Here is a 244,421-nt window from a genome sequence, read left to right as displayed (position 1 = left end):
CAGATATTTCATTCTCCTATGATCTCTCTCTCTCTCTCTCTCTCTCTCTCTCTCTCTCTCTCTCTCTCTCGGAACCAGCTCTATTACCTTCCCATTCCAAATGGCATTGCCTTCCTATCAATTATCTTGCCCCTCTCTGCCATCCTCCAAAACTGCAGGCAGCAAGGAAAAGGGGGAATTCTTATCAGCAGTTTAGTTGGGGGGGACGATGACGACATTTAACCCTTTCTCCACACACAATAGTTCCAAAGATAGTTGATTTGCTTTCAAAAAATGCAATGATTAGGTGCTGCTATGAACATACTATACCTTTGAAGCACCTTCTTTCCCTCAGAGAACTCTGGACACTGTAGTTTATCCATCACAGAGTTAAAATACCCAGCAACAACCCTCAACAAACTACAGCAACCAGAATTCTTTGAAGGAAATAATGTGCTTTGAATGTACTTTAAAGGCACTCAGCCTGAATCATCCATATTTGGAAGCACCCAGAGTAAGAACAATGGAGAAAATATTATGTCAGTTCCAAAACTGCTAAGAGATAATTTTACAAGGCCCACTCTTGCTTTTCTTATTGCTATTGTATTATGATGGCTGTGGGCCATCCCCTAGGAAGTTTTGTAAACTGACGGGCAGCATCTAGATGTAAGAAAGAGAGGGACTGGTTCCTATGATATGATTTTAAGTCATTTATAATGGGGATCTAACCATCAGCACCTAAGCACTGTATGACATGTTATGTTTACTGTGGGCCTCCTGCTTTCAAAATCATGCCATCGTTCACCACACAGATCAGACCAAGGGTCAGCGACCTTTTTCAGCCATGGGCCCGTCCACCGTCCCTCAGACCATGTGGGGGCCCGGACTATATTTTGAAAATATAGGTTGCCTACCCCTGGATCAGACCATTTTATTTATGCTATTGCAGGTCTGAGAGCAGTGAATTTTGGCAAAGACAGAAAAACACAGTCAGTCTCCACAGCAAACAGCAGCTGCACACCAACATGATTATTATGGCCGCCCCGTGGAACCATTTAAAAGCAGGAGATTTGTGGTTGTGTCTCCTGACACTTCTTTTTCTTTGTCGAAAGCAGCTCTGGAACTGGTTCAGGAGGGGAGGGCCTATCTTACCCTTTCCCTCTGTGCTGTTTTCCTGAACACAATGAGGCCATTTACCCCTTTGGGGGAAAGCCTATTTTCTCCAGAGGGACAACCACGGCTTTGGGGAAAGAGGTTCAGATCAGGAAAATGGCTGGACAATTCAGGTCTATCTACAAGCTGCATCTGATTTGTTCTGTTGAACTCCCCACCCTCTTTATTTACCTTGAAGAAGCCAACATTGGAGTGGGTCAAGGATAGATGGAAACTGTGAAAGGAAAGGAAATATGGGGTGGTATTATTTATTTGTACATATATATCCCACCTACAAGCAACTCAAGATGGCGTACTTGGATCTGCCCCTCCTCTTTCCCCCCCTCTCAGAAACCCTGTGAGGTAGGTTAGGCTGAAAGGCTGACTGGCCCAATTCCCAAAGTTCCCTTGGAAGACGGAATAATTGTTAAACCACTCTGGGAATTGTAGTTCTGTGAGGGGAATAGGGGTCACCTACCAAATCTCAGCACCCTTAACAAACAACAGGTCCCAGGATTACTCAGCACAGATGCAAATATTAAAAACCATCACAATTTTAGACCCCCAACCCCACTAATTTACAATAATTCAGATGCTGTTGGAATCCAGCTCCCATCAGCCACAACCAGCATAGCCAAATGGTCTGGGGTGGTGGAAGCGATAGCCCAGCAACTCCTGTTTCTTATTACCTGTAATAGAGCAATGGCAGCATTATAGCTAGAAGATTTTTTATTTTTACGTATAGTAATTGCTTTTTTTTTATAAAAAAAATTACTTATTGTTTTAAATGGAGTGGCAACTTTAATTAGTGATTTCAGCAACTCAAGAGGCCTTTGGGGGATACAGTGGGGTTAAAAAAACACACAATCATTCAAATTTTGTTACCTGTCCAGACATAGAGAAGGTATTAGCTTCTGTTCAAATATATTCAGGGCGACATGAGTTCTGGCAGCCTGTGTGAAAGAAATGTCTCTGTTTACTACCTAGAGTATTCCTGTTGTATAGTTGGGTAAAAATGCAAGGCCTTTTTGAAAGGTTAAAAGGGGAAGGTCAGTTACTCTACCTGCTTCATTCAACTCTCCACCCCAATGTTGATCTCTCTTGCTTTTGCAAGCAGAGCTCAGGTGTCTAAAAGTTTTGCAAAGCCTATCCTGCAGATTGCATTTGTCCTTAGAAAGTCTGAGCACCAATTTGTACTCAGATTTTTTTGGTTTCTGCTATGATTTACGATAAGGAGCCATTAAAAGGGGAGAGCAGGAGCTTTGACGTTGCCCAACCAGGTCAGCAGAGGGAGGAGCCACACAAGTCACCTACTTTCTTTCCCACTGTGGTGAGATGTATTGCATTTCTATTTAAATTATAGCTAGTAGCCAAAATTGTAGAAATCTTTTGGGAAAAGTGTGTTTCCGAGGTTTGATGGCTCATAACACCTGATTGGCTCTCTAAACGCTCATGCTCATTGGCTACATTCCAATGAAGGACAGCTACTGCATATCAACTTAAGCAAGTTGTGCTTCCTTTTTCTGGTTATTTGGCTAAAACTTTTGATAGAATTCAGATAATTGAATAAACTTTGTTGCATTGCATTCTTCGTTAAATTATCTTTCCATTGATGTATAATTTTATGGTATTACACCAAAAAAGTGATGTTATGAGCGATCAAACCTCAGAAATACACTTTTTCCAAAAGGTATCCACAATTTTGGTCACTAGTGTAGAAATATTTCTAAACTTGCATTTATACATGTAAATTACCATGTGTATTTTTATGCAAATCAACCCCCCCCCCTTTTGTCCACTTCTTTGGTGATCCAAACCTTTTTTGGCAATGCATAGCTGATAGTGTTGCCAGACTCAATAGAGGGCAGGACTTCTGTGCCTTTAATTGCCCTGCTCTCTTTTGAGTCTGGAAACCTTAAAGAGAAACCAGCAGACCCTTTGTTTAATTTCCAAGCAAAGGGTCTGCTGGTTTCTCTTTAAGGTTTCCAGACTCAAAAGAGAGCAGGGCAATTAAAGGCACAGAAGTCCTGTCCTCTATTGAGTCTGGCAACCCTAATAGCTGATGGAATAAATAAAGGTTTGGGGTTGTTTTGGTTTTGCTAATTTTAATCAAGTTAGACGACCCACGTCCTTGCCAGTTTACTGCAGATCACTCAGATCCTGATCAACATTCTGCACACCCCTTGCTTGTGGTGCCAATTTCTGACGTTGACCCAAAACAGCAACAGGTCATGGCAGATGGGGGCGGGAAGCCTATGGCTTGAACATTATTCTGCCTGCTGTGTGGCACTTACTATGTTCAAGGTGAACATGGATCGAGTGGTTGAATTCTTCAGGACTACCAACACCTCCATGGAACCAGCAATTTCCAGAACAGCACTGCCATTATGCAGTCTGATCACAGGGGCTGCCGTTGGTTTTAGATCCAGGATGACTGGGCATGGTGTTTTGAAAGAACGGGCAATCTGTAGAAGTTTAAAAGCAACCAAGAGTTTGAGAGCAGTCTTAGATTGGATTAACAGAATTACATAGCAAATTAATTCTTTGGTAGAACAGTTGCTTTGAGGCAGGCATTCTCTGTTGCAGAAGAACTCCCACAAAACATTTCCCTTAAAACAAAGATTATAGATATAAAGGTGCTTACTTTAGGGATAATGGTGCCAAAAGAATTTGTAGTTAATCTGAAGTAAGAGGAAAGCTGTGGAGAAGAGAATAAAATTAGGCTACCTAATTAGAACTTTGTGACAAGCAATTATTATTATTATTATTATTATAATTATTATTATTAGCAACTATGGTACTAAATCAATTTTCTTACTAGCCTGAAGATAATATTCATGTTTGCAAAAGGAGCTCCATTGCTGCTTTGTCCCTCCCGGCATAATTGGCTTCAATATGTGAATCAAGCACATTGTATGGCCATAACCTAATCAAGGTCCAGGGTATTACTATTGCACAGCATTTTCTGCCCCCATCCTGACAGTTTCAGACTTTCCAAGGATCAAAATACCCTCATTCAAAGGGGAAAGGTCTGGGGCAAGCCTGGGATAAGGATGACATCACTTCCCTGCAGTCCGGTGTGAATCCACATTTCCTTCCAGTGTAGATAAGGAGCTAGTTCCATGTGGAGTGAATTTCTTTTAAAATGATGAACATTCAATTATGCGAGCCCCTTACCTGCTACTGGGATAAAAAAGGTAAAAGGGGAGCGGGTGGCACTGTGGTCAACCACTGAGCCTCTTGGGCTTGCTGATCAGGAGGTCAGCAGTTTGAATCTGCTCAACGGGGTGAGCTCCCATTGCTCTGTCCCAGCTTCTGCGAACCTAGCAGTTCAAAAGCACACCAGTGCAAGTAGATAATAGGTATCGCTGCGGCAGGAAGGTAAACGGCATTTCCGTGTGCTCTGGTTTCCATCACGGTGTTCCGTTGCGCTGGAAGCAGTTTAGTCATGCTGGCCACATGACCAGGAAAGCTGTCTGTGGACAAATGCCAGCATAGTCGCCTTTGACTGGACTTAACTCTCCAGGGGTCCTTTACCTTTTTTACCTTTTACCATGCCTGGATAGAGATTCTCATCACCTTAGTTAGATCTAGTTAGTCACAGACTATAAACAGTCTTTCAAAAGACAACAGTTGGTGCCTTTGAAATACCACCTTCTACAACTTGCTCTCACCTCCTTTGCAATAGAGACATCAAAGGCCCCAGAAGCGTAATAAACGAGTGAAGCAGACTGCAAGAAATATTCTGAGATTCCTATATGGAGCATGGAGTTGATCTCCTCTGGGATACTGAATGGTGCAGGCTTGAAGGGAGTCTCTAGGTCATTTCCCACTGGGGAGACTGTTCCCTGCAAAGAATTGCATGAATGACAAAATAACAACAACAACTCTCAAACTATGGATTTTAAAACCAGGGATAAAAGATATCAGGGCGTGGATCATCAGTGACCCTTGCACACAGGGACACACTGGCTGAATCATTACTAGCTGAAGGATTAATATAGGTCAGGCACAGGAGACCCGTAGCCCTCCAGATGTTTCTGTCCCATCATCCCTCATCACTTTCTGGAGCTGGTACCTGGGAAAGGTAATGCCATCATTGTCATTATGGGTTATTTGTGCATGTAGGTGTTTGAAATGATAGCAATCACAAGAGGGGACTCAATGCAAAAGCATTGCTTATTGTGAATAGTCCAGAGGGTAGTTCTTCCTGTTAGCCCTCTATACTTTATTTCTGCTGCTGGCAGATTTCTCTCTACTGCACTCAAATAAGTGCTTTTTAAAAATAATTATTTAACTAAAGCCCATTCATTCAAGAACAGAGATGTCTAAATGCAGTTTCAAAAAAATAGCTAGTTGTGTTACCTTTATATCAAAGTTAATAGATGTGCTGGAGATCACCGGAGAGTTCACCAGCGAGTAGTCTACTTGTGCAAAAGAATCAATCTGGGCTTGGACTGTTAGAACAGGGGGCAAAACAGCTGTGATTAGATAGTGAAACAAATACCTCTATTAAGTAGATAAGCAGGATCCAAAAAGGTTTTGACAATGCTTTTAAAAGTAATTTTATAAGGACTGTTATATTTCCTTCCAGTGGGAAGACACACAGTTTTATGCACATTTTCATGTATGTACAGTACACAGTCTCACTAAGCTTATCCAAGCTTACTCCCGAGTGTGTGAAGGACTGCAGCCACAGCTGCTCAAAGATTAGCACCTGAATAAATTTTGCTGTTATCTGTAGAATTATTATTATTATTATTATTATTATTATTATTATTATTATTATTATTAGACAAAAGTAATACAATCATGGGTAAGGAAGCTCAGACCCAGGGGCCAAATCTGGCCCTCCAGGCTTGTATATCTGGGCCTTGAGACTTTTTCTAAGTCTAAGTCACACCCCTTATGGCTTTGCACCCTCCTTAGGAGTTTTTGCCTGGATGGAATGTGCCCTTGAATTGTGACAAAGCCTGGATGAAGGCGAGAGAGACAGGCAGCACACATAGAAACTGACGTAGCTTACTGTACAAAGGTAAAATTGGCATGTGTTGCCCATTCTGCTTTTGGCCTTGCCCACTGCTAGCATGTACCCCCTGGAAGGTCACCCCAAGGGGAATGTGGCCTTAGTCTGAAAAAAAGTTTCCCAACCCTGAGTTGGCTGTACAAAACACCTTGCTGTAGCTTTTAGAGGAAGGAAAAACAAAGCAGAGCATGAAGCTCTGAAGTCTGTCTTTGCATACCGTATGTAGGTTCTAGATATCCCATATTCAGGGACATACCTTACACTGCTGTTGAAACTGAGAGCTGGGAACATGCTGTATCTTTTAAGAGAACATGCTGAGACCTTGTGCAACAATTCCATAAGCATGTGACCAGGGTCTTTCCTGTGCAATCTGCACTGGTCATCCATTTGTTGTGCAGACCTTAAGTCGCTACTTGAAGTAGTATTGCTTTTCCCCAGCACTGAAACTGTGTAATATTGTTCCCGGGGAAATGTGGTTATCACTTAAAAGCTCTGATGTCATTGGGATACCCTTTAGCTTCAGCTGTGCAAGAAGTAGCAAGGATGAAGCATTTGCAACTTACCTTTGTGTTCTCTCAGTTCTGCATTAATTTTTTCGATTTCAGAACCAATGAATGGGCACATCTGTATAAATACACGTAGCAGTTATTGTTCTGGCCAACAGTTACTGGAGGAGTGATGGTGATGGAAGGATACTATAGTAATACTTGAAGACTTACATTGTTACTCAGACTGTCACAGGCAGGCTTTTCCAGATGATTAGCAAAGTATTTATACAGCCAGCTTGGGGGTGGGGGGAGGGAAATAAAAGAAATAATATTGTTACAAAAGCCCGGTGCCCACCCCTCTCTTCACCAAGCCGTGGCCAGAGTGCATGGGGTCACAGGCACACATACAGGGTCTGTGTCCCTTTGGAGAATAGAAGATACGGTGGGAGGAGACTTTGAGAAATAGGGCTTATTTGCCTATTTATACCTTGTCTGCATGGCGGGGGTCCAGATCTTACAGCATGGCCCAAAGCATTGCAAGTAGTCCTCCCTCCCTCCCTCCTTGCCAAGATGGCTATCAGCCTTTCTTCCTCTCTCTTCTTCCCAGAAGCACCTTGCCCTCCCCCCAGAGCAGTTACCCTGGCAACCTTCCAAATCTCCAGTCTCTGGTCCAGGGGTCAGCAACCTTTTTCAGCCGTGGGCTGGTCCACCGTCCCTCAGACCATGTGGTGGGCCAGACAATATTTTGAAAAATATATATGAACAAATTCCTATGCTCCACAAATAACCCAGAGATGCATTTTGAATAAAAGCACACATTCTACTCATGTAAAAACACCAGGCAGGCCCCACAAATAACCCAAAGATGCATTTTAAATAAAAGGACACATTCTACTCATGTAAAAACACGCTGATTCCCGGACCGCCCGCCGGCCAGATTTAGGAGGCGATTGGGCTGCATCAGGCCCTCGGGCCTTAGGTTGCCTACCCCTGCTCTGGTCACACCTGGACAAGAAGTTCTGTTGTCTTGTTGATGACCCTCAATGGCTCTCTAGTGTAATGCTAACAGCCAGCCAGCCAGACTGGTTTGCATAAGTCAGCCCAGGAATTCCCTGTCTGCCACAGCCCTGCAGTTTATGTTTTAGTCCATTCCCCAATTAATCAAAACTCTGGCATTTATTAATTTCTAGGGCTTACCCCCAAATCTCTAACAATATTACTGTCTATCAGTTATTATCTATCAGTGCTCTGGTCCATGGGGTCACGAAGAGTCGGACATGACTAAAGGACTAAACAACAACAATCAGTTATCAAATCACTCTAGCCATTTCTTTCTTTATGGTCCATCTCTCCTCTCAAGGAATCAGTATCACTTCAATGCTTCTCTTTCCAAACAGCATTGCCTTGTTTCTTTTCTCTCTCCCCCCTCCCTGCACCTGCCAAAAAGAAATACAAGTGGGGTAGGGGAGGTCAACTGGGAGGGAAAGACCTGAGTCACTAGGAAGGAATAGTGGGTTATGAATTTAACTAATTAATAAATACATATTTACACATTTCTCCCCACACCAAGGTCCCAATGAAAATAGATGCTTCACCACTTGAGGATGGAAAATAGGGGGGGGGGGTTGGTTTTTTTGTGATGAATCCACTGCCAAATGTCCTCTGGATTCCAGAAGCCTGGGAGCAGAAATGCTCTTTCACTTCCAGCTTAAGGCAGAACAGCCAAGAATGGGCTGTTGCCTTTACCATCCGCAGCTGGAAGAACCCTTAAAACAGGCACATATCTGTTTTGTTCACACATTACACTGAACACAGGTACAAGTTGAACACCCTGGAAATCCTTTTTCTACCTTACCTAGTATCTTGATCCAGCTCGATGTGCATACGGTCAACTTTTCCCTTGCAGCTTTCAAGCAACAGCACTGCGTGACCTGCATTGTCCTGAGACACTGACACAACAGCTGCGAGTGATATATGCGAAATGAGGACACTCATTTTTCCAGAATTTCTGCTGACAAGAATGGAACATAATGCATCTGCTTGAACTGTTTCCTTTCAGGTACATGCCAGCACTCCTAAAGTTTCATGCTCAAACATACACTGATTCTTCGACCAAGGATGAAGTGACACACTTCCCCTGCTTTCAGTAAATCCCTGTACATCCATATCTCACCCTATCTCCAAGGGGCTCAGGGTGCCATACACTGGGGGCTGTCTCCCTTTAATCTTATTATCAGCCTATGAGAAAGGATAGGAAGCAGCTTGGCCAAAGTTTCCCAAGAAAATTCATGGCTGCAGGAATTTTAACTCACAATATTCACTCTGCCTCTGAGGGCCAAACAAAATACAAGTTAACTCAGGCATCCCCAAACTTCGGCCCTCCAGATGTTTTGGACTACAATTCCCATCTTCCCCAACCACTGGTCCTGTTAGCTAGGGATCATGGGAGTTGTAGGCCAAAACATCTGGAGGGCTGCAGTTTGGGGATGCCTGAGTTAACTGCATGACAGCATATGCACGCATGTTCTTATGTCCACTCATTTGTAAAATTGCAAATTTCATCAGCACTATACTGGCAAGGAAAGGGTTAAACACTCCCTCACTGGCTTAGAGAGCCAGTGTGGTGTAGTGGTTAAGAGCGGTAGACTCTTAATATGGGGAACCTGGTTCCTGTCTCCGCTCCTCCACATGCAGCTGCTGGGTGACCTTGGGCTAGTCACACTTCTCTGAAGTCTCTCAGCCCCACCCACCTCACAGAGTGTTTGTTGTGGGGGAGGAAGGGAAAGGAGAATGTTAGCCACTATGAGACTCCTTCGGGTAGTGATAAAGCGGGATATCAAATCCAAACTCCTCCTCCTCCTCTTCTTCTTCCTCTTCTTCTCCTCCTCCTCCTCCTCTTCCTCCACCTCAGTGGTTGGGGTTTCCTGAAGCCTGCTGCCTACTTTTCTTTTGTTTATTAAAGCCCATTTTTATTTGGATTACTGCAGTTAACATCACCACCTCCAGTGCCCTGCACAACTGTACTTACAACAGCCAGGACCTTACTCTCCAGTGTGCAGTGACTGCTGCTGCAGCATCCTTGATCTCTAGTTTAATCCCAGTCCCAGGTATCAGAGACACTGATGCATTTGGGAATTCAACAGCATTAACTTTTATCCTGCAAAACACCGAGACATGTTAGCTAAGGTTACATTCTGGGAAAATCTAGGAACATTAATCTTACATGTTTGAGCTGAAGGTACATCAAGGGCGGGTTTCAGCCTGAGGGACACATTCCCTTGCGGGCAACCTTCTGGGAGCCACATATCAATAGTTGGTGTGGCCACATTTTCCATACAGAACTACTGTTTTAATTTTCTGAATGCAGAAAAGCAATAGGGGCTTAATGTGGAAGCAACCTTTCTTACTCTGAAATCGTGTAGTCAGCGCCAGTAAATCCAAATGTCTCTTGGCCGCTCACATTCGCAAAGGTTTGCTCCTTTAATCTTTGCTCCAGGAAATCTATTCCAAGCTGTTTTCCTACAAAGTACAGAATATATTTCACTTACTTTCTATTTGGCTGGAAAGATGCATAGAATACAGATAAAAGAAAGCTAAGTTTCTGATATCTGTTTTGCCTTCCTTCTGCTCTGCAGATCAGTTTGGAGTGGTTGCTAGCAATTACTTCTTTCATCCAAGGTTAATACGGAGGCTCCCCCTCCCCCGCGGGATATATCTGCCACCTTATCTCTTCCCCTCTAGGTGAATGGCAGTGCTACAAGGAGATAATTGCTCCCACACTGCAAGGTGGGAGTGGGCTAGTTGCTCACAAAAAAAGTGAGTAACTGTACATTTTGCTTTGTATCTCGGGTTCTACAAATGCCTAGGAACTTTCATTTAAAAGCTAGGAATCTGGGGATTATGGTTCATGCATGCATCCATGGAATATGCCCATGCCCCTGGGAAAGACAGAAGTTCTGTAGTACATCATCTACAAGAGGTTCTCTAACCCTGTTTTAAAGCCTTTCATGGCCTAAGACCTTCACAACATGTATTCGGATCCTTCTAACTTTTTATTTTAATAATGAATAGGGGCATGGAAGAATAATAAGTCTGAACCTGTATATTTCAAACTCACCATAGTCCAAACCTTTCTGTGTGATCTTCACTTTGATTCCAGGCTTAGCATCAAGCCAGGGAGTGAACAAGCTCAACAGGAACAACAAGCCACAAACTTTCATTGTCTCCTTCTCTTTTCTTACTTTACTGTATAGAAACCTGTTAAGACACATGGGACCAAATACGGGTTGTAGATCCTGTGTCAAGTGAGTGCAAGATGAGCTTGAGCAATAGATGTTCCTGCCCCCCCCCCCGCGCTGTACTCCTCCCCCAAGGTCTCTCCATAGGGAGGGTGGGATGACCAGGCATGCATTGAGAACATGCAAGCCTGCAATGGGAGGGGGAGAATCCTCCAGACTCAGATTTCCATGTTCATGTATGGCATTCTGTGTGTGCTGAATATGATAAGGGAGCAAAGCAGCATGGAGGCAAAGCAGCCAAGAGGCTACGATCTACTTATAAAGTTAAAAACTGGCAGTGATCTGCCCTCTTTTTTGGGGTTCAGGTCAAAGTTGTTGAGCTTTTTTCTTAGAGAGCCAAAGTTCTTGAGCTTCTTTGGGGGCCCCCACTGATCTACCAGTGATCTACCACAGACGTCCAGCGATCTACCTGTTGGACATGCCTGGACTAGGACATTCATCCAGTGAACAGGAAATGGACCTAGGGTGAGTTAACCTTCACAATAATTATAATTAATTATATTTATATTATTCTTGGAACAATCTACCTAAAAACTAAAAATCCTTCCTGCACTATCATCTGTGCAGAAACGAATGCTCTTAATGTCAGTGGAGCAGCTAGAATTGGACTTGGGGCCACAGCATGTTTACTGTCTAGACAGAGGAAGCAAGCCTCCTTTTATTCCTGTGGTCATGGTGGTGCTATGATTTAAGTGAATACACATGCCCATAATTCCCCCCCCCCAACACGTTTGGCAAACTTGTTTGCTAACATATCAATAAATGCAGAAGCATGGAATGGTGTGGGGGGGGGAGGAGAGGAGAAGGGAAATGTTGTGCCTCATAGCCACCTAACGTGGGACCCCATAGAACCATGTTGTACATTGTTAAGGACCTAAATTTAGCTAGAAGCACCACTGGATATTGCAGGTACCTATAGCCACAACCATACACACACATCATGCACAACAGTCCATAGCTACATTGGCTTCCTGTCCAACTAAGTGGACAGTCTACCTTGCTAATGTGTTGCTCAGCTTCAACTCACATATGATTGCACTGTAATTGAACTCAATGGGACTAACTCTGGATAAACATGCTTAGGATCACATTGTATTTCCACTCAGTTCTAGTATGAAAGAGTTATAATACACTAAATATTCATCCACATCCTATTACTGTATAAGAAATCTAAGGGACTTTGATAGGCATGTAATTTTTTTAAAAAAAATCTCTCTCACACAACTCCACATATACACACAAAGCATCTTTTCAGAAGACGGCGACTGTCCAGAAGTCAAGACACAACCACAGTTGGCACATCAAATTAACCCACATCTTCAAAGTGCTCCACAAATGTTACTTAACACTAGAAGAGTAAATTGTCGACCTGTGGCTGTTTCATTGCCTACTGTTTTCAGAACTCAACAATGTTTGCTTTTTGCCTGCCAGGTTAGCATCTTGCCAGACAATATTAATGATCCATTCAGTAGCTCATGATGAATTGGCCTAATATTTAGAAACAAATGAGTACACATTGTGATCTGTTTGTCTCAAGAGGCATTTTCTGAACAGAAATAGCAGTGGTCAACTAGTGGGCAAAAAGAAAGCTGTGATTTTCACAGGACTTTCCCGAGAAGAAACCAACCACAAATTCACAACACACGCATACCCATTTGCACACTGATTTCCTAGAAGCTGCTGAAAGTTCTTGTTCCCTTTTTGTTCTTCTAAGCTCTTGTTCCCTTTTGTTCCCCAATTAAGCAAGAACAAGTATTTCCCTTGACATGAATAGTTATTGTCCCACAATTTCAGATATTTTCAGGAATCATTGGACCCACCCAGCTATCCACCAGCTTGTGGTGGATATAATCACCAAACCAGTTGGTTGCCATTACCTCAGTTCTGTCAGGCTGAATCTTGGTGGGCTGCAGACAACTCTCACTTGAACCCCAGCCGAGCTAGACACTTACAGAGCTGGACATCATTAGGGGGTCTGCAAGGAACCTTTAATTATGTTCAAGCTAAACATTAACCATCCCTTGAGACACACAGAATTGATCAGATCATCAAATGACGTATATGCCAAGGATAGAAGATGACTCCTTTATTTCCATGCAAGTGGTAGATATCTTGTGGTGGCTAACTTGGGCAGACTCTTCCCTATCTCACTGATACTTGATTGTTCCTTGGAGGAAGTGTTAGATAAAATTTCTAGTAAATCAGTTTCATCAAAACCAGTGCTCTACCACTCACCTGTGACGCTCATGACTCTGCTGTAAGGAGCGACCTAAATAAATCAGAATGCAGTATCAGAATGAAAGGTCCTTCCAGACAAAGGCTTCTGGAAGACCAATAAGCATGTCTGAGTCCCCCAGTGCCCAGATGGACTCTAAAGGTAAAGGTAAACGGACCCCTGACCATTAGGTCCAGTCGTGACCGACTCTGGGGTTGCGGCGTTCATCTCGTGTTATTGGCCGTGGGAGCCGGCGTACAGCTTCCAGGTCATGTGGCCAGGGACCGAGCAACGGGAGCTCACCCCGTCACAGGGATTCGAACCGCCGACCTTCTGATCAGCAAGCCCTAGGCTCTGTGGTTTAACCCACAGTGCCACCTGCCCCTAAAATGTTTGCTGTTGGTCCAAAGCAGGCATCCCCAAACTTCGGCCCTCCAGATGTTTTGGACTACAATTCCCATCTTCCCCGACCACTGGTCCTGTTAGATAGGGATCATGGGAGTTGTAGGCCAAAACATCAGGAGGGCCGCAGTTTGGGGGTGCCTGGTCCAAAGGGACTAGGAGTTGCAGTATATAAACCAGAGTGCCAAAACAGCAATGGCAGAAGCAAACATTTGCACTACCTATGTTCCCCTTTCCACAATATGACACTGCCATTGCTGACAGAAGTGGTTGTCTCAGAAGATTGTAAAGAAGAGTTGAGCTCCAGATAGTAAACCAGACTATTAATAATGACCAGATATAGCAGCATCTATAAATGGCATGTGTTATAAAAGAAACAAAACAAAATGAACTAATTGGAAGGAACTGTCACAATGTGCCAGTTATGCAGTCACTTCATTCTGTTGCACTTGGGCTGCAAATACTGTAGACTATATTGTTAAAGCACATTCCCCACCACCACCAAAGTATTATGGGCATGGTAGTTTGCTAAGGGCTGCTAGGAATTGGAACCTTATGAAGGGTAAACTACAGTACAGTACCCAGAATTATTGTGGGGGGAACACACTTTGAATGTGCTTTAAAGGTAAATTGTGTACACACCCATAGTCCTTAGTTTTATACAGTAGTTTCTTCACCCACAATAAATGTAAATCATGAGATGGACACAGAGCATTCTTGCGTGTTTGCAACACTTCCACGCACAATGGGTCCCTGATTCTGACTTTTAAGCATTACTACAATGACAAATGATAAGACAATCAGTGAGCATGTGTGTTTCCTGAACGGGGACTTCCCGTCTTCCTGAATGTCACAATCTAATCCTTTGCCGAAACTTTGAAGATGGCATCTTTGGCATAATCACATAAGGGTTGTGTCAGGTTGCTCTTGGTTAATGGGTGACAAGATAAGGGTGTGGTCCAAAGACTGAGGCTGGATCAAACAGACCAGGGTTCATGGGGCCAGAGACAGGGTTGTGATCCAAATAAGGCAAGGCCAAGGATCCATTTTCAGAGACAGCATGGTGCGGTGGGGCAAAGCAAGAAGCTACAGTACTTGTTACAGCAATGAGTTGCTCCGAGTGATGGGCCATCTCTGAAGTAAAGGCTTTGTATATGATCTTTCTACATCTCCTTACTTTTCTGTCCCCATACTATGTGTTTGTGTGTGCACATACATTTTAATGTATGCATCCCTGACAACTGAGGGCAATACTTCATGTATCAGATGAAGTGCATAGGTAAAGGGTAAAGGGACCCCTGACCATTAGGTCCAGTTGTGACCGACTCTGGGGTTGCGGCACTCATCTCGCATTATTGGCCGAGGGAGCCGGCATACAGCTTCCAGGTCATGTGGCCAGCATGCCAAAGCTGCTTCTGGTGAACCAGAGCAGCACACGGAAACGCCATTTACCTTCCCGCTGGAGCGGTACCTATTTATCTACTTGCACTTTTTGACGTGCTTTCGAACTGCTAGATTGGCAGGAGCTGGGACCGAACAACGGGGCTCACCCCGTCACAGGGATTCAAACCGCCGACCTTCTGATTGGCAAGCCCTAGGCTCTGTGGTTTAACTCACAGCGGCACCTGCATTCCTTAGTGCATACTAGGACACAATTATACCACAATAAATATATTGTTTTTAAGATGCTCCAGGAGTCTTTAGTTGCTTTTGTGGTAATATCTAGCATAGAATTTTTATCTAGCATAGAACTTTTCCCACCACATAGAAAGGAGTTGGTACCAGTGAAAGAAGTGTGTGAATAAAGTGTTGAACCTTCCCCTGCCTGCACCTGATTTCCCCACAGTCTTCTCCCTCTGGCCCCATAGTTCTGCCCTGACCACCACTGAATATGCCATTTCAGCTGGAAGAAAAGCTCACGGCAAAGGACTATGGAGATGTAAGCAACAGATTAGGGGAGGTTTCAGTGTCCCTCAAAACTATACCCAATTTGCTCTTATGAGTACAAATTGTTAGGGCTCCGCCAGATTTGTTTACTGAGCATGCATCTTGAAAAGGTTACAATAAGGCAGATCCACACCATACATTTAAAGCACATCCAATGCACATTTAAAGCAGTCTTCCCCAAGACTCCTGGGAACCGTAGTTTAAGTGTGCTGGGAACTGTAGCACTGCGAGGGGGAAAGTCAAAGTTCCCAAGATACTTTGGAGAAAGCCATGTGCTTTAAATGTATACTATAGAATTATTGAGCATTCAGTCATATTTGTCTGTGAGTTATATGACAATGAGCATTCATTCTGATTTGCTTGTAGCTTCTCATTTTTCAGGGCCTATCCTGTCACTTTCCTAACCATATAAAGGCTGTGGCTTTTAAAAAAAACTGGGATTTGTTGTGATAGGACTACAGAATGTTCTAATCCACTTTAACTGCACAAATCTAAATTTCCAGTATTTGCTTGAATTTCTCCTGCAAAAGAGTGACACCCTGAGGCACTCCCATGTCCCTCTTTCTGCACATTTGGAGTTGACCCCCACTCTTTTCATTATTATTATTATTATTATTATTATTATTATTATTATTAAAGATTTTCTTGGTTTACAAAAGTAAAGTGGACGCTTGGGTTGCGAACGTGATCCATGCGGGAGGCACATTTGCAACCCGCAGCATTTGCAACCCGCAGTGCTGTGTCTGCGCATGCACGGGTCACGATTCGGCGCTTCTGCACATGCGCAAAGCACGATTTAGCATGTCTGTGCATGTGCGAGCGCCGAAACCCGGAAGTAATCTGTTCCGGTACTTCTGGGTTTTGCATGGTGCGCAACCCAAAAACGCGCAACCTGAAGCGTCTGTAACCCAAGGTATGACTGTACATGCCTTGTCTCTTTTTTCAGGTTGTACAGTCTTTCTTACAGTTCAGTTACATTTGTTATGAGACATTAGTATTGAGTACAGTATAAGGTTGGGGAAGAAGTCCCACAAAAGATATGCAAAATAATTAAACAGGTATTAGAACTCACCCCATTACTGAACATTTGCCAAGATCATAATGAACACTCACATTATACAAAGCTTATAACCCACCTACTCTCAGCAGCCAGAAGCCTCATAGCCAGACACAGGAGTAAACATGGACTAGTGTTACCAGATCCCCCCACCTTTTAAGCTGCAAATCTACTGCAGACACTTTTCCTTTGACCCAGAGGTGACTCAGATGTCTTAACAAAAGATCTCTGGACAGATTGTTAAAGGAGTTTACACAGTGATAGTGTTTTGAGTCCTTTGGGGATTGGGGGGGGGGGAATCAGAGACATTTTGATTTCCATTGTGTTAGTAAGCCCCCTCGCCCCACCTGGAAGTAAACATTACAATTTTTCTGTTCCAAGATGAGAGGATGCTCATCAATAAATAGCTAAATCCCTTTGTATTGAGAAAATGTTACATGTAAACGCTAACAAACTGATGGTCTACAAACCACATTTATCAATTAAAAGAGCTGCTTGTTCATTAAAGGTAAAGGTAAAAGTACCCCTGGTCGTTAGGTCCAGTCACGGACGACTCTGGATTGCGGCGCTCATCTCACTCTATAGGCCGAGGGAGCCAGCGTTTGTCCGCAGACAGCTTCCAGGTCATGTGGCCAGCATGACTAAGCCGCTTCTGGCGAACCAGAGCATCGCACGGAAACGCCGTTTACCTTCCCACCTATTTATCTACTTGCACTTTGATGTGCTTTCGAACTGCTAGGTGGGCAGGAACTGGGACTGAACATTGGAAGCTCACCCCGTCAAGGTCGGCAAGCCCTAGGTTCAGTGGTTTAGACCACAGCGCCACCCGCGTCCCGCTTGTTCATTAAAGAGGAGTTACAGTACTTCTGTTCTCTGGTTTTGATTGCTCTTAGTTGCAGTGTGGGTTCAAGTCCAGGAGTTCTCTCTCTTTTGCCCCTGATGTGACTCTTGTTCTCCTGCTGGGGTTTGAGCATTGTGGCCTAAGCCAAGATAAGTGGTTTCATACGAATTGTAAGTACTGCCTTTGATATTTGTTTGTTTAGATGTATATTAGTAATTTATTATTGACACTTCGACCTGCTGCCACTTTGCTGACCGCTACATAGCCTCAAAGACCATAAAGACTGGTTTGCCTTTCGGTATTTATTTGTATATGCTATCTGCTTGACGTTTGGTTTTGGCTTCTGTGTCAGCGTTTGTATATGGTTCTCTTCTTTTTGTACTAATAATACTTGATTGAAACTTGATTGAATCTTGTGCCCTTGCGTGCTGCTTGTATTGTATTGGACTTTTGAAGAAATTGGCAGCATTAACCCATTATTTCAGTTTTTGGGGTTATATTCACATCTTGCCCCTTGTGCGGCTCCAACTCCTGCCTCCTGCTTCCCAATCCCCTGCAGTGAGCCAGTAGAGGTTGCTACTGTCATATTCATATCTGTGGCTCTCCTGGTTACAGTAGCCACTGGACCTGACCCTAGGCTATATAACATCTACCAGGGTTTCCCAAACTTGGGTCTCCAGCTGTTTTTGGACTACAACTCCCATCATCTCTAGTAGGATTAGTGGTCAGGGATGATGGGAACTGTAGTCCACAAGGGCGACCCAAGTCTGGGAAACAGTGGCCCACTGAGATGAATGTGAACTAGAGGCCCTGTCTGCACTATCCATTTAAAGCAATATCATGCCACTTTTAACAGGGATGTCTTCCTGCAAGGAATCCTGGGAAATGTAGTTCCTCACAGAGCTAGAATTCTGGGAGTTCCATGGGAAGCGGTGCATAGTGCAGATGGGGCTTTGAAAAGTTCCAGACCAGATGCTCAGCGCTTAAAGCAGATTTGATTGCATTTGAAGGAGATTACTGGAGAGTTGGTTGGGTTTTTTTTTTTACTATTTGAGTTTATATACAAATACAAAAGTTGCGTATAAATGGAGGCACAGCTTAAAACCCTCTTCAATGTACATTTCACATGTACAGCCGCCAGAGAACTGCACACAAGTGCTTGAAAGTAAGAGCACAGATGTTATCGATCGACGGGAAGGGGCGGGGGAGGGGGGAAGGCAGACTTTCCCCTTTCCCTGTTACTGAGGCAGGGCGAACTGGTGTTCCGAAGAAAACCGAGTAGTCGATGGAGCATCGTTGGCTTCTGGGGTCGTTCGACTGCCGCGGCTGGCAAGACCGGGAAGGGGCGGGCCCTCGCGGCGTCTCGGAGGCGGGGCGGCGGGTGAAGGAGGCGGCGCTTCAACCAACCAAAACCCCGAACAACAACAACAACGGCACCCAGAAGCCCCCGCGCCCGCAGTGGCTTCTTCCTCCTCCTCCGTCGTCGCTGCCGCTGAGGGCCCTGCTTCGTCTCCTGCAGGGAAAGGCTCGCCGCTATGAAGCTCCGCGTGCGGTTGCTGAAGCGAACGGTTCTGCTGGAGTTGCCAGGGGAGGAGCCAACTCTGGGGGACCTGCGCGCGCACATCTGCCAGACGTTCTTGCCCTCTTGCGGTTACAGGTATCGTGTGAACCGTGGCCGGGAGGTGTGTGTGAGGGAGTAGACGCGCGAGCTGCGTCACGAGCAAGGAGCCTTGCGGGCAGGAGCAGCTCCGTTTGGCTTTCACGGCCGCCGTTGCTGGGCTAGATCGAAGTCACCTTTGGGCCCAGAGGAGGAGGACGGCGGCTAGAAACGGGGAAGAGCAGTTTCTTTGCCGCCGGGAAGGTACTGGGTTCCCCCATTTTTTGGCAGGGCTGGGAAACACGCCTGGGGGCCCGGTATTGTACCAAATGGACCAGTGAAGGCGTCTGACCTGGGGTACATAAGGCAGTTTTCTGTATAGCCCACCTTTTATTTATCTTACTTTAAACCTCTGGCGCGCTGCGCTGCTTACAGAAGAACGAGAAAATTGTCCGATGTGATACAATGGCGATGGCAAAGAGTGGAGGCTGTATATGCATTTGTCAAAAGGAAATAATGGAGGCTAACAATGCCTGTTTGTCATAGCTGCCAAGTATCCCGTATCCGCCGGGAAAACCCCTTTTTTCTTACCGTTTCCCGGCGGTCTCCCGTTTGGCGAAAAATCCCGGCATTGTCCCTTTAGTTTGCTTCTTCCCGGCGGCCATTTTTCTGGTGCCGCTTTGCCCTTCTATGGGCACCAGAAAATGCCGGCGTCGGCGTCGGAAGTCGCTTCCGCGCATGACTGGAAGTTGCGTGACGCGACTTCCGGTTGCGGTTTGCCCTTCTATGGGCATCAGAAAATGGCGGCGCCGGCGTCGGAAGTCGCTTTTACGTGTTTCCGGTCATGCGCGGAAGCGACTTCCGGCGCTGGCGCCGCCATTTTCTGGTGCCCATAGAAGGGCGAAGCGCCACCAGAAGTTGCGTCACGCAACTTCCGGTCATGCGCGCGCTGCCGATCCCGGATCTTTACGATCCGGACTTGGCAGCTATGCTGTTTGTGTGTCTATGTACCGGTACAGTATATATATACCCGTATGTATCTGTATCTGTAGTACACCCCGTCAGACTTGTCATGACGGAATAAAATAATGTCATGCAGGAATAAAATAATGGGTGAGTATCCATTCACTTATTTCTTCAATTGGCTTTCTCTTACTTTATCACAAATCAGACCTAAACTGAAGGCCCATAATGCAAGGCCCCTGTGCTGCTTCACTTTCCCTCCCTTCTAGAACTTTTAACCGCTTGTCTTTCGTTTCTTATCTGCTTATGTGAGTTGTAATCACTTTTAACTATTTGTTTTTATCCATCTCCTCTTCTGAGTCTTATGTGCTTTCTTTTATTCACATGTTTGTATCTTATGCTGGTCTGCGATTGTAGTAGTAGTACTAGTACTAGTGTTGTTGTTGTATCTTACTGCATTTATACAATGTTACCGGTAATTTGCGGGTACTGTACTAGGATAAGGGAAGAGTTACCTAAACTGAACTGTGGAAAATTGAGGCCTTGCAGAGTTGATTGGCACATGTGAAACTGAAAGTCAAGAGCACAGTTTCGTTTATTGACTACAGCAGAAATAACAACGCTATCGCTGCTTATTACTGTGTGTGTGCAAGTGAATGATAAGTGAAAGAGCTGTGGCTCCTGGAGGTGGAATACTGCAGGCATCTGGCTTTGAGAGAACTTGGTTGCTATACATTTAAAGTTTAAATTGAATTAGAAGATGGAACCATTACATTTGCTACAGCAGTGTTATTAAAACATGCATTGCTGATTCCTTCCTCCGTTATTATGGAACTAATAATTTACCTGCTGCAATTACTAATGAACTGTGGTTGATTCTAAAAGGAAAGTGGAAGTTCTCTGTCACCTGTTTTTGCATGTAGAGGGGGAATGTGTGACCCTGAGACTCACTATGACTTGTTCACAATTGCCCAAACCATGGCTCTGGTTCACTTCCCACCCATCATGTGTTCAGTGGAGAGCAGTTCAATTGAAGCACATTCCTTTGCAGGAAGAAAACAGAGGGGTATATGTCTCAGCAGAGAGGTAGATCTGTGTCCCTTGCAAACATGCAAAAAGCAACCCACACATTGCACAGTGGCATACATGCCATTTTCAGGATACACTTGCATTATGTTAGAGACTTTGAATAGCCTTAAAGCAAGACTTGCAGTTTCAGCACACAGTGACGTTCATATCTGGAATTAGGGAGTGATTTTTGTCTTCTGCACAGTCTGGATAATTCAAAGGTGTTGGAGAACTTTTTCCTAAAAAATTAACTTCATAAAAAAGTGAAGAAAATGGAAGGTGACAGCTTTAATTCTTAGTAATTACACTCAATATTTGTCCCTGTTTCCATGGGGAATAATTAGCATATGTGAATCTGTGTAAGAAGGGTGTGTGATTCTGTGTGGGTCTGGAATGTACTCCCCCATGACCTTGGGCTACTCTCAGCTTAACCTGCCTCACAAGGTACCAGTACTTGTGATGAAAAAAATGGGGAGGAAGAGAACTGTATGTCATCATGAGCTCCTTGGAGCAAAGGTGGGATGTAAACATAAAAATTAAATAGCTTTCTACTGGGCTAATATGACCCTCTATCTGGAAAAGCTTCCAAATTCCTGGCTTAGATTATTGTCTGATGTAGTTAACATAAAAAAGCTATTCACTGCAGCGTGTCTGGTCCCATCCATATGGGATGCTTATGACCATATGCATGTTGGCAATGGGCTACAGTAACCATTACAGTAACCACAGTTAATTTTTTGTTTGTTTGTTTGTTTGTTTCTTTCTTTTTTGCAGTTCTGATTCCAAGGTTGTAATAACCTTGAACAAGAAAGACTCCCTCACAGGAGAGCAGGAAACCCTAACATCGTTGGGGGTTGTTTCCGGAGACTTGATATGTTTGGTGTTAGAAGAGGCTGATGCTGCACCCAGATTACCTGCATCTATTTCCTCATCTGTGCTTCCATCACAGAATCATGAATCATCACCATCTACTTCAGATCCATGCCAAAGCTGGCCCAGGAGCCCAGATAGTGAAAAAAGCAACAGGCACGTAGCAGACCATAAAGTCCAAGATGATGTCCAAATGAGTGACAGTACGGTAAGTCCATAGGAACTAAAGATGCTCTCACTTTTTAATTTTTTTAAAAATAAGTGCTGTGTCTTGTGTGAAAAGAATAGAGGAGAAATGTGTAGCAGCTTAAACCACATTAGAGATACTACCTGTTTTATGGAAAGCCACCCATTTTTAAATTTTCTCTTGGTCAGTTCCCACAACTGGGTATACATACATCATTTTATTTGTATGTTGCCTTTCCAGAGTTAAAACCATGCTCAAGGCGGCTTATAACATGAAGAATGTGACATAACTGCAAACATAACAAGAGAAGTCATAAACTTCTCAATAAATAAATATCGATAAATAAAACATCAAAAAGTGTACAACAAAGTTGAACCATTTCCTCATAAATCATAAAATGTAAAAATAAAGATACAAAAAAATTATTCTTAATAACAGCAACAACTCTCCTCCCAGCAATGCCCCCCCAACAATACTGCAACCCAATAGTATGTTCAGCATCCTTTGCTTTTGTAGCCACAGTCAGTCAGGGCCCCACTCTCCCGAGCCAGGCAGAAAAAGGCCAGACTTTTTCTAAATACCCAACTGTATCGGCAGCATTACTATCTCAAACAGCAGATAGTCTGAAACCTAGATCATGTTGTTTCACTTTCTCCCATGCTTATTATGGCTACTTTTTGAATCCCCTGTTTCTGCTGCTCTCCTTTCAAGGCAGAATCCAGCCAGGAGTTTGCTTCAGAGACTGTCTCAGGTGACCTTGACATTCCAGAAGCTGTTGGTTCCTACCCTTCAGAGCCAATGCTTTGCTCTGAAGCTACAGACGGGCAAGTGCCGCACTCACTTCAGACCCTCTACGACACTGCAGAGTGTACCAGTGCCAACGATGCCTTGATTGTTTTGATACACCTTATCATGATGGAGACGGGTTACATACCTCAAGTAAGCAAAAGAAGTGAAAGACCAGCTTCCTCTGAAACTCAATGGGGAGGAGAGGATAGTAATGTTGCAGTGTGCTAGTTGATCCTGGTGGCTTCATCTCCTCTCCCATCTCCTGATTAACAGAGGCCACATTCTCTTTTCCCCACATTACACCGACTCAGGTTCAAGCCATAGTTTGTGTCTGATGTGTGAGGAACCATGACTTGCATTAGATGTGTCTGTAATGTGAGGAAGTACACATTCATGAGGATGACTCCAAATTTACAAACTTGTGTTTCCAGGAAGCTAGCTCGAAGTCTACCCTGGGGGCCCTGTGTGCTTGCATATTAAGAGATTTTTGTGGATTTTCTTTTGGATACTAGTGAAGATAACTTGCAGGTTAGAATTCAGGTTTTAAGGCAGGGGGCATGTGAATATAAGTTTGTGGGTGGAGAGAACGTGTCTAAAGGGGTTTTTGGTTAAGAGCTCTGCCTTCATTAAGCAAAGATTTTTGGAACTGGAAAAGTGTTTTTTTTATTCCCCACCCCCATATTTTGCTCCTTTCCATCTAGAAAGCTTGGAGTGGGCAGCACTTCTTTAAAGTAAAATATTACCCCCTGGAAAATGTAAAATTATCAACATCATGTTAAAAATATCCTTCCTACATGCAGAATCTTTGAATTTTATTTTAAATGTCTTATTTTTTGTATTTGATGCTAGTTGTCTTGGACATAGTTCATGGATGTATAAATCTTTATAGTAAACTATAAAATCAAGCCCATGTACCATCATAACAAGTATTATAAACTGTGTACAGTCCCCACATAAGAAACCAAATTGTGAAGTGTCACAATTGTAAAGCAGGTTAAACACAAAATATACTGGGTTTGATTTGATGGAGCCTACTGAAGTTTTTGGTATGGTGGTTTTAATTTGCATTCAGTTCAATGTCTTGGATTTTAAAAAATGTTCTTTGAAAGTCCCCACCCCCAAATATTTGCTTGACAGTCACATGAGAAATCCTAAAAAAAGGTTTTTTTCAGACTAAATCAACATGTGACGCGGTTAGACTTATGTAAGACCATTGGAATTGGTGGAAATTCAGGCCATGAGAATGTCTGTCCCCTACCTGAGTCCTGTCTGTTCCAGCCCAGCTTGGATTGTACAGTACAAGACAGGGCAGTATAAATTGTACTGCTGTGATATCCTGACCCCTGCAGTGTCAGCTACAAACATTGCAGAATTCAAACGTTCAGAATAAAAGTCCCTAGTCATTCTCTAGTTTTATGGAAATATCACTTTTCAGGAGGAGAGGAGGCTGGAGACTGCCACAGTAACTGTTTTCCCCCTGCCCATTTCCAGGGGACGGAAGCAAAGGCAACATCAATGCCTGAGAACTGGAGAAGCAAAGGTGTTTATAAGCTGCAGTATACCCACCCCCTCTGTGAAAATGGATTTGCTGCACTTACTTGTGTGACTTTGGGGAACCTTATTGTTGTCAACGGTAAGAGTGTTCTTGAAAATACTCTGGTTGAAAGCTACCTTGTGACTATCGCTCTTTGCCTCTCAAGTTTCTTCCAATGCAGAAGCCTGAAATGAGCTTCCATTGAGTCTGAATATTTTCTGCTATGGCATCAGCACCTGTGGGCTATCAAGCACAACCAAGGTGCTTTCCTGTATTGAAATACAGGACATCGTAAATAAATCTCAGTGTAACTTTACCTCTGGGATGGAAATTGGATATTTTTATTAAGATATGGACTCACTTCTGAGCTAGCAAATTCTCATTGGTATAGTAATGCAACTATTCAGTATAATTCTATAATAGAAAAGCTGACTTTTGTACAGATGCTGCTGACTGTGTCCATTTCTGCTAGCACTAAGTGCTTCTAGCAAGTGCCTCTTTTACAGTAATTTGTTTGGTGTAAACTAAAATAATCAGTTAAGCATAAATAAGTTATCAAATCATCCACCCAACAGAAAATGAAGCTGGGCTACATCTTCAACACTTGTTCCAGTACATAACAGAGCCTCTGCTTCCCAATCAATCAAATCGTTTTGCTGTTTCCTTTCCTTTTACCATTTTAGTAATCTTGATTATACATGCCATATTCTAAAATCTCAAACTATTCACCAACAGATTAATATTTTCCCATCTCATGGACCTGACTTGCAGTCAATAATTGTAAAATTTTAATGTCATTGAATTCCAGTGGACCTTTAACACAAGCAGATAGAGCAAAGATTGGATTCAGAATGAGGCTTTCTTTGGCAACTAAATGTTGCATTCTTATTTTGAGGATGATCCCCCCCCCCAATTATGTTTTCTCGTTGTCTTCTTTGTCTCTTGCAGTAATGTTAAAGATTGCTGATGACATCAAAAGTGTGAAGAGGCTGCAGCTTCTGCCAACATCATTCATTTGTTTTGAGAACTCGGGTACTTTTTTATATATAACTTTTCAGTACATAATTTAATGTGCTCCTGACTTTCAGGTGGTCAGTCTTGGTCTTCAGTGAAGGGCTACTGTGAAATGTAGCATTAATGGGCTTGGGCAAATTTGACAGATGAGTGGGGAATGCCTGCCGAAGCAGGGCAGCAGGTGTCTTCCAAGTTGTGTAACTGTGTTGTCTTTTCACAGTTTGCTGAAACTGTGTTTGAGATTCCAGAAGACCTTGTGGGCTCCAGGCAGATTTTGAGGTCCCTGAAAGATGATACCACAAAGGAAAGGACAATTGGCTGCCAGTTGTGCAGAAAAGATTCCTTGTGTGTTGCAAGCAGGGAGGGGGAACTGGCAACTGCTTGCCACAAAACCTTTCTGAGCATGCAGTGGAATATAATCCTTTATTAATGATGCCATCCACTATAATTATCAAGTTAGTCGAGAAATGGCAAGATGTCTTTCATATTCCTCAAATATTTTAGTGTAGGGCAATGGGACCCCCCCCCCAAAAAACCGGTAACATTATAAATATGAGGAATTTAAAGATGAAACACAGTAGTGCTGTTTAAGTGTTCATTGATGCTGAAATGGTGGGTAGGTGTATGTGTAAACACCACTTTACAGGCCTTGCTCCTGACATCCGTGAGTCTGCAGATAGATCATGCAAATACACATAGGCGTCTGTATATACACTCTGTATCTTTCCATCTATCCAGGACACAAATGGGAAATCTTGTACTTGTCGCTATGTAGAGACGTAGTCTGTGAAAAGGTGGAGGTTAGGGCTGGAGTGGGTGCCGCAGTGCTGATCTTCCTCTCCCGTCCCACCCTCTGCTACCATTTCTGGATGGCTGAACTCTGAACATACCGTATTTTTCATTCCATAAGACACACTTTTTTCCTCCTAAAAATTAAGAGGAAATGTCTGTGTGTCTTACAAAGCGAATGTGTGGTCCCTGGAGCCGAATTGCCCAGGGGCTAAAGGCAGATCGTGCTTTTTTTTGTTTTTAAGAAAGAGCTAAAGGCTAACAAGAGGGAATGAGCATTGAAAGTAGCCCACTCAGCAGCTGATTGCAAGAGATCAGGGAGGGAGATAAGACAGTTAGCTCCCTTCCTGGCCCCTCTCGGCCCCTTGCCTAGGCCTCAATTGTTGTCTGCAGAGGGAGACATGTGACTGGCTGATTAGAGTATCTGTCTGGAAACTGTAGAAATGGGTCCCTTTCCTAGAGAAGCTGCAAAATTGTGAGTCGAACCCCATAAAAACAGGATTTTTCCCCTTTGCAAGGAAACTCAGCAACTTTGAGCTGATCCTAAAAATGGAGCTTTACCCCTTTGCAAAAAAGATGCACAACTCTGAGATGACCCCCCCCCCCGGGCTTTCCCCATTTGCAAAAAAAGCTGCACAACTTTGAGCTGATCCTCAAAAAAGTGGAGCTTTCCCCCTTTGCAAAAGAAGCTTCCTCAAATATTTAATGGGGGCGGGGGGCAAAGGCACCTAGGCCTCTAGGAGTTGGCGGCTATGCCTAGAACAATTCAAGAAAGCAAAATATTTTTCTTCTTGTTTTCCTCCTCTAAAAACTAGGTGCGTTCTATGGAGCGAAAAATACGGTAACTGGTGTCAATCTAGAAGTCTTCAAGTCAGCCTGCTAGCTTGGTTTAGTCTTGTGTAATGACATGCATTTGGCCAGCAGAGGGTGTTGCAGCATTGAAACTGTATGGCAGAACGTAGCAGCGTTTTCACATAGGTAATAGGGCTTCATATAACTAGCTCTTGTCTTAAAATACTTAAAAGACTCCCTCAGTGTTTATTATTTTAAGAACTGCTGTAATGGGCTATAGCCAGTGACGTCATCCTATTAGCACAAGGGCTTCTGTCTGTGGATCAGAGCTGCTTCTTCCTGCATGCCTCTGCACTCCTGGATTTGTTCTGGGAGTTCCCCCAACCCTCTGGAACAGATTTGGGAGGAACAGAGGCCACATAAAGATAGAGAGAGGAATCCTGTTGTGCAAGCAGAAGTAATTGCACTGATGGGACACCTTCATTGCATACAGCTCCATATAATCTACCCTCCCCTCCCCTCCAATGGCAGGGTCCTGAATTTGTAGTCAAAGCAGACTCTCTTCACCTAGATGCGCTACTGCAGGGGTAGCTCACGTTAGCCAACAATATATGTGGAATGCTAACCCCCACCACCCCCAGCCAGCATGGCCAGTGGTCAGGAGTGATGGGAACTGTAGTCCAGAAACATATGAAGTGTACGATGTTAGCTACCCTTGCTCTATAATCATAGAATCATAGAATCATAGAGTTGGAAGAGACCACAAGGGCCATCCAGTCCAACCCCCTGCCAAGCAGGAAACACCATCAAAGCATTTTTGACATATGCCTGTCAAGCCTCTGCTTAAAGAACTCCAAAGAAGGAGACTCCACCACACTCCTTGGTAGCAAATTCCACTGCCGAACAGCTCTTACTGTCAGGAAGTTCTTCCTAATGTTTAGGTGGAATCTTCTTTCTTGAAGTTTGAATCCATTGCTCCGTGTCCGCTTCTCTGGAGCAGCAGAAAACAATCTTTCTCCCTCCTCCATATGACATCCTTTTATATATTTGAACATGGCTATCATATCACCCCTTAACCTTTTCTTCTCCAGGCTAAACATACCCAGCTCCCTAAGCCGTTCCTCATAAGGCATCGTTTCCAGGCCTTTGACCATTTTGGTTGCCCTCTTCTGGACACGTTCCAGCTTGTCAGTTTCCTTCTTGAACTGTGGTGCCCAGAACTGGACACAGTACTCCAGGTGAGGTCTGACCAGAGCAGAATACAGTGGTACTATTACTTCCCTAGATCTAGATGTTATACTCCTATTGATGCAGCCCAGAATTGCATTGGCTTTTTTAGCTGCTGCATCACACTGCAGACTCATGTTAAGTTTGTGGTCTACCAAGACTCCTAGATCCTTTTCACATCATTCAACCTTGCGAATAATTCCATAAAGACTGGCCTACACAATTCCATAAAGTACTGGCCTACACAAAACTTTACTATTTCAGAGAAACATACCATATTTTTCCATGTATAAGACACCCCCCTGTTTTTGTGGACCCCAAATTAAGAAAATGGGGGGAGATTTTATCTGTGTATAAGACAACCCCCAATTCTAAACATATTTTTAAAGAAATAAACCTAGTCTTAAACGCAGAAAAAGACGGTAATTGTTGTGGTACATCACATTTGGAATAAGATCAGCTCTTTTTCTGCTTAATTGTTTAAAGGTGACATTTGCTGTAGAAAATAGGGTGAGTAGGAATTTGCAAACTTATGATGTCCAATCTTTTTTTTAAAAAAAGCGAATGTTGCAGGAATATATAAGGATCTTCAGAAGCTATCACGTCTCTTTAAAGATCGGCTGGTGTACCCTCTTCTGGCTTTTACCCGGCAAGGTAAGAAAAGCACTGAAGGAAGCATATAGTGGATCCTTTGTGAAAATAGTGCTTTGTCACACAGTGGCTAAAAAAATATATTAAGAGTGCAGTGCCAATTCTCTTTCTCCAACTTCTCCATTAGTTTCCATGTTGCTTTTGGTTATTAAGTGCATAGGCCCACTAGCTTTGAACTCACCACTGAGATGCATTGCATACTTCTGGTATGCGAAACTGTCTTTGCCTACAGACTCTGTAGGCTTGTATCTGTGTTCATGGGCATGTGAGTGTGTGAATCCTTGGCTTCTAAGGTCTGATGCTCCTCCTTAGGATTTACCCCACCCTCTAATCAGTGCTGGATTGCTTTCCAGTATTCATAAATCAATATACTGTATTTCTTCCCCTCAAGTATAGTCATGGTTGCAGCGAATGACCTACAAAACTGAATAAGTGCCAATTGCTAATTTGGGAAATGTTACTAAAATAGATAAAAATCTGAAATTGCCTTTTGAAGTCTAAAAGAGATTCATGTTTCATTTAAGGGGCAAAGACCTCTTCTGTTGAGCCAGCTGGAGAGTCTGTTTCCTCTGTGGCTTGAGAATATAGAAAGCAATAAAAGGCTGGCTTTGATCTGTATGGGTTCTCTCCCCCCACCATCCCTGGACTGATGAAAAACTATAGAATGCAGCATATTGAGCAGAGCTAATGTCATATTGTAGTTGCCTCAGATTTAGGTTCCCAGACCTTGGATGTGGCACTTGTCCAGTGTGTACATTTCTGAGGCCATAGAGGAGTTTGGTTGTTAGGACCAAAATAGATGTGATGTTTGGTGTTGCATAGGCGATTTAATTACAAAAAAATCCCCCAAATGGTGGCCAGTGAGTATGTGTGTATGTAGGAGCATGAAGAGAAGAGATGGACTCTAGCCTTTTGCTTCTGCCATAGTCCTGGTAGAACCCCTGCCCCAGCCACACCTGCTATTCCCACAATTTAATTTCCAATTGCGGCAGAGTGTAAAGCTTCCCTCCCATTCACTTGCCCCAGTCTGGCTCAGCACCCCTTACTGTCAGGTTGGCAACCTGGTTTCACATGCAGTGCCAAACTTCAGGCCAAATGTCTCACCTGGTTTGTCCCATTTGCGGACAACCATTCATGCTGCCAATTTTTCCCAGAGAAGCTTAGTCTCTTTAATGATTACAATGGGAATAGCTGAGAGGTAGAGTTATTTTTCTTAAGTGCCCCCCCGACACACCTATTTTCTGAGTGTATGTGTGTGAGATGCCTTAGTGAAGTTGCTTGGCCAGGCTGATAGCTGGACCTGATACTGAAACAACACATAGCTTGCCCTGTGATCCTTCACTCCCTTTGGAACATCAGTCTTTGCCTTAGAAATTTAGGTGTCACTTGTAGTGGTAGGTCCTGTAAGTCACTTGGACAAATTCCTGACCTCTGTGTTTTGAATTCTAGCCACTAGTAGCATTGAACATGTACAGTTGACCACTGGAAACCCCCCATAGAGGACCAACTGAACGCTACTAATAATAAATCAGACTGTTGGTCTGCCTTTTCCAGTTGTAACCATCCTGACAGGGTCTTGGAGAGATGGGTTTCCTAGTATTTCCTAGTATTTCTGTTAAGGATCTTTTACTGATGATATTGAACCTGAGATCCTCCCCATGCAAAATCATGTATTTTACTGGCGCTTCACCAGACACATTAGTGACAGAGCCTAAAGGATGGGCATTAGATGTAGGCTGAATATATTACACTGCTTATATTTAATTTTGAACTGGTGGTGCTTTACTGTGCTGGCTTGTACTCAGTGGTGGCTTTATTGTCTCTCAAGCACTGCTGTCATTTAAAAAAATGAGGCCTGTCAACCATTTTGTAGGCCATTACTAAGTCATAAAAGAGGGCATAGTACTGTATTCTTGTTCATTACCTTGATAAAAAATTATTTTCATTTTGAGGTTTTTGCTCTGAAAGCCATTATCTATCAAGCTGCATTTTAACAGCAAGCCTTGTATCTGACAGCAGTTTGCGATTGTATAAACCATATTATAATAAACTATATTTTATTACAGCAGCACTGTGGATGATGCCATTTTCTCCACCTCAATTCTTTCTTAATTAGCTCTGAACCTCCCAGATGTGTTTGGCTTGGTGGTCCTTCCACTGGAACTGAAACTAAGGATTCTCCGACTCCTGGATTTCCGCTCACTTTTATCTTTGTCTGCTGTTTGCCATGACCTCTATGCTGCTTCAAATGATCAACTACTGTGGAGATTTGTGTACCTGCGGGATTTTAGAGGTGAATTCTTACTCACTTCCTCTTACAATACTTAGAGGTGAAATGGCAGGCTTGATCCCAAGCCTAGTTGTATTAAGTGAAGAGCAGCTCGCAAATAATCAAGGAATAGTTACTGGATAAAAGGGTGCAGCCACCAGAGAGACTTGTGGTATTGTATCTGCTGGAAGGTTTTTTTAAAAAATAAAACAATAAAATAAAAATAAAACACAATACCAACTTCCTGAATTAACTGGAGTATGTTTTCTCCGGTACAGAAATGTCTTATGGGATTGTTGTATTAGAAACTGATTTCTAGTTTGTGATTTCTGCTTAGATCCTGTTACCAGCCCCCGAGATACAGACTGGAAGGAAGTGAGTGACTGTCTTGCTTTAAAAAAAAATCTAATGCAGTACATGTTTTTAAGAATAGGCATAAGCTTTAGCTTCTAAGCTAAATAAAAGTGCAATCAGTACAGCATACAAACTTGTGTTTGAATACTCAGTTGATGCCAACCTGTATAATAATCTGTGGAATCTGAGGCCTACAATCTCTGGTCTCCTTTTTTTGGGTGGGGGTGGGGGAATTTTATTTAAAGAAAAGAAAGGGAGGCCACCCTAGTTGGACATCTTCCTCTAAACTTGGAAGTTGTTCAGAACATCCTTTGATTTGGGGGCAGTTGTGTTGGGGAGTGTGATACTTTGAATAATGTTTGGACTTAAATGCATATTGTATTTATCACTACAGTTAGGTTAAGGCTTTTCATTTGTGTTTTTTCCCACAGCTCTACAAGAAAAAATGGAAGCAGAGGAAGGAAGCCCTGAGGTGGCGACACATGATGTATCTACCCCCTCTCCTTCCTGTGCCACTTCATCCTAACTCGATATATCCCAATCCTTTCCTTCCCAATCCTCTTTATCCCCCAATGATCATTGGTGGTGAATATGATGAAAGGCCATCAGCTCCATATATTGTAGACCCGATCCACTCCCTCTTTTCTGGCCCTATGGAGCTTCCTCAGCTTTCTCCCTTAGATCCATTCCTTACTTTCAGGCAACACCTTGATTCACTTCCAGATCCTTACCCCACACTCCCAGGAAGAGGCAGTCGGGCCCGTCCGATTGATAACCGCCGTGGATTCATGTGACTGCAGCTTGGCTTTTAGGGCTTTAAACATACCTGCTCATGGGTTTGCTTTCGCACTGTAGGATATTTCAGCTACAGGGTTCAGATGTCTGGTTGTCGTTGTTTTTAATTATGGCAGTGCATATGTACTATGAGATCTTGATTCTGGGGGTTTGGGCTCAACGCCATGCAAATGACCAGTGCTGCCTCCCTTGGAACTGGAGGGACTTTTCTGAAAGAACTTTGTGGAAAACTAATTCTTTTTGTTACCATCTGCAAACTGCTTCTTAGAAAGCAAAAGGTGGTTGGCCTTAGCTACATCAGATAAAGAGCACTTTAAACACAAAGCATTATGTTGGTCTGGACTGTCTTTTTCTTTAAATAGGTCTGTTAAATCGATGTGGTGGAGATTTCCCCCAAATAGCTGGCCTGATTAGATTTCTCTTCCATGAGAGAACTTCCTGTTTTATGCAACATCTGACATATGGAAAGCCCATGGCCCCCAAAATGTATCTGATTTTATTCGCCTTCAGACACCACCTGTTGCTAAGTCTTTTTCTCTTTTTTATTACTTGAAAAGCAAACTTGGTGTTCAGAACTTCAATGCACAAACAATACAAGGTAAAAATGTTTTTTGTATACACTTGAAAGAATAAAACATTGAACAGTTTCAACTACAGACAGTTGAATATAACATGCTACAATGCAACCTAGAAACTAACCATGAGTAAGAAAGAATGCCAAAAACTGACAAAAAGACACTGCCTTCGTGTGTTGAATGATTCTTCTACCAAGAAAGAACTTTTAAGGGCATTATAAAATGACAGAACTGACTCTGTACAATCAAATATGGTGAGCACTGTGTGGCTTGTACTAGAGGTGAATGAGCCCAAGACTTATTTTCACTAATTGTAAGCAAAGGGATATTTGCAAAAATACTTAGTTGTGGCTTGTTTTATATGTTTGCATACACAACTGACAGGACGTAAAAGATGTAACTATCCATAGAGCCAGTCAACCTGATTTGTGTTCAAAGAATCCCAAGAGTAAAGGCGGCGTATGGCTAGAAAAAAGGATTGGCTGGTAAGGGGAAATTAATTACAGGTGATTAGATTAAGAAAAACCAATGTTTTCAGCTGATTCAGATGCACTGATTAATATGCCAATTTACTTTAAAGTCCCAAGTTTTTGTTTGATTGGGTTAAAATAAGGCTTCACATAATGCTGTGAGAGAGAAAGAAAGCATAGGTTTTTGACTGATTGCAGCTTTAGATACACATCCCCGAATGGTATGGTTTCTGGGTGTGTATAGAATGTGTACTCTGTTAAGAATGAGGTTTCTAGTTTAGTTGTACAGTATTGCTTTTCACTTCACTAAGCTTGCTCTAGCAATTGACCAAATAAGCTTTAGGGATGTCACAGTATTTCTAAGCATGCTGTGTTAAAGGTTAGATACTTAGTTCTTGTGAAGCTTTGTTAGAATCATAGAGTTGGAAGAGACCACAAGGGCCATCCAGTCCAACCCCCTGCCAAGCAGGAAACACCATCAAAGTGTTGAGTCAGTGCGCTACTGGATTGTAACTTGTGAGCACAGATTTATACTTAATGTTAGCATATAATGGGGTAAAGTGCCATAAGCAACTTACAATGTTTTCAGTTGAGAACATGCCCAAACTAGTGCTTTAATATAGCAGTAGAGTTCTGATGTGCTACCAAACAACAAGTGCCTTCTAGATACACTTCTAAGAGTCTTCTGGTATAGTGGCAGGCTTCCACCAGGCCTATCTGTTGCTCCATACACTGGGCGTAGATAAAATTGAAGGGCTTTCTCTTTAGCAATACCATTCCATTGGTGTAGTTTGCCTCCCCCCCCCCCCTTTTGATAAGGTGGCCTGTTGGTGGGAGGGGTAATTTATAATTTCTATAGCAGCCCTTTCTGCACTGAATAATATGTGAATTATTGTATCGTTTTGAGGTAGGTTAAAATACAGTAACTTGCTTGAAATGGATCTCAACACTCCCGTGCAGGGAACACCCCGCACTAGCAATCTCCAGAGGACACGACTGTTCTGATTTCGGCTTCTGTATTCATAAAATTTTTGAGGTCAAAAGGTCTAAGAAGCTCAGTCAAGGGATAGAATAGTCAGAGTTATATTGCTGCCCTCTGTGACATTGCAAAGTTGGAGTTAGACATGGCTTTGTTGGAAAGATGTTTTGAAGAAAATAAAGCCTTTGAGATCAGGCCATTATGAGCATTGAGCCCAGCATAACATAGGCTAGTGCTGTGCCTGACCAGACAACACAAAACCTTCCTTTATAAACAGCAAGTTTCTGGATCCTAGCCATTCATATTTCCAAGTGCTGAATTATTCTTCAAAGCCTCAATGCAATCCAGATTGCTGCTAAAATTAAAATGCTTGTGATGGCTGTTGCTTTGTTTAGTGTTTCCCCAATGTAATGTGATGTACCATATGGCAGACTTTGCAGAGTGCATGAAAAGTAGCACCAGAACTGAGACCTGTGGGCTTGGCTATTAGTAATGGTTTGCAGGAGAATTGCATATTCAGCTTGTTTTAAAAGTGAGTGAGCCACACGTTAGGATTAGTGAGCTGCATGTGTGGTGTGACTTCATGCAACTTCAATCTAATTTAGAGTGCTGAAATGGGAAGTGATGTACTTTGTGATAGCCTCATCAAAGATTTCCAATTGTATCCAATTCCAAAGTATCTTAAAATAAATTAAGACTGTTTTATATTGTAGTGAACTGGAAATGCACTTTAAATTACAGTTGTAAGCAAGCAAAGACTTGCATATTTTTTCCACCTGTGGTTGGTGCACTAACATGAAATTGCATTTAGGTATTTTAACTCATTCCCTGGGATCCGTCCAAAGAAGCTGTCTGTTCTAGCTCCAATCTGAGAAGCTTGCAATGCTAATATGCTATGTCCCCGGATGTGTTGGATCTCCCATCCAAAGGTTTGACAGCTGTCAAACACTTTAGCAGGTCCCTGAAAATTGCTCTGCTTCTTTTTATTAATGTGTTTGGGACATGGTTAACAATTCTGTAAGGTTTTTATTTTTTTTAAATCTGCCAACCAAGAAGATGTCACTTCTGTGTCAAAAGAAGTTTGCTTCGCAATAATATATAAAAATGATACACTGAAAAGTTATCTCTTTTGGGTGTGGACCAGTGGTTCTTGTTCCATTGGGGTTTATGTAGGAAAGCCTGTTGCATAGCAGAGGTTCTTTTTTTAAAAAAAAATATGTATCAGTGCTGTGATCCTTCAAACTGATTAAACTAAAATACTGATGCTTAAGGTGCTGTGAAAAGGACACCCAGAAAGACAGCTTCAAGGGATTCTGTTTGCAGAATCTGAACTTGTTTGCACACAGTGCCATTCGTAAGGTGAATGAACAGTAGCAGTTCACCCCATCTGCCACAGGCTCTTGTCCATCCATATGTCTGCTGGGAAACCTGTGGCTGAAGGTTCATGTTCAGACCTTGGCCTAAATGTGGATGCTAAGGGGTGGGAGTAGGGGGAGGAATCAGCAAAAAGTGTGGCAGAGAAAAGGACAACAGTGCCATTATTAAAACTGCCTCCAATGGAATGTGGCTCTTGATGGGGAAAAAAATGTTCCTCATCCCTGGCCTAAATAGCAGTTTTAGAAGTTTGAAGAACTTCACATGTACTGCAAGATATGTACCCTTTACTCCTCAAACCTGAGGTAGGGAGTAAAGAATGTGCATAGCAGGCCTTTGTTCTGATGTTCTAGGGCAGGGGACCCCAAACTAAGGCCCGGGGGCCGGATGCGGCCCAATCACCTTCTAAATCCGGCCCGTGGACGGTCCAGAAATAAGCATGTTTTTACATGAGTAGAATGTGTCCTTTTATTTAAAATGCATATCTGGTTTATTTGTGGGGCCTGCCTGGTGTTTATACATGAGTAGAATGTGGTCCTTTTATTTAAAATGCATCTCTGGGTTATTTGTGGGGCATAGGAATTTGTTCATATTTTTTTCCAAAATATAGTCCGGCCCCCCACAAGGTCTGAGGGACAGTGGACCGGCCCCCTGCTGAAAAAGTTTGCTGACCCCTGTTCTAGGGGATGGATGCAAGTAGGGGGGGCCTGGAGCATGGGTGGGTGCACAAGACCCCGCCCTCTTTTTGCTGTGCATGAGAATAGGTTTTACAAGAAACTACTCTAGACGCTCCTGGGGAAGTTCAAGGTAAACACAGAAAAAAACGAATCTGCAAAAGTAACCCCCCCCCCCCCCCAGCAATTGCTCTCATTTTATGCACAGGGATTAATCGGAAAACAGGCTAGCAAACGACTTCCTCAGGTTGCGGATGGTTTCAGCTTTTGCCTCATCTTCATTGGCTACTCCCCGCTGTGAGGATTCTGAGAGGCTGAAAGTGTTTGTCAGGGACTGTGACTTGCTGAAAGAGAGAGGGGGGTGGGGTTGAAGAGAAGAATGAAGATATGGCCAGTTTTCTCACAAGGGCAAGCTAGACATTTTGGCAGCTATGGAGGCTCCAGCAGGCTTCAGTTTCAACCCTTGCCTTTCTGCCACTGAAAATAACAGCAGAAGCTACCATTGCCTGCTACTCCTGTGTGCTACACTAAATCATCCAATCTTGTAATAGACATGGGCAGTGTGTGCAAAGGGCAGGAACTTCACCTGTCAATATTTGCTCTCAGTTTCTCATTTTCCCAATCTTTACATACAGTTCTACACATTTCTGCAGCAAGGTGAGATTATTATTAAAATCCTCAAGAAAACAAGCACATTTGTATGCAGTTTGCATTTTTGCAAGCAATGTTCCCTAATAGGCATGATTGTAGGCTATTTTCACAAATGCGTGCATTTTTATGCCCACTTTGCCCTAGAACAGCGTTTTTCAACCAGGGAGCAGTGGCTCCCTGGGGAGCCATGGGCAGCACCAGCCTACACCCTTCCCTCCTGCTTGTCCAGAGAGCAGCTCAGAAGTGCAAGTGAGCAAACAGGCAGACAGGCAGTGTGAGTGGTGCCATTTCCCTGGGCAAAATCCTGCATGTTCCTCAATGGCGAGTGGGTTGACTTCCTCTCCTTTCCTTTCCCCCTCTGCCCTCCCCTCCCCCCTCCCCCCAGCAGGCAGTAGGAGCTGCAGCAGCAGCCTGGATCCCCTGAGCCATGGCACTGTGAGAAGCAGCTGCAGCAGCCACGAGCCCCTCCCAGTATCCCCCTCGACCAAGCAACCTGCTCCGGGTTAGTTGGGTAACAATGGCTACACTTCCCACCCTGCAACTCTGCTCCTGCCTTGCCCAGGCTGCTTGCTCTGCAATTTGGAGAAGTGCAAATTTTGAGGTGTGTCTGTGTTTTGGAAAGTTTCAGTTTGCCTTTAAATTTGAACTATCCCTACAGAGTGGTGGTGAAGATTGGGTTCCTCTTCCTTAGCGCTGTGCCATTAGGTACACCACTGAGCTTCTCGTATCCCTTGCAACAATCCTTGTGCGTCTTGGTCTGCCTGTGCCCAAAAATGAGTCCACTCCTGCCACAGGTGGTCAGATGTACAGTGACTAAGAAGCTGCCACCTGCTATCTCCCTCTTTCTGCAGTGTACACACACTGTACATGGAAGTGGAGGAAGGGCTCCTGAAAGCAGCTGTGTGATTTATGCAAAGTACAGAATCACATTTCTGTCATATGGAGCAGCCACAGCCTTGTGAATAATTGTTGTTGTTTAGTCGTGTTCGACTCTTCATGACCCCATGGTCCAGAGCATGCCAGGCACTCCTGTCTTCCACTGCCTCCCACAGTTTGGTTAGACTCATGTTGGTAGCTTCGAGAACACTGTCCAACCACCTCGTCCTCTGTAGTCCCCTTCTCCTTGTGCCCTCCATCTTTCCCAACATCAGGGTCTTTTCCAGGGAGTCTTCTCATGAGGTGGCCGAAGTATTGGAGCCTCAGCTTCATGATCTGTCCTTCCAGTGAGCACTCAGGGCTGATTTCCTTCAGAATGGATAGGTTTGATCTTCTTGCAGTCCATGGGACTCTCAAGAGTCTCCTCCAGCACCATAATTCAAAAGCATCAATTCTTCGGCAATCAGCCTTCTTTATGGTCCAGCTCTCACTTCCATACATCACTACTGGGAAAACCATAGCTTTAACTATACGGACCTTTGTCAGCAAGGTGATGTCTCTGCTTTTTAAGATGCTATCTAGGTTTGTCATTGCTTTTCTTCCAAGAAGCAGGCGTTTCTTAATTTTGTGGCTGCTGTCACCATCTGCATTGATCATGGAACCCAAGAAAGTAAAATCTCTCATTGCCTCCATTTCTTCCCCTTCTATTTGCCAGGAGGTGATGGGACCAGTGGCCATGATCTTAGTTTTTTTTATGTTAAGCTTCAGACCATATTTTGCGCTCTCCTCTTTCACCCTCATTGAAGGGTTCTTTAGTTCCTCCTCACTTTCTGCCATCAAGGTTGTGTCATCAGCATATCTGAGGTTGTTGATATTTCTTCCAGCAATCTTAATTCCAGTTTGGGATTCATCCAGTCCAGCCTTTCACATGATGGATTCTGCATATAAGTTAAATAAGCAGGGAGACAATATACAGCCTTTTCGTACTCCTTTCCCAATTTTGAACCAATCAGTTATTCCATGTCCAGTTCTAACTGTAGCTTCTTGTCCCACATAGAGATTTCTCAGGAGACAGATGAGATGATCAGGCACTCCCATTTCTTTAAGAACTTGCCATAGTTTACTGTGGTCGACACAGTCAAAGGCTTTTGTGTAGTCAATGAAGAAGTAGATGTTTTTCTGGAACTCTCTAGCTTTCTCCATAATCCAGCGCATGTTTGCAATTTGGTCTCTGGTTCCTCTGCCTCTTCAAAATCCGGCTTGCACTTCTGGGAGTTCTCGGTCCACATACTGCTTAAGCCTGCCTTGTAGAATTTTAAGTATAACCTTGCTAGCGTGTGAAATGAGCGCAATTGTGCGGTAGTTGGGGCATTCTTTGGCACTGCCCTTTGGGATTGGGATGTAGACTGATCTTCACCAATCCTCTGGCCACTGCTGGGTTTTCCAAACTTGCTGGCATATTGGGTGTAGCACCTTAACAGCATCATCTTTTAAAATTTTAAATAGTTCAGCTGGAATATCATCACTTCCACTGGCCTTGTTATTAGCAGTGCTTTCTAAGGCCCATGTGACTTCACTCTCCAGGATGTCTGGCTCAAGGTCAGCAACCACACTACATGGGGTGTCCGAGACCTCCATATCTTTCTGGTATAATTCCTCTGTGTATCCTTGCCACCTCTTCTTGGTGTCTACTGCTTCTGTTAGGTCTTTACCACTTTTGTCCTTGATTATGGTAATCTTTGTACGAAATGTTCCTTTCATATCTCCAATTTTCTTGAACAGATCTCTGGTTTTTCCCATTCTGTTGTTTTCCTCTATTTCTTTGCATTGCTCATTTAAGAAGGCCCTCTTGTCTCTCCTTGCTATTTTTGGGAAATCTGCATTCAGTTTCCTGTATCTTTCACTATCTCCCTCGCATTTTGCCTGCCTTCTCTCCCTCGCTATTTGTAAGGCCTCATTGGATAGCCACTTTGCTTTCTTGCATTTCCTTTTCATTGGGATGCTTTTCATTGCTGCCTCCTGTATAATGTTACGAGCCTCCATCCATAGTTCTTTGGGCACTCTGTCCACCAAATCTAAATCCTTAAACCTGTTCCTCACTTCCACTGTGTATTCATAAGGGATTTGATTTAGATTGTATCTTACTGGCCCAGTGGTTTTTCCTACTTTCTTCAGTTTAAGCTGGAATTTTGCTATAAGAAGCTTTTGATCTGAGCCAGAAGTCAGCTCCAGGTCTTGTTTTTGCTGACTGTATAGAGCTTCTCCATCTTTGGCTGCAGAGAATATAATCAATCTGATTTTGATGCTGCCCATCTGGTGCTGTCTGATGTTGTCTCTTGTGTTGTTGGAAAAGAGTGTGATAACCAGCTTGTTCTCTTGACAGAACACTATTAGCCTTGCCAGTTGCTCCTTTTATCTATTGACTCCCTACTTTAGCAGTCTAATCCCCTCTAATGAGAAGAACATCCTTCTTTGGCATCATTTCTAGAAGGTGTTGTAAGTCTTCATAGAATTGGTCAATTTCACTTTCTTCAGCACCGGTAGTTGGTGCATAAACTTGGATTACTGTGATGTTAAAAGGTCTGCCTTGGATTCGTATTGATATCATTCTATCATTTTTGAGATTGCATCTCAGTTGACTATGAGGGCCACTCCATTTATTTTACGGGATTCTTGCCCATAGTAGTAGATATGATAGTCATCCGAACTGAATTCACCCATTCCTGTCCATTTTAGTTCACTGATGCCCAGGATGTCAATATTTATTCTTGCCATCTCCTTTTTGACCACCTCCAGCTTACCAAGGTTCATGGTTCTTACATTCCAGGCAATATTTTTCTATACAGCATTGGATTTTCCTTTTGCTTTCCTTTTGCTTCCAGGCATATCCGCAACTGAGCGACCTTTCGGCTTTGGCCCAGCCAGTTCATCAGCTCTGAATCTACTTGTACTTGTCCTCCGCTCTTCCTCAGTATGCCTGTTGTCTTTGTCCATGGAGTTTCCTTGGCAGGGGTACTGGAGTGGGTTGCCAATTCCTGCTCCAGGTGGATCACATTTAGTCAAAACTCCACTTGTGAATAGGTTTGGTAAATTTGGAAAGGGGAAGATAACAGTTCTCTGCTGGTTAAGCTTCCTCTTAATGGACCTATTGCAATTTGTGTTAGGGGCTTTTTAGCATTACAGTGCCAGAATCTTGTTAGCAAGCTGGGTGAAGGAACCGGCACAGCAATGGTGGAGGCAGTAGTGGGCTTCAACTCCACACAAATGTCCCCTTTATGGAATTGATAGTTGGGTTTGAGGATTAAACTATTGCCACTAGAGAGTGTGTGTTGTTGCCTTCACTACCAGTTGCACGAGTCCCTCAGGCCTCTCTGACCCCTTCTGTATACCTTGTTTGGACTCACACTCATAAGTATATCCACTGTAAAAGGCACCTACTTTAGATGAGGATGAGGAGGAGCCTGCTGCCTGGCTGGTTCGCCGGAGCCTTGCTGGCTGGGAGCCCGTCCTTGGGCTGGAGGTCTAGGCTGCTGTGGGGGGAAGGTGCCTGGTTTGGAAGGCTGGCTTGGTGAGCTTCCGGCGGATGATCTAGTTTGCTGGGGAGATCCAGGAGACCTCTGTTGCTGTGGTGAAGTGGACAGGGGGCTCACAGGTTGCTGACCCTGGGGAGAGAGCCTTTGCTGGGGTGGAGTTGCCGTCCGGGCTGGCTGTGATCCCTGAGGCTGGCGTGGACCCCCTAAAGTAAAGAGGGACACTTAAATAAAACATCAAGTGCTATATGTAGGAAGCCAGAACAATCCCCCTTAAAGTAATCAGACTCCTTGCTGTTAGCTTTACAGTCCTTCCTTTGGTACAGTTTCCCATTCGTCTGCATAGCTGAATGCTAAGGGCTCCCTGCTTTGCATCAAATTTCCTTTTCAAAATCTGAATATAGAATTCGCATTCCTTGCAGACAGTGCAAAAGACCAGACCCGGACTATAAGATCATGTGGAAACCAATCTCCAGATGCTGTTCGATATCCAAGCTCCCCGTCTCCTGCTTGCCTCTCCTTCAGGAATGTCATGCAAAATTATATTGGCCCATTATCTTCTCAAGGTCATCCATTCCTGTAACTTAACAATACAGAGCTCGCCTTAAAAACTATTTATCATCCTCTTTTCTAATTATTTCCCACTAAAAATATTTGTACCCTACGTTTTAGGTGTCTGATCCTCAGCTCTTAAAATCCATCACTTTGGTTTGTTTGTTTTTAACCATCAGTGTCTTTCCCCCCCCTTAAACAAAATACCATTCATGACATCAAAAGTTATTTTTGGTATTTGTTACTGTTCTGTGAGTCTCTGATATTGAATCCAACTGATTCCAGAATATGCTGTCTAGGGATAAAGATGTTTTAAAAATCCTCTCCCCTCCCCTCCCCCACCAAATCAAATTTGGTGCTTGGTTTGTGCTTTCCAGCTGTGATTCTTGCATTTCAGGGGGGTTGGCTAGATGACCCCAGGGTCCCTTCTAACTCTACAGTTCTAGGATTCTATACTTATAGCCCTGTAATTCCTTACTTCTATTCTGCATACCCGGAGAATTCCATTATATCCCCTTGCAGAACTTACAAACAAGTAAAGTGTAGTATGACTAGTACCTTGAGGAGGTGGTCGGGGTTGGGAAAGTGGTCCAAGCTGAGGTCCTGCCTGAGTCTGCATCTGTGATTTCGCTGACTGAGGCTGGAGGTAAAAATTGTTTAAAAAAAATCAGTTTGTATAGGTGTGCAAATAAAAACATATACCCCAAAGACACTACATTCCTCATTGACCATCATTCCAAGGAAGATGAACTCTGGATTGGTGCAGAAATCCCTAAAATACTTTCACTGTTTGGAAATTGGGGTGCATGCCACAATAAGTTTCTCTAGACTTAATTCAGAAACTTGGGCTTGGTCACATCAGGTGATGTCAGCTTTGACAGTGCCAAAAAATGCCTGTTTAGGTGGGATGGGACAGGTGATCAGGGCATTCAAAAGTGATGGTGCTGTGTATCTGAACTGCTTGAAGGAACATCCCCTGCAACCAGGTACCGTATTGGCTTGAATATAAGCTGCACTTTTTTTTCTTCCAAATTCCGTATGTGAAAAGTTAAAAGTGTGGCTTATATTTGTGACCTTACGCCGCCGTCAAAGCGGTGCTGCTCTCCCCCCTGAGAGCAACCCAGGAGCACAGGGCAGCGGTGCCCGTCCCGTCCGCGGCTCCCAAGCAGCCAAATTTGAAAGGTGTGGCTTATTTGTGGGTGTGGCTTATATTCGGGCCAATGCGGTAATTAGATGCAGGCACCATCCATCACCACAGATGTTTGTAATGCAGAGGTTGTGCAGGTAGTCTGCTTTCTTTGTTTAATTGGGGTATGTGCCCAGAACCTGTCAAGTAGGGTGTATTCATGTGCATCTGTAACGCCCCCCACCCCACTCTATGTGCTTCAGCAACTGTGCATAGAGATATGAATAGGAAAGGATCATTTCCAGCTGTTTCCACCGCTTTTCTTGGCATATTTCCCTTTTATATTATCCAAGTTAGGGGTAGGAGGCACTGCTTTGCAGTGGTTCCAGTCCTACTTGGATTAACATTTCCAGAGAGTGATGATTGGGGTGTGCTGTTTGGCCCCGTGGAGCCGTCAATGTGGAGTTCCTCAGCATTTGATTTTATCCCCCATGCTGTTTAACATCTCCGTGAAACCGCTGAGTGGGGTTATCCAGAGGTTTGGAGTACGTTGTCAGCAATATGCTAATGATATACAGTGGAGCCTCGGTTTATGAACACCTCGGTTTATGTTTACGAACACCGCGGACCCATCTGGAACGATTAATTAACTTTCCATTACTTTCAATGGGAAAGTTCGCTTCAGTTTATGAATGCTTCCGTTTATGAACAGACTTCTGGAACCAATTACACCCATGCTTCGGGTTAAGTACGCTTCAGGTTGAGTACTCCGCGGACCCGTCTGGAACGGATTAATCCACTTTCCATTACTTTCAATGGGAAAGTTCGCTTCAGTTTATGAACGCTTCAGTTTAAGTACTCCGCGGACCGTCTGGAACAGATTAATCCACTTTCCATTACTTTCAATGGGAAAGTTCGCTTCAGTTTATGAACGCTTCATTTTATGAACAGACTTCCGGAACCAAATGTGTTCATAAACCGAGGTACCACTGTACAGCTCAACTTCTCCTTAACATCTGCAGGTGGGGCAGTGGATGTGCTGAACCATTGCCTTGCCTCTGTAGTGGACTGGATGAGAACCAAGAAAATGGAGCTCAATCCTGACAAGACTAAGGCACTGTTAGTGGGTGGTTCCCTAGATCGGATGGATGGGAGGTTGTCTGCTCTTGATGGGGTTACACTCCCTCTGAAGAAGGAGGTACAGAGCTTGGGGGTCCTCCTGCTGTCATTTGAGGCTTCCCTGGTGGCCCAGTTGCACCCCTATTACAGGCCTAATCACTGTTGTCTATGCTATAGTCACCTCTAAATTAGATTGCTGCAATGTGTAGGGCTGCCTCTGAAGACTGTTCAGAAGCTTCAGCTGGTGCAGAATCCAGCATCCAGGTTGCTCGCATGGGCAAGATGGTTTGAACATATTACACCAATCCTGACCCAAGTGCACTTTCTGCCAATTAGTTTCCAGGCCCAATTCAAACTGTTGGTTTTAACATATAAAGCCTTAAATGGCTCAGGACCACAATAGCTCAAGGATCACTTCTCTCCATATGAACCTACCCAGACCCTGCAATCATCCTCTGAGGCCCTTCTTTGCAAAATGTAGTAATGGAAAAACAGCATACGTCCAACATTCTTTGAATACATTGTAGGCAGAACTATATGTAGCTGTACCTTTTTCTTAGCAGGTAGAAGTGGGGTTCAAAGCTGTTCAGAAGGGAATTTTAGGGGACAAAGAGTTCATACAGGAGTAGGGAGCTTTCTTCAGTGCTTGGGCTCATGTGCCCTCATGTAACTTTCTAGGGTGGCAGGGCCAAAGACAAAAGTGGGTTGAGCATTGGTTGTGACCTTTACCTCTGAACAGTTGGCGACATTCTAAGCACATCCAAGTCAGAGGTTTCTAGCCCTCCCTCCTTCATGCATCTCTCAATCTTTCATCCAGAGAATCTGTGAGGGACAGGGGATATCGCGAAGTCCCTCCCCTCCTGAGTTCAAGCCAATCCCCGAGCACAGGGGGAAGCAGAGAGAGTTCCGATTCCAGTGGGGAAGCAGGAAGTCGTGTCCGAGGCTCAGGCAAGGTAGAGGAGCCAGGGTCCCAGGTGGGACAGGAAGGGGCGAATAAGGGCGGGAGACCCATCCCCCCAACTCCGGAATTACGCAGAAAGAGGAGGGGAAAGAGGATGGGTCTGCCAAAGCTTTTGTGTTGGAGAAAGACGCGCCAAAAGCCATTAGGAGGTTCTGAAACCGACTGACCACATCACTCCGTGTAAATAGCAATGACTTAAGCACTGTAGATACGCAGCACCAATAAAAGAATAAAATGCAGAGCTGCGTAGCGTCGTTACTCTGAAGTAGTCCACTCCGGCCACTGTGACAGCAACCTCCTAATCCTTTTTGGGCTACTTTGGAGTTGCCGGGATGAGCGTGTCAGAGGCGGAGAGATGGCGGCAGATCGCGGAGCAAGCCCAGCAAGAACTGCAGCAGCTGTCGCTGCAGGCGCAGGGGGAATTGAAGGCAGCTAAAGAAGAGACTAAGAAGGTCCAGGACGACCGGCTACAACTTGCGGAACAGGTGAGAGCGCTACAGGAAAGAGAGCAGGAATTAAGGGCGGTGGCGGTAGACCTCCAAAACAAGCTGGATGCAGAGAAAAACAAGGCGGGAGGGGCACCCCAAGTCCAAGTGCTGCCAGGAAGGAGAGCCGGGATGCTAGTAAGCAAGTTCAATGGAGACCCGAAGGAATATCAGGGCTTTGAGACTGAGATTGTGTATGCTCTTGAGCTGCACCACGATGAGTTCCCTGATGATGAGCACAGGGTAGCGTTTATTGTGGAGCACCTTACCGGGGCAGCCAGGGAGTGGCTAAGACCGTTAATTGCAACAAAGAATCCCTGCATGAAGAATGTCAAACTATTTCTAGAAGGTTTGAAAACGATGTATTCGTCCGATAGTCATATGGACCAGACTAAGGAGGAACTTCATAATTTACGCCAAGGAAATATGACAGTTCGCGCGTATTGGGCGAAATTCACCATGCTGGTGCACAGATTGGGGTGGGAACTCGAGTCACCCCCAATGCAAGCGGCGTTCTACTTGGGGTTGCATGAGGAGGTGAAGGATGAGCTCTCGAGAGGTCCAAAGCCCAGTAATATGGATCAGCTGAGCAAAGCGGCTCTGGCGGTGGGGGTGAGACAGGAATCCCGGTGGAGCGACAAGCAAGCAACGCGCGCAAAGCGGGCTTGGTTCCCACGGTCGCAGGAGAAGCCACTCCCCCAACAACCCTTTCAAGCCACGCCTGGGGCCAGTCAGGACCAGGAACCCATGCAGATTGATAGCGCGCGCGCGCGCGGGCTTTTCAAACCCCAGCGGCGCCAAGACGCAAGGAGGGAAGGGGTGGGAATTGCTTTCTCTGCAACTCCCCCCAGCATCTCGTCAGAGACTGCCCACATCGCAGGGAGTGGCAAGGAAAGGCGGGAACGGTTGTGCCCTCCCCCACTGACGCAGCACCACAGCAGGGAAACGGGAAAGCCTGGCTGCAGGAGACAAGGGGCAGCAGCCAGGCACAGTCAGCAGACAACAGCCCCAGCCCACCCACCCGCACAGAGAGGAGCAGAGCCAGCCCACCCCTCCCAGAGCAGGAGTGGTTCTAGAAGTGACGCTCACGCTCCCAAATGGCTATCCCCTGACGGTCCTCGCCCTAATTGACAGTGGTGCTTCAGCGAACTTCTTCTCGAGAAACTTTGCAGAAGAGCACCAGATCCAGCTTCTGCAGCTGGATTTTCCCCTGCACGTGGCAACCATTGACGGCAGAGAGCTGCTGGGAGGGGCCATCACCCATCAACCCCCCCCATGAGAATGACGGTGGGAAGGCACTCAGAGACACTGGCATTCAACGTCACCACCATCTCAGACCCCCCCATCGTCTTGGGCATGAGCTGGCTGGCGCGCCACGACCCCTCCATCAGTTGGCACCAGAGATGCATCACTTTTGGATCGGACTTTTGCCTGGAACATTGCATGCAGCACCAACCAGGGGAGGGGCCTCCGATAGCCACGGTGGCCACCATGCACATCAAAGGGGGTGAGGCGATACCCAAGCCGTACTGGGACCTGCAGGAGGTCTTCAGCGAAGCGGAGTCCGACCACCTACCCCCACACAGGCCTTTTGACTGCCAGATCAACCTGGTGCCAGGGGCAACTATACCCCCAGCCAAGCTGTACGCCATGTCAGACCAGGAACTGGAGGATCTGCGCGCTTTCATCGACAAGAACCTCAAGCGGGGGTTCATCAGAGAAAGCAAGGCAGCAGGGGGCAGCCCGGTCTTCTGGGTGGACAAGAAAGACACGCAACAGCGCCGTCTGGTGGTGGATTTTAGACGGCTGAATTCAGTGACAGAGCCAGTGGCTTTCCCCATGCCCAGAGTGGATGATCTCCTGACAGCGGCACGCAGGGGCAAGATTTTCACCAAGCTAGACCTGAGGGGGGCGTACAACTTGATCAGGATCCGGGAAGGCGATGAATGGAAAACCACGATGTTCACGCCTCTGGGCTCTTTTGAATATCTGGTGATGCCCTTCGGGTTGCAAGGGGGCTCAGCATGCTTCCAGGCCTTCATGCACCACGTCCTGGGGTCCCTCCTCTTCAGGAAATGCTTGGTCTTCCTGGATGACATCCTTATTTACTCCAATGACCCAGTGCAGCATGTGAAAGATGTCAGGGAGGTGTTGCAGCGCCTGAAGGAGAACCACCTGTATGTGAAGCTGGAGAAGTGCAAGTTTCACACCAAGGAGGTGGACTTCCTGGGCTACAAGCTGTCAGACAAGGGGCTGGCGATGGACAAGGACAAGGTGCAGGCCATCCTGGACTGGCACAGCCCCAGGACGCGCAAAGATGCCCAACGCCTACTAGGCTTCGCCAACTTCTACAGGAAGTTCATCAAGAACTTCTCTCGCGTTACGGCTCCCATCACTGACTGCCTGAGAGGCAAGCAGAAGTTCAGGTGGACACCAGAGGCGCAAGCAGCGTTCGAAAGCCTCAAGAGGGTGTTCGCCTCAGACCAGAACCTGTTCCACGTGGTTCAGGACGCGCCCCTACGCGTGGAGACAGATGCTTCTGATAAAGCTGTGGGCGCCATTTTGTTGCAACTGGACGCCAACAGAGAGTGGAGACCCTGTGCCTTCTTCTCCAGGAAGTTGACCCAGCCAGAGCGAAACTACACAGTGTTTGATCGGGAACTTCTTGCGATCCACGCTGCGTTCCAGCACTGGAGACACTTCCTGGTGGGCGCCAAGCACCCCATCCAGGTGTGCACAGACCACAAGAACCTGGAGTTCTGGAGAACTGCCAGGGTGCTCAACCAGCGGCAGATACGGTGGGCAGAGTTCTTCTCGAACTTCAACTTCTCCATACACTACATCCCGGGAGAGCAGAATGTCAGGGCGGATGCCCTCTCCCGCAAGCCAGAGTACATGGAGGAGGAGGCGCCACCGGCACCCAGGCACATTTCCCCCCCGTCAGCATGGTCCTGCGGAGCAGCAGTGGTGAGCGAGGCAGAACTCACAGCACTGACGGCAGCGGATGAATTTGCCAACCGCATCTTCAGAGAACTGAGAGGGGGGGGGAGCAGGCAAAAGACTTTGCAGAACGCAGGGGGCTGCTTTTCTACAAGGGTGCACTGTACCTGCCCACCACCCAGCTTAGACGTACGGTCCTCAAGCAGATGCACGACAACCCAACGGCGGGTCACTTTGGGAGGGACAAAACCACTCACCTAGTCATGAGACACTTCTGGTGGCCAGGGGTGCGGGAAGATGTTCGAGACTATGTAAGGGGCTGTGACACCTGCCAGCGGGCAAAGGTGGTCAGAGCAGCGCCACCGGGATTGCTGGAGCCCTTAGCCACGCCACACAGGCCGTGGGAAGTGGTGTCCATGGACTTCATCACAGATCTGCCTTCTTCCAGGGGCAAGACCGCAGTGTTGGTGGTGGTGGACCTCATGTCCAAAATGTGCCATTTTATACCGTGTGCCAGGGCGGTCTCTGCAGAAGAGACAGCCAAACTGTTTGTGGATCACGTATTCAGACTGCATGGATTACCCTTAAGGGTTATTTCGGATCGTGGCCGCCAATTTGTTTCCAGGTTCTGGCGGCGGCTCATGAACCTCCTGCAGGTGGAGGTCAGCTTGTCGACGGCTAAACACCCGCAGACCAATGGACAGGCGGAGAGGGTCAACGCCATTCTGCAGCAGTACCTGAGATGTTACGTCAGCCAGAGGCAAACGGACTGGGTGGATCGCCTGCCACTGGCAGAATTTGCCTACAACAATGCGGTGCACGTCTCCACAGGGGTGTCGCCCTTTAAGGCCAATTACGGGCGTGACCTCAGATCTTTCCCTGAGAGGGAGGGGGAGGAGGAGGAGGAGGGCCCACAGGCTGAGGATTGGGCAGAGGAACTGGAGACGGTGCACCAGCAGCTCAGAGAACACTTGGAGAGAGCCAAGGAAGCGTACAAGAGGGGGGCAGATCGCCACAGGCGACCGGGGGAGGTCATTAGGGTGGGGGACAAAGTTTGGTTGTCCTCGGAGGGCCTTCCCATCAGAGGGCGATGCAAAAAGCTGGCGCCCAGAAGGTTGGGCCCCTTCACGGTCACGCAACAGGTCAACCCGGTGGCATACAGGCTGGCACTGCCAGAGGACATGAGGGTGCACCCAGTGTTTCATAGATCGCTGCTGTCGCCGTACAGGGAAAGCAGCAGGCTCCGAGACAGCGAACAAACCCCTGAGGGAGGGGGGGAGAGGGAAGGCAGGGAGCAACTCAATGAGGCCACAGCCATCCTGGATTCAAGGTGGGGGGTGGGGGGACTGGAGTACCTCATGGCATGGGAGGATGCTCCACCGTCCCAGAATGAATGGGTTCCAGCCACTCAGATACAGGAGGAATTCCTGGTAGAAGAATTTCACGCCCTCTTTCCCCATAGACCCAAGCCCTGGCACATGGAAAGGGAGGGGGAGGGGGAGGAAGCACGGGAGAGCAGTTCACCATGGCGCTGGGAAGCGGAGTTTGAGGAACCAGAGGATGAGGTATGGGTGTCACCGAGATCCACCCAGTCAGAGGAAGGAGCAGATTGGCAGAACATTTTTACCCCCACCAGCTCTGACGCCACAGACTTTTTGGGATTCCCGTCCTCCCAGGCGGAAGGGGGGGGCTTGCAGGACTGGGGGGAGGTGTTCACACCAACGGGCTCGGAAAGCACTGAGTTCTTAGGCTTCCAGTCGTCACCGACACCTGGGGGGGACCTGGGGAGGGGTGAAGGAGAGCTTGGGAGGGGGGTGGATGTGAGGGACAGGGGATATCGCGAAGTCCCTCCCCTCCTGAGTTCAAGCCAATCCCCGAGCACAGGGGGAAGCAGAGAGAGTTCCGATTCCAGTGGGGAAGCAGGAAGTCGTGTCCGAGGCTCAGGCAAGGTAGAGGAGCCAGGGTCCCAGGTGGGACAGGAAGGGGCGAATAAGGGCGGGAGACCCATCCCCCCAACTCCGGAATTACGCAGAAAGAGGAGGGGAAAGAGGATGGGTCTGCCAAAGCTTTTGTGTTGGAGAAAGACGCGCCAAAAGCCATTAGGAGGTTCTGAAACCGACTGACCACATCACTCCGTGTAAATAGCAATGACTTAAGCACTGTAAATACGCAGCACCAATAAAAGAATAAAATGCAGAGCTGCGTAGCGTCGTTACTCTGAAGTAGTCCACTCCGGCCACTGTGACAGAATCAAAAAACATGGTTGCTATTCAAGGCTACATTTCAGCCAGGCAAAAAGGCACCAGGAAAAGATCAGAGCAGGACTGATGAGAGGACTGTGTTGGACAGCTGAGGTGCTCAGCCCTAGGCTTAAGAGAAGCCACTCCTCTCTAGTCTTCTCCTTCAAACTGCAGCCTACATGCAGAACTACATGCAGGATTTATATATCAGTATCACTAACCACTAAGTTATAGAGCATCATTTTGTTTTCTGATGTCATTGGGGGGAAAAAAATCTGCATTTAGAAATGTTTTTTGGTCACTTGAGCTCTTGTTAGGACTGTGAGAAAATGCAGGCTTTGGGGGCAGACTGTGATCTTACCCAAGGCCGAAGAGGTGAAGGGGACGACCCCACACTCAGGCAGGCCTGCGCCATTCTGGAGATAACCAGGTCCACAATTAGTTGTCTGTCTTCCTCCACATGCTCCCCAATCAGAGGCATTGAGCTGTCCATCACCTACAGGAAGAGATGATGTGAGTCCTTTTATATCAGTGGCAGCCAGATCCTCACCTTCAAACCCCTATAGACACCTTTAGCTAATGGGGCAAATGCAGATCCCAAGAGTTGGGAAAATGTGGACAGATAAGATGCATGACCAATGATTGCAAATTGGTAATGCTTAAGGTAAGCATTCACTCAGCATAGTGTTAGGCTTTTCAGCCTGTCTGAAAAAGGGAGGGGGGCCATTGGAGCCCTGTGAATCAACCTGAATTAGCTTACCTGAGCCACAGGCAATTCTCTTGGGCAACCCCTCTGCCCACCTGTTATCTAACCTGGCAGCTTCTGATTCCATGTGAAGATAGAAGCCCTATTTACATCTAATGACACATTTGTGATCACTAGATGGGGCTATTGTACCCTGCAAACTATGTACTCAAAGTAACATAATAATTGTTGTTTAACTTATTTAGGGCGGCCATACTGGGATTTCAAAGGCGGAATCAATGCCCGGTGGTGGTGGTGATTTCTGAAATGTGCCGCTTTGTCAATCAAAAAATTGCATTTTTACTTTTTGAAATATGGCAACCCTAATTGTACTAATAGCAAATTTATTCTCTGAGTGTAGATCCTTGCACAGTCAAAATGGCAACATCCACACGCAAAAGGGAAGTTATCAGTAGTGGGGGGTGGGGGGTGGGGGACTCCAAGGTTTGCAGAAGTATAAAAATTAGAATAAAATAAAGGAAGGGGTGCTTCAAAAACAGCCCAATAGTTTGCTCAGTGGCCATGAAATACGGAGTGTTCATTGAGAAGTGGGTGGGTGGGGGGAGGAAAATGGGGTGTTGGTGGAATGGAATGGAGTATCCTAGAAAAGGACTTGCCTGGCACCCCAAGCAGGAGCCCTCTAGTCCACAGAACTGAGTAGGCAGCATCAGCGCTCTCCCCACTTGTGATTCCCAGCACATTTAGAAACACGTATACTTTAAATAGAAATTCAATGCATGTCACTATAGCAGGGTACCAGATTATGACCAGGTGGTGTTTATGCCTGCCTGCCTGCCTGCCTGCTTGGTCTAGGTGTCAGCTGCCAATGGGCAACTTCAAGGTCTTTTGTCTAAAGTTTCTTTCTCTTTAAACCAAACGTGGACTGGACAGCCCTTCAGACAGAGGACTGTCCTCTGTAAAGTAGGGCACACTGATTTACTGTGCCATTGCTGCGTATTTGAAACACCCACCAAAGGTGGGGCTATTTTGCTACTGAACTCTAAGAGCGGTACTAATGTAAAGCAGGAATGGGCAACCTGCAGCTGTTGCACTCCAGCTCCCATCAGCCTCCCTAGCCAGCATGACTAATGGTAAGGGATGATGGGATTTGTAGTCCAGCAATGTCTGGAGGGCTACAGGCTCCCCACCCCTGAAGCAAAGGAAGCTACAGGTCCCTAATGAGAATGGAGGCTACTTTGGTTATTTCTGCCGCATCAGCACAAGAGTTTTCTTTGTTGCCAGATATTAAATAAAATCTGACCTTACAGTGCTGAGATAAACACGTGAAGCTAGACACAAAGCTGGTGTATACAAAGCAGAAACATTTTTCCTCTTTCCCTGAAAATAAGACTTCCATTTAACGGCTGAGAGAAAACAGAGGCAGGCGTCCCATGTGGCTCCGGCCTTCACCACTGTGCAAGGTCAGCAGCTGTCTCCTGCTGCTACAGCTGCTCTCTCCTGATAAGGTATCTCGGAGGGAGAGGGAGGGAGATGGGCAAAGGACTAGTCTGGATGGGGGGGGGGGAACCCATACCCCTTTCCCATGCCATCTCCTCGACATCTGTGTGCTGTGGTGAGACACGAAGGCTAAACTTGTTCTTTTCTGACCGGAAGGAAGAAAAGAAAGCGTCAATTCCATCACATCAGAGGGATGGTGGGTTCATGCAATGGCAAAATGGTAAGTGGGTTTCCACATACAAAGCTCTTGGGAGGCCAGCGAAGTGAAGTCCAAACAGTGGCAAGATGGGCAATTCTGCTGGCTATTGGGTTGCCAACTGATCAGAAAAAAGTGCCCCAGCTTTTTCCTGTGCTTTGAATCTCAGTTAGGAGCAGCCTTAGACTAACTCCAAGCTCAGCATGGTTGACTCTGACTGGTAGTGGTTCCCTAAGGCTTTAGACCAGGCATCCCCAAACTTCGGCCCTCCAGATGTTTTGGCCTACAACTCCCATGATCCCTAGCTAACAGGACCAGTGGTCGGGGAAGATGAGAATTGTAGTCCAAAACATCTGGAGGGCCGAAGTTTGGGGATGCCTGCTTTAGACCCAGTCCTACCTGGAGGCAGAATCCCTCTGCCTCCTCTTTTACTTTCTTCTCCCTTCGATTGTTTTAAGACAATGATTATGATATTATTATACCATGTATCAATTGGGGAAAACATCACCATTACAAAAATATGAAAAGAAGAATTCTGGAACTACGTTGTCCCCTATCCCAATTCATACTGAATTTTGTACCAGGGCAGTAGTGGGACAGCTTTTTGAGGCCACCCTTGAAATTGTCCCAGCAGCAACCGTGCCAGTAGCTGATCTCGGATGATTTGCAAGAAAATGAGGGACATCAGAGAAACCTAAAGCAAACATATTTTCTTCTCCTGGCAGCACACTTGTCTCACACAGCCTTTGACCTGCCACCAATTCCTACAGGATACTTGCGCAGCGCAAGAATGTGCCATCGCCACGGGGCTCATGTGGTTCTCATCAGCTTCCCCAAACTCAGTGGGTGGGAGAGTGCTCTCCCACGTACAGCTCTCTGGATGTGTCAGTGGCCCTGGATGTAGCATTCAGCCGGCTTTGCTCATCTTCCTGCGTTGGTGGAGTTTACAGCAGGGCAGACACAGTGTCTCCGTTCCAGCATCCTCACATGGTAACCAAGGACACTTGCTCATTCTTCCGCACAGTCGCCTTGATGATCTCTCCCCCCCCCCCCACTGAGCAGGTCTCCAATTTCAGCTTTGAGAAATTTCAACAATATATACAAAAAACAATCTCTCTTTTTCGAATGCCCACCCCTTTCTCCAGTGGCCTGACCGACCCAACTCCCACAAGCAAGGACCCCCTTGGCACGGCAGACCTCACTTCAAAAAGCTAGCTTTTCCAGCCATAGTTTGTCCCAGCTGGTGTGTGTTCCTGGGACACAGCAGTTCATTATTCATGCCACCCACAGACTCCTTGGGGAGTTCCTCTTTCATTTTAGTTACCATCTCAAATAAGTTGCACCTCCAGTTCAAGAGTTCAGAGGTTTCATTTCAGCAGGACAACAGGGGAGCAAAATTAACACATAGGGGCAAAGGCACCTGTTAATGCCCCCCCCCAACAAACCCCTCTGAAGAGCCTTTAATAATCATTTCATTTTTAGCCAATGCAGGTAGCAAAGACATACCATAAATGTTTTGACACCTACATTTTGCTCCTTTTGTGAATCATGTGCTGCTATCTTTTACAGCAAGTTTGGGGAGCCTGTGGTCCTCCAAATGTGGCTGCACTACAATTCCCATCAGTCCCTGCCAATGTCCAGGGCTAATGGGAGCTATAGTCTGACATCTGGAGGGCCACAGGCTGGCCATCTCTGTTTTACAGGCACCTGGTACTGCACAATGAAGTGGAAAGATGGGCCTGCTGATTTCTACCTATCTGTTGATGTTAAACACACAGGGGCAGGCCAGAGTAATTTATTTGGCCAGGTGGCAATCAGTAATGCCGCCTGTCTTGCTGCTCTTTGGACTCAGCCAGCCTCCTGTGAGAGTTGTGCTACTGCTCTGTGTTTATCCTTTCTGCCATTCTACCCACCACTCCTTTGATGTGATTAATCAGCTCTTTCCTTCCTTCCTGCCAGCATCCTTGTTCAGTTGAAAATGGCAACAAGTTTGGCCTTGTCTTAATGCAGAAGTGGAGGAGACGGTGGGAGAAAAGGGATGGGGTTCTCTGTTCTCCCCCCCCCCCCACTCTCAGCTTTCTGATCACTCCAGGGCAGGCGAGGGACAATGATGATGTGGACAGATGAATTTGACATATCTGGAAACATTATTTTAGAGGTGCTTGGTGAAAATATTATGCTTTCTTCAGGCCAACACAGAGCTTTTTCATTTAGTATTTCCATTCATAGCATTCCCCACTCCTAACTGATCGACATCTCAACTTGATTCACGTTCCTAAGAGGCTTGCATGGTCTTGAGAACATAAAAATCTAAGCACTACCTGAATGGGCCATGGCAAGGTCCCTCTAAGGTTCAAATATGTGTCCTGCAGAAGACCCAACATATTATTGCTCCAGAGGGCAGGGCTAGAACAATTGGATGGAAATTTCAAGGAAGCAGATTTTGCATAAACCTTAGAAGAAATTTCCTACAGCTTGTTTTACAGTGCTACAGACAGCCATGGTGAGCTTTCCTTTGCTGGAGGTATTTAACAGGATTGATGGCTATTGGGATACTGTAGTTGTATCCTGCATTGGAGAACCTGCACTGAGCAGAGGGGTTGGACCTCAAAGATTCCTTCCTGATATATGATTCCTTGATAATTGAGTGTTGTGCTTCTCAAACACCTGGAGAGGAATCTCAAGTGGGGAGGGACATTCCCTGTTGTTTCTCCCCAGCATGTGGCTTTCCCCAAGGCAGAATGCCTTTGAACATGGAAGTTTCATTTTGCTATCACTGCTAATAGCATCTCAGGCCAGCTAATTTCTGAGAGATCTGCAAGTTACACACCCAAAGATACATGGCCTGAGAACAGCCCAAAGTCATCTGAGATACCTATGAGTCTATGATCAAGCCATTTGTTCTGATTCAGCATTAAAGAGTGGGCTTTCTTGGGGAAAGCGGGGTGTGTGTGTGTGTGTGGGGGGGGGGAGGCACTCAGATACAGACCAGGAAAGTGCTGACCTGTGACTAGAAAGAGCAGGGGAAAAAGTTAAGTATGGATAAGTCCATTGTCAGATATACTCTGTGCTTCTATTAAATGAATGTGCATTGAATACATGGAGCATGGTTGAATAAATGAAGGAGGGGCACATGCCATGCACAGGAGTTTCTTCATACATGCATGCCTCTCTGTGTGTCACATAATGTAATATATACTTCATTACACATCCTTTTTGAATGATGCTTACATGCCACTCATCCAACCTCTCACCTCAATTATATAATCTTTTCCATCCTTGCTGTGAACAGCTTTGACTGCACAGATGTCAAGGCCTCCAAACATCTCTGCAACGGAATCTGCCCAGAGTCGATATCTGCAAAAACCACATAAGGTTGCTTGTAGAAACTGCAATAAAAAAACACAAATAGCCCCCTCTTCAGGGATATCAGTTTTCTTAACTTCCAGCCAAATATATAAACATCTTATGAGGCTTGGAATGCATGGTTGACCCCATAGATTAATTCTGCAGTTTATTTCCTAGGCATTAAAGTCATCACTTTTATGGCCATAGCCAACGGCTCTGCAACCTAGTGAGAGAGCAGGAAGCAATCCTGGGCAAACACAAAGAGAAATTGGCCTGTTTTATTTGTCTAGACTTGTTTCTTATCTATTGTGATAATCAAAATGTCTTCTCTCAATATAGTGCTTCTGTTTGAAGGGCATGGTCAGTTAGCACCATAGTTGTTAAAACAAATGTGTTGTGTGCACAGGACTGTGAAAGTCTGTGGTCACATAGTGAGCCAGTGAGATTATTGCTAGGAACACAAGAGCAGCCCTGCAGGATCAGACCAAAGGCTTATCTAGTCCAATATCCAGTTTCCCACGGTAGCCAAACAGATTCCTATTGGAAGCTCACAAGCAGGATGTGAGGTCAAATGTCTCTTGCTCTTGGTCTCCAGTGCCTTGCATTCTGAGGCATGATGCCTCTAGTTCTGGATGCAGAACATAGCACCACGGGTATTAGCCGTGGACAACCTTTTCTTCCATGAAGTTGCCTAATTCTATTTTTTAAAGCCACATTATCTGGCAGTGAATTCAATTGTTTAACAATGCTAATGTGTGAGTACATTCTTACTTTTGCTTGTCCTGAATCTCCAACATTCAGCTCTTTATTGGCTAGCCCTAGGTTCTCATATTATAAGAGATGGAGAAAAATATCCCTCTTTTTCACTTTTCCCACACCTTCTGCAACTTTAATAGTGCATCCTCACCAATTTGCCTGATCATTTTAGGTTGCCCTTTTCTGCACCTTTCCTAGCTCTACAATATCCTTTTGGAGAGGCGGCTTCAGATACAGAAGTCCTCTTTTGCATCTGGGTGCCTTAGCTGAGGCAGGAGGCATACCTCCAACAATTGCGGCTCATGTGTGATAGAGAGGGAAAGAAGGAGATCTCAGTACCATTTCTGAATGGTACCACCCTACCCACAATGCTGCTGCCATTGCATAATGAGGCAACAAAGCCCTCTGAGAAGGCAGAAAGAAAGGGGCCAGAGGTGATCATCTGAATACCTTTCTTGGCAGGGAAGTGGCGAAGTATAAATATATTCATACCGGTGAGCTAATTCTTTCCCACACTGGGTATGTATGAGGAGAGGGATGCCAGGAATGGGCTGTTGACATTGAGGATTAACCCCATGAATCAGGCAGGTTCTCCATGCTAATACACAAGGCACTGCAAGGCTGGTGCAGCAGAGAGGACAGCATGAAACTGATGAGCAAAGGGCTTTGCACTGTTCATGCAAGGACTGAGGAAGAGGGATTGGAGAGACAGGGTGGTGAATATTTCTTGGTTCAAAATCTGTGTAAGTACAGATATGAAATTTGTTAGCTGGTCTCATTCAAGGCCTTAATGCAGGAGTGAGTGCGGATAACAAGGAAGCACTTCATTGCAAACTGCAGCTTCTTCCTCTGGATGTGTACTGTACATAGGAATCGGTCCTGAATCCAAATCAAATCAAATCAAATCAAATCATTCCATTGACAGTAGCTCAATGCTCTTTGCACTAGTGGTACCCAATGTGGGCTACAGCTCCCATCATTCCTGTCCATTGGCCATGCTGGCTGGGCCCAATGGGAGTTGGAGGCCAACAACATTGGGAGGTCACTATTCATGACCTACGCTGACTGGCAGCCATCCTGTGGGGTTTTGCATGGCTCTCCAGCCCTGCTTGGAAATGATAGGGACTGAACCTGGTCTTCCGCATGCAAAGCCCATCCTGTACGTCACTGAGCTGCAGCCCTTCCCCTGAGACGTATTGAAATATACAGTGTCAATTTACAAAGATCACATATGACTATCGTCATGTGGGTTGAACTCTGGAAGCTTTGTGTGTAGGAGTCTCATCAATATGTGACCTGAGTCTGAGAAAGAGCAGCTTAAGCTTATTGTAGCTGCCTCTTTTGGCTTTAAGGTTAGGGATGGGGAACAGCCCCCCCCTCTTGTGCCCACCCCATCTGGGCGAAATAGTGTTTAGCTTGGGGAAGTAGACAGGTAGGTGTCTGAGGTGGAAAGGCATGCACAGGTGTGATGTTCTATTTTTTCTGAGAGCCAATTGTTGCTCACCCCAGTCAAGAATGCAAAATGCAAACAGAACCTCTGTGCTACACTGTATTTGGGATAATGGTTAATGAAGCCCAAGGCTCAAGCCTATCAGATTGACCCAAATATTGCATTTTGGCTGCAGCCCCTTCTGCTCATTACCTCTCAGTCATGGCGATCTGTTCCAACATGGCAGAACCTGTGTTTGCTTTCCAGTTTCCAGAGATCGATGTCCTCCTGGGAAAAACAAACAAACCACATGCGGACAATAAATTCCCCCAAACACTGTGATTTCCTCTCCATATTAAAGAAAGGAGGGTGGGAATGAGGGAGGATGTTGGCAGGGAACCCTTCCTCAGCCCTGTGCTCCTCTTTGCTCTTAAGCCATTGCCGACGCCCTAGTCAATGTGTAACTCCATCTGGAGGCTGGGAAGTTCTCTCTGTGTACTGGCATCCTTCTGCTTAGTTACATCTTCATCCAAATGCTGGCTGGGTAGTCTTATATTGGCCTTATGAACTCTCTTCTGGGTATGTCAGGCTTTGTACAGTAGAAAAGTCTGTGAAAAGCCTGCGGAATAATTAACCTCGTGCTCTGTAGTGTAGAATTTAAACGGCACAGGAGGCTCCATGCCAGAAGAGCCGAGAGAAAGCTTCCCACAGACATCAGTGGGCTTTAAAGCTGGTTGTGAAAAGGGGGCGATGTGAAACTCTAAAGAAAAGGGAAACACTGGCTTTCATTGAGCCTGCTTTCCATTGTAATGCCAGCCTGCTGGAAATGCAGCTATCTCTGCCACCATAAAGTCAATGGTTCTAAAAAGCCCACCCACCAGCTTCTCCCGGTGACTTCTCAAGAGTTATTAAAGGGCACGAGTCTCCTTTCTCCTAACTAGCTGTCGATGTCTGCTCATGCTGCTTGTGCCGCTGGCAAACATGGTCTTCTGGGCTTTGAGTTCAGGAGGAGTGCAGCAGTCACAAAGCCTGCCCAGACATACAATCAGACATTGCACTTGTCAGATCTCACAGCTGAGCAGCATCAGAACTGATTTGTGTCATTAGAATGGGGATCAGAAGAATATTTTTGTTCAGGACACATTGTTCTCCACAATTAGCATTTAGGAGAAGAAAAAAGCGCATTCAATTTTGGACAGTAATACCTTTAAAAATAAACAAACCAATAAAGCAGCTTTGCTCCCCACCCCAACCAGTTCCAAACTCGACAGCAAACTTACATGTAAGCTTTGTAATTGTTGCCAATTTTCTGGATTCGAATATCATATTTGGAATCAATGAAAGTCTCCGTCGTGACGTACGTTTTGGCCATGGCTACCACGCTTGCGATGTCTTGGAAGTCAAGCTGGTTCTCAACTTTCACCTTTGGTTGATGAAAAGTATGTGTGAGAGTGTGTAAGAAGGTACAGCATTAGTGTGTGTACTACAAACTAGCAAAATATTGATCATAATAATATTCTTGCTTATTAAGATTATAAGACAATGATGCATATGGGTAAATGAAAGTGGTGGTTGTTGATTAGCAAATTCTGGAAATGGAGAAAAAAAGCAACTAAACTATGCTTTTAAGTATTTTCTGGGAGGTTAGAAGAAAGGTGCCTTCAATCGAGTCAGACTATTGGTCCATCTAGCTCAGTAGTATCGGCTGAGCTTCCCAAGCTTCCAGGCTGAGCTCTGCCCAGCCCCGTACCTGGAGATGTTGGTGACTGAACCCTGGGACCTTCTGCTTGCAAAGCAGATGTTCGTTCCATTTATACAACCAAAATCAGCACCCATGCACAGGAAGATATATATGGAAATCCATAATGTGTGTGAAGGTGGGTGAGTGTATGGGGCAACCCTCCCAAACAGTCTACTGGCGGTTGAGCACTCTCAGTGGCCATGGAAGACTGCTGGGATGAGGAAAATGGGGAATTTTAATGTATTTTAATCTTTGTTGGAAGCCGCCCAGAGTGGTGGGGGAAACCCAGCCAGATGGGCAGGGTATAAATAATAAAATAATAATAAATAATAATAATAATAACTGAGAGCGAGGTAGACTTGAACAGAGTGCCTGGAATCCTGAACAAAAGCACTCTATACTGCGATATCGTTGTTTTAGTTATTACTTTGCATGTCCTAAGGATGGGGCAGGAATATGTTTGGTCCATTTTTTTCCCACAGTTGATGTGAACCAATGATCCTGGATTTGTTTATGGGTTGTAATGCATCTCCCAGTCTCAATAAATGCTTCCCAGGATTTTGCAGTGGATTTTTGATGCAGAAAAAGGGTGCACGAAAGCACAGGTTGGTATCCAAAGAAGTGCTTCCACTAGCACATGGTCTTTTGGCTACACAATGGAACTTCCCATCCCTCTCCTCCAACTGCGTGCCTTCTACACCCTCCCCATATAGAGATCCAAGATGGTGGTGGAAAACCCAGAACATATTTAGGGAATGGAGCAGGTGAGGAGAAGAGAAGAGAAGAGGAGAGGGAGAGTTTCGTTGCTGAGAAATAAATAAATAAATAAATAAATAAATAAATAAATAAATAAATAACAATTTATACCCCACCCATCTGGCTGGGTTTCCCCACTCCAACAGAAAAGTAAAATACAATAATCTATTAAACATTAAAAACTCCATAAACAGGGCTGCCTTCAGATGTCTTCTAAAAATCTGGTAGTTGTTTTTCTCTTTGACATCTGATGGGAGGGTGTTCCACAGGGCGGGCGTCACTAAATCCTTGCATTAGTGGAAGCAGTTAGATAGATATCACTCTTACAGTTTACATTTTTAAAAAATCATTCAAGTTTCACATTCTACTGGTGACTGTATTAAATTTTTTGCAAAAATGTATACAATGGGACCGAGAAGACCTGTGACTCAGTATCAGTGTGAACAAAACAGAATGAAATGAGCAGCTCAGCCCATCCCTATCGTTTCCCCATAAATGCTTACAATCCAGCTGCCTCCACTAGCATCTATTACACAGATAGGGACATAGGAGATCAGGAGCTTGTGTCTTTAGAAGGGAATGATGTGAGCCTAAGAATAGTGTCTCTCACATACAAGTGAACCTCATGTCCAGGCCGCTGTCAGATCTAAATTGGGTTCTGCTTTATCTGTCAGGCCAGTTATTTTATGGGATAGACAGATGGTTGTCACGGAAACCAAGAAGTCCTAAGCTAGTCATCATGAGTCAGCCTTGATCTGTAGCTCTGCAAAACTCTGAGAACAATGAGTCTCTTGTGAACATAATTATTATCCGGCCTGGTACCACACCTATAATTTAAGCTCTAGCACTCCTTAGTATTCCATACTTCTTAAGGGGGTGCATCAGATCCCAGATACTAGCATAGACACACAACTTTATCTTCAGCTCCACTTAGTGGACTCCCCTATTCTCCAGTGTGTAGCTTATTTGGAAATTTTGATCTGGTGGGTGTTACTACCAGCTGATAGAAGTGTAGCTTCTCTGTGGAAACAAAATGATAAGCAACAGATGTATTGATGTCAATTAGAGTTTATTTAGAGTCAGTCTGATGCAGAGCATGCGAGTGTGTGTTTTTTTAAAAAAAGCTACCACTGATTTGCCTATTTAAGTTGAAGCACCTTATAGAACTAATAAATCTCATGTCATTTTGGCAAAATGCCTCTATAGAATCTTGCAGCTGAAGTCCTGTCTCCATTAAATGAGGCACAGGCATGAAATGAAAGGGGCAAAATGCAGTCAGAATGGATGAGAAAGAGAGTGTGCAAAAGCATAAATTAGAAGCTGCATTTTAAAAATCATCACCATCATCATTAATAATAATCATGTTTGAGTCCAACCCTTAGCTATCTGGAGATGTCAGGGATTGAACCTGGGACCTTAGGCTGATGCTCTATCACAGAATGACTGCTCTTTCCCAGGTCTGAAGAGGGACACCTTCTCATAGAAAGAAGCAGTGTGTGTGTGTGTGTGTGTGTGTGTGTGTGTACACGTGTGTACATACTTCCATGTTTAAATACTTTAAAAAGAGCACATTTATTTTGACTCCTATTAAGAATGAATTCAGTCTCCCTCAAATGGAACAGACATCTTGCAAAATCGCAAATGTACAATTTACCATCTATTTGTTGAACTGTGATGTCCGTTTGCTCAGCAATGTACTCTTTCTAAAACTATCAGCTTCCTACAGAGATTGCATGGCAAGTTGTGAAAGCTTCAGACACTTGTATTGACAAATGCCTTCCAATCAGCACAAAAAGTTTCACCAGAAAGGTGCAAAGAATACTAGGCTGGCACCAAGGGAGGCTTCCCTTGGAATGCAAACAACAGCTTTGGAGAGGCTATTTTTGATGAGACTGTAGCAGGGAGAGAAAGAGTTAAGATCCTCCCTCTCATCCGAAGGCTGCACTCAGGCTTCCCCACCCCCCTGCTATTTACGTAACAAAAATGTGCATGTGGTTAAATACATTCAAGCAATTAACCTCATGTTTAGTTTGGGCCCGAGTTTCATCTTTGATCTTTATTTAGCTTAAGCACCAGTGCAACTCCCGCTAACTTAGTACTTGTACAGGGTTGCAGTCAATGTTATGGTACCGGTAAGTTAAAAATCATTTACTTGTTCCACTGGCAAAACGTTTTTGCACCAGTGGAATGTTATTGTGCAAGTCAAAGCATAAGGAGGTTGCTGGTAACTGTCGTACAATAGATTGTGCTGTCTGTTCTGCGACAAGTTTCCACTAGCGCAACTGTTGCACGGGATTTCTCTGTTGCACGGCATGAAAACTCATCCGCCTGGTAGCACAAGACTCATTGTGCTAGTGGATAGAGAATGTGGGATTCAGTCCTAAGTAACTAAGGGTAGAAACACATGACCCCTGGGAGGACATGCATTTCCAGGTGCCATGGGATAGAACGGATCTACCCCTTCAGACAGAGGCCTAATAATGGAGAGGAAGATATGTTGTTGGATGCTCTCTCTTGACCTTCACTGGATCCTCCGACTTCCACTGATGCCTAAAACGGTTGTGCTTACAGGGAGCACTAGGAAGCAGTTTAGCACACCTCTAAGCCAGTGAGAAAGGTAGCAAGCTATCTCATGGTTTTTCAGCCAGGTGCCCTCCTTGGACAACTTTAGGTACCTGCTAAAACCATTTTATCTTTTGGCAAACCTACCCAGACACATTTATTATAAAATTCTGTTGATTTTATCTGTATTTTTAATCATTTTATTATGTATACTTGTTTTTACATTTTGTTAATTGTATTTGTATTTTTTGAGAAATATTTTACACCATTTTTTTTGTAAACCACCTAAGGAATTACCTTTCTTGAATAAGAAGCTTATATATTATGGTGTGTGTGTTGAATTGTTTGCAATGGGAGAGAAGCTGTTTGCTTGCTTATTTTTTTTAAGTTGCAAAAATCAGAGAGGAACACTAGCAGGCATGGGCAGACTTGGCCCTCCAGCTGTTTTGGTACTACATATCCAACCACCTATATTGGTATTTTGCGCAAATTGGCTCAACCCATTTTATTTGGTTTTGGTGGCTCTTGTACTATCTCAGATTCTCTATGGGGAGGGAGAAGCAAAAGGGTTTTGCGCCAGGGGGAGAAAATTCAGCGAGGCCAAAAGTCCACTCTTGAATATACTGAAGAGTAAATGGTGAAAAAGCAGTGTGTCGTATTATTATTATTATTATTATTATTATTATTATTATTATTATTATTATTATTATTATTGCTGAGCTTCTTTTCATCAAGACAGAAGAGAGGGGAAGATCAGACATATCTCAGGACTCAGGAAATTTGGTTCATGTGTCCCTTATGGCTTTAATTCCTGTGTCACTGCCCTCCTTGCACATCATTCCATCACCCTTCAATTCCATTAACCTCTCCTTTTTGGGGAGTGAAGTTGTACTATAAATGAAAAGTGAAAGTATCTGGAGAACAGATGTATATTTTGGCTCCTTTACAAACAGAAGGTAATGGAAATTTCAAGAGACTGTTCCCATGGAACACATTTTGTTGAGTTTGTGTGTGTGTGTTTCTGTCTCAAGGGGTTTGAATTAAGGAGACAATATGGGTGCTGCTAATTCAGTGTTTAATAAACTTTTCTGAAGTTCATGTCGCGTATTTGGCCCTTGGTGGGTGGGAGTTGCTACAGCTGTAATTGTGAAACTAGTTTCAGACTAGACATGATTCCTTCCTCCTTTAAAATATAACCAGAGCTATATTGGGCCAGACCTTTGATTTCACTTAGCTTAGTAACCCAATTCAGATAAGAGCCAGGAAGTCTGTAAGGAATTTAGGAAAATTTCCTGTTTTGGGCAATAAAGTCTATAAACTTCCACCTCCTTAGTATCAACAACGCCCCTTATAGAACTCAGCAGATATGAGAATGGGGATAAAATAGAATTAGTTGGCTCTGCCTGTCATTGGTTCTGCATCAACCTACTGTTGATCTCTCTGCTTTCCACCCTACCAATCTTACTGGGCACCAGCCACCACGGGAAAAGGGTCATGTTGTCCGTTGACACTTGCTCACAGAATTCAGGCTCTAGGTATAGATGCTGGGAACACAACTGCTTTAGGGTTTTATGTAGCCCCCTAGCTGTTGGCATCCATCTGTCTTGGGAGAAGTGGAAGAGTGTGCCTTCGGGGGGGTGAAGTCAAACCACTGGAGAGTTACAGTGCCTGCTGTGGCTGTAGAGATAGTGGGAGAGCAAACACTCAAGATGTTAACTGGAGGTGAGCAAGTGTTCTGAACCCTCAGTTGGTGGTTCTACCTGCAAAACCTATGCGTTTTTTTTCTGGATGCCTTTCTTGCCAGAAAAAGGTGTAGTTCTCAGAAGCTGTCATTTGAAGCGAGTCTGCTCTCCCGTAGAGCAGCAATGTCAATGTTGAGCTTTTTCAGCTCATGGTCAATGATGGCTATCTTCCATGAGTCGTTGACCTGAAGCAGATTGGTGGACAAGCCAGGACAGGTAGTCCTGGCATTCCAGCTGTCTAGGCACAAGAGGGTTTGTTTCTTTCCTTTTTTTGCCTGATGCAGTAGTTTGGTCCACTTGTTGAGTGGTATTCTGAACTCTAAGCACTCATTGAAGCAGGTGAACAGTGGTAGGTCAGCACTTTATTGACTGGGGGGGGGGCTGCCCGGATTAAAGTGGGTGATATCATTGTGTCTCACTGGTCAGCTATCTCCCATCAACAAAGGCCAGTGATAGCATTCATACCATATGCCAATCAAATTGAGCTTATAACTAATAACTTCTGCCTTCCACATTGTTTTTGCTGCATTAGCAGCACCAAAGCGACCTCTCCAGGGTGCAAGCCAGGCCAATGTGTATGGAGTTTGCTAGCAGGCATCCTAATGCAAGCCAGCAGCAGGTTTCTTCTATGACAATGTGCTTAAGGGGACATTACACTCTTAGTTCACTGATTTGAGCACAAGGATGACATGAATACTGAAAAGAAACTACAATACACTAGTGCTCAGACCAAAGACTCACGGTTGAATTGTCAGTTCTTGTGGGTCTGTGCTTGTTACATGACCCACTTCAGTCTATATGCTACTAAAATACTTTAAACCAATTTGTAGCACAGCTATGCCCATGGTCAATTACTGATTTATCAAAGGGGAAATGGTACGTTTCTATTCACTAATTTTTTTATTAAAAAACTCTGCTCATAAGGAGTAATATTTTGATTTACTTAATCACTTTTATATATACTCTCATTCTATATTTAGATTGTTGCTCAATAGTACACATTAAAACAAAATACTTGTGTTGTAATGCTTGATGTGTAGATTCCAATAACCATATATCACAAATGTTTGAAATGAGCTTTAGGGGTTTCAAGTAAAACATAGCATAGTAAATCACTGAAACATTTTCAAAGTATACTTGGAGATGGGCCAAAGTGTCTCCAAGTCATGTTGAATCCTGCATTCTAACCTTTCTCTGTCTTCACTCAACTCCTTGAATCTGCAGCTAAGGGTACAGAATTTCCTTGGCCATCATCCTGATGTTTTCTGGATATATTTAGTGCCCATATGTGTTCAAACCACCCCCTCCCTCCCATTTCTTATTATGATCTCTCTGATGATGACACAGATATGAGTCTGTCTACCCAGATCATCTTGATTTCAATGGGTCTACTCTGAGCACAACTAAGTCGGAATCCATCCAATTAGAACTTCATGTTTGACAGTATCCTTCTAAGAATGTGCTTGCAGTGTGCAGTTAATTTCAAGATTGCATATTTTATACATACAAACGCAAGGCGGATTCCCATGTTTCTTTACATTCAAGGCATTTTACAAATTAAGTCTAAGCAGTTAACAGTAAGACCACTGAGCTTACTCCCCGGTAACCATGCATACTTAGGCTGTAGTCAAGCCACATTGTTCACAGGGATGTAAACTCAGATTTTCCTAGCCAAATCCAGACATGCTAACCACTACACCACCTTTTGCCAGTTTCTTATTCTGTGACTGTCAGAGCTACCCCACTGCTTATTATGCTTCTCAGCTACCTCCATCTGAAACATGGGTGTGAGGGACAGGGGATATCGCGAAGTCCCTCCCCTCCTGAGTTCCAGCCCATCCCCGAGCGCAGGGGAAAGCAGGGAGAGTTCCGACGCAAGTGGGGAAGCAGGAAGTGGTGTCCGAGGCTCAGGCAGGGTAGAGGAGCCATCGTCCCAGGTGGGACAGGAAGGGGAAAGCAAGGGGGGCAGACCTATCCCCCCAACTCCGGAATTGCGCAGAAAACGTAGGGGGAAGAGGCTGGGTCTCCCCAAGTTATGTTGGAGAAAAACGCGCCAAACGCCATTCGGAGGTTCTGACTCAAGCGGATAAGATGTGTCTCTGTAAATAGTATTGCCTTTAGCACTGTAAATACGCAGCACCAATAAAAAGATAAAATGCAGAGCAGTGTGGAGTCGTTACTCTGAAGTAGCCCACCCAGGCCACTGTGACAATGGGTGTTCTCAACAACCCACATTACTAGTACTTGTCAGATATTGACATTGTGACACAGTGTTTTTGTATCCAGAAAAAGGCAGCATAAAGACGTTCATTACTTGGGATGCCTCTGCTATTTCCAGCAATGGGTGGCTGCTGCTGATATGAGTCAGAATCTGAATGAATGGGTCACTTCACAGTGTGTTAAATCCGAAGTTATTTGTTGTCCTCTCTCTTTAAGAAAATATTTGTCCCTTGTCAAGTGAAGAACTTTCGCTCTTTTGCCTTCATTTCGAAAAGAAACCACCAGTTTTCCCCCCATGCTCTTGGTTTCAGAACATTCTTCTTTTCATTTTCATTTCCAGTCTTGGAAAAGTCATGTTGATGTGTCGGGCCAACCCCTCTAAAAGGCTGTTGATGTTTTAACAAGACATAGTGACTTTGTTTATTTTTGGCTTTATATGGTTGTTGTTGTTTTTTTTAATGCCCACATCCTGCACAAGAAAAAACAATGTTGACTGTGACATTTTGGACAACAAAGTTTTAGTTTCCATGGCTGTAAAACCATTTGATCCATGAATTAAATTGGGAACGTTAAAAAATAATAATCTGGGCCTGGTATGGACCTGAAGGGAAATCTTTTAACAGGTCAAATTAGAGAGGCCTAAAAATAAAGTACGAGTAATAAAAAAATATACATAACCCATAAATAGGAGCTGTTCTTTTCCTTCACTGTAGTTCAAACACTTGATCTGGTCAAGGAGAGGTGAAAGTTCTATTTTTCACTTGAGTTTTGTCCCTGTGTCACCTGGGCAGTCAAGTTACCACATAAGTGGCACACAGTGAGTACTTTATGCTTTGTAGAAAGCCCAGAGGAAGCTGGGGGGAGGGGGAGACGGTGCCCTCTTGGTCTTCCCTGCTTTTCTCCATAACAAGGCTGATAAACAACTCACTATGAGGCCTCCATTTTACTGGGTAACCACCAGAAGTTCTATTCTGGGTTTTGGAAGGAAGCAGTTGCCAATAATCATTTGGCCATGATTTTCAGTGCCTTTGATCCCTCAACTTCCATCCACATTCTGACTGACTCACTGTTCCACACAGATCAGTGCTAAAGAAATAGCCCAGCAAAGTCCTAAGATGTAAGGTCTCCTGGCTATTGCCTTTCTTACTAAGCCCAAGACCCAAAGTATACCCTTCAACCAGTTTTGGTTCCACACCTCTGCTCTACAGGAACCATGGGGATATCATTTTATTGGGTCTAGTCTTCAGTTGTAGAGGTCAGGCTTGTCAGAATTTTTCCTCAAGTGATAGAGTGGCTTAAAAGAAGCCATGTATAGATTGTTTGATCCAGTGCCTAAACCAAGATCTCTCACATGCCGTGACCAATAAAGTTGTGAACTTATTTAGCCCATTAACCTAAAACACACGAGTCCTTATGTCTTATTTATCTCTAATGTGGGTGGCGGGTCCTCGACTCACAACTGTGAATGAAGGGAGTTTCATTGATGTCTTTGGAATTGTTAGCTTTGCATGTTGCTGAGTGGCTTTGTGCAAGTGGCTTTCCACAGACACATGTCTCCATGTGTATGTTTCACACGGTGACCCATTCAACATGTTCAGTGTATGAACTGGGTCAAAGAGGGTGGCATTTCAACATTTCAACATTATCAGTGCATATGTTTGGGTGGAGTGCAGATTCTAACATGGTAACGAGGATGATTTATTTTATCAAGGGCAAAACAGGCTTCTAAGCAGTTTACAAAATATAAACGAATAACAGAAACATTTTTAAAAATGTGAAATTAAAATGCACAATAAAACATAAAAAGATAGTGAGGGTAGAGCTAGGAATTGTTAATTCCTCTATCTTAATTCTTCTATTTAACTTATATGCAGAATTCATCATGCGAAAGGCTGGACTAGATGAATCCCAAGCCGGAATTAAGATTGCCGGAAGAAATATCAACAACCTCAGATATGCAGATGACACAACCTTGATGGCAGAAAGTGAGGAGGAATTAAAGAACCTTTTAATGAGGGTGAAAGAGGAGAGCTCAAAATATGGTCTGAAGCTCAACATCAAAAAACCCAAGATCATGGCCACTGGTCCCATCACCTCCTGGCAAATAGAAGGGGAAGAAATGGAGGCAGTGAGAGATTTTACTTTCTTGGGCTCCTTGATCACTGCAGATGGTGACAGCAGTCACGAAATTAAAAGACGCCTGCTTCTTGGGAGAAAAGCAATGACAATCCTAGACAGCATCTTAAAAAGCAGAGACATCACCTTGCCTACAAAGGTCCGTATAGTTAAAGCTATGGTTTTCCCAGTAGTGATGTATGGAAGTGAGAGCTGGACCATTAAGAAGGCTGATCGCCGAAGAATTGATGCTTTTGAATTATGGTGCTGGAGGAGACTCTTGAGAGTCCCATGGACTGCAAGAAGATCAAACCTATCCATTCTTAAGGAAATCAGCCCTGAGTGTGGAAGGACAGATCGTGAAGCTGAGGCTCCAATACTTTGGCCACCTCATGAGAAGAGAAGAATCCTTGGAAAAGACCCTGATGTTGGGAAAGATGGAGGGCACTAGGAGAAGAGGACGACAGAGGACGAGATGGTTGGACAGTGTTCTCGAAGCTACGAACATGAGTTTGACCAAACTGCGGGAGGCAGTGGAAGACAGGAGTGCCTGGCGTGCTATGGTCCATGGGGTCACGAAGAGTCGGACACGACTAAACGACTAAACAACAACAACAATTCTTCTATAGTTAAAGGATCTTGGTTATGTGATGTAAACAAAGAAACAAATAGGGATGAAAGGAGTCTGGGATAAAGATGTGTCAAGGATACAGCTGCCCTCCAAGAAATGTCATACAACCACAAGGTAGCCTACAAATAGAATTTCATCTTGTTTGCAAGACTAGCTTCCTTTTAACATAAACAGGACACAGTTAAGGTCCACACATCACAGAAAGCAACAGAGCAACATGAAAGGAAATATAGGGTGTGATTTGATCCCCAAATTCCTTCCTACCCAAAGGTTAGCACAGCTGGAAAGCTTGGCTTTCAGATCAGAGTATAATGAACTCACCTGATTTCTGCTTTGCAGTAATGTGGTTGGCAGCGGCCAAACAGATTCAAATTCCTATCTGCTGGCTCTGCTCAAAGTTGGCATTAGATAAACAAAATTGTACAACATCTCTCTCTCTCTCTCTCTCTCTCTCTCTCTCTCTCTCTCTCTCTCTCTCACACACACACACACACACACACACACACACTTCCTTGTACAGAGTAAAATGAAATTTTGTATACAACATTTCAGCATTTAAATGTTTTAAGGATTTCAGAAATTTGGAAGTTTGTGAGTTAATTTTACAGAGTGTGTCTGATAATAACTTGTCAAAGATAATACCTTATCAACAACTTTCCCCCTTAAGAAAATCTTGGGGCATCTATAACTGAGGATGTTGAAACTAATTTAAGTTTAGAATTTGCACACATTTGAATTTCTAGGAGCATTTCTGAGATAGGAAAATGTGATTGATAATTTTTTTTCCATTCCTAATTTCATTTCAGCACTATTTTCTTTTATTTAGCAAGTGGTTTCTTTTAAAAATATATATTCATTGAAATTTTCAAAACGAGGAAAGGAGATGTAGATCACAACAGGCCATCAAAAATGATTATAATAATACTGGATTGGGCTCAGCTCTCTCTGAGAGCTGCAAGGAGCTTCTCAACGCAAGGCAGGCATCCAGAAATGAATGGAGAAAAAGACAGTTCCTGTTACGACTTTATATGCTCTTGTAATCCTGAATTTTGCATATGAAGAAAGAATTGGTTTATTTCAGTCCACACTATGGTATTTGAGGGAAAGGAGAGAGAGAAGAAGGTGGCAATGATGGTGGTATTGAATGGATATTGCTATGGAGATAAAAATTAATTTAAGTGTGGGAGGGGGAACCATATCAGATACTAAATTCCTGGGTAACTGGCAGATAATATCCAGACAAACATTACTTGTCCTAGTGCTAGGGACAACAGTATACATGATCAGAAGCCAAGGTGCTTATATTAGCTTTGCTCAAAATGCAGATAGTGTTCCATTGGCAGAGGGGGACGCTGCTTCCTCTTCCAGTAAAAGAAGCTGCTAATCCATTGAATGCAGAAGGATCCCAGAGAGTCTGGGAAAAACAAACAGGTTTGGAAGAAAACGTTTTTTTAGGATTTCTCCCTTGGCAGGCTCCCAAACAAAAAGGCAGGAAACTTCTTTCCTTCTCTGTGAAATCCCAGTAAATGAATGCCTATATTTCCTTGGGGGGGGGGGAGGAGAGCAAATAACAGGAGGCTGTCATTCAGTAGGATCAAACAGTTGGGTCAATTACTGATGATTACCACTTTTTGTAGGCAAGAATATCCACACAGAGAGGGCCCATAAGCCCCTTGGGGTACAAGGTAACAACACTTTGAAAGATGACTACCCAATTTTCATTCAGTGAAAAGCATGACAAAAGCCTAATAGTTGCCAAAGAAACTCTCAAGCAGGCACCCACTCTGCACTCAGTACACTCCAGTTCAGCATAAGCCTTCCATATACACAATCCTATTTATGTTTCGCTGTCAAATGGTAAGCCCCGATCTTAAATGGAACAGTCAATGTTTTTAATGTCCTCCCCCCCCCAATATCATAACTGTATGATATCACATGGTGAAAATTTCCAAATTATTTTGTTGCAATACCATTATTTTCAATTATTCATTTTATACATCCTATAAAGATCCTGGGACATGATATACTATTGTATTAACATTTTATAACAATTCTCACTAATATCCAGGTCCTGTATTTTCAGTGGTAGACATTCTACCGTGCTACTGGTGAATTTCCATGAGCTTGACCTGGGGCACTGCAGCAAAACACCTGTTCATATTGAAAATACAGAACCTTTTTTTTGGCAGTAATGCAATCACACTTCGGCTCACTTTCCAGGTTTTGTAAATTGGCCCTGAGGTGAAATCTGATTCCCCACCCTGTGCATTCTCTCCCCCAACTGACTTCTGCCCTAGCACTCTATAGCCTTTCTCTCCCATTTTTGTGTAGTCTGGCCTCAGGTTTATGTCCAACATATGGACTTGCCCAATTGCACCACCATCATTTAGCCCTGCAACCTCCTGCTCAGTGCAAAATCCACAACAAAAATGGTTGTCCAGCCTCTGCTTAAATACCTGAATTTAGACAAAATCTACTTCCCCAAAATGTCCATCCATTGGTTCTAGTCATATCTTCTGGAGCAAAAGATAACAGGCCTGCTCCATCTTCTGTGTGGCAGCCCTTCAGATATTTGAACACTACTATAATTTCTCTCCCCCTTCCCCACTTCTCTTTTTGAGACTTTGTCATGGTGGCGCTGGGAAGATGTGGGAAATTCACTTTGTTCCAGTGAAAGGATTGTATGTTGTTTTGCCGACCAAAGGGTACAGAACATATATGTCATTTTCAAAGTGAGGATATTGTCTTTTCCTTACCTTCCCCATTCCAGCATGAGCATGTCCCAGCTTGACGACAACAGGGAAAGCTGGAGTTGTGAGCTGAAAGGCAAAGGAAGAAATCAGTCCAGGGTTGGTACATGACAAACGCCTTTTTCATTCTTAGGGCTCTCAATTGTGTTTCACACGCAGATGTTGTCACCCCATCCCACCACAATATGACTAGTGGCTGTGTGTGTGTGTGTGACCACAGATTTCTATGGATAGTTAAAGAGAGCTCATTGGAAACAAGATTTTTATTGGACTTTTCAGTAGAAGCAGCTTCTGAAAACAATTTGGAAATAAAGCCTTTTGCCACATATTTTTCTTGGCTCACACTTTCATTATATTCTTCTTCTTTAAGCCTCTGCAATTTTACCCCATACAGTACATGAAATTTTCCTTCCCTTCCCCCCCACAAACTGTTAGAGCACATTTTAAAATGAGAGCTATATGTCATCAGCATCAGTTAAATTTATATATTGCCCTTCATCTGAGGATTTTTACATACTAGAAACCATCCTCTAAACCTAATGAACTGGAAACAAGTCATTCCCATTTTTCCTGGTAATAGCTGAATAGTAGGGAGGAAGAATAGCTGGGGCTGGGGTTCGGGCTGATGGGAGTTGTGGTCCACAAGGCCTGGAAGGCACCAACAGGATGGCAAAGGATGCACTAGTCTACATGTAGGTCAAATGAACAGTTCACAAAGCCATAGTGCGTTTTCTCTTTCTCTAATAAGGATGATGTAACGTTAACTTAATTCATCCATGCTTGCATAAAGACTAATGCTAAAAATAATTACAAGAGCAAGAATGACTGATTCAGTGACTCATAAATGATCCTTCTACATATTTATCACTATTCCACAAAAACCCTACCACTTGCCACATGCAATACTCAACATGCATGCTTACTCAGAAGTTACTCCCACCAAGGCACAACACCTCACAGAGCCTCCTTAAACTCCATCTCAAGACTGTGAGCCCAAATGCAGACTCTGACTTCACCACCGGCCAACCTTCCCCCTCCTCTAATCAGCTTTGGTTTGTTTAGCCTGGTAAAGAGTCCTAGAGAACTTGCTTGTACACTATTTTGGGATGTATCAGCTGCCCCAATAAAGCTGTTACCCAAACAATGTATGCTAAATGTAGTTATCCAATCTCTCTCATATTCCAATACATTAATATGCAAAAACATTTTGCTAGACAGTTGCACAGGTAGACATGCCTCTGCCCCTAAATATTGCTGCTCACCCAGGAAGGAAAATAACAGCACTATCATATGTGAACCCAGGTGATTCAGATGGGCAGGGCACAAATAAAATAAAATAAAATCATCATGGCAACATGAGACTGGACTACACTGGAAATGTTTTTGAATGGCTCTTAAGAAGGAATTTTGGCAGATGCAGCTTGTCTTGCAGGTGTGAGAAAGACTGAACCTGAAAAAATTCCCTTTTCTACCCAACTGAGCTTCAGCTTTCTTTGAAGTGAGCCACGAAGATAAATACCAAAGCTTAGTGCAATGGACTCATTAAACAGTTAACATGTGATGATGCATTACCATTTATAGCTGATAAACCAGAACTTTCCAGGTGGAGAAATTGCTGTTGTTCCAATTATCAATTATCGCTAAGGAAAAGAACCTGGCATGACCTAAATATAGATGAGGGTTGTTATCTCCATCTGTGGCAGTTTTATATATAAGCACATTTTAGTACATTGTTTTGGGGGGGGACATGTGTGCATGTGTTGGCATGTTTCCTTTGCATCAAGAGATGTTGGGTAGTAGTAGGATGCTTATACAACTAACATGTCATATTTCCCTTGAGACCAGGAATACCTCCTGGATAAAAGCATACATAGTAAGTACAGTTTGTGGACTCTGGTGGCACAATTTCAGCCCTGATAGTCTGAAGCCTAGGAAAGTGTGGCTACATGCAAGGCTGGATTAAGCAAAATAAGCACGTGCTTAAGAGGTCTCAGGGCGGTTCACAAAATAAAATCAAACTATAAAACCACAAAACATAACCAAAATAAGAACAACAATTCAATAACACCCCCCCCCCCCAATGCATTTTAAAAGGGCATAGGAATACATATGCATTTTGATGCATTTTGGTAACTTCTTTGAGCTGAAGATGCTATTACAAAATTTGGAGAGGTATAGAATTTGAAATGAGAATTGGGTTCCAATTAGGTTCCATTAGACTAGGCAGTGCAGATTAGGTCAGTTCATATCATAATTCACATAAATGGAATTCCTTAACCTCTTCCTCATACCTTGGGGTGCTGCTCACAGAACAGGCAATTCTGGCTAGCTCAGGGGTGGAAAACCAATGAAATGAGAAACAGCTGCCTATTATTGCCCTGTATCTGGGGTGGAAAACCTGTAGCCCTTCAGATGTTGTTGGACTACAACTCCCATCTTTCCCGATTGTTGGCTACACTGGCTGGGACTGATGGGAGTTGAAGTCTAACAACATCAAACATACAATCTCAGGACTATTTAATTGCTCATCTTCTAACATTGTGTATGCCATCAAATGCCAACAGTGCCCTTCAGCTCTCTATATTGGACAAACAGGCCAAACCCTACGCCAAAGGATAAATGGACATAAATCTGACATCAGGAATCACAAGACAGAGAAACCAGTAGGAGAAAAATTCAATCTCCCAGGACATTCTATACAAGATCTCAAAGTAGCGGTCTTATTACAAAAGAATTTCAGAAATAGTCTGGAAAGAGAAGTTGCTGAACTGCAACTTATCACCAAACTTAAAACCATGGACCTGGTCTGAATAAAGACATTGGATTCTTATCTCATTATACATGATAAAGCTAACTTTAGCCATCTCACCCCTTGCTTTTTCCTGTAAGACCAATTACAGTCGTTAACAGTCATCTACGGGTTTTCACACCTATCAGTCAATCACCCATTCCCACCACCCTTCTGAATAATACCCCTCCCCACCCTCTCACTATATATAAGGGTCTGGTGACTTCTGTTTCAGTGTATCTGAAGAAGTGTGCATGCACATGAAAGCTCATACCTATGACAAACTTAGTTGGTTTCTAAGGTGCTACTTAGATGTGGGTGGCGCTGTGGGTTAAACCACCAAGCCTAGGGCTTGCCAATTGGAAGGTCAGCAGTTCGAATCCCCGCGACGGAGTGAGCTCCCGTTGCTCGGTCCCAGCTCCTGCCAACCTAGCAGTTCGAAAGCACGTCAAAGTGCAAGTAGATAAATAGGTACCGCTACAGCAGGAAGGCAAACGGCGTTTCTGTGTGCTGCTCTGGTTCGCCAGAAGTGGCTTTGTCATGCTGGCCACATGACCTAGAAGCTGTACGCCGGCCCCCTCGGCCAATAACGCGAGATGAGCGCCGCAACCCCAGAGTCGGCCACGACTGGACCTAATGGTCAGGGGTCCCTTTACCTTTAAGGTGCTACTGGAAGGATTTTTAAAATTTTGTTTCGAACATCCTTTACACTCAGCATTAGGAACACTAAACACAGCCATATACCCAATCAGACCATCTGGCCAGTGGAAGTTGGTTCATAAGGCAGTGCGGATGGGGGCAACCCACAGCTATATCTGTGGTGGGAAATCTGTGACGCTGTATTACAGTGCCCCCCCCGACTATTGGTCATGGTCTGATCCAGCAGGGCTCTGCTTATACTCTTATGTTCTCAGAATGCTCAGGCAACATCTGATATACCCATTCAGCCTGTCAGCTTCAGACAGAGTGAGATGAGGCAGCAAGACCTTCTTCACTGGTTTGGCTGGGACCAGAGGCTATTTGGCTCCAGTCTTCCCATAACTGCCTCCACAAGAAGTCATTCTACTTCGTCATTATGTATGAAACAAATGTGCATAGAATTTCAGTCTCAGTGATTGTTTGGCTGTATAAACGCAGCAAGGGGATATGACAGCCACAAGAGTAAAGCTAGAATTGCTGGAACCAAGTGTGGTATATTTATATAACCTCAGTCACAATTCTCATGGGAGGGTGTTGAATATAATTAAGAGAGGGCATTGCAAGAGTTTAACCAGAACAAACATGTTTGTACTGAAATCATGGACAAAATAAACCAGTGAACTCCAGAGTATTTGTTTTGTTAAGATTTGCTTTCTTAAGAGAAACAGGAAAACAAACAGGATGAAATCATTTTAATTTTTCAAATTGCCTGCGTTGATCACGCAGACAGAGAGCAGTGGGCTTGTGGATTAAGGAGTGAGGCTGTCACATCAGAGATGAATGAGCCGCTGTCTGTACAACTAAAGCAATGCAGCCATGTCCCCAAACTTCAGTTTGACAAAATGACTTGTCACTTGAATGTACAATGTTTCTTTCTATGACCAGTGTATGTATATAGTGCCAGCTCAAGACATTTACTGCCAGAAGCAGAGTCCCAATGCCCACATCCATAGGGTGTATTAGCACTACAACTGGGGAGCCAGTGTGGTCCAACAGTTAAAAGTGTTCGACTAGGACCTGGAAGACCAGGCTTTGAATTCCTACTCAGCCAATGAAGCTCACGGGGAGATCAGTCACTGTCATTGATGAACAACTCCAATGTCCCTGCTGCTCTCCTTTCTTCTTCTGGTTCTTTATCTTTAAACCAGACTTGAACGGAACAGCCCTTTAAATAGAAGACACCTTCAAATACTGTCCTCTCTAAAGTAGGTTACATGCCCACCCCAAGCCTCACTCTGCTTCATGGCAGCGGGTTGCCCCTTTCTCCACAACACATATAGAGTTTCCTGGATGGTTGACAACTTGCTACCTGACATACTAGGGACCCAGGTGGCGCTGTGGTTAAACCACTGAGCCTAGGGCTTGCTGATCAGAAGGTCGGCGGTTCGAATCCCTGTGACGGGGTGAGCTCCCGTTGCTCGGTCCCAGCTCCTGCCAACCTAGCAGTTCGAAAGCACGTCAAAATGCAAGTAGATAAATAGGAACCGCTACAGCGGGAAGGTAAACGGTGTTTCCATGTGCTGCTCTGGTTTGCCAGAAGCGGCTTTGTCATGCTGGCCACATGACCTGGAAGCTGTACGCCGGCTCCCTCGGCCAATAATGCGAGATGAGCGCGCAACCCCAGAGTCGGTCACGACTGGAACTAATGGTCAGGGGTCCCTTTACCTTTACCTGACATACTAGCTTCTCTTTCTAACCATTGACAGGACATGAGGGTGTCCTTTGTTGCTGAGTGGTATATCTCCTTAGAAATCAAATGTTACTAATGTTCCTACTAGATGGTGGGCCATTTAGTCAACACGGTAAACCACGAGTGTGGTTGATCCCTTAAAACACCCACCTAGCACTTTGCTGAGTGTTGCCATAACTGCTGTTGAAAAACAATGTGGAGTCACTTGCATTCTGGAAGAAACAGACCACAGACCACAGGCCCCTGCTCACAATACGTGCTGTGGTTAGACCATGCCATTGTAGTGGTTGGTGGAGTCCAGGCTAGACACAGAGCTTTTAAACTTTTCCCTCCGACTTTCCAAGTTCTCGTCATTTTAACCAGCTTTTATATATGACTCAAGCGCCTTTCCCCAATGGTCAAATGAGAGCGAGACACAGTTCAGGTTCACTATAAAAGCTTCCCCCCCTTCTTTTTAAAAGTTTTTTTCTTTTCATTTTGTCAGCATTTCAGCCCTGAGAATTGTAAAAACAAATCCAGACGGGTAGAAGAACAGCAAAGAAATCATATATTCAAAGAGCTGCTCAGGCAATGGTGAACTTGGGCCAATAAATCCCCAGCTGCCACCTGTCTAAACACAGGAATCTTTTTTAAAGGCAGTACTGAGGGCAGAGAAAAACCTATCATTTCTTCATGAGTAGAATTTGTGTGTAGAATAGACCATGATGAAAGCATGTTGACTACTAGAAAACAAGCAGGGAATGTAAACCTAAGGGCAGCTGTGCCAGCCCATAAGGAGAAAAAAAAACCATATTAGGGCAATATCATTCTTACGGTAGGCTAATCAAAATGTGGCAAAGTAGTGTGAGAGCTTTTGAGTTCTGCAGAGCTTCTCATCAGGCTAGATCAGGCACCTCCAAACTGCGGCCCTCCAGATGTTTTGGCCTACAACTCCCGTGGTCCCTAGCTAACAGGACCAGTGGTTGGGGAAGATGGGAATTGTAGTCCAAAACATCTGGAGGGCTGAAGTTTGGGGATGCCTGGGCTAGATGATAAGCAAACAAAGGGGATAGGGAAAAACAGAAGAAAGGCTGGCGGTGAAGACTCATGTCTTTACAGCCAGCTAATCTCTCTCTCCCCCCCCCTGCAAACCTTGTATTATTTATTAATTTATTAAAGGTTTTGGTTTGCAAAGATATGTGCAATGTCTCTCATAACATTTTTACAAATCAGTTCTATTTGTTGAGACATCGTCAGGTGACGATGTTTCTATTTTGCTTAATATGTGTGGGGTTTTTTGTCAGCATCGCTTGTATGGGTTCTCTGCTGTTCGCTTGTGTTCCTTTGGTGGCGAGAGATGTTGGGGTTGGCCTAGGATATGGTTGTTCATTTGTGGTTGCACCCCTGCCAGCCTTGTTAGCTGTCAAGCATGATGAAGAGTTATGGAGAACTCAAAAGATTGCACACTGTTCTGTGACATTTTAGTTGACCCAATAAAGGAATAGCTTTATTTAAGCAGGTGAAGCAATAGTGTACTTGTGAATTTGAAGTGTAGGCATGCCCCTAAGGAGAATAAAAAATGTAGAACAGCTAGATATATCCTCAAACAGCAAAGAATAACAGTACAGAACCGAATACACAATTTATTAGGATCACCATATAATAGTCATATAATAGTGAGCTGCCGAAAGGGTAGTCTTGTGGTTAGCATCCTGGACTCTGCCTGGGGAGATCTGGGTTCACATCCATGGTCACCACGCTGGCAACCCCACTAGACTACAGAGCCTGTTGATGCAGGCAGGTATTCCCTTGCTGGCAGATAACAACTAGCAGGCATTAATAGCTCCCACTGATGTCCTCTGAGGCAAGGAAGTGGGGATGAACAGCTGGAACTCACCCAGCCCACAGGCGAGGCAAGTCATCCCTTACTGCAGTTGCCATTACAGTATACAAAAAAAGTAAAATAAAGGCTTGTCAAGGCACTCACCAAATACTATCCCCCCACCCCACCCATGCCCCTTACTGCGACAACTACCGTAACTAGAGTCATTATTTTCTTTCTTAAATAATTATGTTTGCACTCTAAAGAGGACAGAGGCCGGGAATTGCGAGCAGCAGGAACTTGAGAAATTCTTTTGGGAATAACACACAGGTCTCCTTCTTTCCTAGGGCATGTCTGGGGTTGTACAGAGGAGGCTGTGGTCTGTTTAAACCCACTCCATCAGTCATTCCTGTCTATGGAGGGGGAGGGCAAATCCCCTCCTTTTACTGGAAAGTAAAAGGCGGGGGTCGGAGCTGATTTCATCTCTGAGGCAATGCTTCATCACACAAGACTAAATGAGACAAATGTGAACTAGCTGCTCTGCATACAAGACAGCAAGACATCTGTTTCTTTCTCCATGTCGGTGCTTTGCTTTTTCGAAGACAACCTGTACTAGGGTTGCCATATCTTGAAGGGCAAAAAAAGAGGACAGCCCGAGCCACTGCTAACCTGAGCCAGGGAAAGAGGCACGTGGATGTGCAGAGCATCCTGCGTCAAACAAACAAACAAACAAACAAACAAACAGACAGACAGACAGACAAACAAACAAACCCCACACATTTCCTTAAAAAAAAATTAAAAACCCAGATGGGCATGTTGCACCCCCCAAGAGTACACACCTGGGATTTCCCAAATGTATGGCAACCCTTACCTCCACCTCTCAAAGGAAAATATCTAATGGGTTTAGGCTGCAATCCTATACTGTACACAGAATGACCTGGGAGTAACTTACATTGAACTCAATGGGTCTTACCTCTGATATGTATAGGGTTGCACTGCTTGATACCATTATTTCCTGTGGAACTTGGGCCTTGTTATGGTAATTTATATTCCCTAATTAATTGTGTGTTTTGCATCTCAAGCAAAGCTTTTATAAGATTCAATACTGATAACCTCACCCTACGGAGATTGTGTAAAGTTTGGAGCTGGGAGCTAGTCATGATTTTTGAACTGCCCCAAGTGTGTCTCATACCATAAATCAGATTCAAGTTGCATCAGATAAATGAGTGTTTGTGACACCCCAATTGGATCCTTTTCTGGTTCTCTCTGAATATTGAAAATTGCTTCTGATGCATTGAATGGCTATTTAGAATAGGAGATGTGGGAAATCCCAATCAGGGTGCTCATGTATCTGTAACAGAAACTGAGACAATTCAAGGATCTCTGCACACTTGGGTTTGAAGCCCCTTTTACCACTTAAGACACATTACCAAGAAGCAGTTTTAGTTGGCCAACCAAGGGAAGGAAGGACAGACAGACAGCAAGGTACAGTACATCTTATTCTGGAAGGGGTCATAATATCGTTTACTTGCAAGATGGCACTGGACTTTGTTGCATTTGGGTAGAGTCAGGAGTTCTCCAAGTCTGTGCTTGTTGAAGACAGACAACATAGTTCTTGCTTAGCTTCCTACGGGTGGGTCCTCTAAAGCCCAATTCAGGCCTTCAAAGGAATTTCTGAGTAGGCTGTGAGCCCCAACTCCTGCAGTGTCCTGGTGCATGCCAGCCTTACCTCCTTGACCTCCAACCTTTGCAAACTGAGTGGGAAGATCTGAAGGGTGATTCTGAATGTCTCAGCTGAGCATGCTTAGAATCCTCCCTGTAACTTGGAACTCTGCATTTAGAATTACCCTTCAGCTCTGGGTGGGCTTGGAGTGTTAGTACAGTCATGTAATCTAATGGGTTTGCTTTTGTTCTTGTTTTATGTATTTTGCATTTTTTATCTTGAATTTTTATGTTATGAACTGCCCTGAGATTTACAGATGAAGGGTGGTATACAAAATTAACTAATAAGAATAATAAAAATAATAAAGAATCCTACAGTCTGACATATTGAGCTTTCTTGCAGCTTAGCTTATCTGCATCTTCATATTGGGTCTTTCCACCCAAACCCCTTTTCTGTATTGGTGACAGGAGCTCCCACAGCTTCATAATATAGATGCTAAGCATTAATATGCAGAACTATTTTTCGTAGGACCTCTTCTTTGGCTTGGTTCTCACAGGATAAATGGGTTTTTTTCTTTTAATTTTCATTTTTTTCTCATACAGGAAGATTACAAGATGAACAATAAATTTCCTGGTCCAATTTGTTTTCCTGAATGTTCCAAAATTGGATAAATAAAGTATGTTCCTTGGGAAATGATCAGAGCTTTTGTCCTTCCAATGCCCTTACTATATTTGTCACTTAGACTAATTCAGCAACCTGCCAAATTCTAAATATCCGACCATACATTCTTGGCGTTTCCAAACATTTCCATTTCATTGATATTTCCATCCTTGCAATAGTCAATAAATTCATCATCTGTTCTATATTAGATTCCTGCACCGCCACTCCTGCCCAGTATCTTTTAGGGATCAAGTAGAAATATTACATAAAACTGCTTTACTGCATCAGACCAAGGTCAAAATAGTCCAGCATTTCACTCTAGACAGCAGCCAGCTATATCTCTCTGAAAAGATGACTTGAAGATGGTATATTTACTTTGTTTAACTCCAGCATATAGTATTCAGGAGAAATTGACTTTCCATTTCTGCTGCTACATAAGACTGATGTATGAAAACAAACTAAAAACTAAGAGAAAATAACCAGGGTCTTCCCTACCTAAGGCCTCAGACTCCTCCTCCTCAGGGTCTGACCAGCCTCTCATTGAGACTCAAAATATAAATGGACCAACTGTATGCTTCAGAATAAGACAGCTTCCTATGTAATTTCACCACAAGTGGATCAAATTTGTCCCCACTCTGCCATGTTTCCATGATGAATCAATATTATACTGTGGTGTTAAATCACTCATTATAATAGCAAACACAGGTGGTGAATGCTACTGGGTGAATCCCAAGGTTTGCAGAAGTACAACAAATTATTATTTTCAAAGAACCCAAAACTCAACGGAGCAAAAACTCAAAACATTGCTCTGTGGTGACTGAGCACAGTGGCCATGGAATTTAGAGTACTAATTAGAAAAGAAAACCGAAAATTGGGGTGGGATGGAGAAAATGGAATGTATTGCTTGGAAGAATGCATGGCCAGAACCCTGAGTGCTCCCTATAGGAGAGAGAACAGAATCATAGAACTGTAAAGTTGGAAGTGACCACAAGGATCATCTAGTCCAACCCACTGCAATGAAAGAATCTTTTGCCCAACATGGAGCTTGAATCCATGACCCTGAGGTTAAGAGTCACAAGCTCTAACAACCAAGCCTAAACTGCAGCATGTTGTTTCAGCCTTCACTTGTATTGCCTACTTTCAATCATGTAATAACTCTCCATAATCAGAGATATTTAATACAATAAACAACTGATTAAAAGAAAATGTACGATATACCCTCTCTGACAGCTGGGCATTATGGTTTGCAATTTTCAGAGGAGAAATCCCAAACTGTGCTGTGACTTTATCATATTTTGATACCATTTCAAATTGTACGTCCCAAGGAGACTACAGGATCCTGGAAATAATGTGGTGTGAGAGGCTGTGGCAACCTTTTCTCCTGCTTGAACTGGAGATTTAAACAGTGGTGGCTGGTCCATTAGGGTAAATGGGGCACTGCCCCACTAACATCAGTTTGCCCTTGGCCAACCCCCAGTTGCCTCACTTCTCAATTACAACCAATTACGGTTGGCTCTGTTTGTAATTAGGTCTGGCTTCACCTACTGTTGGCCTCCCTGCCTTCTGCACTACTGGTTTGTCCCAATGGACACCAGCCACCAATGGAATTCAAGGGTGTCATGAAAAGTTTAGAGGACATACCAGCCAGGAAGCTAGGCAAGCACTTTGCTGTCTCCCTTAATCAAGAAAGAACAACAACAGGGAACTCCACCCAGATACCAATCAGTCCAGTGCCACCTTGTGCTTAACCCCCATAATGGCATTCTTTATTTACGCAAAAGGCAAGGACTCACTGGTTTCAGGTTAAAAGATGGCAAGTTGCCACTGGCTGCTCCAGTTTTCTAATTGGCCTGAAACACACAGTGAAGATAAAATCACCTCTGAAGCATTTTGAAAACTACAGAAGTGAAGTTGTATAAATACCTTAGGAAGAAGACAGAACTGAGTGTCCTTCAATACTTGTTGTCTGAGGCAGGAGACACCAGGGTTGGTTTTTTCCATTGTTTGTGAACCCAAACAACACTTCTGTGTTGTTCTGTGACTGGAATGTTCTCGTCAGGCCCTTTCCTCAGCTGATAGCTATCTGAGGGCATTTTTTTTGTCTGAAGCAAAAATGTCCCATAGTAAAAAAGGCCGACAGACAAAAACTATCTCACCCTTTGTAAATACCAGTAGGCGGACAGATTGTGCTGTTTGTGCATTTGGTCACTGCCTGGAATATATTTTCAATGCGGCATGCCTAGGCTGTTCTACAAATTCATAAATACTTTGTACCACAGTTCTAACAAATGAGGCTACCAGTCTGCATCACAAACATAAAGCAAGAATGTGTTGGGCCTCTAGTCAGGGGCACAGCCTTGAGCAGGAGGTGAAGAGGCTCAGTGTTTTCTGAAAGGCGCATCCTCTGCCACAGAAACGTTTTCTTGTAATCCCAGATGTGTGGGACTGGCTGTGTTCATCACTGTTAAAGGGAAGGCTCTGCATGGGTGCTTTCTTCTTGATTTTTGTCCCACATCTTATGATTCATTTTAGTTAACAAAATGTATATTGCAGCCAAACCTTTAAGTAGTTTGCAATAAAGCTAAGTGGTTTACAAGAAAGTCTAAACAGTTCGCAATCTTCCACGGTTAAGCCTTAATATGTGTCATGGACTGGCTGGATACAGAGGAGTGGGGGGGGGGAGGCACCAGCTGGAGAAACCCCCAACAGAAGGCTCAGAGCCAGGGGATTGGTGGTGGGGCGACAATGAGTGGTCAGAGGGGGAAGATGGAGCAAACTGGAGGTGTCAGAAGCTGAACAGTGAACAGGCTTTAGTGAGCAGAAGAGGCTGTGGCAGAGAGCAGTTCAGAAGCAGAGGCTGGAGAGGAGGGGGGATAAGAGGCAGAGATGAGGCAGGCTACTGAAGAAGCCAGGGGTGTGTGTCTCCCCCTGCTGCTGTGACTAGCTCCCCTCCCCTCCCAGTCTCCCAGAACTCTCAGATGTATGAAGAGGGTGGGGCAGAGACAGACAAGGAGCTGGAGTCGGAAGGACTTGAGGGAGGAGGAGCCTTAGAGCGCTGTGGAAAAGCAGGGACCTTCAGTTTCATAACTGCCTCACTGGGGCAAAACCTGATGGGAGGAGTTGCTGTGCTCACTAGGCCTGAGCTGTTTTGTTTCTTGGCCCCTTGTGAGTTATTGTGACCTGCTGCTGACAATATGGCTGAAACCCAGGTAGCACTGAAACATGGGTAGCATTTCTGGGTATAATTACAGGAAGGGATGGGTGAATCCGTCAACTTCATTTTATGTCTATTTTCTCATGTTTTTCAGTTATCCACACTTCCATTTCAGTTTGAGTTTTGTGTGTGTGAGTGTTTTAAAAAAAGCCCTCACAAAAATTCACCAGCATTTTAGTGTGAATTTTCCTAACATACTCATTTATGTCCATAATTTTGCCTAATATACACATTTTTGTGAAACAATTTCCACATTATATTTTCAGTGCTGTTTTTATGAATATGTTCATTTTAATGCACACATTACCCAACAACACAATATTTGGCTGGAGAATTGCACTGTAAAATTCAGATTAGTGCAAATCACAAAGGATGTGTTTCAGTTTGCGCATTGTTCCAGAAAGTGTCAATTAGGTAGGTTCACCTTTAAATGTGAACTGAATTTAAAATCTCTTTCATTCTTAATCTGCAGAAAAGTCAGGATCACAACCAAATTCCTACCCATATCCCTGCACTGACAATCAAGATGTTTACGACAGATATGAGGAATATTGTTCCTTAGCTGAGATAGCAGTCTACAGCACTGACAGAGCAGTCCTATTCATGCACTTGGAAGTAAGTCCCTCTTTGTCAATGTGGTTTACTTTTACCTAAGTGTGCACGTTTGCAGCTTTACGCATGAGCAGATCTACTGGTGGACATTTCGAAATGTAGACTGCAGCCGTTACTTCAGAGTAGATCTGATTTCAAAGAGCAAGCTGGCACACCTGCCTACAAGTTCCTTCAACTGCTACTTGCACGTGGAGCCACCTGCTTGTGAATAGAGAGGGCCCAGCCTGTTAACGTCAGAAAATATATTTACATGGAAGATTGAAAGATAGCATATTACTAATGCTATCAAGGGGGGAGGGGACTACTTCTGCTACTTGTTATCGGTTCTTGTATGGTTTCACTTCCAAATGTTGACACTGAGCGTTTCCTTTGACATAGAGTAATAACTAGGGGGACAATTGTAAGTCCCAGTTGGGAACAGTGGGACTGCACCAAGCAGCTAAGACGCTGCTGCTGCAGCCAAAACCTGCCACCTGTGCCAGCCAGTGTGGAAGGCTGGGGGCAATAAAACTGCTGATTTCCTTGTGCCATCTCCAGGTTGGTGCAGCAGAGATGGCTAAATAAACTCTACCACTGGTAGGTGGCCCTCCTCACCCTGTTTCTGGGTTTTATGCTGGTTACCTTCAGCAAGTCAAGGGACGCGGGTGGCACTGTGGTCTAAACCACAGAACCTAGGGCTTGCTGATTAGAATGTTGGCGGTTCGAATCCCCGCAATGGGGTGAGCTCCTGTTGCTCAGTCCCAGCTCCTGCCAACCTAGCAGTTCGAAATCAAAGTACAAGTAGATAAATAGGTTCTGCTCCAGCGGGAAGAAGCGGCTTAGTCATGCTGGCCACATGACCCGGAAGCTGTCTGTGGACAAACGCCGGCTCCCTCGGCCTATAGAGTGAGATGAGCACTGCAACCCCAGAGTCATCCGTGACTGGACTTAACAGTCAGGGGTACCTTTACCTTTAGCAGGGATAACCCCTAACTCTACTTTTGGCAGCTCCAGCATATACATTCATGGCAGACACCTCCCCCAACCCCGTGAGTGGAAAGGGGGAAACCTCAGCTACATCCTAACCTCTTGGATCAGGGCTTATGATTGTTCTGTAAGGCATTAATGTAAAACCATTCTACATGTGGGCATTTAATTTCCTTTGGAAATGAAAGCGTTACAGCAAGCAACAAATAAGCATGTGTAAAGATGGCAGAGTTTGGCTGCTTTGTTATGCCAACCCCAGGTGCATAAAAATATAAATATATTAAGCTGGATTTGAATTACAAAAACATATTAAAGTTTGTTGGGTCGAAGTTAGGGTTGGTTATACATTAGAGGATTATGAATATATTCATTTCAGTTTCTGAACTGTATTATTATGGGGTTTGGATGCATTACCTGGGATAAATGCAAGCCAGAGGTTTGCTCTCATGCTTTACTACTCGACAGCCTTTCAGGGAAGGACTACAGCTCAGTGTTGATGAAACGCCTTTTTATGGCAATGCATTAGGAGTAGTAAGGTAATTGCCTCAGACAACTGATTCTGTGTATCATGAAAGTGGGGCAAAGGGTTTGTTATTTAATTGGATGCTGAAGGTCCCATGTTCAATATCTGGCATGTCCAGGTGGGACTGGAAATGTTGTCTCTGGTCTGAAACCCTAGAAAACCACTGCTGGACATTGAAGACACTACTGAGCTAAAGTGACCAAGTATATGGCAGTTTCTATATCCCGAGCCCTTTCTGAACCAGCCCTGAGTCTGCAGCCAAATTGTGTTAGTTTTTTTTTTGGGGGGGGGGGGTTAACATAGACAACAGATCTCTGGATGATTGAAAGGCAAGTTCAGGATTTACATTTTTTTTTGCAAGTCTTAGAGAGGAAGCTAAAGAGGAAATGTCTTTATAATAAGAAACCAGACAAGAACAAAAGTAGCTATCTGAGGATCTAGCTCCATTTCTGCTATTGCTCTGCAAATGTCATCAGAAAAGCAACCTCCTCCTCTCCTCTCCTTTTTTCTTGGCTCTCATTCTGTTTCCTGATGTATGCTCTACTTTCTGCAGCTTACTGATGGGAACCAGAGACTTGATGAATTTAAATATCCAGGTGCAAACCAAGCAACCACTGAACTACAGTAACCTTCATTTCATGCTCATTATTCTCATCCAACTTGGGAGTTTCAGCTGGTGGCCGGAATTGGGATGGTGAGCTTGGTGTGTGCGTGTATATTGGCTGATGACATTATCAGGCACCAGAGCTTTTGCGGGGGGTGGGGAAAGAGTGGAAATGCAGACCCCTGAATATACATCAGTATGAGCAAAGTGGTGCACTAGTCTGATTAGACTGGTGCATAGAATGTTTAGATTGAAATGGGCTATGCAATATTGTCCTGCTTCTCTTGTGCTGCCACAGGTTTGCAGAAGAGAGAGAAGTGATTTCCTGATGTGTAATGTTTCCTTCTCCACTTCTGTTGCTCCAGTAGGAAAGTAAACAAATGGAACGGTTATGGAAAGAGAGAGAAGGACTGCCCCATCATGTGCTACACCTTATGATGATGAACAGACTGCTGAGTGACATGGAACAGAATTGAACTGTGACTTATGCAAAGGAAGTGTATTGCTTCACAAGATTCCCCAAACGAGTAGGCATTGGCATATAAGAGACAGCCCATCATCCAGATTATGGCAGGTTTCCCATGGAAATTTCTTTTTTGATGAATGCATATGTAGCCTTTCTACCAACAGTTGTAGGGACAGCTAACAGCACTCTCTGTGTGTATGTTTTGGGGTTTTTGTGTGTGAAAATTACTAATATGTCTGGTAAGTTTTTGATGCAGGGTGTAAATAAAATTGATGTAGTCACTGATTGTCTTCCTTCTTAATTTGACATGAATCCCAATAGAGAAACAAACTAGTGCCCAGGTAGGCAATTGTTTGTTCTTTAGAAGCACAGATCTTAGCTTAAAAGCATTAGAAGTTTGTTCAGTTACGGAGAAAAAAAACTGTAATGGAAAAAACACCCATTTATTACTTATGAAGGAAACTGAAAGATAGATGCAAAGTTTTACCAGAGACATGTTACATTTCCTCACATGCACTTAAGCCAACTTTCTCAGGGTCTTTCCAGACTGTTGGTTTTTTTGCATGCATGTATTCTGCAACATGTCATTGACATAATTATAGTGGATTAGTGGTGTGTTTATTCCAGATAGTCCAAACATCATTGTGCTATATTAATTGTTCTGTAATGCTTCCCCAATGTTATTGCATGATTGCCATCTGAAGGGCCACTCATGTGCTATGGAGCAACAGAGGCAGGGCCAAAAAATAAATAAACCTGGAACATTTGTAGTATAAATGAAATTATGGGATTTCGGTAGGAAGTTACAGGACATACAGTGACTCAAAATGAAGCAGCATGTCTGCCTCAAAGCTTGTGCAGGTGCAGACAATATATAGAGCATGACCACACATAATGCGTTCATGAGCACAATCATTATGAATGCACAATATAAAGGATTTCTGGAGGGGCCTTGAATCTCAGGATCACTGCTGCTGAAACAACACCCGAGTCCTGTTCTTATGGAATTGCCAACTTGAGCTTTGCATAGCACTGTCCAAGGTACCAATGACGTGTTACATCTCTTCCACCAAAACTGTGGGAAATGACTGTGCAAAACAGAACACCTATTTAACTCAAGAGCTATCTCAGTGAGATACAATGTTCTCATCTTTTGTGGAGGTATTATCAGGGACTGCTATGGGTAACAACAGAAGACAAAAAGAAAAGCAGCTGTAAGGAGAAAGAGTAGGTAGGTATAGAAGTAAAATGATCTCCAAGATCTCTAGGGGCCTTACAGGAGGCCTGTGTGGCAGGCTCAGTTGTTGAATTTATCACCCTCTGTACCCTGATTTCTGGTGGAGTTCTCCAAGCACAAAACAGAATAGATCCCTGTTCTTCAGCACTAATACAAAACAAAGTGTTTTGCATGCGACACATTTGTTATGGCAGGTATAGTCACTATAGTTTGCAATCTAAAAATAAATGGACACACATATGTCTCCCATTTAGAAACAGGTTGCTATATAAGTTTGAACATTTGGATTTTTCTTTATTTTTTGCCAACAGAAGGTAGTCCAATAAATATTTTCTCACCTGGCGTGTCTCTCCCACCCTGACTCTCTCTCCTAAAATCAGCCCTCTGACAGCCATATTTGTTTTGCTTTTTTCATTGACCTGGTGGGAAAATTGCATCTGCTGATACCCTGACAACCTGAGACCGAAAGAACAAAGGAGCCCATAAACTTGTCCATAAACTTAAGATACTCACAGCTGGCACAAGAGACCACTTAATACTGGATCCATGTAAGAGCTACACTTGAGCATCAGAACAAATAAACCACCAGCTCAGTCTAACTAATTAGCTGTCTACTAATTGACACCCCAAACACAGGGCGCATACCTGGCACAATTTGTATAACATGCAGCCAACTCTAAGGATAGAGTCCCCGTCATATCTAAGAGGCCAGAATGACTGCATTTTTCCTCCTCACACTTTGTGCTTGTAGAATTCAGCATGATTAGGTGACTGGTTTGCATCATGTTTTAGGCATGGCTGCACCCACCTTGTATGCTGTGTCTGCAGCGGGTATATTTCCATTACTGGAAAATGTAATGGGCAGCCAACAAAATCCAGTGAACCAAATCCTGGGAATGGTACTAAGCGCTTCAAGTTACCCTATTAAAAAAGGGGAACATGTACGTGAACAAGGCCTCAGATGTAATTCCAGATGGTTAGGTCTATGCTAAAAAAAAAGAAAAAGAAAAAAGAAAAAGAAAATGAAGGATCAATGTGTTTCAAACATGTCATTGTGCTCATGGTGAGCTGGGGCAAAATGGTTATTTTGTGATCCTACTATGGATATACAAAACAGGCTACCTCCACTCAGCTAAGCTGTAAAAATCTAGCTTGCAACCAAAGGAGAAACAAGACAGGATAAATCACAGCTCCATCCTCCGTTACAGCTATGGGGCTGTTAAAAAGGTGGGGCAATTCTCCAGATTAGGACTTGGCAATTAGCAATGGGTGTGACCTTTTGGAATGCATCTGTCTGAAGCTGGGGGCCTCCAGATGCAGTTGGACTCCAACTCCCCTAAGCCCCAGTCAGCATGACCCATGGTCAGGGATGATGGGAGCTGGAGTCCAACAACATATGGAGGGCTGCTGATTCCCTACCCCTGACATGGAATAAGGCAGGCACCCCCAAACTCGGCCCTCTAGCTGTTTCGGGACTACAACTCCCATCATCCCTAGCTAACAGGACCAGTGATGGTGGGAATTGTAATGGATTGTAGACCCAAAACAGCTGGAAGGCAGAGTTTGGGGATGCCTGGATTAAGGTAAGGGCTGCAGCTCAAAGGAAGAGCACACACTCTCCCCACAAAAGATCCCAAGTTCAATTCCTGGTGTCATCCAGGTCAGTCTGGAAGAGACTCCTGCCTGAAACCCCAGTTAGGGTAAGTGCAAGGTAGACCAATGGCCTGACTCTGTACAAGGCAGCGTCCTATGCAAGCCCTCACTGTGTGGCACAAGCTTGCACTGCTCAATGGCTCTTAGCAATGCAGCAGTGGTGGAAGGAGCCCAGTGGCTTGAGGCAGTAGGGTTGCCAGATAATAACCTGGGGAATGAGAGTCAGTTGCACTGATAAAACAGGACACAAAAGTCACTTTAGCTGCTGCTAGGTTTTTTGCTTCTGCTGCAATGGGACACCGTGATGAGTGCCAGAGGGCACTGAAACACTATCTACCTTCCTGCCACAGCAGTACCTATTCATCTATTTGCACTGGTATACTTTTGAACTGACAACAGGCATATAAAAGTTATGACGCTGGAAGATGAGCCCCTAGTGGAGGGCACTAGGAGAAGGGGACGACAGAGGACGAGATGGTTGGACAGTGTTCTCGAAGCTACGAACATGAGTTTGACCAAACTGCGGGAGGCAGTGGAAGGCAGGAGTGCCTGGCGTGCTATGGTCCATGGGGTCACGAAGAGTCGGACACGACTAAACGACTAAACAACAACAACAACTTTTGAACTGCTAGGTTGGCAGAAGCTGGGACAGAGCAACAGGAGCTCACCCCGCCGTGTGGATTTGAACTGCCGACCTTCTGATCAGCAAGCTCAAGAGGCTCAGTGGCTCTTGAGCTCAAGAGGCTCAGACCAAAGTGTCACCCGTGTCCATACAAGTAATAAAAACAATAGTAATAAATTAATTGTGGACATAGGGAGGCAGAAAGGGTATCAAGCTGATTTTAGGTATTATTGAACATAATTACGGCACCTTCACTTATTCAACCACTTGTTTATCTTGCAGAGGGAGTTGGTTAATGAAAGTCACATTTTTTTTCTTAAAATAAAACACTGAAATTTTCCTTCTGGTAATCCTATCAGGTCCTCTTCCAGCTCCAGAGGTCTTGGTATGAGAAGGGTGACATCAGTCCATGGTGTCAGCCCTCTGAGTCACTCAGTCGGATTGCATGAGAACAATTTTTAAAAGCCACGAGAAAGCACTTGGAGCAAGTCCGTAGGGTTTCAGCCCACAGCTTGCCTGCTGAGCGTACAGCCTCTGGAACCAGCCAAGGAATCCCTTACACAGGACGTGATTCAGAAACAGACAATAGGACTGCTTGCAGTGACTCACAAGGCCCCTTGTTTTCTCCGGGGATTGAGTAACAGTGATATGCCCCAAAACATGTGTTTCCCATCATTAAAGGAAACCTCAAACCTTACTCTTGTGGACTGTGGGAGTGTGTGCATGTGTGTGCCCACGTGCCAGGAGGAAAATAGCAGCAGCCCTGCATGCGGGTGGGGGATGTGGTTTGTTCAGAAATGTGGGATTTGGGGTTTTGCTGGAGAGAAGCCGTTTTAGATCGCACCTCGCGTTGTCAGAGATGCCACAGCAGCACATGGAGTTGTCGGCTCGATGTCATGTTGACATTCTTGGAAAACAAATTGGATGGAAATTCCTCTGTGCAATTACAGAATTGTGGGCTGAAAATAAGCAAGACTCAAAAATAAGGCAAGGATGATGCCCCTGTACTACTTGAATAGAAAACAACATCTTAGCAGGTTCAGCTTCTCTCATCACCATGGCAGCAGAAGTGATACCTTTGGAAAGTTTTTCTTTCTCTGCAACTATTAGTAGTTACCACAGATGCATCTTAGGGCATGTCCACACTTGTCCCATGCCTAGAATGCATGGGTCTGAGCAGTTTCCCCTTTGCCCTTCCACTTTGCCAGGAAAAAAACGATCTTTAGTGCTGAATCAGAGCAAAAATCAATCCATGGAAAAACTGATTGGTGTTTGCTCCAATTTAGCACTAAAGAGCAAGTTTTTCCATGGGGAAAGCAATGAGACAAACAGAAGTCTGGATGAGCCCTCAGATTACATTCCCTTCATGTAATCACTGTTAGTGGGACAGGATCCTGCACAACTAGATTAGCTTTTTATAAGATAATGGTGGACTCTAGAGTGCAAGAGTAGTTCTGATGTACAATGTCAGAGGTGTCTACCATTAAAGCAACAACAACAACAAAATCCAAACGTTTTAGGATAGTGAGCTGGCATGGAACATACACTGCAGCTAAACATTGATCCATCTAGCTCAGTACAATTGACACCAGGTTGCAGTGGCTCTCCAGGGTTTCAGGCAGGGGATATTCCCCACCCTACCTGGAAATGCTGGGAGATTGCACCAGGCACTTTCTGAATGCAAAGCAGACGCTGCCAGTGAGCTTCCCTTCCTCAAGCTGTTAAGCCATTTAGTTCTAGAAGAAAACAGAAGAATGCAAGGATTCAGTGTCCTGAACCCCTGGCCTACCTGGCAGCAAGTCAGTCTAAAGTTCAAAGTCTGAGGGTCAGCCCACACAAGCAAAGTCCAAAATCCAAAGTCTAAAGTTCATGGAACACAGTCCAGGGTCAACCCAAGTAGCCAAGCCTGAGGTCCAGCAGTGAGGATACAGTCCAGAGTCAAATCTAAAGCACAGTCCCTTGGAGGTCCAGGAGCATCCAAGTCTATGTCTATCAACATGAACAGTTCACCAGACACACCACCTCAGCTCTGCTTCCTTTTTGTACTTTCCATGCTCATTGCAGCATCTGGGCTTGACGAGCCATATGACCCTCACCTGTTCCAAGCCTACTCCAGCTGAGGAATCACACCCCTCCTCCCAGAGCTAGTGAGACCCACCTGGCCAGAAGGCAGCTGGGCTGTGGCCCTTGCTTGCCTCAGCCTCCTAGTGCACCACTTCCACTGCTCCCTACATATCAGAGCTTGCTGTGTTCATGAAGATAGGGGCCCCTTTGGCTCTGGTGATGGGTCCTGCTGCTCTGTTCCTGTGCATTGGCCCTCATGCACATACCATCCTCATCACCCTGTGAGTACTTCCTTCCCCGTCCCCTGATTGCCCTGTTGTGTCCCAGACCCAGCAACACCCCTCACCGGGGTCCTCTTCCTCCTCCCTGCCATCCTGCCAGTTCATGACACCAAGGCACAATGTAAATGGAGCTTCAGATTGGACCTCAATGGAAATATTGGATCACCTGTCCCTTAGTTCTGCCAGGCTACACCAAAATGTGAGCTGACATGTGCCTAGGAAATGCTTGTGTCTTCCCGAAAAATAATTTTACTTGCCTTTGGGAAGAGGCTTGCCTGTCACTTTGATAACCACAAACAACTGTGGCAATGAGTCACCAGGCTGCAGGTGGGGAAGGTCCTGGGCCAAAGGAATAGGAAAGAAACTAGCAGAAGCTGCAGCTGCTATATGCCCTGTTTAATCTTTCAGCAGCTTAAAGCTATGGCACAGTATCTAGGTTGCATTTTAATAAAATCACAATAAAATACTTGGAAGAGACTTTGTCTAAGTTTCAGGGCCACAAGAACAACTAGTTGCAGGCCAAATGGGGCTCTCAGCAAAGTGGATCTTCTCCCCTGCTAGTGACTGCCTGGCAATTTCATCCAGCAGCAGCAATGCTCTGAATAAAACTGAATGGCTGCTTCTCTAGATAGTACCAGAAGCCTGCCAATGACATTTCCCACAATGCAACAGAGCAATGCTACATTGAGTGTACCAGGGTACTACTGGAAATTCAAAACAGCAGCATGTAGATACCCTTTGTTCTGGGGCAAGGGAAAGACAGGCACCAGTACTAGTGGGTGCTAATGGAGTACAGGGGGCCTTAGCAGCTGCTCATGGATGCTGAGTGCTGATGCTGGTCTGACCACAAGAAAGAGATGCTGGGCATGCTACATTTGTAAAGGACAAGAGAATCCACTTGGACGAGGAGGTAATGATTATCCTACCAATAACAGCCTTCTCTCTAGATGGAAATTAACACGAAATGAACCCCAGACTGCAGTGGAAGCCATGAGTGATTTGCCTTGGAATCCAAGTGTCAGGTGTTGCAAAACAAGAGCAGATTTAGCCAGGATTCAAAAAGCCAACTGTGGTTAGGCAAGAGGAAGATGCTAGCCTAAATGAGCTAAGCTGCTTTTGCCCAACCAAAACAAGAGCTTGATCAGCAGCCTGACAGTGTGTTCCTGCAGATTTAGGCAGAAAGAATGACATCACCTTCAGGAACCAGCCAACAGTATTAGCAATCACAATGCCCACCCTGTGCCAAAAGTACTTGATGTCTTGTGCATGACGCCCAAAGCATGAGGTAAAATATATTGTCTGGTTAGATGCAGAGACTGGAATACCAATTAATCAACAATTAACTTGAGTCCATTTGATTCCATTCAAACATATTTTAAGATCATGGCCTACACCAGCAATATGGTTTTAGGCTCGCACATGTTTTGAATCACTGGGTACTTATAATATCTAAAGTTAGATAATAATATCTAAAGCAAACCTCTGCTTTGAAGGTCATACTATGTAATATTGAGGCAGAACTCCAAAATCAGAAAGGGCCTGGCAAGTGTGCTGCACTTAAAAGCTAGACACATCTATTAAGATTACTGCAAAACTAGTGGCATCTAGCTTGTGGGAGGTACAAGTGACTTTGTCCTAAAAGTACTTAGCAAACAATTTGCAGTGGACTTCCTTAATAGGCTAAGCTGAAAAAGGTCTTGATCCACTCAGAAAGAGATTCACGGGATGCAGAGCCAGAATTCTCCTAGCTCCTTTTCCAGGGGGGTGGCGCGGCACCCCCCCTCAGAGATGACATTTGGGGCAGCCCGCACCAACCACACACCCCTTCCTCCGCCAGTGAGGATGGCTCTGTGTTGATGCAATGGTGGTGGCAAAGTACTGATAAAGAGGACAGCTCTGTCTTTGTCAACTCTAAACTCTCTCATTCTCGTTTGGCATATCTCCACTGTCCTGCCTACCAAGTCATTTGGTGAGTGCTACACAACACAACCAGATGTGATAGAGCATCACTATTAGTTACTGCTGCCCTGACACTGGGAGAATTGTTGGTTTTCAGTCTAGCACAGAGTTCCAGAACCTTTTTCAGTCTGCAGCCCACATTCCCTCGAGGGGGCCATATGCCACTGGTGGGTGGGGCCAGAGGAAAAAGTGGGTCGAGCAATGGGTGAAACTCATGCTTTTGTAAAGGGTGGCCATATTCCAGCCATGCAAAATGTCAAAGGTTTCTTTACACATACACACACTTCTCTGCATCCTCCATCCAGACAAGCAAGCAGCATGATCACAGTTCGAGAACACACTCAAGCCAGGCAAAAAGCACACAAGGTGGGCATGGAGCAGGACTGGTGAACTGGGTGTCCTGGGGAAAAGTCTTGTGGGTCAGACAGAGAGGCCTGGAGAGTCACATATGGGTCTGAGGTTTCCTGCATCTGGTTTACCACCTAATCCATGGTTAGCCAATCTGGTGTCCTGCAGACATTAGGAACTACAAGTTTTGACATCCCTGAGTATTGGGCCATTTATGTTCATGTTATTCCTTGGCATAGATAATATAATTGCCTTGTCACAAGACATGCCATTTCTCTTTCCTGCATTGGGGCCTGATAAGGAACAGCTAGGAGGAAGCAGGGTATTAATAGCAAGGCTGTTGTTCGAACAGAGGAGGTATGGAAGAGTTCTAGATAAACTAAAAGAAGAAGGGGCTGGGAAGGAATTTGAAGGTATGGCCCTTAATAAAAATACCCAATTGGAGCTCCAATGAGGGACTGCTGAAGGGTATTCAGTGGGAGAATAGTGTGTGATGTTAACACCCTGTTCCCAATGGGAAAACTCTAAACTGAACAATCCAGTGGTTGTGGTGATTTGTGCACCGAAAGAGAGGGACCAAAGACATGGAAACGGGGACTTTTGGTGTGCCCTTGTCCATGGAAACACAACAAAGCTACCGTACATGTGGTAGTCACTGCTAGCAGGTTGGGCTTTGGTTTAGGAAGCCCAAGTTCACATTTGAACTTGGCTACACAGCTTACCAGGTAGCCTTGTGCTGGTCATATTCTCTCGGCATATGGGGTTTGTAACATTACAATGCTACTCCTTTCTGACAATTGTTCAAACACAAATAATTATGCAGGCAAATGAACCACATCTGAATGAGAGACACTGAAATGATATAATCCACAGCTGTGAGTGAAGACAATTTCTGATCTGAAGGCAGATTACTCAATGAAGCAAATGTGTGCTTCTGTTGGTTGTACGCTTCGTTCTATATGCATGTGTGTTTTTGGCATGGTGAATCTGTAGAAACATGGAATTCACACAGCCCCGAGCATCACCTGGCAAGCTCCATCAATATAATCACAAACCCACCTTTCTACAGTGTTTTCCACCTTTCAGTCAGAATTTGGTCATACATATTTATTTTCCATTCAGTCATTATAATATTCAGCAGACGGGGAAAGGCTTCATTGAATGATTGGCTCTTTGTACTGTGTCCAAGAGTTTTAAAAGCCAGTTTGGTTTTCCTAGAACATATGCCATTTCCCATTAATTCTAACCCTTGCTTTCTTTTTTCTTTTGCCTTTTGGAAAAAAGAAATACTTTTCCGCAGTTTGTACACTGGAGAGGGGGAAAGAATCTTAAAAGCTAAACTGGATTAATGAAGTAGATTTCTCTCAATCCTTTTCACCCAGTAGTATAGCCAGGGTTTGAAAAACAGCACCTGTCTGTAATCTAGGCAGGGGTACAACACAGCTTTTTAAAAAATGCAAAACAGGCTGTAATATATGGACTAGTTATCTGCATCGTTTCCCCAAATTAGTGACATGAATTTATTTATATTTTCGAAAGCTCTCCCTAAACATAGGCTGCAAAACTGTGGATACCTGCTTGGAAGTAAGATTATTATTAATAATAATTATTGGATCTGTTAATCACTTGTTACTCAAAGGTCTCCAAGCAACTTACGTTTAAAAACAAAAAGATTGTGAATAGTGTTAATGGAGCTTAGCCCACTTTTATGGTCGTTTGAAATGGTGGTTGTTTGAAATGGACTTGGACCAGGCAGTCTTTCAAATAGGATATTTCTTCCAAAAGGGGATTGTCCTCCGACAGCCCTACTATCTCCTGCAAAGTAGGGTACATGGCCACCATGGTTATAGGACCAATTTTTCAAAACAGACCAAAGGGTTTTGTGGAAGTTTACTATTCCATTATTATTTGCTGCTCCCTTTGCCTGAGTTATCATCTGCTTAAATATCCCTAGCAACTTCTCTAAGATTTTCCAGGCGCTTCTTAGAATAAACACCAACACCTTCAAAGGCATCCTCTCTGTTAATGATGTGCAGTGTACTAATAACTCAGGCGACCCTCAGCCACAAAGGGCCTTGCTCTATCAATCCGCCAGTGCTTCCGATATGTTTGTTTTCCCACCAGGATCTACGATTTTTGACGGCACTGCATTCTTTAAAATGGGCAAACCATGGAGTGCCTGCAGTTTGGCATTCCTTTTAACTCACCTCCATGGCCAACCTTCTTTTGCCAAACCATTTTTTCATTACAAGAATTAAAACTTTGTTATGAGCGTATGAAGAACAAATGAATGCTGCTCACTCATCCTTGACCACCAAAGAATTTACAGGGGAAACACAGCATTGAAGAGGGACGCAAAGATGCTAGCCTTCCGCATCCTTTAGCAGCTCATTACCCTCCATGGACTTGAGCGTTGGCCCCTTTGAGAAAAGAGAACAAAAATGTCTGGCCACTGGATTCCTTCTCCAGCTCTGAACAACCCACTCTAGGAACTTCCTGCGGTCCCAGGAGTAAAGGAGAGGAAGTTCCCCTTCAGTTCATTAAATGGCCCTGGGTCTACCGTAGCTAGCTCTTGCTTTTCCTCTAGGAGTTTGGGGAGAGCCAGGCAATCTGTTTTCCATTTGCTGTACTTTCACTGGAGCCTGTAATTGCTCTTTGAACCTACAGGAGCAGGAAACCCATTAAAACGCTGACAGGACAGGGACTTCGTTTGGAGCCAGCACATTCCACAATGCCTTTCATCTTGCAAGGCAAATAACTGGGTGAGTTCTCAGGGACCGGGGTTGCATCAGATTTCATGCTGATTTGAAAAATATATTTTGTCACTGGAGTTATTAATGCAAGCTACTGTTATTCTAAGGAGCTGTCATCTAGGGCAGGGATACTCAATTACCTTGTCTGGCAGAGGAGCCCAACTTCCTGGTCTATCATCTCAGGGCCATCTCCTCAGTTTTAAACTTGCTGCTCCCAGCAGCTGTCAACTCACCTGTCTTGACCATTCTGTTTTGTAACATTCCTGTGCATGCACCACTTTTTAAAAAAATTTCTCAGTAGCTGCCACATATAAATTAAGGTGGCTGATGGGTTACCAAAGAGCCAGGTTTTCACAGGTTTGACCAGAATTTCTAGTGTCAGCTCCGAGCTGTATGCCGCCATCAGGTGGTAGCCAGAGAACAAGCCAAGAGCAGGAATAAGCCAGAGCTGGGATATACTATTGTTACCCAAAGTCCCAACCATACTGGAAGCCTTTACAGGGGTGAAGAACTTCTGGCCCGGGGGCAGAATGCAGCTCTTCAGACCTCTTTATCTGACCTTGGGTTGGGACCTTCCCTTGTCCATCCCTTAATTGAGTGCTTTTACCTGGCTGGAATGTGTCCTTGAGCTGTAATAATGCACCTTGCTTGCCTGGATGCAGGATCGAAAGATACAAGGGTAGTAGTGTAAAACCTCTGGCAATAATAATAATAATAATAATAATAATAATTTATAATAATTTATTATTTATACCCCACCCATCTGGCTGGGTTTCCCCAGCCACTCTGGGCGGCTTCCAACAGAAAAATGAAATAAAATAATCTATTAAACATTAAAAGCCTCCCTAAACAGGGCTGCCTTCAGATGTCTTCTAAAAATCTGGTAGGTGTTTTTTTCTTTGACATCTGATGGGAGGGCGTTCCACAGGGCGGGCGCCACCACTGAGAAGGCCCTCTGCCTGGTTCCCTGCAACTTGGCTTCTCATAACGAGGGAACCGCCAGAAGGCCCTCGGTACTGAACCTCAGTGTCCGGGCAGAACGATGGGGGTGGAGACGCTCCTTCAGGTATATGGCTGGAATGTAGTCTACTGTACCAAAGTAAGATTCACATCCATTGCCCTGTCCACTTTGGGCTCTGGCTCCACCCCTGGAAGGTTGCTCATGAACAAATGCAGCCCTCAGGCTGAAAAAAGATTTCTCTTCGCTGCTTCATACCCTGTCTGGTTGAGGAAAGCCAGTGGCCAGCCTGGGTTAGCAGAACCACTGCAGTTCTTGGGGATGAATTTCTGCCCAGGCAGATTCTTCTAACTGTAGCTTTGGTGATTCATCAAAGGGTACAGCTATGCAGAGAGGGAGCAGTGGGTTCCTAGTTCTAGGCTCCTGATGCCCAGTCAGCACATGACAGCACCTTGTAGTTGCTAAGGATGTACATGAGTTGTGAAATAAATATATTTTCAGCCCAATATATTTTACTGGCCCAACTTGCATGGCTCTTCAAAAAGTGCCACCCATGATTCTTTGCAATTTTGTATATGTATATCTCAGATTATAGATAACTGTGTGTTGTCCAAGGACTGTGCCCCCACACCTTCTGCGGATGCAACACTGCTTAGCTCACACATGGCTTCACTGGTGCTCCTAAAAATATTGTGCCCTGTGCAGCAATCTGAAAGGGGCAGCTCAGAGTGGCACCAAGCTTATTTAGAGCTGAACTGAAATCAGAAAAAGATTTTGGCTCAGAACTTAAGAAGTTTATGTCTAAACTGTGTGCATGTCTTCCCAAAACTTGACTAGCTCACCGTTTGAAGGAAGAGTAGTACAAAGGAGCAGCATGGCTTGAGATGACTATGATAAAAAGAAATCACCCATTGCTAGGATTGCCAGTCCTTTGGAGAAACCGCTTTCTACTAATTCATTTCATGCTGCAATGGCTGTGGCTCAGTTTGGAGTCTAAGCAACCCATTTACTAGTGTAAATCATGCCAAGGAGTTTGTGAACTTTACTGTGCTCAAGCCTCTGCTTGTATTTTCTTTCTTTTAAATTAAAACAAAACAAAACAAAACAAAGGCTAAATGGAAGTTCTATCCCAGAAGCTCTCTTGTCTTATCTGCCACATGCCAACCTTGTGTCTTGTAAGCTGACCCTGGAGTAAATGACTGTGCTTGGCTTTGAACCAAGTACAACCTCTGCAGAGCTGGCAAGGAAGCCCAGGAGAGGACGAGATGAGCATTCCTACGAAGTGTTTAATGAGCAGGGTCAATACAGAAAGGTAGCTTTACAAATTACATACTACTGAGGCTGGTGAGTCATCGCCACTCACAGTATATTCCACATTGTCCCTGTGCAGAAGGACTTAATGATTGATTGCTTCTAGAGATTGCTTTTACGCTGTGCGTGTGACTTGCACACCAAGTCAACAATGATGATGGCATCATTTCCGTTTTAAGCCAGAGCAACAGAACTCCAGCAATAGGTAGCAGGAAAATGCCCTTTGCAACTGAGAGGGCAATGACCTTGTACACTGACGTCTCAGTAGAGGTGGGGAATGCGACATATTGCTTCATGTATTGCTTCACTCTCTACTTGCACACTACAAAGAACATGCAGATGAAAATGGTAGTCAAGTTTTCCCATGACCTTCCAGTTCCACTTGACCTATGTCTCACATCATTATAAGGTGTGTTTCCTGCCTTTGCCAGCCACTGTTGGAGCATGGAGCCAGGGAATCAAGCAATGTAATGCTCTCAGGAGACAAGGTAAGGCAAGCTAGATATGATATAGGGCCTAGCAGGAGGGGGATCAACACAGGATTGCCATTTTTGGCTTCAGTACCATGGACATCTGCTCATAGTATTACTTAGAGACAACTCACATCAGCCAGGCTACTACAGGACAAGGACTGAATGAATCATGGTGCCAGACTTTACCTGACGGAGAACAAGCTGTGAAGCTTTGTAACTGGCAATGTCAAATTCTGATGTCCAACTCTGAACTCTGCAGAACAGTGTTTCCAGATAGCAACTACTGTTTCATTGAATTCTTCATCAGCCAAATAGTTCAACAAACACTCATAAGAAGAAGAAGAAGAGAAGAAGAGTTTGGATTTGATATCCCGCTTTATCACTACCTGAAGGAGTCTCAAAGCAGCTAACAATCTCCTTTCCCCTCCTCCCCCACAACAGACACCCTGTGAGGTGGGTGGGGCTGAGAGACTTCAGAGAAGTGTGACTAGCCCAAGGTCACCCAGCAGCGGCATGTGGAGGAGCGGAGACGCGAACCCGGTTCCCCAGATTACAAGTCTACCGCTCTTAACCACTACACCACACTGGCGAAAGAGAAAGTAGAGTAGAGTAGAGTAGAAAGAGTTGTAATTTCTTCATAAACCAATCTTTTTTCCAAATAGATGTAATATAGTACATGAGAATGAAAAATACTCTGTTAATCTTTATGTTTTGAATTATTCCATGAAGTTTCACATTGTAATTGTTTTTGGCCATGGTGTTGCTTTTGATATTGCTGGGTCACATTTTGCAACACAGGGGTTCGTGTGTTTACTACAGGACAAGGGCAGGGTAGTGACAAGGTTGGGGCAGTGCAGGAGTGCTGGCGGAGGCCACCTGTCTCTCTCACTGATGGGCCAACACCACCTCAGCCTCACCACTACCTGTCCTGTCCCATCCCTGTACTATTTCAGTTAAGGAGCAGCAAAGCTGTGGTTGGAAGCACCATGCTACCACTCATTCCTGAAGTTACCCCACAAGTGCGGAAGCAATAGGAACTGCAAATGTCATTTTTCCTTATCTGCTGTCCACACTAAGCCTTCCAGCAAACAGGTATCAAGCAGAGCTATTCCTCTATGAAAACTGCATGATATTAATAACTGTGAATATGACCTTTGAGGTCCATTGGTGCCTCTGCCTGGGTTGCATGTGAAGCAGGTGATCCTATTGCCCTGCTATGTAACTACACTGCTAGTTCTGTATCCGATCAGACTGGCTTCCTGTGTTTGTTGCAAGGAATCTCCATAGGAAAAGGCACCTGGAACACTGTGTGCAAAATAGCTCTGGACCAGGAGCATGAGAAAATCCTGGATAAAGATACATAGATAAGATGGAGCATGACAACTGGCTGTGGTTCTGAGCTATTTAGTATACACCTTAATTCAACGCTACCCTTGGAAAAATAACTAACAAAGCACACAAAAAAGTTCCTTCCAGTAGCACCTTAGAGACCAACTAAGTTTGTCATAGGTATGAGCTTTTGTATGCATGCACACTTGTATCTGAAGAAGTGTGCATGCACACGAACGCTCATACCTATGACAAACTTAGATGGTCTCTAAGGTGCTACTGGAAGGAACTTTTTTTGTTTCGACTACGTCAGACCAACACAGCTCTCCATGAAGGGTGCAACAAGCAAGCAACCTTTCTGCCTTCTCCTGTTTCCTGGTAGTTTCATGGCATGCAATCTGCTCTGATGTTACCTAATATGATGTTGAAATTGCAGCTAACCTCCCCTTCACACTGCTCCACCCTCCATCATCACGCCAGAAGTATTTCATCCCCACCCTCTAGCCAAACAAGCACATGAAGGCGGGGGGATTGCTGGGCAGTGCTTCAGGCCTTGCTTAATGGCAATCCATTTGTGGCCTCTTTATGGGGGTTGCTGTTTTTGGGAGAAGCATCAGACTTGACACCAGCCCTCATTTCCTGATGGCCACAGTTGTATCTCACGAAGCAGTGCTAAGATGACATTGGTATGAGAAAATAGTCTGGACTAGGAAAGATAGGGTGCTGGGATATGGACGCAGTGTTCTGCCCAGGGATCCCATATCTGCTTCTTTACTAGCCATGAGAAAAAGATTCCACTCAGGGTTGCCAGTTTCTCTTATTTTGTGAGGTTGTCCTTACTGATTCCAGTGCATTAAAGCTGCATTGAAGAAATGAAAAAAGGATATCCTTTATTTCAAAACAACCAGCCACCCAGAGCAGTGTAGATTAGAGATTCATGCTCGAAAGTAACACATTTCCTCCCTATGTATAAGACGTCCCCTGTTTTGGGGGATTCTGATTTTAGAAATTTGGGGGGGGGGAGAGATGTATCCGTGTATAAGACACCCCCATTTTTTTACATTATTTTTAAGGGGAAAAAACCTAGTCTTATACACAGAAAAATATGGTAATTATCAAGCTTTGGTCTTGCTTTCCTAATTGCCATTAAGCAACTCAGAATAGCTCTTCATGCAAAAATACAGATTCAGGTAGAGGTAAAGGGACCCCTGACGGTTAGGTTCAGTCACGGACGATTTGGGTTGCGGTGCTCATCTCGCTTTACTGGCCGAGGGAGCTGGCGTTTGTCTGCAGATAGCTTCCAGGTCATGTGGCTAGCATGACAAAGCCGATTCTGGTGAACCAGAGCAGCGCATGGAAACACCATTTACCTTAACGCAGGAGCGGTACCTATTTATCTACTTGCACTTTGATGCGCTTTCGAACTGCTAGGTGGGCAGGAGCAGGGATCGAGCAACGGGAGCTCACCCCGTCACAGGGATTCGAACCACCGACCTTCTGATCAGCAAGCCCTAGGCTCAGTGGTTTAGACCACAGTGCCACCCGCACCCCTCATGTAGAGGTACCTGGGTATAATGCACACAAGGCTGCACCGGCTTGCGAAGAGTATGTTTGCATGACTGAATGTATTCTCCACCACATTTCTTTAAAAATATTTTTAATGGAATTGCTGACCAGAAAAAAACTAAGCAGACAAATGCTACCTGTATGTGTGGAGTAGGGATGAGTGAGAAGTTTGGTTAAGTTAATCTGCATTTCCCAAAGCAATACAGGAACCAAAACACAGCTGTCCTTCAAAATGCACACTTCTCTGAATGTCACAATGCAGTTATCCAACAATAACAACAAAAAAAGGTTAATTCATGTTAAGCTTGTGGATCCTTTTCACATGCACTACTGGAAAACCAGTTGTCCCCCATCTTATATTTGTGCAGCTGGTTACTCCTGCCTAACTGTAGAACCTTTATGATAGGCTAGCAGATTGATGGGCAGCATAGACGGATGGACTTTTCTCCATTTGGCTCCTAAAGAATACTGCCTGTACTGTAGCTACAGTAAGTCCGTGGAGGCCATAGAATTGAGGTGCATCTGGAGGGAAGGGGAAGGTGTTCAGCTTTTAAGAGACGAAGAATGATGGAAGTGAAAGAAGTTCCTTTGCTTCAACATAACAAAACTCCTGCAGCATTGTTTAGCTGTGGATTAGTTTGTGCAGGGAAGATAATAAACGAGAACTTCCTCTGTAGGCTTTTGCCATAGTTGCAGGGTTTCCACTCTTGAGACCAATGAACAAAATTAATTTATCAGCGTGACTTGCACAGTCCCAGTGGAACTGAACCAAAAGGCCTTCCAAAATCCCCTCCATCTTATCTAGCCACATCTCTGACAATTTATGCAGCTGGCCTAGCCAGGGATGGAAACCCCCCGGTAACAGGAAGAGTTTTTCTTGATTATTCAGACTTTGAAACCATGTAAAGAATGGTTTCTGTACTGAGCAACACTAATTGCTTTGTTCAGCATGGAATTATAATGGTTCCCATGAGCCTTCTCCACTGGCAAAATTTTTGGCATAAAAGTGGGGATAGGGTTGAAGCTTCATATCTTTTGCTTTTTGCAGTATGAAATCACTTGCTTTTTAGAATGTGCATTTCTTCACTATCCTGATATATACAGTTACACTACATATAAACTCAATTAATTTTATATGAGAACTCTCTAACTAATTGCAACTTAAAGGTATGCATCAGTTGTCTGATTTTTTTTTTTATCAATATGTTTGACTCATAATGATTAATATAGAGAGCTTTACGTATAATCTTCAGGCACAGTAATCCTAACTGTTTCAGGAAAGCAGCAAGAGAAGGTTCTTGGTGGGCCATTCAACATGGGCAATGTGAATTGTGCTCCATTTGGTGATTACTCGTAGAGGTTTAGACTATGGTAATATCCTGAACACGACACAAAGGTCAACCTACCGGTACCCTTAGATCCCTTGGAGTCTCTTCTCTGGGTTTCTTCTTTGAGGGAGGTTCAGAGGATGACGGCTCCCCACCTGTGGAAAGCTCTTGGCAGTGACATCTGCCGGGCCCCTTAACTGACTTTTTTTTGGGTGCCAGGTAATGCCATGGGGGCTTGCCGATCAGAAGGTCGGTGGTTCAAATCCCCGCGACGGGGTGAGCTCCTGTTGCTCAGTCCCAGCTCCTGCCAACCTAGCAGTTTGAAAGTGCATCAAAGTGCAAGTAGATAAATAGGTACCGCTCCAGCGGGAAGGTAAACGGCATTTCCGTGTGCTGCTCTGGTTCGCCAGAAGCGGCTTAGTCATGCTGGCCACATGACCTGGAAGCTATACGCTGGTTCCCTTGGCCAATAATGCGAGATGAGCGCCGCAACCCCAGAGTCGGTCATGACTGGACCTAATGGTCAGGGGTCCCTTTACCTTTACCTAATGCCTCAACCGCTCCCAAAGCTTTTGGTGTGTTACAATAATGTTGTATGCTGTTAGCTGTGCTGCCGAAGCTTCTGGCTGCTGTTTGGTGGATTTTTATATGTTGCAGGTATTTTTACTATAACGTATTTTTATCTAAACTTATGCTCTTAAATATGTTATAAGCTGCTTGGATACCCTTTTTTTGTGTAACAATTAATCATAATAATTTTGGAAAGTAGGAAGATGTCTTATACTGAGTTATACTAGTTCAGTATTGGCCACACTCTCAGAGCAACTCTCCAGTGTTTCAGACAGGTGCCTTTCCCAGACATATCTGTAGATGCTGGGAATTGGACTTGCACAAAGCATGTGCTCCCCTGGCACGAAAGGACAGATATATTTCCATCCTGTGTCAATTTCACACATGTTTGTTTTTAAGTCCCTTCTGTCCTGTTCCTGTGCCAATTTGTGCTTTTTGAAACAAAAAGAAATGAAAATTCCTATTTAAAGGCACGTTTCATCACAAAATAAATATTTAAAAATTATTTTATCTCAATTTATAAAAATACGCATTTTATGCATTTCATATTAGTATTACATTTATCAGTTGCTTTATGCAATGAGATATCTCAAAATGACTTGGCAAAATAAAATACAACGCATAAAATCAATTAAAAACCAAAAAGATAAAATAAAACCATAATGATCATCAAGCAATGTATTAATAAGAAACAAGTCCTACCCACCCCACTAAAAGATGAGCACAACTGAAGGGTGGTGCCAGGTACACCTCCCTGGGAAGAGTATTCCACAGACATCCCCCCCCCAATTGGGAACTTTATCACAAAATCCAGATAAACGTATGTTCTGACCTGAGGATTGATCCAGGGGGTACGAATTAGGTGGGTTCCCTTAAAAGTGCAGAACATAATTTTCCTCCAGCACTGTCTGCCAATGAGCTACAGTTGTTCCCCTAAACTGAAACTATACCCTCAAACTATTACGCATTTTTAAAGAAAAATTAAATTACCCTCTCTGATGTAGTTTTCGGTTCAAACAGGGCATTGGTGCTGGGGGTTTTGCATGTGAAAACATGTACAGTGGTACCTCGGGTTAAGAACTTAATTCGTTCTGGAGGTCCGTTCTTAACCTGAAACTGTTCTTAACCTGAGGTACCACTTTAGCTAATGGAGCCTCCTCCTGCTGTTGCACCGCCGCCACACAATTTCTGTTGTCATCCTGAAGCAAAGTTCTTAACCCGAGGTACTATTTCTTGGTTAGTGGAGTCTGTAACCTGCAGCGTCTGTAACCCGAAGCGTCTTTAACCCGAGGTACCACTGTACTCCCTTATTTGGCAGTGAGTAACAGCAAGTCCTTCCTGCTTCTTCTTCAGTTTTTACATCTAGCTGTGTTGGTTACTATAATACAGAGCAGGGTTGCCTCTCTCATCATCTCTCACCCTCACCCACACAGATTTTCCTTGAGGCTTGAGTTTACTGGTGGGTGTGAGAGATAAATGTTGGAGGAAGAAAGAGAGTCAGAGGGGGCCAGTTACACATGACTAAAATTAGCAGGGAGAAGAAGAATGTTGAAGTCTCTGAGGAACATTTGATAAAGGATTCTTTTTTTTATTTTTTAAAAAAGGAACTCAACGCCCACTTGAGCTCTTCTTTCCAGGGAAATTGTCCCCACACCCAGAATATCTTGAGCTATACACATGGATCTAGCCAGAAGGAATTTCCTTCGTCATATGCATGTTGTCATTTTCTTCTTTTGCAACTGCAGACAATGCGGCCAGGAATTCCCGATATAGCTGTAGGGTTCCAAATGGAAACAGGAAAGCAAGAACAGAGTTCACAGCCCCTCTTGATAACACGAACGTTGCACCTATGCTAAGGGATGCTTGCCCCATATGGTAACAATTTTGTATTCTCTCCTAAATAAGGATGTGGGAAGGCTTACTGGATTCCGAAAGTGAAATTAGATACGACTTCTCCTCCTTTCCAGTGCAAGCCTCGCGCACCGGAGATAACGTTTTCTTAAATAAACTTATGGATTCTGAAAGAGCAGTAAATTTGAGGCAATAAATCTTCACGTGACTAGAACATATGGCCTTAGAATAAGAAAAGGTAGAGCAAATAATAGGCAGGAAGCTGATCTGTTTCAAAATATGTCGAAGCGAATCCTCTGAGAACTAACCCTAGTAAGGCATTTTTCTCTGCCAAGATGACCCTTTGCTTCCTAGAAGTGCCCAATGGAAATAAAAAACACTTACTGCACCTGCTTCCCCCACCCCACCCCCACCTTACCAAGCACAGTATGCCTTTGTAGAAGGCCATTTGTTATAGAAAGTATTTTCTTGTGTAATCCCACTGGATTTAGGACTCAGGTTGCTTAAAGTTCTTTGGATTGCATTTGTAGCAGACAACACTCCAAAGTGAAACAGGCTGCATTTAAGCAGTCTGAATACGAGAATAATATGGCAAATCCCTCCCTCCCTTGAACACCTCTTATTGACTGCAGGCAGTGGCAGAATGCCAACAAGGTTGTAAAGTGGACTGCACTGGGTAATCTTCCAGGGTGGTGGTTACCTACCAGTGATGGGTGACACCTAAGGATGTCACTTTAACTTTATTTTCGTTTCTCATTATCCCAGTCATAAGTTTCGTTCTCGACATTTCCATACTAGTTGGTGGGTTTTTAAAATAGAAATCCTAATGATAATTCATAAGCGCTTTAATGCAAATTTGTATTAATATATACACTTTTGAAAATCAATTTCCCTTTTCTAGTACAGTGGTACCTTGGTTTAAGAACAGCTTAGTTTATGAACAACTTGTATTAAGAACGCTGCAAACCCGGAAGCAGGTGTTTCGGTTTGTGAACTTTGTCTTGGAAGCAGAACATGTGCCACTTTTTGTTGAGTGTGTTCTATTTGTAAATTGAGTCCCCCGCTGCTATGGGAAATCACATCTTGGTTTAAGAATGGTTTGGTTTAAGAACGGACTTCCAGAACGGATTAAGTTCGTAAACCAAGGTACCACAGTAAACATTATTTGACTAAAGATCTGCATTGCTAAATTCAGAGAAGTACATTCAGAGAAGATTTGAAAGAATGGCTGTGTTTTGGTTCATGTATTATTTTGGAATGTAGGCAAATTAGGTAAAATTGGCCTTTAGAAGTGAAATGAATCAAATTTCCCCCACATGTCTAGTGGGCTCAGAGACAAAAATGGATGGACCAAGAAATGGAAATTGCACTATACACTATGGCAGTTACAACACACACTCATACCTCTCTCAAGACACCATCCAGGCAAGCAAGAGGCATTATCAGAGTTCAAGGACACATTCCAGTGAAGAAAAAACATCAAGGGAAGGTTTAAAATATGGCTGGTGAGAGGCATAACATGGGGAGAGAATGAGATATGTACTGCACAACTCTAATTGCTTTGTTCAGCATGGAATAATCATGGTTCCCATGAGCCTTCCACATTGGCACAAATGTTGGCATAAAAATGGGGTTGAAATTTCATATCTTTTGCTTGTTGCAGTGTGGGATGCACTCCTTTTTTATAATTTGTATTCAAAAATACAAGCAGGTTGTATCTGGGAAGGGGTGTGGTATGGAGAGAGTCCCAAGGGTCAGATAGAGAATTTGGAGGGTCACATTTGACCCCTGGGTCTGAGGTTCCCCATCCCTGATTTATAGCACTGTCCTAGTTGCATTTTTAGATTTGTACCATAGTTATACAGTATTACCATCTGCCAAGAATACATTACGATTACAGACATTTTTTTTATAAGGAATGGAAAAGTCCTGAAACTCTGCCATAGCTCCCTTTGGTGCCTTTGAGCTGGTAAACTAAAAATTCTATCAAGGAGTCCGAAACAACCAACCACAATGAATTCAGAAATATCTATGATCTGAGAACCTACCAATATTCAGTTCTGAAATTGAGAAAGGATTTCAGCATGTAGGTGTGGAACATACAGCAGGTCCTCCAACTTTTGGCATTAGTATGGAATATTTGAAGCTCAAAGTAATGGGTTTTCAGTTTTCTCTTGAAGAATTTACTACTCTTGATGTAAGAACAGCGGGGGTTGGGATGAGTGAGACAATCTGTGCTTTGGGCCATATATCTGCCACCCCCTGTCAACTTTCTAAGACTACGCTTGAAAAATGTATGAGGGGAAATTCCACAATACTGAGGAAACAGAAGCCCATTTGCCTCGATATCTTTGCATCAACAGCACTAGAATTTAACTACCCTCTTCAGAGCTTAGATTGACTGTGGATCTGCATTGGAAGGGATAGCCTTTTTGTATTGGAAGTGGGTCATGATGAGGTCTGCTTTTTTAAAAAAAAAAAAACTTTGGGCTAGACAGTACAGCTTAAAGCAAATTCAATGCACACAGAAGGTTGACCGTGAGCTATGATCTTATATGGAGAACTGCCAGCAGCTTACTGAAGGCTCAGTTTCCTGTGGTGACTGGATGCAAACTGTTGAAAGAGGAGCTTTTCCCCAGTGAATGCATTGTTGCACACATTACCTATCTGGAGAACTGCACTGCAAAATTTGGAGAAATGTGAATTTCAAGGGATGACCGTGTTTCAATTTGTGTTTTGTTTCAAATAGTGCAAATTCAGTACATTTGCTTTTAAATGTGTTTTTCTCCCATCCCTAATCCTTATTGGGCTGTTTTGGGTTCCCCCCATCCTTAGGGTTCTTTTCCCCCTCTTGAAATATATTTTTGTACTTCTGCAAACTTTGGGGTTTCCCTGAGCCTACTGCTACCTTCCCTGCCCCTTCTCCTACATAAGGATTCATTCCTTGTATGTTGTATGCTCCTTGGAAGAATGTCAGAATGTGAAAGATAGATACCAACACACTTCTTCAAATATCATTCATGCCCTGTTCTTCTTAGTTTATCCGACAGCATCTCTTTCAAGATATGCCAATAAGACACTTCAACCGCAATTACAGCTACATCTGCTCCAGAACTCCACCAGCATGCAGCCACAATGCCACTGAGCTGCTTTAAAGTACCCTTAAAAATGTGAAGCATTTCAGACATTTTAATTGCAGTGCATTGCATAAGCCAGGAGCTGGTTCACACAAAGGAACAATTGGGGAGGGGGAGGTAATTTTGATTTTTAACCACTCTATCCCTTATTCAATGCCAGACACAAAAGCACAGAGGATTCCACTGCCTGTTGCCTTTCTGAAGTACCTCGTTTTTCTGAAATCTGCTTGTTTCATTTTTTAAAAATCTACTAATGCTTTTCAGAATTGAATGGTAAACACTTGAAGTTGAAACTGGCTCTCCCGGAATGAAAAGGAGGATCAAAGAAAAAGAAGGGGAATGAGTGGTTGGACTAGCTCTCATCATCAGTCCCAAGGCTTTTCATTGGGGACCTGTGTGCTTGGCTAAAAAATGGGGTCTCCAGTACTAAGAACCTAGACTGGACCAGCATCCTCTTTCCCACAGTGCCAAACTGCATGCTTCTGTGAAGTCCATGAAGACTAGTAAATAGCCCAAGGTTGGCAGTCTACTTTACAAAGGACTGCCCTCTCATTCAAGAGGACAGGTCTCTCTTTGATAGCATCCTATGAAAGCTATTCTGCTCCTGGTTGAGATTTCTTAAGATGAAACTGCAATTGACCTGGTATATTTCCCAGTGATAGTGAGGTTGACTATTGCTTTGCAAAGCAGCTCTTCTGCCACCAAAAATAAGCAACAAAGCCTATTTTATACAGGGAATTTCTCAAATAATTTTCCTCCTCAGTGGGTTCTAGGATAGACCCAGCCTGGGTCTGGACTGTTGCTCCTCCGTGTAAGGGGCTTCTGAAACCATGCCAACTTTGTTACAAGCAGAACTCCATTCATCTCAGCAGCTAGGCAGCGCCTCAATGTGTGTTCTGTAGCACAACCAGATAACCTCCAAACAATACCTTAGTGTCAATATGGAAGCAAAAAGGTGGCACTGTAGGGACTTCTTAGGTCTCAGGGAGTCCCCAAGCACATAAAAACTGCTAACTTATTTTTTGGTGTCCCCATTTCCCTCCCAAACTAATAGGCAAGCAACCCCTTGAGTGAGCTATTGGAGAGATTGATGATAAACAATAGATATGGGTTAAGCCCTAAGCCTGACTGACTTGCAATGAACTTTAGTTTTGCTTTCTAATCTTGGGTCAAGTGCTCATGTCCTCCATAACTTTTGATGTAGGATCCTTCTGGGATGAGAGTAACTCTAGGAAAAAGTAGGAATTCTATCAACATAATTTATCTGTAATGTGAAGCATGGGGAAATGGTGCAGACCCACCTGCCTCTGACAAGCAGACAGGAAGGTGGATTGACTCCTCTCTAACCTCCTAGAAGAAGTTGAGAAGTTGTTGAAATGTTATAGGCATGTTGAGGAGTGAGAAAGAGCCATAGATGCAGCTTTCAAAGAAACCACAAGGAAGCAATTTTCTCCCTAAGCATAATGTATGAAGAACGCCGACACAAGGAAGGAATTTATGAAGGCTTTATTCTCAGACTTTCTAAGTGCAAATAAATTGTAGCTCGCAAACACAAATGGCTTTTTAACGTCTCAGAAAAGGTGTCTTGTAAGAGTACAGAGAATTAGATCCTTGTGTTAGAGAATCAACGAAAGGTATGGCTCCTGCTTTTAATGTAGCATGAAATGGTTACAGTGGGATTTCTGACGCCAGGGCACAGTGTGAGGCAAGGGGAGTTGTATAGTTGAGCTGAGGGGAAATGGCTTCATTTCGGCAAGAAGGTGTTTGCTTCCTGCCCCTGAAAACATGGGGCTTAGTTACTAGCTGGCATATAGTAGAGAAGGACAACCTCAAGCCTTGGGTGGTTTAAAAGCAAGTTTTCGCTGGAGGCACATTTTGGCACTGCACTGCTAATGACGATCAGTCATCTAGTTATTTGTTTCAGATAATCAAAGTTGCTCCCAAATCCCCAAAAATAAATATCCTGGAAGAAAAGCTCACAGTGACACCTTTGAAGAATGTTCAGAAACTTGGTTCAAATAAAGCTTCTGCCAGGCTGCTGACTGGGACAAGTGGGTGGGAACACTGTCTTCTGGTTCATTTTAAAGTACATGCTTGAAGCACCACATGGCTTAGGATGCAGGTAGCTGAAGGAAGGCTTGCTCCTATACCAACATGCCTGTGCACTGAGAGGCTCTCCTCCAAGTTGTCCACCTCATGAAAGGAGGTGGGTGGTGACCAGAGAAAGAGCCTTCTCAGAGGTGGCACTTCATATTTTTATCTGTTTTTTTAAAAAATTCTATCCCGCCCAATTCTTGGAAGAAACTGAAGGCAGCTAACAAATCAGATAATAATAGCACGGTTTAAAAACAAATAGCCACCCCAGAATTAAGCCCAATCAAAAAATCAAAAGAGAAACCATAAAAAGCTAAAATAAATTTCACAAAATTCAGAATGACAGAGCCGTCTCCCAAATGCCAAATTTAAGCCAGCAAAACATAATTCAGTCAGAGGCCCTTGCAAAAAGCTATGTCTTCACTCAGGACTTTCCCAGGGAGGCCCACCTGATGCTAACGTTATTATCTTTTCGTGCCCCCAGGAAAAGACTTTTATCTCCCCAAATTTTAAAATGCATTAATGATGATGCCATTTGAGTTTTATTTGCATTTTTCTTGTTTTTGTAATGCACCTTGGAAGGTTGTTCTGAAGGGCAGTATGTAATTAATTAAATAAAACAAGCACAATTTCCCCCTCCCTTAAAACATCAGAAATCAAATAGAATGTACTGTCAGAATAAAAAGTTTTTCAAAATTTGCCTGGGTCTCTCTTGGGAGTTCTGTAACTGTGGGGCAACTACTGAGAGGGCCCTGCCTCTTATACCTGCAAATCAATAGCCACTGTAGGTGGTGAGAGAGCAGAGCCTAAAACCAATCCTAGGATGGAAGCAGGTTCACATGAGTGAAAGATAACCTAGTCTTAGGCCACTCAGAGCTCTAAAGGTTAAAATGAGCACTTTAAATTAAGTACAGAGATGAACAGACAGTTGGTATAAGAGCCATATAGATCCTACCAGCTTTCTGGTGGTCACATTTCACACCATTTGCAGTTTCTTAATAGTTTGTTTTTAAAGAAAGGTACATGCTTATGTCTTTATAAATACAGTTCCATGTTTAGAATATTGCAATAGTCTAACCTAGTAATTAAGGGAAGGAAGAGCTAATCTTTTTGCTAGTGCCGTAGCTGGATACCATGCTTGTGAGTTGTGCCTGATTTTTACTGAATGCTTTTTTAAAAAAAATGTTCTGCAAGGACATTTAAAACAGTTGGATAATAAAAAGTTCAGACAAATGGGAACACTATTTATAGACTGCTACATTGACGTAAGGCTTCATTGTGGACGCACAGTGAATTGAGATAAGTAGAAACTTATAATAGTAAAGGCTTGTTAAAAAGGGATATCATTACACACACACACACACACACACACACACACACAGACACACACACTGGACTTATAGCTGATATCTACTAATAGAACCATGCTGATAAAGCCAAGTAAGACCATGGTATTTATTGATAGGCAGGGGTATGTTTACAGGTGAGTAGATTATCTCCTCTTTGCAGCTGCTCCCCAACAATGGCTGTCTACCAGAGTTCTCCCTCCTTGCTCGCTAAGCAGTAGCCCCCTATTGTAACAGCACATAGCCCTGCATAAGCTACTTCCCCCAGCAAACTATAGAATGGATAAGCGATTGGCGAGAACCAGAGATCTGCAGCCAAGGATTTGGTTGGTTATTGTATCAAGATATAAAACATAGTGCAGCCGTGTTGTCTTCTATGGGGCCAAATCCATACCCACCAACAGCTCTCCTGCTCCTGGTCAATTGACTGAGGATTTGTTTAAGCCTAACATTTATGGGTGGCAATATCTCCCTCACATTTCTGCCTTTTCCCTTCTTTCTTTGGCTACTCAGCACCCTCAGCCTGCTTTCTGACTTGGACTAACTAGCCCAGAGCCTCATGCACCACTGTCAATGGCACAAACAGCACTCACCAAACAGAGGTTTTTGGGGTTTTTTTTGTAGCTGCACTCATTTGTGAATACTGTATGACTTGACCCTTCCCCTCAGTGGTTAGAATATCCATGATTTTTTTTTCCTGACAGAAGTTCTGCCACTGGGAGGAAATAACAACAATAACAATATTATTATTTATATGGTGCCCGGCTGACTTGTTGTCCCAGCCACTCGGCTGCTCCCAACAAAATATTTAAAAATACAATAAAATATCAAACATTTAAAACTTCCCTAGACAAGGCTTACTTCAGATGTCTTCTAAGTCTGCATCTTTGTAAGCAGGCGCTGGTTAGAACAAATTTTTAACTAGCTAGCTGTATGAAACTGAGAATCCTGCATTCTCGTCGCATTCCAGTGTTACCAAGAAACAGAACCAGGTAGATGGAGTGGAGCTACGAATTCAACATCAAACTTGATTCTCAATGGCCAGTTGAGAATGGCAAGAAGATTTAGCCCTTACCAATGGTGTCTCCAAGAGCACACCTTTAGATTTCCCCCAAAAGTGAATAGTTGCTTCTCACTTCTATCTTATTCTGCCTGTGGAGGCACATTGGAGAAAACAGGAGAGAAGGGGATGTGTGATGCTGATGTTTGGAATGGGCTTTTCTTTAGTTTTGGGTATGAAAGCAATGTAGGATGGAGGGAAAAGTATGCATGGTCTATTCTATGTGAGTTAGACTGGAACAGGAAAGTTATGAATAAGATGACTCAAGTAGTGGAGAAATGTGGCAAATTCACAGGGTTCTGTTGTTTCAGAAGCAGCTACCTTTAGGATTCTAGAGCTCCCTTGCTATTAACTGATAATCTCATTTAACAATTGAGTAACAGTGTCCTTGAAGACACCAGAGCCTTTTAGCTCCTGTCTAGAGACAGTTCACCCTCTTCAGGCATCTTTTGGGAATGGCATCTCAGATATTCCTTGCTGGGAACAGAAGTCAGGAGTGAACAACCAACTTGTGAATTTGACAGATGGAGAACAGAGGGATCTTAATTGGAATGCAGCAAAGGCAGACCTCAAGAAGCACTGGAAACTCAACCCATGCAAATAAAAGATCAATTGAATCTTTAATGATCTCAAATGACGAGCAACATATTTTCTTCTTCTCTCCAATAAATTCCCAAAGCCCCAGTCTCTTGGAACACAGTGCCCTCTAGCATAATTCTCAGACACATTCCAAACTGACCTGGGAAGGGAAATATGTTCTAAAGGAAACTTCTGCTCTGGTAGTGTTGGCAGTCTACTTCAGAAAAAAACTTATCACCTTTTGAGAGTTGCAATGTGCACATATTTCTTACTCTATGTTTATCTGTGTACCAATTACAACATAGCATAGATATAGCTAAGTCTACAATTCAAAAATTTCATCTCCACTATGAACTCACTAGGTGTCCATAGGCAGGCAAGTATATTCTGCCCCCACCTGTAATATAATAAAATAATGCTGGTCTACCTTGCCAGGGTGAATGGGTTAAAGGATTAATAAATTCATACCCATCACCACCGTATATTAAAAGCACTATTATACCACTTTAACTGTCATGGAAAATCCTGGGAACTGTAGTTTTTGTTAAGGGTGCTGGGAATTTTAGCTCTGTGAGGATAGCACAGTTCCCAGATTTCTACATTGACTGTTAAATTAGTTGAATAGAGCTTTAAATGTATGGTGTGGGTGTGACCTAATATAGTGTATGCGAAGCACTTTGAATGCTATAAGTACTACATACGTAAATAGTGTGTATTATTGAGGCAGCTGTCTTAAGCACACTTACTTGGAAGGGAGCCTCACTGAGCTTGGCTAGGCAGGAGACTGAGTAAATATGCTTATGATTGTTCCAAAGGGCTAGGACAGGCACCTAGCTGAGATAAACAGTAGGCAAGTGTGGCCCCTTGGGGAAAATACCCCACATCTTCTGAGGTTTCATGGCCTCTGTACAATTTCATAGCAAAGCATATATATCCCCAACAGCTTCACTAGAGGGTTTTCAATTAATTATATAGGGCTTGTTTCAGATTATAGTCTAAGCATGCCAGATAAGAGCTCATTATGCACTATGGGTTACCTTATCCCAGAGCGCAACCTCTTGGCCTCATCCGAGCAAAGATAACTAGGGCTTCATTATTTGATGATACAGCACTATTTTTATTTTCTTACAAAGGATATATTTCATGTGACATGGTACACTCTAATTACAGGGTTTCTCCATCCTCCCGAAGGAGGTTGGAGAGGGGAAAATTGACCTGGGAGTTAAGCAATTGGTTCAAAGTCTACACACAAAGGTAACACAGAGAGGGAATTGCAATTTTGTTCTCTACTGATCCTGCCCCTGTTGCAAAACAATAAGTGTGGATATAATGCTAGCTTTTCTTGTTGTTACCATAGCTAATAGATTGGGGCAGGCTGAAGAATTTATATGCTCCCTCACTGCACACCCTGGCACCTCTGGAGCCATATCAGGCACACACCTTATCATGCCGGTTTCAAAGGACTGGTCTCATTTTCATTAAGGTTTATTAGATTTCTTATGTTTACCGTAAATTCCAAATGCAGGTTAGAGCAATGTAAAAATACAATATTAAAGCCTATAGTATCACACATATACAATATTAAACTTAAATCCTAATTGTGGCATTTTGGGTGATGCTGCGATAATGCAGCTGTGAATGTCCCCCCTCAAAAAAGAACAAAGAAGAAAAACTCCCCTGCGCTGCAATCAGACTTCAGTTGTGGTCTTGGGTATGTGGGGTCTTGAGTATGTGGTGCCTATGGCAGTTTCTCCAGTTTGTGAATGTGCTTGTGAGCCATAAAGGGTTGGTGACCCCAGTTTTAGCAGCACAATGTAGGGCTAGCAATGCCTACATCTTCTAAATCCCAATAATAGAGTTCTGACATCACACACAGTGGTCTAATGTGATTAATCACCCTGCCCTGTCTTTCCAGGATAATAAGGTTGCCTTGTTACATTTTGCATCTGACAGTTTCCTTTGCTGCGATTCTGTCTCTGCCATATGATCCCACAGGGGAATGGAGCAAAAGAATACAAACAATTCCTCCCCATAAATTGCAGAGAGTATTGCAATTGCTGAAATATGCACCAATATTAAGAGTTGGAAGATGGTGGGGCTTTTCCAAACTCAGTTCTAAACAGCTGACTTTATAAACCCATAGCGACAGGGAGGCTCTGAGTTGAACTTTTTTGAGCATTACACAACTCAGCATCAAATAATGGTTTTCCAGTGCCAAGACAACATGCCATCATTTCCCCACTAGCACATTTGTTTATTGAGGAAAGAAATGTGACATTAATGTGTTGCTGCACTTTTTCCTTACATGAAAAGATAAAAAAGCACTTAAAATGGAATTTGTTTCTACTATCTCTAATTCAGAATTAGCTTGCACCCCATGAGCATATCCACACATATAGGATTTAGCTATTTTCTCAAGGAACTCCTTGAGCTCTAAGGTTGCCATAGGTACTGCAAAGCAGAATTATTTGCATCTTCACCATATTTCAGTCCCCAGGATGCTTTAGGAGAAAACATGAGAATTAAACTTATATGAAAAGAACCAAAGTTGGTACATATAGCATATATCGTTTTTCTTGTGCCTTCCAGCCTGTTTATAATCAAAGGTGTGATAAACATGCAGAAAACCAGGTTCGACTCAGATGACCAGTTTTGACAGGATCCAGTTTCCACACGATGGAAACTAAGTGAAAGCCTGGTGTGTGAAACATCCACCATGAATGGGGGATTTCCATGAGTTTTTCTTTAAAAATGAAAAGAAAAAAATCATACACATGGATTGCTAGAATAGGTTTGGTTGGAAAATAAACAAAATTAGACAGGTACTCTGCCAAACCCCCATAAGAATGTAAGAAAAGCCCCACTGGATCAGGCCAATGGCCCATCCAGCCAAGCATCCTGTTCTCACAGTGGCCAACCAGGAGCCCACAGGAAGCCCATAAGTGAGACATGAGCTCAACACAGCCCTTGTGGGCAGTATACATTGGTAACCTTGGAATCCATGCCTTTGTCTAATCCTCCTTTAAAGTCCTCCAAGTTGGTGGCTACCATTTCCTCCTGGGGGAGTGAGTTCCAAGCAGGACATGAGCACATCAGCACTCTCAACCACTTGTGATTCCCAGCAACTGGCATTCAAAAGCTATTTATCTGTTTATTGGTTAATATCCCGCCTTCCTCCCCAAAGGAGCCCATGGTGCCAAACAAGAAGTGATAAACAATCTTTTTAAAACAATCTTCTTTAAACGCAGAGCCTCTCAGAACAGGGGTGCCAATCTGAAAATATTGCTTGGGACGTGGGCCCCACTCCACATATTCAATCACAAGATGCTGTGCACACACACTATTTGAATGTCAATGTCCATCAACTCCGTCGGGACCCCCTTAAATATTTTACATGGGGGAGATGAACAAAGGGACCTCGCCCCCTAGGATTTGGCTCTTATGTCCCAGAGTGGCTTGCAAAGCACTGTGGACTAGTTATGGAAGCAGTCATAGGTGCCGACTCCCTGGGTGCCCGAGCACCCACAGAATTCTCCATGAAGGGGCCAGGCAGCACCCACGAATTTCGGTGCCAGGGCACTCACAGCCCAAGGCACCCACGGTCGTGGGGCCAAGCTGGCACTCCTGTGAGCAGTCCTGTGCCCACTTGGCTCGGTCTTTGGGCACAGTCAGACCTGCAGCCTCTTGGCACTGCCCTCTCCTTCCAGCAGTTCTTGGCGACCTGTTGGTTGGGGATGAGGCGGCGGTGGCCTGAGGGTCCTTTGCAGCGACAGGTAGCAAGAAGCACGTCCCGATTAACCTATTCTCCTCCTCCCCGTTCCTTTTCCGCGCGCACCAGGCGGTTCCTCTTGCCATAAATCCCGTTCGCAGCCCCCCAGCCAGCGCAAACAGTGAACGCACACATTATTCCCTATATGGAGCTGAATGCCTTGCTGCGACCCCGCCTCCAGAGAGGTTGAGTGGTGGTGGTTTTTTTTTTTTTGTAGCCGCTCCCCTTTTCCTGAGGGATGAGGTAATGCGGGGCTCCGATTGGTCCGGGGGGCGGCACCCCAAGAGCCCGAGAGGGGCGCGATCAAGGCTATAACTCTCCGCAGCAGCCGAGAGCGGAGAAGGCGGAGAGGCGCTCAGCAGGGTTCGAACTCGTGCAGGAGAGAATCAAATTTCTTTTGAGAAGGGGTGGAAGGAAACGCAGCAACAGAAAGTCCCGCAAGATCCAGCGTGCAGTCGCAAAGTAGAAGAGGGAGGCAGGGGGCTGCAGAAACCGCAACAGTTTTGCAGAGATCCTCCACCCTTTCCCCGGTCCGTGAGAGAGAGAGAGAGTAACTGTTAGGGCAGGAGCATCAACAGCATGTACGGGTGCGTGCTGAGCCTTCTCGTGCTGCTCTGCAGCTGGAGCCTGAGTGACTTTCTGGTGGAAGCTTGTACCTGCGTCCCAATTCACCCTCAGGATGCTTTCTGCAACTCTGACATTGGTAAGTGTACAGTTCCCTCTGCAGTCGTCCTGTCCGTCCGTCCCCCCCCCCCCCACCCGCTAACGGGCAGCCTTATTGGCTCCTGTGGGCTTCTTAACCTCCCTGGTGCCATAGATTTGAAAAACCAGTGGTTCTTCAGTGGTTTGAAGAAAGCAGTGGTTGCTTCTGGAAAACGCACGCAGGTGTGCCTGTGTGTTGATACCCATCGTTTTTAACTTTAAGCACTGTACAGTACTGAACCGGTGGAGTCTCAAAGCAAAGCCATTTGACTGAGACGTGCTGTCGGATCTCCCAGGGACACAGACCTGCTTTGCAAGAGAGCTAAGCAGTTTTGCAAAATTCTAAGCCGAACCTCCGGGTTGCGTTTCCTTTCCTTCGTCCTCGCTTGTATATGCTCTCTTTCTTATACTTTGTATGAGTCGAGTTCACGATTGCTTGCGGTGTTATGAAGTTTAGTGATACTCAGAAAGTTCTCTGATCCAGTGTGAGCTGATTATGTCAGGGCTCAGTTTCCGGGAGAATTAGGAAGGAAAGCAGCTTCAGAGCATACCAGAGGAATCCTAGCACATTTGATGGATTTCACCAGTTCCAGAGAAGGAACAGGGAATAATGCACTTCCGGATGTGCCGATCCTTTGATGTTCTACCCAACCTGACTTCAATTAAACTATGAAATGCAGTTAAAAATAAAGGGGGAAACCGATCCAGATTTCAGTGATGTATGTTTACAATTCTCTCTGTGTTGGCATATTCTTGAAGAAATATTGCAAATAAGTGTTTGAAAAACACCCCTTAAGGTACAATGCTTCTCATAATCACAGAGTCTTCTAGGCTGGGAGGAAAAGTACAGCATGGATTTATAGGCTATAGTAACAGACTGTGAAACAGGCTTCTTTCCTACACAGACAAAAGCAAAACCGAAGGTGTGTGCGCAGCCAAAATGTCCTTTATATTTGCTTAAGTAGCTGGGTTAGTGTCAAGCAAATACTAAAACAAGAACACGGGACAAATTCTCCTGCTCGAAGGGCCTGTGCCCAGCAACTTGAAAATAGTGTTATTCACAGAAATTAGTCACAACTGTATTGATGGGCTCCTCATTCTCATAATGTGGAGCACAGTGTCAAGGAAAAGGCATTGTGGGCTTTCTGTGCAGTGTGCTTTGAACTGGGCAGGTTCATAAATTGTGTCGTGTTTTCAGGCAATCAAAACAAAAGAAGTGTGGTACTTGACTTTCTGAAATCACTATGTGTATTATGTATATATGCACAATTGTCACAAGGGAGAGAGGAACAAGTTAAAATGGCTCATTTGTAAATGCTTTGCGTAGCTTTCCTTCTGAAAAATGTAGTTCATAAGCACCCTGACTTTTTACAGCTGACCAGTGGAGTAACAGTGCTCTCCTCCTCCGTCTGATATGGTGCTATTAACTGACCACATATAGCCACACTTGGTCTCTCACAGTCTATTGCAACAGTTTCAAAACTTTTTCTTCCAGACAATTACAAGACAATTCTGTGCTTAGCATCCCCCTTAGAGAAATGGATCTCAGTAGCCCCCTAGCTCCTTGTGCCACACTGTATCCCAGAACAATTACTTGAGAGGCTCATCCCAAGACTTTTGTGACACTCATGGTTGCAGTTTGACCCATAGTGATAGTGGCCAATGTGGTGCCCTCCAAATGTTATTGAACTGTGACCCCCATCATCCCTGATCATTGACCATGTTGGCTGGGGCAGATGGAGGGCTCTGTGTTGGCTACTCCTGAAAACAGCTTGAAAATGGCATGTCTAGTATATATGCCCATACTCATTATGCCCAGATAATAACAGGCAAAGGTTGTGATATCTGAGTGACATTTACTGCCGAGTTTGGGAATACTGTACGTGGCCCTCCATATGTTGTTGGAGTACAGCTCTCATCGGCCTCAGCCAACATGGTCAGTGATCAAGGATGATGAAGAGTACTGCAGTAATCTCACAACATCTGGAGGGCTGCAGGTTAACCCCCCCCCCTCTACAGAAAGGTAAAAAGCTGTACGATAAAAGTGGTGCCCTCTCTAGATCCGTTCTGGTAGTGCGGATCCCTTTACACTGCAGCTCCAGATAGCTGTAGGGTGAGTGGCTGTGCAAAGGCATCCATCCATGTGGTGGTTTGACAGTATGCTTAATACTCCACACAAGTGCTGCCACTTCCTTTGGGAGGTGAATTACTTGCATGGTGGAGCAACCAAGTGGTGAAAGCATTTACATGGACCTGAACAGGCATGGAGGTGATACTACCTCCAAGTTAAGCTTTTCACACCTGAAGATGAAATGATGTTCCTTCTACGTACTGGAGTGCTCTCTCTCTCTCTCTCTTGACACACACAAAGAGGGAGGCAGGAAAATGGCCTCTCTTCCAAACTATGCTGTAACTGCTTCATATTGTTTCCTTGTAAAGCTGGCCTTGAATGCTGAGATGGAAAAGGTTTTATAGATATGGATTGCTATGGAAAACTGCTTTTTCTGTTTGAATGTCATTAACAGAATTTGGTTTCTAAGTAGTTAGCCTACTGAAAGTTAAAAATAAAATAAACTAAAAATAAAGAACGAGGGTTAGAGATTTGAGCCAAGTCCATTTATTCATGTCTAGTTTAGGTACTAGGTTGGGCATGGAAAGCAAAGAAAAACTTTGCATGTTAAAAAAAGTGCTGGGAGAGTTGCAGTTTTACTTGAGTAATTTTAGATTGGAAAATCCTGCAAATGGACAGCTCAAAGTTCACTGGAATATTTTTTTAATGCTGCTCCTTTCTTTGCATTGTAGGAGTAGGCGTATCAGTTTAGAGGCCACTGCCATTGAGAGTTTGCATTTTTCTGAAAATAGGAATACTGTACTTTCAAAGGTCATTTGTGTGCTCTTCCACGTGCTTCTAATGTACCGCGATGCATGAGATTGCATTGTTCTCTTAATCATAAATGCTGTGATTTCTCAGCGTACTATAAATACTGGTGTTTATGTGGGAGCAAAGAGGGTAGAATTGAGAAGGTGCATCTGGAAGTGAGAATAGCAAGCGTGATTTTGGCTGAAGTGAAAATTAATAAGTACATTTTGGATTAGCTCTACTGCTGGGTTTGCTTTCACAGTCAAGGGGTTGGGACAAGACACAGGGAACAATCCAAACCCAAGTTCTGCCAGGATGAGTGAGGTGTGGAAAAGATGGAGCTCTGGCTGAGCTGGAAAACCACTCCAACTCATACTTTCTAGACATGGGACAAGCAGAAGTGGGGGCGAGCCCTGAATATTTTACGGCATATCAATAGATATGTGTTTTAAACTCACTCTGTTAAATGAAGCATGAATCCGATCCAGCTATAGTAACAAATTATTCTAGTGACTCAAAGATAACACAGTCTCTTAATTGTTGATGGTGTGAATAAGCTCCTAGTAGGCAGACTCTTTGTGCTAATTTAGTGTCAAATTCTGAATTTATTTTTAAATCATAGCTTCAGAATTGGAGTTAGTTGCAAGCTGAACTGAAACTGGGGCAGAGTGTAACTTTTACCACAAAGTGCAAACACTAGAGAACAGCATATAAAGTGGAAGATTAACAGAATTTCCAATACTAAGAGTCTATTTTTCATTTTAAACATGTCTTAGCCACAATGCTGAGAAGCACACTGTGGTCTGTGAAGGGCCAAGTCCTTTGGTCAACTACCAGCCCTGCCAGCATCTCTTTAGTAAACACTGCCATGCTCCTGAAGAGCCAAAAGAGGAAGAATTGGATCCAAACTTCTAGCTGACGAAGACATAAGTGTTTCCATGGAGACTTGTAGCAGTGTACCAGAGCAGGGTTTAGGCAGACTAAACTACATGCTGGTTGATAAAACAATTTGTGTATGTGTATTAGAGTGGGGAGAAGAAGGTTTTTTAGGCTTGGCAGCAACGCTGCACAGCTCTTCATATTCCTGGCAAAAATGCATGTCTTAGGGAGGAGCCAGTGCAGCAAGAACAGGTGCTTCAGAAAAGGCTTCCAGGACAGATCTGTTCTCGTTGTCCCTGTGACTCTGCAAGTCAATGAAGTAGTTAGAAAGCATCCTGGAAAACGTTTTCTTTTCTTTTTTAGAAAGGAAATGCTAATGTGGTTTCGGAAGGAGCTGGATAATGCTTGCATCTTGTAAAAAAACACACACTTGCTTGAATTCAGGTACTAGGGTGAGCTCATTCATTTCTTCGTACTGGTGTATGACAGCAGCCTATAAGAGGGCAGTTGTGATGGCAGTGGTGAAAGGCAGTTCAAGTTCTATGGAGTCATAGTGACACCAGCATCAGAGGAAGGGAAAAGGTGGTTTTGGATGCAAGACAAGGGAGGAACAGGAAGTATCCAGCCTGGCCAAGACCGTCTCCTTCCTCAGAGCAAAATCTTGCCTCCCCTCTAACCATACTAAAATTAGGATAGCAACAGGACTGTCATGAATAAAAATATATCCATAATTGGGTCTATGGAGAGTCCAGGTTGCCACAATGGAGTACCAGACTGGACAAGAGCTAGTTATGACAGTCTAAGGCAGGCATCCCCAAACTTCGGCCCTCCAGATGTTTTGGACTACAATTCCCATCATCCCTGACCACTGGTCCTCTTAGCTAGGGATCATGGGAGTTGTAGGCCAAAACATCTGGAGGGCCGCAGTTTGGGGATGCCTGGTCTAAGGTCCACCATAGCCATCTTAAATTGCACCATAGATTTACTCCTGTTTGCTACAATATTTGGGCCAAACTGTCCTACAGGAAATTGCCAATTTAAGTTCAATCTGGGCTTTTTAATTGGATCCTTGCAGCTTATTTTGACTAACAGGTTATTCTTGTTTGCTCCTAAATTATGTGCGAAATAGGGCAAAATAGAAACAGTGATTTAAAAAAGAACAATAAGAAGATCAGAAGGGACCATCCCTGGGAAATGAGGAAAGTTGTAATTATGATACCACAGGTAATTTCCTATATGGAAGGACTTTCACTGAGGGAGCATTCATAAATGGGACCCTTCATTATAGTCTAATACTGTACAGGCCAGAAAGCAATGTTTGCTCTTTATATGGTTTTATACTATGGTTTTATACTAGTCTTGTGTGCATTTATCTGGAAGTAGGGATGGGTGAAACTGCCAATTTCAGTTTCTCTCTGATTCTCATTTCTCTAATCATAGGGTTCCCTTCAGCTATGTTTGACTCAGAGTAGACACATTGAAATTAATGAACCTAAGGTAGTGATGGCTTGAAAAAGAAGAGAGGACGTGACATGAGAGAGCTCTGTGAGCCTGACAAAATAGCTTTGCTGCTTCTGTCCCTCAAAGGACACACATTTTGATTCCCCCTTTTGTTATTGTATGCTGAATAATGGAGACAATTGCTTTGTCTCCCCTTACAAAGCTGTGATCATTCCAGCAGGCATGTTGTACTTTTTAAAAATATATATCCTTTCTGCATGAGAAGCAAGAATTCTTCAGATTGCTAAATGAAGCATATCTGTATGTTTGGAGAGACCCTCCCCACTTCCTTCTTTCTGATAAAACGCTACAAGTATCTCACTTCACTATTCCACCTGCTACCAACACCCCAATTACACTTAGATAGAAAAATGTCCTGCGGCTACACCCTTTCCCCAGCCTTTTCTGACTAAAACTTAACCAGTTTTAATAAACACATGAGCATATGTCTCATGTTATGCAAGGAATTATCTGATGTAATGGGTGGATACTATTGGTCCCTGTTCATCTCAAGAGTTTTGATGTCTAAAATCTTAACTCTTCTTCCTCTTGAAATAAACTTACCCCATCTGCATGAGTTTGCTGTTGTATAAAGCAGACACCACACTCTTCTATATTGCCCTGCTACTCAATTCAGCACCCCTGTTGACCATGAATTGTTTAGCAGGGAGCCTGAGTAATCCTACCGGTAGTGGAGGCTCATACTCAGTGGAGAACAGGATTCTGGATCAAATGGACCATTGGCCTGATCAAGTAGGTTCATAATTTCTTATGTTAACCTCCATCCGCCCTTAGCCAGCCCCACTTGCTTGCCAGGGAGTGGAACTACCTGTCATCCTTCTCTTCCTTACAGAATTACCTCTGTGAGTTCTACAAACTCAGGAGCGAAAAGGGTGGGGACTGGACTAAAATTAGTTGCCTGTGTATTGCCATTGGCTCTGGCTCCACCTGCTGTTGGTATTCTTGCCTTCTGCCCCTCTATTCCTAATGGGCACCGACCATTACTAATGCACTTCCAATTATATGTTACAGTATATGTTAATATGTTATATGTTAATTATATGTTAATTATATTAATTTCCTGCTTGGCAGGGGGTTGAACTGGATGGCCCTTGTGGTCTCTTCCAACTCTACGATTCTATGATTCTATGATATGTACATACTTCTGTTAATTTGGAGTTCTTTGCTTCCTGAAGGAAAGCTCTCAAATGATATGTGTGTGAAATCTTCAGGAGCTAATTAGTCAACCAACTTCCCAGGCAGAATTCTGGGTCACAATCAGCTGGTGTCTTTAGATGTGTTACAAGGTATTTATTTATTTTACAAATTGGCAAACTGCTTTCCCAGCCTGAGGCCATCAAAGTGCTGTACAACAGGATATTCCATTCAACAGCAAAGTATTCTGCGGAAGAGAAGGATACAACCTTCCCCAACCTGATGCTCTCCAGATGTTTGGGACTACAACTCACATCAGCCCCAGCCAACATGACCATGTTGTAGTACAATATCTGGAGGATACCAGGTTATTGAAGGCTGGTTTAGCAGCCAAGAGAAGTGATTGAGTGACAGCTACAGAGGCTGGCCTGGAGATTTGAGAACACTTGGTGCCTTGTGGAATTTGGCTTGTAATTTGTTACTAGTCCAAAAGTTTTTCTTCCAAGAATGTGATGGAAGATTGTGTGTATTACAGTATTTCATAATGCAGTTCTGAAGGGTTCTGTTAGTATCTAGTTACCACGGCACATGCTTACTCCAGATCTCCTGTGGGAAGTAAACTCCTCAAAACCTCCCCCAACGTGTGCAGAAAGACAGATGTTCTAGTTTTAACTCAGGGTTCTTAGTTCCAACTGAGAAAGAGTTTTCTTCCATTTCCTTCTTCTATGCTCTCCCTAACGGCTCCCTAGTTGGCACTGACTTCTGTCATACTAAATGAGACTATGAAAGTGTGTGTGTGCATTGTATGTACAATAAATGTTTATTGATTTCATTACCTATTTTTATTTACCTCCATAGGGAACCTTCACTGTTTCCCCTACATGTGTGTGAGAGTAATCCTTACAATAGCCCAGTGAAGCAAGTCACTGTTATCTCATTAATGCCACCTAGTGAATTCATGACAGAGATGAGATTTGAACCAAAGATTTCCTGGTTCCCATCTCACTTTTGAGCTACACCAGCTTCTCATATCCTTTTTCCTTATTGAAAGAAACCAATTGCAACTACCTTGTAGGATACATATATTTGTGTGGAAAACCTGTACAGTACTGTTTTTGCCTAACTGGAATTTGTCCTTGAATTCTGATAAGGCCTCTTGCTTGTCAGAATATAGCATAGATAGGTGTATGTGTAGAAACTAGCCTGTTGTGCAAATATAAAATTAACACTTGTTGCTCCATCCATTTTTGCCTCTGGCCCCACCACTACCATGTGGCCCTCAGAAGGCTGCCCAGAGGGAAATGTAGCCCTTGGGCTGATCAAGGTTCCCTAACCTTGCCTTTATGGAGTCCCTCCTTGCAACACATGGAGATTTTCCAGACTGACTGTGAATGTGGAGGCACTTGTTTCTTGAGAATAGGCAAAACTGGTTAGATCAGGCCTGCAGAATCTATGGTCCCCCAGATGTTGCTAGAGCACAACTTCCATCATCAGTGGCAATCAGCCACGTTGGCTGGCACTGATGGGATTCGGAGTCGCTCCAAAGAGATGTGAACAATGGACAACAGGAGTAGAATTAAAATAAAATACAGTATATGGAACCAACAGCAGATCTCTTATAGAATATCTAGGAAATAGGAGCATAGGAAGCTGAAAAATACAGAATCAGGCCACTGGCACATTCAGACAAACTATTGCCTACTAACAGCGGCCCTGCCTCCCCAGGCCTTCATGCAGAGGCTTTCCCAGCTACCTGGGAGCCTTTAATTGGAGACACCTGGACCTTCTACTTGCAAACATGTCTCCCATAAAGGTAAAAAAACAACACCCAACTTATTTTATTCAGATGTGTTTCCAAAAGCAAAACTGGATAAGCAAAGATGGTATTTTCAAGGCAGCATGTTCCATACTGAGCCTGCCCTAGCAAAGCTCTGATCACCTGCTTCCTTAAGACCTCTCTCTGTGGAAGGCTCACCTTACATTCCCCTTTTTAATGTGTTCATAATTGCTTTAATTAAAACAAACAGTTTGAAATAAGTCTGTTTTGCCCAGTTGAACTAAGTCTATTTGAAGTTAACACCTTATGCTATGTATGATTTTCCTGTCTGCACATGACTTCAAAAGGTTCAAGGACAAGAACCCAACTTATGACAACATCTGTTTTATACCCGCTGATCCCCCAAACAACCCTAGCAATCACTAACGGATCGAGGAGGGAAGTTTCTGCATACTGCCTCCAGTATTGCAGCATGAGAATTGCAACATAGGAAGAACTCCTACTGGATCAGTCCCAAAGGCTGTTCTCGCAGTGGCCAATTGTATGCCTTTAGGGAGTCTACAAACCTGCCATGAACACAGTAGTGCTCTCTTGCTTGGTTTTGTTCCCCAGCTACTGGTGTTCAGTGGAATGCTAAATAGCTTTTCTTCTTTTAATGCACACCACTTAGAAATGCTAATGATTAAGCAGCATATAAATGCCTTAGCCAACCAAATAAAATGATGCCTCTGATACTGGACTTAGTATATAGCTACCAGGAACAGTAACCGTTAAGAGTCTTAACCTCCTATGAGGTCTTTCCAATAGGGGTCACTAACTCTGGTGCTGTGCCCTGCCTCCCAGTTACCAATGCAGAATATGTAGGGCGTGCGAAGGGAATTTGTCTTGCTGGCTGTCAACTTTGAGTGACCGGGGAAGCTTTGACCCTCCCATCACCCTCCATCACCTGTAAAACTAGTCAATGGCTGAACATCATTTTACTCTTACTAGAGACCTGCAGCTAAAGAAGTGCTCAGTTAGTTCAAATCCACTTGTGTTCTTTACACACTATCCTACTACATCTTGGCTCTCACTGCCCCCTTTCAGATTGCCTGGTCACTAGTCTGGGGTAATAGATAGATAGATAGAGTAGAAAAATAATAATTTTAAAAATAAAATAAAAATTAAACCACAGATGGGAGAGTTCTATGTAATTCCTAAAGACACAAGAGTCCCCTTCATGGCCTTATGCTCTTTGCTTCCCTATGATCCCTTAGCTTTCCTCTCAGGCTTCTGTTTCTTCTTCCTTCCCTTAGACTTCCGTATCACACTCCACTGGATACTCTGCCGTTTTCTTCTACTCATGTACCTGGAAGTACATCGCACCGAAATGACTGGGGCTTACTTCCCAGTAGACATTGTATAGCCTCGCACAGTAAATCTCTTTTCTGTCGTTTGCCCCTTGAGGCCACAAGGCTCAGTGCGCGAAGTGACGCTGGCTAAAAAAAGCACAATATTTTTCACAATGCTGGTGATTTTCTGTACTCAGCATTCCTGCTGCTGACTGGGTGAGATTCCAGGACATGCTTAGAAATGAGACAGAGGCCTCTTGAGTTCTGTAGCAGTAAAATTAATGTTGACCATGAATAGTCCAAATTCCTGATGCTGTTTACACAAGCCCTTTCTAGAGAGAAACAGTACTCGGAGAGTGAGACACGTTAAATATTTTGCACAGAGAAGGTTGTGATTTTTTTAAAAAAGAACTTTGCAGAAGTCTGCATTAAATAAATGACAAGGAATTCCCCTTAATCTTGTTTTTTTTCGCAACATACAAAGTGGGAGGTATCAGTGCTAGCTTGAATGTTCCTCTGTCATTCCACGTGAGCATCCTAATCATGCACATTCCCCTCTTAAATACAACACACCTGTAATACACATCCAATGCACGTATTATCTTATGAAGAATACCAAGCATAATCACTTAGGTAACCCTTGGTTCTGTGGAGGAGCTGTGTATAAGTAACATGACTAATAATAAAATTCACATTCAATCCCACTAATTAAATTGCTCCCACCAATTAACCAAAACTTCAGATCAATCTACTGTAGGACTACAAGTTTGCAATTTCTACTTTTAAACCGATGGTAGCTGCATCTGTCCCATGGTAGAACTGTAGCTATTTCTGGTAAATAACTCCAGGCTGCAATTTAGAGGAATGCCTATTTGTTGGTCATATTGCTAGTCTTAATTCTAGCGACCTGTGTCATGAGGCTGTTAGTTTTCCTGCAGCTTATCTGCCTCATAAAACCACAAGATGCTGTTTGTTCCCCAAGGGATATGCAGTAAGTGCCAACCTGGAACATGGATTAGCACCAAGGCCTGGTGGCCTGACAGCATTGTGTGTGCCTTTCTAACACTAGACCGGAGCTCTAGCCAGGGCTTCCTTTCATTCTCATGAGCGCTAATCTCACTTAAGTAATCCTTTTAAGAAATGGAGCTGAAAGAAAGAACTCCTTAATGCCTGTTCCCCTGCAAGATGCAGAGGAAAAAAACACATTTGGCTGAAAGTGGTGCAGACCTAATTGTGGGGAAACTAGGCTGAAAAGAATTAGCATGGCATATTCCTGAAAAGGAAAGTAGCCAAGATGTTTTGAGCAACTGCAAAAGGCAAAAAATAAAATTAGAATCTACCTACCCAAGGTGGTACCTGTGTGCAGAGTTTCTAGATTTTCTGCCCAGTACAAGGAATGCTGTGGAAGAGTCACATTAGGGGGGGGGGTTATTTCTTCATTAAGACTTGAATCTCATTGACTGTGGGACAAACCACATGTTACATTTGCTACACAAGCTATGTTTTAAATGAATTTTAAAAACACAAATTGCCCTTCTCTCTCTCCCCCCCCCAATCTAGGTTGGGACCCTAGCACAGTTCAGTGCAGGATGCAGTTGCAACATACCTGATAGATGGCTGTCCAATATCTGCTTAAATACCTCCACAAAGGGGTGTTTAGCCACAATGTCCTAAGGCAGTCTGTTTCACTGTCAAACCGTTCTTACCATTAGGATGTTTAGCCAACTGTTTAGCTGAAATCTGCTTCCCTGTGGCTTTCATAAGTTGGCCCTCTTGTCAGGGATCATGCTAAGGAGGGCTGCACTGAGGAGGAATGATGGGAGTCTCCCCCTCCCCCTCCCCCTGATCAGAATCATTAATCGTCCCAGGAGCAGGGTAACAATATAGATTTGGAACAGTGGTTTGCAGAGGGACATAGTTCAGAAGACAGAAGTTGGGAAGAACTGGGTGGTGAACAGCTAGGAGAAGAAGAACTGGGGAGAGAGAGAGAGAGAGAGAGAGAGAGAGAGAGAGAGAGAGAGAGAGAGAGAGAGAGATAACAGATTCTCTTTCGCTCGGAAGCGTCCAGCCTCTCGGCCCAAGGTCAAGGAGAGCAGATAAGGTGGCAGCACAGAAAGCAAAGAGGTTGTGAGAGCATGTTGCAAGACACAGAAGTGACGTGGATGACAGGGGGTGGTGGAAGTGGGTGGAATCCTTAATTGGGAGCACCTTCATTCCTAGAAATAGATTCTTTGCTCTCTTACTATGATCATTAAAAAAATTTAACTGGTAAGAGACTTCTTTTAATTTGTTCTGCTTATCTACTGGCAGTGTGGGGGGTGGGGAGCCAATTTCCTCTAAGTTGATTCCTTCAGGTATCTAACGATTGCTCTCATGTCTCTCCTTAATTTTCTTTTCTGTGATAAACACACCCTGCTCTTTCAGTTATTCCTCATGGGAATCATAACAGCAAAATGTTTAAGGCTAAACTATTCCCAGGAACACCAGTGCCTTGTAAGATGGCTGAGTAAGTGAACAATCCCCTTCCAAACAAGTTTTTTCCATGCTCAAGGTAGCAGGTGCCAATCTGAAAATATTGCTGGGGACGTGGGCCCCACTCCACATATTCAACCACAAGGTGCTGTGCAATTTTCTCCAAACGAAAGTACAGTATACAGGAGTATCAGTGCACAAAACAAGAAAATCTCATGTATTCAAAGGTGGGCTTAAACCTAGGGGAGAAACAATAACATTGTTCTATGCATATAGATACAGTATTATCACATAATTTTGGGATAACTGAAAACCTGCTCCAAATTACCCTTGAAAATCATGGTATTTCCCACCCCCTCCCTGCCAGTGCCAACAAGTTTAATTTATGCTCGTTTTGTTTGCAGTAACAGTACCTGCGTGAAAGGTGTGCAATACTTTTAACCAAACTCTCTGAATGGCGCCCAGGTTCATAATCTTGCAGTGTACAATATGATGTTGTTTCCCCACTGACACTTTACTGCTAGAGGCAGGAAATAGGAAATTGGGAGATGGGTTTGGAAAGTAGACAGGTAAGGATGTGTGTGTGTAGGTGGGTGGATGTGAATGAAACGACAAGTCCAGATCTGAAATTTGTTTCCTGAGGACACTGCAAAATTTAAGAGACGTGCCCTGAAAAAACGTCAGGCTAACACACATCCTACATTCTCGAATTTACCAGGACTTGTGCAAAGGCATGAGAGAGGGCTTTCACATGATTTAATATGTCCCATCCCAGCATTTAAGCAGTTAAAAACAGCAAGAAGGAGGAGATTTGCTGGTGGCCGGACAGAGGAAAACCACCAGATGTAGAAAAATAAATACTTCTACCTGACTTTGCAAGAGGGGAAGTGACTAGTATGAAAAGGTAACAGATATTTGAGTTGGAGAGCCAAGCGGATATCTGGGTTAAAGCAACTATTTTCTGTGACATTGCTACATCCCCTCTCTGGGAAAAAAATATTCCAGGCTTGGCCTTGTGGTTTGGCCCCTTATGGACTTTCCAAGTCCCCTCTCCCAATTTCCTACTTCCTGCCTTCCTCTTCTAACAGTGCTAAAAATACCTTCTTTTGCTTTGCTGGTAACTTGAAATATGTACTCGGTAGTTTAAAGCTGTGATTCTATATATGCTTATTTGGGAGAAGACCCATGGAACAAAATTGCATAGGACTGGGCTGCACACACACACACACACACACACACACACACACACACACACACACCCTAGCTTTTAAAAAAACCTACTCTGAGCCTTTAGGATCAAATTAGATGCAATGCATTTCTTTTCACATGTCTGCCCTGCTTATTTTACTTTTTAAATCTCTATACCTCCCTTCAGCTAATGACTCCCAGGGAGGTTCATAATAACAGTCCAATAAAGTAATACACAATGCAGATGTAACAAGAAATAGCAGAGCTGAAAGGCGAAGATTTGAAAAGGCCAGTGCTCAAAACTTAGAAAGACCTGGGATAATAAAAGGATTGTCATCTGGCACCTAAAATATAACAAAGAAGATGTCAGGCGAGACTATTTGGGGAAGGCACTCCATAAGCATGTTCCACCACTAAAAGTGCCTTGTCTCCACCTTGAGATGGTGAGGGCACTGGGTGGACAGCCTCTTGAAGATCCTGATGAATGAATAGAGTGATATGGAAACATACTTGAAATATTGTATCTAGGCCAGCAGGGTTTGAAGGTGGTCAACAGAAAGGGACTGGCAAAGCAAAATTAGCAGTAAAATGAGCATCTAAGAATAGGGATGGACAAATCTGTCAATTTCAGTTTCTCATTTTCCAACCTTTAAGTTTGGTTTGCCCTATGGAACAGACTCATTTGAGAGGTGGTGGACTCTCCCTCCTTGGAAGTGTCAAAGCAGAGCTTGGATGGCCACCTGTCATGTATGTTTTAGTTGACATTCCTGCATTACATGGGGTTGGATGGCTTCCCATCTCTACAGTTATATGATTCTATATATTTAAGAATTTCTTTTAATTCCACATGATAATTCAGATAAATTTTCATCTGGATTTATCCTAATGCATGCATCTCCCTCCCCAATTTTACCCTAGTAGACTGAATCTTTATATGTTAATTTCATGAAGATTACATTTTTTGCATGCTTTTGTCATGGATGTACACATTTTTAAAGTGTTATTTGGCTGGAGAGTCACACTGCATAATTTGGAGCTGCAAATCTTGAAGGAGAGGTGCGTTTTGGTGTGCATATTTGTTTGGGAACCCCACTCCTATCTTGGAGATGAATACTTTGCCCCTCCCACACCATATTTCCCCTCAGTGCCCATTGTTCCAAACACTTTACCCCATTGCAGCTCAGTTCCAGGATCAGAGCTAGGAATGGAGAAGAGTACTTATTGTGGAGAGGTGAAGCGTGGGAGCAGGGGAGGTTCAGCTCCTCTTATTTGCACACGCCTTATGGTTAAAGTAAGACCTCTTCTCACTTTATATGTGAACAGGGTGGGCAAGTGAATGATGGTTCTATTCTTTTTAGTTGGGCCTTTAAGATCCCTTTTATAGCTAAAGGTTTTCTTGCAGTGAAGACTAGATTTCAGATTGTCTCACCAGCAACTGCTTTTGCTAAGTAGTTCCTAAATTTGTAAGCAACACACCTCCTTCTGCAAATAATGTAATATTATAGACACTCCCAGTCATCATACTTAAATACGCATGTGAATCACTCAACCTCCAGGTGTGGGAACATTTTTCAGATTCTCAGGCACCTTTCAACAGTTTGTGTGCGTGTGTTTGTGTTGAGAGAGACACACACAGAGAGCGATCTGGCATCCAGGTTCCTGGAATTTTCCCAGCCTTGAAAATTATTTACAAATGCAACAAGATAGTGACCTAGTCACAAAGTTGTTTACCTCAAAGTAGAAAAGATATTATCCAGCAGAGGATTGGAAGCAGTTTCAGTGGCCCAAGGTCTCTATTCAATTCAAAAATAACCTTTTGTTTTAATGTTCTTTTTGTTAAAGTCATAGGTTTTCTTTCAGGGCCAAGATGAGAAGATCAGTGGAGGGGGGGGAATTTAAAGAGTACTGTAATAAATTTGTTATGGCATAAGCTTTCATGTACTACATCAGATGCATTAAGTGTTATCCTTAGTTGCAACTGCAAGTGCACATACATGGCAGGGCAAGGGGATTTTAAAAAGTACAGACAGTGCTAATTCAACGAGAGCCTTAACATATGGAAAATAAATTCATACCAGCGCTGGTAGGTGGTAATACAATCAATTTACTGTAGTAATGTTGAAATTGACATCTGTAGTGGGACAGCAAACCATTGCTTCTGTTCAGACCCCAATGAAAAGAACTGAACTTGATAAATTGTAATTCCATAGTTTGACTATAGAGTCTCATTCTGAATTTCTCTAAGATTAGTAGTAGAGTGCACTTGTAGGTTTAAATGGTCTCCTACCAGTTTCTGAATATTGCTATTTCTGATGTCTGATTTGTGTTCAGTGATGGTTTTTCAAAGAGTCTGACCTGTTTGTCCTATGCAAAACGTAGAAGGTCACAGCTGGTAGATGATAGCATATATCATAAGATGAGCAAATAAATGCACCCGTGATATTGTGGGTTACATTATTAGATCTTGCAACTGCAGTCCCTGGGTAGATATGGAGACAGAGGAGGCATCTGCATCTGTTGCACGGTCTGTTTCCTGTCTATTATATACGGTAATTGTCATTATCTATACTTTTTGCATGTCATTTCTCTCTTTTTGCTGTTTATATATACCTCCGCCCATGTACCTGCAACTGAGGGTAGCACATATATTTCTGATGAAGTGCAATTTAGTCCATGAAAGTTTATACCGCAACAAACTTGTTAAATGTTTAAGGTACAAGATTCTTTGATGGTTTTGCAACCATCACAGCTACCCACTTGCAAATTGTATTTTTGGCCAGGGGTGGGTTAGGGTTAACCCAAGCTGATTTTCTTCCTGGTCAGCTTTGCTGGAAACTAAATTATTTCCAGCACTGTGGAAACAGCGTTTATCTTGTTTGTTGTCAAATGAATTTTCTGAAGTTTAGCAGAATGCTCAGAAAGCAAGATATGCCAACACTTTTGGGAATCCTGCACAACATAAAGCACCAGCATGTACGCACACAGCCTGCCTTTCAGAATCACATTTCAGGGTCAGATGTTTTCTCAGAACCATTGCATTCCTTTCATTTTGCAAAACAGCAATCTAACACTTTGACAATACTCAGTAAATACTTGGTGACAGAGTCTGTCTTGGGACATTCAGATGCCTCATTTAGGTCCTTCCACGGACCATTTCAAGCATGGTATTAATACACTAGCAGACAGCACCTGTGTGTATGTCTGGATGGGAATGGTGTGGTAGTCAGAAAAAACACACCCAAATAGATAGGTTCCTTCCTCTGGGATGTTCCTGATATGCCTGCTTCCTTCTGCACACTATAGTCTGGAAGGTAAGCTATAAATGAGGAATGCCTTGTATCCCCACATCAATGAGGAGCTGCATGGTGAATATTTCCAGCCTGTCCTCTATAATTCATTTAATTACAATTGCACACATTAATTAATTCATTTTATTTATGCCCCTCTCTTCCTCCAGAAGACTTTCCTGGTCGTCCCTTGTGCTTTTAAACAGCTGTTTAATTTGCAGAAATCAAAGCAGAGCTTTTCATGACATGGTGAAATGCCTTCTCATCCTTTGCCAGTAGCTGCAGGTCGAGGTGCACGGCAGCAGGGACTAATAAAAATGTGGGCATCTCTAGCCAAGGAGCTCAGAGCACCTTGCCTCAAATTCTACCATAGCCCAATTTCTCCCACCATTTTCTTCAAAAACATCCTAGTCCCCCACTCAATTTTTGATTCCATGTATCTCTACCTCCACTGTGTTCCTTTATTCCATCGCTCTCCTTCATGTGTTTAGTTAGATTTGAAGCCTGCAGATAGGGACGGGGAAGGAGACATTCTCTTTGACGCTTACATTGTAAAGTAATGCTGTCAGATGCTTACAGCTGCCTCTCATTCAAGCAGCTTACAAGGTCAGATCTGCTTAGCCCCAATGGCAAAACCAAACATAGGGTGGCCAAAATAGAGGACACAAGAGGATAGCCATATGTCCATACTTTCCCTGACATTACAGTGGTACCTCTACTTACGGACGCTATCTGTTTCGTGGTGCCGTGTGCACCCTGAAAAGTCCGTAAGTAGAGCGCCGCTACTGCGCATGTGTGAAGCGCGATAGAGCGCTTCTGCACATGCGTGAAGTGCACAGATCACTTCTGTGTGTGTGACGAACCTGGAAGTAAACACTTCCAGGTTTGCCGCGTTCGTAACCTGAAAAGTGAAGCAAGCGTAACACGAGGTATGACTGTATTTTACTTTATGGCAATCCTAATAAATACATCTCACTGTAGTGGGGAAGACTGGTGAGGTGACTTATGTGCTCTGCTCACTCTGCTCTCCAGGCACCATTAATGTGCAACACAAAGGCCACTGCTTTCTGTTCTTACAGAACTTTATTCTTAAATCAGACTTGTTCCCCATTCCTGATCTCGGTGTCCAGACACGTTGAAGCCTCTGTATCTCTCCTTTTAGAAATTAAGCACCGGCGGTGATCCAATACATTATCATACAGGGATTCCACTGTTGTAAAAGGTTGGGGTTAGGCAGTGCTATTTTTCTAGAAAAAGAAGTGCCAGAACACACTATGAACACCTCTCTCGTTCTCTTAGAATGGCAGTGGCACCCACTGGAGAGGTGCTGGAACTGAGTTCCTGTGGGTACCCCCTGAAAAAAAGGCCCCGGGGTTATGTAAAAATAGGGTTCACTGGCATTTGTTATACATCAACAGGTTACTATTACAGAAAGATCAGAATCTGACATGTATTGTGCAGGTAATAATAGTTTAGGCTGCAATTCTTTACATACTTAACTTGTAGTTATGTTCCACTGAACATAATGGGACTTACTTCTGAGTGGGCATGGTTAGTCATAGAACTAACGGTACCCATCTCTGAATACTTGTCACCACTGGTAGTGCCATCATTCAAATCCTGTAGTTCCATCATTCAAATCCTGATTTGGATTTTAATGAAGGTGCAGTATAGAGTATGTCTTATGATAATGACATTCTTTGAATATCTGCGTCTTTCTGTACCTAACCATCTGCATTCCTGCAGCATTTCTGGCATCCTTGTGCTATAGTTTAACCCTTCATGCTGAAGCACCACAATTTTCATTAGAACCAAACTACCTGTAGTCTTCTTGTGCTCTTATAACCCTTTTTTTGTGCAAACCATTTTTATTATCAAGAAACAGATGCAGGTGCAGGAATGACGATTTATAAACCTCAAAATTGGAAAAACAAACCAACCCTTCAACACCCTATGCTATAGTATGAGCCTGAGCACAATACATGTGTGTTTTGTGGGCTGGGTGGGGTGGGGTGGGGGATGGAATTCCAAAAGCAAGCAATTGGCAAATGGGAACAGCCAAAACTCAAAGAGGCAGGAGGAGTTTGTGAGGATATCCGCCATTCAGGGTTGGGAAAATGCAATGCTGCCTGAGGGGCTTACACATGCCGTATTATTTACTCTCTCATACATGAACGCATGCACGCACGCGCACACACGTGAGTGTGTGTGCTCTGTGCAGTACGTTTTATTCCTTCCCAGTCTGTCTTTTGAAATTAACACTGCCAAGTTTTCCTTTTTGCCATATTAAATCATACTGTCCTTTCCAATGATGCAGGTGGCGCTGTGTTCTAAACCACAGAGCCTAGGGCTTGTCAGAAGGTTGGCGGTTCAAATCCCCACGACGGGGTGAGCTCCTGTTGCTCAGTCCCAGCTCCTGCCAACCTAGCAGTTCGAAAGCACGTCAAAGTGCAAGTAGATATATAGGTACTGCTCCGGCGGGAAGGTAAATGTCGTTTCTTACTCAAATCTTCTGATAAAGTGAATTCACTCTGCTCTACCACACAGACCTTTGTAACTATGTTGTTGTTTAGTTGTTTAGTCGTGTCCGACTCTTCGTGACCCCATGGACCAGAGCACGCCAGGCACTCCTGTCTTCCACTGCTTCCCACAGTTTGGTCAGACTCATGTTGGTAGCTTCAAGAACACTGTCCAACCATCTCGTCTTCTGTGCCCCCTTCTCCTTGTGCCCTCAATCTTTCCCAACATCAGGGTCTTTTCCAGGGAGTCTTCTTGCAGTCCATGAGATTCTCAAGAGTCTCCTTCAGAACCATAATTCAAAAGCATCAATTCTTCAGCGATCAGCCTTTCTTTATGGTCCAGCTCTTACTTCCATACATCACTACTGGGAAAACCATAGCTTTAACTATATGGACCTTTGTCAGCAAGGTGATGTCTCTGCTTTTTAAGATGCTGTAGATTACACTCCCATCAACATTTTAAACATGTTGAAGTCACCACCACTTGAGGATAAGTTATACTTTTTTGTACAGGAGTGTTGGCTCAGGATTACTTGAACTTTAACACAGGATTTAAGACAGTAGTGTTTGCTCTCAGTTGCCAACATTTTTCTTGCAGAATTTTTCTGTTTTTCATAGTACAGGCGAAACAATTCTGATGCCTTTTCCCCAACACAACCCCCCCCCCCAAGACTATTTTCTTCAATCAGTGCCATAGCCCGAATTGACTAGGATTGAAGTAAGAAAATGAAGTATTTGCATTTCTTGTGTAAATCTTTTTTCTGATCAGTCAAGCACCATCTCTTGGTTAACAGTGAATTCTGTTTAGCGTTGCCAACTTTCTGTTTGCCTTTTTTCAGCTTTTAAAATGTGCATGTTAGTTAAGCAGACATTCAGCAGCTAAAGCTTCCCTGTCACTCAATGTCTATGCCAACACAAGCTGCACATGTTGGATTTCTGCCTGCCATTAGGCTTGCCAGACTCTCCCACCCACCCATGTGCACCTATAAATGATAAATGGACTGGTGGTGGAGAAATAAGCAGGTGAAATTTTCCCTGACATGCAGATATAGCAATATAAAAGCTTTATCTGCTAAATTTCTGCTTTTCTTACACAGCTGTTAAGAGGCACAGGAGCTCTACCAAGCAGAAAATAAAAGGTAGAAACCTGATGTGTCTTGTAGTGTATTATCGGTATAGGAACCTTGCCAGCAATGAGGGAAATCCAGCTATATTAGCTCTTATGTTTTGTCTTGTCTTAGTGACACACAGTTACACTCAGACTTTTATTTCTTGGGTGACTGAGGTTTTCTAAGGTCCTTGTGGTGGCAGCTTATCAGCTACATCAAGGAAGTTGGAGAGTACAGTAAGAAAAATCCACGGGGGTATGTAGGTAAGGCAACTCACCTAGATGCTCTTTCATAGCTATCCAAACTGCCTTTAACCTGGGTTGTTGCCCAAGCCCTGGGGCTATTTTCCATGGCCTTGGCATGCTTGTTGAACATCCTAGCCTGGGTGCCCGGCACTTTGTGCAGGTATTGTCATCACTCGGCAATGACCTCGATGACTTCCTGAACTGCTCAGCTGTCTGTTTCGCTGTCTGATCATATTGCTAATTAACTGGAACGCTGATCCCCCCCTCCCCACAACACACACCCCTTTATGCTGTGCACGGTATGTGAATGCAACCAGGAAACTTTTCCCGTGCCCTGGAAGGTGCCTGAGCGCCACGACCATGACCCCTGGCTGAGTAGGAGTGAAAGAGTCGCTGCGCAATGGCTTAGCCAGCTTTTTATTTTTGTTAATAGGTTAATTAAAATTCCGCCTTCCTCTTCACCCTATAGTTATACTTCAGCCTTGGAAGGGAGGGTGCTCTGGAGGGCACAGCTGCAGGGCAACCTTTGCTGGTTTCCATGGGAAGATTGCAAGGGCCAAGTCTTACTTTACTTGTGTGTGTGCGTGCGCACATGCACGCTCTGTTATGCATATCCAAAGAGAGGAAAAATTAATGTGTGTGCCACATTAGATGTGATGTGCACATTAATGCATTTCTGGGAACAGATCCCTTTAAACTCCATGAAAGGGATGAGATGGGGAAGAAGTCACATGTATTTTAAAGGAATGACCCCATATGTGAATTTGCACTATGTCTGATGCGGCATGCATCTTTGAGAACTCACAACTACTCAGCTAAAAGACACCTGAGGTATATAAATGGGACCCATTCTGCTCTGTTGGCTGTAATTTGTTTTAGCTGGTATTTAACTTTGATTTTTTTTTTAATGGTGAACAGCAGATCATAAATCTTTGCTATAAATTGACCTGGGTTCTATAAAACGGGAATACAGACTTGTTCTAAGGCGTTTTGTAAGAATTGGTAAAACACACACACATTCTGCATAGCAAATTGCAGCAAACAAACAAATTCTGCACACTGAGGATGTAGCTACATGGCAACCTTTAGTTCAGCACATTAGTGGAAAACTAGAAAGGGGGTGTGTGCATGTTCCTGGGAAAAGAGCTAGTTCCTCACTCTTTACACCTACAGAATCTAGCCTGCACAACTAATTTAGAGTTGCCAGTTTAGCATAACAAAAAAAGAGGACAAATGTTGGGTGTGTGTGTGTGTGTGTGTGCAAATGCTAATATACTGTATATGCATAGATGCAAATTTAGAAATAATTACTAGAATTGAAATTGAAATATATCATGCCATAGCAGGTCAAGACTGACTAGCTGACCCTTGTGTTGGCTTAGTTTTCATGGGCAACTTCCAAGGCCCCCCCCCCGTTGCTCTCTCTTCTTCTTTGGTCTGGCCTCTGTAAAGTGGGACACTCTATACTCAGGGATTCACTTGCCACTCCCAAGTGGTTTGTACAGGGATAGTTGGGGATTGGCAAAGGACCAGCACCAGCTGGAATGGTCATTTGTAAAGACAGGAGGAATTGAAGGTCTTTAGACAGAGGCTGAAATGCTGCTACCTGTTAGGGATGCTCTAGCAGGGGGTTGAGCTAAATGGGAAAGATGTGTGTGTAAACCAGCAGTACAGCTTAAAAAGAAACAGCATTTATTAGAGCTGAAAGTAGATTAAAAAGAAAGATACATGATTCAGTCATAGGCTAACTCTCTGGGGGAAGAGTTCCACAGATGGGTGCCACCACTGAGGAGGTCATCTCTGAAGCAACATGAAAGGACTTTGTACACACGGAAGTACCAAGAATTGGCGGCATGTCACAATATGAGTCACAGGGCTTGTGACAAACATTTTATCCGGCACCAAAAAATGGTCAGCTGATATCTTTATCTTGCTCCCAGATTGTCATGTCGCCAATTGTTAGGGATGCATTTGAATAGGTGTGTGGCGATTCACAGTCTGGGTGTTCTGAAAATTTGAACTTTCTGCCGGTCAAGTGGATTGTCTGGTAATAATTACCCAGATGTGCAGACATTCAGGAAATGCACCTAGTAGGCTTCCCTGTTTTGGAAAAGTTAATGGTCCTTGTAACCTGCATTCTCATCCACCAAGACTCAGAGACAGTCTTACGCTATGTAAAGATTATTTTCTTTTAGCAATGTAAGGGACATTTCCCACTGGAGCCAAGAAAGCACAGCTTCCTAATGGAATAAAGGGGCCTCTAGACTGTCAGTATTTGACAGGAGGGATTCAAGCTCATAACAGAACCTTAGGTTTTCACAATTAAAACTGATTAAAGGGCTTTGTTGCCCTAGATCACATCCACACCATACATTTAAAGCACATCGCCCCCCCAGAATTCTGGGAACTGTAGTTTACCCACCACAGAGCTAAATTCACAGCACCCGTTAGAAACTATGGTTCCCATGATTCTTTGTGAGAAGTGATGTGTTTTAAATGTATGGTGTGAGAAACAAATCTACTTTAAAAGAAGGATTGGACTTTTGCGGTTTAGAATGTGTGGGATGCACAGAAATCAGGCTAAATGCTCGACAAATAGGTATGAGAAATCAGGATAAATTTCATAGAATCATAGAGTTGGAGGAGACCACAAGGGCCATCCAGTCCAACCCCCTGCCGAGCAGGAAACACCATCAAAGCATTCTTGACATATGCCTGTCAAGCCTCTGCTTAAAGACCTCCAAAGAAGGAGACTCCACCACACTCCTTGGTAGCAAATTCCACTGCCGAACAGCTCTTACTCTCAGGAAGTTCTTCCTAATGTTTAGGTGGAATCTTCTTTCTTGTAGTTTGAATCCATTGCTCCGTGTCCGCTTCTCTGGAGCAGCAGAAAACAACCTTTCTCCCTCCTCCATATGACATCCTTTTATACATTTGAACATGGCTATCATATCACCCCTTAACCTTCTTTTATAGCAAAATCAACAGGAGTCCACCAGAAGGCACACGGCCCTCTTTAAGCTAGTAAGCTTTGGTGTGTCCAGTTAATTCCATTTGTTGCAAAACAATAACCACCAGATAGGAATGTACATGCAAAGCATGTGCACTCTCCCTTTCCCTTGCTGGAGTACATAATGGTTATGACTCTCTGTCTGTTCAGGAATGGGTAACCTATGGCCCTCTTGATGTTGTTGACCAGCATGGCCAATGGTCAGGGATGATGGCAGTTGGAGTCTGTCAACATTTGGCAGGCCACAGGTTCCCCATCTCTGGTTTAAAAAGTGAGACCAAACAGGTTGTTTTCCTCTTGCAGCCAGACCACTCTGTACGATGACAGTATAACACTCTCGCTTGTTATTTCTGTAAATTTAGTATTTAGGGGAAAGTGTGGTCGGACAGGGTTGGTAACCATCTAGATGTTTAAGTGCCAGCCTATTCTCTGGCCCCATGCAAATAGAAAATGCAGAGCAGAGTGTGCATAAGTTGTGTTCTAGTTAAAGATATATATATGTATGTGTTCCTTATGGCTTGGACAGCTGCTTAATCTATCAACTTGGGCAGGTTTTCTAATATGCAGGAAAGAATTTGCGGGGCCCACCCAGTCCCCCTGAAGTCCTTACATGTTTCCAAACACCTCTTCGGCTAACCGCTGTAGATGCTACGTGCAAAAATGTGTGCAAAACATGTGATCAGTCAAGTCTAGTCTCCTTCCAGAAATCCTGGCACTCTTCCCAGTGGGGTGAGGTTTTGGAGAAAGGAGAGATGGCCCTCTGACATGCCAGTGAAGAACTCTGACACTTTCTCTTGGAAAAGGTCACACTGGAAAGGTCAAGAAGGTGGCCCGGTTTCTTGGGTTTTGTGGGAAATTCACTCCCAGTGAGTTGATGCAGAACCTTTACTTAGATACCTGCCCGTTTAGATCTAGGCATATGGTAGGACTGCAGGTGGTATTATAAGTTTGGGAACGGAAGTAAGCAGAGGAAATCAACAGTTTATATGAGAGAATTACAGGTTTCCTGTAAAGAGAGCCAATGAGACAGGGAATAACAGGTATTTAGAACACTATTCAAAACCCAGCACCCTGCAATTTAAATACTGGTTTGTTAAAATGAAAGTTTTGTCTTACTTGCTCTGCATGTTATAATAAACCTGTAATTCTTCTATAAGGAAAAAGTGATGCCTCTTAAGTAGTTAAATACCTTCTTGCTGCATCATTACCCTACACACTCTTTACTGCCTTGCCCGTTGCTTTGATGTTTAGCCTATAGTTTATGGTCAGAGGGGCAATGTGGTATTTTACTTAAATAATGGAACATGCTACCCTTTCTGCACACTTTCCCTTCCAAATTACACTTCATTGAAAAGAAGAAGAAGAAGAATCAATCTTTGTTTATATGCTCCAATTTGTTTGCCATATAATTGCTCACTGGATGGCTTGGGTAACAATCAATACCAGATGCATGTTTCAGGAAGGCAATAAGTGACCCCACAGTAGTAAGTTCTCAGTGCACCAGTTCATTTCATTGAAATGGCATATGGTTTTTGTTGGCCGTAATTGGTCTTCCTATTGGCTCTTGAAATGAAACACTTAGGTATGTGGGTGCCTTGAAACAAGTCAATGGATGTGTGAGAATATCCATCATGCACATCAGGCTGAATCCTGTCTCTTTGCTGCTTTTTTTCCTTCCCAGTAAAGAAGGGGGGAGGAGACACTTTGATGTGCAAAGAAATGGATGGAATGAAGAAGAGACTGTTGGCTGTGTAAAAAGAGGCAATGGTTTGTGAATTTACTGAAATGTGGTAAATAGAACAGTGGGTCACATTGACATAAAACTGATTCAGATACACAGGTGGAAGCACATACTAAATATTCTCATTGGCCTGTATCATAATGAAGTGTGTACAGAGGATCACTTGTTTGAAAGCGGCCTTAAACTAAGATGTCCATGCATGTCAAAAATGTACACATTAAGGATAAATCACCACACATATTCCCCCATTTAAATTTAGCTCTGTCTGTTGAAAGGCTAAGTCTAAGTTTTGACCAAAGCACAACAATTTAGGTTATTTTGTATCCTGTATCAGGGCAAGACTGGGCTGGCAGCACTCAGAAGGCAATTGGACCTGAAGAGCACACCGAAATATTATTTATTGACCTTATGTCCCACACCTCCCTCTAGAAGGAGCTCTGGGTGGCAATACACAGGAATACACCAGAACTGGGAAAACAGCGGCTTCTCATGCAAACTTGCACCCAAAACAGGAAACCTTCCTGTCTGGGTGGGTCCTGTGGCTAGTCTGGATGTGGCCAATCTGAGAATCATCCTCCTTTTTATACTGTTCTGGTTAAATCCATAGTTAGTTCAGGATTCTTGGAATACACATGCTCTGGCTAACAACATATGCTTTACTTTTATGGCGCAGGTAGCTGCCTCCTACGTGCTGTTCTCTCAAGCAGGCTCTGAGTATTCTCTGTTCCCTGTAGAATGAAGGAAAGCTTTTATACAGCTCATGATAAGACCTCCCTCATTTGTCTTAGCCTGGTTTTACTGCTTCCTTTATCTCTGCCACCTGTGTCGCACAAAGCATTCACAGCAAATACCCTTCTGCAGGCACAAACCAAGCTGCATGCAGAAATTAAAGCCTTAAGTTAGCAGACGGTTATGTGGAGCTCCATTGATGAACTCACTGGGTGGATGAGTTCACACAATGATTTAATTGCATCTAGAACCTGCTTGTATGAAATCATTATTGTGGATAGGATCAGTCTCTTTTGTTGTTGTTGTTTAGTCGTTTCCGACTCTTCGTGACCCCATGGATCAGAGCACGCCAGGCACTCCTGTCTTCCACTGCCTCCTGCAGTTTGGTCAGACTCATGTTGGTTGCTTCGAGAACACTGTCCAACCATCTCATCCTCTGTCGTCCCCTTCTCCTTGTGCCCTCCATCTTTCCCAAGGGAGTCTTTTCTTCTCATGAGGTGGCCAAAGTATTGGAGCCTCAGCTTCAGGATCTGTCCAGCTAAAACCAGTTGTTGAATTTTGCTATAGTTTTATATTGCCAGTTTTTGTTTTAATAAGTATGTGTTTTCTGCCCTGGGACCTTTGTGTGAAAGGTGTACTATGAATGCTTTACATAAAATAAGTATCTGAAGAAGTATCTAAATAAGGTATCTGAAGAAGTGTGCATGTACACGAAATCTCATACCAATGACAAACTTAGTTGGTCTCTAAGGTGCTACTGGAAGGAATTTTTAAATAAAATAAAATTAAAATAAACTTACAATACAAGATAAATCATTCAGGACCTTCACAATTAGGTCTCAATATGTTTTTTTTGTTTTTTTAACTTAAAAAGGGTTATAAACAGTGGCAGTGGAAGACAGGGTCTTTAACCCTTTCCCCATAATACAGTACTTTTTCCAATCAAAATCCCACCCCCACCCCCAATATTCTCTTAGCGCAACAGACAAATAGAGCACAGCTACAAAAAGAAAGGTTAACATAGAGAGAATTTTTGAGCTACATTCCCAATGCTGTGGTTCTGTTTGCGCAACAGACTTACATGTGCAAAACAGAGTTTCCGCTTCCTCTCCCGCTCTGCACACCTCAAAATTTGCTCCAGAGTATTGGGAAATACTCTGGAGGAGATTAGGGGGGGCATGAGGGAGGAAAGGAAGGGGAAATGGTGTTGCACAAGCAAAAGTCCTCTCACACAGTGTTGGATATAACTCACTATATCTTCATTTATCAACAATCTATTGCAATATTATTCTATTCCAGTATGCAAGTGCTTTGATAATACCTTGCTTCCTAACCCATTATATTCTGGAAAAGTATACATGGTGTGGAAAAGGCCAATTGGGAAGACAGACAAGAGCAAGTACTAGTTTACACAGCCCATTATTACACTACACAATTCACTACCACAGGGTATATTAATGGCCACCACATCTCCCATCAGCCACCTCCCATCTGTTTTTTTAAAAGCTGTATTTATGATAAATTAACAGTTAATTTAACATAAATGCAGTTTCTCTAAACCATGGATGACAGGAGCTGTAGTCCAAACATCTAGAGCAGGCATCCCCAAACTGCGGCCCTCCAGATGTTTTGGCCTACAACTCCCATGATCCCTAGCTAAGGGATCAGTGGTCATGGATGATGGGAATTGTAGTCCAAAACAGCTGGAGGGCCGAAGTTTGGGGATGCCTGATCTAGAGGTTTAATATAATATAAATACAGCTTTTATAAAAACCATGCCTTTCAGGAACTTCTGATACAGATCTCTAGCTACAGAAGTGAGGTCACAATAGAATCTCTAATGAAAACCCACAGGGAGTGTAAAACACCAACACTAACACCTTGGCATTTGCTAACTACTGAGTGTTTAACTGTTCACTGATTCCTTTAAAAAGGTATTTAATTTCCCCCCTAGAAATAGTATAGATAAACTAAACAAAATGAAAACATAAATTAAAGAGGACAAACAACAACAACAATCACATATATTAGAACCCCAGCTGGGTACTTGTTATTTCAAACCAAACTGGAGACAAGGGGCCCTAATCCAGACCACAACAAGGGGTGGGGACTGAGGGTAAAGCCCTCTGCTTGCACAGCAGGGTCCACATCTGGACTGGACCCCTTGTACTGGCAACTGATAAAACTAAAAGCTTGCACTCAGTGGCAAACTATGTGATTAGTGTCCCACAGAATTTGGCCCTTAGTGACAGTTTTCACCAATTCTGGGCACGGACCAGTGAGAATGATTTCCTGCATGTACAGCTGAGTGTCCCTGAAAAAAAGGTTCACTTGTTTCCCTCTGATGATTCCCATTCTTCTTGTTGAGCATTATGGGACTCTATCAGGGTGAGCCCGAATACACATGCACAGAATTGCTATCTGATAAACGTTGAGCAAGGCTTATCAGAATGATCACTATAATGGATTCCCCCCCCCCAAACCACACTGTGTGCTTTATGTCATTGCCTGCCTACCAGAGGGATTGGACACATTCCAATTTGCCTACAAAACGAAAAGATCAACAGAGGATGCCGTGGCGATTGCCCTCCAAGCTGTTCTTGCACATTTGGAGCAGCGGGGGAGCTACGCCAGACTGCTTTTTGTAGATTTCAGCTCGGCATTCAATACCATTCTACCGCGACGTCTGATAACTAAACTGGGAAATCTGGGGCTCCCGCGATCACTCTGTGGGTGGATACTGGACTTTCTCTCAGATCGCTCCCAGAGGGTCCGGTTGGGCCCTTATATGTCAAACATGCTTAGGACTAACACAGGAACACCACAAGGATGCGTGCTTAGTCCGCTCCTTTATACTCTTTATACATATGATTGTGTCGCTGCCCACCCTAGAAATAGGGTTGTCAAATTTGCAGATGACACAACCGTCATCGGGCTCATCTCTGATAAGGAGGGTGAAACTGAGTATAGAGATGAGGTGGAGCGGCTGACAGAGTGGTGCAGAGTCAACAACTTGCTCATAAACACAAAGAAAACTAAGGAGCTTGTGGTGGACTTTAGGAGACAGAAGAACGAGGTCCAGCCACTCTTGATTGATGGAATTTGTGTGGAGAGGGTAACAACGTTTAGATTTCTAGGCATTGAGTTACAGGAGGATCTGTCCTGGAGTGTTAATACAAGGGGGCTTGTGAAGAAGGCGCAGCAGAGACTGTATTTTTTGAGAATTTTAAGGAAAAACCATCTTCCACAAAAGCTGCTGCTTGCCTTCTATCACTGTGCCATACAGAGCGTGCTCACGTACGGTTTATGTGTGTGGTACGGAAGCTGTACTTCCCAGGACAGAGCAGGGCTGTGTAGAATTATTAAAACAGCAGAGAGCATTATTGGCTGCTCACTCACCACCTTAGAACAAATTTACACCACCAGGTGCCATAGAAAAGCACTAGATATATCAAGAGATCCAACGCACCCTGGTCACCATTTCTTTCAGCTCCTGCCATCAGGACGGAGATATAGAACAATGCAGGCAAGAACGAGCCGTCTCAGGAACAGTTTCTTCTGTAGAGCAATTTTGGCCTTAAATGGAAAGCCCGGACTTTGAAGTCATCTTATTTTACTTGTCATTTTGTAGTATAATTACTGTTTTTAATTAGCTTTTTGTAATTTTGGATTATGCGGAATGCTTTATCTGAGTGGATGTAGCAACCGAGTAATTTCGTTGTTCCCGCAAGGGGACAATGACAATAAAGATATCTTATCTTATCTTATCTTATCTTTAGCCACACTGATTCTTCAGAAATATGGGAGTGCCCTTTGGTCATAGGTGCTTCTAAAAACAGAGCTTGCCCAAGATGTTTTGCTGCTTAAGTTGGAGCAACAACTGGTACCCATATTCCACACTCATCAAAATGAAGGTGTGTAAAACCCAAGACCAGCCAAGTTACTTTGGCACCCGTGGAAGTAAATCCTAGAAGCTCCATTTCCACCCTGTCTCTGGCAGTAAAATATAATGATAGCAAATTAAATAACTAAAAATTTGCTGTTCTTTCAGGACACCTGAAATCTGCTTCCTTACTGTGCCTAATGGTAGGGCCGGTGCTATCCAAAATTGTTGCTCAGTTGCAACCCTTTTCTTAGGTGAGCTTTTAAAAATTGTACAGTCTGAGCAGTTCAGTCCTATGTAGGTTTTTTAAGGCTTCCACCTGTACCTTCCTCTGCAGAAGTTACATTATGTGCCTGGCAAGAACACAGCTGGCTTTGCCTCCTGCCAGTGCACACCATGCACAGGATCGAGCAGTTAGTGTTACTGACAGCTAAAGGCATTATCCATTCAACTTTGAACAAAAGAATCCCTGTCACTTGAAATAATTCATCCACCTCCCCAGCTGTGCAAATGATACTAACCGTCACTGAACATCATTCTGCTTCTCTCATAAACTATTGAGGCTTGTTCTCCTGTCAGAATAGAATTCCCCTCTGCTCTTTCTGTACAGTCACAAGCTATGGAGTCAGCTCAACATGGTATTCCCTGCGGGCCATTTTTGTTATGTCTCTAATCTTACCCCCCAAAGCTGTTAGAAATCAGTAAATATGGAAAGATTGCAATCCACACTTGATGGGTCATAAGAGAACGCCATTCCAGTTGCAAGACAGCTGCAACATAGAATCATAGAGCTGGAAGAGACCACAAGGGCCATCCAGTCCAACCTCCTGCCAAGCAGGAAACACCATCAAAGCATTCCTGACAGATGGCTGTCAAGCTTCCGCTTAAAGACCTCCAAAGAAGGAGACTCTACCACACTCCTTGGCAGCAAATTCCACTGTAGAACAGCTCTTACTGTCAGGAAGTTCTTCCTAATGTTTAGGTGGAATCTTCTTTCTTGTAGTTTGAATCCATTGCTCCGTGTCCGCTTCTCTGGAGCAGCAGAAAACAACCTTTCACCCTCCTCTATATGACACCCTTTTATATATTTGAACATGGCTATCATATCACCCCTTAACCTTCTCTTCTCCAGGCTAAACATACCCAGCTCCCTAAGCCGTTCCTCATAAGGCATTGTTTCCAGGCATTTGACCATTTTGGTTGCCCTCCTCTGGGCACGTTCCAGCCTGTCAATATCCTCCTTGAACTGTGGTGCCCAGAACTGGACACAGTATTCCAGGTGAGGTCTGACCAGAGCAGAATACTGCGGTACTATTACTTCCCTTGATCTAGATGCTATACTCCTATTGATGCAGCCCAGAATTGCATTGGCTTTTTAAGCTGCTGCATCACACTGTTGACTCATGTCAAGTTTGTGGTCTACCAAGACTCCTAGATCCTTTTCACATGTACTGCTCTCAAGCCAGGTGTCACCCATCCTGTATTTGTGCCTTTCATATTATTATTTTTTGCCCAAGTGTAGTACTTTACATTTCTCCCGGTTAAAATTCATCTTGTTTGCTTTGGCCTAGTTGTCTAATCTGTTAAGGTCATTTTGAAGTGTGATCCTGTCCTCTGGGGTATTAGCCACCCCTCCCAATTTGGTGTCATCTGCAAACTTGCTCAGGATGCCCTCAAGCCCATCATCCAAGTCATTGATAAAGATGTTGAATAAGACTGGGCCCAAGACAGAACCCTGTGGCACCTTCCTGCTCCCAAGCTGGGCTGATCAGGGGTCCAATATTTGATATACAAATATAGGAGCAATCCACACTTAAGCTCCTTTAGTTTGCAAAACATTCCTGTACTGGTATTTTTCACAAATGCAATTATCATTCATGAGAAACAACTCTGTATCTCCCTTGTTTGCAAAACCATTCCATGTTGCATGCCAATTTGAAGTGCAATAAAAAGTATGTGTGTGTGTGTCTTAAGTCATGTGCACTGTTACATATTTATCACACAATATAAGAACTGGGTAGTACTTGAAAGATCACCTTTAAAAACAACAACACCTCCATGCATGCACACCTCCACAGTTGATCCAATTTAACGGAGAGAGTGATTTCTGGGTAAGTGGGGTATGGAAGTCTCAACACCCCCAGCAAAGACCTTGTTACCCCAAGGGTCCTTTCTGTATGTCTGTGGGAGGGGTCCCTCCTAGCCTGTTTTGGGGATGCAGCCTTTTCTCCCCCGCTCCTCCCCTAAGTTAATGGAGAGATCAGGCTAAGTAAATGGATTGTTTTCATATATGAAATTGTTTTATGTATGCTTTGAGGAAGCAATTAATAAAAGAAAGAAAGAAAGAAAGAAAGAAAGAAAGAAAGAAAGAAAGAAAGAAAGAAAGAAAGTTATGAGAAGAAATAAAATCTAATTGGTTAGCCCAAAAATGTCAAACTCCAGGCAGGCAGAGATTGAATGTCTGCTTGCCTTGAGCTTTGCACGTGCATTGACAACAACCCAGCAGATGTTGGCTGCTAATGCAAAACCCACAGTAAAAGATCAGATGCAAGGGCTAAGGTATGACTATATTTATCTGCTGTTTTAAAATTGCAAGCAGAATTGCAAAGATATATGCGTACTTTCTTTTTGGCACCCATGCTTTATAGCTCTGACTTGGAGAGTTGACCGAGACAGTCAACCTTTTTTGTGTGTGAATGTGTGTGGACTATTAATTTCCAAAAAAAAACCCCGCTTTTTAAAATATCTGCCCAAGCATATGGAAAATGTATATTTTCAATGTAAATAACTGCAACTATATTCTTCAGTGACAATCAGTTATTATAAAGAGTTGGCCTTTTGGGGTTGTTTTTGGACCATAGCATAGCTGCCACGCTTATCTTATCTGAGATTTATATGCCTATCCAATTTAATATTACATAAATAATTACAAATCATCCGTGAGACCTTGTCAGCTGCTCTGATCCCACAAAATGACTCGACCCAAAACCCCAAAGTACTCAGAAACATTCTTCACAGAATGTTTTCATAGGCACCACTTCAAAGTAGCTGCGGTTTAAAAATATGCTGCTATTTTGGTGTCCACTTGTGTGGGATAAAATTTCCCATCAGTAATAGTAGGACTGTAATAGGACTCCAGAGGAAATGAGAGAGTTAAGAAGGGTGTTCAAGGTGTCTTTTTACTGGTTAGCATGCAGTATGTTGATGAAATAATATTTAGGAGCCTCTCTTTTTTTCTTGAGGTAACTGTGACTAATAAAGTCGGAAAACACAGCAGAAGTTAATGCAGATTCAGAACCCAATGAGTTGTTAGAGCAGATGTTATATTTGATTCAGTATGCTCTTTCTTATTTTTATTTTACATTTATATCTCACCTTTCTTCCGAGGAGCTCAATGTAGCATGCATATCCTCACAATAACTCTGACATAAGTTAGGCTGACTAGCCCTCAGTTTAATGGCTGAGCAGGGATTTGAACCCTGCTCCCCCAGGTCCGAGCCCAAACCACTGCGCCACCCCAGCTCTCTTACGGAAATTCTTTGAGCCTTTAGTGAACCACCATGCACAAGTAACAGACTACTGCTGGCTCACAAGCTATGTGGATCTATCTAAAGCACTTACTGCTTAGTGTTAGTTTTGCGATGTTACATAAATCTATACATTTGCATACATTGATTGCTGTTGGATTTTACATAAGAACTCAAAAAAGCCTTTTGTGTGTGATTATCCTATCACATATTCAGTGGTGCTTGCCTAATGGCAGCCAGACGTGCCCTTCAGAGGTCACAATTTCAGTGGTAGTGTAGAGATCTCCACACTTGCAACTTGGATGAGTGTAGTTCTCCTCCTAGGAAATTCTGGCCACTTGCTTGTGTAGAGGAGGCCAACTTATGCACATCTGCTCAATGGGCCTCTTCACATTGCCACCAAATTCATGGCCAGTGAGTGACTAGTGGGTGTTGCAGTGGTTGGGTTGTGGCTAACAGGTGAGTTCTCATTGCCCCCTCACATGTTAATGATGTGGGGCAGGGGGTTTGAAAGGGCTTATGTAAATATATTTTGGAAATAAGCTTCTGTATGTGAGCAAAGAAGGATGTTTGAAATATCTCCAGATAGCAGGTGATGGGGTTTTGCAAGAGAAACTGTGCCTGCATGTGCACAACTATCTGCTAAAAACGTACAGAGAGAGTATATTTCGTGTCTTAAGTACTATGTGTAAATGCAAGGCAGTCATTTCGAAGTAACCACTTTGTTAAGAATAGCTTCTGTGATTTCTATGAAATTATTCTGGATTAAGTGGTTTGTGGATTGGAGCTTTGACCATTTACAACCTTCTCCTAAAATACCCTTTTGCTGTGGCCTTACAAATCAACAACATGCATTTCTAGCAGGTGGAGCAGAGGCAATGAGCCTTGGTTCCTACCAGAGATCCCATGAGTGCCAGGCACTTAGTATTGGAATGCCAGGCAGTGGCACCTCCTTCCTTCATAGCATTCTATGCCACCTTTGTACCAGCTCAGCAGCACTAGTGGCTTCACTGTGGGATTTAGGAAGATTTATTTACTTGCTCAATTATGCCCTTGTGTCCCATTTTGGTACCCTAAAAGACCAGTTCTGGCAACAGACTGCTCAAAATAACATTTAGACTTGCTTTCAGGGGTGGATGAACATATTTTTGAAGGCTACACACCACACTAGTATTTATGCAGTCACTTAAATGAAGAAGAAACAAAGGAAGAGTCCCATATTAATCAGTACTTATTTAACTTGCTTTAGCCTACCTGCAATGGTACATTCTTTAATGTATTTTAATTGGTGTGTCTGTGTTTGTGTGGTAGGTTTTTACAGAATTCAATATGAAGTGAGACTTCTTAGCTCTCCTGTAACCCAGAAGGGCAAATTTAGGCAGACACAATTTCTCCCCCTCCTCCTCTTCTTCTACAAACCCAAATAGCTGCATCTGCAAGAATCTTTCTTTTCTCTGCCACTTTAAAGACAAAAGAGCATGATTCTATACTGTGTTTGACATCTCGAACGGAGGCAAGACTAGTCTGCAAAATATGGGTGACATAGGGAAATACTGCTGTTGTTCATCTGTAAGGAAGCTGAGCTCTGTGCCCCTGTCGTTTTTGGCATGAGAATCCCTGGCACCTCTCAGAACACAAAGTCTAAGACTTGTGTAAATATCAGGATATGCCTTTTGAAATTCACACTCTCTGCACAAACATTATTGTCTCAAAGAGAAACTTTCCTAAAGTCCAGGTCACATTCTGAACTTCCATTCTTTTCAGATCTGAGTAAAAGCAATAGAATTGCATAACATTGTAACACTACGTTGGTTTTCATTTGTTTGTAGGACAGGGAGGAGGGTAACCAGCAGTTGAATCTAGGATTGCCACAGAAATGGAATTGTGCTTAAATGGTGTGTTTCCATGGGATAAGACTTGGGCGCTGGCAGAGGTGATCAATCTGTCAGAATCCGCAAACTTAATACTGTACAAAACTAGTCCTCCAAGCAGAACTATGGGTCGGTAACATCACCATGCTGGGACTCATCTGTGCCCAAGCATGACACACCCTGAAAAGAATCTAGCTATGGATACATATTGGGCCATAGTTGATTTCCTAGATAATGCTGCAAACTCATTTCTTAGGTCAGGAAGAATAAAAACGACAGTAGCTGTTTCATAAAGCAGGTTATTTTGCTTCAGAGCTGTCACAAAATTAAATATAAAAGCTTGGCTTTTGTCTCAGGCTGTGTATACTGAAAAATGAATTTGTGTCATGTTCAAAGGTATGTGGACTTTACAGAAGCCCCAGGCAGTCGGGTGAATGTCTCCTTTAGTAAATAAACTTCGCCATTATTCCTCTTTTTAAAGGAAAAGGTCACAAGCCTGCATTTGAGCCAAAGCAAATTCTAATCATATTCCTTGCTTCCCTTGGGTAAATATTTATGAACAATTAAGATCTGGGTCAGTACAATTCACCCATGATTGATGGAATCTGAAGATAATATTCGCAGGAAAGGAGAAATTGTAAAAAGCATTTTGTTAGCCTTTATTAAAGTTACAGAGAAGTAGTCTAACTTGGCCCCTATCCTGCCCTCACCCTGCATATATATTGTGGCTTTGGCTTATCTGTATTTGCAGAAGGAATTTGGAATTAATGAATGTGCATTCCTCCCTGAGAAATTCCACTAGTCTAGAAACTCACTAAAACTCCTCAGATGTCCTGGCTTAGAAGGAACCTTTCAATCTGGCTTTAGGTGAAATTAGGTGACAAATCTTAATTGATAAAAGCCAACACACTTATTTCAAAGTAGCAGGCCTTAGTGGGTCAGCTTCCTGTTTTTGTACAGAAATAAAGTCTCTCCCTTCTCCAGCAGTAAATGGTTTCCTATCCCATGCCATCAGCAGAGTCAAGTCTGCCTCTCACTGGTCTGTGAACGAAACTTGTTAAAGGTGCTTGGCAGATGAGACCTGTTGAGGGAAGGGATCAAGAAAACATGCTGATTCAAGACATCTCTGGTATTTGGGGTGAGTCCATCTTAGCATATCCATTTACTGGGAGTGTGGCTCTCTAGCACTACCAATGGAACAGTATAGCCACATAGTAGAGGGGGAAACTTCTGTAAGGAATTTTCTCTATTTCAAGTGTAAGCTAAGTAATCGTAAAAACCACACCCTGGAAACTTGGCTGTTAATGATAATTTTCAAATTTTCTTTGATATGTGACATGTATGTACCAATTATGCACTTGGACACACACACACACACACACACACACACACACACACACACACACACACACACAAAAGTCTTCCCTGCCCTGTAGCTTATGTTATTCATTAAACAGTTTTGGTTGGTTGTTTCTAAGAATATTTATAAACCACCAGCTCTTAAGAAAAATATCATGGCAGTGTTCTGCAAATCTTTTAAACATTGTAAGATTATAAAATAATAAAATACAGAGCAAATGACCAACACTGAATTAAATGAATTCTATAAAAATACTTGGTGAAACAAAAATGTTTTCAGAAGCTGATGAAATATTAAATTGTAGGGGCCTGTATGATTTCAATAGAAACAGTGTTCCAAAATACTGGTGCCACTATGCTAAAAGTCTAAGTTTGCATAGAAATTAAATAATTAGGAGATAACTCTGGGACAGTTGATACATTTTGTTGATACATACTGTCTTCAGTGCTGAACTAGAGGCCAGAGATGTTATTGACCTGGTGCCAGCGTTGTTCATAAACCCTTCTCTTTTCATTACAGTCATCCGAGCCAAGGTAGTGGGCAAGAAGCTTATGAAGGATGGACCTTTTGGGACGATGCAATATACCGTCAAACAAATGAAGGTACTATCATACTGCATTAAGGCAGCAAAAGCCATTATCTGAAAATAGATCTCATGAAACTCCATGATATGCCAACTACGAATGAAGGGATCCGTCTAGTTTTGGACCAGTTTCATATATGTGATCTCATAAATTTGTTAGCATCAATTTGCTAATTATTTTTTTTATAGAACACACAAACTTTCCCAGTACTTTTTAATGTGTTGCTTCTAAAAATGCATTTTTTTTATTTATTTTACCCTATTAGCACTGGAATAAAGTCTTCCATTGTTGTGAATGAATGGGAGCTCTTTTCCCAATGCAAATAGCTTGTGTGGCCAGGGGTGGGTGGATCTGGCTAGGGGCTTCAGTGGAATAGCAAAGGGTTAAAGCCTACCTACCCTGTGGGTCCCAGTACTCACCATGAACACCTGCCATTATTAATTGTGTGAATAGTGTCTCACAATAGTTTGGCCCACAGTCTCTCAAAACACAAAGTTGACACATACATGTGCAACAGTCCTTAGAGATAACTTCCCATTCTACCCCAGGTGCTACAGAACAGAATATTATTTGCCTTCTGGGCTTTTCTCAGTTGTGAGTTGCTGCTCCCTATACAGGAGGGGTAGCTGTCACTCTGACAACCTAGTTTAGAGACCATTTCACTCTGTAGCCAAGGCATACCATGAAAACAGTTCATGCATGCCACCTTTTTATGTAGGAAACCAGTGGTGTGACCATGCCAATATTTATTTAGACTATTTATAACCTGTTACTCAGTCTTCACTCAGTCTCAGAACAAGAAACAACATTAAATTACAAGAAAACAATATTTCATTTCAATATAACTTAATGTAAAAACAAACAGTATGCTATAACTATGTAAACAAACAACCAAACAAACAACTGCATCAGCCAAGTGAGGGACACAACTTTATCAAATGCCTGGTGACCTGATGTCAAAATGCTATCAGTGTTGGTGTTTGATTGTACCTGAGAGGTGAGGACATGAGAGTTGGGGAGTTACTACTGTTGAGGTGGTTGTGAGTATTATTGTTATCCCATTTATATCCCACCTTCCTCCAAGGAGCTCAAGGTTGCCCCCCCTCCATTTTATCCTCACATCAACCCTGTGAAGTAGGTTAGGCTGAGACTGGTCCAAGGTCACCCAGTAAGCTTCAAGGCTGAGGCAGGAGTTGAACCTTGGTTTCCTACATCCTGTTCCGATTGAGAGCAGCAAAAGCCCATTTAAATGCCCTGGGAGCGGACCAGAGAGAAAACTTCAGCAGCCAGGTCTGCTCCCTGGCCCCACCATCCAAGTGGCCGTGGATTAGTGCAGATTCAAACCTGGGTCCTATGGGAACCCAGAGAACACCGCGGCGAACAGGTGAAGGGGCCAATGGCCGAAACAAACATTGCATGGGTCTGGGGGGAGGAAGGAGTCACCGTGCTGCTGGGTTGCAAGTGTCGCCTACCCTTAGACTGGGTCAGCAGCCATTGCAGCACAAGGGCTTTTTTATATATACTCATTTTCAATATATTTGTTTGGAATGGAGATGCATCTTGACACAGCCACCTGACTTGCTCCCCACATGTTACTTTGCCACATGAAATATCAGTTCACGATCATGAACTCCAAATCTCTTGCTTTCTTAGCTGACAGTGCCAATAAATGCCCAAATCCCCCAGAGAGAGCTAAAGCAAGGCAGTGACAAATCTGATAATTATATAGGGGCAACTAATTCTTGGACCCCTTGAGCCTGGTTAGATTATGCCTGCTGACTGTGGAGAGGGAGGGAGGGAGAAATAAAAGTGGCTTCATTGCCTTCACTTGCGCTCTCTCCTGAACTTTCTAGCCATGAGCAGCTTTTCCTTAAACCTGTTGCTCTGGACACTCCTTTGCCAACTGACCTCTTGTTATGTAATGTTAAGAATCTGCTCTGGTTTGCTTTTCTTGGCTGCAACATCTCAGTCATAAGACTGGTTAAAATATCTTTAGAAGAAGGAGAAAAAAGGAACAAATAGAGACTTTGGCAGTGCTTGCAGAAATCTGAAACATATTAGACAAAGCAATGGTTTAGAAAAACAACCACTTGCCTGCCTCCTAATAACAGTAATTCTCTTTATAAGGCACCATCCAGCTAAGTATAAAAGCTGTGCAGCACCAAAGCCATTGCAAACTATACTTGCTGCCAAAACCAACCTCGACACACCTCCTTCCCTGGAGTGGAATTTTTGCTTGAAATCTCAGTGTCCCTTACTTTATTTAAAGTTGTATAGCTCCATTGGTCTTTCTTTCTTAATAAATCAAATTGCTTGTGGGTATTGTGCTTATGGCAGTGGTTGATAACAGCTAGGGTTGGGAGGTCTGCATTTATTTGGGTAGAGGCAAATGACATCAGTAACTTTTGTACAGGCTACATAGGAGCAAGCTAGAGGTTTTGGCAGCCCAACCTATTGGATAATAATATATATATGATAAGAATAATATTGGAGAAAACTGGATATTGAAACCTGCTTAACCTAAATCATATATCCCAGTTTTACAGCGGCCCTTTAAAGTACACTTCACGCAGAGTATACGCAGTCAGAAGTTGACCTGGCTAAGAAAACACCACCAAGAGCGTAGGGTATTATTTCCCTTATATGAAACCCCTTAGTAGCTGCACACTTGTAAAAGTATGCAGATGAAAATACAAACGGTTGGGTTTCTTTAACTGAAAAACAAACTGACTCTAAAGAGACTTTAAACTAAAGATAAATGCTTTTTCTCTTAGCAATCTTATCTACCCACAAACTCCCACATAACTCCCATTAAACTACCCGAGAATTAACAGCATTCTAGCATTATAACTAAGCAATCATACTAAGAATCAACTAAGGAATCTCTTAAACTAAGAACAACTGAGAGAGTGATCTACTTAGAGATGAATCAAACTGAAAGATCTAATTACAGGTAGGTAGCCGTGTTGGTCTGGATCGAAGTAAAAATAAAAAAATTCCTTCAGTAGCACCTTAAAGACCAACTAAGTTTTTATTTTGGTATGAGCTTTCGTGTGCATGAAAGATCTAACTAAGAGATACAGAAGGCTTTCTGGCAGAGCCTTATATACAAGAAACAGAGCCCACGCCTGTGGGCAATTAACAGAAACACCGGCACCTGTTTCTCTTAAACAGACAGTATTTACATTAGACCGGCTCTAAAGTAACTTGACTATTCAAAAAATCCGACACAACCCATGTGTTAAAATGTAGGCTGTGCTGAATTCCTATAAAGCAGGGGTTGATCTTGTAATATAAAGCATCACAATGCATAAGCAGATTGGATCCCCAGGGTTTGGAAACATCTCTGTGCCAAACCTAAAATCTGCCAGGTGAATCCAGTGATGAAACTTTTTGGTCAGCTAAGGATTGTTTCTCCCACATAATCATGTTCAGAGAAGTGATGTGTGAGATTATTCCCAGAATTCTGCTCTCCTCTAACTTTTACTGAGGAAGATTCCATTCTCTGTATGGCGGGCACAGAGAGGGCCCAGCTGTGAAATAGAGGGAGGATGTGAGAATGAGACATTTTGCCACTACTGTATCTGGCTACAGGGCACAATGACTTATACTCACACAAACACAGAGGTTTGCTGATAAAGATAGGAGACTGGGCTATGCTTGACTTCAACCTACGGTACTTAGCCTTACTGAGCAAGTAGAAAATACAGTGGTACCTCGGTTTAAGTACACAATTGGTTCCGGAAGTCTGCACTTAACCTGAAGCGTACTTAACCTGAAGTGAACTTTTCCATTGAAAGTCATGGAAAGTGGATTAATCCGTTCCAGACGGGTCACGGAGTACTCAACCTGAAGCATAGTTAACCTGAAATATGAGTGTAATTGGTTCTGTAAGTCCGTACTTAACCTGAAGCGAACTTTCCCATTGAAAGTAATGGAAAGTGGATTAATCCGTTCCAGACGTGTCCACGGAGTACTTAAACTGAAAGTACTCAAACCGAAGCGTACTTAAACCGAGGTATGACTGTATGAAAGCAGTGGCATAGTTGCTTTAACAAATTTAGATGTTTGAATCTACATAACTGTAGATTCCAATTTGGGCCTGACAGATTTCGTGGTGAGCTTTATCCTCCATAAATTTATCTAAACCTCTTGTAAAGCTGTCCCAGTTGGTGGACCTCATTACATTACAATGTATTCCACGGTTTAACTATATGTTGAAACTGTACAGTTGCAGCAAACTGTACAGTTTCATGAGTAAACCTTTTGAGTTTGTGTTATGAAATATTATTTTCTTTCCCAACTGCATACTAAAGAGAACTAAAGAGAATATTTCTGATATGGCTCCAGTCCATGATGTTTTGTTATTGCTTGGGAATATAAAAGCAGCGTGTTTGGGAATTTTCCAAAAGTACTGTAGCTGACCGTGCAACAAAGAAGGTCAGCATTACTACTGACAATGTTGGCGGCTGTGCTCCATTTGAAAGGCACACAGCATATGCAACTGCCAATATATTCACTCCAGCCCATTCTAAGGCAGAGGATAGGAAATTTTTTTTATAGCTGTAAGGGAAAGGAGTTAGTATTTAAACCATGAATTAAAACTCATGAAGTGGCAGCAACCATTCTGTCTCGTGACATCCGTCTTAAGGCCACTGTAAAATGAGATGGACCACATGATTTGTACGTAGATTTTTCCTGCACAGTCTCACCTAATCCCCAAGAATGGAGGATTGCTGAATGGAATGCTGAGTCAGTGGGAACTGGTGCTGTTCTAGCAGGCGCTGCCAGGCAATGCTCATTAATACTTTGTTCTCTAACATTCATTTCCTAAAATACGGGACTGTCGAGACAGAAAGATTCTAAGAGTAGTAATGCTGCCCTCTTGACAAAATCAACAGTCTATTCAGAATTACTCCTGTGTTGGGAGTGGGTGCAGGTTACGAAAGATCCCATGGGATTGTGCCCTGAACTAATAAAAGCTGCAGGATATTCTGTGTGTTTTTAACAACAACAAAGCAATTGTTAGAGCTTTCTTTTCAGGAGACTTTCCTTGTTTCCACAGGCTGCCCTTGTTCATTGTACAAGGTAGCAAAACACATCTCTGAACATGCCTTACATTACCATCCCAAACCATTACCAGTTAACTATCACAAGCACTCCCTTCCCAGCAACTTTGGGAGCTGTAGTTCTGCGAGAGGCACAAACATCTGGAAACATGAGGGGTGTACATTATAATATAGCTTTTAACTCCTGGAGTTGAGGAAGTCATTCAGTAATGGAAAAGGGACATTACTGTGCTCTAATATTAGTGGTCCATTGAGTACACAAACACACACATGCTTGATGCTGTACAAACCCACCATCTGCCAAATTTCCTGGGGCCACCATGCTAGAAAATGTACTGCAACGTATTAAAATGAAATACAGGGTTGCCATCCTGGAGTAAGCAGTTTGAATACTCTGAGCTAAGAAATTCCCAGCTCAGATATTTTTTGGTTGCATATTTTATTACAAATACTCTCTCTCTCTCCTTTTTAAAGATGTACAGGGGTTTTGACAAGATGCCACATGTTCAATATATCTACACAGAGGCCTCTGAAAGCCTTTGCGGGGTCAAGCTGGAGGTCAACAAGTACCAGTATTTGATTACAGGTAAAGAAATAGCCGAGTTGTCTGTCACAGCTCGCTTGCAGGCTGTATTTGTTTCAACTGTATTTTTAGAGGGGTTGCAGCTTAGTGCTAGGGGATGTGGGTTACAAGTATTTAACCCGCAGGTCTCAAAAACTAAAGTTTCGATTTAACTCCACTTCCAAAATTATCTGTGCCAATCAGGTGTCGTCTGACTGGAACAGGTGCAGGAGAAGTGACTGTCAGTTTTACATTGTAGAAGACAGCATCTTATTCATGAAAATTCACACAAATTTGGGAATTATCAACGTTTCAAAATTCAAAGTCAATTTTTATTCTGAACATTTTCCAGTTGAACTTTGAGAGGTACTTAAAATAAATAAATAAATAAATAAATAAATAAATAAATAAATAAGATTTCCAATCTTGATGAATATCAAATTCAGGTCTTCTACTAACTGGTATTCTTTTCATAATCTACCATTATAATGGTAGGTTTGGAGGACTCCCTGGTCCTGAATGGGGTAACTGTGTCCCTGAAGGACCAGGTGCGCAGCCTGGGAGTCATTTTGGACTCACAGCTGTCCATGGAGGCGCAGGTCAATTCCGTGTCCAGGGCAGCTGTCTATCATCTCCATCTGGTACGCAGGCTGAGTCCCTACCTGCCTGCAGACTGTCTCGCCAGAGTGGTGCACGCCCTAGTTATCTCCCGCTTGGACTACTGCAATGCACTCTACGTGGGGCTACCTTTGAAGGTGACTCGGAAACTACAACTAATCCAGAATGCGGCAGCTAGAATGGTGACTGGGAGCGGCCGCCGAGACCACATAACACCGCTCTTGAAAGATCTACATTGGCTCCCAGTACGTTTCCGAGCACAATTCAAAGTGTTGGTGCTGACCTTTAAAGCCCTAAATGGCCTCGGTCCAGTATACCTGAAGGAGCGTCTCCACCTCCATCGTTCTGCCCGGACGCTGAGGTCCAGCACCGAGGGCCTTCTGGCGGTTCCCTCGTTGCGAGAAGCCAAGTTGCAGGGAACTAGACAGAGGGCCTTCTCGGTAGTGGCACCCGCCCTGTGGAACGCCCTCCCATCAGATGTCAAAGAGAAAAACAACTACCAGACTTTTAGAAGACACCTGAAGGCAGCCCTGTTTAGGGAGGCTTTTAATGCTTAATAGATCATTGTGTTTTATTTTTCTGTTGGAAGCCGCCCAGAGTGGCTGGGGAAACCCAGCCAGATGGGCAGGGTATAAATAAATTATTATTATTATTATTATTCAGAATTGGAAATATTGGGCAATATTTAGACTGGACACATGTTGAAATTGAATTTTTGAATTGATTTTTTGCAATAATATTCAGATTAGGATAATTGCCTAGGGCATTCCTCCCACCCACCTCATCTTCTCAGTGTTAATTATATAGGTGTTGAAGACACAAGCCCTGCATGAACATAAGCAGGAATGACATAGTGGGATACAATTCCTTGATATATTTCAAAAGGTAAAAGCTGCTGCTAATTCCTTGCATGTGGGAGGGACTTTCATAGCTGATACCAATTTACAAACTGCAGGGATACTGGCACTATGAATATTTTCCACATCTGGGAATTTAACAAATTATTTACACTTGAATGGCTAATTTGCAGTTTTATTTTCTAGGCCGAGTTTATGATGGAAAGGTTTACACTGGACTGTGTAACCTGAATGAGAAGTGGGATCGACTGACTCTCTCCCAGCGCAAAGGACTCAACCATCGTTACCACCTCGGTTGTGGCTGCAAGGTGTGTGCTGTCTATGGTGACCACTCCTTGAGTTGTCAGCAACTTCATATATTGGGGATGTACTGGGAAGGGAGAGGCAATAGAAGCGAACTTTGGAATTCTATTCCCTGTGAAAATCTGGGAAGAAAAGAGCAAAATGAAAGCTCTGCAAAGACTAGGACAGGCTTCCTCAACCTCGGCCCTCCAGATGTTTTGAGACTACAATTCCCATCATCCCTCACCACTGGTTCTACTAGCTAGGGATCATGGGAGTTGTAGGCCAAAAACATCTAGAGGGCCGAGATTGAGGAAGCCTGGGCTAGGAGCTCAGTCACGTGGTATGCATCTCCCGCAGGCTTAAGCAGGAGTAAGGAACCAAAGGGCCAGATTCCCTTCTGGGCAATCTTCTGGGGGGCACATGCTAGTAGTAAGTGGAACCAGCAGCAAAAGTGAGTAGGGCAACAAATGTAAATACAGTATTATATTGGCAGACTAGTTTCTACATACACCTTTCACTGTATCTTCAATCCAGGCAAGCAAGCAAGAGGTATTATCAGAGTACAGGGACACATTCCAGCCACGCAAAAATGTTCAAGGAGAGTGCACAGCAGGGACAGTGAGGGATGTGACTGAAGATAGGATGTTACCTGGGAAGAGTCTTGAGGGCCTGATGAGAGGCCTGGAGGGCTTAGGGCTGTTCCATTAATCAAGGCACAGGTCAAGTAAAAGAATATGATTTTTGGACCGTCTCATTACAAAAATACTAGCGATATACTTTCAAGGTAGAGCTCAGCTTTACAATTTGGCTGAATTTCCCTGTAACCCATGATCTGAGGTTTCCATCGTGACTTGCTACTTTTCAAAACAAACAGAAAAACAAACATGGGCACAGGAGTTAAAAAGGTAAAGGGACCCCTGACCATTAGGTCCAGTCGTGACCGACCAGGCAGTAAATCAAACCAAACCCAAATGGGGTTTAATTCTACGCGGGCAAGTATAGCAATGCAACATTAGAGAAAAAGCCGCAAAGCGCCTGACTCTTCTTAAACCATTTTAGCCAACCCCCATCACTTGTTTTCTTTTCGCAACTACAGATTAAGCCCTGCTACTACCTTCCATGCTTTGTGACCTCCAAGAATGAGTGCCTGTGGACAGACATGCTTTCCAGCTTCGGCCAGCCAGGGTACCAGTCAAAGCATTATGCCTGCATCAAGCAGAAGGAGGGCTACTGCAGCTGGTACAGAGGATGGGCACCTCCTGATAAAACAACCATCAATGCTACAGACCCCTGAACACCCCCTTTTCTTTGTTCCTTCCCTCCCATGCGACCGAGCATTCTTTGGACACTAACTCATATCAGATCATGATGACAACCATGATATTAGTGCCTGTTTCCAAGGGCGTACCCACCACGGGGCAAGTTAGGGCAGCTGCCCTACTCTAGAAGCCAGCTGCCCCCCCACAAGGGCGTACCCACCGCGGGGCAAGTGTGGGCCGCAGGATGCCCCTCCCTAGAAGCAGGGCTGGTGGGCAGAGGCGGAGCACAGCCTGGCGGAGCGCGAGTTCGCCATTCCCGCCACGCCGCGCCACACCCTCCCTCCAGCTCCCCGGCGCGCCCTCAGGCAAGGCCAAGCACGGCGGGGAACCAGGGAGCGCGGTGCGGTGGGCGGGAACGCCGAACTCGCGCTCCGCTGGGCTGGGCTCCGCCTGCGCCCACCAGCCCTGCTTCTAGGGAGGGGCACAGCCCGGCGGAGCGCGAGTTCGCCGTTCCCGCCCACCGCGCTGCGCCCTCCCTCCAGCTCCCCATCGCGCCCTCTGGCAAGGCCAAGCGCGGCGGGGAACTAGAGAGCGCGGCACGGCGGGCGGGAACGCTGAACTCGCGCTCCGCTGGGCTCCGCCTCCGCCCACCAGCCCTGCTTCTAGGGAGGGGCACAGCCCGGCGGAGCGCGAGTTCGCCGTTCCCGCCCGCCGCGCTGCGCCCTCCCTCCAGCTCCCCGTCGCGCCCTCAGGCAAGGCCAAGCGCGGCGGGGAACCAGAGAGCGTGGCGCGGCGGGCGGAAACGCCAAACTCGCGCTCCGCTGGGCTGGGCTCTGTCTCCGCCCACCAGCCCTGTTTCTAGGGAGGGGCACAGCCCAGCGGAGCGCGAGTTCGCCGTTCCCGCCCGTCGCGCCGCGCTCTCCCTCCAGCTCCCCGTCATGCCCTCAGGCAAAGCCATGCACGGCGGGGAACCAGGGAGCGCGGCAGGGGGGCCTTCCTGCCCTGGCGAACTCCTGCCTTGCTGCCCCCTTTCCTTGACGGAGCTTGGCTCCATCATCTGCCCGCATGCAAAACCGTGCAGGGGTCGGCAGTTGCTGAGAACAGGGTCACAAGGAGAGAGGGGCGTCTGCGCGGTTCCAGATCTCTCTTTCTCTCTCTCTCTCAATCTCTCTCTCAATCTCCCAGCTGGAGGGAGGTCGCGCCACGGTGCGCTCTGTCGGGCTGTGCTCCGCCTCTGCCCATCAGCCCGGCGCCTCTGACTGCACTTTCCCCGCCCACTTTGTGGCCCCCCCTTCCGTGCCTTGGCCCCTCCCCTTGCCCCCCCTTGTTTTGATCCTGGGTACGCCCATGCCTGTTTCTTGCGAATTTTAGCACTTCGAACTTTGGTGTTTGTTTGTTTTTTTAAATCTATGCTGTCTTAACCGATTATCTTTTTTCTTTTTGTTTTAAATCACTTAAAAACAACAACACAATCACTATCACCCATTTTTGGTCAGAAGAGATTTTTCTGGGAACTTCTATTTGCACACCAGATAAATAAGGGAGCTTTGGCTCTCAGTTATATATCGCTCTCTATATAGCAATATAATCTATATTTTTGTAGGAAAACAAAAATCTCAAAAATTTCCCAGATGGGTATTGTATCACAATTCCAGCCCCTTCCCCAAGCTGCTTCTTCTCTCACACATTCAGTCCTCAGACCATGTAGATACTTTTTTAAAAAATGCAACCAGTTAGGATTAACAATGTCAGCAAATTTAAGCGACACACCGGATGGATTAAAAGAAAGTGATGATGTTTGAACTGGATGGAGCACTGGGGGGATTCAGCTATCATGTGCATTAAAAGCACTACATCAAAATGCCTGTCTCGTTTGAAATGTGAATGTAAAAGCTCCATTGTAGTTCTGGGTTGTGCAAGAGCATAAATAACAGCTTTTAAAAATCAAAACCAATTAATGGGAGTGAATCCCTCTTGTAAGTATGGAGCAAACAAGTTCAGAACCAAATCAACACCAGGCATTTTGGGGTTTTTAGCCAGGCCTCAAAGAGGCCTTTTCAACATAAACCCCTAATACATGCAAACGTATCAATACAAAATAAAACAAATAAATACACTTAAACAAAGATACTTGGAAAGAGAGGCAAAGGGAAGTCTGGAGGAAAGGAAAAAAAAGTAATCTAATTAAGGCTATTGGCATTAAGAAATTAGATGCCAAAACACTGCTTTGTTGAATGGAAATGTATATAGATATGATGATATAAGCTATTTTTGACAGGACATGGAATTGTTTCATGCTATAAGCAATGAACAGTTTGAATCTTCACATTCCAAGTCACTGGATACTATTTTATTTTATTTTTGTTTAAAACTAAAGAGGTTGACTTTCCGGTGTTTCTGCAGTAGTGACAATAATGGGTGTTTATTCCCCGTGCTATGTGCTTCCCTCCTCTCCTTTTAGCTGCAATAAGGGCCAATGCACACAACTATTTGAAGACTGAAAAGTCACTATGTTTCCTCCTCTTCTCCAGTCATTAACAAAGCAGTCTTGGAAAAGTGCGCTGGTTAATCAAAGTGAAAAATAATTCTGTTTCTAGGACTTTCCATTGTGTGGCGATTATACTACACAGGAGCCTTTTCACACTCCCACATTGCCATATGAATACTATGCGGAGGAACACTCCTTGGTCATTCTTTTTCCTCCTCTGAAATGATCTGCAACAGTCTGCATAGTAGCCAGAAAAATATGCTGGATGGGTATATAACACATCCCTCTGTGCTACCGAAGAAATACTTAGGAAGTACAGAATTTCCTAAGGCTCTAGAATAGGGATGAAGGAGGAGGTTGTTGTCCCACCTTCACTGTGGACTTGGTAATTTGTTTGATTTTATTATGAAAAAGTATAATATAAAAATATTGTAATAAAAGTATTTTACATTATAATGTTGTCAAGAAGCAGGGTTACTGATGGGAATGGGCAACTATATACTTTGCGGAGGCTGTAGAGTGGGGTGAAATATTGACAATGAACACAAGTTTTCTTTACAGTACTTTTTTAAAGTTGGTTTTTGTGTGTCTTAATTTGCTATCTGTCTTCAGTTCATTCCAGTGTAGAAAACAGAGCTGTCATTAGCTGGAAAGCGGTCAACTTTAACATGTGCCTAGCTACCTTTTTACAGGCAGGGAGAGTTTCATGTGTGCATTGGAGCTCCCACAACCAAGAGAGTCTTGACCTGGAGTTCAGGGCTGTGAGCCTGAAATAAATAATCCCTGTACATAGAAAACCAGCATATCCCAGAGAAATCTAAGATAGGCCCCTTTCTGCTGGTGTCTTATTTTTCTGTAGGAAGTTATTTTAACGTAGTCTGTAGACTGAAGTGGTTTTATCATGTGGTCTGCTGATTGTGCAGATTGGTCCTAATCTCAAGACTGCCCCCTATGTTTTTGCATGCTACACTAGGCCAGTAGCAAATTCATCCAGTGTTCCCTCTGGCAGCGGAGTCGGACCCTGAGGCAGTGCTGGATTTAGGGCGGTGCAGATGGTTCCCCCGCTTAGGGTGCTGAGTTGAGGGGGCGCAAAATTGAGAAGATCCATTTAAGGGTGCTAAATTTTGGCCTCACACAGGGCGCCATATTATGAAAGATTACCAAAGTCCACCCCTGCCTGGAGCTGGGCTTTTTGTTCCACGAGGGGGAATCCATAGCAAGAAGTGAGAAAGAGCAAGTTTTGCCAATAATAAGATAGGACGCAGTGTGCCTGGTTTTTCGTACTTGTTTCCAGGGAGGAAATATCGACCCTTTAGGGCACTTATTTTAAAGCCATCATTGTGATGGAATTGCTGACACTTTCACAGAGCTATTGGCAGCAGAAGGGTTCTTGAACTGATACTGTACTTCTAATCCAGCCAAAATCAATAGCATTGTTCTGAAGGAGTATCCATTTTAGTATTGAACCACAGGGGTGGATCCCTCTCCATACTTTGGAAATTAAAAGCTGCACAGTGGGCACTGATAATACAGCTTTTCTTTAATGTGAATGGTCATATTTTGTATGGGCACAAAATAGTGCACTTCACTACAATATACGAAGGCATATGAGAAGTGTTTTAATGTTTTGAACTCGTCAAAACCTCTGCGCAGATTCGCTGTCCCGCGTAAGGTTTGAGGACAGTAGCTCATTAATAGCCACTAGGATGCACCCTCCAGACCTGTCTACGTACCTATAAATCAGATCTTGAAAATTTGCCAAGGCCACATAAAATCATATTGAGATTTGAGTTAATCCTATCTCCACCAAGCCTTCACCCTTCTGAAATGGAGGTTAACAAGTCTAGCTTAAGTTGCAGCAGGCCAAATTCAGTGAAGCCAGTGTTATGAATGATGTGGGTAGGGAGAACATTTCAGTGTTTCTAGCAGTGGTTGTTATTTATCAGCTTGCTGGAGATAAGATGGGCTAAGTTCAGTTTCTGAGATAAACCTAACATGAATTCAGATCTTAAAGGCAAGAAGGGGAAGCAGCTTCCTGTTGACTGGGTTGTTAAAAAAATGTGATCTGTATTTCCACTGAATGGCAGCTCTGCATTTGTATTATTTTCACTGACTGTAAAATTTTAAGATCATAGCTGAGACTTTACTGTCCTGCTATCAAGCTATTGTAGAAATCTCTTTAATTGCCAAGAAGGTATGTGCCTTTATACAGGCTATAATATATGTGTGTGCTTTGTAGGAAAACAAACAAAAAAATAGGCCACCCATTGGAAAAAAGTAAGTTCTTTTTGTATACAGATTTCTATTGTACATTACAGAAAGTAGAGAGTTGTTGGAGGGGATGCCACACAGCTAAGAAGGCAAGGGCAGAAGAGAACAACCTTTCACCATGCTGATAATCAAGCCATCAAAGAGGATTGTTTGGGGTTTTGTTTTGTTTTAATAAGGAGTCAAATGGAGGGTAAAGATTGAGGGGGAAGAACCCAGCAAAAAATACATTTCTTTTGGGAGATCTCCACATTTTTTAGTGTTACTAATAATCAGTAGTGGATGTTGGGATGGGGTAGTTGCTGCTGCTTACTGGGAGGGAGAGCGGGGAGCAAGGGGGGGGGAAGCTTGGTGCTGTGCAAATGCACTGGCAGATGCGCCATATTTGTTGTACCGGTGCATCTGAACAGCATCAAACTCCCCTGCTTCATCCCAGACCTTCCCACCCTTCATCCCAGTAAGCAGTAATGACTCTGCTGCCGGGAAGTCAGGTAAGCACAGCTGCCCTGTCCTACTGTCTGCTACTGCTAATATTTTTTTTAAATAAATCATTAAAAATAAAACAAAAATGCAAACTGCTTTATAATCTTTGCTTCATTCCCTTGCACAACAACCCTTGCCATCATTCCCATTTTACAGGTCGCCAGGACAAGAGTGGGACTTGAAACAGGTAACCCTGACCCAAGTGCAACTCTCTATCCACCACACTGGCTTCTCAGCATTATACAGTAGCTATTAAGCTGAGCTTTGCACTTGGTGCATGGGCCTGAGCCATACCTGTTGAAGTCAACTGGCACCTTTCCATTGATTCCAGAGGTTTTGAGATGTAGGTCTGTGCAAGCCCAATGAAGAACCCTTATTCATTTCAAAGAAAGCTTAATCCTATGCCTTTTCCGAATAAAGGAACCCCACTGAGTTCAATGGAACGTACTCCCAGGCAAGGGTGCACAGGATTGCAGCCTTCTGCAGTCTTAGTATGTCCCATCAAACTTAGTGGGGCTCTCTTGTGAACATACAGGCACTGGTTTAGGCTGTAAATCTGCATTCTTTTCTCTTCTCCATTACTATCAGTCTGGGAGAAAATGTCTCCCTAGAAGGAATGTAATTTTTGCTTAGTTTTGTAGCACTGTTTACAGTTTTCCTCCTTGTTTTTGTTATTTATAAATTTTATATTCAATGAATGTATATTGTCTTTTAAGGTAATAATGTTCACTTTTTATAGTGTCCTTTTATTCTAAAACAATAAAGTGTTTTATTTCTATCACAGACATTTTCCCTTCTGTAATTTGGTTGGCAGTTTTGAGCTATCTGGCTGGCTATTGTTGGTTGGTGGCAGAATGTTGATGACTCATGTTTTTCAGACACTTGGGGGTATGTTCACATTACCACTTACTCCGCAAACATATTGAATTGATCCTTTACAAATACTTCTGTTTGACGTGCTTTTTCTCAAACCGCCTTCAATCTGAGTAGAAACTTAAGCCACCTTCACTTCATGCTTAAGAATTGTGTGTGCATTTAAGAGCAGCCATCGTGCCTTTGCAGATAAGTGTGCATACACAGATGACAGGTTCATAAACAGGAGTTCCGAGGGTGTGGGAGGGTGTTGCAGGGGCGGAGAAACCAAAAAGGTCATGTAAGACGCCTGCTTCTTGGGAGAAAAGCAATGACAAACCTAGACAGCATCTTAAAAAGCCAACAAAGGTCCGTATAGTTAAAGCTATGGTTTTCCCAGTAGTGATGTATGGAAGTGAGAGCTGGACCATGAAGAAGGCTGATCGCTGAAGAATTGATGCTTTTGAATTATGGTGCTAGAGGAGACTCTTGAGAGTCCCATGGACTGCAAGAAGATCAAACCTATCCATTCTGAAGGAAATCAGCCCTGAGTGCTCACTGGAAGGACAGATTGTGAAGCTGAGGCTCCAATACTTTGACCACCTCATGAGAAGAGAAGACTCCCTGGAAAAGACCCTGATGTTGGGAAAGATTGAGGGAACAAGAAGAAGGGGATGACAGAGGATGAGATGGTTGGACAGTGTTCTCGAAGCTACCAACATGAGTCTGACCAAACTGCAGGAGGCAGTGGAAGACAGGAGTACCTGGCGTGCTCTGGTCCATGGGGTCACAAAGAGTCGGACACGACTAAACAACTAAACAACAACAACAACATATTGGATGAAGACATCCTTGCCCCCACTCTGATGTGAACAACACCATACAAATGTGGCTTGAAACCCAGTGCGGAAAAACAACCTTGCTGCATTTTAAGCCACTAATGTGAACATGCCCTTAAGCTCCACAGCTTTCAAAGGGCCTTATTCCTAAATCCTTAGTATTCCCACTCTGACTTCTGCCTCATCCCTGGGAATTCTCATTTCCTCTTTCTCTGTGCCAAAGCTGGGAACAAAATCTAGCGTGTGTTGGTCACATAGCTTTCTCAAAATTATTATGCATGGAAATAGATTTTTATTTTTTATTTGGAGGATAAGATAATGATCACATGGGGATCACTAGCCATGTGCAAACGCAAGCAAGATTTGCATTCATTTACATTAGTTCAAGTTCATTTCGCTACTTTCAAAACTGTATCCAGTAGTCAAAACAATATATGGTGCGTCATTTGTGAGGTTCTGCTTTATCTATCTTGAACTGCGAATAGAGTTCAGAAGATTAACAAGTGCAAAACAAAGCTCTAGTTACATGATAAGCTGAAATTCTATACCAAGTCAGACAATCGGTCCATCCAGCTCAGAATCCACACTGACTGGTAGCAACTCAGTCTATCTCAGCCCTACCCAATGATGCAAGGGAATGGAATGGGAATCCTTCACACGCAAACTATTTGCTCCACTGCTGAGCCATGGACTTTCCTTGTCAAAAGTTACAGGGTGTCAGAAAAAAAATGGTTTATGCAAATCTAGGAAAAACAAATAATTGCTAACAGTCCACAGTGTAACAGTTAATAAGTATTATTATCATTATCATCTACCATAGTTATAGACGCTTATAAAATTCTCCTCTGACAAAATTCTATCCAGATTTGGAGATTTTGAATGGAGTAGGGCCAATGGTGTCAGAATCTGCAGTTCTTCTGTATTTATGAATTTTAGGCTGTAACGAGTGATGAATGGACAAAGAGGGAAAGGAGGAGGGAGGGAGGAAATATATTAAACTATGGCCTGGGGTATTGCAGAAAGGAAAAATCATTCAAAGGAAGAAACAAAATTCTTCCACTTAGGTGGCATCTTCTTTTTTAAAAAAAGTTTATTTTTTACACCACACTGATGTGCACTTTGCAGAAATGCCAACCGACCAAACAAATAAGGGAAGGATTTTTTTAGGTCTCCTTGTCCTCTTGTGTCAGTAACATTTTTTTTAAAAAAATTGAGGAATCAAAAAATCTATTTATTGGTTTATTTTACTCTGTGTTTGAGCACTGGTTTGTTTGTTGTCAGAAAGGGGAAAAAATATGGAATGAACATGTCTGAGGATGCAAATCTTATTATCAGCATTCCCCTCCAAATATTGCTGGAAACCTGAGCAGAGCCCAGTAGAACAGAAGCATAGGATAGGAACAGAGAGCAGCTGGAGTAATTTAGTGCAGTGTCCTCTCTTGCAGCAGCTCAAATCCAAGGGAGATTATGGCACTCACACTTTGAATAGTAGCATCCTCACTTCTTCTCATGCAAGAGGGTTCCCTCCTCTGCCCTCCTTACACCTCATAAATTATCAGCAACTCTTGATGCCTCAGCACTTGCTGCTTATAATTCTACAAACACAGATGTTTTAGGCCTGTACACAGTATTATAATTAAACAACCACTTAGAGGTTTTATTTACAGTTATGCATTATACAGCATTTGTTACATAAATAGAAACAAGCTGGTTCAAAGTGGGGTGCCAATGGCCGCTTGAACCAGCTGATGCACGAGACAGAGGAGCAGCTGAAGAGCTGTGATATTTCCCTCACTTCAGAATTGGCTTTTGAATGTTACTGCCCTAAGGATCTACACAACAAAAGAAAAAGTTCCCCAGAAAAAGTATGGAATGCTTGGTGTTTTTTGTACTCTAAAAAGAATAGTACTGTACTGCTTTAATAGCTTCTGCATTTATTTTGTGGATTAAGTTATTTCTTTCAAAAGAAAAAGTACTTTTGCTATGCATATCAAGACCTCTTTTTAAATGTATAAAAATAAATACACTAAATCCTTTTCATGTTATAAGAAAAGATACCTGGACTTCGATGTAAATAGTTGTAGTCCTTATTGAGATTTTAAATGAATAACAAGCAGTTCTTTTCTGTGAACCGCCCTGAGACCTCCAGGTATAGGGTGGTATATAAAGTCTATTATTATTATTATTATTATTATTATTATTATTATTATTATTATTTCTAGAGTCCACTGGATCACTGACAGAACCAAAGCTCCCAAAAGGAAAACTTGAGTGAGAGATGGGGAAATAATTTTATAACTCAAGGAAGTCAGTTTGGGTCACATTTTTCAAACAGACTTCACAGAGTAATCCTGATGTAAATGTTTATTAGCAATGGTATCACAGCTTTTTAAGTGCTGTGTAGTTCTCATCACTGAAAAGTCCAGACCAGTTGTAATGCTGAATGCAAACCCACACATCTTTCCAAGTACTGTACCACACAGTCTGCTTTATTTGTTCAAATAGGGGGAACAAATTCCTGCAGAAACAGCAGCATTTACTCTGAATGCAGTCCTCCACAGCAAAAACGATGTTGATGTCACCAAGGCATGCTGATAGAAATAGGGTTATTGTGGGATGTGAAACACATAGCAGTCTAATACAACATTCCTAGAATGGACACCAGCCAGGAGAAAACTTCCTGTTTCTCCCTGAGCCAGGACAAGCGTCCTCTGCATGTGAATAGAGGGGTGTGTGGCCTAATCTGGGTAAGAGGAGCACACCATTTTCTTTTGCCCCCTTCTTCTCCATTTTGTTTTTCTACATGTGAGCAGAGGTGACTGCCTGTCTGCAGGCACTTGGGACTAACTCCCTCAGGGCCGTCTTGAGCAGATCACGCGCCCTGGTGCTGAGGGGCGGAGATCGCTCCGCCGCCCGAACCGTCCTCGCAGGGCGCAATTGGTTTCCGCGCGGCTTTGCCACGCGGCACCCTCCTTGCCAGGCCGGCGCCCAGCTTACCAGCCCCCCGCCATGGTGCACTGCGCCACCGGGGGTCTATGTAGAGCCGGCCCTGAACTCCCTTATGGGATAGTTCCACATGTATATATATATATATACACCAGGAGGACCCCCAAACTTACCTTGCCGAGGGCTGATGCCACCAGTGCCGATCGCGCTGTGGGCTGGAGCACACGGGAGCACGCGCCCATATACATGCACACACACGATTTCCAGCGCACTTTCGGATTGCCAAAACACTGGAAATAGCTTGTGCACATGTGCATGGGCCTCCTCCGGCCTGGAAGTGCACCAGAAATGACGCTTGCACATGCGCACAAGCTATTTCCGAAGCTCCCGACCTAGAAGTGGGCAGCCGTGCCATGCCGGTAAGAGCGGGCAGCGGAGGTTGGTGGGGGGCGCATGAATGAGCTTCGCGGGTCGCATCCGGCCCGAGGGCCTTAGTTTGGAGAACCCTGATATATATACTTTTGTAACCTAAGTCTGCTTTCAGGGATCTAACTGTGAACTGAATGGTTGTGCATAAACTACTTTTATATTGACTTTAATTAGATTGTTGTGTATATTCTTTTTGAGAGGGACATGAAGGGATCTTACCAGGAATCTTATATAGAGAGGTTCAGTTGCTTTATCATGATTTGCTATGCTCATTATGATTTACTAGGTTTATTATGATTTATGAATGTTTGTTTCTTAGGACTTATGAATGTGTGATTATGATTTATGATTTGTGATTATGTTTGTTTATTATGATTTGTGAATGTTTTAATAAGAAATAAAGTTTACATTTTTTTAAAATAAAAAATAATAATAGAGAGGTTCAGACGAACCTGCAACAAGCAAACCGCTGTGCGTTTAAAGGTGAATGTTTAAACTCTGCTAAGACATAGAACTTGCTAACAAAAGTTAGGAAGAATATCATTAAACAATATATCCTCTCCTGCCTCCCTGAACATTCCCACAGTTATGGCCATAGGAAAGACTAGCATAATCAGGCCATATGCGCAACATCTTCAGAAAAGCTTCTGACACACCCCACATTGCTCACCCTTCCCATTGCTACTGCATCTTTCTCTGCAGCCCATGGGAGATGCCAACACCCTAGTCCTGAATGTTATATTGTTATACACAGGCACAAGTATGATAAGGAAGCATGGTCATCAGGACTGGGGCACCAGCGGCCATCATGAACATTGCACACATGGGGGAGGAATGGCCTTCAAGGCACCAAGCCTGAAGGTGTAAAACTGACCAAATGGGATGGGCATATCTGTTGACAGACACAATGTCACACCCATCACTACTGGCAAACTTGAAGACACAAAAAGATACGTATGGAATGCATCCTTGTATGAACCAATTACTGTCAAGATCCAGAAGTCTTTTATGCACCAGTCAAATATTACTTCACTTTTCTAATGTCCTCCTCCCAGAATCGGGGGGGGGGGGAAGGGAATGAGACTTTTAAAAAATGCTATCACATTGTTGCTGCTTTTCTGTTAGGTGTCACTGGGCCCCTCCAGACATGCGTTTTATTGTGCATGCATTATGATTTGCGTTCATGATGCTATTAGGGTAGTCATACGTGAACATGCATTCAAAACTGTTTGTGCCTACGAAGGTTCTGGGGTGGCCACACTGCATCCTTTCTAATCAGTGCATTTTCTGTAAATGCCTGCTGAAATTCCACAGCTTTTTATGCCACAAATGCTCCAGTTTATTTTTGTCCCCCCTTTGCAGCACTATAGCCCCTCTGGACAGCAATAATGTGGTAGCATCAGGGAACCATCACACACACACACACACAAAAACTAAAGTGGAATTAATTCACCACAAATGTACTCTTCTTGTCTCAAGAACATGTTGTGGAGTACACCCGTAATAAAACATTAGTCTGGAAGGGTCCACAGAATGGTTTTCTTGTTCTCTCCAGAGTCACAGTCCCATTCTCTATATATCATAGCACACCATCAAAGAAAATAAACCCCAAGGTACTTACCATCTGTTTATGGCTTGGAAAGAAGGTTTGCTCCACAAGAGGGAACTTCTCAGGACCCAGAGAGTTGAAGATTTTAATTAGCTGAGAGAACTAAAATGGAAAGAAAGATGATTCATGTAACTTAACAAGCACATACATATAACAATTCCTATCCTCAGGGGTGGACTTTGGTAATATGGCAACCTGAGCAAGGGCAAAATCTGCTCCCCTCCTGTTTCTTATTTTTACAATAATTTCTTTTGGTACATTTGCTTTTAATATGGATATTTTGAATATTGTTTTTATTTTGCGCCCCCTCATCTCAGCACCCTATGGGGAACTGCCCACTCCACCCTAAGTCCAGCACTGTTGTCCTGCCTGGGGCCATCATCTTCTGCCCCAAAGAGCAAGAGCAAAAAATGGAACCTGCGGTAGGGGCATAAAGATTCCTAAACTATTCCTACTGAGTTCTATGCGGAAGCATAACCTTGACTTGAAACTTGGGACATAATTGAGATGCACAAAACCATAGACATCGGCAATTCCAGGAGCAAGTTTACCCCCCCCCCCTGCAATGTCAAGGCATACCCCTTGACAAGCTCCCCAGAGAATGGATCCTACAGATAAAAGTAAAGCTCATTTGGGAACAATACTTTGCAAAGGGCAAAAATTTAGAGGCCAATTATGGGCAGCAGCAGGAAGAGCATTGCTTTCATCTCCCTCTTGTGCTCCAAAAAAATCCCACCTATCATAATGAAAGGCATTGCTTCCCCCGCCTTTTAACTTAGGGTCCTTCTTAGAAAATTAAAGTGGACATACTGTCCGACCCCAAAGAAGTACAAAAATTATATGGCATGGTTGCATGCCTCTCAGATATTGCTGGTCTTCACCATTTGTCTAAATAAACAAAACTGCTCCTTCAGGGGGGAAATTAAATATTTGAGAAAATCCAGAAATCTTGCAACAGCATGTGACAGTGCAAAAAGTCACCAGCAAGCCCAGTCAGAGATCAGTGCATGCAGATAAATAAAATAGCCTGCCATTTCCCCCTGCGATTATTGTTGGCAACACAGCTTGTTGACCCAGCATAAAGAAGCGAGATTGCCTCTCTTAACTACTTACACTAACCCTGAACATCTGATGAGAAAAGCAAAATAAAACTGTTTTGACTAGCTCAGTGAGCAAACATAAGAGGTTGCAGCTGTGTGTTTAAGTGTGTGTGTATGAGAGAGAGAGGATAGACACAACAAGCAAAAGAGGAGTGTATGTTAGTCACTGTACAATTATGTAGCACATTCGAATATAAAAACATGTGTGATCTATGCGTGCCGCAGCTCACATGGGGACAATCTGCCATTCCTCCACCATGTTATGCCAGTCCCTGGTCCCAAACTTGTACAAAGCAGCAGCACACACAAAAATATTATTTGCTTCCAAAACGTATACCCTGCTTTTCAAATGCATTTGTATTGCTCAGGGCAGCTGCGTTGCATTGCCCACAACCTGGGGACAGGTAGAGAAGGCCCTCTCTTTTTCATTCTGACCCCATCATGCTTCAGACACTGGAGTGACACAGAGAAAGGTCTGCCCAAGAGATCTTAGGGAGCAAATAGGCTGATAGGGGAGCACCTCACAGCATATCATTTATATATTATGTATTTGTAAATGCTTTTAGCCTGCACTGGAATGCATGCAACCACATACCAATAATGAGGTATAAATGCACTTCACATGAATGACCTATAGTAGCTTTCCTACCTTGCTTTGGAAAAAAAGATATATAAAGAAAGAAAAATAAGGAAAGGTAATTTAACTTTCACTGTCTCTGGGGGGCCAGTAGAGAAAACAACATTTAACAGAGAACATTTATCCATCTGAAAGCAGCCCTGTTTAGGGAAGCTTTTAATGTTTAATAAATTATTGTATTTTAATATTTCTGTTGGAAGCCGCCCAGAGTGGCTGGGGAAACCCAGCCAGATGGACAGGGTATAAATAATAATAATAATAATAATAATAATAATAATAATAATAATAATTGGTGGTACCAGTTTGCTATCTCTCCCAGCTGCTTCTCTTTGTCAGCATACATTGTCGTCTTCTTTATCTTTGAACTCTGAAGCCTTAGTTTAAATGGGCATGTTTAGAATGGACCTGTGCCCACTCAAAACAAGTTAATGGGGAATAATAACCTTTTGCTGAATAGTTTTCCCTGCTTGCTTTGCATACCTCAGCTTTTGTTGTTTAGTCGTTTAGTCGTGTCCGACTCTTCGTGACCCCATGGACCATAGCACGCCAGGCACTCCTGTCTTCCACTGCCTCCCGCAGTTTGGTCAAACTCATGTTCGTAGCTTCGAGAACACTGTCCAACCATCTTGTCCTCTGTCGTCCCCTTCTCCTTGTGCCCTCAATCTTTCCCAACATCAGGGTCTTTTCCAAGGATTCTTCTCTTCTCATGAGGTGGCCAAAGTATTGGAGCCTCAGCTTCACGATCTGTCCTTCCAGGGAGCGCTCAGGGCTGATTTCCTTAAGAATGGATAGGTTTGATCTTCTAGCAGTCCATGGGACTCTCAAGAGTCTCCTCCAGCACCATAATTCAAAAGCATCAATTCTTCGGCGATCAGCCTTCTTTATGGTCCAGCTCTCACTTCCATACATCACTACTGGGAAAACCATAGCTTTAACTATACGGACCTTTGTCGGCAAGGTGATGTCTCTGCTTTTTAAGATGCTGTCTAGGTTTGTCATTGCTTTTCTCCCAAGAAGCAGGCGTCTTTTAATTTCGTGACTGCTGTCACCATCTGCAGTGATCAAGGAGCCCAAGAAAGTAAAATCTCTCACTGCCTCCATTTCTTCCCCTTCTATTTGCCAGGAGGTGATGGGACCGGTGGCCATGATCTTGGTTTTTTTGATGTTGAGCTTCAGACCATATTTTGCGCTCTCCTCTTTCACCCTCATTAAAAGGTTCTTTAATTCCTCCTCGCTTTCTGCCATCAAGGTTGTGTCATCTGCATATCTGAGGTTGTTGATATTTCTTCCGGCAATCTTAATTCCGGCTTGGGATTCATCTAGTCCAGCCTTTCGCATGATGAATTCTGCATATAAGTTAAATAAGCAGGGAGACAATATACAACCTTGTCGTACTCCTTTCCCAATTTTGAACCAATCAGTTGTTCCATATCCAGTTCTAACTGTAGCTTCTTGTCCCACATAGAGATTTCTCAGGAGACATATGAGGTGATCAGGCACTCCCATTTCTTTAAGAACTTGCCATAGTTTGCTGTGGTCGACACAGTCAAAGGCTTTTGCATAGTCAATGAAGCAGAAGTAGACGTTTTTCTGGAACTCTCTAGCTTTCTCCATAATCCAGCGCATGTTTGCTATTTGGTCTCTGGTTCCTCTGCCCTTTCGAAATCCAGCTTGCACTTCTGGGAGTTCTCGGTCCACATACTGCCTAAGCCTGCCTTGTAGAATTTTAAGCATAACCTTGCTAGCGTGTGAAATGAGCGCAATTGTGCGGTAGTTGGAGCATTCTTTGGCACTGCCTTTCTTTGGAATTGGGATGTAGACTGATCTTCTCCAATCCTCTGGCCATTGCTGAGTTTTCCAAACTTGCTGGCATATTGGGTGTAGCAGCTTAACAGCATCATCTTTTAAAATTTTAAATAGTTCAGCTGGAATATCATCACTTCCACTGGCCTTGTTATTAGCAGTGCTTTCTAAGGCCCATTTGACTTCACTCTCCAAGATGTCTGGCTCAAGGTCAGCAACCACACTACCTGGGGTGTACGAGACCTCCATATCTTTCTGGTATAATTCCTCTGTGTATTCTTGCCACCTCTTCTTGATGTCTTCTGCTTCTGTTAGGTCCTTACCACTTTTGTCCTTGATTATGGTAATCTTTGTACGAAATGTTCCTTTCATATCTCCAATTTTCTTGAACAGATCTCTGGTTTTCCCCATTCTATTGTTTTCCTCTATTTCTTTGCATTGCTCATTTAAGAAGATCCTCTTGTCTCTCCTTGCTGCTTTTTGGAAATCTGCATTCAGTTTCCTGTATCTTTCCCTATCTCCCTTGCATTTTGCTTGCCTCCTCTCCTCCGCTATTTGTAAGGCCTCGTTGGACAGCCATTTTGCTTTCTTGCATTTCCTTTTCCTTGGGATGGTTTTCGTTGCTGCCTCCTGTATAATGTTACGAGCCTCCATCCATAGTTCTTCAGGCACTCTGTCCACCAAATCTAAATCCTTAAACCTGTTCCTCACTTCCACTGTGTATTCATAAGGGATTTGATTCAGATTGTATCTTACTGGCCCAGTGGTTTTTCCTACTTTCTTCAGTTTAAGCTGGAATTTTGCTATAAGAAGCTGATGATCTGAGTTACAGTCAGCTCCAGGTCTTGTTTTTGCTGACTGTATAGAGCTTCTCCATCTTTGGCTGCAGAGAATATAATCAATCTGATTTCGATGCTGCCCATTTGGTGATATCCATGTGTAGAGTCGTCTCTTGTGTTGTTGGAAGAGAGTGTTTGTGATGACCAGCTTGTTCTCTTGACAGAACTCTATTAGCCTTTGCCCTGCTTCAGCTAAATATACTAATTAATTAATTAATTAATTAATTATTATGTTTGTGTGACCACAATAAGTGAGCTAACATCATCTGATGGTTTTAGCACCATCTAGATAGGTATCAGGGAAATGAAACTTCCAACCATCTTACCACCAACTGCCCTGTGGGAAGGATCCTGGTGGCTTTTAATAAGTTGATGCTGTTTATTGCCATTTTAAAGAACATATTTTAATGTATCCTGGAAGGTGGGATATAAATAATTGTCATAATAAGTAACATTTGTAGGGTGCTTTGCTAATTCCAAGTAGCATGAAATACCCTCACACCTTGGACAATCTAGTACCATATGGGAAGGTTAAATTTCTACCATGGAAGTAAAATAAATAAAGGAAAACATGCTAATCTGTGTGGGGAAAAAGAAATAATCTTGTTCTGCAACTCTAAGACTTGTTTATTTCTATGTTGTATATGTAGCACGTTATCAGCAAAATACTGATAAGCAGATGCCTAACTTCAAACATTTACTTTGTAGCTTACATATGTGCAGCAGAGTAATATGAATTCCCAAAGTTTGCTGTCTCAATAGTCTCCTATAATTTCAGGTCTGTATTCCTTGCCAGAGATGACCTCAACAATGTAAGTTGTGCTTGAAATGCATATCTGATCCATATCCAATCAAGTAAGCCAAATACTGTTTCCAATGCCAATTTGACCTCTTTGATTCTCTTTGGTCTGTCAGGTACAGTAATGCCTCTGTTTACGAACTGTCCTTCTTGCGAACTCTTTGGGTTATGAGCTCCGCTAAACCAGAAGTTGGTGCTTCTGGTTGCAAACTTTGCCCCGGGATGCGAGTGGAAACCGCATGCCGGAGGCCCCATTAGCAAAAGCGCGCCTCAGGTTAAGAACGGTTTTGAGTTGAGAAGGAACCTCTGGAACGAATTAAGTTCGTAACCAGAGGTACCCACTGTATTGAGTTGGGGAGAACCCTCAGTCTCACAGCATACCTGGTATGCTTGAAACAAAATAACAACAAAATAACTTAGATATACCAAAACAACCAAAGTATTAAATTGGGAGCTTCTTGCAGCATGGGGATACCCAACTCCCCTCTCATTTCATGTAAGGAAGCTTAAGAACGCCACTTACCACCCAGGGCTTGCTGCAAAAATTGTAGATGGAGAAAAGAGAGTTGACACTGTGGACTCCGCCATATTGGAGGCCGATGATGAGGCTGCGGAAGTCCTCTCCTAATGCCATGCTGTAAGCATGCTGCCGGATGAGAACAAAGTCAGGCTTGAAGGATCTAGAAGACATAATCAGAGGACATTTCTTAAAAGTCAGTCAAGTCATCCACTTCCTATCCATTACTTTCTTTTTTGCTTCCAATGCTCTTCCTTTCTATAATTCTAAGATTTCAAAAAAGCACCAGTTATTGCTATTATATTAAAGACATCAATAAATAAAATCCTTCATTTTAGGATTTACGAAAAAGAACTGAGAGGACTCTAGGTACATTTCTCACAGTTTCCATTATAGGGTCAGACAGGAAGGCTCACAACAACGACTAAAGATAATAAATTAGGAATGGAAAAGTGTCTTTCCAGCCGTTCTCTTATGAAAATTTTGGATGGATTTGGTGGTGATTTTTTTTGCAATGTGGTGCACAGTGGTGCACAAAGACAGTTGCTGAATTCTCAAAGCTGGAGACCAATTTAAAGATGGCATTTATGAATGAAGACATCTATCCATTAAACACATATGTTCACTTTTTAGAGAATGTTTTCCCATGGAGAACACAAAGTGAGCATTGTCTGTTTTGTCATGGGCTGCATATATACCACACACTTAAAGCATAACTCCCCGAAACCTGTTGTTTGTTAAGGGTACTGGGGATTATAGCTCTGTGAAGGGTAAACTACAGCTCCCAGAATTCTTTGGGTGGGGGAGTACCTTAAATGTGCTTTAAATGTATGGGGTATATGCAGACACAGACTCATTAGTTGATAGAAGTGTTCTCCTTTTGAGGTTTGCTTACTTATTAATTAAAATATTTATATACTGCTGTATCACAAAAACACATCGCAAGTTTACAACCATGTGTGTGTGTGTGTGTGTGTGTGTGTGTGTAATCTCAAACTTTTTTAGAGAACAAGTTTTTTTTAAGAACAAGTTAAAAACAAAAAGAAATTAAAATCAAGCACCAATAGACCATTGTGGGAAGGTTGCTGGTCTGAATCTACCTAGGATGGAATAGAGAAGTAAAGAGGAGCTGCTTCTCACCTCTTGGAATTCCCCTCCCTCGTAGATTAAATCTAAACATTTTAAAGCAGTTTTATAACTTGAGCTGTTTATTATTCAGGGTGTTTTCTGATTAATTGGGTTCAAACTTGGTAAAGTGTTTTAATATTTATTGGGTTACTTTTATTTCATTTCACTGAATTGCTTTATACACTTTTTAGGCACAGTTTTTCATCACAAGAAGAGCTCTGCTGGATCAGACGGTCAGACCAAATATCTAACCAGTCCAGCATCCTGATTCATACAGCAGCCAGCCATGCCTTCAGGACACCCACAAGCCAGAAGCGGTGTGCTGGGTGAGGCAGAGCCACCGTGCTAGCTTCCCGCTAGGTGGGTTACCATTGCCTACTGAGAGATGGGTAGGGTGTCCAGTGCATTTGCTTCTTAGGGATTCATAGAATCATAGAATCATAGAGTTGGAAGAGACCACAAGGGCCATCCAGTCCAACCCCCTGCCAAGCAGGAAACGCCATCAAAGCATTCCTGACATATGCCTGTCAAGCCTCTGCTTAAAGACCTCCAAAGAAGGAGACTCCACCACACTCCTTGGTAGCAAATTCCACTGCTGAACAGCTCTTACTGTCAGGAAGTTCTTCCTAATGTTTAGGTGGAATCTTCTTTCTTGAAGTTTGAATCCATTGCTCCGTGTCCGCTTCTCTGGAGCAGCAGAAAAACAATCTTTCTCCCTCCTCCATATGACATCCTTTCATATATTTGAACATGGCTATCATATCACCCCTGAACCTTCTCTTCTCCAGGCTAAACATACCCAGCTCCCTAAGCCGTTCCTCATAAGGCATCGTTTCCAGGCCTTTGACCATTTTGGTTGCCCTCTTCTGGACACGTTCCAGCTTGTCAGTATCCTTCTTGAACTGTGGTGCCCAGAACTGGACACAGTACTCCAGGTGAGGTCTGACCAGAGCAGAATACAGTGGATTCCCCTGCTGCCTCACCCCTCTCCCTCCTGGTAGGCAACAGGCCCCCACCTAGCATAGAGGATTAGCCCCACCTGGCAAAAGCTATACACCTCCGGGAGATTATTTTTGCATCTGTTCTGGGACACCTGAGTACTGTAGAACACGAGTGAGCAGCATTTAGATCAGAAGCTACTGATAGATCTTGGGGTGATTTGCAGTGTTTATTATTTATTCTGACTTCATAAAATGTATTTACTGCTTGATTGTTAAAACAAACAAATTACACAAACCAGTTTACAAAAACAATAAATGAATAGCAATTAAGACATTCAACAAAATTAAACCAGCAGCAAATTAACTAGCTCCCCCCCCCTTTATTACAGTGGTACCTCTGGTTGCGAACGGGATCTGTTCCAAATGGGAACAGGCCAAATGGGAAGGCCTAGCACGCCGAACTAGGCCCTGGGGCGAGGTTCCCCATAACAGCCTCACACAGGCAAAAAAGACAGGCCCCCAAATTCAAGAATCCCTCCTTGGCTGTCAGGGTTCAGGACCTGCTGTGGGCTTGAACCCTGACAAGCACCATGTTCAGCTGACCAGCATGTTTTGACTAAAGAGGAGATTTGGAACTGAACTGTTTCTCGGGGCAAAGCAGGGAGAATAAATAATTAGGCAATAAGATGTGACAGGCTGCACACTGCTGTGGTATTATTGGCCTCCTCAGGCAAGGTTCTGAGTTATAAATCCAGCATATATGTCACTTCAGCTAGCTGAGAATAACGATAATCTCCCAAAGAATGTCCTTTTTCAGGTGTGCCTGAGCTAATAGGAAACAACAGTGATGACCTTAGAACAAACCCTGCAATGCACTGCGGCACCTCATGGACAGTCATTCACGTGGGTTGTACTGAAGTAACGGCAGCATTGCTTTACCCTTTAGTTTAAATAACTGAAATCACATTACAGTCATGTGTAACAGAGACTTCAGGGGTAATATCCTTAGTGTTCTCTGGTTCAAGTAATTGCTGTGATGGCTAAATAAAAACCCAAGACTACAGTGAATCTGAGTCAACTATTCACAGTTTCACAAACAGTGGTCAGCCAAAATTGGCAGCTGCCACAACTCTCTATATTTTCTGACATACAAAGGCTGGGGGCTTGTCTCTGACTTGTTGAGCTTCAGAGACATTCACAGTATCCCAGATGCAAATTATAGCTTTAGTCCCCCTAACTTGAGTCCCCTGCAATCTTTTCTTTTCTTTTCTTTTTTTGGTAGGAGGCGAGGGTTTAAAACTTCCTTCTCCCTGTGATTCCCCTTGTGCTGCTCAGCTGAATGGACTTTCAAGAAGGAAGGAAGGAAAGGAGGAGAAAGAAGAAGAAGAGTTTGGATTTGATATCCCGCTTTATCACTACCCGAAGGAGTCTCAAAGTGGCTAACATTCTCCTTTCCCTTCCTCCCCCACAACAAACACTCTGTGAGGTGAATGGGGCTGAGAGACTTCAGAGAAGTGTGACTAGCCCAAGGTCACCCAGCAGCTGCATGTGGAGGAGTGGAGACGCGAACCCGGTTCCCCAGATTACGAGTCTCCCGTTTTTAACCACTACACCACACTGGCTCTCATGCTATGGGCAATGTGTGATTAAACAGTGGGTCAGAAGCAGGTCAGGGAGTGCAGATTGCAAACTGCTGAATTAGGGATAGGGAAAAAGCATGTTCCATGGAGACTATGCATACTGACCGGAGAATGTGCATATTGCCCGAAAAATACGCAAAAACTGTTGAGATATGCATATTCATGAAGGCCTGTTGGAGATTATGCATATTGGCCAGGGAATGTACAGAATTCAGTCAAGATCTGCACATTCTCCAAAGCCTGTTGGGAATTATGGATAATGGTTGTGAGAATGTACCCCTCCCCCTCATATGTAGGAGAAGAAAAGATCTCATTCAATGTAAATGATATGTACAACTCTAAATAAAAATAAATGTATTTTGTGTAAATACTGTTACCAATATAAATATAATATAAATACGATTAGGTAAAGGTAAAGGGACCCCTGACCATTAGGTCCAGTCGTGACCGACTCTGGGGTTGCGCGCTCATCTCGCATTATTGGCCGAGGGAGCCGGCGTATAGCTTCCAGGTCATGTGGCCAGCATGACAAAGCCACTTCTGGCAAACCAGAGCAGCACACGGAAACGCCATTTACCTTCCCGCTGTAGCGGTTCCTATTTATCTACTTGCATTTTGACGTGCTTTCGAACTGCTAGGTTGGCAGGAGCTGGGACCAAGCAACGGGAGCTCACCCCATCACAGGGATTCGAACCGCCAACCTTCTGATCAGCAAGCCCTAGGCTCAGTGGTTTAACCACAGCGCCACCTGGGTCCCTTATAAATACGATTACCAATAAGTTATTTTCTAACTATGTTCCTATGCTATGTAGGTGACTATCTTGTGCCTTATGGTGCAGATACATTACGCACATTCTACAATTTTCAAACTGTATGCCTTCCCTCACCCTTTTTTATACTGGCTGGTTTTTATAATATTTACCAGCTCTCAGATCCTCAAAATTCAATCCTTTATTGTAGGAGTTATTTTTCCCAGTGGGAATATTTCTATATTTTCTAATAAACCTTTTTTAACATAAGCAAACAATTTAATAAGTGGGTTTGTAAGTAAAACAATTTAAGCAGTGGGTCTCTAAGTAAATTGTATCTGGTGATAATGTTAATTTTGTTTCTTACAAACCCACAAATGGGCCTGATTTGGGGGCTGATGCCCTCCCATTTCATCACTATTTTACCTTTATGTTTTAAACATCCTGCCCTCAAATACATTATTTATCTTAATCAGCCCATTACTATACCTGCTGATAGATTGTCTAACAAAGATGTATCTCCTATTTCCTCATTATAACAAACCATTAAAAATGGTGACTCAATTTTCTCTTGTATACCTGTTTTCAACATTGACCAAATTCTTTGACCTTTATCAGTTCTTTGTGTATAAATACTATTTTTTTTTGCATGCAGAATAAGTAGGTTTTAAAAAAAATCTATGCACTAAATACAAATAAAACAGGATTCTCCAGGGAATCCTTCCTTGATCTCAAGGTAAAGGTAACAGGTAAAGGACCCCTGGATGGTTAAGTCCAGTTAAAGGCGACTATGGGGTTGCGGCACTCATATCTCTTTCAGGCCAAGGGAGCCGGCGTTTGTCCACAGACAACTTTCTGGGTCATGTGGCCAGCATGACTAAACAGCTTCTGGTGCATGAAGCACCGTGACAGAAGCCAGAGCACATGGAAACGCCGTTTACCTTCCCACCGCAGAGGTACCTATTTATCTACTTGCACTTTGACGTGCTTTCGAACTGCTAGGCTGGCAGGAGCTGGGACAGAGCAACGGAAGCTCACCCCGGCACACAGATTCAAGTTGCCGACCTTACAATAGGCACGCCCAAGAGGCTCAGTGGTTTAGACCACAGTGCCACCCGCTCCCTTATATATCAAGGTAGCATACATAAGACACTCTCATTTTACCTCCACAACAATGTAAGTTAGGCTGAGAGATGCAAGCCAAGTCACAAAGTTAGCTTCACGACTGGACAAGCATTTGAACCAAATCCATAGTGGATTTTATGTAGATCTGTATAACAACTTTTCACAGTTATATCTCAGGATAAAGTTCAGATGTTATTTGGAAAGGGGTGTGTGTGACTAAAAATGAACCAGAAGGGGAAAGGGGGCTTGGAAAGTGGACTGTTTCCCAGGATCAAGTGAAAGTCATCTGGAGTTCCATATGTGAACAACAGAGTAGAATCAGACCCTCAAATGCTAACCTTTGTTTTCCCCCCTTTAAAACTAGACTCAATAAAAGGCCATGATGAAAGGAGGCAAATTAAGATAAGAATGATACATGACCAAAAACAAAACAAATTTAAATAGGGCTTTCATCTTTCCTGTGATTTAACTATCAGAAACCTGGGTCTTGGTGAGCGATAACTCCTTCAGATAAGGAATATGGGATGTGAAAGAACTTTGGAAGGTATTAATACCCCCAATCTTTCCCTACCCTTGTCTGCTAACAGTATTTTTTATTTTTATTTTCTGGCAGCTGCCTCCACTCCAAATGTTTTCCCAATAACTGTCAGCATCTTTCTCACACATAGGCTGGACGCCAGCTGCTGAGGAGTTAAAGAGGGACATTATTCATCCAGAAGATAAGCAAACCCACAATGAGAGTAACCCCCCCCCCCTGCCCCAAGCAGCTGTTTAATAGCAGCAACTGGAGAAGAGACGGCAAAAGGCTGAGAAATAGAGAGAAGTTTCTATCCCCCCTCCTGCCACTTTTTAAAGAAATCATGGTGATGGTGACAGATTAAGTCAAAGTAATTTGTATAACGGCATAATTTCTAGACCTTATATATATCAATCTGTCTGGGATGCTTATAGCCACATCCCATGAGCCACCCTATTGTCAAGTAAGAGTTTTAACATGTAATGCAACGGCTGCTGTGTCATGACTAGCAATATAGCACTCATATTTATCCAGAAAAGAACATTTCAAGATGGGTAAAGGTATTTGTACACTACCAATTGTCATCATTGTCAGGTGCAATATAGATGTGAGGCTGCTGAAGAAATCCTGGTCTTCTGACAAGCAATATTTCAGTTACATTGGCACCTAATTTGTTTCCTGCCTCAAGGTGTTGGTGATGCCATTTAAAGCCCCCAAACAGTTTGGGACTTGGATAAATGAAAGATCATATGTTCCCACATGAACCTACCTGCATTCTATAGTCATCAGAACAGGCCCTCTTATCTTTTCCTGCTACTGCATGATGGCAGGACATAGTTAATGATTTATTGTAAATGCACAGGTACCTCCAGGTTCAATCCTCCCTAGTGTAAGCAGGAGCTGCAAATCATAATCCCTGTTTTAGTGCTATGTCTGAACCTGGGATTGTGGCATGTTTTGTTCCAGGTTTAGTCTTGGCTTCCGGCCATGATTTGTTTGAGCAAAACAAACCATGGTTTCTGATTTGGACATTACAGGCTGCTGCTGCTCTGCCTGTGAGTATTGGGAAGGACCGCTCCCCCTGAAGCCCATTTTCCATCTTCGGCCTGGGGGTGGGCCCCATACTCCACCACAGTTTATAAGGCTCCAAGGAGGTCTCGGGTGTGTGGGGTGGGATGGATGTTTAGTTGGGTGTGGGAAGTTGTTTAATTTTGGTGTCGTTGTAACTTTTACTGTTTTTGGGTTTTATTGTTTTATTTCGTTTGTTTGTTTTTTGTATAGGTTTTAATTTGATTTTAAGGGGAGGGGTCAGGGCTGCCTGGGAGTGGGTCCCAGCCAACAAAATGGCTGGGGCAGGTTCCACAGAGGGGGGGGGGAATGCACTGGGACAACCGATCTCAGTAGGAGGAGGAGTTATGCTAAGACCAGACTACGTCATTACCGAGGAGGCAAGCTTAGTCGTTGTCTGAGGACTATCCCTGCCTCCAGGTCTGGTCTTGACTGGACGGATACTGGAATCAGCAAAGGATACCCACACAACCTGAAGGTGCTGCTGTGCAATGCCAGGTCAATGATCCACAAAACCACTGCCATCCATGACTTGATCATGGATAGAGGACTCGACCTGGCATGTGTAACAGAGACTTGGTTGGATGAAGCAGATGGGCCTGTCCTTGCCGCTGCTTGGCCACCAGGTTTCTCATACGCACAGCAACCCAGGCCTAGTGGGCGGGGAGGGGGGGTTGCAGTGATTTTTAGGAAGTTATTAGCTTGCACCAGGCGTCCTATTGGGAAGACCCAGTTCTCGGAGTGCATGTTCTGGAAGTTGGGCAATAGGGGCAGTACAGGATTTCTTTTGGTGTACCGACCTCCCTGCTGCACCAAGGATTCCCTGCCCGAGCTGCTTCTCCTGGAGACACCTAGTTTGGTTGTCCTAGGGGATTTTAACATCCACACCGACACAACCTTACAAGGGGCCACTTGGGACTTCATGGAAAGCATGCCTCCATGGGGCTGTCCCTGAATAAGTCTGGCCCAACTCATAGCTGCGGACAGGCCTTAGACCTGGTGACTGGGAGCGGCCGCCACGACCACATAACATCGGTCTTGAAAGACCTACATTGGCTCCCAGTACATTTCTGAGCACAATTGAAGGTGTTGGTGCTGACCTTTAAAGCCCTAAATGACCTCGGTCCAGTATATCTGAAGGGGTGTCTCCACCCCCATCGTTCTACCCGGACACTGAGGTCCAGTGCCAAGGGCCTTCTGGGAGTTGCCTCGCTGTGAGAAGCCAAGTTACAGGGAACCAGGCAGAGGGCCTTCTCGGTTGTGGCAACCACCCTGTGGAATGCCCTCCCACCAGATGTCAAGGAGAACAACAACTACCAGACTTTTAGAAGACATCTGAAGGCAGCCCTATTTAGGGAAGCTTTTAATGTTTGATGGATTACTGTATTTTAAAATCTTGTTGGAAGCCGCTCAGAGTGGCTGGGGAAGCCCAGCCAGATGGGTGGGGTATAAATAATAATAATAATAATAATAATAATAAATTATTATTATTATTATTATTATTATTATTATTATTATTATTATTATTACCCCACCCATCTGGCTGGATACCAAAAGGATACCTTCTTGATTTCAGCAATATAACTGGGGGCAATTGTGTTAAATGGGAATGCAAAATCCTTGCTGATCCACCTTAAATCACTCAAAGATCTACAAGTAGATCCTATTCTTTCTTCTGCCCACCCTAGGCTCATATTTCTCTCCTTTCCCACACACCACCCCTCCTTCCTTATGGCTCCAATTTGCTCTGTTCCTCCTAGGATATTATAAGCAGTTCAGCCAATGGCAGCCAGAGAGTGTCTTCTGCTCCTCCCCTCTCTATTTCAGTCACTTCCATCACAAAAGCTCTATAGTGTCTTTCAGTACAGAGTAATGCAATCTGGGCTAACACTGTGCAAAATGTGGAATTGTTTTCTGTTTTTATACACACAGCCCTGTTGGAAATATAGACATATGCCATGAAAAAGGAAGGTAACTTCCTTTAATATAGCAGGTTTCCCCAGTGTGCAGAGGAAGAGAAGGCAGTGAATACGGTCTTATTCCATGTATTTTATTAATGTGGACTGTTTCAAGAATTGTTTTAACTACCACTATTTATGTATTACTGTTGCGTTTTCTTGTCTTATTGTTCTAATAATCTTGTGAGCTGCCATGAGTACATTTTCTTGTTACGAAGGTGTGGTAGAAAGCCTAGCAATGAATAATTTTTTAAAACATCATGAAGTTGTCATAAGGCCGTGTATATTCAGGCCACAGATAATCTGGAATTCCTGTGCAACAGGTCACAACCATGTCAACATTACACACTAGGACTGGCCAACCAGAATCGATAGGAAAGTCACTTTTAATTAAAGGATGAATAGATTCATACCAAGGAAACAGGACAACTCTTGACCTCTCCATAGTTCTGACTGACAGGGGAATTTTAGCCAACCACCATGGTAAGAATGAATGCATTTATACAAAAGCATTGAAATACAGACAGAGACCACAGCATTAAACCACTCCCTCCTGGCACTAACAATCGCTTTAGGGGATTTGCTCTTCTCCGGGGCTTGACTCATTGCCCTCTCGGCTTTTGTTATCTCCTCTTGATCAGGCAGGAAAACTTGGTTCTTTATACCAAGCCAGGCCACTGGTCCATCTAGCTCAGCATTATTTACACTGATTGACAGTAGTTCTCCAGGTTTCAGGTGGAGGTCTCTCCCACCACTACCTGAAGATGCCAAGGATTGAACCTGGGACCTTCTACACTAAGCTACCACTAAGATATATTGATCTACAATGACTACTATTCTTGTGTTTGATCTGTATCTTGGTTCCCATTATCTGTACCCCGATTGAAAAAGGCTATAGAGCCCCATAGGTGGTTCTCTAGATCAATCATTGTGGTATATCCATTCTGGTATATCTGGGGTTTATCATACTAAATGCATTATACTAAATGGTCCCCACCGCAACAGAGATTTAGCTAAAAGGGTACTGAAGTCAGCTGCTAACCTATAAACACAGGTTAACTCACTGTTGTGCAAGGAATAAATTAACCAAGAGATCACCGGCAGAACTTTATCAAACCCTCATACTCAGGACCGGATTTAGGTTTGATGAGGCCCTAAGCTACTGAAGGTAATGGGGCCCTTTATATGTCCAGCTGTCCTTTGTCAACAACAAATTGTCGCTGTTTTTTGTGTTGAATATATGCCATATGGTAATTTATGAGCAAACTAGCTGGCCCGACCACGCGTTGCTGTGGCTCAGTCTGTTAAATGGAGCCTCAGAGTCCCCCTTCAGACTCCCCTCACCTTCAGAGTCCCCCTTCATTTTGTTGAAATGTTTTACGCGTGTTCTGTTTACACAGGCACATCCCTGTGACTCCCCCCACCCTGTCCTGACCCATGACCTATCCCACCCCCACCTCCCCCCATCCTCCACCCAGGCGAGCCCCCACCTCCAGTCAGCCCAGTCTGCAAAGGCGAGCTAAGATGCTGTGGAGAGGGAAGCTTTCCTAGGTGCAGGACCAGTGTAGCCATCGCTAGAGGGCGCTGTTTTGCATCCTCTCCTGTGCTCCCAGCATCCCCGGCTGCCTGAGTTTTGTGTTTGGAAACACTGGGTTTTAGCTGCTTTACCTGCCACAGGTGTGACATCTGCCTTTGCAAAGTGCATACAATCACTCACATATTGGCATGTCTCAAAATTTGAACACAATCGGTCCAGCGGTTTCGGAGACACACAAACATGCCCTTTTTACATTTATATATATATAGATGAGCAAACTAGTGATATTTTAAGGAGCAGGCTAGCAGGTGGGGCCCATTATATCATAGGAGCGTACACAACACAAAACACTGTTGCTGTATGTAGGTTTTATTTTATTTTATTTTTTTATTTTTTTTATCTTATATCTTGGAAATGTACATCCAGTTTTTTTCCCTTTAATTTTTTTGGGGGCCCCCAAGAGAGTGGGGCCCTAAGCTATAGCTTGTTTAGCTTATAAGTAAATCCGACACTGCTCATACTATATTTTTGGCCTGTTTTTAAGATGGCGTCGTTAGTGGTAGCACTGTTTTGATCTCTGTGTAAGTAATGCGGTTTTAATCTTTTAAACTAATTCTCGGTAGTTTTACCAGTTTCAATGTTTTACAAACCTTTAGTATTTTAGTATTTTAATCTAAATGAGTTTTTCGGCAGTCTGCCCAAATTACTATACCCACAAAGCTGCTCATTAGCAGAAGCTGCTTATCAGCAGAAGGGGAAAACAACATCACTCCCTTCTGGGAGGACGCCGAGCTCATTGACACAACAGAACTTAGAAGCGGCTAATATCTAAGAAATGTCCAGGAAAAAGAAGCGACCAGCTGCATCTCCACAAACGAGCCCACAGCAAAAATGCAAACAAAGCAAATTGGACGTCTTCATAAGAACACAAGTTCCCGAACCGGCAAAACCTACCTCACCAAATACAGCACCTTCTCAGATAGAAGACCCTTTAATGGGTGAAAATCACCCAAAGGAAAATGTTGACGTGAGCATCCAGGAAATATTCCAGGAAACAATATCCGAGGGGACACCGCCCTTTGTGGAAATACTGGCTGACCACTGCTTGTTGACTGCTAGGACAGTTGAGGAGATTAATACTAAACTAGAAAGGATAACGTCTCTTATGACAGAGTTGGTTCTCCTGGTGGACAGAAACAGAAACAGCCCCCTTAATCCTAAAGAGCCTGACCACAGTGTTGCTCACCCCCAAGAACATTGTGCACAGCGGTGTGACCAACCTGGACTGGATAAGCGAGGAACCACAAGCAATAAAAACAACAAAAGTGATAGTAGGGGTCTGATCCTACAAAATACTCAAGTAGCCCTTGATATTTATCCTTACTACGGCAAACTTCCCTATTGGAAATCAATTGACAGTGTAAAGAGAAACCTTAAATGTCTGCTTAACATCCAATGTGAAAATTTGAATATGATAAATCTGCTCTGTATGGATTCCCAGCATACCAGGATTATGCTGACATTTTCTGATTCAACTACACCTAAAGAGCTCCTGAAATATAGAGCCCATCTGCTGAATTACAATATAGATGTGAGACGTGTTTTTAAAGACACAGAATGTAAACAACTAATGCCAAACCTGTCACGTAGACGAACCGATCCCAAGCAACCAGTGCCCTCCTTGCCGAAGGGCACCCAATACAGTGCAGAGGGTCACTCGGAAAGGTTACCAAAGATGGATACATGCAGTAACCCCCGCAGCAACACCTCATCTCCATCTCGGATAAAATCCGCCCAGGCAACGCTAAGTGATGCTCCTCACAAGGGAAACGGGACACCTAAAAAACCTGAGTTAGACCTAATTGTCTTCGATGAAGGAAAAGACAAAGCCCCTCTGATGACCGCAGCAACCCAGCTAAAATCACTGTTGATGGTAAATCCAGAAATCACCGAAATTCCGCCCCAAGGAAATCAACACTCAATATACCCCAAGAATGGCTGTGTTATTACCGAATCAGTGGAAGATCTGATAACAATTTCTCCACCACAATGAAGCCAAGCCATTTATGAAACGAACAGCCTTAAAATTATTTCATGGAACATCGCGGGCTGGACCAATAAATTAGGGGATGAGGCATTTCGTGAATATATAATGCGATACGATATAATTATGCTTCAGGAAACCTGGGTAACTGCCAACATATTTTTGGATGGTTATCAGGCATACGAAATCAAGGCATCCAAACCGCTTGGAAGGGGACGACCAAGCGGGGGCTTAGTAATTCTGGTGGCTACCCATTTGGTTCCACAGGTGTCTGAATTTTTGGTCTACGAGCAACTGGCGCTGGGAATTATATTGAAGCTAAAACCCAAGAGCATCATTTTTGTCTCAGTCTATATGCCACCGCATACAGTGCAAACACAGATTGAGAGCACATGGCGTAAATTACACAGTTTCCTGCATTCCTGCCAAACTAAGTATCCCGGTGCACTATTCTACACAATGGGAGATATGAACGCCAGAATAGGCTCAAACGAGGACGGACTGGAAAGAAAATTCCCAATACTAGAAGACCTAAGGGAAAATAGCGCCTTTTCATTAAACCCTCCCCCGGAAAGATTGTCGAAAGACTGTCAAATCAATTTTGCAGGCTTCTGTATGGCTCTGCTACTCATCAGTCTAGATTTTATCATTGTAAACGGAACGCATTCCGGGGATAGAGAAGGAGAGTACACATTTTTAAATTCAAATGGAGCCAGCACAGTTGATTACTGTCTCACAACGAGGGAGGCTTTTGAATTAATTACAGAATTCTATATAGATAATAGGACTGAAAGCGATCACCTACCTCTAATCATGTCCATAATTGGTAAAAACTCAAACCCACGTTCTGGCACAGAATACATAGAATCAGATAAAGCAAATGAATCTGAATTGCGCAGGAAAAAATGGACACCAGAGACAGCAACTGCAGCTGAGAATAGACTGAACTCACAAACTGCAATTAGATTAAGAACAACTATATTAAACAACTCTTCCATAGATTCCTCCCTGACTGCCTATGAAAATCTCATTGAGTCATTGCAGGATGTGGTCACTGTAAATACAAACTCAGACCGCAAGTCCCACACTAACAAAGGGTGCCATTGGTTTGACAAAGAGTGCCGTATGAAGAAGGAAGCTTTAAGGAATGCGTACATGGACTATAGAAATGCTGGACAAAATCTCTTACCTCCATCCTACTTTAAATTGAAAAAAGAGTATAAAGCCCTCTTGGTCTCAAAGAAAAGGCAAGCTGAGCGAAACTCCTGGTCCTTGTTATTGAACGCTTCACTAAATAATGAAACTAAAATTTTTTGGCAACTGGTCTCTGACTCAATGAAAACTAGCCTTTCAACTCCCAGCTGCGCCATTCCAGCCAAGGTCTGGGAGAATCACTTCAGAAATATATTTATGGAAAATTCAAACCTTACCATCGGTTCTCAGGAAGCTGACAGTGCAGAACTGGCACTGTTACCTCTTTGGAGACCAGTTACAGTGGAGGAAATTTATACATTAATGGAGAAACTGAAGAATGGCAAGGCCCCGGGAAAAGACTTTATACCAGCGGAACTTATAACATCCAACCAGCTCTGGTGGGCTCCGCTTTTGGCGGCCCTTTTCACAGTGGTAAACAGCTCAGGCAAAGTACCACAAAGCTGGAAGCATGCTATAGTCGTCCCAATATTCAAGAAAGGTGACCCTAAAGAACCCTCAAATTACAGGCCAATTAGCCTGCTATCAGTAATTGGGAAGTTGTATGCCTGCTTCCTAAGTAATAAACTGACAACTTTTCTTAATGAATATAACATCCTATCTGAAGCCCAGGCAGCCTATCGAGAGAATCACTCAACCACAGACCACTGCCTAATGCTGTCTTTCCTAGCTGAAAAATATACCAGGCCGCTTCAGGGCAAGCTCTTTGTGGCATTTATGGATCTGAAGTCAGCATTCGATTCTGTCCCCAGATCCCATTTGTGGACCAAGTTAGATCAGATAATACAGGACAAGCGTCTCCTCTTTCTTATAAAAGCCCTATATAACGGAACCAAACTGCAGGTCCGATGCGGTCAGCAGGGACAGCTATCAAATAATATCGAAATGAGTAGGGGGGTTCGACAGGGTTGTGTCCTGGCCCCAACATTGTTTTGCTTATTCCTAAATGATCTAGAAGAGTGCCTAATGGACGCAGATGGTCACCTTCCAAAAATAGGTATAAGAAGGACCCCCTTGCTGCTTTATGCTGATGACGCGGCCATAATTTCACGCACCAGACCGGGTTTGAAACACCTGTTGATGAAATTTTCTGAATATTGTCTTGGAAATGGCTTAACAATAAATTATGAAAAATCAAAAATCTTAGTATTTGAAAGAAGCTTTTCCCGGTTAAACTGGTCGCTGGATGGCCATGAACTTGAACAGATTAAACATTTCAGCTATTTAGGACTAACATTCCACCATACAAGATCATGGAAGTACCACTGGCAAACCTCCCTTCAAAAGGCGGAGATTACAAAACTAGCCATACTCCGATTCTTCCATACAAAGGGCGGCAAGTATGTACCGGCAGCTCTAAAAGTATTCAATGCAAAAACTGTCCCCCAAATCCTGTATGCAGCAAATGTCTGGCAGAATGGGGACCTGCCTAAGCTAGATGGCTTCCAAGCACAATTTATTCGATCCTTGCTTCAGGTGCCCAATTGTGTGCGAAATTCCATACTCCTGCTAGAAACGGGTGAATGCCCAATTTCAACAAAGGCATGGTGGGCTGCACTAAAACATTGGCTCAAGATTGTAGCATTTGAACTTGGGGAGGGACTGTATAAATACCTGAACAATGAGGAATACATCAGCCAATGGCAGAAAACCATGGCGAGAAAAGCCACTGCTTTAGGTCTGTCACCCACCCAACTCTATTGCCTGGGATATGAAGGTGCCCTAAAGACCTTAAAGCAAAGACTTTGGGATAATTCACACAGTGATCTACGACATCAATCACTTGCGATCTGCAGTCCATTGGCAGTAGGAGTACAATATGGGCATGTCTTTAAGCCAGCAGCCTATATTCAAAACTTGACAGTGCCAAACTACCGAAGGCTGTTCACAAAAGCAAGACTGAATGTATTCCCCTCTGCAGTGCTGGAGGGCAGGATGAGAGGAGTACCCTACCAGGAAAGACTGTGCTCGTGCACCCATGATGTAGATTCTATAAAACACATTGTGCTGCACTGTGGGAAGTTTGAGCAAGCTAGGGCTGAAGTGATTTCACCCCTGCTAGCCTTGCTCCCAGGAAAATCAGAGGATTTCTATATCAGGTTCCTATTGGAAGACCGGTCAAATGCCAGAACACTAGCAGTGGCAAAGTTTTTATCGGTGGTCACAAGAACTAATGTTTCCTATTCCGAATTTGAGTAAGATGTCTGAGTGGTTTGAGGGCGGGGTGTCCCAGCTGTGTATCGCTTGGTAACGAATTGATGGGTCTATGGACCGTAATAAAGATTGTTGAAATAATAATACCACAATATCGAATTCAGTGTTTCTATCTTTTGGCTGATAGGTACAAGTTTATTTTTTTTACAAAAAGGTTTAAAAGGGGGGTTGTGTGAAGGGCAGTGTTTTCAGGTCATTTTCCATTCCAAGTGTCTACACATGTGGGCAGCTTCAGCCCATAACCCCCCCCCCCAAAAAACGGGCATCAACCTAATAGATGTAAAAACAGAACATGTATTATGTAAGGTATGATAGATGCCTGCCTGCTCTTGACTTGCCTAGGACTCTGGAGGTAGGAGCTCAGTCTGGAACACTGGACGGAAATCTGTTTCCTGCCTCCGCACAGATTAATTTGAAGACTATGGGAATGCTTTCTTTTTTTTCTGAATGAAGTTATAGAGGAGGATAAATTAGGGATCCTTTCCAACAGACCCATTAAAAGCATGCTTTCACTGCTGACACTGGAAAGCGTGTGAATCTTTTTTCACTCCCCCACCCAGTTTCTTCTAAATTACTCCAAGGGTGGTAACACAAGACGGCCGTGCTGCGTTTCCCAAGGGCCAAACTGGCACATGTGTTGAACAAATGCTGAGTGTTTGCAGCAGTATGTCAGAGCAGATATATGTCAAAACGCATGCCTTAGGCCACATATGCAAGAATGTCATCCTGAGCACACCTACGCGCTCATTAACAGCCAGATCCACAACACTACTAAGGTGAAGTAATTGAAGTTCCAACTTTTCCTACCTCAGTGAGTCCGATGGGTCTGAACTGGGTTACATTTTGGATTCTGGATTGGGCTGCTACGCTCCACAACACACACATCACACACCCCATGTGCTGTCAGACAGAGAAAGTTGTATACAGCCCTTCGTAATTGCTGTGAGGAGGTTTATCACTTGTTCAGGATGGAGAAAATAAAATAACCCCAGAGGGTACAAGGAGATGTGAAGTGGGAGGTTATTGGTTTGTGGGTTTTTTGTTCTTGTTTTTATTGTGGTTTTTGTGTTTTAATCTTATATTTTTATGTTATGAACCACCCTGAGATCTACGGATGAAGGGTGATATACAAATTTTAATAATAAGAATAATAAGAAGTAATGTAAGGGATGAGTTGAGTAGGACGATTACAAATTTTTACCCACCCCCCTCTCAGCTAAGGGTCTAGGAATTCAGACAAGAAAAAAAAGACAACTGTATCCAGACTGAGAAAAATGAAATGAGTTCAGCAGCTAGCATTGCTGTACACACCCAGACATCAATAAATTTTTGTTTCTCAGAAAAAGAATAGTTGCTCTGTGTCCCTGGGTGTACCGTAACACAAAATTCATCCACATGTATTTTCCCTTTGCTATGTTTTTCCCATTCTCGTTGCATTACAATGCATGCCTGTGAAAAGCAGGCACAACCCTGAGGAAATTGCTTTCATGCTAATCAAAATTGTGGTGTAGACTCCTGTAATTTGAATAGAATTGTGTCTTGTGAACATCATTCATGGTCCCAACTCCCCATCAACACCCACAGCCTCTTCTTCCCCTGCACATTCCCAGAGCGTTTGCTCACATAGAGATGCTTGTATTTGCATTTTGTGTTGTATAAAAATTAATTGTTATCCTGCTAGAATCACAGAGACTGAAACTTTATACCAAGTTGGACCAGCAGTCAATCTTGCTCAGTTCTGCTTACAGTGACTGGCCTGGCAGTCATGGTTTCAGAGAGGTGCAAAAGCCCTACCTGGAAATGTCAGGGTTTGAACCTGAGACCTTTGCAAGCGAGGCATGTGATCCACTGCTGAAACACATGCTTTCTTAAAGCAGGCACTTGAGATCATATAGCATGGAAGTGGTTACATTTTGCAAGAATCCTTTTAAAATACTGGTTCATAAAACGAATGGCCATAAAATGCAAGGGACAATCCACTTATACATTTTTTTTGACCCAGGGAATGAGAATGGGGTGGGCTAAGGTAAGAAGGCAATGTATTTTGGATACTTGTGGATAGAATTTTCTAGCAGTATGGACACACTCCAAAGTAACACTGCTCCGCTTTTCCAAGATCCGGATTACTATGAAAAACTGCTTCCAAAAGAATCCCTTTCATCAATTAACAAATAAACAAACCAAATCAGCCCTTGCTTTCCTGCAGTCCTGACTTTGAATAAACTTCACATTCCACCAGGCTGGTCAGCCCATAACAGGTTGCTCATAATTATCCAACCCAGATAGTAAGAGAAACACAGGGGGTGGAATTCAGTGTTGGACTATTACAAATGCTCCATGGGTCATGGAAGGTGTGCAGAGGGACGGCGGAAGCTCTGTTACACAAACAGAAGTCCTTCCACTGATGTGGTTTATTAGGTGAATCCCACCCAGATTGGTTTTTTAAAACAGCAACAAGATTGAGATTACAGTGGTACCTCTACTTACAAATAACTCTACTTGTAAGAATTTTTCTACTTACAAATGGAGCTCTGTCCGCCATCTTGGATGCGGTTTAGATAGGATTTTTTCTACTTACGAATTTTTAGATAGGGTTGCTTCGACTTACAATTTTTTTCTCCCAATGCATTCCTATGGGATTCGACTTACAATTTTTTTTCGACTTGCAAATGTGTGTTCGGAACACATTAAATTCGTAAGTAGAGGTACCACTGTAATTGTAAGGGGGAAAAGTTAATTTCAGTCACCTGACCACTTTGGTGCCATTCCTTATGACTTGCATGTCCACCATACAGCCAGCGCCTACATATGAAGCCAAGTTCAGTTCTGAAAACTCTGCCTAGAGTGGAAAAATAAAAATAAATGAGATTATTATATAACAGCAGAAAACACATGAAATAAAACTGACCTGTTCCTGGATTTCACTTTCAAATGGAATGTTTGTCTTAACAAGATTTCTACCAGGTAGCAGCATATTTAATTAGTAGTGATTCGTTTGGCAAATGTAAACTTTTCATGGTACATTAATGAAACATGATTTATAACCCTGGATTAGGATTACTGTAATTGTAAATGAAGGCGGATTTAAGAGTGGCCAGAACCAAATCCCGAGAGGACACCATCTGACTTGGACCTAAATGCCTATTTGGAAACATTCAAGTACTGTAGATTTAGTCAGGAAAGTGTCTTTACATTGTTACAGTATTTGCTATTGGCGAGAATGTAAGCAAGTGAGGGAACTGGGCTGAAGCAATTGTTGTTCATTATATTTTTACCCAAGTGTTTGTTCTGAATCAGAGATGAAGAATCAGTGGCGGTGAAGATGTTGGTGGACTACAACTCCCATAATCCTTTAGCACTGGTTGTGCTGGCTAGTGCTGATGGAAGCTGAAGCCCAACAACATTTGTTTTTATAATTATTTTTATTAAGGATTTTCATGGGTTACAAAGGTAGTGGAGGATCTATTGGACTCTGCCTCCTCCCAGGCACACAGATGGTGACTAGCACTAAAACCACAAAACCATACTTACACACATCTGGCTTCTCTGTATTGAAAGCACCAGTTGATTTGTAAAGTGAGAGGAATCAGGCTCATGCCTACCTGCCTAGAAACCTTTCCAAGAAATCAAGGAAATGTGAATGGAAGTGGGAGATGCAGAGGGGTTACATAGTGGTAGGGGAATGGCACAGTCCTCAAGTTAACGTGCTGTTGTGTTTCAACTTGGAAATAAACAAGGTGTACAAGGGTGTGGTGGCGAATGGTTTATACCATTTGGAAAACTGCAGGGAGTTTAGGAAATAATAAAAAAAAGACAGAGCAAGGAAGAAATTGTATATTTTCCAAGCAGATAACCCAAAAGAAAGCCTGACCTTTTTTCACGCCAAGTGTGAAATCTGGCGTGTCAGGAAAGAAGCAGAAGCAACAGATCGAAAGCTAGCCATAGCATGTGGTGTGAGAGCTTTTAAAGAAGGTGATGGAAAAGAAGAACCAGTGCTGAAGGCCTTCTTTTCCAAAGCCAATAACTTGCAGGGGGGGGGACACTATTTGTCCTTCTGTGCCTTCCGCACAAAGCAGGCCTTAGTAGGAAATCAGAATGCGTTAAGGGGGAACGGAAATGTTATAAGAATTAAGAAGGCAAACATGTTAATACATTTGAGAATTGTTCTGGGGTGTCTTGAAAAGGTGTCTGTGGATGCACCTTTGCATTAATATTTAATGCACTCTGACAAGAAAATAGGTGGGAAGTGATGTTGTTTGCAGAAGTGTTAAATTGTTCAGACGTTTTCTTCTAAAATATTCTACTATTTTTGCTTTTCTAAAAAACAACAACTTTCTCCCATGTTTCCACCTATCAGCAAGCAAAGTATGAAAATCTGTAGCGTGATTCAGCAGGCACCTGGAAAAACACTCAAGGCCTTGATGAATAAACTACCCTAACAGAAAACCAAATTAAATCTGATGTAAGCCAACTCAAAATGCTTCCTTAATTTCAACTGCCTCCTAGCTGGAATGCTCAGGCACCTGCAAAACAAGTACCAAGTTGCGTGCCTGAGCCAATTTTTGACAGATTTTTGTTGCCCACTAACCTGTTCCACTCGGATTTCAAATTCCCCATTCACCTTCTTCCCTTGAAAATATTTAGACCTATGGAGAAAACAAGAAAGAGAGAGACAGTTAAATAGATATAAATGATGCTTTTGACAGCTTTTTTGTGCTGCTGTTTTTTCCTTGATGTTGAAAAACTTGAGCCTCAACTTTTGAGCCAATTCAGACATAGTGGTTGGTCCAGACTAAAGTACAATCCTAACTATGTTTATTCAGAAGTAGGGATGGGCCAATCTGTCCGTATCTGTTCTCCAAGTTTCTCATTGTCCCAATCTTAAATTCAGAAATTCACCTTTCTGCAAAAAGCTGACTAAATAAAAATCCTCATGAAAATGCAACTTTCTCCTAGTAAACATATTTTGTATGCAGTTTTGACCAATATACATATTTTTGCAAACCTTTCCTCCTAATATAATCCATTTCTGTACGTTCTTTGCAAACTGAATTGACTCCCCCACATCCCTATGTAGAATTCAATGGGGCTTACTTCCAGATATGTGAGGTTAGGACTGCAGTCTTAGTCAGGCTTAGAGGGGTCCTGTGGAAATCAGTGGGACTTAAGTTAGCAATGGGTCTCTAAGCATGAGTAAGTCCATGCCATATTTTGCAATCACAAAGTGATTTTTCGAAATTGATTCTTTGTAAATGGATGGGCATAAAAAAGGCAGCACGCATTTACAATATCTGTACTCAGGGCTGATTGTTTTTGGCTGTAATAGTTCTTTCAGTGGAGGGGAAACATGTTTGTAGTTACGGTATCTATCCTGTTTCATGAGGGGCCGCCAAAGATAATAACAATCCCTGAAGAGGAAGCATATCAGTAAATAAACTAGTATCACAATTGATCTTTTTCCTCTATATTTTTCCAGGGCCTGACCTCTTGGGTCTACCCACCTTGCTCCCCCCCACCCCCGCCTTTCTGCAGAGCCATATTCCTCCCAGCCACAAAAGGTTGACTGCCACCCTCCCATATGCTCCTTAAGGGCTTTTGTATAACATTACTTTATACATTATTCAAATTAGTGCATTGTTGGGCTGTCCCCTGTTACTAAGGCCAGACAGCATGCCAGAGATACACGCAAGAGGGTATCCGTTTGTTGCACAGCATGGAAATGCTTATTACAGGCTTGTTTTCAATGGAAACCATCCATATGAACTTTGGGAACAGGTTAACTTGAAAGCCACATGAGATCCATAAATCAGACAATGTTTCCTGACGGTCAGCCCAGGTTCACTCATGGGTCCCAGCAAACCTTGCCGTGTTTCCTCTACAACTGTACCTGTTTTCTCATTATGGCTGACATCCATGAACCATTTTAGCAGGTGTTCAGTCCTATAAATCCACTTTAGTTGTAAAGGGTACACAGAATGCCTTGCACTGCCACAGCTAAAGCAGCTCATTTCCTGGAGCTATGCCATCTGCAACTGCAAACACTTCATTATAAGATATTCAAGCCTTCTTTTAAGCCTTCCTGCAAGCCTGTGGTACCCAACATGGTGTCTTCCAGATGGTTGGTGCAGTCAACAGGTGACCAGGTGTAGTCAACACTGTGCAGTCCAAGCCAGCATTCCCAAATGGTCAGGGATGATGGGAGTCTAACAACACCTGAAGGGCACCATGTTGGCTATCCTTGTTCTAAGTAATCACAGACTTTTCTCCAGTCACCTATGAACCATTGTCATGTTTCTGGCCTGTCAGAAGCAGGCCTATGCCATTTTGGCTTCTGTAACAATACCTCTCTGGTGGTTCAAGAGAAAGGCAGAACCACAGGCAATTGATCTTCTCAATAATGTTTTATCTTAAGTGTTTGGTTTCATTTTGACATCATTTTATGTTCCCCATTTCTCAAAAACAGGCATATACACCCTTGGTCTTTTAAACAACAGGCAAAGACACAGTGGTGTAGCAAGGGGGGGCGATGGGGGCGGTGTGCTCCGGGGAACAATTTTTTTTATTTTCTGTTGCATGAGATTTTTCAACTGTTCTTATATGTTCTTTCAATGCTGATTTCATATCTGAAGTCGGTTTTGTTCTGTAAGCTCTAGGTTTTCTTTGCAATTCATGTTTTTCACTTTTCACCAGAACCAGAGCCAGAGCCGCGTGGGGGTGTGTGACAAAAAAAAATTCCACACCAGGTACCACCTGGGCTTGCTACGCCTCTGGCAAAGAGTCTGGAGCAAACACCAGCAATGACTCCCGTAGTTGGAAGAGAATGCACTCCTGGTCCTGCTTATATGTTAAATTTACTCTCCCTATGCTCATTCCTCTGCCACTTCCATGAGGGCATTTTATTTGTTCATATATCAGAATTTGTATACTGCTTAGTTGCAGGAATGTGTAAGGGGGAGTATATGAAATAGAAACTATACACTAAAATTTGAATATATTTTTTGTTATTTATATAAATAAATACATAAATGAAATCTGCAATGGAATGAAATAGAAACTATACATTAAAATTTGAATATTTTTTGTTATTCATATAAATAAATAAATACATAAATGAAATCTGCATATCAACAAATTGAACAATATTGTTTAAGCTGGCTTCATTACCATCAGGTGAAAAGTATTTTTAATAAACACAAAATGATAGGATTCCCCGAGGACAGATCTAAGATACAGGAATTAATAATAGAAAACACTACAAAACCCTTGTCAAAAGTTTATAAATTTCTTCTTGAATGGGAGTTAAAAGACGAAGAAGTTAAACATGTAATGATTAGGTGGGCACAGGATCTAGGAAGGGTAATATATAGCACTCAGTGAGACAAATTGTGAAGGGCAGATATCCCCATGCAGGCCGTAAAATTTATAAGGGAAAATATGTGGAAAATGGTGTTTAGATGGCATCTAACACCAGCAAAATTAGCAAAAATATATAAAAATGATAGGGATAAATGTTGGAAATGTGATGAGGAGATAGGGGATAGAAACCAGAGATCTTCTTATTAAGCCTAATACCAGAAGCTATTCCCAAAGATAGAAGAAATATTCTATTATATGCATGTGCAGCGGCGAGAATGCTATTGGCCCAGAATTGGAAAGGAGATAAGATACCATCGATAAATGAGTGGCACGTTAAATTGGCAGAATATATGACTCTGGCGAGGATGACGGCGGCAATTAGGAAGGTCCCCAAACAAAAATTAAACATAGAATGGAGTTATGTGACAGATTATTTTTGTAAAGAAGGTATGAGCTCGAAGTGGGTGATTTGCCTAGATTAGGACCCATAAGATGTTTACGGATAAAAACAAATGTCAGGATAGAAAGAGTTAGGATATGATTGAAGGGAGAAGCTTGGTAAACTGTGTATTTCAGTGGGGAACGTACATTAAAATGCTTGGAAGTTGATTGCATGTTTTATTTTTTCTTTATTTTTTTACTGTCTTTTCTTGTATTTATGGTTTGTGTTTTGTATGATTTTATGATTTGTTGATTCTGTATGATTTATGGTGTTTTTGTGGTTTTGTGTTTTCTAACGGTTAATAAAGATGATTTAATTATTATTTTTTAAAGAAACCTGCAGTTAAAATACACATTTTGAAATAAAATTGCAAGTCAGAATACATATCCGCTTTACATGTCTGGATAGGCTTGTTAAACAAAAATGTTTTTAGCAGGCACCAAAAACAGTACAGTGAAGGTTCAATTCACCTTTCTACAGCAGACTGGTTTCAACACACACACATCCATCTTGGTCCTCCAGCTAGGCAAGCACTCCAGCCAGGAAAAAATCCCCACTTGGGATACAAATCAGGGTAGTGAGGGTTGTGTATTGGCATGAGTGCCAAGGGCTAGAAATAAAGGTCTGGGGTTCACATTTAGTCCCTGCGCCTGAGGTTTCCCACCCCTGCCCTAATGAGAAACCTGCTTGCAGGACCTGAGGGCAACATCACCGTATTGTGGTGTGGGGCATGTTGAGCACAGCCCTGCTCTCTCATCATGTGATGTTAACTACATGGAGATGGATTCTCTGAACAAGGTTGCCATTGTGGTTAGAAGAGTTAATGTGCAACTAATCCATATTTAAGTGCTCCTGAATATATGTCCTAAAAAGATATTAAAGCACATAATGGTGTTAAACTTTCATTCTTGATCACACCAGCTGTGTAAAAGTTGAAGCATACTAAATTTATAACTAATGGAAACCAACTCCACATCTCATCCCAGGGACCTATTTGCTCGATTTAATACTCATTTGGTATTGTTCTTACAATTTTGCTACTTTACCGTGTGTTTTGCAAATGTTCGTTTGTGGATTTAGGAAGTAGGATTTGTTGTATGATAGAATAACAAATGAGCTGATTTGTAGTAACAACGTAAAAATCGTCTGTAAGACTGTAAGAAATTCAGACTTAGAGGAGACCCAGCAATATCAGTGGGACATGTCAGTGGGCTTACTGTGAACATGCCTATGTCTGGATCCAATTCTGTTTTTGAAGATAGTGTTTTAGAATTCTTGGGGCAGAACATCTGCCACGTTGCTTAATAATACATTATGAATCAAGGCATTGTCTGCTGAAGGCACACGGCAAAGCCCCTTCGCTGAACCTAAATGGGTCTGGTACTGGTCAGTGCTTGGAAGGGAGACCACCTGCGAACCCCATGTACAGTACACTGACTTGGGTTCCATGATATACATAAGAAATATTAATGTACGAAATAAATAAAACCAATTGCTTGCTTAGTGTAAAATGAGTGTATCTATTTTCATCTGTCAAAAGTTGGAAAGTATGTCACTGGGCCATTCCAAACAAGAATCTATAGGGTTAAACACAGTACATTTAAGGAGACTCTGCTAAAGTAATTAAGGCTACCAAATTTGACTCGCATGACTGTATTTATAACCTAGGAGTGAATATTTTCCAGACCCCCTTATGTCTATTTTTGCATCAATGCTAATCCTTCAAATTTCTTGGTCACCTTTCTGCCAGGAGGACTGGATCCCCAAGGTGCTTTAAGTATACACCACAAAAATATAAATACAAGTGGCAGCAGCAGACCTGTGAAACACTACACAGTTATGTGAGAAGTGTTATTTATCACGTTGCTTTGACAGCCTTACCTGAACTCTCCACCACAATTGGATGACGTCCAGGGTTTTCATTCATACCCCCCCCCCCCCGTACAGCTGTCATTTGCTGTAATCCTGCATACAGCTCACTCTGTGCAGGGTTGCAGCCAGTTTGTTTTTATTTATGTTGTAATAAGGGAGCATGAGCTACTAAGGGCATTTCACACATGGGGCTTAAATTGGCTTTATTTTAAATCTGCTCCTGACGTGCTTATAAAGCCTGGCCAGCCACAGCATACATTGAATTTCACTTCTGAATTCTCCCCCACGTTAACATTATTTGTAAGTGATGCTAATTGTATAAAAGAAGCTCAAATCCACTATGTATGAAAAATGGCAAGACAACCAAGTCTTCCTGTTGACTATTTCAAAGGAAGTCCAGAAAGGGTTGCTGCTTGCTGCTGGAATCTTGTGGGTCAGAGAACACTGGTACACATTAAGTATTTACAAGGATTCCAAGGCATCATGCAGTAATGTGGTATAACTCAGGATTCCCCAACACTGATATTTCACCTGCCATATTATTCTTCAATCTCCAAGTGTTGCATGATATTTTTGCATCTCTGCTCAGTCTAATTTGCACGTAAGTATTGTGGGAAGGAAATGTGTTTTGTTTGCATGTTTTCTCTCTCCTCTGTTTAAAACAATCAAAATGTGGATCTGTGGGATGTGTAGCTGTTAACCCTTTAGCAACCTTCCAAGACTAATGAGGGGGGCGGCATTTGTATTCTTCATCACAATAGGGCTTTAAGATCCTCCCTCCTTCCCTCCACCACCCTTTAATGGAAATTCTTTTTTAGGAGTTATACCTAAGCAAGAATCTCAAAATTTGCCTTGAAATTTGGTTTCACTGGAATTCAGAGGCAACCTAAGGATGCATAAGCACCCCTACCTTACCCATGGGAATTTTGCAACACTTATTTCAGTGCTTCTATTTTCTGATTTTAACTATTAAAAGTACGGTAACTTAAGGGAGCTATTCAATGTTTTACCCAAGGTGGCTTACCTTCTGATAGCATGGCACCATCAGGAGTTGGGGAACAGTGAAGCAGCTGTGATTTTTCACTGTGTACCAACACACTTACTCATTCATGCAAAACTATAGTTTGATTTAGTGTTCCATGAAAACCAGGCCACCATGCAGAAAGTGTTATTGCACCTCACACTGGAACCACATTATAAACTAAGGGAATGATCCAGCCAAAGTTAAGCACTTTTTCGTCCCACTGATTTTAATCTTTTGATTTGTAAATGATACAATGTGAAAGCCATTATGTTGTGGAGGAATATTAAGCAAGTCAGCTGGTGACTGTGGAATAATCTGAACATCATTTAGACAACACACTGCTTTTGTTTTGAAGACTGGTGGAGTAACTGATCAATGCATGCAAAATACTGATTTTCTATAATACATTGTGTCTCAAAATGTGGTATCAACAGAGGCAGCTCTCTCTCCCTGCCCCCCTCCCCCCCAAAAAACCTGAAGGAGCACAGCCTTTTCTTGCTGCTGAAAGGGTTCACAATATATAGCCCTACTTTGTATTTGAGAAATTCACTCCAGCAGGAGCATGATTTTACTTAGAAGTGATTTGGGCAAGGAAGTTGCCAGAGGTGGGACGTTTTCCTCCTGGATGAGGTCATGTGTTCAGACTTGGCTGGCTTACAGTAACATGGAGTTCTGCCACTCCGTTTCCTCATGTCCTCATACTGCGAATAAATACACTGCTATAGTCTTCTCTCCACCCACCAGCCAATCCTTTCCCATGTTTGTGGACTCTGCATTTCCACAGGTGTCTTTTGGAAGTTAAACAGTTTTAAAAAAATGCACATCCCCGAGGGAGAAAAGCAAGGAATTTTCTGCAGTATCAGCTGGATACACCAGCCTTCTAGGTAGTTAAACTACTTTGTTTTGACAAGCAGGAAGAGGAGACTAAATGAACAATCTGGCTAGGCTGCCCCACCTGTCACCCAAAAGTGCACTCGGACTGTACGCACTGCAGTATGAACCAACACCCTCTTCTTTCTGTCACAAGCAGAAAAAGATCTTTTCCAAAAATTCTACCTAAACAAACAGAATCACACGCATACACACAAGCCAAGTCCCCATTTTTCTGGCACATGGTGCATCCCTCTTCCTGAGCCAAGCACGCCACAGAGCTCCTAAAACTAGGTTATTCTTTATTTAAGGAGTGCCACAATCTCCCTGCCACAAATCTATTTCCAACCAGGCACATAGCACAAACTGCCTTGAAACTAAAGCACCAATCACATCACTTCCAAGGACTCATGTGCACCCAGGGGTAGTTGTGATTTGTATTCAAGGGCAGCCCACCAGCTTCATGTTTCATTATGAACTGCTTCTGAATATCCCTTGGATCTCAGAAATGGCTTGCTGCTACACAGCCCAATGGGATACTGTCAGAGGAAGAAGAAGAAGAAGAAGAGGAAAAGGCTCCATCTGCACTGTACATTTAAAGCAGTATCTTACTTCTCTAGACAGTCACAGCTTCCCCCAAAGAATCCTGGGGACTGCATCCCTAACAAACTAATTCCAAAGATTCTTTCGGAAAAGTCATGGCTTTTAAGGCAGTATGCTACTGCTTTAAACGTATAGTGCAGGTGGAGCCTAAGTCTCCTGGCATTTGGAATTAGTTGCATGGGATTACAAAAAGGCCTGGAATCTAATTAGTAGTTATATGGCTGAGATAAGAGGTGCAGTGGCACACATATTGGGGATGCATTTAAATGTTCTGATGATGGGGATGTTGCAGTAGTATCGGATGCTATAAGTAGCAGGCTTCCTACATCAGCAGGGGGTTGGACCAGATGAGCCTTCCAGCTCTGTTTATACAAAAGAAGCATGGGGAAATGGCTGGAAATTTGTACAGTTCGAGACTGTTGACCTCCAGTCCAATCACAGATGCTCTGACCTGATAATAGTTTGAGCAAATGACTTACATGTGCAAAGAAGCTCATCTGGTCATGCTTCCTGCTGATTCATTTCTGAACCAACCACATGGCTAGCAGGTTGTTGTGAATATGCTACTCAAGGCCCCTGGAGATGCATGTGTAGTTCCTGTTGAAGTGCTGGGCCCTGGATGTATTGATTCAGTTTCATTGTCGATGCCGACTAGCTTTGATTGTGTATCCCTCTTGGAAAACAACAACAACCTGTACTCTAGATTATTCAAAGCTGAGCATTTGACTGGTGCACAGGCAGAACCAGGTACATGAGCACAACTTTTGGAATAAAGCCCGTTGCTGCATATCCATATCTGTACACTGGAGCCAAGGCTCTTTATATCTTGTTATTTAAAGAAAGTTGTGTTTTTTTTGGGGGGGGATCCCCAGGAAGTGGAACTCTGAACATTGACAGGTCCAGACATGTGGTTCTGACATCACTCTTTCTGTGCTGTCAGATACAGGTTGACAAAACTTCTGGTCTGGATGCAGCAAGCTATTGAAATGTGTGAATGTATGCATGTTCTGGGAAGACTATCAACCATGAAGAAAAGCTGTGGATGAAATGTTTACTCTAGAAAAAAACAATGGAGCCAGAGATGGGGGGCATTCCATTCTTTAGTTTCCTCCAGGACTAAAAGTCACAAGCAGGAATGCCAATGACTTCTTGCTTGTGGCTAAAGAAGACTGTGGAATTAGATCTGCATGGGTGGCAACAGGCACGGAGGTCCATAAAGAGAGAAAAAGTGAGTTTAGGTTTTAATTTGCAATGCTGAATCACTAAATACACCCTGTACTCTAATTACTTCCAACCATTGCCAACCCCAGTCAGAATCCTGAACACTATAGTGTCATATTTCTATAATACATGAATTGTACAGCTCTATCTAGACTTCCTCACGAGAAGCAGTGATGAGATTCTGACATCTAGCGTCCTTCAGATGCCATTACAGGAGGCATAAAATTCATACAGAAGCAGGTTAGTAGAGAAAACAGCAGGTGGTATTGGACCCCACCCCTGCTACAGAAAAGAAGGGAAATCAATCCTATTTCCTTTAACAACATTTATATACCACCTGGCAGTAATAAAAACCCCAATCCCATACCATGGCCAGTGCTCATGGATGATGGGAGTTGTAGTCTAACAAATATCTGGAATTCATTGAGTTGTCTGCCTCTGTAAGAAAGTATGGCTACTTACCAATCAGTGTGCGGATCGTCAATTACCAAGAGGATTTGGGGTCTCTGCAGGACTACAGGGGTAGGGCTTGCTGTGTGCTCCATGAGCCCTGCAGCTGCTTGCGTGGTCTGCTTCATGGCACTGGAGATGGAACTAAAGATACTGGTACCAGAAGAAACAGAAGCAGGTTGCTGTACAGGCTGCTGCCTCCTCTCTGTTGCTGGGGAAACAGGATTGCTGGTGGAATTATCGGGACGCTGAAGGTCCATCATGTAACCATTTGGCAAGTTGGCCACAAAACTACTATCTGAGAGGCGCCTTCGCAGGAAATTCATTGTGGCTGTTTCTCGAATACCCAAGTAAGACAAAACAACACAGCGGAAGAATCTAAAGAGCCTTTGGGGCTCTTGCTGCCTTGTTGGAAGAGATGTTCTGTCACCAGTTGTACAGTGGGGAGGAGGACACTTGCTTTCCTCAAGATAGTTTTACCTGTAAAAAAACCCAACAACACCAAAAAACCCACAGTAAAACACAGCTCATTCAAATGAATCCCTATCCATAACCAATTCATGAACACAAGGCAACTCCTGTTTTTATAATGCCAGGCAGGCCACAAAAGCACAATGCTGATGGAGTACAACATGTTTGTGGGAGTAGTTGGGCAGCCCTAGCCCTGAGACTATACATAGTTGTCCATGATATTTCTATGACAGCTTGATAGTTTACGGTTCACGCTAGAGATGCCGCAAGGGACATCAGAAGCCCAACCTTGAAATGGGAAAGGATTGTCAGTGCTGGTGTTGCACATCATGTCCCTTTGTTTGAAAAAGAGACCCTTTGGATATTAAAACTGTGATTTATAATTTTGAATTTCACAATGCTATTCTTTCTGGCAATGGGAACAAGCACATGGCTTGTCGCCTGACCATGGCAGAGTCTTATCGTGGCAACTCCATGGGTTGCAAAGGCCTTTTGTGATGCCTGCTTATCAGGGGAGCCAGAGGCAGCTCAGCAAAATCCTGCAATGCTGGGGAAATAAATCCAATGCTAATCCTTGGAAATTACAGAAGCCATCTCCATCTTCAAAGTCTTCCTGTGCAACATATTACTTATTTCCCCCTTCCCCTGCAGTAAAGGCCTTTCAAATGAAAGCCTGCCTTTGGACATTCTTGACACAAACTCCTCCGCCATCATTAAGTCTGCGCATAAATATCGCAGGCGTTCCTCCTCTATCAAAGATTCAAATGAAGGCAGGTGACGTCAGTGCAAACTAAGTGCACAGATAGAAAAATAAAAACTACAGTTTTACTGAATAATGCCACGAGAGTGGTCTGGCTCTTTTCTTTTTGAAGCCCTGAAAATAATGGGGTCCTTTTGTGTGTCTTTCTCTCCCCCACCTTTCTGTAGTCCAGTTCTGGGCAAATCTATCAGTCTCATCTTCTCTCATCTTCTCATTTTTCCTGTCTTAAATTCAGTTTCTCAGCATCAGTGGTTTGTTTGTTTGTTTATAAAAAGGTTCTTGTGAAAATGCACCAGCATTTTAGTGTACACTTCCAGGGGCGTAGGAAGATAGGGGCAGTGGGGGTGGGCCACCCCGAGTGGCACGATCCCAGGGGTGCCATCGCGGCTGCCCGCCCCGCCCCCAAACGCGCATCCCAACCCTGCACGTGGCACATCCCACCCCCAAAGCACGGGCCGTGCCCCATCCCCAGAACGTGCGCCACGTCCCTGGGGGCAGCGTGCCTGCTCTGCGCCCCCGGTGGTGGAGCATGAAGCTCCGCCGCCGTACACATCTAATATAGGCCTACACGTTTGTATGAAGTTTTCCCCAATACAGTATACACATTTCTACAAAGAAAAGTACAGATTTCAAAGGCTGGCTGTGTTTCATTTCTTGTAATGTTTTGGAAGGTGCAAATTAGGTGGATTCACCTTTAAATGCAAATTGAATCAAATTTCTCCCCCATCCCTAGGCCTGATGGTACATGATGTTATCTGTGTTTGCAAAAGTCTAGTCTCTCACCAAATGACAGGAGGCTGCATGGCATAATGACTGTGGCATTAACAGAGCAGGGCCTTCCTCTACTGAGAGAGATATGGCTTTGAAGTGCACTGATCTGAATAAAATAAGACGGGTGTATTTAATACGCAGGGCCTGGCAAGATGCATTAGGGATCAGCTGAGATATAAAAATGCCTATGGGAACAGTTGGAAAGCAACTTGCTGGTTCTCTCACAACAGAGGAGAGCTTTTCTAGTCTCAGCCTGCCCTGTGCTCCGATGTATATATCATCTCAAGGCTCTCTCTACCATTAGTTTTTATAGCTGTCACAACAGATCCATGTTTTTAAAGCCAGGGTTTAACTGAGCTATTTTCTTGCTATGGAGCTAAAATGGCCACCTCCGCAAAAGGCAGTCCAAATTTGTACCCTACAAAGAAGATGAGAAAAGGCAGCAGGCTAAGAGAGATGTGTTGTGTTTGTATAAAATATGCTGTGAGAGTGCCTTCATATATTATAATCTTGTGAAGAGCCTTAGTACAAATCTGATGATTTTTTTGTAAATATACAAATCTTATATAATACTATTAATAAAAGATCAACAACATGAAATTTTTATAAACACATGCAAAATTCCCAAACCATGAATGCTAGTAAGCACCAATTACAAATCACTGGTCAGAGATATTTTTTCAACAGTGGGTTTATCTCAAGATAAAGCTGGAAGGTTTATATCTGATTTGTTAAAACTGAGCATATTGAGCTACTGAATGCTAACTTTGACAGCCAGACTTTGATCCTAACATTTGTGTGTGCACTACATAAATACACAGTCACTATAGGCATGTGCTCCCATGCCTACATGTCTGGGCTCCCATTCATAATTTAAACAATCATAAGATGGACTGAATTGGCCTCAGAAGAATGGACTTCATCTAAGGCCAGTTTCTCTGCTATACCAGGAATTTTTCCCCTTCATGGATCCTAATGTACTGAATATTGTTAAATCTGGATCAGAGTTTCATATAATTCTGTCATTGTAAACATAGGGTGGTATCCAAATAAGTTCTACTCAGAGTTGACCTATTGAAGTGTCTGACTAACATTGGAAATAATCCATAAGAACTAACATGCTCGGCCAGATCAATGGTCCATGCAGTTCAACATTTTTTTTCTAGTGAGAATGATCCAACTGGAGATGCACTTTTGGCATCTGGTCCATCTCTGGGTACCAACTGTATCTTCCATCATCTTAATTTTCAAAACTGTTTATACTAGTTGTGATAAAAATGGCCACCTGAGCCAATAATGAAATCTGCTGCCACCTGTCAGTTTCAATGCCTGTCCAGTTATTATGATTCACCATTTGTGAACATGCATTTTCTTATATTTATATCCCATCTTTCTTCCATCGTGGAACCAAAGGACGCGTACATCTGATTCCTAGGTGGTCACCATTCAGGCACTGCTGCAGACTATGACCTACTTAGCAAGGCAGTGACCTCCTTCAGACCATATGCAGCAGCCATAAGCCCCTAGGAATGTATCACTAAGAACAAATTACTACATTGAAGCCTTGTGCGAATTAAGCTTGCAGGTGACTTTTTTGTTGCTTTTTTTGTAGCAAGGACACACTACACCATTGTATAAAACCAGCTGCTTCCCTCAGGTTCATTAACCCATTGAGAAAGAAAATGTCCAGGTCAATTTTTGAGGCACCAGAAAGAACTCTGACTGAAAAATCCTCTGGCCTTGTTCTCCTAAAGTTTCTTTTTGTCTTTATTATATCCCAGCTACTGGGATGACTAGTTCATACAGTTTGGTTGGCCACTGGGAGAACAGAATGCTGGACTAGAATGCTGGTCCATGTTTCCTTCTAATTTATTCCCCCCCCCCCCGACAGTTTCACTCTTAATGAATTGTGTCTCATCCTTCTACAGAAATCCAATGAAAATCAGGATGAACATGAAAAATGGGGTGAACATTAATACCCTCCCCCCATAATAAATTCATTGCTAATAAAGAAGTAATGGATTTGCTTTCATATGCTATCCTATATGTATAAGTGCATATTTTAAGATTATTCTTATTTTTACATAGAAATACAATACATACACAGTGTGGAAGGCTGTAACCAGGTGTCATGTGCCTAGTAAGTCAGCTAACCAGGTACTAATTGTTGGTAGGTAACTTCAAGGCTCCTGGTTTCCCTCCTTAGGGATCTTAAACTGGACTTGGACCGAATAGCTATTCAGATTCTTTCACAAAGAGGATTCCGAGACACCATTAAATAAAAAACTGCTCTCCGTAAAGGATTTAACTACTCTGGGATTTAAGCATACTTGAAAGTCTTTGATATTTCATCCAGCAGGCTGAACTCATTTGAATAGTTATGTGGTGTGTTACCGGTATGTTAATTTCATGAAAGCAATACATGCTTCTTTTAAAGAATGTAAATAGCTGCTGCCAGGGGTGGGATGTGGCATATGCCAACCCTACCAAAATTACAGTGGTACCTCTGGTTATGAACTTCATTTGTTCCGGAGGTCCGTTCTTAACCTGAAACCATTCTTAACCCACTTTAGCTAATGGGACACTTTAGCTAATGAAATTAGCACACATATATTTGAGGTGGGGCCAGGGTAGGTTGGATATTCACTTATGTAAGGCAATGAAGCATTTTATTTTTCCAACTGGCTATCATGCCATACATGGTGGAGGTTTCTGGAAGCAGCCCTGGGTAGGGCAGACAAGAGTACCCATTCATAATATCTCTAGGCCTAGTATCCATTTCTAACACAGCCCCGACCCTCCACCTACCCAATAATCTCTTGACTTTTTTGGCAAGTTTGGGGGGGAGAATGGAGGATTGATTGGTGCTCTTTAGCTCCCCCGCTTTCTTGTTTAAGCTCATGTTTCTGGCTGCATGATTTAGGTATTGTAAGGGTGACTCCCTACAGGGAGCCAGCCCCCATCACCCTAACGTCCACCTCACCAAGCACAGGGAGCAGCAGTGGGTCTGAAGCAGCCAGGGGGCAGGGGAAAGACTCGGAGGAAGAGAGAAGCCAGCGTGTGGTATGATGGGAAAGCTCAGGAGAGGAAGGTGTAGGCAAGGGCTCAAGGATGCTGGAGAGCACTTCCACCGCCTTGACAGGGAGGAGGCTGAGAGGGCATCGCTCCTTCCGGCGCAAGAGTTAAGGAGAGCACCGCGACGCAGGTCGAGGGGGAGGCGTTTTGGCGTGCCCAGACTACTTTGCTGGTGTAAGAACAGACGTATGCCATTGCTGGATTCTGATTCGGAATGAGAGGTCATGTTTTAAGCTGTCTCTGCACTGTAAATACTTTGTCTTTAAAGACTTTTATTGTGCAAACTGGACTCAAGCGGAGTTACTCTAAAGTAGCCACGACGAGTGGCTGACAGGTATTTATAGGCATAAACTGCAGTATGGCAAATATATATATATATCTCAATACATAATATTATAGACTCAAATATATGTTAACAAATGCCCTTTAGGCATTTTTCCTTGTTCCTTGACATGAATTTTCTTCAGTGCGCAACGACGCTAGAGGCCTATCTTATTTACTCACATACCTTCTGACGTCCAAAAACCTAAGTGTCCCTGGGATGTCAGCACTGCTGCTTTTTATGGTGCTTATTCCTCTTTCCTGTTGCCAGTCAGCTGCCACACTGGGCCTATCCACCCCCCCCCCCGCCTGCAGAAACCAAAGATCTGTGGAGCTTGTACTTCTTAAGAGAACATGCCATGTAGGGGACCCACATTTCTAAAGTCTCTCAGACTGCAAGGCCTACAGTTTCTTGTATTACCAGGCTACCTTCCTGTACATATCTATGCAGAAGAAAGTACCACTGAGTTCAGTGGGGTTTACTCCCAGTTGAGTAGGTACTAGATTTCAGGCTTTCATTCTGTTCTGATACTACTTCTGATTGGCTCCAGCCTATCTCACAAGCTCTGGACATCCCATCCATATATCAGCTGGTTTGGGCCCTAAATTCTTCTCACAAAAGGCCCTTCCTCTGTGGCCTAGCTATGGTGGAGTTTCGGTTGGTGGGGATGAGATAAAGGGTGTTCTCTGCAATCCCACACAATTCTTTGCCTTGTGTGACTCCACTAGTGCCTTCTCTTGTGTGAATTTTCCATACTTCAAAAAAACCTTCTTTTAGGCAGGCTTTTCTAAATAGGTATTAAATCTAATGCGGTGGTGTATGTGGTGTATAAGCACTAGAAGTGTGGGATATAAATATTTGTGTAAGTAGGTGGATAGATCCTAAATGCTGATACAGGAAAATTAATCTGTTTAAGTATCCTCAAGCATGGTCTACAATTTAGACCAGGGGCAGGGAATATTTTTCAGCTCAGGGTGACTTTCCCACATGCCAGTGGTGGGCAGGGCTGGAGGCAAAAAGGGTGTTGGCTGGGTAGAGTTTCTAGAGACTTGGCTGTGTTTGGCCCCCAAGCCTGAGGTTCCTTGCCCCTGGTTTAGTCATGGTTATCGGCCCCATTGGGCCTCCTAGCTGAGGTAATACCCACCCTCAAATAATCTGGGTCCTGTGTAAACAGCATTTTCTGTTGAGATGGATCCTGTGTATGTTTTGCCACCCGCAAGTGGGGAAGAACAGAACAAAGAGAAGTGAGAAATAATAAATGGAATCAGATATAAGCTTTGGCAGATGGGCACATGTTACTAGCTTTCCAGGAGTCATTACTGTGAGGCAAATAAAGTAATTATAATGCATAACATAAAATGGAGCTTGCAGGGAAGCAGCATGCAACACTGCCATTGAAAGGTTTGTCTAAATTATTAACACTGCAGAGGGTAAATCAGGTTAGCCTCCATGGTGGGTGGGAGGACTCTTCCATTCTCTTTACCTCATACAGAAGTCAAACTGCTTCTTCTGTTCAGAGGAATACCACCTAGTGATCTGAACATGGTTCTTTAGTGACCTGCAAACCACATCAAGCCTCTCGAGGCATCTCTGTGTTACAGCCCAAAACTGGCTCAAAAGTCACCCATTCTTCCCTTATATAATCTTGGGAGTTGTAGTTTAATAAGAATTATAGCCTTGGTGCCCTCACAAAACTATGGTGCCAAAGGTGCCCTGTCAAGAATGAGTGACTTATACATTTTTGTTGCTCGATTAAGAAGCTATGGCTTGGTCTATACACTCAGCAGAAAAATGTGGTGGTACTATGCCAGGGTGTGCAGAGTGGGCTGTACCACTTTAGACTGCGGACCTGAGAGATTTCCCATGTTTTTTAAAAAAGCCATTCAGCATGTAAAAGAACAAAGTATCTAAGTACCTAAAAGCACGAAGGGGATGACAGAGGACAAGATGGTTGGACAGTGTTCTCGAAGCTACGAACATGAGTTTGACCAAACTGCGGGAGGCAGTGCAAGACAGGAGTGCCTGGCGTGCTATGGTCCATGGGGTCACGAAGAGTCGGACACGACTAAACGACAACAACAACAACCTAAAAGCACATAAGGGAGAGATTATTCTCCAGCCTGACCTTTGCTGTGCCACTTTTCTGCTCGTAGAGGGTTTTTTTTTTTAATGTGGCAAAATAGAATAGATCATGAAACACTTTCAGAATTCTACCATTGCATTCCCACTTCATTCTTCTTATATGTGTGGCCAATAGAGGCTATTCCTGAGAGTACTGAGACGTTGCACAATGCTGACTCTGTCTCCTCTCAAACAGCTGTACAGCAATCTTGTGGCCAACAGGACCTATACTTTCTTGCCTTGTCTGACTCCTCCACTCCCTTCCGTTCCATTTTCCTCTTAACTGTTCTGCTTCTGGCTGTAGAAACCATAGAGAACATGAAGAGTTATGAAGTTCCATCAGCATGCCTCTGATTTACAGTACTCCTTTCTTTCTGTTTAGATTGACTATCGCATTTTGCAGAGCAAAGCGAAAGCTGGACTGTAAAGTCATGGTAGCATGATCCTATCCTGGATTTACAACTGTGCTGCTAATTCTCTTCCTCTGTGTAGTGCAGGCGAGTAAATTTAAGAGGGAAGCAAGCCAGAGTTTATTGCATATGATAACACCTTTGTATCTTGTCCATAAGCTACAACCAGTGCACAATGCAGCGGTGAGAGCTGGTTATTGGCAACATGCTACTCCTTTGCTAAGAGAGCTTCACTGGCTGGTGATTTGCTGCTAGGCCAGGTTCAAGGCTCTTGTATTAATTTAAACAACTTGGGCCCAAAGTGCCTCATGGACAACTTCACTCCTTATGAAAAATTAAAAAAAAAAATCCTTCCAGTAGCACCTTAGAGACCAACTAAGTTTGTCATAGGTATGAGCTTTCGTGTGCATGCACACTTCTTCAGATACGAAGATCTGATTCAGATTCTTCATTCCTTATGCTTCACCTGGATTACTGAGTTCTTCTGATGGTATGCTTTTCGGTGGTCTCCAACATCCCCAAGATTTAGTCAGCCTTTGTCAGAGACCAGCCCTGTAGTGTGGCATGTCCTGCACTGTGGAACTCCTTGCTGTTATTTTTATTGATTATAGTTTAGGAATTATTTCTTGTCAATGTTAAGAGTGATTTTTTTTGTTCAATTATAGTTTTCTGGTGGTTAATTTCATTGTGTTTTCTAATCCATATTCTAATGGATTGTTGCATATTACTTTATTTGATGTAAGTTGTTTATTTTAAAGTTTCATTTTTATTATGACTTTTTTTGTACCGGATCAGATTGTTATATTGTGTGTGATCTTTGTTGTTTCTTCAGCTTGTAAACGGCCTTGCCTGCAGTAATAGTTGTTGTAGTACAGCACTGTAGCCACATTTCAATAACATCTCTTAAAGTTCTTGCCTTAAGATACTGAAAGCAAACTAATTGCAACCTCCTCCCACTGCCTCACGATGCTGTTGGTGGAAGATAATTTGACTCTCCACTATCCAAAAAACATTTCAGCCACCACTGCGCCATCTGACACAAAACTAAGCACCTAAACTACCCAATTTATTGAAAAGGAACTTTAAAATGATACGTGTCATCCGAAAACAATGTCCTTTCCTCAGTTACTTCAAACCACATACATATGCATATATTTAAGTCTTAAATCTTCTTATCATTCTTTTCTACAGGCATTGAACTTCATTTGTTCTGTTTTGTCTTAGGCTCGCATCAGTTCCACATGCAGACTTTCTTAGCAATAACTGCTTCCTGCTTGGAGTTGTAGCCCAAATGTGCACGTGAGATTTTTCAGTGAAGAGAGTTTAAGCTCTGGAGACGTCACGGGAGCTTTGTGTGAGTTGAATTTTGTATTTGCAGGGAGCAACCCTTCACATGTTCCATGTGAGAGAAATGTTCCACGTGGGAGAAAAGGTCAAGCTGCTTCCGGTTTTCATCAAAGTCACCAAAAATATTTTGAACTTTTGCATTGTTAGCATGGGGAAGACAATAATGATGGAGCCAATTGGTGAAGCAATTGGTGAAGCAGTGAGGGTGGGGGTGGGAAGGGAGTCCCTGCTTAATTCTGCAATTACAGGACTTTCAGAAAAATAAGCCATTTGTTAAATGAGCAGTTCAGTGCACAGCTATTAAATATTGAGCTTGTGCCGATGTCCATATGTATGCACATACTAGATTATCATGGAAACAATTTGTACGTATCATTTCTATGTAGATTCAGTAATGGATATCACTGAGTGGTCTATTATTCATAACACAGAGTAATCTAAACTAATCCATGATTTTCCATGGTGCTATGATACTTTATAGCAATATTATAGTCTTGACACTTACTATCATTCCTCTGTTGGTATACAGGAAGGAAGATTACCAAAAGGAGTTATGGTATGAATTAGGCAAATTCTCCAGAAGCTACAACAGCATACTGTGCTACAGTAAGCGAGTTGCAGCCATACAGCTCAGCACAGCCACAGTAATAAACACACTAAATACTATTCCCCATTAGTTCTCTACTAAACAAGGCTGGAATAAAGAGCTTCACATAGACTGAAGAGATTTCGACAGCCTAAGTCCCAGTTATAAAAGGGTGGCTTGGTGTGTGCTACCTGAGTGTAACATTGCAGTTTGCAATTTTGTCTAGGCATTGCTATTAGCAGGTCCCACATCCTAAGCAAATTTTAGAATTAAGCTATGGGTTTAATTATGGATTACCAGTATAGCTATCCACAGTACTTTTTTCTGGGGGCATGCAGGGGTACGCATACCCCATAACATTTTGCGAATCTAAGTTTGACCTCATTGAGGGGCAATATTTTAATATGAGTTGGAAAATGAGAGTACTCCTAAACATATTTTTAAATAGAAAAAAGCACTGGCTATCCATATAAGCCCAACTTTCCATCTAAGACACAGCTGAGAGGAGGCTATTGCTGCCCCTTCCCCCAAAGGTAGTGAACAGGTTCAGTTCTTGCTCTGATGGTGTCCTTAAGTAGACCAATTCTCTTTTTCTTCAGGGGTTCACAATTCTGTTCCATGTCTTCTCTGCATGGAGTGTCTCATATTTTCCGTGGCAACAACAACAACAACAACAACAACAATTTATTATTTATACCCCGCCCATCTGGCGGGGTTTCCCCAGCCACTCTGGGCGGCTTCTAACAGAAAAATGAAATAAAATAATCTATTAAACATTAAAATCCTTCCTAAACAGGGCTGCCTTCAGATGTCTTCTAAAAATCTGGTAGCTGTTTTTCTCTTTGACATCTGATGGGAGGGCATTCCACAGGATGGGCGCCACCACCGAGAAGGCCCTCTGCCTGGTTCCCTGCAACTTGGCTTCTCGCAACGAGGGAACCGCCAGAAGGCCCTCGTTACAGGACCTCAGTGTCCGGGCAGAACGATGGGGGTGGAGACGCTCCTTCAAGTATACTGGACCGAGGCCATTTAGGGCTTTAAAGGTCAGTACCAACACTTTGAACTGGGCTCGGAAATGTACTGGGAGCCAATGTAGATCTTTCAAGACCGGTGTTATGTGGTCTTGGCGGCCGCTCCCAGTCACTAGTCTAGCTGCCGCATTCTGGATTAATTGCAGTTTCCGAGTCACCTTCAAAGGTAGCCCCACGTAGAGCGCATTGCAGTAGTCCAAGCGGGAGATAACTAGAGCATGCACTACTCTGGCGAGACAGTCTGCAGGCAGGTAGGGTCTCAGCCTGCGTACCAGATGGAGCTGATAAACAGCTGCCCTGGACACAGAATTGACCTGCGCCTCCATGGACAGTTGTGAGTCCAGAATGACTCCCAGGCTGCGCACCTGGTCCTTCAGGGGCACAGTTACCCCTTTCAGGACCGGGGAGTCCTCCACATCTGCCCACCTCCTGTCCCCCACAAACAGTACATCCGTCTTGTCAGGATTCAAGTCCCTATCTTCCCCTCTAGCTTAAGACAGGGATCTCCCTTCCACAGCTCCAATGAACTTCAGAGGGCTCATCACAGTGATGGAGAATCTCCATGCCCCTGCCCATCTCCAGGCTAGAGAAGGAGGTCGGGGTGGCCATTTTGTACAGAACAGCCTTAGCTTCTAAACAAGTTCCCCCTCCTATCTCCCAGCTCAGAATATTTGGATCAAAGGAATTTTTAGCTCTTGTTTTGACCACCCCAAAACTCTTATTCCTGGAGCCATTGTAATACATCTACTGTATTATTAATGAGTCTATAACTGTTCTTTCCCCTTCCTCTCTAATACTGTATGTTGAGATTTTTTCCCTAGTGCATGGATAGCGGGAATGATTATAGTAAGAGTGCAGGTTGGGGGAGGGGGAGGACCCATTCTCTGGATAATAACCAACATCTTAGTTCGTAAAATCTTGACTATAAACATGCAAATCTCTCTTCAGGGATCAGCTACTATAAGCTCTCTTCTCTGATTGAGTCCTTAAGTAACTATCCCCCCCCAGCGGTTTCTAATGTGAAGGCTTACTGTATATCAAAAATGAACATGACATAAAAGTCAGGTTGGAGTGGGAATTAATTTATACCGGAAACTGGGCTACCAAAGGATGATCCATGACTCCTTGCAAATATTGTATTTGTACACATTAAGAGAACACACACACACACACACTCGCTTTTGTTCAGTGTGTGTGTGTGTGTGTGTGTGTGTGTGTGTGTGTGAAAGAGAGAGGGGGGGGAGGGAGAGTGCACAGGGATGCAGAACTGCCTCAATCAGTCCTTGAGGAGTCAGGGAAACTAGCCCCTCTCCTTGTCTTTTTTCTCTTTCACTTCTGAGGCTGTAAAGCAATAGAAACATTTACAGTGGAACCTCGGTTTATGAACACCTCGGTTTACGAATTTTCGGTTTATGAACGCCGCAGACCCATCTGGAACGGATTAATTCACTTTCCACTACTTTCAATGGGAAAGTTCGCTTCAGTTTATGAACGCTTCAGTTTATGAACAGACTTCCGGAACCAATTACACCCATGCTTCGGGTTAAGTACGCTTCAGGTTGAGTACTCCGTGGACCCGTCTGGAATGGATTAATCCACTTTCCATTACTTTCAATGGGAAGGTTTGCTTCAGTTTATGAACGCTTCAGTTTAAGTACTCCGTGGACTGTCTGGAACGGATTAATCCACTTTCCATTACTTTCAATGGGAAAGTTCGCTTCAGTTTATGAACGCTTCAGTTTATGAACAGACTTTCAGAACCAATTGTGTTCATAAACCGAGGTACCACTGTATATCAATAGGATCTCTGGGTAGAGGGTGAATATAGCATTGATGCTGGAAACTTCTCTCTTGGAGTTTGTGACACGTGATGCCTAAAAGAAGAGGAGAGTGTTTGGGGAGTAGGAAGAATAGGCACAGGTGCTTCTCTGTTTAGTCTTTGCTCTGCCTCCACTTGCATTGGGGAGACACTTGACCAGTGCTCCGCTCATGATGTGTGACCTGAGGGCCTACTCCCTAGTCTGAAGATGGAGCTCCCCTTCATCCGTTCTCTTTCCTCTCTGTTAGTTCCCAGGCAGGGCAGCCTGTATGCAGAATGGTGCAGAAGATCCTATCTTTGCTCCCATAATATGGGGCAAGTGTGCACAAGTGAGCAGCTCCCTTCTCTCTCCTCTAGTCCAAAGGAGAATTCTTTTCAGTAGGCGCAGGTGAGGGGAAAACATGGCCTCCACACCTTGTTTTCCCTTTTGCTCCTCAACCCAGCACTGCACACTGGCTGGCAGGTGAAAACATCGTTGTGTGCAGACTCAGAGGCACCCTCTGAAGCAAGGTTGGTGCTGCCACTAATCGGCAGTGTGTGTGGGGTGCAAGCTCTGGTACAATACCTAAAATGTACACAGTTGTTAGAACTGCCTGCCCTCGTGCTGTCACAGTTCATGATCTAACCAGTGCAAGGAAGCAACATTTCATTAATTAATCAATTCAGCAATCAGGGGGAGAGCTTGGTTGTAGAACATCTGCTAGGTAAAGGTAAAGGGACCCCTGACCATTAGGTCCAGTCGTGACCGACTCTGGGGTTGCGCGCTCATCTCGCATTATTGACCAAGGGAGCCAGCGTATAGCTTCCAGGTCATGTGGCCAGCATGACAAAGCCACTTCTGGCGAACCAGAGCAGCACACGGAAACGCCGTTTACCTTCCCGCTGTAGCGGTTCCTATTTATCTACTTGCATTTTGACGTGCTTTCGAACTGCTAGGTTGGCAGGAGCTGGGACCAAGCAACGGGAGCTCACCCCGTCACAGGGATTTGAACCACCAACCTTCTGATCAGCAAGCCCAGGCTCAGTGGTTTAACCACAGCGCCACCTGGGTCCAGAACATCTGCTATTCATGTAGAATTTCCCAAGTTCAATTCCCGGCATTGGGACTGGGAGCATTTCCTGTCTGAAACCCTAGAGAGCTTCTGCCAGACAGTGCTGACAATACTGAGGTAGATGGACCAATAGCCAGACTCAGTATAAAGCAGAGCCCTATGTTCCTAACAAGAAAAGCAACCTCGGATTTCACCTGCACAATGCCAGTGGAGAGGCAATGAGATTATATGTCCTGAGGAGTGCTGGCATTTAGCCCCAGTTTCCAAATCAGAATGATAATGCCAAGGATGGAGCAAACAATGGATTCAACCAACCAGGGAGAAAGGCTGTAACTGCATCCCATTCCCTGTCTCCTATTGCAGCTGTGTTCCTGAGAATAGACACCTAATAAGCTTTATTAGTGCACTTTTCAAGGGGGAAAGCAGCAGTTCAGTTTTTACTAATAACCCAGAAGAGCCCCTGCCGGTCAGTGTAGACAGTACTGAGCTAGATGAACCAATTTTCTGACTCAGTAGAAGGCAGCTTCCTATGTTCCGATTCTTACGTACTAAAATCAAAGCAATGGTTATGACAGCTGTATTGAAAGAGCCTCCAGCCTTTTGCAGTATATATAACATAAATGTGTTCGCTGTTGTTAACTGTCATTATTGCTGCTATTATTTGCACCCATTTAAGTAGCAAAAAGACAGACATCTTCTGCAAGGAGCTTATGTTCTATGTAGAATTTGACATGAGGGAGATAACAGAGGATGTGGAGAAAGAGAGAAAGAAAGCAGGGGTAAATTGGGGGAGAAAATGTGCTATTCTTTAGATAAGGAAAATATTGCTTCATTCCAGGAATTGCACCTCTGCTTCATTCATGTACTTCAGGAATAAAGCAATATTGTGCTGCCCGTCCTTTGAGTGTAAGTACACAGACTTACATTTTGTGAAGCCTCCCTGTTAAGAGTGGTAGAATATGGTCCCAATCCTATTTATTCGGAAGTAGACTCGGCTGTGTTCAATTGGACTTCCAAGGATGTACGCATAGGCTTGCTGCTTCAGTTAATTTGATTTCAATATGCCTAAATTGCATTTGCAATGAGCGTGTATAACTTTTTGTTACCTGCCTCAAGCCCTTACAATTAGGCACAGCTAATTAGGTCACACTTCTGTCTTGGTAACTGTTACACCTGCCAAGCAGAAAATGTGGCTGGGGAAAATGGGTTTCCAGCTGTTGACCCTTGCATAGCAACTGTTGCTTTAACACCCCACAGGTAGCAATATATATATAAGGATATTATGTCCCTTAGTGTTGCAGCCCATTCTCTGGCCCTGTCTCCCACCAACAGGGCAGTACTTGCTAGGATTGAGAGGAGCTGGGAAGGGGCAGGGGGAGCCTATACCAGAGGCAGTTTTAAGGTAGCCCAACCATTCAGCTGTACTGGGTGCTCGCACCACAGGGGGCACAACAATAACAATGTAGAACAGAGTGCAAGAGATTGGGGGGGCACCAAATTTTTGTGCCATATGGGACACCACTGAAATTTGAGAACCCAAAGTCTGCCATTGCTACACGGGCAGAGAGCCATTATTTCTGAATAATATCTTGCTCACTACCTAGGAGCTGTTCAACAGGAAGCCTCATTGATCACAAAGCGACTCCAGAAAATTAGCAGAGAGAGATTTGCTCTGGAGGCTGGTTCATTTCCAAAAATGAGAGCCTTAGCCTCTCACCAGCCACTTGCAGCCAGTCCAGGGTGTGGCACTGCCTAATAGCATCCTCCTCCTCCTCCTTAGTCTCAGCATTGCCCTTGTAGAACTCAGCAGGGAAAAGGGTGGGGACAAAACCAGAGTTAGTTGGCTCTCCCTGTCATTAGTTTTGGCTCTAGTTACTGTTTGGGCTCCCTGCCAGTCACAATGGGCACCAGCCACCAGTAGAGTTTGGGTGGTACTTTTTTCCTTTCACAAGTAAGATGTATAAGAGTGATAGCAAGTGCAGGGTTTCTGTTGGAATGCTCTGTGCATTTGCAAGCCACCATAACTGCGTAAGCCCATGAAATCCACATCACTTGAACTGCGATAAATATTTAGAAATGCAAGCCTTACTAAATTACCACCTAGAATGACTACATGGTATAGCTAGACCAGCAGCTGCCAGAAATAAATCCTGGTGTTAGTCATTCACACTTTCTCCCCCATGCTATGGAATCTGATTACACAGAGCACTTAGAATTGATTTCTGCTTGCCAAGACACAAAGCCCGGGCTTGCCTGCCCCCTACTCATTACCATCTCTCGCCACAGAGGAGAGATTCTCAATCTGTATCACACTGAGGCTTTCCGAAATGAGCACAACTGTGTTCAAGTCCTTCCACTAAGCCTGCTTTCTTTTGGTAATGTAGGAGTGATAAATTCTATATAATAACATGTTTGAAAGGGAAGTGAACAGCTAAATCCTGCCCCCTTAAAAGACAGGAAGCCTACAGAAATGCACAATGAATGTAAAAGGTTTTTTCTTTAAAAAACAATCTTTAGGAATTCCCCCATACCCAGGTTCTATAACAATATACAGTAGTGGTTGGGAATCTATATGCAAAACTTAACTTATAAACAGTGTATCTGAAGAAGTGCGCATGCACACGAAAGCTCATATCAAAATAAAAACTTAGTTGGTCTTTAAGGTGCTACTGAAGGAATTTTTTTTATTTTGTTTTGACTCAGACCAACACGGCTACCTACCTGTAATTATAAACGGAGGCACCATAGTGGAGATCCACTTCCTACACTCATGTAAAGTTTAGGCATGGATGGGAAATGTGAAATGGGTTGCTATCATGCCTTCTAGAGTGCACAGCTTCCAGGTGGGTTTTAGGCTTATGTGTTGCCATCTGACCTACAATATAACATGTTACGCATATGTATATATAGATCATAGAATAACAGAACTGTAGAGTTGGAAGGGACCCCGTGGAACATCTGGTCCAACCCCCTGCAAAGCAGGAATCTCAACTAAAGCATCCATGACAGGTGACCACCCAACCTCTGCTAAAAAACCTCCAAGGGAGGAGAGCCCAACCTCTCGAGGGAGCCCATTCATTCCACTGTCGAGGAGCTCTTACTGTCAGAAAGTTCTTCCTGATGTTCCATGCAAACATCAAAAAGAAGGTGACAAAGACTGAGTGACAGGGTGATACATACCAATCTATTTCAGGGCCATATATGCTAATCTCCAACATCTCCCTCCCCACCTTCTTTTAGGAACTGTGTGCATTGTCTGTACATACAGATGGGCAACCTTTTGAGCTTGGTGTGTCAAAATTCGCCAAAAAACCGAGCATAAATCGGGTGGTGTGTCACTTTAAGAAAAAACACACACCATAATTTCATGATATTTATAGTTTAAATAACAAAAATGTATAATTGTAATATATAACTGTATTTAATAAACCAAAAAATAATTATTTAACCAAACCAAACCACAAACCCCTTATTTATCACAAAGTGCCCAGAGTTGTTGAGCTTTTTTGGGGGAGCTGCTAACCAAAGTTTTGGAGGTTTTTTTGGGGGGTGCAAAAGTTGCTTTGCTTTTTTGGGGGGATGCTCCAAAGCTGCTGCATTATTTGGGGAAAGAGAACAGAAATAAATGATGAATGATACCTTCACTGGAACTAACACGCAGCACCGACATAGTCTGCCAAAGCACCAAAAAACCCAGCACAGAACGGGTTAAAAAACGAACGCTGTTACACCCAATCATAGTCTGCCAAAGCGCCAGAAAGGGTTAAAAAACCAATCTCTGGCTACCAGCAACAGCAGAGACAAGCTGTAGTGGAGACAAGCTGTAGGAGGAGCGGGAGAACAAATGGGGGAAAAACAACAACAACATCAGCGCGAATGGGCCGATGGGGCATGTGCCAGCAGTGAGGGCTCTGCGTGTCACGTCTGACACGCGTGTCATAGGTTCACCATCACTGTGTTATATTGTAGGTGTAGTGGGAGCATGGAAGTATTTGTGCTTCCCCACCAAAACTATGCAAGGTTTGCAACTCCCACTATCCCTGGCCATTGACCAAGCTTATTTGAATCATTAGCTTATTTGAGATCCAGGATGGATATAAGGGCAAATCTGAGACCATACAAAGATACCTGTTGAATTAGCCAAAAATCCATGCATTCCACTGTTTCCAACAATGCCTTTGGGAAGCTCACAAGTGGAGTGTGAAGGCAACATGTTGCTGGTCTGCAGGATCTGGTATTCAGAGGCATGTTGCTTGTGAGGGTGGAAGTTGCATTTAGTTTCCATGGCTGATAGCTCTTAATGCACCTAGCTAGTGTCCAATTTCTCTATTCTTTTTCCAAAAGCCTACAGAACTAATGGCTATCACCACTGTTTGCAGCACTGAAGTTTGCAAGCCAAGGTAAGTTTCTTCTATATGTCCCAGACCTACTGCTAATCAATATTACTGGGTGACCCATAGAAGTAGTAGTAATTTATTAAATTTGTATACCGCCCTATACCCACAGGTCTCAGGGCAGTTCACAACATAAAATCACATTATAAGAACACAAAATATCACAATAAAAACAAAAACAACTCAATAATCCCCCCTCCTCCCCATGTAGTGTTATAAGGTGATAACTTTTCCCAGATCTTCTTATGCCCTTACCATGCCAAGTATCTCCTAGTTTCTCCTAGATGTGGTAGGAGAACTACCCCATACACAGGCCTATATACAAGGGGAATAGAGCTGTCCTGTTGCTGAAAAAAGCACCTTGCATCAATGTTTAAATCATGTGATTTTTCTAGGGTGACTATGCATTCTCCTGAGAGGACCACCCTCTATCTGAAGGGCTGTCTGATCCAAGTCTGCTGTAGAGATTAGAAACCAAAAGAAGGGAGAGCAGAAGTAGCTTTGAACCTGCCCACCAGCGCAGGTCACCTGGTCCCAGCCTTCCCCACTATGGTCAGTTGTCTTGTGATCCTACGTAACTATGTGAATTATTTCTAAATTTGCATTTATACGTTAACCAATGCAAATTGTATGCAAATACGTGCTTTTATTCCCTGCTTTGGTGGTGCATTTCCTCTATTTCCCCCCCCCCTGTGATGTGCCACCAGGTGCCCTGTGCCTCTCTATATGCTTTGTGGTACCTGTGAAGGTTGCAGGCAGCTGCGTAAGGGTCAGGGTGCTACAGGTAGGCTCTTGCCTATGCCACAATATAGTTGTTGATCTTCAAGTTGCCATAGAACTCTTTTTTGCTACAACTGACTGATGGCTACAAAACGCTCTTCAGGAATTTGCATCAACACTGGAAGATAGCACTTGTAAGGAATAAATAATGCCTTTGGTCTTGTCACATGCAAATCTGTACTCGTCCTAAGCACATGCCACATACTAGGATGTAAGGCTCCAATCCTGTGCACACTTTCTCAGGAGTGTGAATAGAATGGAAACAAACATGCATGTGCTTGTGTTCTGCATCCACTTGAAACCCATTGTACTGACTTCTGAGTACATATGCTTAGGATGGGGGCAGAAATATTTGATTCATGATTTTAAGATACCTACAACTTCAGAAAGGTTTAAAGGGGGGGGGGGGAGAGAAACACCTTTCTTCTCTTGCTCCTTTTCTGGTCCTCCTCTCTTTTCAGTCCCTCTCAGTTTCTTTCTTTAAACCACTTCCCTTTACCCCCTTTTCTTAATTTATTCTATGCCTCTGCTTGTACAGTCATGCCTCCAGAGGGAGGTTTGTCTCACACTTCAGATGGAAGCCATTCGAGATTTCAAAGATGCGTACCACTTTAAAAAGAATAATTACAATACTACCGGGTGCCTTCTGATTCCATCAGCCCCCCAAGGGCTGGTCTGTGTGCCCTTTCTTAATTGGTTTTTGTTCCTTTGATTTTACAGACACAAATGCAATGTGCCACTGATTATGTAGTGTACAGAACACAATGGAAACAGCTATTTGTACGACAGCTATTCGGTTACAGATATTGACAGCGGGTGCATGCAGACAAAAGACACAAAAGCAGTGCAAGCCTACATGCCAGATGCATGCGTTAGGCTTCCACACACCCATGGCTCCCTCCCCCATAATTCAGATAATAGCTCTTTAGGTAAGGAGAATTCTTACACACAAGGTCTGCATTGTGCTGCTTAATCCTCTGGGCAATCCAGATCAGCACTTGAATCTTACCTTCTGGCCAGTCTCTTAATCCAATGGCCCCCCTGGATCCAATCCTTTCCCCTTAACCTGCACACGGAACTGCTTCTCTTTCACATTCACAGCATACAAGCAGGGTTCGCTGTTGCCCGGTTCTACTGCAGCCTTACTGCCCGATTGGCTTGAAGCAGGCAGTAAATTAAATCAAGCCCCTCCTTATACTTCAGTTATCATGGGAGCATAATGAATTATTTAGTAAAACTACTGGTGGGCAGGCTTGGATATCACACAGCCCTGCTGGAGAGGGCAGAAGAAGTCTTTTCCCGAAAGGCTGCTGCATTGAAGTAGCACCCAGAGACAGATTCAGTGACTCACCCTATCAGCATCCTCGGCAGAGAGAGAGAGGAGAGGATTTGGTTTGATGGCAGAATTCTCTATCTGTAACCTTTCCTTCCCTGCCAGCACCAAACCTTCATTAGAGATTGTTTCAGAGGAGACCAAATAATGCTTGGGGCTAAGAGACAGGAAATATTCCCTTCCACATTTGCCATTGGTACTGGCTCAAAATAATATGGGTCAGTTCTAGGTTTGGGGCTGTGTGTATTCTGCAGTTTTCACAGCTGTGAGCACTGAAATCAGCATTCAAAGTCTCTGCTTTCCTTTAAAAACAAACCCAAACATTTTATGGGGGGAGGGGGAGGAAAACAGTCAATTTTTGTAAGTAAAGAAATGAACACCCAGAATATAACATCTGGAGTTTGACAGGAAAGATACACAGTCATTACATTTCTGTAGCGGGACTTAGTTTGGAATTGAGTTACACAGCACCAGCAAGTTTCTAGCTTCTACAATTGAGGGTGTGACATTAAATGTGTGATTGTATTTAACTTGTTTCCCCTGCTAAATAACAAATTTGTGAGAGAGGGAGGGTGTGTGTGTGTGTGTGTGGGGAGAGAGAGAGAGAGAGAGAGAGAGAGAGATTATGATTAGGACTGTGGTACATACAAACCAAAGTACTTTTCTTTTACGGCACATTGTTAAAACTGTGGAGTTTTCTACCATATGCTATAGTGTTGGCCCCCAATGTGAATGTGTCTAATTCTCTTCAAAAGACAATTAGACACATTCACAGAGGATGAAGCTATCCAGTGTCAGACTTTGGGCTCTCAAATTCCAGTGGTGCCGTGTATGACGTTAAAATTTGGCACCCCCTGCCTCTTGTGCTCCATTCTACAGCATTGTTGTGGCACCCCCCTGCAGCAGAGCACCTAACCAGTTGTGGTACCCTAAAACCACCTCTGGGCTATCAATGGCTACTAGCTGTGGATGGATAAGGTTTAACTCTGTCAGAGGAAGTATGCCCCCGAATGCCAGTTGTTGGGGGCCATATATGACAAAGCTGCTGCTGCATTCAGGTCTTGCTTGTGGGATTCTCTTGGGCTCGTGGCCGGTCCTGAAAACAGGGTGCTGGATTTGGCCTGATCCAGCAGACCTCTTCTCGTGTTCACAGAGTCCCGATAGAAACCACCCCTTCAAGCTGCTTTTGTTCTAGCACAGTAGCTTCCATTCAAGCCAAATCGGTACAAAAACCACAATCTTTAATTGCAATGATGGGAAGCTGATATTGTCAATTGTGTGTGTCATGCTTTGTGTCATGGTGAAAAGTTTATCTAGATACACACCACAGATATTGTTTCACTCTTGTATCTTAGAGCAGACATCCCAACCTTCGCCCCCACCAGATGTTTTGGACTACAATTTCAATCATCCCTGACCACTGGTCCTGTTAGCTAGGGATCATGGGAGTTGTAGGCCAAAACATCTGGAGGGCCGAAGAAGAAGAAGAAGAGGAGGAGGAGGAGGAGGAGTTTGGATTTGATATCCCGCTTTACCACTACCTGAAGGAGTCTCAAAGTGGCTAACATTCTCCTTTCCCTTCCTCCTCCAAAACAAACACTCTGTGAGGTGAGTGGGGCTGAGAGACTTCAAAGAAGTGTGACTAGCCCAAGGTCACCCAGCAGCTGCATGTGGAGGAGCGGAGACGCGAACCCAGTTCACCAGATTACGAGTCTACCACTCTTAACCACTACACCACACTGGCTCACAAGTTGGGGATGCCTGGTTTAGAGGTTTTACTACAATCAAGCAGGATATATAATTTTGTTAAATACATAAATAAGTCCTGCTGAACTCAGTCAAACTTCATACCTGGGCATGGCATGTGCATAGGATTACAATGAGCCACCCAAGTAGCAAGTCCTATTCAAATCAATGTGACTCCACATTCTGTCCAGTTATCACCCCATTGCTTGCAAGTCGACATGGTTTGCAAGGCATTTCCCTGAATTGTGTCCCTTGTATTTATGAGGTTATGATAACCTCACCACCTCCTCAAGAGCAAGAGGTGATTTTACTGATTCTGTACTCCTTCCCTGTCCATGGTACTGAAACCCTTTGAATTGTTTGATCTTTTTTTTTGCTGTTTCCTCTCTGGGAATTGTTTTCAGTAACTCCAGAGCTCTTGATTGTGCCCCCCTGGCGGCAACAACAACAACAACAACAACAACAACAACAACAATGTAATATCATGTTAAGCTGTTGTTGGTAAAACTATGTGTTCATTTAGTAGTTTTATTATATGACATTGTTGTTTACAATCCTTTGTGGTTTTCCCCCAGCAGCCTTGTAAAGTAGGTTGGAAGAGGGAAACTGGCAACTGAGTCTGCTTGGAAAAACATGTGGTACAGCCTTCTTGGGACTGTACCATTTTAGAATAGTGATGCGGGATGCCCCACCCCCTAGTAAAGAATTTAATATATATGTGATTTTTTTGATTTGCCACTTTTTGTCAAGGGAACATCTGCCCAACTTCCCTTTTAAAAATGAGATAAAACAATAACTTCTAGAACACTGAAACTAGGGTGCAAACACTGAGCAAATGTCCCAGAAAACCAAAACAAATCAACATTCTTTGCTCAGACTTTGCTTTCCTTTTTTGCTATGGTCTTACCAGAGGACAAACACGTGTCTAAAGACAAAAAAGGTCTCTTGCTGCAGGCTGTTTTCCCTTTCCAATTAAGAGGTCATGACGACTATGCTTGTTATCATGGTTACTTCATAGCTGTGCTAATAAGAATCCTAGAGGCCTTAATCAGCATCCAGGGCTCCATTGTGTTAGCCGGAACAAAAACAGGCATAAGTACAAAAGGAGGCTTAAACTATTGCCAGTTATTCAACAGGGGATTACTGAAAAATTAACAAGGATATCAGCATGATGTGCAGATAAAGAGAAACAAAATTTAAAAATTCCTTCCAGTAGGACCTTAGAGACCAAATAAGTTTGTCATTGGTATGAGCTTTCGTGTGCATGCACACTTCTTCAGATACCTGAAGAATCTGAAGTATGTAAAGAAGTACCTGAAGTACCTGAAGAAGTGTGCATGCACATGAAAGCTCATACCAATGACAAACTTAGTTGGTCTCTATGGTGCTACTGGAAGGAATTTTTTTATTTTGTTTCAACTACGGCAGACCAACACGACTACCTGCCTGTATCTAGATAAAAAGAAGACAGACAGAACAAAAGGGAAATTCCATCTGATTGGTTATGGATTTGATAGGTGCACATTTTATGGACCATATATGGGACTTGAAAGGATCCATCTCACTTGATTCTTGGGCTACTAGAGCAAATTCACTGATAGGATATCTATGGATTTAAGTCCGTTTATTTCACGGGGCTACTTTGAGTATGATGAATGTTGGATATCCACCCATTATCACTATTCTCCATGTATGTATTCTCTACATAAGAAGAGCCATACTGGATCAGAGCACAGGCCTCATCTCATTCTCAAAAATAAATGAAATCCCTCCCAAATTCACATCATGAGAATAGTGGTTGAAAACTCAACCCTAATATTAGACAGAACTATGCTAAAACCTGTCTTCCTGACATCTATTTTTCTATGTTCAAGGTGCTTTTGTTGATTGGAGGAGCATTCAGCCATATGACCTCTTCTCCCTTAAATCTCAAGTGGTACAACTGAAACACAAGTTTATCATCTCAGCTATTTGTTCATTGCTTGTTTTTCAGAACTAGGTCAAAGATAATACCAGTCCAGCCAGCCAGCTCATATTGAAGACAAGCTCTCTCCACTGTGACACTGATAGGAACCCTTATCTCCTTAGGCTCATCTGCAGTCTCATTCTATGCGCCCTTTGGTTGGTTGCCAGGCAACTATTTGAGAAAAACCACCACATTATTTTTGCAAGGGATCTTCCAATATAGATTGCTTTGGAAGTCAGTCTCTTACATTTGCACACAAGAATGAGATAGGCACATCTCATTAATGAATTACTGCCTATCAGTATCAAGGGCTGAATTGCTCAGGTCTCCATCATGAATGCCAGGACATACTAGCTGTTGCTAGTACTACTGATGGACTGATTAACATTTGTCTACTCTGAGTGGTTTGAAGCTATGATAATCCTTTCTTTAGTGATCTTAACTAAATAATTATTTACCTTTTAATGCTTTGGGGTTTTTTTATTATACAAAAACATCTCAAAAGTACAATATTTAAACAATAATTATACATAATTATAAATAAATGCATGTTAAATCATTAATCAGGGCTCTTAATGCTTCAAGATGATGCCTTTTATTTACATCCACATTATATTGTTGCTTTGTATAATAAAAAAAATGGCACCCAAAGTTGTTCATAAAACTTGTGCTTTTTTTTAATGAGACCACAAGATTTTCATGGCATTTCTGTGTCTGTGGACAAACACCGGTTCCCTCAGCCTATAGAACGAGATAAGCACGCAACCCCAGAGTCGTCCATGACTGGACCTAACGGTCAGGGGTACCTTTACCTTTACAAGATTTGCCAGATATTGCCAGATATGCATTTAGAAGCAGCCAAATCCATTTGGAATCTACTTTGGGTTATCCTAATTAGATTATTTATTTGAGACCTAATGTGATTCCTTTTTGGGGGGGGGTGTTGAAGGGGTAGATACTGCTGTTCTTTTCACTTTGGAAAGAGAATGTCAGAAGAGGGTCTTAACTGAGGAGCTATTTCATGCATTCTGAAGTTACTACAAGGAAATGTCTTTCCATGTGTGAAACTTGAGGCAAATAATTATCTATGATGATGCACACACATCTATTTACTCAGTTTCCATTTGTTGGGATGCTGTGGCCAACAGCAACTTTCCGACATGTGTCCACAGAGCAAAAGGTTAATTAACACATGCTTGGTGTGTCTTTTATTTGTATGGATGCATTTGTTTGTTTGTTTGCTTGTTTTGTATTTATGTGCAGTGGTAACTTGGTTTAAGAACAGCCCTGTTTATAAACTAGTCGGTATAAGAACTCCACAAAACCGGAAGTAGTTAGCAAACTTTACCTTGCTCTATGAACGGAAGCCGAATGGTGGAAGGGTACCGGTGGCGGGAGGCCTCATTAGGGAAAGCATGCCTTGGTTTAAGAACAGCTTTGGTTTAAGAACGGACTTCCAGAATGGATTAAGTTTGTAAACCAAGGCACCACTGTATTGTGTTTGCTGTAATTGGTTTTAGTATTTCTTTTGCAAGTCATTTTGAGTCATCTTGAGTCATTTTTATGACCAAAGCAATAATAATGAGCTATGTGCTTTCAGTCAAGGAACGACCCTTAATGGGTTCCCAGAGACTGAAAAATTATAGGACTGTGCAGAAAAAAGTGTGTGTAAGGATACATGTACATCTTTCTCTTCCCTTTTTGTAATATCCATTCACCTTTCCTGCTCATCAGACACTAACACATTTCTGGGTATTCTAGTCTGAACTGAATACTTAGCGTTGCTGCTGCACCAGGCACCTGTCACTCTGTTGAGATTGACAGGTGGATCACAATCCAGTATTTATGGAAATGAGAGGGAAAGAACAGAATTCCTTTAGATGGAGAATGAATGAAGAAGTGTTGGAAAATAAAGAGACTGTTGAAAAAGCAAAAGAAATCTTGAAGGATTATTTCCATTGGAATTTGCATAAAGAAACTGGAATAGATATAGTATGGGATGCAAGCAAAGCAGTAATGAGAGGCTATCTAATACAAAAAAATAGTTATTTGAAGAGAAACAAAGAAAAGAAGAAAGAAGAAATTCTGAGACACCTCATGGAGAATGAGAAGAGGCTGATCGACAAACCGTACGATCAGCAAACTAAGAATAATATAAAGATGCTGCAAACACAATTCTCCATGTTGGTGAATCAGGAAATAGAGTGGAAGATAAAGCAGATGAAACAAAAGAATTTTGAATCGGCAAATAAAACAGGGAAATGGCTGGCCTGGCAATTGAGGAAAAGACAAAATCAAAATATAATAAATAAAATTAAAGTTCGGGAAGAAATAATGGAAGATCCAAAAGAAATTAGAAGGGCCTTTCAAAATTATTATAAAAGCCTTTATAGTAAAGGAAAAGAAGATGCTAGAAAGATAAATGAATATCTGGAGAAATATAAGTTAAAGCAAATTACGGAAAAAGAGAAGAATAAATTAAATGCCTCAATAACTGCACAAGAAATTCTGAATGCGATAAAGAAGATGAAGCAAGGAAAAGCACCAGGACCGGATGGACTATCGGCAAAATATTATAAAGTATTGAATGGACAGTTGACCCCTGTACTAGTGGAAGTAATGAATAATATACTTCAAGGAGGAAAGACCCCAAACACATGGAAAGAAGCTTATATAACTTTGATACCGAAGCAAGGTTCAGATGGTTTAGATGTAAAAAATTATAGACCAATTTCGTTATTGAATAATGATTATAAGCTTTTTGCAGATATAATGGCAACAAGATTGAAAGAGATCTTGAAGGAATTGATTCATAAAGACCAAGCAGGTTTTCTACCTAACCGACAATTAAAAGATAATGTAAGACATATTATAGATGTGATAGAATTTTTGGAGGTTAGAATAGATAAACCTGCGGCGTTGATGTTCATTGATGCAGAGAAAGCTTTTGATAATATATCTTGGCATTTTATGAAAAAGAACCTGGAAAAGATGAAGGTAGGGGGATGTTTCCTGAATGGGATTGAAGCAATATATTCGGAACAAAGAGCAAAATTGATAGTAAATAATGTTTTGACAGATGAATTTGAAATCACAAAGGGGACTAGACAGGGGTGCCCATTGTCTCCGTTACTGTTCATTACGGTCTTGGAAGTGCTACTAAACAGAATTAGAGAAAAACAATCCATCAAAGGAATTAAATTAGGTGCGAAAGAATTCAAACTGAAAGCATTTGCAGATGATGTAGTTGTAACATTAGAGAACCCCAAAGAAAGTGTTGCTGAAGTGATAGAAGTGATTGAAGAATTTGGACAATTGGCAGGATTTAAAATGAATAAACAAAAGACGAAAATGATGATAAAAAATTTTGGTAAAGAAGAGAAGGAAGATTTGCAGCAAAGACATGGTATTGCGATCGTAAAAAAGGTACAATACCTTGGAATATGGATGACAACAAAAAACATAAATCTGTTTAATGACAATTATGAATTGGTATGGAAAGAAATAAAGAAAGACTTAGAGATATGGAATAGGAGGAAGTTGTCATTCCTTGGCAGAATTGCAGCTGTAAAGATGAACGTATTACCCAAAATGTTATTCTTGTTTCAAACAATACCTATTATAAAGGGGACAAGACAATTCAAAGAATGGCAAAAAGATTTACAAAGATTTGTTTGGCAGGGGAAGAAACCAAGAATAAAATATAAAATACTGGTAGACAAGACAGAAAGAGGCGGATTCTCCATGCCAGACTTGAAATTATACTTTGAAGCGTCATGTCTCTGTTGGATAAAAGAATGGATAACATTGGAAAATACGGACTTGTTGGACTTGGAGGGATTTGACAACAGAGCAGGTTGGCATTCATATCTATGGTATGATAAGAAAAAAACCCATAAAGGATTTACGAATCATGTGATAAGAAGATCGTTATTTGAAGTATGGGAAAGAAATAAAGCCTTGTTAGAGACTAAGACGCCATGGTGGATCTCACCAATGGAAGTGATCATAGTGAAAAAAGTGAATATGGAAGGCGAGAGACCAACATATGAAAATTTTCTAAGACAATCGGAACAAGGTTGGAAACTGAAACCGTATGAAGAGGTTAAGGTGTATTTGACGAGTTGGTTGCAATATCATCAAATTAATGATGTATTTGTGAAAGATAAAAAAATTGGTTTTGAGGAGAGAAGGTCCAAATTTCAAACAGAGTTGCTAGGGGGCAGAACAAAATTGTTGTCCAAAATGTATAATTTGCTGGTAGAGTGGTATACTAAAGATGAGTTGACGAAAGAGGTAATGATAAAATGGGCTAAGGACTTTGGGCATAATATTGAATATGATGCGTGGTTGAAATTATGGAACCAAACAATAAAATTTACAGCATGTACTGCTTTGAAAGAGAATGTTTGGAAGATGATGTATAGATGGCACTTAACTCCAGTGAAATTAGCAAAAATGTATAGAATGAGTAATAGAATGTGCTGGAAATGCAATGAAAAGGAAGGGGACTTTTATCATATGTGGTGGAAATGTGAAAAGGTTAAAGGATACTGGGAAATGATATATAATGAACTGAAAAAGATATTTAAGTATACCTTTCCCAAAAGACCAGAGGCCTTTCTGTTAGGACTGATAGGCCAAGAGATAACTAGGGAGGACAGTACCCTTTTTTTGTATGCGACAACCGCGGCGAGGACACTATTAGCCCAAAAATGGAAGACCCAGGACTTACCGACAATTGGAGACTGGCAGACAAAGATGATTGAATATGCAGAACTAGCGAGACTGACTAGCAGGATTCGAAACCAGAGGGAGACAAGGTTTCTAAAGGATTGGAGTAAATTTGTGGACTATATGGAAATGAACTGTAAAGGTTTAAAGACACTTGCAGGCGTGAAATAAATCCTACGAATTGACTCTAAAGATTAGATACAAAGGAACTGCGAGATAAGATTTGATTAGAAAACCTTTTGAGGGGAGGGAGGGAAGTCAAGCTCGGCGGAGCATGTTTTTTGGCTAAGAATAATAAGATTGATAAAAAGAGTGATGTATGTATCTTTGAATGTTTGTTTGTTTGTTTGTTTTGTATAATGTTTTAAATGTGTTTATTTGGAAAACTTAATAAATAATTAAAAAAAAAGAGATTGATGGATGCAACCTAGCAGCAGGAGAGCCAGTAGAAAAGAGTCATGTCTT

At 43.2% G+C, this 244,421-nt stretch overlaps 4 protein-coding genes across 4 annotated transcripts; 2 read left to right on the top strand and 2 right to left on the bottom strand.

The window, feature by feature from the left end:
- Positions 1 to 2,012: 2,012 nt before the first annotated feature.
- BPIFC (BPI fold containing family C) lies at positions 2,013 to 10,865 on the bottom strand. The gene is made up of 12 exons (XM_060279436.1): positions 10,763 to 10,865; positions 10,053 to 10,164; positions 9,691 to 9,802; positions 8,819 to 8,883; positions 8,501 to 8,653; positions 6,877 to 6,940; positions 6,721 to 6,781; positions 5,497 to 5,588; positions 4,806 to 4,979; positions 3,776 to 3,829; positions 3,426 to 3,596; positions 2,013 to 2,084 (listed from the first exon to the last, which is right to left on the bottom strand). The coding sequence occupies exons 1-12, from the start codon at positions 10,863 to 10,865 to the stop codon at positions 2,013 to 2,015; spliced, it is 1,233 nt and encodes a 410-aa protein (XP_060135419.1).
- Positions 10,866 to 18,799: 7,934 nt separating this feature from the next.
- Positions 18,800 to 35,390, top strand: FBXO7 (F-box protein 7). Its single transcript, XM_035128442.2, has 9 exons — positions 18,800 to 19,062; positions 21,808 to 22,111; positions 22,802 to 23,029; positions 24,371 to 24,512; positions 25,362 to 25,445; positions 28,797 to 28,889; positions 31,003 to 31,179; positions 31,493 to 31,530; positions 31,941 to 35,390. The coding sequence occupies exons 1-9, from the start codon at positions 18,941 to 18,943 to the stop codon at positions 32,301 to 32,303; spliced, it is 1,551 nt and encodes a 516-aa protein (XP_034984333.1). The 5' UTR covers positions 18,800 to 18,940; the 3' UTR covers positions 32,304 to 35,390.
- Positions 35,391 to 35,501: 111 nt separating this feature from the next.
- On the bottom strand, positions 35,502 to 215,694 carry SYN3 (synapsin III). The gene is made up of 13 exons (XM_035128441.2): positions 215,251 to 215,694; positions 205,989 to 206,046; positions 204,148 to 204,239; positions 185,274 to 185,430; positions 179,585 to 179,674; positions 73,312 to 73,374; positions 60,069 to 60,211; positions 59,002 to 59,076; positions 56,510 to 56,612; positions 51,218 to 51,352; positions 42,544 to 42,625; positions 41,342 to 41,639; positions 35,502 to 36,720 (listed from the first exon to the last, which is right to left on the bottom strand). The coding sequence occupies exons 1-13, from the start codon at positions 215,562 to 215,564 to the stop codon at positions 36,588 to 36,590; spliced, it is 1,743 nt and encodes a 580-aa protein (XP_034984332.2). The 5' UTR covers positions 215,565 to 215,694; the 3' UTR covers positions 35,502 to 36,587.
- TIMP3 (TIMP metallopeptidase inhibitor 3) lies at positions 121,578 to 167,911 on the top strand. The gene is made up of 5 exons (XM_035128443.2): positions 121,578 to 121,982; positions 158,944 to 159,026; positions 164,552 to 164,663; positions 166,301 to 166,422; positions 167,496 to 167,911. Exons 1-5 carry the CDS (start codon positions 121,859 to 121,861, stop codon positions 167,691 to 167,693), a joined length of 639 nt encoding a protein of 212 aa, XP_034984334.1. The 5' UTR covers positions 121,578 to 121,858; the 3' UTR covers positions 167,694 to 167,911.
- Positions 215,695 to 244,421: the final 28,727 nt, after the last annotated feature.

Source organism: Zootoca vivipara, chromosome 10 (assembly GCF_963506605.1).
Source record: "Zootoca vivipara chromosome 10, rZooViv1.1, whole genome shotgun sequence".
Lineage (NCBI taxonomy): Eukaryota > Metazoa > Chordata > Lepidosauria > Squamata > Lacertidae > Zootoca > Zootoca vivipara.
The sequence above is the reverse complement of the archived record's forward strand: the minus strand, read 5'-3'. Positions and strand labels throughout refer to the sequence as shown.

Excerpts from the sequence above, each read along its gene's own strand:
- FBXO7 (XM_035128442.2), top strand. The coding sequence starts at position 18,941 with ATGAAGCTCCGCGTGCGGTTGCTGAAGCGAACGGTTCTGCTGGAGTTG. Across the intron at positions 19,063-21,807 it reads TTGCCCTCTTGCGGTTACAG|TTCTGATTCCAAGGTTGTAA; the intron begins GTATCGTGTGAA and ends TCTTTTTTGCAG. Across the intron at positions 23,030-24,370 it reads AGACGGGTTACATACCTCAA|GGGACGGAAGCAAAGGCAAC; the intron begins GTAAGCAAAAGA and ends GCCCATTTCCAG.
- TIMP3 (XM_035128443.2), top strand. The coding sequence starts at position 121,859 with ATGTACGGGTGCGTGCTGAGCCTTCTCGTGCTGCTCTGCAGCTGGAGC. Across the intron at positions 121,983-158,943 it reads TTTCTGCAACTCTGACATTG|TCATCCGAGCCAAGGTAGTG; the intron begins GTAAGTGTACAG and ends TTTTCATTACAG. Across the intron at positions 159,027-164,551 it reads ATACCGTCAAACAAATGAAG|ATGTACAGGGGTTTTGACAA; the intron begins GTACTATCATAC and ends TCCTTTTTAAAG.
- BPIFC (XM_060279436.1), bottom strand. The coding sequence starts at position 10,865 with ATGAAAGTTTGTGGCTTGTTGTTCCTGTTGAGCTTGTTCACTCCCTGG. Across the intron at positions 10,165-10,762 it reads ACAGAAAGGTTTGGACTATG|GAAAACAGCTTGGAATAGAT; the intron begins GTGAGTTTGAAA and ends TGTACTTTGTAG. Across the intron at positions 9,803-10,052 it reads GCTGACTACACGATTTCAGA|GATAAAAGTTAATGCTGTTG; the intron begins GTAAGAAAGGTT and ends GGTGTTTTGCAG.
- SYN3 (XM_035128441.2), bottom strand. The coding sequence starts at position 215,564 with ATGAATTTCCTGCGAAGGCGCCTCTCAGATAGTAGTTTTGTGGCCAAC. Across the intron at positions 179,675-185,273 it reads TTTGCAGCAAGCCCTGGGTG|TTCTCTCAGCTAATTAAAAT; the intron begins GTAAGTGGCGTT and ends TTTCCATTTTAG. Across the intron at positions 60,212-73,311 it reads CTCATGCTGGAATGGGGAAG|GTGAAAGTTGAGAACCAGCT; the intron begins GTAAGGAAAAGA and ends CATCAACCAAAG.